The sequence below is a fragment of the Amblyomma mixtum genome, chromosome 6 (genome assembly GCF_055824585.1).
Source record: "Amblyomma mixtum isolate Tamu chromosome 6, ASM5582458v1, whole genome shotgun sequence".
NCBI classification, from domain to species: domain Eukaryota; kingdom Metazoa; phylum Arthropoda; class Arachnida; order Ixodida; family Ixodidae; genus Amblyomma; species Amblyomma mixtum.
Genome location: NC_143017.1, coordinates 122752413 through 123039287, shown reverse-complemented (window position 1 = coordinate 123039287; position 286875 = coordinate 122752413). Strand labels below are relative to the sequence as shown.

The 286875-nt window shown below is 48.0% G+C and overlaps 9 protein-coding genes and 1 non-coding gene across 11 annotated transcripts; 6 read left to right on the top strand and 4 right to left on the bottom strand.

The window, feature by feature from the left end:
- Window positions 1-10321: 10321 nt before the first annotated feature.
- Window positions 10322-10424, top strand: LOC149340262 (U6 spliceosomal RNA). The gene has a single exon (XR_016283889.1). It is a non-coding gene; the product is annotated as a U6 spliceosomal RNA (small nuclear RNA).
- Window positions 10425-19082: 8658 nt separating this feature from the next.
- Window positions 19083-35368, top strand: LOC149340261 (dehydrodolichyl diphosphate synthase complex subunit DHDDS-like). The gene is made up of 7 exons (XM_089551087.1): window positions 19083-19158; window positions 22293-22477; window positions 27871-28013; window positions 28143-28259; window positions 29859-29963; window positions 31279-31498; window positions 35300-35368. The coding sequence occupies exons 1-7, from the start codon at window positions 19083-19085 to the stop codon at window positions 35366-35368; spliced, it is 915 nt and encodes a 304-aa protein (XP_089407213.1).
- A 2777-nt stretch (window positions 35369-38145) lies between these two features.
- Window positions 38146-60645, top strand: LOC149340260 (disintegrin and metalloproteinase domain-containing protein 10 homolog). Its single transcript, XM_089551086.1, has 11 exons — window positions 38146-38344; window positions 40329-40579; window positions 41068-41295; window positions 41421-41607; window positions 51186-51379; window positions 51800-51980; window positions 52989-53151; window positions 54792-54890; window positions 55855-56045; window positions 58690-58895; window positions 60387-60645. The coding sequence occupies exons 1-11, from the start codon at window positions 38146-38148 to the stop codon at window positions 60561-60563; spliced, it is 2076 nt and encodes a 691-aa protein (XP_089407212.1). The 3' UTR covers window positions 60564-60645.
- Window positions 60646-63585: 2940 nt separating this feature from the next.
- Window positions 63586-71456, bottom strand: LOC149340259 (uncharacterized). The gene is made up of 3 exons (XM_089550702.1): window positions 70701-71456; window positions 66005-66249; window positions 63586-63943 (listed from the first exon to the last, which is right to left on the bottom strand). The coding sequence occupies exons 1-3, from the start codon at window positions 71454-71456 to the stop codon at window positions 63586-63588; spliced, it is 1359 nt and encodes a 452-aa protein (XP_089406828.1).
- A 4533-nt stretch (window positions 71457-75989) lies between these two features.
- LOC149340258 (disintegrin and metalloproteinase domain-containing protein 10-like) lies at window positions 75990-80547 on the top strand. The gene is made up of 4 exons (XM_089551085.1): window positions 75990-76011; window positions 77077-77218; window positions 78960-79078; window positions 80276-80547. The coding sequence occupies exons 1-4, from the start codon at window positions 75990-75992 to the stop codon at window positions 80545-80547; spliced, it is 555 nt and encodes a 184-aa protein (XP_089407211.1).
- Window positions 80548-80780: 233 nt separating this feature from the next.
- LOC149340257 (disintegrin and metalloproteinase domain-containing protein 10-like) lies at window positions 80781-106538 on the top strand. Its single transcript, XM_089551084.1, has 9 exons — window positions 80781-80966; window positions 82080-82272; window positions 82920-83113; window positions 92623-92803; window positions 94706-94868; window positions 96454-96552; window positions 97974-98164; window positions 103428-103633; window positions 106111-106538. The coding sequence occupies exons 1-9, from the start codon at window positions 80781-80783 to the stop codon at window positions 106285-106287; spliced, it is 1590 nt and encodes a 529-aa protein (XP_089407210.1). The 3' UTR covers window positions 106288-106538.
- Window positions 106539-109812: 3274 nt separating this feature from the next.
- LOC149340256 (neprilysin-1-like) lies at window positions 109813-117169 on the bottom strand. The gene is made up of 4 exons (XM_089551083.1): window positions 117146-117169; window positions 116743-116919; window positions 114077-114507; window positions 109813-112311 (listed from the first exon to the last, which is right to left on the bottom strand). The coding sequence occupies exons 1-4, from the start codon at window positions 117167-117169 to the stop codon at window positions 110607-110609; spliced, it is 2337 nt and encodes a 778-aa protein (XP_089407209.1). The 3' UTR covers window positions 109813-110606.
- Window positions 117170-124421: 7252 nt separating this feature from the next.
- twr (signal peptidase complex catalytic subunit SEC11 homolog C twr) lies at window positions 124422-141413 on the bottom strand. Its single transcript, XM_089549011.1, has 6 exons — window positions 141220-141413; window positions 140425-140534; window positions 138853-139002; window positions 133793-133912; window positions 130611-130668; window positions 124422-124830 (listed from the first exon to the last, which is right to left on the bottom strand). The coding sequence occupies exons 1-6, from the start codon at window positions 141262-141264 to the stop codon at window positions 124780-124782; spliced, it is 534 nt and encodes a 177-aa protein (XP_089405137.1). The 5' UTR covers window positions 141265-141413; the 3' UTR covers window positions 124422-124779.
- A 17821-nt stretch (window positions 141414-159234) lies between these two features.
- LOC149340254 (aminopeptidase N-like) lies at window positions 159235-246490 on the bottom strand. 2 transcript variants are annotated; one of them, XM_089549010.1, is made up of 21 exons: window positions 246354-246490; window positions 245123-246268; window positions 186947-187102; window positions 186068-186170; window positions 185498-185618; window positions 184642-184796; window positions 183415-183528; window positions 176277-176411; window positions 175239-175304; window positions 175039-175104; window positions 173886-174043; window positions 172943-173034; window positions 171284-171417; window positions 170960-171015; window positions 170277-170424; window positions 169866-169945; window positions 169152-169265; window positions 168059-168226; window positions 165064-165207; window positions 164000-164081; window positions 159235-161219 (listed from the first exon to the last, which is right to left on the bottom strand). In XM_089549010.1, the coding sequence occupies exons 2-21, from the start codon at window positions 246256-246258 to the stop codon at window positions 161070-161072; spliced, it is 3378 nt and encodes a 1125-aa protein (XP_089405136.1). In that variant the 5' UTR covers window positions 246259-246268; window positions 246354-246490; the 3' UTR covers window positions 159235-161069. The 2 variants fall into 2 exon arrangements, with proteins under 2 accessions (XP_089405136.1, XP_089405135.1); XM_089549009.1 differs by having other exon boundaries at window positions 245123-246474.
- Window positions 246491-254722: 8232 nt separating this feature from the next.
- LOC149340253 (uncharacterized) lies at window positions 254723-265405 on the top strand. The gene is made up of 5 exons (XM_089550701.1): window positions 254723-254838; window positions 258288-258405; window positions 262034-262201; window positions 262696-262797; window positions 265256-265405. The coding sequence occupies exons 1-5, from the start codon at window positions 254825-254827 to the stop codon at window positions 265328-265330; spliced, it is 477 nt and encodes a 158-aa protein (XP_089406827.1). The 5' UTR covers window positions 254723-254824; the 3' UTR covers window positions 265331-265405.
- Window positions 265406-286875: the final 21470 nt, after the last annotated feature.

Sequence of the window (286875 nt, the reverse complement as noted above, 5' to 3'; positions counted from 1 at the left end):
AAGGGAGTGCGACTGTTACACGAATAAATTCTGGAATTTTTTTTCTCAGTTATCTATTCCAAGAGAGGGTGCCGCGGTCCATAAGACGGCGAGGCCCCTACACGAGAATATGATGGTTGTGTTCTTTTACATCCACATAATATTGGGTAAGCATTTCTCTACCTGTTATGACGCGCTTTTCATTGCCTTTCAAATTACATGTGCACAAGGGTACCAAGATAGCTTCTAATACACGTTGTTAAAGGCACTGTTTTTTCTCGCCTCGAAAAGATAAATTGTCAGTAGTCAACGTGGCAACCCTTGTTATATTTCAACCACTTGAGGCCGTTACGCTGTACTAACCAAAAGACCTCGAGCTGCGCCTTAAGAAATAAAGTTACAACCGGATATATAAGGGAAAGCAGAGCGGTTATCGAAGTATTTAACCCTAATCACAACGCTACGTGTCGTTGAGTGCAATAGGGACTCTGTAGGGCAGTATTAAACAACCCACCGATTGTCAACCAACCCACACATTGTCATATTTTCACGTAGCGCAGGCACGAAGCTAAGAAAATGTTAGGTTTCTGAACTAGTCTTAACGCTCGAAAGGGGCGAAGCTGACTGTGGACAGAGCGGAGAAAGGAGCAATCGTTGCATGTAACGCCGTGTTTTTTAACTCTTCCTATCGCTGGAATATCTGTTATTTTATTATTTACCTAATTATTAAAGATATCGGCTACTGGTACAATGAATACATTTCTTATCAGGTAAGTCTTCTAGTAAGCATTTTGTAAACATTCTTCTATAAACAAAATTAGCGTCTTGATTTTTGGCGAGGCTTCAGGTTCGAAGCCAATCCGTTAGGCATGAGCTCAAAACCAATGAAAACACTCCAGTCTTATCTGCTTAAAGACACTGTCCACGCTTTCTCTCACAGTCAACTTCTTGTGCGAAAGCAGGCACCCGGTCCTATTCAAAACGTATTTACTTCTGCGGCGTTTCACTACCGCCCAAATAACTTTTCCTCGGAGCTTCGGCTGCCCTTCCTCAGAAATTTTTACCCTCAGCATTGCGTGTAAGCAAATTCATCGCCGCTAAAACGCGCGCCACCCACCGTGCACCACGAAAACGCCTGAAGTGCATGTTACTGAAAAGCAGAAATACAGGAAGCGCGTCCGTAGTAAGCGAAATTCAGTGCACTTTGCTACACATGCATTTGTGCGTGCACCACGCTGCTGTGCTTCTGGTTGCGCTTGAGGGTGCAACATGACAGATTATTTCATTATGCGGAGTAAAAAAGCCCTTGACGTCTGCTGTTCATGCCACTGTCCATTAGGAAACAATATGCTTCAGTGTTGGGGGAGTTTCAATTGAACGCTGATATCCCGTAGATTTACGATATTTACAGTGTGGCGCCTCTGAGAATTCATAACTTTACGATGTTGCCCACACGGAACAAGCCTCAGACGACTCGAATATTGCATGTACATGCATGAAGGCAATTATGGAGACCATTATTGTTTTCATCATATTTTAACGCAGAACCTTAATATATTTTTTTTTCCTTTAATGCAGTGACGCACTTATACATGCACAATTAGCGCCCTCAACACTTCGACCAGAGGCTGCAGCTTACAGCGTCAGCCTGATTTATTTGGGGATCTTCTGTTTATTCATTTTGTAGCCCATAATGTTCTTTCTTTCCCAGTTAATATCTCTCTCGTTTGAATGCAATACGAAAATAAACTGGACATTGACATTACACATCGCTCATTGTATGGGAAAATATATTTTATCTCTGAAGCAACCGTTGTTTGGGCCATAAATATGCACCATTGGCATCCGACCCCTAACATCCCCTCGTAGAATAATGATGCCTCGCAAAAGAACCCCCATTGTTCACATTCATAGATCACTCGTATCTGCGGGAAGAGCTCTTCGTATTGATTATAATCCGGGGAAAAATACCACAAGGTGCGAAATGCCAATAAATATAAGCGTGTTCCATTGCCGTTGTAAGCACCGTCTGGCGACAAATATTTACCCCCTAAGGATCCTCTACAACCGATCGAGTCCTCTCTGCTTATAATAAAGACATTTAAAGCCCCCAGGGTACTTATTATTCTTTTTTTTAATACAGACTAGATAAAAGTGTGACTCCAGTCTGGTAGGTTAAGAGAGGGGAGAGTCAGGAAGATTGGTGCACTGAATGGCGACGGGACAAAGAAAAAGCCAGTGCTCCAAGTTAAAGGGACAGTGAGGAGAGCTCTATTAATATTTTTTTTAAAGCAAAATCCGATAGTTCGGCATTTCATGGCTTTGTTGCCACTTGGCCGGCCGCGAAAGATGCATTTATTTCTAAGAATTTTGGATTCGAAGTTGAAAAAGTTTTTCCCGCCGCTCTGATTCAAACTTGGGATTCTCTTATGACGACACAGGACTAAGTGACGTGAAACATGACGTGCACATGACGTAACGCAGACTCCGTGATTTCTGACGGCCAGCAGAGCAGCCTAGCAGCAGCCGAAAAGAAATCTACCGCCGGCCGCACGTTGAAGGCCCCTATCGGCTATTGCGGCCGTCGCTACCGTCGCTTCCTTTACGTTTGCGCCGGCGTTTTGCCACCGTTACGATGAATCCCGCCCTTGAAGTCGTCAACGAAGTTCTAGCAAATAGACACCTTTATCATACCGTGTACCTTATTACCGTTAGCGGAATACCGGGAGCCGGCCTATCGCCGGTTAGCAGGCGCTGATTGGTCCCGATGCTGCAGGCGCACGTGTAGCTGCGGGTGCGTGGCGCCATCTGGCGACGTCAAGGAGATTTGCGCATGCATTGGCTGCGCCTCAGGGATTCGTGGCTCTCGTGTTCTAGTCATGTTCTAGCAACACTGTTTTGTCCTATGACGTCATCACGCTTGTAATTGCGAGTTTGGCGTGGGGCGGCGATACCTGTATTTTGGTTCTTGCTCTTTTCTACGTTTCAAGAGCTTTGTCGTCAGTATGAGTGGCGTTTATGTAATCAGGAGCTCATGTTCTGTCGATACAAGCCAACTTCAATTTCTCCTCAGTGTCCCTTTAACCTAAATGGAGGGACAGTTTTTACACGTCGGATCTAGACGGACGTGGTAAAAGTAAAAACCTTCCTGAGTGTTGAGGACATCTGTTCGCACATCAATTCCGATGGACGTTTGATCAATGGCAGAGAGAGTCGGATGCGGCGCCGGAAGACACTGAGATCACCCCGAGGTTGCAGCACTGAAGAAATTTGCCGGCAATCTTCAAGGCCATTTCTTAGTACCTTGAAGGTTTACAAAGCGCTTTTAGCAAAAAAAAACTAAACAATAAATGCGGTTTCAAAGGTTGCGGAAGTTTTTTTATTTAGCATGCGTCTATATGACCACTAAAAATCAACATGTGCCGGAGCGTTTATCTCCTGCCCATGCAGATGCACGTTCTATTTTTGCCCAAGTAACCGCGGACGCTAATGCATATCTTCCTGTAACAAGTCAGCAGCACGTCACAATGAATCGGGACTTTCATTGCCTCTGGAAGATCTGGTGCCCTGATCTACACACATTCAACTGTTTATCATTTCTCTAGAGCATAATAACTCTAGGGCACCAGTTCAGCGCATTAACGAAACTTCCTCCTGTAAACACCGCGAGCACATAAAAAAGGCACAAATACATCAATAGAGAACCTGAGAAATTGAAGCAACTGTAGCATGAAATATTTCTTTTAGCATAACAGATGCTCGTAGATACCGACAGAAAGCCGATTAAAGATTTGATGTGAAATGTGGGCTCTCTTTATGGCAATGGCCGTAAACCCGTCCATAATTACTCTAGCGTATTTATGGAAGAAAACGATGGCCAATAAATCTACAGGACTTATAACCACTTAAAAACGACGCAAATAGAAAAATGAATGTGTAGTACACTTGAGAATCAAAATGTAAAAAAAAAGTGGCCGCCGCGGTGGCTCAGTGGCTATGGTGCTCGGCTGCTGACCCAAAAGACGCGGGTTCGATCCCGGCCGCGGCGGCTGGAATTTCTTTGGAGGAGAAATTCTAGAGGCCCGTGTACTGTGCGATGTCAGTGCACGTTAAAGAACCCCAGGGGGTCGAAATTTCCGGAGCCCTCCACTACGGCGTCTCTCATAGCCTCAGTCGCTTTGGGACGTTAAACCCCATAAACCAAACCAAACCAAAAAAAAAGTGGCTGTGAAACGAAAGAAAGGGGCCTTGTAAAATGCAAACGTGCAGTAATATACCAAAGAACGCAAGAGAACCTCCTACGTAAGTCTTCTATGTTGTATGTATTTGTGCCTGAGTAAAAGAAAACCAAAGCACCAAAAAGATACATGCTTCCAAGACCATTTGGCAAGCAACAGCTGGATAAGAAAGCCAGCAAAGACATTAAGGAATGTCATGGTGCTCTCCATACAGTTTAGGGAAATGAGCGTGGTAAAGTGCCCTTCAGAAAAATCAGTGACTTCGCAGATCACACGGGCTTGAAGGATAAATCATCATTATGCACCCAAGCGCACCCACTACTGCAAAGTGACCTCCTGGCGGGGCTAAATGGGTAATCGTTAGCGAACAGTCAATCTGTTTGCCATTTAATTTGTTTAATTTGCCAAAAATTCGTTCTCGTTTCGGTCAGTGCTCTCTAATTCGAGCCGAATGATCGCTCCTTTCTTGGAGCAGCCAGTGAAAAATAATATTCCTTTCCTTTACATTTCTCAAAGGCCAACGAACGGAATCCATGTCAGGGATCATAAGCTTGAAATTATATTTTTGAATGCACTGGAATTCGGTAGAATCCTCAGCAGACTTCCTCAAGGCGGCGCAAAACAGTTCAATTATAATACCTGGCTGTGTGTGTTTTTCATTCTTTCGGCTTATAGCAGCATCGTTTCTCGGTCTTGCGGAAGGTCATGCAACCATTTGCAGTTTCCAGTAATTCAGCGAATAAAGCCCATCTCCGAAAATCGGCGTTGCAAACACATGAGACTGACTCATCTTTTTCCTTTTCTTTTCTTCTCCATCACTCAAGAAGTGCTAGGAAATAGGCTGACATTCCATACGGTTCTGTGCACACATTAACGAGTACTCTCTGACACACCTAATAACACCTCACGTGATAGAAGCACGCTTCTCTGAAAGGAACATTGTGGTAAAAATTTTGCCTCATGAGAACCATTGCCACAGATGCTGCCTTGATAAACGTTTCGCGGTCTTTAATATTTTCTAGTGAGTATTCAAAACAAATGACAGTGACCGTACATTGACAAACATAGCTGTGACAGAAACTTTTCGCTCAAAGCAGAAAGTAGTTTTGTCCAGTTAGACTTCAACGACAGCTGTTATGTTTATGCAGATTTATCGCGCTCAAAAATGGGCGAGCTCCGGTCACGTGGTTTAAGTGAAACTTGAAGTGCCAACAACTACATGGTCCGTTAGAGAGAGAGAGAGAAAAGGACGGAAAGGCAGGAAGGTTAACCAGGCGATGCCCAGTTGGCTACCCTACACTTGGGGAGGGGAACAAAGGGGAAAAAAGGAAAAAGAGCGGCAAAGAAATGAGTTGCTATAAAACTGCCACTGCCCCTTCTGCGATGTTGAAGTTAAGGACTGCTTCTCATTTTTTTTCTTCCGGCGCTACTGGCTGATTTCTTGGAACTGCAGCAAGATTATCCGAGCCCTTGAGTAACGCAGAAATTTGGGCAAGTTGGTACGTATTCATTTTTGAAACAGCGCAACAAAGACTGGACGTGGAAACTGAGGGGTAAAGACAAACAGGCGCTGACTAACAACTGGGTTTATTGAAAAAAACACACAAATATATAGACAGAGTTAGGAAAGATTAATCGCCACCATAGTCAACTCATGCCACATGTGAAGCCAGATACCCAATCTCCCCTTCGGAAAGGGCGACCGATGGGCAACTAATGCAAGTTGCGCCTTTCTCACGTATAAGAAAAGCTTCAATCACTTCTCGCGTCATCTTATCACAATGGCGGAACACGATATTGGTGTTCTTATAGTCAGGGGTACATTTGCATTTCTTGCAACGGAATACACCTTTAGCGAGAGGGTCTCCTTCAGATTTTCTTTTTTCGTAATCTTTTTCGTGTTGACATTTACACTTTCTGCAGTGGACCGCCACGTGTGACAGGGGGTCTTTTTAATAATAAATAAAAGGCCGGCAGTGGTTCCATATGCGCACAGCTTGTCCCATGGGCTCAAAAAAGTGGCAGGCAGATATGGCGTTGACGTTGTGTTTTCTTCCCCGAAGAAATTAGGCAGGATGTGCAAACAGGTAAGGCAGAGGCAGGAGGGAAACAAAAGGGCTTGTCAGGTGCGCCATGTTTCCCCTTATGTACCTTGCGAGGTAGGGGTAGTATACAAAATTCCCTTCTCGTGTGGCGCCACATATATTGGCCAAACAGGAAGATGCATCAACAAGCGACTCATGGAACATGAGAACACCAGAAAAAAAGACCCCCTGTCACACGTGGCGGTCCACTGCAGAAAGTGTAAATGTCAACACGAAAAAGATTACGAAAAAAGAAAATCTGAAGGAGACCCTCTCGCTAAAGGTGTATTCCGTTGCAAGAAATGCAAATGTACCCCTGACTATAAGAACACCAATATCGTGTTCCGCCATTGTGATAAGATGACGCGAGAAGTGATTGAAGCTTTTCTTATACGTGAGAAAGGCGCAACTTGCATTAGTTGCCCATCGGTCGCCCTTTCCGAAGGGGAGATTGGGTATCTGGCTTCACATGTGGCATGAGTTGACTATGGTGGCGATTAATCTTTCCTAACTCTGTCTATATATTTGTGTGTTTTTTTCAATAAACCCAGTTGTTAGTCAGCGCCTGTTTGTCTTTACCCCTCAGTTTCCACGTCCCGTCTTTGTTGCGCTGTTTCAAAAATGAAAAATGTATCCGAGCCCTGTTCCGAAGATTTCCTTTCACAGTTCTTTCTTGCCCCGTTCTGCTTTCTCCACTAATCCTGTCTGATTGTTGTCAAACTGTCTCGAAAGCTTGTGATTTTGGCCTGCTTTCGTTGAGTTCTCACGAAGGAAAAAATCTCCATTGCTATAATAAATACCTCTGAAAGACAAAAACAGTCACGAGTGAAGCTAGGCTGAGTAAATTTTGGCCCCGAATCTGCGCCTTTATACTTTTTTTTTTAATTCTGTTTTATTTTTGCTAACGTCCATGTTTTTCATAACGAGTATAAGCCTCTAAGGTAACGTACAGGTAGCAGTGAAACCTCCTCCATTAAGAAAAAAAATAAAACTTCATGTTGAGTAAATGCCTCAGCAGATTTACAGAGATCAGAGAGCTTAACGCAATCTGAGGACACCTCTTCAAAGCATTTTTTTTTTCGCCTATATGTCTCCTTGCTTCATAATCTTCGCCTGGATTATGTTGTCCTTCTGCGCTTGAAGCTAGGTGAATGATCTCGATCCGCTGCTGCGAATCTGACCCGTTTTATTTTGTCGTTCAGTTGAGCTGTTCTTTGATTGCCTAATATGACGTTGCGACAGTGCCAGAAGAAAAAAGGCTTCTCAGTTCGCAATGAGGGTTTCATATGTGTCGGAGCAGAGCGACCGCTCGTTAGTGTGACATGAACATGGCCGATGGCGCAATCCTTCGGGATTATCACGGACACATTTCGTTAACCTGACGGAATAGACGGTGTTGCAGACTGGCTCCCACCTGCGGCGGTCTAGATCATCTAGAGGAATATTGAATGTTCGTCGCAGCTGGAACTTGTACGATATGTCTGCTTCCTTTTGCTCGCGATGTTTTCTAAGGTTTTGCATGCATTTTCGCTGGTGAAAGCTGAGTGCTATCTGCATTGCCTCCGCATCAATCCACTTGATCACCTCTAAATTGTTTCTACAGAGGGTTTCATTTTATGCAGTGCTAGTGAAGTCAATAAAATTGAAAGAAAGGATTGTTGAGCAGATGCCTACTACGAATACTTAGTATAAACAAAGATCATTTAAAAAATAATTTCCTTGGCAAGGTAGCCTAACTATGAAAGTGGTGTTTTGTAGATGAACTGCCACTTAGCTGGATAGCTCTAAACACGCCACCTATGTGCTGATCTCCCGCCTATTTAGTTTAAGGAAGATCCCGAACATACTTTGCCAACATATTTTGTGTGGAATGCTCACGGAGAATGAACACGTAATATATATGGAAGGAGGTATTGAAGAAACTGCAGGCCCAGCTAAAGAATGCACAGGCCGCGAGGTATGGAAACTTGTTAGCCTATATTAGATATGACGCGCTCAGCACAGGCAGGAAAGACACTGCCACCTCACTCTTTCATTTCGTGCATATTTAAGGTGAAAATAAGCCACGTGCATTGTTATGTGTGGCTATTGATCGTTTTATCGGCCAGAAGCAATTGCCTAAAGCCTATCTCCACGTGGCCCTCTCTATGCTCATACAGCAGTCAGAAACGTGTTTCGAAACCGCCAAATCGCACTCAGCAGAGTGGTGTGTTCGCGGCGCCGCAGGGGTGTGAACATACAGAGCTCAGCAGAGTGGGTACATGCATGATAAAAACTGATAGGGCCTCTGGCCAAGTAACGAAGCAGAAATCAATAAAGCAGAAATAAATGCCTTGTGTAGAAGCAATGAGAAGGTTTTCGGGTGAGCCTGGGCTACATCCTGTGCACATAATTTAGCGGCAGGTATTCCATATAACTACTACGTACTACTTACCAAATATATAGAAAGTCATGCGGGTGAACGAGATTGGACTCGCGGGCTTTGGGCCCGCGAGCTTCCGTCAGGCGGGTTTCCAAATGCAGGTTTCCAAATAGTGGGTTTCCAGCTGGCGGGTTTTCAACTGGCGGGTTTCCAACCGGTGGGTTTTAACTGGTGAGTTTTAGCTGGTGCGTCTTTATCTAGCGGGCTGTAACTGGTGGGGTATGTAATACCCCCTAACTGCGGGCCCTTAAGGTAATAAAGTGAAGTGAAGTGAGGCTGTAACTGGCGGTAACTGGCCTCAAAAACCATTTTGAGCAGAACGAAGGTGGTCGTTTTGCTCCTCTTCGGAGTCGACATCTCAAGGTACCGGCAGTAACTTATCAGGGAGTTCGCGGAGCAGACAGGTCGTAATTGGAACCCAGCCAGGATCAGCACAGCGGCCGCCGTGTGACGGTACGCCGCGCTGCGTTATGGTCAGTTTGCGCGGTCACGAAGTCAGGGTTTGAACCATAAAAGAGGCCACAGCTCGGCAGCAAGTTCATAACCACACTGATAGACAAGCATGCTTTTGTTCTTTATGCGTCTTCGCTTTTGAGCAGCAAAAGCAGCGAAACTGAGCAGCAAAATCAGACTTCCCAGCTTTCGTACTTTCTTCGTAGTGGCCGAAGCCATAGCTATCACTTTTGCTGCATGTTACCATCCGCTTTTCAGGCTTTTTCATTCCTTCAACCTTTGTTTCATTTCGGCCTTGTTTTTATTGTTTTGTTTGTTTACTTTCGGGCGGCAAGATTTTCTTTTTAGAGGCAATGGACAAGCTTGCAAAGCACCATTTTCTGTGCCAGTCTCCGAAGTGAATAAGCGACAGCAGAAGCAGTTTAAGCAGGCGTGACAGCCAAAATAACGAACCGTGACACCAAACAAAAAGAAATGAGCTTTCCATGCTTTTACGAGCCTGTATTCAATGATCTGGCTGTTTGGGCCCCGATAAGAAATAAATTGATCGCGTCCCTATTTCAGGATTACTTTGGTCGAAACTACTATGGCAGCCCTGTTTACGAGCCATTTCTGCCCTCGGGGCTTGCGTTGAGCAAGGCTGCTTGATTCGAGCAGGCGTCACGAGGCACCGCTTCGAGCCAATTGGCATCCATGAGTGACAAAGGACAGGCGGCTGGTCTGGTTTCTCTCCGTGGTCCGTGACTCAGGTAAAAAAAAAAACGCAAACGTTGCACGCTCTTGACGCAGAGAAGAGAGCGCCTTGCGAAACTAAGACCGCTGCGTTTTTCAAGCGGGAAACATGTTACTTCTGACTGCCTAATGTTTTACGTAGGATATTCAGATTTTCTACGAAGCAAAAATTCAGGGGGGGGGCACTCTGTTGACCTAAAGTGCGGTGAGGCGAAAGCCTTTAGCGCGGTATTGCTGCTTGTGTCACCAATGTGTGGTTAAGATGTTAATTAAGTACACAACTGTTTGAGAATCTTAAATGCTGGAGACACTGAAGGGCGTTTGGGAGGCATCCGTCTGATTCTGCGCGTTTCTGCAAACACTCTCGAGTGTCCTAGACAAAGAGAACTACATAGGCGTTGGCAGGAAGTAGCATACTTCCAAAGTACATATACTAAAATTGGAACGATACAGAGAAGATTAGCATGGCCCCTGCGCAAGGATGACACGCAAAATCGTGAAGCGTTCCACATTTTTTTCGTGCCTAGATGCATGTGTGTGCCTCCCTGAATTTTCATGTTTTGATGGGGATGCAGTGTTGAGTTAGGGCTATGGCGGGCTCGTATTAAGCAGCCCGGTAACTTGAGACGCGAACCATTTTGATTGAAGTTTTCCCCCTTTTTACGGAAGTTCTTCCATGCAATAAAGAAAAAAAAGCAGGAAGTAGCGTAGCCATTAGCACGCTCGGCTACGGATCTCTAGGAAGGTGGTTCGAATCCCATCGTACACAGGATTTTTTTTTCTGGTCTGACTAGAAAAGCGTGACACCTTTGCTGACAACCTTCTGTCCACAATGATTAGGCATTAAAGGCTTTCACCTTAATAAACCAAGCATTAAATGCGCTAACCGGCAGTGTCGGACTCTTTCTGCATGCCGTCTTTATCATTAATTTTTGTTTTACTTTCTCTTGATTTTGTGCGCCTGCGTTCCAACCCGTTCGAACTGAAAGAGAGGTGGAGATTAAGGTGGACTTACCGAAAGGTCGCGGACACTTCCTGATTGCCGGCTGCAAATCCTGATTTCCGGCTGCCAATCCTGATTGTCGGCTGCCAATTCTGATTGTCGGCTGCCAATCCTGATTGTCGGCTGAAAATCCTGATTGTCGGCTGCAAATCCTAATTTGTTGCTAACACTTAGTACAGTGTTCAAATATTTCGACACTCATGCTTGGACTTCCGCTCAATTATTACAACTGCAAAAAAAAATAATAATTGTGTGCGAATAACTGTTTCCTTCTTCAACTACACTAATTGCACTACCTGAAAGCGAGATGAAATATCTGAACAAAACGCGACGAGTCACCATTGCCAGTTTTTTCGTCCTGCCTGCATCAGGACTTCATCGCAATCGCAGGGCCTCTGTCAGGCGACAATCGCATTCTCTTTATTATTTTTACTCTGCAGGCAAATGCTCTGATATTTTGTTTTCTTGTCTTCGCATGAACTTGTTGGTCACTAATAGTGATGGAACGTGGTTACAGCACCTCACATCTTTACGAACTCGTTGGTCACTAATAGTCATCGTACGTGGCTACAGCATCTCACTTCTTCCTTTTTCCGGTTCTACAGGGCAACGAGCACGTCGCTAAAACCTTAACATGATTATTCTCGTTTTCTCCTATTACAGCAATGCTAGAAAGATTCCATGAGTTTCGAGTGCTATCAATTGACACAGACAAAAAAATTGTTCGCTACTCTTTCCTCGTTTCCCACACGTCCTATCGTCCCGAGTACGCACGTAAAGCGATCTGGGCGCCTTGAGGACCGGAGCAAAACAGACAAAGGACCAACGAAATAGAAGACGGCACGGGCGCTGACCAACAATTGAAGGTTTAATGTAAAACCTCAAGAAATATAAAGTGAAAACGCCCGAAACTTAAAACAAAATAAACACAAAAAAACATCGAGGATTACACTGCAACGGAAAGTCACTTATCGAGGAACCTATCGCGTTTCACTGTAAAGAAACGGACGGTTTGCCATGCACGTGTCCGAGTTGTTAGCAATCGGCGTGTTATGCAAGACCGGCAGGCAAGGGTGATCTTCGTGTTCTTTGCATTCGCGGACGTGCAGCACTAGATTAGATGAAGGAGATTTTTTTCATGTCAAGGGAATATTTGTACTCTTGACACCTATTCCCAGGGACAACAGGAAAAAACACTAGCTATCCGCACAAGTACCATGCTTTTCAAGGATCACCTCATCTTACTACCGTACATTAGAGCATGTAAGCCGGATTTTCACCTAACCTAGCGCGGTCATGACCTACCGGTTAATAACAGAGCTATCGTTTTCGGTGGTCGCCAACGTGTCCCGTGGACTTGTCCGCGATAGTACAATGCAGGCCGCAATATTTAACTCGCCTTTCTTTCCTCATAGTATTTCTGAGAAATATTTGCTATTACATGTTCTTGCACATTTCTACGATAACATACTATAGTGTCGATTGAAAGTATGAAACACACGCTCACCTTCAGTCCCGACCACAGAGCAGTGGTGAGAACGGAATCTATAAAAACGTGCTCACAAATGAACCAAACCTTCACCTGAGGCTGCAGACTGCGCACACTGAACACGGACTACATTGTAAACGGCTACTGCGCTACGTTATTCCGCGCTAAGCAGCTCTGACAAAGTACCGAGCGTCACGGACCATTGCACAGCTCAATGGTCCGCGTCACCCGAAATCTGACCGGCTGTTTCCGAGTTGAGTACGATCGCAGGCAACTGACCCGAGTCGGAGCAACACGGTTCGCCACATTGTGTGCCGAGACACGATAAGAATTTCACATGACGTGCGCCGTTACAAAGGCACAGCAGCGGAACGGAAGCTGCGAAGAAAGTTTCGGGGCGCAATGGTCTCTTGGTTATAGCAAGAGGCAATGAATCTCGGGTATAGGTTAAAAAATATTGGCGAAAAATTCCGCGCAAAAAAAGACATTACCACTATAGAACAGATGGCTTCATTTTATACAACCCCATCGGGATAGAATATATTGCATCCTCCGCAGAAAATAAGCACCTACCTCGAGACAATTCTAACAACAAAAATGTATGACTCTGGCAGTTATTGTTGAGGTAAAAATTAGGCACGAACGTGCGTGCCCCATGTAATCAAAACAGCGAGGACGGCAGCTAGTTGGAATCGAATCTTTTTTAGCTGCGTAGTAGCATTTAGTGTGTGCATGTGTGTGTGTGTATATATATATATATATATATATATATATATATATATATGGGTTGCGAGAGCATTAAGTACTTGACTGCTTACAGGAGTTGTTCCCCGGCGTAGTCTTTTCTTGTCCCCATTTGCAAGCTAGCGTTTTGTAACTTTGGCCAATGGGGATAGCTTTGCAATTAAGAAGAGAATCCTTTCTCATAAACATCCAATTGTGACAGTCCACAATGCATGCAGTTATATCCATGAAATAATTATAGGTATATTTAGGCTACCTTGAACGGAAAGTAACAGAGAGATGTATGTATTCAAGAAAAAAAAAACAGGAATAAATACGCGATAGAAACAGATCCTGTAAACTAGAGTGATTGCTTTGAGCAAGAAAGAAAGAAAGAAGGAAAGAAAGAAGGAAGGAGAGGAAGAAAAAAAGAGAGAAATAAAGAAAGAAGGAAAGAAAGAAGGAAGGAGAGGAAGAAAAAAGAGAGAAATAAAGAAAGAAGTAAAGAAAGAAAAAAAAGAAAGAAAGAAAGAAACAGAAAGAAAGAAAGGAAGAAACAGAGAAAGAAAGAAAGAAAGAGAGAAAGAAAGAAAGAAAGAAAGAAAGAAAGAAAGAAAGAAAGAAAGAAAGAAAGAAAGAAAGAAAGAAAGAAAGAAAGAAAGGAAAATGAAGGAAGGAAGGAAGGAAGGAAGGAAGGAAGGAAGGAAGGAAGGAAGGAAGGAAGGAAGGAAGGAAGGAAACAAATAAAAATAGAGGGTAGGTGTACGTGGAAGAGTGAGTGAATTACGCAAGAGATATCAGGAGTCACAGTCTAGCCGAGAAAGGCATAAGCGCCGCAAAGGAGTAAAATTGCCGAAGAAAAGACAGGTTCTGATATATTTGCTCTTCGCCACATACCTCAACAGTTTAAACACCGGCGGCAAAACATGGCATCACCCGGATGGCTCGCTCATGCGATCTGGCGATGCACGAATTCTAAAACATGCGCGTTGCGAAAGACTGCGGGCTTCCTGTTACAATGAAAAAACAGCCGTGACTTACGACGAAGCAAGAACACACTTCTAGAAGCAATTTCTAAGGAGCGCAACACACAGTTGCAGATGCCAAGCGCTTACTTTCCTGAAAAAAATATTGTAATAAAAAATAAGAAAAAGAGGTCACTGGTGTAAAATCCCATTGCCGAGGCTAGTAAAACAGCCGATCGCCATTCCTTGCAGAGAACAACCTGTTTCAATTAGGTATTGTAGCTCTAAACCACTTCTTTGGGGAAACAGGGAGGCGCTAATTGTACCGCATAATTGTGCGCAAGGACATTTTATAAATTTTACAAGAATTTTTCTGTCCCTTATTCTTTTCCTTATGCAGAACAAACCACTAGAATTGGCTTGAAGATTTAACTGATAAAATTCTGATGCAATTCTCGAGTAGAATGACGCTTGTGTGCAACCTTTAAAAAGTAACTAGCAACTTAAATTATATCTGTTGTCTTAACTGACGCCATTACTTCTGGAGCTTTTCTTCGGAACGACTATGTACAACGTTCGATCTCCCGAAACGCAGTGGGAGAGCAGGCGTTAAAACTGTGAAAGAAAAAAAACTTAATTCTTTATCTTTCTTTTACGCAGCCATTTCAGAAACCACGTTCTTTCTCTCCGCGAGTCGTCAGCCATTTACTATGAAAGCTGTGGCCGCGGGCAGTTTAAATGTAAATGAGGCATACGCTCTTCACAACGTCTTTCTTCACACTCGCCCGCCTGTCTTAGCTTTTCGGTTCGACAGGGAGCAAGGTAATCTTAATTGCAGTTCTAGCGCAGAATGACTTCATTAGGACGCCGGCTGTTCTGCCGCGAGCGATGTATGATTCAAGCACCAAAAAAAATAAAACAGAAAATGCCGTGAGCAGCACGGCGCTGTTGGCAAATTAACTTGGTCGATAGATAATGAGGCACTCCGCTTAGAAAAACTCACAGCGCATAGCGCTTAACCTCTGCAATAAAGAGCTATATCCGCATACCAGCGAGTTGAAAGAAATAAACACATTCTTTCACCATTTTCATCAGCTTGTTATGTATTTGTGCTGCCATTTTATCAATCCTTTGCAAATGGCCTGTTACCGTTGCCAATCGATTCTTTGAAGCCCATTCACATAACTTAATTTTTTAAGGCGAGCACTCTCAACACACTCCTTAAACAGTGCACCTCTTTATTCACTTTTTTTATTTATTACCTCTTTCCATTTCAAGCACAAAACACCCAAGAAATGCCTGAACCATAAATTCGTAAGACATCTTCTCTTTGCATCCAACGCAAGACATAAGACGTTTCTTCTCTTCAGCATAAAAGCCCCACTATTGGCCGCGTCCTAATTTCGCACCTGCCTTTCAGGCAAGTATGCCGGAATGCACTTAAAGTAATTGCCTCGCGTTCGTGCCTGAGCATGATCTTCACAAAAGCTGAAGACAGGGTAAAAATAAAAGATATGCAAATTGTAGTTATTTCATTCAAGAAGGCCTCTGCTTACGTGCCTGTTACAATGTCAAACTAACCCGCAAGTTATTTCACTCTAATATTGGTATCTTGGTCTTTGGTGCCCCATAAAAGTTTTTTCCTCATGCGGCAATCAATATGAAAAACCAGTGCTGGAATCAAAGGTGCTAAATAATTACAGATGATGAGTAAAACACAGCCGTGAATACTGAACACCTAGAAACAAATTTTATAACATATTTCGTGTAATTAAACCTAACTTTCCAGACGCAGAGAGTTTTTTGAGGGGACAGACATAATTTACAAGCCTTTTAAGCCTAACTGCAATGAACCCGATCAGATTCCACGCCCTCAGATTCTTCAAGATGCCCCAAAAGCTTAGTGGATAGGCGTATTGAAGCCAGGAGCACTCGTCACACAGATTGCTCAGAATGGATCGACGTCACGCATTACGTAATGACAACGTGCCTCGCTGATAGGTCAGAACTCAGTAAAGTCACGTATGCAGTCGTGGAAACATACCAAGCTGATTGGCTAGAATGCCAACTGCTATTTTTTTTTTTTTACAGAATGTCGTGACTCATTACGTCACGAGGTATTTACTAGCGCCATGTCAGTAACTAGAGTGTAGCAACATAAGCGTAACGAACATGCTGCACCCCCTCCTGGAGTACCAGACATACTGACTGGCAACGGTATTCTGCATCCAATCTACCGCTGCTGAAAATTACATTACGACAGTAATAACCACTCGAAGATTTTTTTTTTTTCATTCATCTCCACCCGTATGTGGCCGGCGTGGCTAGAAATGGACTCGTAAGCCTGTGTTCATCAGTCTAAAGGCGTGGCGGCTAAGCCAGAGAAAGAACATGAATCCAGAGCAGCGCAGCTAATTTTAAGAACACTTTCTGAGAATTGAGCTATTAAAGATGTTGGCAGTATTGCGTACGATATGCTCAAATATTGAAAGCCCAAAAAGAGAGCGCAAATCTCAACCGCAAATTGCTCGATAAGTAAACCTAACAAACGGCTCAGTACAACCAGCTCAGCTTGTGAATGTGCGTGTGGCGGGAGGGGTTTTATGCTTTCCTTCTTTTTTTTCGTGCCATATATTACAGCACTTACGATTCTATTTTGTGCTATGTTCCTCGTGGCCATCATAGGAAATGAAACGAGTTCCTGGTCAGTGAAAACGACGAGACGAATAGCCTTGGGAAGGGCACTTTAAACACTGAGGCTAACCAACACTGGAGGTAAAGCAGCGTTCGCTCGTTATCGAACCCAGTAGAAGGGTTTAACGTCGAACGTAATCGTATGCAGTTGGCTTCAGCCTTCCCTTAGCGGAACCGAAGCGTCTCTTTGTTCAAATGAGGGCTCAGCGTTTGACTCATTTCCTACCGATTTCAAAAAGCTCAATGATCAATTTAAATTTCGATTCAACCCTACCCTGCCATCCGCAAGTCGTCGTGGTTAGCTTAGGGAGAGCGGTGCCTCGTTCTTTCAACACCTTAGAACCAAAAGTTAAAGCGACTTTCAGCAAGAGATATTAATTGTCGCTGCAGTCCCACAGCTAAACTTAGTTTTGACTTTCTCTAGCCCTAATGAAAGTAGTCACGTTTTGATACGACGATTGCTCACACTAGTGGCAGTCTCTCATCGTAGCAATAGCAAGAAATTGAGTCAAAAGATTCTCAAAAATACGCATTCGCACCGCTGCTTATGCTTCTGTGGATAGAACATTACAACGCGGCATGCAGGCCACACACACGATCTTCGGGGCATAAACGCGCACGGGCTAGAACAAAAAACTGATGTCAGAATGACATGGTTAAGTATCCTTACTTGCCCCTCGTCATCAGAGAATGGAATCGCCTACAGTCTTCAATCATTTCCGCAGACTCACTTTTTGAGTTATTTCACTGATAGAATTCATATCAATAACTTAATAGCGCAGCTTAGTTTATATATTCAAACGCCTCTTAACACCTCAGCGGATATCTCATTCGTTGTACAAGATGTTTGTTTTTGTGTTTTCTCGCTCTCTTTCGCTGTTATTTTGTAGACGTTTTCATTTTGATGCCACACCTGAGTCTTTCCTTTTCACGCTCTAAAGCGAGCCCAGCTTTAAAATTTTCAGAATCGATAAAGGGGTTAGATATACCGCACATCCAAAATTCAGATTTCAAACCTTGTTAAGTTGTCTTTTCGGCGTTGCGAATATATAAAATGACGCCGCTGCGCATAGTATCGTCGTCAAAATCACCTCATAGCATCTACGCCAAAACATACACACACGGCGTCTGCACCTAATGCATCGTATATAAGAGCGGCGCCATTTTGACCGGTGTGGAACGTGGAAAAGCCAGCTTAACGAGCTTTCAAACGTGTATTTTCCCCATTCTGTATTTCAAACCGCATTGCGATTCAGGAAATTAAACATAAGGCTCACTTTGTATGTTGACCGCCTCTAATTTTGTAATATAACCTTGCCTCCTGAAGTAAAAAATTGAATCTTGATTAGGTAACCGTAGTTCATTAAGAGTCTAATTATAGAGCTCTATCACGAATGTAATGTCCGCCTTGATGTAAAGTCCGCTTTCACAGACCTCACCGACGCATCTCTCACAGTTCCAAAAATAAACATCAGTAACCGTTGAAAAAAAAAACGGTATATGGGAGATTTTTTATTGCTGTTTTCATTACTTCTGACATACATTAATCTTTTGTTTTCATTTTGTTCGGCTTTTAAAAAAAACGCGCGATCCGTGTGTTCACTGTTTAAAACTTTTTTTCTTCGTATACCTCCTATGAAATAAATAATAAAAGCGTGATGGAGGAACAGCAATAAAGAGTGCAATGACATTTTCTTCCTAAACGCGGAATTCAGCAGAGGCATGCACATTAATCATGCGGACTGTCGGTGTTCAAAATAAATAAAAAAAATTAATTTATAACAGCGGAACTATAACCATATTTCACAGCTATAGGCCGGTAAGTTGACACGCTGGATACAGAACACAAATGTTCGTGCACGTGTTTTTTACCTCGCATCAATATGTATAAAAAAGGGGAACAGAACATTTCCGTACTTATAGTTGTGTGCACTGCAGTAAAAGGCAACTTGTGGGTCAACTTGCTTTAGAACATTACATGGTGTTCCGTTAAAAGGTGTAAAAATTATTTCAGATAAGAGCGACAGTTACAGCTTTAAATTTCTTGGTGTTTCCTTGGAGCCGCTCTTTCGGGGATCTTTGGTTGTGAAGCAGCTTTAAAGGCGTAGAAATCGAGTTAGCTTTGCAAGCTGCAAGAAAGCAAGGTGCTGCTTATAACTAGCGCAATTCAAAACTGTCGAACAAAAGCTGTTACCTACATGCCGTCAAAAGCGGCGGTCGGCGAGCAAAAGAGTTTAACGAGATCCAAATGCGGCAGTCAACAAAACTCGGTTACCTCTGCACACGACTGCCGACCAGGGATGGGCGCATTAGGCAGCACTTCTAGGCAAGACCAGCCGGGCGGACAGTATGATTGGATTTCTTACAAGGACAAAGGTAACATGCACGCAATGGAAATATTTTGTTGCCACGTGAGCATTCCCAGGATACGTTGGCATTTTGGTACACAAACCGACCTGGAAATGGGGCATCAACAAATTTACCGCCGTTTTCCAGGCCGGTTTATGCACTAAGAGACCGGATTAAAACAAGAGTATAGCAAATAGTTATTTTTTTTTTTTAGTGTTTAGCGCCCGATCAGGACGTAGCTTGTTGCTGAACACAGACTTCGCAGGATTTTGTACGCAGAGACGAATCACACCAACTGCTCGCTGCAGACGCGCGCGAAAATGCGAACGGTTATGATTTATTCACAGGTTCTGTTAGCGTTTAGTCCCTGTTTCAGAGTAATAGGCAAGTCTGCCTTAGCAGCACCTTCCCTTAAGTACAAATTTACGCTAGTAATTCGCAAATTAAAGTGTCTCCATCTGTAAATTTCATTTACTGGCGACTATTCTTCCGTGACTTCACTCTATATGCTTCTGAAACTTGACGCCGCAAGTGAGGTCACCCTCACTCCTGACATTTAACGTTCTATACAAGCGAGTCACATATTCCAGAGAAGTTGCATTATGGCCCCATAAGCAATCATTGACACCGCCAATTGCCAATTTTTTGTTGTTTTTTTACTTGCTTATAATTGAAAGCTCGACTGCTAAGAAGACATCATTCCCAGATCTATTCTTTAGCACTTTCAACGTTCGCAGCAAAGAGTCCCCCTCCCCCTTTTTTTTTCAAGCGCTTTGAACATTGGTAAAGCTCAATTTTGAAACTTTTCCGAAAAGGTAAAATACACGTGCTAATATCTGAGGACAATTCAGCCAATATGAACCACAACTATATGCACAAATAATGGGCTGCCGTATATGATGCCCTTGATGCAATGTTCTACAAAGAAGTCCTTGCGAGAAGCGGTGTACCCCTACGTTTCACCCCCTCACATACTATGCCATTGTTTTGGTACTTGGGGTAAGAATAATATAACGATTTTCTTCCAATTTATTGGCTTAGCTAAAGTGACGCCTCCGCAGTCATTGAAATTGGGCACACGCAGACACGCATAAAAAAAAAGTATAATAGGGGGGGATTTTCGCTACACCTCTCAAGCAGAGCGCAACCATTGCATTTTGAAATTTTTCTTTCTCTCTCTTTGTCTCTTCAGTGTGCGCTCTGAAAGCTGGATTCTGAGCACTTAAGCATGGATCTAATTATATTACACTAGCCTTTCGCTACCTGCTTTTAGTTTCTGCTCCTTAAGATTAGAAGAAAGCCAATGCATTAAGCAACGCTGTTATTCTGCCAACGTAAAAATGAGAACTTATATGTGGACCAATTTATAGAGGTTGGCATATTCTATGGCCTCAAGCATCTTTTGTTTTCAGAGATTGTATTATTGCTTCATCCACCAAGTTCATATACGTATTGACCAGCATAGATGTTCTAGCTAACACTGCTAGAACTCTTTAACACTTAAAGCATTGTAAAACACAATCTGGCCTCCTTTCCTTCCAAAGTGACTCTTTGTTGTTCGGTTGTTGCGCAACAGTGCTTTAAACTGGAGAGAGCTTCGTTGAAAAACGACCAGGGGGCGCAAGTTCCGCCTCAAATGCTGTCCACGTGTTTCTGGCAAAAACATGGTCACCGGGTGGCTTTCAAACCATTTTTGTTTTATTGGTGCCGCTTTCCCGCTTGCTCTGTGGCTCCTTTTTAATAGCGTTTTACTTCAGCGGAGCATGTGCGAGAAATTGCGGGCGTTGAACGCTTTCTCCACAGGCCACGTCCACCAAATTACGGCACGACCCCGTAAGCGACAAAAGCTGGCGTTTGTAGAGCTTTTTGTGTAAGCTGTCGTAGCATATTCCCTGGAACTGCCTCTCTCCGTTACAACCGGTAGTTTTATTTTATACACAAACTAACGCTATTTTAAAGCAACAAAGGCGAAACTGGTCTACTATCGACTCGCAGTTCTTTCCCTACGTATGATTACACAGCACTACCGCAAAGACTCTCATGATGGAATGGAACAAAGAAACTAGTGGTCGCTTGCGATAAGCCCATTTGAACATTATCAATATTTAATAAAGAATTCTGACCATTTCTAGCTCACCAAGCAGGTACGCAGGAAGAGTCGAACAGCAGGTTTTTTTCTGACGTATAGTAAACACATTTCCCGCAATGTTTACCCTGAGGTCACGGAAGTGTCAGCTATAAAAATTTTTTACGCAGAAACAAACTTTGCAATAAATAAAAGACAGAGAGAAAGCATAGTTAAATATAGAATACGGGAAGTTCAATGAACACACGAACAGTAAACTACAGCTTACATGGGCCACCAGCGAATTAAAAAAAAAACGGTGAAATCCGCTTACCGGCACCGTGCGACATGCAATCAGCACTAGCTGGCTCGCTAAATGATTAACTCTGGATGACGCCGCCCCTGCACGCCACAGACCACCACACAAATACAAATAGCCGTAGTAGCCTCAAGGATGATTGGGCGAATTCATGGCTAGAGGGAAGTGTGCTCGTCGTAATAATCTGTTGTAGAGGCTCAACATCACGGTTTAGTAAACCTTGAGGTGGAGACTGCTTACCTTTTGCTTCAGCTATCTCAAAATTTCATAGTTCACGCAAGAGAATATGGAGGGCATTACAGATTACCTATTTCAGTGTCTGCATAGATCTCTCGTGTGCCTAATTCATGGTGATGCTTTCCGGGATATTTCTGAAGAGCCGCCAACTAGCCCACAACTTGTGTTTCGATGGAAAGAACGTTAAGCTGAGATTAGCACTGCGTGTGCTCGTTGTAGTCGGTGATCATACTTTAATGATACGCCTTTTATTTGTACCGTTTCCCTCAGAACTAGAGGAGTGCCGCATGTAAAGTCTTTGCCAAACGTAACCAGGCTGCATGGTTTGCTTTTCATTTGTATAATAGAGCCATCACGGCTTCCCTTATGATCAAGAAGTTCTTTGAAGTTGAGGACAGGCGTTGTCCTTACAATACAGAGATTTAGAGCTTGGGAGCATGGCATAATAGCTTCAATATAAGACTGAGAAGCAAACCGTGTAGCCAGGTTACTTTTGGCAAAGACTGTACGTTTCCTTCCCTTTCAACACTTTCATTGCAGCCTCTGACTGGCAGCTCTGGGACGGCGAGCTGTCGTGGTACCAAGTGGCTGTGCTCTGGCTGCTACGACTCGGCGCCAATCCCAGACACGTGGCCGTTATGCCAGACGGCAGCCGACGCTTCGCCGAGCGCACTGGCATCGACCTTAGGCAAACGTACTCTGCTGGAACGCAGCGTGTCAGTTGGGTGAGCGGGGCCATCCCTGCCAGCATTGAGCTCTGCTGAAATATCCTTCACTTCGTTTTGCAGAGGCGCACTTGACATGTATGTCCGACCCAACCTCCCTTTTCTGGAAATGGTTAGCTTCAGAAGCAGCATTTGTAAACACTCACTAACGCCTAACCTAACACCGCCGGCTAATGGACTACTCTACACTATAATTACACGGCTCTGTTGTTCTCAAAAGCTAATTATTTGCGAGCAAAGGTACCCTTTACCCCCCCCCCCCCCCGCCCCCCTCCGGAAAAAAACAACTCTGCCATTGGAATCCCCACCAAGATGATATGAAAAGATAAGGTGCATTCTCTAAGGTCCCAATCCCCAGCACAAGTGCACTTCTGGTTCAGGTCCGCAAAGAGGCGTACTGCTTGGCCAGGGGGCAAAGGTGCAAATCTCCGGTTACAACACAACACGCCCACCTCGACGGAGTCGGCGCAGTCGCTGCCACTTGAGCAGACTCCTAACACGTCAGTGGTCATAAAAATACCATCCGGTATACTGCAAGTAAGAGCAGGTGTTACGGAAGAAGGACTTTGTTAACGAAAACCTTCCCAGTCAGCCCACGCACTCGTTCTTGCCGATCATGATAACCGAATACATTGTGGCAATAGGGGCCACATTTGTTAATGCGATAGCATTATATGGCTCATGAGGCGGAAAATCTGGCGTTGGTTTTGTCCACGTCAGACGGTCCGAATACCCATTTGACCACATCAGTAAAGAAAGAAAAACTAAGTTTCGTCCGAAGAAGGTTTCGAACCCCGACCGGCGCGAACAGATGAGCTTCGCTGCCCACATCATTAGAGCACTGCTCCATAACGGATACATTTTCTTTATTGCCGCACTGTGCCATCACCGCAGCACAACAACCCAAGCGCTAAACCGTAGATGATGATGATGATGATGATGCTGTCCTCAGGTTTAATTGCGCATACCCACGGGGGGGGATTGGCCAGGGTGCATAGCGGATACAAACGCTACACTGCCAGTCTCTTGCGCTGGGTTTGGGTACCGCCGTCTTCATCAACTTCCATTCGGGCGGCACGAACAGGTCAGCTTTGCTGGCCACTGGCTTAGAGTAGTAAGCCATCGCGGCAGCCGAACCTCCAGCGTGCATGCTTTCACATTCGCAGCCCGTAAGTAGCCTTACGTGCCCTCAGTAATTTTGGACGTTGCGAGGCATGCGTCTGAAGCCACATACGCTGACCCCAGTGCTCGCCACCGCCTTTTCGTCGTCTCCGCGAGCCTAAGCGGTGACGCCGCAATATGGTCGCCAATGAGCCGGCGATTCCCGAACCGTTCTCACGTGACTGCTTCGGGAAATATGACCTTTGCCTGTAGAGTAATGCCTCTACCATCGAAAACGCTTCTCAATCCTTGTGAGGCAAAGTACACGACGCATGTTTCTCAGTGAGGACTATGAGACTTTTTTCGCCAGTCCTTTGTTTGCTGCATCTGTCTAACAGTGTCTAAGACTAAATTAATTGAAGCTATGGTTTCCCCAAGTAGTAATGTATGGCTGGGAGAGTTAGACCACAAAGAAGGTCGAATGAAGAATTGATACTTTTAAACCATGGTGCTGTAGAAAACTCTTCAGAGTTGCTTGGACTGCAAGAAGGTCAAATTATATAGTGCTCGTGGTGATCAACCCCGTCTGCTCATTGAAAGGCCTTGTCCTGAAGTCAAAGCTCAATTACTTTGGCCCCCTAATGCGAAGAGAGGAGTGGCTGGTAAAGATCCTGATGCTGGGTAAGATTGAGGGCACAAGGAGAAAGGGGAAGCACAAGATGCGATGGTTAGATGACATCATCGATGCAATGAATATGAAATTGTGTGAACTCCGGGAGACAATAGAGGACCGGAAGGCCTGGAGTGCTGTGGTACATAGGGTCACGAAGAGTCGAACGCGGCTTAACGACTGAACACGCGCACAAACCTGTAAAATTTCCAGCTCTATAAAACAGCGAGAGCACTGACCGACCAGTCAGTACATCTGGCTTATAGCTAAGCGAGTCGACTAAATCAGTGCCCGCGCTCTAACTCCATGAGGAAGGGAAGTGTCAGACGCCAAATAGCCCTCGTTGCTGTCACGCTGTGCTGTCGAACGAAATAAATTATTCGGGCCAGCAATTCGTGGAAGTGGGCAGAGGAGATAAAGCTGTCGTTCTGATGCGCCGCGCATGCGCCGCTCGCCCTGTGCAGAAAACTGCCCATGCGCTGCTTCTGTAACGAATAAGCGCACACAGAGTTCGCTTAGCGGGGCGCTAAGGCTTGGCTACGACTAGCGAAAACCACTTCTTTACACACTTCGTTGTCACGTGCATAGCCTGGCTTTCCGATTCTTCAATCCAAGCTGCGTAGCCCGACGCTCCGATGTGTTAAAACCTTGGACTTGCCACTCTCCTCAGTGATGCGTTGGAGGCTACTGTGTGTGCGAGCTCGCCAGGTCGCATAATTCTTTTTTTTCCTTCCAGTGGTCTACCTTAGATCGGAATCTCCTTAACACTTTAACCACCGTATGTCCGAAATCTGTAACAAAATCGCAAAATGTTTATATAGTCATACTTTTCTCAATGCAATTCTTATCCCGAAAATCTAATACGACATTGGTGTTCTGGTCATAATTCACATAAAAAATTTAAAATAAAATGATGCTCTTGCGAGCACCTTTCCCTGAGCGCACGCCTTAGTACTGGGTTACAAAGTATTGATATGAGCTGTATTTATTTGATCCAGTACGCTGTGACACTGCAAAGACGTTGCTTCGTCTGAACACAAACAAGGTTTAAAGATTAGTAGTTAACATGCACTACCCAGGGAGTCACCATCGTCGTCGTCACCATCGCTCCCGTCGTCATCTTACGCCGTCCCCAGCTCGCAAACGAAGTCAGAGTAACTGTCGAAAAGTAATTCTAGATCGTCAGCAACGTTGTGCTCAAAACTGCTCTAAAAAGCACCGTTTTTCCCAGGACATCGCAACCACCGGCACTTTTCATGTGTGACGTCATTATGCAATGATTGTTGTCAGGCCTAACACACGCCCTGAAGAGCGTTTTTTTTTTTTTTTTTTGGATAAGCACTGACCCTAGCTGTGAAAACTGTAAACAATGCAATTGCCGGCCGTGACTCGTCTTTGGCGGTGGGAGCAGCACAACATCGGGCCGGACGAGTGTCACTCGTCATTGGCTATATTGGTGCACATTGCCATGACGAGCTAATACAGCTCGGGGTTGGCGGTTAAAGGGTTAGCTTGCGATAAGGACAAACATTAGCGAGCACATTAACAGTTCGGATCGGCTACTTATTTGACACCACGCTGTAAATGTCACTGGATATCAGCAGTGTTAGCCAAGTACGTACTAACGGCGTGAAATGAAAGGCGAATATCGGAGCGCGTGGCCAAGGGTCCATTTTACATCGTCTGCCAGTCGCAATAAGGGATAGGTGCGTTCATCTGGTTTGCGATAGTTTTGCTTGCGTTTTCTTTGAAGTTCGTATTCTGGCTTTGCCAGTGGAGCGCCACGTGCATACTTTCCATCGATCGCAACTTGCGCAGCGCGGTGTCATTGGCGGCAGTGGCTGTGAACCGCGTGCATGAAGCGAGCACTCTTAGCTCCTTGACCTGCAGCGCTTTAACTGTTTTCATCCTCGGCGTGTTATCAGCGTCTGGTTGCACTGTTGATAAAGAAAGGTCCACTAGTTGCGCGAAATCAGCAAAGAACACAGGGTTCTTCCCGAGTCGCAATACGCACTATGATGGCCACTGCAAAGCATAAGTTGCTTTGGGACGTTAAACCCCAGTAAACCAGTAAACCAAAGCATTAAATCAATCCTACCTCGAATAAGGCAAGATCGACAAGCACATATCACAGGAAAGGCACACCTGGTGTTGTCGGCTCACCAATTTCGCTGGCGCTGGTTCTAATCAGTCGAAAACGTTGACATCGTTCGAGAACATTACGTAGCGCCAGTTCTCCGTAGTCCAGGATTCATGATCTTGTGCGGACACAGTCCTTTCTTTTCTATTTGCTTCTAAGACCACTGGCTTCTGCGACTTTACTCGGCTTCACAGAACAGCCTCGTATAGACTATGTCTAATAGTTGACTTGTTGGCATACAATTGAAAAGTGTCTTTTACCTCACAGGCCGTAATGCTGGGCGTGTCTGCTGCAGCGGTCGCAATAAGTGGGTTTTGATCCTTGCTTGTAACCCGCTCTCTATGACCACGAAGAATTCTTCAAGCCGTCCAACACCACAGAATGCCTCGAAAATTCTGGTAATTGTAGACACTAGACGACCTACTTCCTTTGCAATGACGCGTTGCCGCACACTATGACGGTAAAAAGAAATGATTCGCGCTCTCTTTTAGGGCCGTACGCTCACGTGTGAATGTTCGATTCCAGAATATTTAAGCTTTTTTGGTGGTGATAAAATTGTGCTCACTTCCAGAAACAAGTGATTCACGAACCGTTCCGTTGGACACCGACTGCAACCCTACCTGTCTTTTTATTGTTCGCATCGCAACCAGATGCTGATAACACAACGATAATGGACGCAGATTCAAAGCGCCGCAGGCCAAGGAGCTAAGAGCACTTCACTCACGCGGTCCACAGCCAGTGCCGCTAGCGATACCGATCTGAGCAAGTTGAAATCGGTGGAGAGTTTAAATGTGGCGCTACATTCGAAAAGCGAGAAAATGAACGTCAGAGAAACGGAATGGTGTGAGTAAACTATCTCGAATGTCACACTTTCATCTTTGAATTCGAATGTCATTATTATTATCTCTGCTGCCTAACTCGTTACATGCAAATAAGCTGAACCTAAATGTCACTGAAACCTCACATATTTTATTTTGGCCTAGTACGAACCTTTACAAGTTGATATGACACGGTTTTCTTTTTCTTTTCCGGACAAAATGCGCTAGCACACGATAACGAATCATTTATTGAAGGGATGGTTCCAAGGTGACATCCATGGAACACGCAAATGAACCAATTAGCAAGTTATCTTACCCAGCGCGGTAGCTGAGTGGTTAGCGTACTCGGCTTCTGAGCCGGAGGTCCCGGTGTTTCCGGTACCCATGACCGTGCTGAAAGAAAGCTACTAGTGTTTGCTATGTCCATCGAATGTTGTGTCAAGTAAGCTGCTCTGTCAGCCTTTTTAAACCTGGATCTTTGGTTTCGGCTTGTGCAAAACAATATTTAAAATAAAAGAGAAAGCAAATCGCTAACAATTTATATTACCGCGAAGGCAGAACTCTCATTGCGTCAATACGAACGCCCACTTTCGGGCCTTTAGCCCCTCCTCGTGTGAGTCTCAACAGCTCTAATAAAATGCAAAACTGCTGCTCGCCTGTGCAGGTATGTAGGTGGTGCCTTCAAGCCGGCGTCGACAACGTAACGGTGTTCGTGTTCGCACCACGTCACTTATACCGTAACGCTTTTGAGAAGGCCGCCATGTTCTTCCAGACCATCGGCATATGGTTGAACAGCCTGCAAAGACTGTGAGTCCCTTCACCAGATGTCACTGTGAACACCAAGGCAAAATATTCAGCATGCGTCTCCAAATTAGAAAACGAAACAAAGCACCCAATCGCTTTATTTGGAAAGAAATCACACTTTTGAAATCGCAGGTCGAGAGTCGCGCGCCTCGGACTGCGACTGAGTTACGTGGGCCAGGTGGATCTCCTTCCCAGCGAACTTCGAACCAAGCTGGCCGAATTGGAAGCTGCCACATCGGATGGTGCGAGGCAAGCACCTCTCTTCACTCCTGCTGGATATATTGCATCCCCCTGATATTTGCAATAGATGCTGTTTTTCAAGAAAAAAAAATTAGGGCAAATATTTTTCAATGCAGCGAAACCCTAAGAGGACACAAAGATCTGGTGGCCTATTCCTTTATACGGTCGCCTAATGTTTTGCTGTTTTGCTTTATTTTATACAGTGGAACACTGGTAAGAAAGTTTTTCATGTTTAGTGGTCATAGTCGGGATAGGAATGAACACCGTATTCAAAGGACCACGTGAACAGCCCTGCTGACTGTCGCTAATAGCAAAAATAGTTTAAAAGAATTCTTTGCAAATAATAGTGTAATCTGAGAGACTTGGCTCATTTTCGAAAAATCAACCTTATGTGATAAAGGCCACGCCCTTTGTCAAGAGTAAAGAGTCCAAAGAGGCTTCTTTCTGGGTCATACACATGCTATTGTGCTAGTTGACCTTGTGATGATGATGATGATGATGACGATGATGATGATTTTTAATGAAGCAGCGCAAAAGGAAAACGGACACGTAGAAGAAGGGCGACATGGACTGAAGCGCTGATAGAGTTTCTACGCTTCCGTCCACGTCGTCCTTCTTCTACTCGTCCTTTGTCCTTTTGCGCTGCTTCATTAAAGATCAATATCTGGGCCATGCTACGCACCTCGCTGTGCATTGGCGGTGTTCAAAATCGCTAAGACCTGGGCAGAACTTTCACCCTTGCCTATCTCCGTTACATGGCTTAGACGCAAATGCATTTGGCTCTAGAACTTTTGAGAATGAGAATGGCGTTACAGTGCGCAGTTTCTAGCTTTCTAGTTACTGTCTACCTACGAAATCAGCCAAAATTGTTAGCGGGAGCCTTCACTATTCGCCACAAAAGCAAAATAAAAAACGATAATAAAGCTGCAAGAAAGAACCAGTGGTTTGAAGGGGTGCAGACCCAAAATTTCGAACGTAAACAAAGGATATGATTTCTTTCATGGGCGTCAGTAGACGCCTTCTAACAAATTTCAGTCGCAGGTGTTGAGTAAAACTTAATTTAATACGATTTTGAATGTTGTCCAAGGAGGCGCCCAGAATTTCCACCCTCATTGAGTGACGTCGAGGTGCACTTGCCTAAATTACTGTGACGCTACAGAACCCAGTGGTGTTATTTGGAAAATTCAGCGTAACAAAGGGACCAGTGCAAAAGAAGAAGGCACAGACGAGCGCTAAATTTTCAAAATCATTTCTTATTGCACTGGTGTTTTAAGCTAATTTATTTTTATGACTGCTAGGCCCGTACGCCTCATTAAAGGCAAAAAAAAAAGTGCACCCAAAAATCTTGTCTTTACCCCTTTATTAGCACGATCTTAATACACATCGACAGCAAACAATGCTTAAAAAAGTCGCAACAAAACGTAGGAATGAAAGTCGGCGAATGTTTCACTCAAGTTGGTAAGCAAAGTCTACTTAAAGAAATTGTTCGCATCGATAAGCAAAACTTGGCCCTCATCTGGTTTGAATGCAAATACAACGTAAAGATTGCAAAATGTATTGTTCATTTGTTTGCTGCTTGTATTACAACAATGGATGTTAACTCCTCAGGAAGAAAACCTGTCTGGCGTGCACTGGGTATAGCAGCAACCACCAGATGGTGCGGGCTGCTCTCACTATGGCTAAAGCAGTGAAAGCCGGAATTATTCGTAGCAAGTAAGTGCATCATGTTGATGAACCTGGTTAAATGGCCACTGAGTTAGATCGCATAGGCACGACCCACAGAAGAGAAGAAAGATGCAACGTTCAGTGGGAACTGTGTAATGCTCAAAGTTCTCCGAATGAAGTTGCGAAAACAGTTTATATGTTGTTTTGTGGACATCTAGTGTAAAAAGTACGTCATTCGGTGTACTCTTGGCGCAAAAAGATTCTCGTGTCTGTAAACGAGACAATTAGTAACATAAAGCACTGCAGTCATTGCCCAATAAAGCGCCCTGCAACAACGTTTGGAGCAATGGAGCAAATTTCGCAGTGGTTGAACGCAACGGTTGTGGTGGTATTAGCCGTACTTCAGCTGATAAGAACTTATGTACATGACAGCGTCGGTGAATGCGAACGTAAAAGAAATACGAAAAAGATATGCGTCGCATACCTTCAGTGAACTGGTTCAGCCTGTGCACTCCTTCCGACCGTGTGCGAGAGGCCGCCCATTCCTCTTCTTTTTCATCACCTCAACAGAAAAACGACAAATAACACCGTCACGTCCGGTTTTCAGCGTCGTCGCACATCGATGTTATTGTTTTAACGTGTTCATAATGTTTTCCAATGAGGTTTAAGGTGCACTGATTACAGAACCATTGAGCAGCACAACATACGTTTCCAGTGTTGTTACTTTCCCCTTCAAACGCTTTAATTTTCAGCTGTAACATCTTGTCTGTCACTGACGCCCTTCAACTCGTTCAATATTTTCACGTGAACCCGCCTCAGTTCTCTGCCCCCCGTCGAGAACCAAAGTTAGCGGGTCACCACCCTACCTAGTTTCAGGCCATAGGTTCATTTCTACTTCCCCCAGAGTAGAAGCACGAAGTGAACAAAAGCAGAGCACGCAATACGCAAGCGGGACGTCAGATAGCAGTGACTTTCTCACTGTTTCACGCCACTCAGCTGGGCACGACACCACGATCAAAGAACAGTCATTACTCTTGATACAAGGAGCATCGTTGGTGTAACTGACCGGCAACAGTAGGCAACAGTAGATGTTTGATAGTCTGAGGGGCAAGAAGCCACCACAGTCGACGACGCCAGAAACCGCCATGGTCTTCGAGGTATCAATCCTGAGAATAGGCTAGGCTGGTGAGTTAACTGTACAACTCTTGTTTACCACAGCTTTGGCGAGTAAGTTTGCATAAAAATGAGAAGTTTATGTCAATACGGTCTAAAAGGTCCTCCGACATGGAAAGGCTTATTTAGAACCAAATCACACACTATCGACTACACACGTTCTCTGCTGACAGTCTTTGTATTCGCGCAGCGATATAACAGCCGAGTTGCTGGACGCCTACGTCGCTGACACCGAGTGCCCCGACGTGGACATGCTGATGCTCTGTGCGGGCATGCGGCTGAAGGATTTCATGGTGATGCAGAGTGGTTACGCCTATCTGAACATCAATGAAAAGATGTGGATAGAGGTGGGCTTCTGGGACTGGGTCTTGGCGTTTCTCAAGTACCAGCTTCACTTGCCTGCCATCTATGTAAGTATTACAGAATGCTGTTTTCGACAGATCATAGATTGTCGGCCGTTTATACCATAAATCAGTGTTTTGGTCTGGGCTAGTTGGTTCATTGCTAGCGGACACACAACAGAAGCGCCCCTGCTGTGTTGTGTGTTCTCGTTAGTGTCTTTTTTTCCTTCGTACTGAGTTAATCTGCTCAATCAAATCAATTAACCAAAGCTCTGTTTACAGAAGTCATATCTGGTGTGTTGTAGACAGCATTACTGGATTTGCATTTTATGCCGAAAAGCTGTTTTAGAGAGCCCACCCGCGATGGCCTTGAAAGTTGAGTCCCGTCAGAGGCACAGCTGGCCCTAGCTGGCCCTGCCCTTCCGCGCGTACTGCGGACAGAACAGACGAGTGTAAACGAGAGGGGACGGCCTCCTCACTGGCCGACAAAGCTTTTCGTCATAAATTAGCAGCAGTAGTGGCATCGGCGAGGCCGGCGTGTCATCCTGACTGCGTTTCAGAGGTACCCTCCACCGTCGACCCGCAGGAGGCTCGCAAGTTTGCGCGTTTTCCTTTCGGGCCATTCTCCCTTCCCGCCCTGCCCAGCCCCATGGGAAGGGCAGATTTAGGAGGAAAAGGAAGCTTTGGTAACCAGCAAAAAAAAAAAAAACGCTCGTTGCTATGAAGCTGCTACTGGCTCATTTGCGGTCGCCCCGCCGATGCCGCTGCTGTTCAAAGAGGGGGTTCCAAGGGCTTGCTGCTCAGGGGGACGTGGGGTGAGGCACTAAAGCGGCTCACTGCGCCAAGTGCGCCTGTTCCCTTGGGCGCTAAAATGGCGTGGCTATCGCGTCATCGCTATGTTCTGGCGACAGCGCTGAAATGTTGCAGTCATTTTCCATAGGTGTAGTAAAGGCTTTTGATCGTCGAGTAAATTTCACGCAATGAATTTATTAATGGTCACTATTGTTCGTCACTCCTGTCCGAATTCCTTCCGTGCGAAGAAGGCAGCGGACCCTGGCCGGCTGCTGGCAACCGTGGCCGTTATGCCACCTTCGACTCATCTCCTCTACAGGCCTGATCGGATCACTCAACGTTATCCCAGCTGCTGGGATAACGTTGGCTGCTGGCCGTTAACGATAGGATACCGTGCCCTCAGAGTCGAACAGCCGCAGGAGTGCCTCCACGGGGGCAGCTTTTCGCTGAAATTGTTGATGTGAAGGACAAGTTTTGCGATAATTTTTTTTTGCGAGTGGCACGTCTATTTCGATTGCACTGCCTCCGCAAGTTAGTGCATAAGTTCAGAGCCCGCCAAAGTATCTTGTATGGAGGCCAACTGCTCCAGATCTTTCATTTAAGCTGTCTTCAGTCAATCGTGCACTTTATTAGCTGCTACGTGATAATAGAGTATCACTATTAATAGAGTGTACTGCTTCTCTTCCTTCTGACCATAAACAGGCGGTCAAGAAGAAGCATGCTTTTCTGATGGCTTCCCAAGGCGGCAGGACAGATACCGGACGAGCGCTCCGTCAGCTAACCTTCATCAGGAGCACCCAGGTTGCGAGAAAAGCTGACAGTGAGGACCTCGCGCATCAGGCCTACGGTGTGATTGGGGGGCACTGATTCATGGCGCAATAAAATAGTACGTCAGGTCATATTATATGGTGTAATACGACGGGATATGATTCTCTAGAGAGATGTGACAAGACAGTGCGTGGCCCAACCAAGTACAGATGCACCCACCACAAGCGCAACTGAGTCTGGAGCCAGGTTTACTAAAGCTGGTACAATCATTGTTGTGACCGCTCCAAGCTGACGAAGTGGAATGTCAAAGCTGCTTTTTCAAGTTTTTTTTTTTTTTTGCCTTCTGAATGGATGAAACGCGCATTACAAGCTCTATGTTAAAAAGAAAAAGAATGTCCATCATACGGCTAACAACAGGTTCCTTTGTGTGCACGCGGTCACTAATTTCACTTTCGAATACGAACTGCAATGTATCTCTGCAACGTTGCTTTTTGCAGAATATTAAGCCAACAAACCTTGACTCGTAGTCAAAGGAAGAGCTGTGTCGTACAACATGGTATGGAAAGCGTTCAGTATTTCTTCCAGTGGACTGCCAATGTCTGGACGCTTTACAATCGAAAGATGTCAAAATTTCAAAAAACCGTATTGCCGAGTTTGCTACTAACCCATGCTAATTTATCTTCATTGCGGGACCAGTGTGTTAGCAAGCCACCCGTATTGTTACCGAGAAAAAGAACCTGTTAAACGTTGTTTGACTTACAGAATTTTATACAACTTCGCCTGTCACGTCGCATAACTTTTGCTGTGCCGCGCTTATGTCACGTATTTTGCCTTGGTGAAGAAGTTATAAAAAGGTGGTGAATCATTAAAATAAAGTTTGTTGACAGCAAGCACACATTGTGTCTCCTTCTTGTGTCCCCATCTGCTTTCTGCGCTGTAAGCTTCACAATTGTCTCCGGGAAATAGATTTTCAATCACTTTATTTATGAAATTACTATTTGTCTTTTGTCAGCAAGAAAAGCATTGTTTTCGAAAGTTTAGTATATTACGTGTGGACACTATTCCTAGATTTACTTTTCTACTGACCGCGCGCACACATGGTCAAATTGCACCACTGCTTCCAATTACTGCATGAGTTCCCAGGACGCCACGGAAAAGTATTTCATATGGATGCGAACTGCGCCCGATCGACCTTTCAGTTAGTATGTCACTATTTAACCCTGCGCCTGATTAGCCGCACCTGACAGCACAAGCGTAATGCCATTCTAAATGAAAAGCGGGAAACAGAACCACAGCAAACCAAGCAAAGCTATACGCTGCTTTGTATTAGCTTTTCTTTTTCTTTCCGAAGGGCCAGCTCTCCATCGATGACAATACCTCTATGGATGAGAACGGTGCACCACCAGCATCGCACGCTGCATAGCAAAAAATTTTAGATCCCTTAGCCACTGTTAGAGCAAGGACGGCACTTTTATCAAGCGCATCAATTTTTGCGTTAAGCCTCAGGACAGATCTCCATGCGCGCAATGAGGAAGCGCATTGTTTTGCGCGTCCCGCTGAAGGGACTGTTCCTCGCAAGCCGCATTCAAGGCTGTACGGTCTAGGCTGCCATCGCGTTGTATTTTGAAGTGTCTACAACCCAGTAGTAAAAGTGCAGCAGTGCACACTGTCTTTCGATTTGTTTTGTTTTGTTTTTGGCTCTTGAATTGCAGTAGCATTGCTCGGGTCGCTCAGCCAAGCCTCCAGGTCAAAAGCGCTGCCCAAAAGACGTTTTCAAAGGGGGGTGAAGTGGCACTAGACTTCCGAGGCGCCGGTCGCCGAAAAGCAGCCGCGACCAGTACGACCCCGAGGATGCCGAGAGAACGGTGGCGATGGAAACCGTTCAAGTTGCGAGAATCGCCAACACTGACGTCCTCACTCATAAGGCTCATAATGTCCTTCGAAGCTAACATGTTTGATACGATAAGAAAGTGCATCACATCATATATTATGACGTGGTATGGTGCGCTTTGACAGCCCAGAAAAATACAAGACGCCAGCGTTCAGTCCAGCTGATGACAGACGCTTACTACTACCAGCGCCACTGTATTCAACGAAAAGGTTTAGAGCGGCTGGCAACAACCATAGTGATCGACACCCTCATGTTGTGGTGCGGATCGTGACCACAGCATCGAGAGGATTGAGCGGACATATTCAAGTCTGGAGCCAGCAAACAGGTAGGGTTCTTCAGCCCTTTTCAACTTCTTCTTCTTCTTGTTAACCTCTTTTCAACTTGGTTTTTGCTCATCTTCTTTTTTGTCTTTGGCCAAGCCACTTCAAGAGGCATCGTCACCATCACCATCATCACCATCTGAAGATGCCATAGACGCAATGGAATGATAAAACTGCTGAGCAAAATAAACTGGACCCCCCATTCACACATAATACGGCAATGTAGTATACTATCACAGGCGAATAATTTTCACTTACACGCCACACAGCAACATGTTTAGTCTTTCCGCTTTTCACTGCGTCCTCAGTAATAACCGAAGTGCCTCTAACTGCGCGAGTCAGCGCCGCAAGGATCAAAGAAGTAGAAGAAGAACCGAGACTCGCGTAAGGTCTGCTATTTTCGGTGCGCTGTTCATGGTCAGCCTTGGAACCTTTTGCTTTGCAGTTGCGACGTTCTCCTGGATGGCCTCCATTGTTTATTCAGGTAATATTGAACGCGCGTTCCAATTCTACCGCTTTCAGCCCTAAATTACGGTCTTCGGCGGGTGGGAGCATAGGGCTGCTTTGCAAGAGCCTTACGCAATCTGTTTTCGTCACATGCTTTTATTTCCCTGCATAGGTAATCTAACAGCTCATGTGGAGTTTACTGAAGAACATGAATGCGGGTTTGGCTATAAATGCAGTTCGTCCTCCCTACTCGGTCTCCAGCCGCCACGGGGTAGAACATTCGGCAACTGGAGTTAAGTGCGGATAACACACATTATCGGCAGTTATCGACATCTTGGGTTAGCACTTGTCTTCTTCAGTACTACTGTTGGCCTCCTACAGCATGTGTGCCGTTGCACTGGAGTATGACCGAATAGTTCAGGTCGTTAGAGAATACGATATCAAGCGATTCTCATTCTTTTCATTTCTACATGCACCGTTCTAAGCAACTGGTCGATTAAGTGACTCCTTTCGCCATGGAAGACGGAGAGGGGTGAAATGAGGGACGTGGGCGGGAGCATAACATGAACGGCGCTTTTTGAGCTGTTTTTCTGCTTCTATCGCAGGTTTCGTCAAGGACTTCTATGTTGCCGTCTTCGCTCTCTCATTTGCTTTCTTTATATTTCCAGGCGGGGACTTGCTGATTTACTTACTCCTCTTGAATAGTTTTTTTATTGGCTATTTTTCTCGAAAAGTTAGCGCCATAGTTTTGAGTCACGCAAGAGAAGCTCTCATTAAAACAACACGAGTGATAATTACAACACATAAAAGCACGAGGCCAAGAAATACTAAGAGTGTGTAAGGTATACCTCTACCCTATAAAATTGCGTGGAAAAAAGGAATGCCAAACAGAATACTTAAAGAGTGTAAGTACTCGTTTATTCCAACAGCACGTGTTCTCAATGACTTCGTGCTTCACTACGAGCCGCTCTCGTACGAACCTGTGCGGACGGCCAGCGGACGATCGAAGCGCTCTACTGCGCAACACCAATCCATGCGCCGCGTCCAGCTGGCATTCAGAGCCTACAGCAGGTGAGTATTAACAAAGCTTCTCCACTGCTTCCAGTATAGTTAGTTTGTGAGATATCGGGTTGGCAAAAATTACGAGGAACTTTAGCGGCTAAAGTGGTGAAAGGCGAAAGCCTTAGTGCTGCATTCTGCTACGCGATTGTTCACTTCACATTATGTTGGTGCATTAATTAACAGCCAATTAATGACACTTAATCTTTGCTTTTTGGAGTGGAACGCTACAGCGTGTTGTAGCGCTGCCAGGGAATCCACGGAACGCCACCACCCGTTCGGCGCGATGCGTTGCCCTTTGAACGCAACTCTTTTTGAGGAAAGGAAATGGCGCTGTAATTCTCTGTCATTTCGGTGGACACCTGAACCGCACCGTACAGGAAGGGAGGAAGCGGAGTGAAAGAAGAAAGAGAAAGAGTGGCCGTAATGAAGAAAATGAAAATTGTATTTAGGGAAAGGAAATTACGCAGTAACTGTTTCACATATCTCGGTGGAAACCAGTCGAAAATTGTATTTGAGGAAAGAAAATTGCGCAGTAACTGTCTCACATATTTCTGTGGACACCCGTCAAATTTCGCGCGCAGTGACGTCACGACCATTTCGACCAATCTGAAACGCGGACAAATTTGCTAACGTCTTGGTCACGACAGTATGAGCCATTAAAGGCTTTCGCGTTAAAACAGCGGAGAGACAGGGCGTATAAGAACATTTCAATGTAAAGAAATCACCCCTGCTTTGCTGTTCTCTGTGCTTCATTTCCAAGCTGTTTCTTCAATAGGAACTTCTCCAGTAGGTATAAAGAATTCCACAGTAAACTCCAATTCGTCTTTCATCTCGCCGTCTACCTGCGGAGGCAGTGGTTCCGATCAGTAGGAGAATTCAATTGCGAAAGTTTTAAAAATGGCGTACATGTTTGAACTGCATGAGTCACGCCGTTTAGCGCGAACGTCGATGAGAAAATGACTAATAATTTTTACCTGTTCATCTCATAAACTGGCTTGCTCTTACTACCAGAGCTTACTACTATCGCTCACCACATTGACTTTACTCGCCGCCCCAATTATCCCTCGTCAGAAATTAATGTTTTGTCAACGTATCTTAATGGGGATCGGTAATAGCTTAATCGCCTCGGAAACACTAACTACAATGTGACGCCGTGCAGCCTCCTTGATTTTAGTTGTCGGTTGAGTCCTTGCTTAAGCTAAGGTTAGGCTGCTACTTGTCTTTTCATAGAAAGGGACAAATTAGTGTTAATTGTGCGCAGGCCCTCTAACACAACCCCCGTGGCGTTTTACCATTGGACGTTTACCAGGTCGGTGCAATTTCAAGGTGCTATTTCCAAACACGTGTTATCACAGCTGTGATTGATGAACACCGGTCTGCATCAGTCCTGTCAGCCATATCCATGTTGTGAAGTGCTCCTAACCTTTCACCTAGATATGTCGCTGCCAGCTGCGATCCTGATCAAATGCAGGCAGAAGCACAAGTATGATGCGATGCATTTCGTGGTATTTTCCAGAGAGTTCAAGCTCCGCCTCTGGCAGGACCGGTCCGCTTTCTCCGAGGACTTTACACTTGAGGTGCAAACAAATTCAGTGCCTCCCAGCCTCGACCATCTCTATTCAGGCTACGTCACGGGTAAGTTTTGTTACTACCACGTGACATATGTTAGAATGGGCAAGAAAAACAAAGAATAAAAGTTACCAGCCCGCGCCGCCGGTTGGCACAACGGGCTACTACCCAACGACACTGGCTTGATTTGGCGAGATAAAAAGAAAAGAAATGAAAGCAGCAGTGCCCTGCCTGCATTGTTCTCATGAACTCAACAAGCTAGAAAGAAGATATCTTTGTCTTCCTTCAGACATGGCAGTTGCATGGCACACACCAGTGTGTGTGTGTTTCGCGCAACTGCCATGTCTGAAGTATTGAACCAACTAACCCGACAACACGTTCTACTTTCTCTTCCTTCTTTGAGCTCTTCGTTATAGTTCAGAAGCATAAAGAATGACAAGAAAGACAGACACTTCGCCGGCGCTAACCTGAAAATCAGCACGGTCAGGAAGGCCACGGCGCATTTTTCAAGAACTTGGGATCATGTTGTCTTGCATGAAAATAGGACTTCAACGCCTTCCGAGGTGCACTGGGCAGACTCCTCCTCAGTCACACCGTGGCGAGCAGTTCTTTTGGCGTCTTCTCCGTTTCCCTGTTGAACTTGGGGCCGAGGGCCAAAACCCATTGTTCGCCGGTCAGTGCCACATCCTCGGGAGTATATGTATACCTTGTTGTCAGGCTACCAGCGCCTCATGGGAGCGAGAGACCGAAGTTCCTTGAGTTGAACTGGCCAAAGGACTTGAGAGCTTCGGTCAGTCAGAAGAGGGTGGGATACTGAGAAGGTTGTCTCTCGGCGGCACTGGGGCTCAATGCGTTCTGGAATCGGGCGGCTAGGTCATTTCACTAGGGCCCTAAGCCTCATGTTTAGCATGGAAAGGAAGATGACGCGGCAGGAATTGCTGCCTATGATGCAACGTATGTCCCGCCACACCGCTTAGAAGGACTTCCCCAGTGCAAGTCAGAAGGCGCTGACCTACACCCTTCTACGAAATTAGATCATTTAAGTTTCCTGTAAATCCTCTTATTTCTTCCTAGACGAGCAATTTCTGCGACCTACCTGCTGACAAAAACGGAGCTAAGGTTTCCTTCCCAGTCCAGTATTTACCTTTAACGGGAACAAAAGATAGCACTGCCGTTTCTGAGGATACCCTAGTGTAGTGCTGGATGTATTCTTTGTTTCTCCAGTAGGTTTCGATCTACATGTAATAACCAAGAAATAAGCACATGTACGAACAACTAACCTGGCCTTTTTTTTTTGTTGCCGTCTTTTCTGCCTTACATAACTACGACCATGAGCGTGCCACGCCGACTAGCTCAAAGTTAATTGTTTTCACCTGGTACGCGATGACTACTGAGAATATATTCAGCAGTACATTACGTCAGTCTTGATAATCTTTTTGTAATAACGCCAGTATTTTACCCCTTTTGCGTGCAGGTTAATTTACGCTTTCGGAACCGTTCACGGAGTGCGCCACGTTCATATAAAATCCACTTTATACATATAAGGAGCATAGTTGTACAATGCAGGTGATTCGACGCAGAGGGTTCCAGTACACCGTACATTATTGTGCTACAGTCGCAAGGAAGTCTCACTGCTTCTTTGTATGAGGCAAAAACTCGGGAGATGTCTTCTAACTCCTGTGTGCATAATATCAAATTAATCAGTTTTCTGATCCATGAATACGCAATAAAAATTTAATTCGCCAACACAGTTTTTCCGCCCTTAATAAATAATTTCTATCGCGTACATAAAGAGTTCCAGAGACAATTGAGTGCAGAGTGTGCCAAAGGCTTTCACAAATAGCCAGCGGCTTTCAAGTTGGCATCATCCCATTCAGCTTCACCAGCATTTTGCCAGTTTGAAGTGGTAACAATGACAGGTGGAGTGACACAGGATGCGCAGCGCCTGACATCAGTTCGCAGGTGTATAGTGGCTCCGTTCATACGTTTAGCTCTTGCAAGACCACCTCAGCTGACGAGTTTCAAGAGCTGGTTCCCCGCCTTTCCCCAGGGGAGCCGGAAAGTCGCGTCGTTGGGTCCATCATAGGCGGCGTTTTTAGCGGAAGCATCTCGCTGCCCCGCGAGGGAGAAGAATTCTACGTGGAGCACGCGGGCCGATTCTTCCCACATTCGGTGCCCTTCCACTCGCTCATCTACTCGGCACGCGACGTCAGCTTCGCCGGTGGACGCTGCGGGCTTTACGGGGCCACCAAGGATGCCCTGGACCGGATACGGCACCGCTACAGGTCGCATCAATTCCAGGTATGGCGAACTGCCACAGCTGACGTAATAACTCAGATATTCGGTAGATAACGATGTCGACAAGTGGACAATGTTAATGTTGGCCGCACGGATTGCTTAACCATTATGACAATTAACATAAGCGGATAATGTACCACATAAGTTGTCGCTGTAAAATACTGCTATAAGGAAAGTACAAACCTTTAAAAAAATGACTCCTTCTGTGTCGCCATATTGCTCACTATAGCTCTTCACCATTCCTCATCCGCGTCAACCAATATTCACTTTCAAAGGTAGACATTTCTAATAGGCTTAACTATCTCCTTTAACTCACACAGCCTCACAAGCAACTGCGGCGGAAGCGGTCTGCGCTGAATGTCCACCTGGAGACTACGTCAACTACCGGGAGCATCGAAAGAAACGCCGTGGCGCATGATTCCAACATACAGGGCAGAAACGGGACCCTCCCAGCGCCGCGCCAACGGCATGTCTTCACTGCACCCCCGCAGCCGCAGAAGACGCTGGTTCAGCGTGTGTGCAACTTGGAGATCACCATCGACCACACGCTGTTCGAGGCCGTGGCTTCGTGGCAGGCAGGTGACCACGACAAGATGCTGAGAACCCGCCAGGATCTGATCAGCATGGTGTCGAAGCACGTGAACGCCGTCTCAGACATCTTCGGCAGCACAAACTTCAACGGCATCACTGACATCAGATTCGAGGTGCAGCGACTCGTGGTGAGAGCTGCTGCGGATCGCTAGAAAAGGAATACCAATTGAAATTACAGTTTTCTGGGAGGCTTTAGGGTATGTTTCAGGTTTAAATGCACCTGGTTTATGTCCCTTGGATGACTCCGTTGCAGATCAACAGCTCCAGCGCCTGCGAAGGAGCGTCGGCGCTGGCAAACCCCTTCTGTGAGGACAACCTGGACGCTCCGCACGCGCTGTTCGAGCTGTCCAAGATAAACCATGACGGATTCTGCGCTTCGTATCTGTGGACCCACCGGGAGTTTCCCGGAGGAACGCTGGGCCTCGCCTACCTGGCTGACGGTGAGTAATTGGCCCGCTGCTGTACTTAGCAAGTATGCTGATGTGATCTTTAATGTACTGGTGATCAACATAAACCTTCTATCAAGTTCTTGTTACCGTATTAAGGCGGAAGCCTTTAATGTCTCATCGTTGTAAGCAGCAGTTGTCGACAGAAAATGTCACGCTTTTAAATTGGTGGAAACGGTCATGACGTCACAGTGCGCGAATTTCAAACGGGGCCAATTGCACTTTGGCTAGTAACCATACAACCAATTGAAGGGATCGTATAGTGATGCTCCAAGTAAGTGGGACTGAGGTTAGTTAATTGCTTAATTACCCAATTAGCCTAATTAACTTCTCTAGTCAGGTCATATAAATAAATAAAACCTAGTAAGAAATCGGTCGAGCTCGGGAATCGAACCCCGGTCTTCGAAGTGCGAGACGACCATGCTATCCACTCCGCCATGCCAGCTCGATGGTTTGGAATGAACAAAGGCGCGTCTAGTGAATACGGTGTCTTCGCTCACTCTCATCCTCCTCCTTTCCCTTCCGGCGATGTTTAGGTGTCCACCGAAATATGAGAGCAAGATACATTTCCTTTCCTCAAAAACCAATTTACCGACGAGCGAGGCGTAGAACCGAATGGGCGATGGCGTTCTATGGACTCCTTGGCAGCGTTGCAAGACGCTGTCGCGTTCCACACTTAGGGGCGAAGCTTAACATCTTAACCACACATCAGTGACCACACTTTAGGTCAAAAAAGTGCCCCCCTGAATTTGGACGGGTGTCCACCGAGATGTGTGAGACAGTTACTGCGTAATTTCCTTTCCTCAAATACAATTTTCACTTTCTTCATTACGGCTCCTCTTTATCTATCTTCTTTCACTCCCACCTCCCTTCCTCTACGGTGTGGTTCAGGTGTCCACCGAGATGACAGAGAATTACTGCGCTATTTCCTTTCCTCAAAAAGCGTTGCGTTCAAAGGGCAAGGCATCGCGCCGAACGGGTGGTGGCGTTCCGTGGACTCCCTGGCAGCGCTACAACGCGCTGTCGCGTTCCACTCCTAAAGGGGAAGGTTAAGCGTCATTAATTAGCAGTTAATTAGCATTCAGGCATTAATCAGTAATTAACAATTAATTAGTGATTTGCCATCACTTAGTAATTAGTACTCAAATATATGTGACGTCACCAGTGCCACAGAAACAGCGAAGGTGGTGCGGAAAACGCTTCCGCCTCTACCCACTTTAGACAGTCAAAGTGCCCCCTGAATTTATTTACTCGCATATAGGTCGTCTTTTTTTTCAGAAATGTTGCCCATAATTAGTTATCGACCTATATTCGTGACCAAAGAACCTCGACCTATATTAGTGACCAAAGAGAGAAAAGGTAGCGAGCTAATGGAGTTCTGTTGTCACGCCCGCCGTTTCAAGCAGCGCCGGCTACACTGGTACTATACTTTGTATAGTCGCAGTAAATACACATAAATATTGTCACGACCAGAGGAGCCGTGAAGGTAGACGTCGGGAAGAACCCAAGACCGGGAGCCTTCTTTTAATTATGGAGCCAGCTTCCACACACAGACAGAACAGCGCGCCACGAGAGCCCACCGCCGCTTCGTCGTCGTCTTCGACTCAGCGCGGAGGCCGCGCGGCGCGTTGAGCGCGTGGTACGAAACAGCGTGAACACAGCGCTCAGTCACGCGAAAAATACGGCTTTAAGCGCACTACATGCACGATTTCAGGCCGTTGACGCTGAGGGCCGGTGACCACAGTTCCATGGGGGACAACTTCGTAGTTGACGCTGTTCAGGCGGCGCAGGACTCTGTACGGGCCAAAATACCTATTTAAAAGCTTTTCGCACAATCCCTTGCGGCGCACTGGTGTCCACACCCACACGTGGTCGCCCGGCTCGTAGTGCACGTCCCTGTGCCGAAGGTTATAGTGTCGGGCATTGGCGGATTGCTGGTCCTCTATGTGCAAGCGGGCCAGCTGACGGGCCTGCTCTGCTTGCTCCACGAAGTGGCCAGCTTCAGGGGGAAGCTCTGCGTCGCCGTACGGCAGCATGGCGTCTAGCATCATGCGGACCTCTCTGCCATACACGAGACGGAACGGGGTGAACTGGGTGGTTTCCTGCGTCGCGGTATTATATGCGAAGGTGACGTACGGCAAGACCTCATCCCAGGTTTTGTGTTCAACGTCGACGTACATCGAGATCATGTCCGCCAATGTTTTGTTGAGCCGTTCCGTTAGACCATTGGTTTGGGGATGATACGCTGTTGTTAGTCGATGAGCAGTATGGCTAAGCTCTAAGATGTCACGTAGGAGTCGGGCTGTAAACGCCTTGCCTCGGTCAGTAATGATGGCCGATGGGGCGGCGATGGGGCGCCGTGTCTAAGCACGATGTCTTGCATAAAGAAGTGGGCAACTTCGGCGGCAGTACCTCGCGCAAGGGCCTTCGTTTCGGCGTAGCGGGTCAAGTAGTCTGTGGCGACTACGATCCACTTGTGGCCGGAAGACGAGAGAGGAAATGGCCCCAGAAGGTCCATGCCGACTTTGTCGAATGGTATTTGTGGCGGCTCGATGCACTGAAGCAGTCCAGGAGGCTTGAGCGCGGGTTTTTTTCGCCGCTGGCATTGCCGGCATGTCCGGACATAATGCTTGACACGTTAGGTTGGGCCAGTAATAGTTCTGCCGGATTCGGGATAAGGTGCGGGTAACTCCAAGGTGGCCGGAAGTCGGTTCTTCATGGCAGGCAAGGAGGACTTCATCCCGCAGATCAGACGGTATGACGAGCAGGTAAGTTGTCGGACTTGAAGTAGAGTTCTTTTTATAAAGCACCCCTCTCCGCAGGCAGAACGACGATAGTCCACGAGCTAGGTATCGTGGTATTTCAGGGCACCCACCTTCGAGATGTTCGATGAGCAGAGAGAGAGAGAGAGAAACAACTTTATTGCCATAGATTGGCGGGATTTAGGGCAGGTGGGCTTGGTGTGGCCCCCAGGTGGCGGCGACTTCCTGGGCCCACGAAATGAGTGCCAGTTGGATGCTCTTGTCTGGCCTTCTGAGGAGTTGGTTCCATCCGTCTTCGGAGGGAGCTGGCAGTAAGGTTCGAGGGGGCGGATTTCCCGCGCAACCCCAGAGGATGTGAGCCTGGGTGGCGATTTCTCCCTGGTAACAATTTTGGCAGACGGGGTCGTATTCCCCGTCTGTGATGAGTGAAAGTCTAGAATGGCTAAGGATGGAGTGTGTCTGCAACCTGCGGAGCAAGGTGGCTTGCGCTCGATTCAAGTCGGGGTGTGGAGGCGGGAACTGGCGTCTCATCTCTCTGAAGAGGTTGGTAATTTCGGCAAAGGTCTGGGGAGCCTCGGCAAGAGCGTCTGGGTCCGTGGGGCCGGCTGCCCGGTTGGTTAGTCCTCGGGCTAGTCGGTCGACCCCTTCGTTTCCAGAGTTTCCCGCGTGGGCGGGTACCCAGACCAGATTGATCTTATGGTCGGGAGTGCAGCCGCGAAGGATGCGTGCAGCGGGGTGGCAGATAAAACCTGCCGAGTAATTTTGTATCGCTCTTTTGGAGTCGCTGAGGACTGTGCGCGTACGTGGGTCAGCGATGGCCAGCGCGATGGCGGTTTCTTCTGCCGCTGTCGGAGAGTGAGCTACTACTGTGGCGGCGGTGACGATAGTAGATTGTGGCGTGGTTGCACAAGCCACGTATGTGTTTGCACTTTGCCGTGCAGCATCTACGTATATTGCGTGTTCGTCGGCAAGGTATGTGGCATCTAGTGCTTGGGCTTTCAGCTGACGGCGCGTATCATGGCGGCCAGGTAGCATGTTTTTGGGGATTGGTTTTATAACTAGACGGCTATAGACCCCTATCGGAATGGGCGTCGTGGGGTGGACGTCGCCTATGGGGTTGATGTTGAGACGGTCAAGTATGAGCCGCCCGTGTTTAGTGCGTGAGAGGCGGTGGATTCGGGCGGTCTTGTGTGCCTCTATGAGTTCTGTGAGCGTGTTGTAGATGCCGAGTTGGAGGAGGTGCTGTGTGCTGGCGTACTGAGGTAGCCCCAGTGCCGCTTTGTACGCTGAACGTATAATGCTGTTCACAGCTTCCTCGTCCTTCCGGCGGAGGTGATAGTAGGGGTAAGAGTAGACTATCCTGCTAATGAGGAAAGCTTTCGTGAGCCGACAGAGGTCATCCTCCTTCATACCTCTCCGGCGGGTGCTGATGCGGCGGATAAGGCCGTTGATCTGATTGGCTGTGGTGCGGAGGCGCTGAATGGCCTCCGAGTTTTGCGTGTTGTTCTGTATTAACATACCCAGAACGCGGATGGTGCGGACCGGAGGTATGGGATGGGTGTCGACTTGAAGCACAATAGATTCTTGCGGGTCGGGTACGGGCAGGCGAGCTCGTCTGTCCCTGTGTTCGATGAGCAGACGGAGCTCGGCGTCGGCACGCTGTCTGGAAACGAGCTCAGATGTGCTGACCGCTCCAAGGAAGCTATCATCGTCGGTGGTGTATTGCGGAGGAGGTTTGACGGGAGCGCGTGACAAGGTATCAGCGTCGGTGTGTTTCCGGCCTGACTTGTAGGTGACGGTGAAATCGAATTCCTGCAGGCGTAATGCCCAACGTGCTAGGCGGCCGCAAGGGTCCTTAAATTTTTCAGCCAGCACAGCGAGTGGTGGTCGGTGACGATACGAAATGGTCTGCCATAGAGGTATGGGCGGAACTTGGCGGCGGCCCAGACTACCGCTAAACATTCTTTTTCCGTGGTAGAGTAGTTCAACTCAGCACGCGACAGTGCGCGGCTGGCGTAGGCAATTACTTTGTCGACACCGTTTTGCCGCTGAACTAGAACGGCGCCAAGACCGACGTTGCTCGCATCCGTGTGCACCTCCGTATCGGCATCTTCGTCGAAATGTGCCAGGATGGGCGGTGATTGGAGTAGGCGTCGTAACTCGTCGAAGGCAGTCTGTTGTTCGTTGCCCCAGGAAAATGGCGTGTCATCACGGGTTAGGAGCGTCAGAGGGCTGGCGAGCTGGGCGAAGTTTCTAATGAAGCGGCGATAATAGAAGCACAGGCCCATAAAACGTCGGACTGCTTTTTTGTGGGAGGGGACCGGAAAGGCAGCAACGGCAGCAAGCTTCTCTGGGTCAGCGCGGATTCCGTCAGCACTAATGACGTGCCCGAGGAACTTCAATTCGGTGAACCCAAAGTGGCATTTTTCTGGTTTGAGGGAGAGGTTGGCGGATCGAATGGCTTTGAGGACAGTCCTGAGGCGGTGCAGATGTTCCGTGAACGTGGCGGGAAAAATGATGACATCGTCAAGATAAACAAGACAGGTCTGCCACTTCAAACCGGTGAGAACGGTGTCCATCATTCTTTGGAACGTGGCAGGAGCACAGCAGAGCCCGAATGGGAGGACGCGAAATTCATACAGCCCGTCCGGTGTAATGAAGGCGGTTTTCTCACGGTCCCTCTCATCAACTTCTATCTGCCAATAACCACTTCTGAGGTCGACCGAAGAGAAGTACTTGGCTTGACGAAGTCGGTCGAGGGAGTCGTCGATACGCGGGAGCGGGTACACGTCTTTCTTGGTCACACTGTTCAGCTTCCTGTAGTCGACGCAGAACCGTAGTGTCCCGTCTTTCTTTTTCACGAGGACGACAGGAGACGACCACGGACTGCTTGACGGTTGGATGACGCCGTCTGTGAGCATCTCTTCGACCTGTGTTTGAATAACATCTCGCTCACGAGGGGACACACGATAGGGCTGCTGATGGATGGGTCGGGCTCCTTCATGCGTGATAATGCGGTGTTTAACTATCGATGTTTGGCGCACTTTGGACGACGACGTGAAACACGCACCAAACTCCCGCAAGAGGTCCTGGAGTTGCCTCTTTTCAGTGGGTGGAAGGCCAGGATTTATGTCTACGCTGGTGACCGCTTCGGCGTCAGCTCCAGGTGTGTCCTCCGCACAAGCAAAGCATTCGGCCACTTCCTGAGCATGGTCGACGTAAGCGATGGCTGTGCCACGGAACAGATGTCGATGTTCATTGCAGAAGTTGGTGACACGACCTCTGTACAACCGTCATGAAAGGATCCAAGGCCCCGTGCCACCGAAACCCCCTTAGTCAGTACGAGGGAGACATTAGGCTCGACAACCCGGAGTCCCCTATGTGGCTCGTCGCAGGTAACTCTCGTGAGAATGCTGGCACGTGGTGGCACCGTAACGTTATCGTCGGCGACTCGCAGGGCGGACCGAGAACCCTGGTGCGCAGGTTCTTCTGTGGCCATTGCGGTAGAAAACGTCACCAAGCGGTTCGGAAGGTCTATGATCGCACCGTGCTCGCGAAGAAAGTCGATGCCAAGGATGACATCGCGAGCACATTCGCGGAGAACGAGAAAAGTGGCAACGAATGTGCAGCCTCGAACCGTAACCCGGGCCGCACACATGCCGAGTGGTGCGACAAGATGTCCGCCTGCCGTGCGTATGTCGGGACCGTCCCAGGGTGTCGTCACTTTTTTCAGGGCCGTCGCAAGCCGTCCGCTAAGGATAGAGTAATCTGCGCCCGTATCAACCAACGCGCTGACCTCCTTTGTGTCGACGAGAACAGGGATATCCAAGGAGACCCTGCCTTCAGCACGGCCCGTCGATGGCTGTTGCGGCGGAACCTGGTCGGTGACTGGGGTTGCGCTGTCGGAGCGATTCAAGCGGCGCGTTGGGGGAAACTCTTCGGCGATGCGGCGTTCGGCGTCGGGGCGATTGGGTCGGTGCGGCGGCGGAAGCGGGTCGGCGATTGGGGTTGCGGCATCGCGGCGATACGAAAGGCGCGTCGGGGAAAACTGTGCAGCGATGCGGCGTGCGCCGTCGGGGCGATTCAGTTGCTGCGGCGGTGGAAGCTTTGCGTCGGAACGGCGTTCGGCGGCCTCGCCTCCAAAGGCCGCCGGAGCTAGTTTTCCCGACGAGGGCTGGAGGAACCACGTTGTCTTGAGGCGAAACGGGACCCAGAGGGCGAAGACCGGCGTGGAGAGGGCGATCGCGACTCGCGGCGCGGAGGAGATGAACTACGCTGGCGGGTGACACACTCGGCGATGTCTTGAGGGCGCTCTCCAGGGCGTGGACGGGGGCTGTCGACAGAAAAACCGCGTAGTCCCATTTCGCGATAGGGGCACCGCCGGTAGAGATGGCCGGCCTCACCACAGTGGTAGCAGAGCGGGCGTTGATCCGGAGTGCGCCAGAGGTCAGTCTTCCGCGGTGCCTGGCGCCGATCCGCCCAGTAAGGAGTCGGCTGGGCAGAGTGCACCGCGACCAATGGTGCGGTGTAAGGCGAAGGCCCAGAAGATGGGGCCGCGCGGCGCACGACGTCCGCGTACGTGACTGGCTGGACAGGAGTCGGATACGGCGCGGGATCGTATGGGGTCGGTTGCGGCGCCGGCACAGCTGCAGCGTCTTGTGCCCTGAGTGCCTGTCGGACTTCCTCGCGGATGACGCTGGTGACGGAATCGACGCGAGGGGCAAAGGTGGCTTGAAGGTGCTGCAGCTCCTCGCGGACCACGGAACGGATGAGCTCGCGAAGGGAGTCCGGATTCGTCCTGGGATCATGGTCGAACCGGTCCAACGTTGATAGAGTCGACGTTTGGCGCAGTTGCCGGTCGTACTGACGGGATCTTTGCTGCAGCAATTTCTCCATGTGCACGGCCTCGGCCAGGAACTCCGCGACGGTGTTGGGCGGGTTCCGCACGAGGCCGGAAAAGAGCTGTTCTTTTACGCCGCGCATCAGGTGCCGCAGCTTTTTTTCTTCAGGCATGGCTGGATCGGCGCGATGGCAAAGACGCTTCACATCCTCGACGTACATGGCAACACCCTCATTGGGAAGCTGAATTCGAGAGTACAGTGCTCGCTCTGCGCTCTCCCGGCGGTCGCTGTTGGCGTACGTACTCAGGAGCTGACGTCGAAAGTCCGGCCACGTAGAGAAAGTAGTCTCATGGTTTTCGAGCCACGTTCGTGCAGAGTCTTCAATGCTGAAGTAAACGTTACGCAGCTTTGTAGCGTCGTCCCAGCAGTTAAAGGTCGCGACCCGTTCGTAGTGAGCCAACCAGTCTTCGGCATCCTCAAACAGGTCGCCGTGAAAGGGCTTAGGCGTGCGTGGAGTCTGAAGGGTGAGATAGGTGGGGCTGGCTGCAGGGACAGTCGTAGGCAGGGCGGGCAGTGGCGTCGCCATGAGTGGAGTGGTAGTTGAAGGCGCGCTGACAATAGGAAGGGCCTCGGGGGACAGGCCGCGGATCCTCCGGCTGGCACGATGGACAGGGGTGGTCACAAGAGGCGGACGCGTCGAGTCGTCCTCAGGAGTAGGGAGCATCGGCTGCACCTCCACCAGTGTCACGACCAGAGGAGCCGTGAAGGTAGACGTCGGGAAGAACCCAAGACCGGGAGCCTTCTTTTAATTATGGAGCCAGCTTCCACACACAGACAGAACAGCGCGCCACGAGAGCCCACCGCCGCTTCGTCGTCGTCTTCGACTCAGCGCGGAGGCCGCCCGGCGCGTTGGGCGCGTGGCAATATAAAGGAAAAATTAGTGTTCGCAAGTCTAATAAAAATGTTAGGAACTACCGTATAAACGCCTGTAAGGGCCCGCGCCCGTGTAAGGTCTGCTTCCCGTTTTCCCGAAGGAAATGTTTAAAAAAAATAAATCCTTGTAAGCGCCGCGCCTGAACATTCCATGACTCAGGCGAGAATACCCTTCTAAATGCACGCGCCGTGTCCTCCGCGATCAGCTCCGGCTGCGAGCAACGGTACGCTTGATCGCGGAGCGCTTGGTCGCGGAGGCCACGTGGGCGCGCAGGAGCTTTCAAGTGCCGTCCATGGATGGCGCCCGAAGTCGCAGTCTTCATCATCATCATTCGGGTGCACACAGCAATACGCTGTGTGCACCCGCATTGCTCTTTCGCTCACTTTTGTGGTCTTATCGTGGTAGACAGCTTAGAAAGCAGTATATTTTGGCGTTTAAATAGCTATCAAAGCCAGTGTATTATAGTTTATAGAGAGGTCGTGATCAAAACTAAAACTCTGGCATGCATGCCGAAGCTGTAGTCGCTCATAACACATATAATAAAAATGAAAAATTTGCGTGCGTCAAAATCTAGCAAAAGTGCTAGTTCAATGGGTCGACTTATATGGGTCGACTATTATTCCAATAATTTTTTTAGGGGTCGGCCTATTATCATGATCGACCAATATGCGAGTAAATACGGTATAAGTAACTTATTTTGGGGGCAAAAAGGCAGGCAGATATTTCATCCCTACACGCTGCTCTATTGCAATCTTTAGTGAAACCGTTCCACCTTATTTGTGAGTCGTTCAGAAACAACTGGATGCCTAGAATTGTTTTGCTATTCCTTAGCTTAAACACTGCCTCAGGAAAGAGATCTTACTGTAGATGCCTTAAAGTCTGTCTTCTTTTACCAGTCTTCATATACGTATCCGGTGCATTCGCTTCTCCTAAGAAACGTTTAGGGTGCACATACTAGAACATTCTTGTCGCACTGACTCTCGATGCGGCAATGTTGTCGCCCGAACAATCAGTCGGACCATTCTTTTGGGGCAGAATTTGCGGGCGGCATCTGCGAGCGGTTCCAGCCCAGTACGGCCGTCCTCGTGGACAGCTTTACCAGCGGCTACTTCGGGAGGCTCAGCTTTAACACTGGCGTGGTCACGTTCCTGCGCAAGAACATGCGCGTGCCGCAGCGGGTCTCCGAGATCACTTTCGCCCACGAGCTCGGACACAACTTCGGCGCGATGGTAGGTCCCAGCACCTGTGCTGATCATGGTATTACTGTTAATAGAGTAATCCAATACTCCTCTTGTTTATAGAAACCCACATTAACCACCTGTCCAATGAGGCTTCGGGCGGACGGGCAGTCTTTTCCGACATGAGAGACCTAACGCGGACGCATTAATAACGATTATCAGCTTTATCCTGCCATCATCGTATTAGTTCCAAATCTCGATCGCTTCCAAATCACATATACATCGGTGGATTCAGCCAAAGAGAATCCTGGCGTTTGTTCTTCATGACGTAACGCTTGGCTCAACAACACTGCGTGTGTTCTTTGCATCGTTGCCATAAAGACGAAAAGAAGGATCACGATGTTCACATTACAAAAGTGCGAACATAGTGCTATTCAAAATGAAGGCTATTAGCGCATCTCTTCGGTGCAGCACGACGACCTTCCGGAGTGCGTTCCCGAAGGAACCGGCGGCAACTACATCATGTTCGCCAGTGCCACACGCGGAACCAAGCCGAACAACCGGCGCTTCTCCGTGTGCAGTGTGCGCAGCATCTCGGCTGTCTTGATGCAGATGTTCTCCAACAAAGGCTCCCGACCGAACTGCCTCCAGGGTGAGGTTCGAAGTCATAAAAATGACGATCCTGGCGTTCTTTTGCGTGATGCAAGTTGTTTAAGCACAGGAAAGGCACAAGTAGCTGCCGCATTGTTCCTGATCACCCGAACACCACCACAAGGGAAAGGAAGAGCGAAAACCTGAAACAAGGCAGACAGACAGGATTGTAGGGTCCCGGAGGCGTTTAACCTGCACTCCCATCGCACAGCTGGTCGGGCGTTTTTGCATTTCACTTAAATCAAAATACATCCAAGGCTATCACGTACTCTGCAGCCGAATGCCAGGAACAAAGTGCTTTGTGGCAGTGGGATGCACCGACAAGTAGATCGAACCATCCAGTAGGTCAACAAATGACGTGGATAGGACACCAAGCACTCTTTCTTCTCTCTCCGGAAGACTGAATGATTCCTTTGTCACCACTACTACCCCGGATTTTCTACTTTGGCTTAAAAAAATTTGCTATCACTTTATCCTCGTGCTCGCAAGCGAAATCGAGCGTGCATAATTATTAATATCATTACCCGTACGTTTGTTCACAGCGCCATATCCACATAAGCAACTATTCCGTTCCTTAGTCCTCCTTACCCCTTCATGTGATGCAGTGACAGAACAAACGTCCTGCCTCCTCAGCCATAAAATAACTGTTAACTTTTTGTCCTTAAACGTTAAAACTGCGGAGTAGCCTACAGAAGATCGCTGCGTCACTGTAATTCCCGCATACTTAATAACGAAACGAATTCGGCCACCAGATAAATTCATTTAGGAGCTCTTTACCATGTCATTAACGAAACCTGCAAATACTTCCTGTTGAAGACATCAGTGTTGGCTTTCTGTGCTAATAGTAAGTAATGTGGAATTGCCACGCGGGTGCTTTACATGAATCAAACTAAGGAATTTTTTTCTCGGCACAGCCCACGGGACATGATCATGGAGATTATAATAAGATGAGTTGAGGTGGAGTGACGAGGACACGAAAACTATCTCAACCAATGGCTTCTGTCCGCAGAACCCCGGGGCCCGTTCTGCGGCAATTCCATTCGCGAGGAGAACGAGGAGTGCGACTGCGGCTGGGAGCCTCAGGACTGCGGCGTCGACACGTGCTGCTACGCGCGTCACCACGGCGAGGTCGACCGCAAACCGTGCACGCTGAAGCCGGGCGCTGTTTGCAGGTGTGCATGCACTTGTTCCTCCTTGAAACTCAGATTCTTTAGACTTCAAATCACAATAAAGATGCGCCCAACACTGTCTGCACCCGTAGCCATAGGCTAGTCATGGGTACTAAAAATTTAAATATATTCACACAGACACTCTATCAAATACGCAATTCGAGCCTGGGACAGCGAGTAGAGAGATTTGTGCATGTATATAAATGTTAAAATGAAAAATATCCCAAGGAACAATTCCATAATATTAGGAAACATCGTAAATCGGATGCACATATTCGGTTGAGGAAGCTTAACTAACAATATGCAAGTGCCGAAGGAATGCCATTGGTCTAGGAACATTTTGAGCATAATTTACTTCGTGTGGAAGAGTGTTTGTTTCATAGTTAGCACCCAAAAGCAAGCTGTCGAAGGCTAAGCCTGAAATCACTTCCTTTAACATGTTCATACTGAACAAGCATAGGTTAAAACACAAAGAATTATTTGATTGGCCGCAACGTTCGACACGTTGCATCTATTTTTACTTGTTGCTCGGCTCCACGGGCGCTGTGATGCCTAATCAGTATTGTGGTCGTGCTTTCGTGTTCCTGAAAATTTGTTACGATGAAAATAAAGGCGCAACAACTGAGTCACTCCCGGCGAACATTCCAAGCACGACATGGGTGAAAGGCTGAAGAAGTGAGAACGAGGCTCCACGCTGAAGGGCTCCGATTTTATTTCCACCACTTCGGATCTCTCAACGTTTGCTCAACCTTACCTGTTCCAGATCCTGTGTTCACTAACCTGCTCCAGAACCAGTTCCCGACAGAAGGGCACAATTTGCACACTTTCTCACTTCAGCAAAGAAGAGCTTAGAAGAAATCTGGGTTGTCATTTCGGGAGGCTATCCGTACTCTCACCGTTCAAACCGCACAATCCGCAGCGCTTTGCCTGTGACGAAATAAAGAACTCGGATCAAGACTAGGATCCTTATTATTGCTTTATTACAGCGAAGCTGCAGTTAATGACTTCTGCAAATTAATGAAGATGTTTTATTGTTACTTATTAGCCTTGCTCAAACTGAAGTACTAAAGCTCTTTTCACAGTGGGATTTTGACGTCGGCTAACTGCATCTGCTTCGGCAGACTTCCGGACCGTGGCGGCGCCGCTGGTGCCCTTGTGCGCAAGTGGCGCCCGTGTACGTAGCAACGCCATACACACTAAAAAGTGTAGGTGGCGCTGGCTCGAGCCCCACCCCAAGAAGACGAATTTAGCACGAGGATCGTGCAGGGGCTTGTCACGTGATGGGCTGCGGCTAGACACATGTTCAGCCTTCAAACGAGTCATTAAACGCTGCATCGTAAAAGAAAAGCGAAATACCTTGAAATTACACACAGATTCAACGAACGACTTCAGCCGCCGCAGTAGCTCAGTGGTAATGCTGCTCGGCTGCTGACTCGAAAGACGCGGCTTAGATCCCGGCCTCGGTGGTCACATTTCGATGGAGCCGAAATATTGCGCGATGTTGGTGAGTGTTAAATAATCACAGGTGGTCGAAATTAACCGGAGCCCTCCACTGCTGCGTTCCTCACAGCCTGAGTTTCTTCGGGAAGCTAAACCCCATAAAACCAAATCCAACTCAGTCAACGACTTCCTCTGATTCGCAGTCCTAGCAATGGCGCCTGCTGCAGCTCACAGTGCCGATTTCACAACACGACGATGGTCTGCAGACAAGAAGACGACTGCATCCACGAAGCTTTCTGCGAGTATCCTTCGAAGCCTTGCACTCACTAGCTCTTAGCAAGACCCACTCGATCGACTATCCAGGAAAATTCCAGGCAGCCAACCGTATGCCCTTTTATTACGTCAGTGGTAGCCCCCCCCCCCCCCCCTCCCACACACACACCGCCCCCTTTGTGTAACACTCCGAGTGGGCATCGGGGTTAAGGAACTTTTTCGACAACCCTACTACCACGGAGTGCGCCGGGTTCCAACCCTTGATACAATGGGCGCAAGGTTTTTCCGTCTTTCGGGATAAATGCCTCAAAAATGGGCGTTTGACCACCCCCCCCCCTTCCCCCCACTCCCCCTCCTTTTTTCGTATAGACGAAAAAAAGAGCTAAATGGGCTTTAACCGCAAAAGACGGGTTTCTGTCCCTCAAAGGTCGATTATTCGTCAAGGGAGAGAGGTGTTTAAAAACCGTGGCGATGGCCCATCGGCTTGAGCACCCACCTCGAACGCAGAAGGGGCTGGGTTCGATTCCAGTGGCCACGGAGTACTTACCGCGTACCAACGAAAGTTTTCGTTGTGTGGATGACCTGGAGAAAATTTATTTGCACGCAGACAAGCAAGCCAATCACCTCACATATCTGCGCGTGTGTGGGTACAGCATATATCTGCTGGTAACATTACAGGGCGGCTGTATTGCAAGGCAGCAGAAATTTTTTTTTTCTGCCAGCATTGTGCATCCCCTTAACTTTTCTAGCCAAAAGTACATATTTCTGCGCCTGTCGCATCGCATGCTCACTACTCAATGATTATTGAAATTTTTCTTAGGTAGCATTGTGCATCCCCTTAACTTTTCTAGCCAAAAGTACATATTTCTGCGCCTGTCGCATCGCATGCTCACTACTCAATGATTATTGAAATTTTTCTTAGGTAGCTCTTAGTAGGTAGTAGGTAACTCTTTCTACAGCGCTGTCACCGACCAGCCTTGACCTCTGGTCTAGCGGCAACAGCGGCGAATGCCCCTCGTCGGACTGGAAGCCGGACGGAACGTTGTGCAATAGCGCCACCCAGCTGTGCGAGAGCGGCGAGTGCAGTCAGTCGGTGTGCCGCCTGTACAACCTCCAGGAGTGCTACCTCACCGCAGCGCACCTGAGCATGGAGGACATGTGCCTCATCGCCTGCAGGGAAGACGGTGGGTGCACGCTGGCGCCGCCACTGTTTCACTCACGCCATGCGCTACAAAAGCTCCCATGCAAATCCTGAGCTTTGCGTAGTGAAAACATAGCCTTCGAGGGATATCTGGAAATCATGCTTGCACGTTAACAACCGCGAACTTCTGCTTAGAAATATTTTTTTTGAATAAAAGAAGAGTATTTTTTACACTTAGTAGTGTGCATATTGGGCAACCGAGATTCGAATTCACTACTTTGCCTAGCAGTGGCCCACCCAAGAAGGTAAGGACCACAACATGCGACCCATTCGGCCGACTAGGGCTCCTCCTGTATGGACAGTTATGAGGAGCAGACAGCATGCAACCCATTCACGGTACCAGCTTCCGAAGTAAAACTCGCAGGGCTGTTAACACTTGTCGAGCCAATTTCGGTGATAACTTTGGTGGCATGAAGTGCTGTATCTTCTCGATCAAGATGGCTTGCCTCAATGTCGACGCAGGTATATTTTGTTCTTGGTATTTGCGGAATTTCCTCTTGCTGCTCGTTTGGGGCCAGCGCTGTGAGCGCGTTTATCGTCTATTCCACAAGCCGTTCTTTGTTCTGACCTCCCGCCACCGCGAAGCGTGTCCAGGACGACGCTTTCTCTCGGCCGCATTCATTGCGGCCTGATGTTGGCACTGGCTTTTTTTTTGTGTGTGTCGGCATCGGCTCCACGACGAGCTAAATCTCTGCAGACTCTGGGGCGCTTCCGCTCGAAGTCTCGTCCTCGCCGCAAAATTTGTGCGCCCACATAGGCGGGTACGTGTGTGACGTCCGAAGCAATTAAGGGTTCCCTGCCGTGGCAAACCCCAAGGAAAACCTCGTGCTCAAAAACACTCTACCATTTCCAAAGCACACCCAAGAGCGCCTCCTCTCCATGCAATAGACTACACAGATTCGCAACCTCGCGCGCAGGTTCGGAATACATAGGTTTGAATCCGGCCGCGGCGGCCACGTTTCGATCGAGGTGAAACGAGAAAGGCGTCCGTGGGCTGTGCAATATCGGTGTACGTTAAAGATCACCAAGTGGTCGAAATTTTTCGGCGGCCCTCCAATGTGGCGCCTCTTTCTTCTTTCAATACCTCCTCCACCCCTTCCCTCACGGCGCAGTTGAGGTGTCCACCGAGAAGTCAGACAGTTGCTGTACTACTTCCTTCCCTCGAAAACCAACCAAAGAACCGACCAACCGGAAACCGTAGGTACAGCTGTCGTTATAAAAAAAAAATATGGGCCTAGAGTTTCGTAGTGAACCACGTGGCAAGACAGAAAGAGACACCACGACTGCGCTCAAACCGCCTTCCTTTCCTTCCGCACGTATATTACACGCGCCCATAATCGCCTAGGGACAGGTCAGGTCATATAATAATAAAAAAATTCAGAGGGTGGCTACCACCGTGTAATGCGAGATTCAGCGACAGCTGTTGAAGTATTTATATTTTTCGATATGTTGATGTAGAAAGCTTGAGATCAACTTCATATCTTTATTGTTCTAGAGCGCTCTTTTTAGTTTTGCACGCGCACTCTCTTTTACACTAGCTCTCAACTTCTAGTCCAGGGCTCTAGGCTCGCAGCGCCGGCTCTGACCCTATCCTCGGGTGGCCCATTTCGCAGCACCTAGTGCAGATGAACCTTGCTACACTCCTCCGTTCTCGTAATACTCTCTCTTCTCCTTCCAGGGTAGCTACCCGCTGTGTAACTCCCGTGGTAACCCCCTCCAGTTAGCCATTCCTATGCTCTCGGCATACCGTGCTCGTTCCAAGGTAGCCCTTCCCTCCTCTTTCCAGAAAAACTAACCTCCGGGTGCGTCCCGTCACAACAACTCACCGGCTGCGCCTTCTTACGCTCTCACCATATCATCCTCCCACGGTAACCTTCCTCTGGTTGAGGATTCGTCCCCTCTCGCGATGCCCTCGTCCTGTAACAGCAACCATTCCGGTGGTAAGCATCCACCGGTTAAGGATGCCTCCATTCACATCGTACCCTCCTCCATCCATGGTAACCACCCTCCGAGAGGTTCCCAAGGCAACGCAGCTACCGAGTGCGCCGACGACTACTAGACCGTACTAATATTACGACGACGCGAAACCCAGGAACGGACTCTTAATAGCTGTCTCTGTAAAAAGAGAAAATAATAAAGGAGAAACTTTGACTAAATGTTTTGATGGTTACGTTAAGTCGCGCGAATGTTCACAGTGCGAATTTAGGGTTTTATTCAAAGTTTTCGGTATGCAGAAAGGAAACAGCCCCAAGGTCTCTCCACTCCACGAATTTTTGTGTAACAGAAAACCCATCGCCGTGCAGTACGTTTTGTAGCTGTTAAGCACCCAGCGCACTTGGGCGAGCCAGGCTTATCATAGACCGACTCTCTTTTTTTTCTGGCACCGGCTGAGTCAAGCTGGTCGTGTGTTTTCTGTGTCTGGTTTAAGGCGAGTAGGACTCGTCTAAAGTGTTTTTGATGTTTTTCGACACAATGCTGCACGGGTACGAAATGACCATTTTGGTACTATTTTCGCGAAAAAAAAAATGTCCGTTAGGGTATTAAGAAGATTAGCTTAATTCCGTAGCTTATTCCACATTATTTAGCCGCATACTAAGGAAACACCTCTCCTTTTACGCACGCTGCAGAGCCCGGAAGCGAGTGCAAGGAAGCCTGCGCGTTCGACCATATGAAGGACTTCTGTGGCCGACGCATGCAGCCCGGTGCCCCATGCTACAACCTGCTGGGCTACTGCGATGTCTTCCAGAGGTGCCGTCTCACTGACGCCGAGGGCATCCTCTTCAGGCTGCAGCGGCTGGTGTTCGGCGGAAAGGGGGCCACCAGTGCCATCGTGGTGAGGATCGTTTCGCCCTACAGCAGGCATTGAAGTTACGAACTACTTAAAGCGAAAAACCATGCACGGTTCCAACTTTGTCCCACTAGGAGGCTGCTCGGGAATTTCAGGTGCCTACTCCTGATGAACATTGCGAGTGCGTACTTCTGTCCTGTTGGTTGTCATCAGTGACCAATGGCAGCGTTTCGTTGATCCTCCTTAGCCACATACGTGGCGGAAATTTAGTGAGTCTCCCCAAAATTTTTTCAAACTTAGCCCACAGTGACTTACACTATAGGTGATGAAAACTGCAGCGTGAAAGCTGCAAAGTATACACCAGAGTATACAAACGCGGTGTCGCAAATGTTTCCAAGTGGAACAAAAAGTTAACGCAAGATAGCAGTCAGTTGAAATATTAACGGCACGAAAGAAAATTATCGAGGGATACGCAGCGACTTCACAATCAGCGAATATTTTTGACACAAGCACTATTCTCCGTGAGTAGCATGGTTTCTAAAGATGACTGACATATTTCCGTCGTCAAATCTATAAAACTGTTTGACATCTGATAAGTTACCGCTTACAGACCGCAATAGCAAGGCCCTTATATAGAAAGTATATATTGGTGAGCATACAGGTTTTGTTTTCGCTTCGTCACGACGCTTTCGAATCACACTACGTCATTCGTTTTGCAAACTACGTACTCTCCGTCCACCCAAGTTCCCAATTATTTAACGGCTTCAGCATCTTAATAACTGCGCCAGGCTTCGGTGCCCATATGAAATCAGGATTTATGAACATCACTATTTTCTTCATAACAACTACAAATTATGAGGCATAACTATCTCCACAATTTAAATACTTTTCGAGACACTGCTGACTATAATAGCAATGAGCTATGGAACTACACTGCAAAAATGTCAAAGTTTTTGTGCGATTTGTTTACCTATGCGTTATAATGTATTTTCCTTATGCTTGTACAAATGGTGGTTGTATTTTTAATTTTATTTTATTTGAAATATTGAAGCTTTGCTACTTCAGTGCATACTCGTTACCTCTTTGTTTTAGTCTTCTTTAATGTATTTTATACAAGGCTTATGTGCTGGAACATTCATGTTTGTACTTATGACTTGTCACGCATACTGTACCGCATACGCACCGTGCCTTGTAGTAGTTTCCTGGACACAGTCGAGCTGACCCAGCAGCTTTTATCCAGTGAAGCCGCGGAAATATCCATGTAAATAAATCGGAATTGCTTTGAATGATGATTTGATTATCGTTAACGCGTTTACTATTCTTTGCCGTCTAACTTTTTATTAGTACAATATTGTTACCTTCGTACATCTTGTTCTTGCGCTGTGCATAAGAAATTTGTCTTAATATGCATAGCCTTTTTTCTACGAGAGCCTAAAGGAACACTGCATGTTTCCGTGGAAAATAAAATAATGTGATTTTATTTGAATTGAGAGCTGAAAAGAGTATCACAAAACTATACCGCGCGCTTCCTTGCAGCGGTACTGGTACGTGACGCTGGCGGCGGTCGTCTTCGGCGGTGCTGCGACGCTGATGTTCGTACGCGCCTGCGCTGTGTACACGCCGAGCACCAACCCGCACATGCGGCCGGAAATGAGCTTGGGGGAGAGTGCGCGTCACCCCATGTCCTTCATCAAGGAGATGACGTCCCTGTGATTGAATGCGCTGGCTTCGGAGAGCCTGCCCTTTGTCACCTCCCACATCCTGGGCGTGGCACTGAAAAACTTTGTAGTGTGCCCGACGCCACTGACAAGTTATATCAAGAATCAAAAGCATTTGCACAGGAATGTGAAATAAGTGGCCAGCACGGAAACAAGGTCCAGAGATGAAATCGTGTTAATGTTTATATTGCCAATTTCGTAATCGATCTCGAAGTATAGGCTACAAGATGTCTGTGTTAGGTTTTGTCGGCGCAGAAAAGTCAAAGGATTGACAAGATGTTATAATAGCGCGGTAGGACCGCAACCAAACTGAACTACAGAATGAATGTACTGATAGGTTTCGTAACTAACAAATTTCTTAACATCTGAACGAGGCACAAGTTTTCGTCTTCATTTTAATGCTCCTCCACAGGACTCACGTACCTGCGTGGCATAAGGAGGTTAATATATCGAGGTTATTTTTTTTTCTTTTCTGGCGATTCACTGGCATGTCTATCATAAACTCTTTCTTCAGCCAAAAGAAACTCTCTTGTACGCCAATAACAAGGTTTCTAATAAAAATCATTGTTCTTCATCCTGTGATGCCACATGTGTCGTATCCTTGCGTGTAAGTCTGCATGCGTTAATTTTGTCCTCAATTCTCGCTTCCAAATACGAACTGCCGCGCCTCAATCAAGTGTTGTTCATTTAAAACAAACAGGACTGAATTGACCTAAACAAATAAGGAAAGCACAAAAACGCAATGCGGTACGCAAAATGCAATGCCGGGTATTTTTTTCCGAAAGAAGGCACATAGTGTGACTCTTCAGAAGTAAAAGAAAGGAAGTGCGGCTGTTCACAAACACGAAATCGTATCGTCGAGCTTGTTCCTTGTCGAGACTATTTGTTTTCCACGTTGCTTGTATTACAGGCGTTATATAGTTGACGGAACACAATTACCGTGTGCAAGTGCAATAGTTTCCCACGCTGCATGGCTATAAATCCTAATACTGAACCGAAAAAAAAAAATCACCCTCCCGATATTAAACTCACCAGAGAAGCCACATTCTGGAGGCGAATACGGACAACTTCCGTAACCTCTACTTGTACACTCATCCACCCTTTCAGATACCACCGCCTGTCTCTGGAGCAACGGTAAGCCCATGCTATTCCACATTTCGTGTTGTTGCGTAAGAAACCGATTCCACCTAATAACATCCCAGACATCCTACGAGCAGTGGGAGCCAACCCTGACAAGCAAAGGTAGCTCAACTTCATACATGACGGGTCCTGGCATCAGGTCCTGGATTCCGCCCACCTGACTCGTGTAACATTTAAAAACTGAATGAAGTAGAGGTTACGGAAGTTGTCTGTATTCGCCTCCACAATGTGGCTTCTTCTCTGGTGAGTTTAATATGGGGAGGGGGATTTTTTTTTTTCGGTTCAAAACAGGCCCGTGTACTGTGCGATGTCAATGCACGTTAAAGAACCCCAGGTGGTCGAAATTTCCGGAGCCCTTCACTACGGCGTCTCTCATAGCCTTAGTCGCTTTGGGACGTTAAACCCCATAAACCAAACCAAACCAAACCAAAAACTGAAGGGGACACTTAAGCTCCGTCTTAAGGGCATGACGCAATAGAGCTAATGAGTCAATGCCCACATATGCAGAATTGGTAATAATTTACATTCACAGATCGCTGGGAGTCCTCACACCACTCCTGGCACAGTTGTGCAGCGGTTAAACGATGCGCTATTGCCCCGGCAGGTGGCTGTTTCAAACACAGTCACCAGTTGGGCTTGCGAGGTCTAAGTTTCTCTTCCTGAGCAACTTCTCGCGCCCAATCATTAACTGCCACCTGCCGAGGTGGGCAGTTTGTACAAAATCTGATGGGCAGGTTCTGAAAACGTCACAGGGCAACGTGTCCTAGGTGGCAGGTGAGCCGCCTACTTTTTTGCTCACAGCGCAGACCACACCGACGATGACGACGCCGAAGATGCCGGATTTTCTGCGGAACGGGATCCTTAACTCTATCCAGTCATAACCGCCATAACTGAGTTTGTCTGTAAACAATTATTTGCTCTCACACCACAGTGAACACTCAAACATTAGCGTTACACATGTTGCTGAACTTTACAAATCACATGCGGGACGAACTGCAATCCGGGCCCCTAGCCCCGCAGCGTCTTAGCACCTACGGCCGACTGTCATGTGACCGTCATCTGGCGGCTGTCTGACGCTAAGCCTCCCAAACATCACGGCATCCACGTCAAAGAATGCACGGAGCGTACTGTTCCGGCCTTCCGGCGTTGAGTTTCGACCTCTTCGCAGCGCCTATCTGAGAAAACGTACGCAAGGATAGACAATGGCTTCGCCACCGCTCTACCGTCGCCGCTTGCACTCGGCCCAGCGTCCCTCCTCAGCATCGATGCCGCGTCGATTAATCAAAACGCACACGAACAGCGACACGTTGTGTTCCCGGGTAGCTACTTTCCCCGCTCTGGAAAACATTTCCTGAACCTATCGCGGATTGTTTCTCATTTTGCATTCAGGCGGGCTAATTACTTGCAGCGGGGAGGGCTATATGCGCTTTAAGAGTTCCGCTGAGCGCAAACACGGACGGAGGCGGCCGAACAAAACGACCATTAGCCCCGAGTTCCAGCTGAACAGTTTCAGAAAGCTCATGAGATCATGAGGGTCATTCCTATACCTTTGTGGTCGGCAGCCTAGCAAGCCGCAGCTCGATGGTAGGAATCGTGATTACGCGGAGGTTCGTTCGACGTTTTCAGTTTCAGTAACGCGGTATCTTACAGAAATAGACAATGAAAAGCTTGCGCAGACCACATGGGTGCAGTGATGCTAACAGCTAAGAATCTGACTTTCATTTCTTTATATGCAACGCCCAGCAGGCTTGGATGAGTACACAGTGAGGACTCCTGTCTGATCCGCGCATCCAATAGGTGTGATTTCGTGAAGTTTATTCCAGGGTGCCACAGAGTCCACGTCGTGGAAGCACCGCATCGTCGCATCCCAAGCAGTGTCACTGGCCCCGGCAGGCCCGCTGACAGCTGGCTTCGGTGTCGAATTTGTTCGATCCGACGAGGCAGCGCCGCTTACTGAGCGTGAGACTCGTGGCCCTGACGCAACGGGCGCTGCCATGAACCCGCATGTCGGCGAAGTACGGGTGCCTGATCTGTCCCGGGGTGCAGGGCGCTGCGGCTGGAGCATCGCAACGGCCGCCGTCGTTCTCGCCTGCCTCCCGGTGCAGGCACACTCCTTCGCACTCTCGCCGCGAATGGAACACTCGGCTACTTTCGGAAGGGCAGCTGCCCTGCGGGAACTCCCATTGGATGCACTCGGACCCGTCGAAGAACCACCACGTCTCGGCCGTGTCTAGCCTGCACATGCCAGTCGTGTCCAGCGTAGAAAATGCGCTTCGTCACCAGCTTTTCAACTTTCATATTGTTTTTACAGAGGAGAGAAAAAAAGAAGCCAAGCGCGGGCCTTCCGGAAAAGAAAAAAGGAAATATGGCAGACAGTATGATGCCTCTTAATATCGATCACGCGCCTTTGTCTCTTCTGAATTACGAGGCAGCGAATAAACGCCGAAAGTTGCACTTCCTGAGCTTAGGTAAATAACACTTTAGAATAACGTGCGCGCCACAAGCGGTCCGACCATTTTAGATACGGCTTGAATTTGAACCTTGATTAAAGTTTTAAGCTTTGTTTTAGTAGTCGCTGTTCTTCGCGAGCGCATTTAAGATACTGGTACATAGGAAAAAAGGAAGCAGTCACTGAACTCTGTTATAAAGGCTGTTGGCTTTTTTCGTATTATACCCTAACGAGCCCATCATCGTCTTATTCTTACTATGCCGGTGTATGTCGGACATAGGAAACAAATGTGTTGTTCACGTGCAAGTTGTCGTAATGGCATTATTGGGTAGACACCTAAGACCAAGTTCATGTGTGTTCATTGTTCGGCGATGTACATGGTGGTCCTCAACAAACAGTATTACCGAAAGTCTGTGTCTGTGCTTTCTTACCGCCAGTGCTAACAACCCTAGGGATTTTTTCCTAGATCTATGGAATTCGGACGTCGTTTAAGGGAAAGGGGATTTTTTTGTATAATCTAGGGAAATTTCATTTCCTCGCAGAATTATTTTTTTCTCCCTCATATTGTGAAAACAGTGCAAGCTTTCCGTTATTTTTTCTCTACAACTGACGGAGGCCCACAAAACACCGCCGCGCGCTCGAGTAAAGCCTGTTTCACATGCAAGTGGAAACATTTTATTGCTGCGGCGGAAAAGCTTTTTAGAGCCATCGCGGTGGCTCCAGCAGTCAGAGCGGCGATGTTCCAACAAGATAAAAAATTTTCACCGCGCACTGCTGCTCAATTTTCAGTCGCTTGCATGCATGTGAACCAGCCTTTACACGGACGTAGTCGGACTTGTATGGTCCCTGACGTGGCCAGTGGTAACCGCTGCTGTGATCTGGCATGCGACCACCTTCCCTCAACACGCACGCCCCTTCCTCGCGCTGTATTTGGAGCTCACTGCACGACGTGAAATTCCTATTCAGTAAGCATATCTGTATGTTTATTTTGATAATTAGGAAAGAACAAGGGTGCCGATTCTTTGATAAAAGAGCGCCGGGTCGGCAATCTTAGCTAGTCTAACTAGGGGAACAATTCCCAGTTCACCCGCCGCGGTGGTTCGGTGGTTATGGCGCTCGGCTGCTGACCCGAAAGACGAGGCTTCGATTCCGTCCTCGGCGGTCAAATATTGATGAAGGAGAAATTCTAGAGGCCCGTGCACTGTGCGATATGAGTGCACGTCAAAGAACCCTAGGTGGTCGAAATTTCTGGATCCCTTCACTACGGCGTCCCTCACAGCTTGAGTCGCTTTGGGACGTTAAACCCCAATCGAACTATTACGTCAGCCACCCTCTAGAGAAATCGCAGCAAATGAACAAGCATCTTTTATGTCGTAGTTTCTGTACACTCCTCAAGCGACCTCCAGGCATTTTGTACGTGGTATCCTTCGGCTGAAGTCTAAACCGACACAACATGAGGGGAAAAAAAATTCAATTAATTCGACATGCTGATGCATGTTTACTAATATCTTGCGTACAGTGAAAAAAAACATACACGATATAGAGCGTTTAATTTGCAATTTCCAAAGAGCGCTACGGTTTATCTTCTAGCTTCATTTAGAAGTTCATTTCAGATCCTTCATTTCAAATTTACAGCTAATTTGCTTACCACGTCTGGTAATAGGGTAGCTGCATGATAAAAATTGCTACTGAACTACGTATACATATACATTTTTTCACAATTGAACACTATTTCTTGTATCTAGGAAAATCTAGGGATTTTTTGTTTGCAAATTTGGGGAGAAGTGGCTCTGGACGTTGGCAGCAATGCTTACCGCGTGAGCCATATTCGCTGTACCGGTGCTCACCTGGTACACGTGCTGAAAAGGGTGCTCTCGTAGCATTGGTCTATCGGTCTGCCACTGACCGCGTGCACGCAACTGGACATGCAGCTGCTAAGACTCGTGAACCGATTGGCACCGCGGTTGCACACGTGCACGTTGTCTGCCGCCGCCTTCACGCAGGATTGGGACGAGGAGCTGTAGAAGACCTCGCTTCCCCTGCCGACGGCGCAGTACGTGTAGAAGTGGCTGCTGCAGTCGTGCGACCGGCGCTGAAAGAGAACGGCGATGCAGCAGTGATAGTCGAAATTGCTGGAGTTGCCATTAGAGGTTCTATGAAACTGAGGTGAAATGTTCTCAAAAACTGAACCTTCGAAACTTTAGAGAATTCGGGGACACTACATTCTGCGTCAGCGACAAAAGAGTACCACAGGGATATATTCTGCCACCGCCTCTCTCCAATCTCGTGATGAGGGGCGGCATCGCAATTAAGCTACATAAAGAAATTGGGCACAGGAATACGATATACGAGATGATAACATGTCATGGATAGAAAAATGGGATTACGTGAACTCTGAAGAAGCCGCGACGTATATGCAAGCAGCCTTGCTCACACTAGAGCCGGCACTTTCGGACACTCGCATGGACGTATACCCGCAAAATATTCAAGTGTGGCTGACAGGTTGAAGCCAGCAAGCGAAAGGGAAGGTGCAACTCTCCATTGCAGACCGCGACTTACAAGAACCCACTGCAGGCAATCTGCGCATCGTCGCTGCGCACTTAATGCAAGAAGGTACATAGACGCCTTGTTAAGAGCAGTCAAAAGGCAGTGGGACCCACAGCTCAAACTCAAAGAATTTTGAACAGAAGAGGCGCCTCTACAAACACCGTGAAGACACTGGGCCGAGCGCTTCTCATAACCCGTGGCGTTTACCAACGCTAATCTCAATTGGATAAACGCACAGGCTACAAGTCATGTACAACTAGCTTTATGAGCTATCAGAAGTCTACCGGGGCACAAGAATGTCGCCACTCTTGTAGCCTTAAGCCAGATGGAAGAATCCAGAATCGTTAAAGAAAACCGCCGCAGTCCGACCGACCAGGGAAGGAGATTGCAAACAAAGACTCTCTCAGAAAAGTAGAACAAGAAGCAATGCCCATGAACGATTAACTCCAATAATCTTTGGGACACCCGATAACTGCGTCGACCACGCCACTACCGAAATGAGCAGCTAAAAGGAAAGCATGCAGTGGACACGATAGCACACGGAATCACTGATGTCCAAGACAAGGGATGTCAATTGTTCAAAGACTTCTCTACTGCAGAGAAGAAAGGCTCAGGGAGCGTGTACATTCGGAAGCAAAAGTCTCCAGGACACGCGAAAAGGGATTTTGTAGCCGCCTGATTCGCCACACATTAAAGCTCGCGAGTCCAACTTTCATCCCTGAAAGTGTCACCTTCGGTCATTATAATCTTTGGTTGAAGCTCATGCGTCCCGGGGACTTCTGTCCCAGATAGTACATCAGGGAAATTAGATCCTACACAGCTGATTACGAAGGAAAGGCAGAACACACCACTGTGGCGTTTCATGCCATAGCATGGGCCAGTGATATAAGCCGGATTCTAGCCAGAACACAGATAAAAAAGCGAATTTCGGTTTACACAGATTCACTCGAGGCGCTCAAGAAACTCAGCAACCCGCAAAACGACAAACTTTGCGGCAGAAACGGCCCTGAAGCTCCTTCGGGAATTTCGCAAGGCACGGAAGCCAGATACCAACATTGAATGATGTCCTGGACGCCACGGGTTGAAAGGTAATGAGCGTGCACATAGTCTAGCTGTCGAAGCCTTGTCTCTCTATCCGACCAAGAGTTGTACTAGCATCCCGCCTTAGCTCGGGGCCGTTTTGAATGATGTTAAATCGGACGTAAAGCAGCCAAGTGAAAGCGATTATCGAAGATCCGTGCCGCGATCCCGCCCAAGCTCAGAAGAGTTGCGGGGGTGTTTTAAACAAGTCTCGGGCCAGAACACCTGCCACCGAAGATGCACTACTTATCATGGGAAGAATACTACAAAGTCCGCAAAAAGACTTCCGAAGATCAACTCCCACTGTATCCGCCAATTATCCAGTGCTCGCACAACAAACAGCTCCCAGCACCGTGTATATCATGTGGCGTCGTCCGAAATCACAAGTACACGTACGGGGACTGGGCGTTTCAAAACAAGTACGCCGCCGAAAAAAACCCGCGCTTAAGGAGACTCGCCTTACGGTGCAAAATCTACTAAGCAACGTGAGGGAATCAGTGCACTGATCTCAAATGACGCTCAAGAACGAGATCTCACCGAATTCCAGTTCCTTCCTCCTTTCACGATACAGTTGCCATGGGCCTACTTTTTTTCAATAAACTTGTTTATTCATTCATATTTGAAGAGACCAAGCATCATTTTTTCCACATCGTTTAGGTACATAGTGTCCACGATGGTCCTGAAGTAGAGCTAAGGATCTACTGCGCACTGTGTGGATGCCCTCACCCATTAGTAATAGTCGCACAACAGAAGAAAGACAACAGTCATGAAAATAATGGTCTATAGCTTTCTCTTCGTCCTGGCTGTCAAGTACCCACTGAAAACCACCTATATTTTATAAATTCTGCTTCAAGCTTAGTGCTGTATCGAGTTTCGTTTTCATTTTTCTGTTTTCGTCCAAGTCTTGCTTCCATGCGTATGAGGTCTCACTTTCTATTTATACTCGCGCCTCGTTATACAAACTTTCTGTTCCCTCTCGTGAAAGCTTGTTACGGCTATGCCTTCTCTTCGCCCTTCGGCCGCCACACACACCAGGGCACACGTCACACCTTAGGCGCAGGTATTTTCTTTCCATTTCTCGGCCTACCAATTGATAGAGTAGAGACGTGGCAGTGTAACTCAACTGCAGTGGCTCCCTGCTTAACTTCGCGGGTTCTATTCCTGGTGGCAACCACCTCACTTTTCCGGTGTCGACACGCAAACCGCGTGTCAAACGACATCAGTGTATTTTGTCTTTACTCAAGGCAAGTATTAATGTAAGACGCGTCGGTATTCCACAGATCGCATTAAGGGTGTTAGCCCTGAACGTACGCCTCCGCTAACCTCCACAGCAATCCCCGCTACTTGTGTTCATTGTTGCTTACATACACTACGCCCGCATTAGATGGTATAGTCCTTCAAATACTCTGTCCTTCGTCGCTGTCGCGGAGGTCCTGACAGCGGCTGTGGAACAAAGCTAGGCACTTCGGTTGACTCAGTGTATTGAGGATCTCCGAGAGTGGATATGCTGCCGGCAGGTCATGCTCGGTAGCACTGTCCTGTTGAGTTGCTGGTGGTGGCCCACGTTCTTCTTCGGGTCCCTCCTTCTGTGTTGACAGCAGGCATTCTTGAAATGGAGTTTATGCAAGTCGCTCGCCACTTGATTCATCCCGGTATGCACACCACTCGAGACGGCGAATTTGGCCCGTATGGCTTTTTCATAGGTGACCATCTATCGGTCGGACCTTATAAAACACAAGACTAGTAACGAACGTCGCATATAGCATCTGATAGTTTTGTAGCCCAGTTGGACAGTTTCTTTGAAAAACGGGTTCTTTCTTCTTAAGAACAATATGTTCATAATACCTTGATTCTCCCGCTTTACACGCTTTTCTTGTTTTAACTCTTTCAGACTACAAGTGTGGGTGAAGTCTGTCAAGCGCAGTACGGAGTCTACAGCCCCATAACAATTTTGGCGGGCTCTTTCTCGTTATCGAAATTGGAAGAATATGTTGACCGAGGAGGAACTGGCAAAGGTTATTGGGTGCGTTCACTCCCCAAGCGTCTGAATATTCGTTTTGTTTCTAGTACTATCCTCGAAACCTGGCAATTGGAAGATGGGCGGCAATGTATCACCTTCACGTGTAGAATTTGGCTCTTCTGCATGAAGTCCTAATCTTCCTGTGAGATAAATGCTGTTCCATGGTGCCTGGTGTGCAATATTTTGAAAACGGAGCACGCAGTTTCTAAAGAAAAATGTTGCTGAAGTCATTGATGCAAGCATGACAAATTCCAACCGGTAGGAGTAGGAATCCACAACGATAAGAAAAATGTTTCTTTGCAAGAGTCCTGCAAAATATATGTTAATACTAGACCAAGTGTTCTTTGTGAACTGCCATGGATGAAATCTCGCAGTGTTCGGCTGGCCTTGGCCTCCTGGTTGGGTACGTGGTTGCCTACATAGTGCGTCAAGTTGAAACGACTCATGATGCGACTGTATCTGCAGCCCTCTGCAAAGGAGTGCTCCGCGGCGAAGGTGTAGCTGTGCCGCACAGAAACTACGTGCAGCTGTGCCAGCTTGTAACTGTACCAAGCAGCACAACGAGAGATGAGATTTACCCGAATCAGCTTAATCAAGATCTGGCTATAGCATGTGAAACACGGTCTTTTCCTTAACCACTAGTCCCGCGCTGCTGCGCGTGTGCAGTGAACGCAGTTATATGCAGTGCGCCGCTGTAGGTTGCCATGCTAGTACCCCCAATAAGTGTACCCCAATAAACACCCAAAGTACACTCTAGGAGTTTGAATGAATAGGGTTCTTTTGCTTTTCGTCATTGCAGCGTAAGACTTATCCCTGCCTCTCTGCCAGTACGAGATGCCAAATGGCACATGGCCTTACAGCAAATTGATGGTACTTGGGCAAAACCAACCACTTACCGTTCGGTTTTCAATGGGATGGCGGGGGCGGACTTCCGGTTTGCTCATTCGCCTAGGATGCATCGTTCTCGATACATGTCGTGGGATATTGGTCGCACTGCGGGAGGCACCACGGCGCCCCACGGTCTCGGTCCGTTCCTCCCTCGCTGGTACCTGCAGTGGCCGCAGCGGAATAGCTATCTTGTTCTCACGTGCGCCAATCTGCATCACGCGCGGCATAGCCGTGCTTTCCGGCTCGAATCCGGGAGGCGGAAGGTCCACAGTCAGCGCCAGGGCGAACGCGACGGTCAGAAGCACCGCTGCCAGCAGTCCGACTCCGATGGTGCGGAGCCAGGGCAGTGCCGACGTGCCACGGTCCTCTTCTGGAACCTCCGGGAAGGACTCCGCTTCAGAGGAATGGCCGAAGACTTCCGGCCAGCTTCCGAACGAAGGCAACGGCCAGCATGGAGTGGGAGGGAACGCGGGTTCCTCTACGAACTGGCTCTGTGGTGATGGCAGCGGCCGCCCGAACAAGGCGGCCGTGGACGATACCGTGGGCGCGATGTGAGCTCCGTAGGGCGGGCTGCTGAAGCCCCAGATGCCTCCCGTGCTCGAGCCATAGAGTGCAGGCCCGGACTGAGCAAACCTTTCCGAAGAGCTGAGGGTAGTTTTTCCCGTGCTCTCCTCGACACTTGGTTCGGCGAAGCAGACCCGTCGCTCTCTAGGTGGTGGCGAACGGGCCGCCGGTTGAAAGCTTCGGCTCGATTTTGCCATCATGGCGACCGCCCTTCTTCTGGTCTCGAGAAAGCAGACTTCAGAATGGGTCGCGCGGTAACGTGCTCGCAGATGTACTTCTTCGTTTACCATCTCTGAATCGCACTCGGCAGCGAAAAGCAGGTCGTCGCCTGCTATATCTTTGTAAGCGGAAACTATGTACACATTAAGTAATAAAGTATATGTAGAGTAGTAAATAACAAGATGCAGTTTTCAATAAGCGCTAGGCTCTGCAGTGCTTTCAGGGTTTCTTCTGACTTTCGTTTTCTGCAAATGACGAAAAGGACTATAAAGAACATAGTGCGAATAAATTATTCTGCCTACCAATACTGTTGCCGCGCTTTCTGTTTGCTTTGTATGGAGTTGTCTTAAGTAAAACTTTTCCTTTAATCGTCGCTGTGGGAAGTTTTACTCTTCCAGCGAATTTCTTATTTTCTTCAGCTTTGTTAAAACGAGGTGCCGAAGGTTTGGATGCAAAGAAGGAAAGTAAGTGACATTACTTTAACTGTCTTACTGCTATCATTTAAACTTCCAGTGGACAATAGCATCCACAACCGTTCTGACAGCGTAATGGATTAGTATATATAATTGTTTATTGAAGCTCCTAATTGATGCTATGTACTCGAGGATATAAAATGAGCTAATATTTGTTGTTATGCAATACATCCCACCGCTACAATACAGAAGTATGAAGTGGGGAATAAAAACTCCATATTTTCAAAAAGCGAATGTATAACAGCAGAACTTTAATAAATACTTTCAAAGCACAACATGTCATTACGAACGCTGGCACTACCGCTGAAGTATTCTATGGCAGGACTGAACAGCGCACAAAGGACGAGGACACAGAGAAGAAGCGACAAGACACGAGCGCTGCCCGTGTATTCTAAGTAGTATTCTATGTCACTATTCTCTGCTCGGAATCATTTACGAACAGAGAAAAGTGACGCAGAATACTTCAACGGTAGTGTCATTGCTTTATTACCACCGGTAGCGTCGTACTTTAAGTGCATGCAGTTAGAGTAAGGGCAGCGTAGCAACAAGAATAAAAGTTTCAATTTCTTAGCAACGCTTTTAAAGAAAGACTAAGCATGACGGTGGGCGCCTTTACAAATCATATCATGTACAGCGCTCAACAGCGCCACTTTAGAAGTTTTGTCCTTCTTTAACTTTAATTTCCGGAGCCCTCCACTACGGCGTCTCTCATAGCCTTAGTCGCTTTGGGACGTTAAACCCCATAAACCAACCAACCAACCAACTTTAATACTGCTAGAGGTGACTTAAGCAATACTTCACACTCGGAAAAGTGTGTTAGTAGGTATCAAAATGCAAAACGTTTGGAGTAACCCAATAAAAAAAAAGGCACGCGTCGTGTCGGTAAAAAAATACAAAAATGAGAAACAGTTTGCAAATCGAATCAAAGAAAGACTTGAGTTGAGGTTGTTGTAAGCTACTGGTTGGATTAGCGACGTGATTGTTCTGCCGGCAATTTCTCCGCTGCAGCGGCACTTAGATTTTATCTAATTAAGATGGAGAATATGAGGCACGTACCTGTGACCTCGCAGATCTGCGTCGCCATACACTCAATCCCCCATAATAGTCGCGAACTACTGCTGTTGGAGTGCAAATTAGATACTCGAAGGAGTTTTAGAAAAAGGCGGGAAGCCTTCCTATATGACTGGTTTCAGCGCAGGAAAACAATGTCTTGAAGCTAACCGCATGGCCCTTACACCGTTTCGAGGGAAACGAATAGGATATACCTCTTCGCACTGTAATCTGGGCAGCATACAAGATGATGTTCCCCATCAGCGCGATCAACACATGAAAGACACAGCGGAGACGATGCCAGGCCCGCCTTACGCATCTACGTCGATGTACAAACAGAGTCTGCGTAAGTGCAGTGTAGTAAAGCGGCTTCAGGTTTATCAGTGCCACATGGCTGGTTTGGTGACCGGGGATTGAAATCAGTGAACATCTTTTTCTTGAAAAATTGATTCGCAGACAGTGCTTCATGGGTGAGGCTGCCCACCACGGCACTTATGTTCGAACATACCCACACAAAACCAAGGTTGTCACGTGCTTAGGGCACCGACACCGAATTTCCTTTTGAGAAAGAGCAGCTGATGGCACGCTTGCGCAGTCACTGCTCATCATATTTATCTCCAACGCGTTCAGTATCTATGGTGTGCTCTACGTAGGGCAGCTGTCAACCGCTACAAATCTCTCCAAGTGAGGAGCACAATGGCTACCGCTTTCGAAGTCACAGTCGCGGCAATGAGTCGCAAAAGTTTCAAACATTTGACATACCTGGTTGGCATGTTTTGATTCTTCGACTTAAGGCTTATGTGTAGCATTTTCAAGTGTGCTGGGTGTACGAGCCACGAGGCAGAAAGCGCTGCTAACGTTTGCTTTGGCGCACGGGTCGCTCGTAAAAAGGGGTATCCTGTATTGGAATGCCGTAAGAAAGTCATCCGCACTTGATCGAACACAGTTTATTGGGGCAGACTGTTCGGCAAAAATCGAGCGACTATCCCATCCGTTTTGTGCTCTTGCAGAGGACATCCTCTAAAAACTAAAGGTTAGCAGTGACAAGGCCGGTGAAGAAATATTCGGAAAGAAAAAGGTAGTATCTCCCCCGTACATCCAAGCATTGTCCCACTATCTCGAAAAGATTTCCCGGAGGGTGAACGTTAACGACGCTCTTTCGGCACTACATAAACTAGGAGGCTTTGTAGGCTGATGAACTAATCATAAAATCGTAATGTAGCTTGTCAGACACGACATAACAGGTATAGTCTTGGTCAAAAGGCTTAAGGCCAAAGGCATTTCGTTTCAGCCGCATAACAGAAATATTACGACACTATTAAAGGCCGAATTGCCTTGAAATCCAAGAAGAAGGTTTCATCCTGCGGTAGAGAAGCTTCCTGCTTGACTTGTGTTTTGAATAATCCGCTACATGGATCATTCTAGGAACATTCATTTCGCTGCAGCTGAACGCTGTGGCCAAGACTATACGTGAATCGTTCAGAAGGCATTGTTTATGAAAAAACTGGAAGGGACACTTAAGCTCCGCCTTGAGGGTATGAAGAGATAGCGTAATGGCTTAATGCGAGTAATCGGTCATTCTCTGCTTTACAATCGTAGATCCTTGGGAGTCCTCATACCGCTCCTGTCGCAGTGGTGTAGCGGATATGCGATGCGCCACTGCCCTGCGATGGCAGGCGCTGCCGCCGTTAGGGCTTGCAAGCCCCAGGTTACTCTTACCGAGCTATCTCATGTGCCCAATTATTAATTTAACTGCCACCTTCCACGGTGTGTAGTTTGCTCTCGAACCGGTGGGCAGGTTATGATGACATAACAAAATCACAGGTGACCTAGGTGGCCCACCTGCACCCTAGGTTGCTTCTTTGGGGAATTTTTCTTTCAGTTTTCGTTCGCTGCCAACTGTGATGACGACGACGCCGGCTTTTCCGCGACATGGAGCCCTTCACCCTCTAACTTTATTAACTTCGTGATGCGGTCACTTCCACATTGGCCAGGGTGGTTGAAGTGAACGTCTGCCAGAGAATGCGAATGCTAACAATGTGCTACAGTCGTGGGCAAAAGTAAGAACCCCCCCCCCCCCCCCCCTCATGTTCAAAACCTTGCCACTCTGCATGGGAACGTCACCTGACGAAGCCTTGCTGCTATCGAGACGGGCACACTGAACCGGTCTCGAGAGCAGGAGGGCTACGTCAGGTGGCGCCCCCATGGAGAGCGGCAAGCTTCGGAAGCTTTGGCCACTACTTTACGTCAAATGCATTAAAGACTCTTGCGATTCATGGTAGCGACTGTCACTTTGAGAGCGGCGACCAATGTGCTCCTGATTTCAAAAAATCTGCGGTTATTGGCAGCCACCCTATGAGATCACACGGTAGACACTGGAGTCGTTGAAGATAGATAGGATAGACAGTGGCTGCGTGAGTGCGCCATCAGTTCCTCTTCCGCAAAAAGAAATTCGGCATCTGGGTCCTAACTGCCTGACAACATGGATTTGGTTTTGTGAATCTATCTTATACGCTTTTGTTGGTTTGCTTTCCTCTTGCGTGCTCTTATACATTTCGACCGATCTTTCAAACTTAAAGTGTTATTTTCTCCAGTTTGCACGGCCTTGTTTTCGCGCTTACTTTTTTTTTTTCGTTCCGCCACACCAAGAGGTAATGATGACCACTCACATCATCAATTGAAGAATAGTCTAGTGCTAAAATCTCTGAAAGAAATCAATGTTTCAGGTATTTCTGCAAATTACGACGATCTAATAAATTCCCAAGCGTACGCACCTAATTTTTACTTTTATGCGGCGTCTTCAAAGCCACATTTAGGCCCTTTGTTGACTTAGGTTGAAAAAGACACATTCTCTTCCGCGCGAGCCAGCTTCGCAAGGAGCAAGGAAGAAGCAGAAGAAGAACTGAGACTCGCGTAAGGGCTGCTGCTTCCCCTGCGCTGTTCATGGTTGGCCTGGAAACCTTTTGCTTTGCTGTCGCAACGTTCCCCTGGATGGCCTCCCTTGCTTACTCAGGTAAGTTTCTATCCCCGTCGTGATTTGTACCTCGTTTAGTCTTAAATCATGCTTTTCCGGGACCTTGGGCGCAGCCGTGCTTTGTAACAGCTTTACGCTATCATTCTTCGTTTAATGCTTTTATTTACCTACAGCGATAGCCTAAGAACTGGTATAAGGTTTACTGTAGAACATGAATGCCAGATTCAATTTAAATTCGACTCTGTCCTGCCCACATCATGCCCGAGTGGTTTTAAGCTAGCACGAGATGAAACACTCAAAGTATGCTGAACTGGGCAAATTGGAGAGGACGCATGTTTGCAAAAAACCAGCGCGAAAGAAGAACGGGATGGAAGCAAGGAAACGCAGACAAGCGATTGTCCTTGTTCCCTTGCTTCCGTCCTATTCTTTTTCGCGCCGGTTTTTTGCAAACATGGAACAGTCGGTAGCTAGAAGCAACAAAGCGCACTTATGGCATATTACCGGCAGTTATCTGAGTCTTATTTGACCTGGTCATTGCTACTCTTAGCCTCCTATATTATGCGTGAGTTACGCAGGAGAATGGTGGGTTGCTCCAGGCCATGGAAAATGTCAACATCAACTGTCCTCTGTGCTTCCACTTTAACGATAACAGGCAGTTAACCAATCGCTTTTTATTCGTCCATGTATTTGTGTATGGTGAAGGAAGGGGAGGGGGGATTACGCGCTGAATAAGGCTGTTCAAGCTACTTTCTTGCCCTTAACATTCGTCCTGCCCAGCCACTTGTTCATTCTCTTTTCCCTCTTTTATTCGCCTGCTTTAAATTCACCGCCACCGACTTCTGCTACCTTTATTTACTTAACATAATTTTTTTGTTGGCTTTCAAATATTATGGGCCATACATTTGCCCATGTAAAAGAGGCTCCTGGATAAAATAATACGACTGATCAAAGCAATTTATGAAAATACACTTCAGAGGAACAGAAAACATTAAAACATTAAACATATAAGCAGCTATTTTGCTGATTTATAGGAATTTAAAAAATCGAATAAATTTTTTATAAAATCTGAAAAAGTTTACCCCCCGTCCACATTCATCCATGCAGCACGTGTACTCAACGACTTTGTTCAGCACTACGAGCCACTCTCGTACGAGCCCGTCCGCGAGACAGGAAGACGCTGGAAGCGCTCGGCTGCGCAACACCAGTCTACGCGCAGCGTGCAGCTGGCATTCAGGGCCCACAACAGGTGAGCGTAGGACTAGTTCGGAGTAAAGCTGGTCACTGCTAGGTGATGGTAAGAGGACAACGGATAGCAAGACGTACAATAATAACCATCCTGTGTTTGACTCATTAGTTACGAATAATTGCCCAATTGAAGAAAAGCTTTCGAAATTCCAAATGCTTTTAAGGAGCGTACGTAGACTGCAGACTAAAAAATTCTATCCACTCGTTATTTATTACGTAATGTCTACCCGGTACAAGTATCTCCAAACCGTGGCTCTATATTGCCTTCAAGATGTCAATCATATTGTTACGGCAGTGCGCTGGACGACGACGACGCTGACAGTGTGGAGCTGGGCCCTTGGAGTCTGAGCTGAGTGCTGGCCATCTCAGCGCAGTCGTTAATAAAGACTTCCCGTAACCGTAATACCGTAGCATCCCCGTAACAATATTTTGTTTGACTCAGTTGTGTAAGAAGCAGTCATATAAATAATTCCGCTTAGTGTAGCCTTTTATAAAGCAGTTGCGTCCGGAATAAGTGAACAAATGCACATATGTCCCGGAGCTTGACTGGGCTACGTTACAAGGAAAGGCGTCTATCTTTAAAGCGGCTTTTTGCGCTGGTTTCGCATGCCTTGCTTAAAATGGCTCTACGCAGATCCTCACCAAACGAGTTCCGTACATATATGTGTACGCCAGGACCGAAAAGGTTCCACCCATGTACTAGCATACTACTAGAACAACGTAAGGAAAGCGCGCATGCAGTGTCATTCTCCTTCTACGTCCAGTTTCTGTGTTATTTCCTCGACAGGAGCTTCGTATTTCATGCCGCCACCGGCTTATGGAAACAGTTGTTCTGATCCTGGAGGCAACAGCATAGCGAATACTTGAGGACAGGTTAATATGTATTAAATTTAGAGTTACAACACTGAGGCAAGAATAATAACATCAATCTGGTTTGGTTTGGTTCACGGGGTTTAACGTCCCAAAGCGACTAAGGCTATGAGAGACGCCGTAGTGGAGGGCTCCGGAAATTTCGACCACCTGGGGTTCTTTAACGTGCACTGACATCGCACAGTACACGGGCCTCGAATTTCTCCTCCAAAGAAATTCAACCGCCGCGGCCGGGATCGAACCCGCGTCTTTCGGGTCAGCAGCCGAGCACCATAACCACTGAGCCATCGCGGCGGCGCAATAACTTCAATCTAATAATGCCTAATAATTGTACCAGCTTATCTCCTAACGCGGAATGTTCGTGCCACCAAAGCCTGGAGACTTAGGCGTCGCCTTGGTATTATCCTCCGCCCCAGCTGTCCTCCGTCGGTACCTGCTGTTTGGGAAGGTTGCCATTAAGAGCTTGCGATTCCTGTGGAGTAGCTTTGCTACCGTGTGAAAGCTGGTTACCACGTATCCGTATCTTACGCTCTTGATATTCGTGGTTAGTTCATCAAGAGCATCGATAGAGAACTTAGTTAATAGCTGTGGTTTTGGTCTAGCGGAATAGAGTTGTAATTAGGTGTAGGCTTTCCAGCATAACCTGCATTGATTTTCAACATTGAACGTCGATCAGCTCGGCCTGACTTGAAAGTTTCGCCAACCGTGTTGCCAGAATGTATGGCGACCGACACTGTCTGTCAGATCCTGTGTCTATGATGAACTCGGAGCCTTTCGTATCGATAGGTTGATGTCTTCCCCTTTGTTGCGAACCCGAAAGACTGCAAGCAGAAGCTGATAGACGTCGCCATCTGTTTCGTTTTATATCCCAGAGCGTTCAGGCTGCACCTTCAGCAAGACCGGTCCGCTTTCTCCGACGACTTCACCGTACAGATGCAAAGTAGTTCTGTTCCGCCCAGCCTCGACCATCTCTACTCGGGTCACGTCATCGGTAAGTTCTCTTATCGCCAGGCAGATGAGTCATCGCTGTCTCTGAGTTACAACTGCAATCATAAGTGTAATACACACACTAGAGCAAGAGGTAATTCTTTTCGTATGGTACCAGAGTCGCAGTCAGAACTGTCCCTACTCACTCTATCAGCAGACCTTCAACATGATGCAATACTTACGTCAACATTGCTCTTACAGTGCTCCGAATCTATTGTAAGCCAGCTTCAAAAACCTAGCGATAACATTTGCAGTCTAATTCAAGGAGTACGATGTATAATAGTCCAGTGCATACCAAACATTATCCAACGAACAAGCGGCATTCACGACGCGAAAATTTATGGTGCAGACGGGCACATGGTTATTTGATTTGTGCACACTCTTTTGTAAATTACAAAATTTCCTTATTTAGTAACTTCAATCCGCAACTAATACTACAAATTGCCTCAACCCCGAACTGAGGTGGCGCTGGTAAGAGCGGCAAGTGTCCGGTGAGAGGTGATGGGGTCTTATGACGGAGATGAATTTTTAAATTTTAACAGTGGGTGCCCGAAGGTACCGTTTTACTCGTAGGTGCAACGCCGGGCTATGATATTTCAGCGACAATTACCGACAATCATTTCATAATCGCCTTCAATCGTCAGAGATCGTCTTCTTCGTATTCCACCGAGTGATTGCGAAGAAATGAATATATATTAGAACTCACATATTGTCGTGAATTCTCTAACAACTCGACCGCCGTAATGGAGGCCTCGGAAATCCGCGTCACATTTTAGAAGTGCATGGCAGGTGAGGGAGGCGCTGGATGCCCGGCGAAGGGCTGCCGGATGCCGCCGACCCAAATTTTTTAGCGATTAAGTAATAACAGCCCACGGCATAAAAACTCAACTCCCGAATTGCTCTCTTCACACGCATAAGTTAATGATCCCACGTGCATAACAGCATCAAACATTGTTTAGTGCCCGGACTGCGGGTAAGGGCTTTCAGAAATAAGCAATGATCTTCAGACTGTACACTTCCAATTCATCTTCCTCAGTATACTGTCAATTTCAGTTGGTAGCAAGAATAACCGACGTGACACAGGATGCGCTGCAACTGTTACGAATTCGAAGGTGCACAGCGCCTCGACTCAGACGTGTAGAGCAAGTATATGTCACTTCTGTAGGCGATCTTAAGAAGTGGGTTCTACACCTTTTCTCAGGGGCGCCTGGAAGTCGCGTCGTCGGGTCCATCATAGGCGGCGTTTTCAGCGGAAGCATCGCGCTGCCCCGAGAGGGCGAGGAGTTCTACGTGGAGCGTGCCGGCCGGTTCTTCCCGGACACGGTGCCGTTCCACTCGCTCATCTACTCGGCACGCGATGTCAGTTTCGCCGGTGGACGCTGCGGGCTTTATGGGGCCACCAAGGACGCCCTAGACCGAATAAGGCACCGCTACCGGCGACATCGTTTACAGGTAGCTAACTACCACTGCTAACGTAACGCAACAAATACTAAGGTGTAAATGGTGTGGACGAGTCGTGCGTGTTGGTGACAAAGATTCTTCATATTTTATGGCCGTCCTCTACAGTATAGCGTCATTGTTCTTGATGTTAGGTTCTTGACGGCCAGTATTCACTTTGCAGAGTAGGTGTAAACTATTTCTATTCATTCGAACAGTCTCACAAGGAGCACCGGCGAAAGCGGTCTGCGCGAGACGTCGAACTGCAGATGACTTCAACGGCTGGCAGGATTGACAAAACCGCCACGACGCACAGATCCAACATACAGGGCGGAAATGTCTCCGGCTCAGCACGGCGCCAACGCCGTGTCTTGGCTGCGCCTCAGCAGCCACTGAAGACGTACGTGCAGCGAGTGTGCAACTTGGAGATCACCATCGACCACACGCTGTTCGAGGCCGTGGCATCGTGGCAGGGAGGTGACCACGAAAGGATGCTCAGGACCAGGCAGGAACTGACCAGCATGGTGTCGAAACACGTCAACGCTGTCTCAGACATCTTCGGAAGCACAAACTTCAACGGCATTACCGACGTCACATTCGTGGTGCAGCGGCTTGTGGTGAGAACTATCACGGGTCGCGCCGAAACTTGAAGCGAATTTATTAGATACGATCTGTTTTGTTTTTTTTTCTAGAATAGCAAATTCAGCGCTGCTTATCTCAGACGAGCACACAGACCGACATGACAGGACGGTTGCTGATTCCAACTAAGCGACTCCATAAGTAAAGCACGCGACTCCGCATATGCTGTACTATTCTAGAAGCAATCCACCACCAACTAGACCCGCAGCTTGTTTTGTTAAACGATGTATTTGTTTCCGATCTTTTTCTCTTCCTCATCAAGCAGACAACGACTTCTATGTTCGTGAACTGAAGACACTGCGCCGAAATAATACTGCTTATATTTTGAGCAGTTGACACAGCGTTCATTTTCTCAAGGTTGCTGGAAGAAGGCGCTCGCTTTAATGGGACTCTACAGATGGTCTAAACTATATGAAAAATTTGTTCTTAGCAGAAATCAATTCTATTCTTTCTGCCTATACTGGCATTTGTTTGGCTGTAGAATGTTTATTTTTACTCTTAATGCATTAATAAATTAAACAATTTTTAACGCCACTCGACTCAAACTCGCGCCTTCAAGACCTAGAAGGCGTCGATAGTCACGATTTGGAAGTTAAATGCGAATTAGCCTGGTCTTATCGGAGCGAAAAATTTACACTGTCTTGACGTCATCAAAATTTTAGCGCGAAATCGGTGATTCTCAGAGATGTTTACTGTTAATTTTTTGGCCGTTTGTAGCTCATAAAAGCTCAGTTTGCAATGAAAGTAAGCGTTTTGTCAGTATGACACGCTAATGTACTGATAGAGGTCAACTTCTATTTCTCCTCAGTGTACAGTTAACGAAAAACCTCACTACCGATGAAGCAGTTGATATTGCAGTTTTCTCGAACGTTTCTATTGTATGTTCATTTTCGAGACACCTGATTCAGTCACTCGGGACGCCGTTCCAGATCAATGACTCCAGCGCCTGTGAAGAAACATCAGCGCCGACAAACCCTTTCTGCCGGGACAACCTTGACGCTCCGCACTTGCTGTACGAGCTGTCCAAGCAGAACCACGACGGCTTCTGCGCCTCGTACCTGTGGGCTCATCGAGACTTACCCGGTGGGACGCTGGGCCTCGCTTACATGGCCGAACCCGACGGTCAGTAACACTAGCCACTGCTATACGGCGGGTGCCTTGAACCTGTGGATTCATGCGGACTTTCATGTTCTCATCACAAAACCATTTATAAGTTCTCATTAGAAACTAATATTTGATTTAAACGTCTAGTCTCGAAACAAGAAGAGAGATTCCATTTCATTTCATTTATTGCTACCCTCAGGGTGGGAACATTACAAAGGGGAGTGGGTTAAAGGAACAATATCTATAAACACAGCAAATCACAATACAAGTAACAAATATCGTTAATGTATGGAATATAAGTGTAATAGTGTTAGGTGTGCGGGCATACAACAATATGAATGATTACAAACTAAAAGACAAGATTAATGCCTTTATGGGTGAAGTGCAATTTTCTCTGGCCTTTATTGGTTGACGAGCTACCGTTTTATATTATTCTTGAGTCGTTTACAAAGGACGCTCGAAAATCTTCAGTCGTTTCCTGAGCCCTAAACTTAGGTGCTGCCTCTGGAAAGACAGTCAAAACTGAAAGCTTTGCGGTCTTCACTTGTTCAGAGGAGTATGGTCACGCATCTTGTGCATTATTCGAGTTTGCTTCCGCCCAAGCTGAGTGTGAGCGTAGCCCCGTTATTAAACGAAAGAGTGAGTTTACTACTTTTTTCGGGCAGGATTCTCGGGCGGCATCTGCGAGCCGTTCGAGGCCAGCCCTGGCTTCGCGGCGAACAGCGCCACCAGCGGTTACGTTGGGAAGCTCAGCCTTAACACTGGCATCGTCACCTTCCTCAACAAGAACATGCGCGTTGCGCTGCGCATCTCCGAGATCACTTTTGCGCACGAGCTCGGACACAACTTCGGCGCGCCGGTACGTCCAAACTCACGTGGTGGTTACGCTATTGGCAGTGGTTGAGTGATCCAATATACTGTTCATGTTCGCGGAAAGTCGGCCCGCCGACTTTGTCTCTATGTGCTGAGCCGTAGAACGGACAGGTGATAAAACGGTGCCGAAGTGGTTCATGTCAAAGCGGCAAGGAGAATCACTAATACTAACAGTGAACGTGTTTCTAATAAACCTTCGTTTCTGCTTTAAAAGTATGGTGTGCTTTTGTGCATCAGTGAATCAGATATCGTTGTGCCGCTGTTTGCAGCTAACTGTTTGCAGAACAGCGTAAATTCATGCGATGACCAATAAAGTAGCAAGGTTTTGTACGTATGAGTTTGTGATCATCGTCCACAGACGTCCCTAGCTCAGTTGTGGTGCCTAGCTACCACACGACTAATTTCGACCACTTATGCAGATGCTCCAGGCTCTTTTAATGTTGCTACCCTCGAATGTGGTCGTTAGGAGCTATATATGAGCACAGAATGTTCACGCACACCGCGCAATAATGAGCGTTTGCATATAACCTTGAAACCGTTATCACCAATCTGCCTCACGCGTCCGGCCATAGCTCCAGATATCAGTTTGTCACCCAGACTTCGCGCACTTTTAAGTGGGAAGCTCCCAGACACCCTTAGAGCGTGTGGGGGTAGCGGTCTCGGACTCGAAGGAGATGCCCTCGACTCAGCGTGGCAATCTCAGCGGAGACCAGCTACCAAGTGACAAGAGGTTTTTGGGCGTTCGGTGCCCAGCTTTCGCTGGTCGCAAGCCAGAGAATGGGTCGGAGCCAAAGGTTCACAAAACAAAACAAGGTTTATATAGCAAAGAGACGATACAGAGGATTTCACAATCACTAGTACAAACAAATACAAAGTGATTAACAGCGCAATGCAACTCGTGCAAAATTAAACTCGAGAGAGAATACAATATATATGCAATATTGCACCTAAAGTGCACTAACACAAGAGAGAGAGGTAAACAAACAAAACACAATTTGTTCACCGGGCACTGCGGCAGTCCGACGACCAGAGTTCCATGACGATGCCGTCCCGCAGACTGGCCACCGTTGCCTCGTTGGTCCGATGCTGGCCGAGTGGTGTTTTCCCGGGAGTCGAACGGGCGCGCTTCGATGAAGCTTAAACGGCGGTCCGGACTGACTGATAGCGGTCAATGCCTTCTTTTATAGGCTCGCTTCCACGTCTGTTTGTTCAATGCGCCAGAGTAGGCGCGCACATACACGCAGCGTTTGCAGTACTGTCTCCCTTCCCTCTTCTCACCGGCCGCGCGTCCCCATTGGTCAGAGGTCGGGGGTCGCATCTCGAAGTTTCGAGCGTGTTCTTGAGTGGCGCCGTCGCCGACGGGCGAGGGGGACGTGTCTTAGTGCACGCAAGGCTACGCCCTTTTCCTCCGGTCAGCAGAAGAACCGACTCGCATGTTCGAGAATCTTCGGCGTGGATGACTCATCCCCTCGGCACACGCCGTGGCGGTGGAGAGAGAGGCACGCGCTCGGCGGGGCTTTCCCTCTCTCCCGTTGGGATCGCGCCGGCGAGACGCCGTGCGCGCGGCGGTTTTTCTTTCTTTGTTTCTAAAATGCGCCGAATTTTGTGACACTGCCCCTTCCTTTAAGAATATTGTGTAACAATATTCACAAAACACAAAATTCGCGCGCACATGCATGCGCTCACAAAGTCAGTGGCGAATGCCAAAATACATACATCAATACCTTGATGCTTTCACATACATAACACAGTGCAATAGACAGAGTGCACTCCAAACTTCACAACACTTCAAAGCACGCCGCGTTTCGGCGGTACAATTCGCGCGCACATGCATGCGCTCACAAACTCAATGGCGAAGGCCAAAATACACACATCAATACAATGATGCTTCCACATACGAAACAAAATGCAGTGTTCACAATGCGCTCCAAAACTTCACAATCACCCTCACTTCACAATCACCTTCACAAGCACGCAAATACAAGGCACACTTTCGCCTATACTTCCAAGTTCGGCCTACAAAGTTGGTTCGGAATAGGAATGTTTCGCTCAAGCTTTCGGCCGCACTCGTGGTTCTCTTACGCACGCGACTCTGACTTTTCTTCCTGTCGTGCGTTCGTCTTCTTCCGCCTCATGCTGAGGCTTCTCTTGCGAACGCTGTTGTAGCCCAGCTTCCTATTCGTACTGCTCTTTGTGCATCGGTTCATGCTTCGAGCTCTTCCTCTTTTCCTGTGGCTAGCGCGTCTGTTGCGAACAAATTTTACGCCAGTTCGCTCATGACGGCTCCACTTCCCGTGCTTTCCTTCTTGGCATGCGCCCGTTTCTTTGCGCTTTCGCCTCCAGACGGTGTCGTTGCTGAACGCTGGGCTTGCTCGTCTCAGCTTCTTTTTCACTTTGCTGCGATGCTCGTGCAGCTCGCTTGCATTCGGCTCGGCTGTCTTCAGCTTGGTTCTGTCTCTGTTCTTTTTCTTCCTGAATTTTCTCCAGGGCTTCTGCTTTTCGGTTTCACCTCCTTCGGTGGTGTCCTACTCATTTCTCTTTCTTTTTTCTTTCTTCCAAATTCTTCTTCGGGTCAAGGCCGGTTCACTGCCAGTTGCGTCATCCGAGCTGTTCTCTCGTGATGAAGCCACTCGTTCAGCTTTCTCTTGTTCTTCGAGCACTGAGCTTTCTTCTTCCAAGTCCTTTTTCCTTTCCTTCTTTCTGCCTACTCTTCGAGCGCAATGCTCAGAGCTCGGCTCAGGAGTCATTGGAGAATTATTCTCCTCACTGCTCAGTTCTCCTTCCTTAATTCTTTCCGTCAGTTGGTCACTTAGTGTGCAGCCGTAAAAAGGCTTTCCTTCTGCTGCACCCACTCCTTCCTCATAGGCGAAAATTTCCTCGCCATCGTTATAGGCATCAATTTCCTCGCCCTTATCATCGGGAAAGCCCTCCTCGCTGCTCGAGGGTTCACTCGGAACGGCTTCCGGGTCTTCACTGAGTGCGCTTTCCTCAGGTATTTCTACGTCTGAGCTTTCACACTCAGTGCCATTTAACCACTCTTTCTCGTGGTCTTCACTGCCGGACTCAGAGGTGTTGCACTCGGACTCCTCCATAGAGACCCGAACTGCTTCATCGTCCTCAGGCGGCTGCCCTAGGATTCCCTCTGACTGAAGCGTCAGGTTGGCCTTTACTTCAGTGCCTACTACCTCAGCAGTAGCTACACAATCAGTTTCCTGAGGAAGGGACACTCTGGTCTGTTCTTCACTCTCTGTGGTTTTAGTTGCAGGAACAGGCTGTTCCACAACCTCACTCTCACTAGTGGAGCTAGTTACAAACTCTTCCGTGGTTGCCAACAAATTAGACTCGTTAGTCTTCCACCCGGCCTCTCCGGGGTTAAGCTCCACTGGATCTCTGACGTTCCTCGAACGCCGCATTTCAGCAATCTTCCTCTGAAGGATTGCCATCTCTCTTTCAAAAGCCCTTTCGGCTTCTTCACATTTCCTTTGCCTCTCTTTCTCTCTCTCTGCTCGAGCCCTCTCTCTTTCCTGGTCCACCCATTCTCGCAGTTCGGCTCCGGTCATCCCCATCTGGAGACCGGCCTCTACTAGCTCCTTTAGCTCCTTAAAGCTCATATTTGGAGACCGAACTCTACATTCAAGGCAATGAATACCTCTCCACGATGAACCTCACTAACCGCTTCAGCGCGGCACCTCACGATATCGCTCTGCTGATAACACTCGTTTATGACATCTTCGTAAAATCCTTCAGACTCTTTCTCCGTTCTCTGTGCTTACAAACACCAAACGTCCTGTCGCGGACGCCAGAATATATTGTCACCCAGACTTCGCGCACTTTTAAGTGGGAAGCTCCCAGACACCCTTAGAGCGTGTGGGGGTAGCGGTCTCGGACTCGAAGGAGATGCCCTCGACTCAGCGTGGCAATCTCAGCGGAGACCAGCTACCAAGTGACAAGAGGTTTTTGGGCGTTCGGTGCCCAGCTTTCGCTGGTCGCAAGCCAGAGAATGGGTCGGAGCCAAAGGTTCACAAAACAAAACAAGGTTTATATAGCAAAGAGACGATACAGAGGATTTCACAATCACTAGTACAAACAAATACAAAGTGATTAACAGCGCAATGCAACTCGTGCAAAATTAAACTCGAGAGAGAATACAATATACATGCAATATTGCACCTAAAGTGCACTAACACAAGAGAGAGAGGTAAACAAACAAAACACAATTTGTTCACCGGGCACTGCGGCAGTCCGACGACCAGAGTTCCATGACGATGCCGTCCCGCAGACTGGCCACCGTTGCCTCGTTGGTCCGATGCTGGCCGAGTGGTGTTTTCCCGGGAGTCGAACGGGCGCGCTTCGATGAAGCTTAAACGGCGGTCCGGACTGACTGATAGCGTTGTTGTTGTTGTGACTGAGAGAAGGATGAAGAGAAAGTTGCACGGGCCTGCTACTGGCTCTAGCCAAGCCACCACCGCTGCCACGTGCAGATAGAGGAGAGTTAAAAGATCAGAGGAAAGAAAAAAAGGAAAGAAAAGACGCGCGTCGCAGCAACAACTGCGTCCGCCGGAGCGGACGCTGCTCAAAAAGAAGCGGCCGAAGCCGCGCTCGCCGAAGCGAGAACAGATACTCCTCGTGGCCGAAGCCGCCTCTCCACCTGACTGATAGCGGTCAATGCCTTCTTTTATAGGCTCGCTTCCACGTCTGTTTGTTCAATGCGCCAGAGTAGGCGCGCACATACACGCAGCGTTTGTAGTGCTGTCTCCCTTCCCTCTTCTCACAGCGGTCAATGCCTTCTTTTATAGGTTCGCTTCCACGTCTGTTTGTTCAATGCGCCAGAGTAGGCGCGCACATACACGCAGCGTTTGCAGTGCTGTCTCCCTTCCCTCTTCTCACAGCGGTCAATGCCTTCTTTTATAGGCTCGCTTCCACGTCTGTTTGTTCAATGCGCCAGAGTAGGCGCGCACATACACGCAGCGTTTGCAGTGCTGTCTCCCTTCCCTCTTCTCACCGGCCGCGCGTCCCCATTGGTCAGAGGTCGGGGGTCGCATCTCGAAGTTTCGAGCGTGTTCTTGAGTGGCGCCGTCGCCGACGGGCGAGGGGGACGTGTCTTAGTGCACGCAAGGCTACGCCCTTTTCCTCCGGTCAGCAGAAGAACCGACTCGCATGTTCGAGAATCTTCGGCGTGGATGACTCATCCCCTCGGCACACGCCGTGGCGGTGGAGAGAGAGGCACGCGCTCGGCGGGGCTTTCCCTCTCTCCCGTTGGGATCGCGCCGGCGAGACGCCGTGCGCGCGGCGGTTTTTCTTTCTTTGTTTCTAAAATGCGCCGAATTTTGTGACACTGCCCCTTCCTTTAAGAATATTGTGTAACAATATTCACAAAACACAAAATTCGCGCGCACATGCATGCGCTCACAAAGTCAGTGGCGAATGCCAAAATACATACATCAATACCTTGATGCTTTCACATACATAACACAGTGCAATAGACAGAGTGCACTCCAAACTTCACAACACTTCAAAGCACGCCGCGTTTCGGCGGTACAATTCGCGCGCACATGCATGCGCTCACAAACTCAATGGCGAAGGCCAAAATACACACATCAATACAATGATGCTTCCACATACGAAACAAAATGCAGTGTTCACAATGCGCTCCAAAACTTCACAATCACCCTCACTTCACAATCACCTTCACAAGCACGCAAATACAAGGCACACTTTCGCCTATACTTCCAAGTTCGGCCTACAAAGTTGGTTCGGAATAGGAATGTTTCGCTCAAGCTTTCGGCCGCACTCGTGGTTCTCTTACGCACGCGACTCTGACTTTTCTTCCTGTCGTGCGTTCGTCTTCTTCCGCCTCATGCTGAGGCTTCTCTTGCGAACGCTGTTGTAGCCCAGCTTCCTATTCGTACTGCTCTTTGTGCATCGGTTCATGCTTCGAGCTCTTCCTCTTTTCCTGTGGCTAGCGCGTCTGTTGCGAACAAATTTTACGCCAGTTCGCTCATGACGGCTCCACTTCCCGTGCTTTCCTTCTTGGCATGCGCCCGTTTCTTTGCGCTTTCGCCTCCAGACGGTGTCGTTGCTGAACGCTGGGCTTGCTCGTCTCAGCTTCTTTTTCACTTTGCTGCGATGCTCGTGCAGCTCGCTTGCATTCGGCTCGGCTGTCTTCAGCTTGGTTCTGTCTCTGTTCTTTTTCTTCCTGAATTTTCTCCAGGGCTTCTGCTTTTCGGTTTCACCTCCTTCGGTGGTGTCCTACTCATTTCTCTTTCTTTTTTCTTTCTTCCAAATTCTTCTTCGGGTCAAGGCCGGTTCACTGCCAGTTGCGTCATCCGAGCTGTTCTCTCGTGATGAAGCCACTCGTTCAGCTTTCTCTTGTTCTTCGAGCACTGAGCTTTCTTCTTCCAAGTCCTTTTTCCTTTCCTTCTTTCTGCCTACTCTTCGAGCGCAATGCTCAGAGCTCGGCTCAGGAGTCATTGGAGAATTATTCTCCTCACTGCTCAGTTCTCCTTCCTTAATTCTTTCCGTCAGTTGGTCACTTAGTGTGCAGCCGTAAAAAGGCTTTCCTTCTGCTGCACCCACTCCTTCCTCATAGGCGAAAATTTCCTCGCCATCGTTATAGGCATCAATTTCCTCGCCCTTATCATCGGGAAAGCCCTCCTCGCTGTTCGAGGGTTCACTCGGAACGGCTTCCGGGTCTTCACTGAGTGCGCTTTCCTCAGGTATTTCTACGTCTGAGCTTTCACACTCAGTGCCATTTAACCACTCTTTCTCGTGGTCTTCACTGCCGGACTCAGAGATGTTGCACTCGGACTCCTCCATAGAGACCCGAACTGCTTCATCGTCCTCAGGCGGCTGCCCTAGGATTCCCTCTGACTGAAGCGTCAGGTTGGCCTTTACTTCAGTGCCTACTACCTCAGCAGTAGCTACACAATCAGTTTCCTGAGGAAGGGACACTCTGGTCTGTTCTTCACTCTCTGTGGTTTTAGTTGCAGGAACAGGCTGTTCCACAACCTCACTCTCACTAGTGGAGCTAGTTACAAACTCTTCCGTGGTTGCCAACAAATTAGACTCGTTAGTCTTCCACCCGGCCTCTCCGGGGTTAAGCTCCACTGGATCTCTGACGTTCCTCGAACGCCGCATTTCAGCAATCTTCCTCTGAAGGATTGCCATCTCTCTTTCAAAAGCCCTTTCGGCTTCTTCACATTTCCTTTGCCTCTCTTTCTCTCTCTCTGCTCGAGCCCTCTCTCTTTCCTGGTCCACCCATTCTCGCAGTTCGGCTCCGGTCATCCCCATCTGGAGACCGGCCTCTACTAGCTCCTTTAGCTCCTTAAAGCTCATATTTGGAGACCGAACTCTACATTCAAGGCAATGAATACCTCTCCACGATGAACCTCACTAACCGCTTCAGCGCGGCACCTCACGATATCGCTCTGCTGATAACACTCGTTTATGACATCTTCGTAAAATCCTTCAGACTCTTTCTCCGTTCTCTGTGCTTACAAACACCAAACGTCCTGTCGCGGACGCCAGAATATATTGTCACCCAGACTTCGCGCACTTTTAAGTGGGAAGCTCCCAGACACCCTTAGAGCGTGTGGGGGTAGCGGTCTCGGACTCGAAGGAGATGCCCTCGACTCAGCGTGGCAATCTCAGCGGAGACCAGCTACCAAGTGACAAGAGGTTTTTGGGCGTTCGGTGCCCAGCTTTCGCTGGTCGCAAGCCAGAGAATGGGTCGGAGCCAAAGGTTCACAAAACAAAACAAGGTTTATATAGCAAAGAGACGATACAGAGGATTTCACAATCACTAGTACAAACAAATACAAAGTGATTAACAGCGCAATGCAACTCGTGCAAAATTAAACTCGAGAGAGAATACAATATACATGCAATATTGCACCTAAAGTGCACTAACACAAGAGAGAGAGGTAAACAAACAAAACACAATTTGTTCACCGGGCACTGCGGCAGTCCGACGACCAGAGTTCCATGACGATGCCGTCCCGCAGACTGGCCACCGTTGCCTCGTTGGTCCGATGCTGGCCGAGTGGTGTTTTCCCGGGAGTCGAACGGGCGCGCTTCGATGAAGCTTAAACGGCGGTCCGGACTGACTGATAGCGTTGTTGTTGTTGTGACTGAGAGAAGGATGAAGAGAAAGTTGCACGGGCCTGCTACTGGCTCTAGCCAAGCCACCACCGCTGCCACGTGCAGATAGAGGAGAGTTAAAAGATCAGAGGAAAGAAAAAAAGGAAAGAAAAGACGCGCGTCGCAGCAACAACTGCGTCCGCCGGAGCGGACGCTGCTCAAAAAGAAGCGGCCGAAGCCGCGCTCGCCGAAGCGAGAACAGATACTCCTCGTGGCCGAAGCCGCCTCTCCACCTGACTGATAGCGGTCAATGCCTTCTTTTATAGGCTCGCTTCCACGTCTGTTTGTTCAATGCGCCAGAGTAGGCGCGCACATACACGCAGCGTTTGTAGTGCTGTCTCCCTTCCCTCTTCTCACAGCGGTCAATGCCTTCTTTTATAGGCTCGCTTCCACGTCTGTTTGTTCAATGCGCCAGAGTAGGCGCGCACATACACGCAGCGTTTGCAGTGCTGTCTCCCTTCCCTCTTCTCACAGCGGTCAATGCCTTCTTTTATAGGCTCGCTTCCACGTCTGTTTGTTCAATGCGCCAGAGTAGGCGCGCACATACACGCAGCGTTTGCAGTGCTGTCTCCCTTCCCTCTTCTCACCGGCCGCGCGTCCCCATTGGTCAGAGGTCGGGGGTCGCATCTCGAAGTTTCGAGCGTGTTCTTGAGTGGCGCCGTCGCCGACGGGCGAGGGGGACGTGTCTTAGTGCACGCAAGGCTACGCCCTTTTCCTCCGGTCAGCAGAAGAACCGACTCGCATGTTCGAGAATCTTCGGCGTGGATGACTCATCCCCTCGGCACACGCCGTGGCGGTGGAGAGAGAGGCACGCTTTGGCGGGGCTTTCCCTCTCTCCCGTTGGGATCGCGCCGGCGAGACGCCGTGCGCGCGGCGGTTTTTCTTTCTTTGTTTCTAAAATGCGCCGAATTTTGTGACACAGTTCAAAGTGAGGTTCTTAATGCAGACACTCTTTTTTGGCCTGAATTTCGCAATTATCTTGTACAGGAAAAAAAAATCTCCAGATTTTAGCAACAGTGATTCTTGTGGGTCACAAAATTGGCGCTTTGTTTCTTACATAGTTTCTCAACTACCAAGTGTTGTGACAGGTGCTAAGCATGCTTTAAATGAGGATATTAATTAAATCCATCCATCCTTGTTGTTCCGGTGGTCCCAAAAGGGCCCTTGCTCACATTCACTACTATCAGCAGCGGACTGCAAGCGAAAATAATGGGGTGCGTTCATTACGGGAGGGAAAAAAAAGTTGCACTTTTTGAAAGCCAAAGTTAGTGAGGCCTTAATTTTTCGAGTGAGTGCAGGACGCGAGTAAATATGGTAGTACCAAGTGCGTGCGCTTAGTGCCTTTCTGTGATGCAGCACGACGAACTTCCTGAGTGCCTGCCCGACGGCATCAGCGGCAACTACATTATGTTCGCCAGCGCCACGCATGGCGACAGGCGGAACAACCGGCGCTTCTCCGTGTGCAGCGTGCGCAGCATCTCGGCCGTCCTTATGCAGATGCTCTCCAACAAAGGGCCCCGACCGAACTGCCTCCAGGGTGAGTTTCAACATCAGGGAAATAGCGGTGTCGGCGTTGTTCTACCCTTTATTTGATTGTGAAGTAAATACGTCGACAGGAGCAACGTTAACAGACAGCGAGCAGAGTGAGCAGGGAACAAGCGCAGGTCACTCATGTCCTAGCTGAAACGAATAATAAGAAATTTGAAACGGCAGGGCTTGTAATGCGAATAGAAGAGAACAGTTAGAGTAACAAAGTAGGTTCTCAGGAAAGGCAAACGTCGCAGGAGGAGGGAGATCGAGAGTCCGGTTGGCGGATAAAGTGATAAATTTTGCGGGGAACCGGTGTTTTCAGCTTGAGTAGGCCAGGTTTAATTCGATTTCAATGGAACAGGGCACTCTCCTTCAGTCTGCGCTGTAAAGATGATGATGATGCCAGTACAGTGGAGCCTATGGTTGTAGGTGGCTTTGTGCTCTCCTTGAACGCAAGGGGCATTGAAGATTGAAGATGATGGAGGCGAGAAGCGCTGTGCGGACAAAGGCTTTATGCGAACTATCTACACGGCGTATTTACGTGAAAATCTACACATGAAACCATCTGCGGCAGGCCTAGCCGGCCGTTCAGCGTTGAAGCAAGGGATACCACGTCTCAGCTCTCAATAAAAAAGATACTCCCTGCGCTGAGCATGGTCTAGCGCGTGACCATCCGATATAGTACAGCAAGATAAATACGGCTCGGAAGGTGCGCGATACAATGCTTATACAGCCTCGGCAAATTTTCTAGAAAGAAAAATAACGAATGGCAAACTCAGCCATGACTTCAGTTTCCTCTAATATTATTAGTCAGAAGTGACATCACGACTGCGTCAGATTTCCAGTCGCACAAGGGAGTATCGCCTTCTCTGTTCCTCACTTTTGACTTGAAAAGCGAGAATAAGAAGGTTTCTCGAAACAAGCGCCTAGCTGGCGTAGGAAAGCGATTATGGAGATCCAAGCAAATATACCACTGTGGAAAATTGACTCACGAGTATAGTGATTCAAAAGTAGTCACTCACCGCTCGCGCATGCGAGCGCGCATACGACGCACATAAACCAGAACAGCTACACGCTGAAACATGACCAACGCTGTTGCCCACACACAAGTGATCCTTAATCGCTCTTCCTAAGATTCGCTTATATGTCCAGGGGTCACCTATGCGAATAAACTTCGAAATGAAAGGATGGCGCGCAAGAAAGCAACAAACTGGACATGAAAGGTAAACTTCTAAGGCTCTTAATTTGGGCTAGATGGTTGCCGTAATCACACATGTTAGCTAGCGCATGTACACATACACGAACGGAGACACGGCTAGCGTGCGTCCTGTTCTCTCTATATATCTGTCCGTGTCTGTGTATATGCGCTAGTTAAGATGAGTGAAAGGTGAACGCCAGAGCAAGCGCCCCAACAAAATCAATGTCGCCTACACAACTAAACCTACTCTCACTCACGCAGTGTTTTACTGCATTAGACAGATATGTTTACTTTATGTAGTAATAGTAAACAAGATTGAGTCAGTACATGAGTGCGTTAGGTGTAAAAAATTGACGAGTGTTATTAGTACATAACCCGCACGACATGATGATGATGATTTGTAGTTGTGTTTATCCAAGACGCTAAAACAGAACTAACGTCTCGGGCGATGTGGCCAAAGGCAGGAAACTGCCTGACTAGATCATGCCCCCTGGGTCATATAACGGTTGACACTCAAGCACAAGCCAAAAGAGCATATATTTTTACAAGGATCACCGAGGTCGTAAAACAAAATTATGTATACGAATGGTACTCGTAGCGCATGGTTACGAAAGAAATTGTCTATGCTAATAGTGATAATACAGGGTGAAATATAGTGGTGTGGACAAGGAAACCATCTGCGCCACTGGCTTCTGTGGCGCGTGTGCGCAGAACCCCGCGGCCCGTTCTGCGGCAACTCCATCCGGGAGGAGAACGAGGAGTGCGACTGCGGCTTAGTGCCACAGGACTGCGGCGTCGACACGTGCTGCTACGCGCGCGAGCACGGCGAAATCAACCGCAAGGCGTGCACTCTCAAACCGGGAGCTGTGTGCAGGTATGGTCGCACTTTCTCATTCGGCTAATCTCGCTATTCTATCGAGGTTAGGGGTTGCCAATCTCTGCTCCCCACTCCCTCCTGTCCTGTGCTGTGCTGTCTACAAAGGCAACTTCTCATCGAATGACCAAACCAAAGAAGGCTTGACTTCTGTCGCTCCACTCCTATATATGTTTACGACGCTAACTGTACTTCCGATATGGTCATTCCATACTCCGTCCTTCCTGATAACTTCACAAATTCATCTAAGCATTCTCAATTCGATCGCTTCAATTCTCTTCACATTCTTAAGCTCGCGCTCTGTCCCTCAATGTGTTCGCGCTGGCGTAGAAGCAACAAAACACATTCAGATGTTTCTGTCCGTGTTCGAAACAAAAAATGAATAGTTCTGATTTTGAACTCTCCCGTTCTTCGTGCTTTTCACTTTGTAATACAAGCGCAATAGCCTTATCTCGTATTAATCCAGTTGATCGTTGTTGTTTTTTTTTCTTGCAAAAAGCACCTGAACCGTAAATAGTTCTGGCGACAGAGCGCAACATTCGTTTCCCCAATAGCAGCTGTCTATCCCTTAAACTTGGGAATTTTCTCTTTTATTTTATTCAAACTCCGTGATCAAGAATCGAGCTCTTGCTTCGGGAATATCAGGGATCTAACCACTACTTTGTAAGAACAAAGAAGGAATATCGAGAAATATGTCTTTTGTTTTGAAGCTCCGTTTAAGCGCTTAGCCTGAAAAGCTTTTACTTCAGATCTGCATACAGAACGAATAGAGATCTGTATGCAAACAACTTTATTGTTGTGCCCCGCCATTCAACACGGTACCACTATTTTACGTGTTACGCTGCCTAATGAATGCTGCGTAGGCAACGAAGTATTCTTTTCATGGCCTATATATCCTATTCTAGAAGATTAGCTTTAAGGAAATTGCAAGCGTAATTGCTGTCTTACTGTCGCTGCACACCTGAACTCCGCCATGGGGAAAGGAACGAAAAAGGATCGAAAGAAGGAACAAAGAACGAGCCACATGGTGAGCTCCAGATTAATCCACTTGCTGTTTTTTAACCAGCACCGGCATGTTCCAGAAGGAGTGTTTGTCTGCAAACCTTGGCACTGTGTGCAAACCTCGCTGACTTCAGCAGAGAACTTCTTGAAGGTAAATGGAGTTCAGGTGCAGGGAGTACACGGTACGCTCACCGCAACTCCTGTGCATTTTTCACAAAACAAAGAGCTCTGGCTAAGAGTAAAAAAAAAATGAGATAACAACGGCGACCCGCACTGGAGCACTGCGAAAGCGAGACGTCCATATGCTATATCGACATCCGTGGCTGTTTTGACGTCCATGTATTCTATCGACGTCCATGGCTATTTTGACGTCCAAGTGTATTTTTCGCGTTTACTCACGTTAATTAACTAATTACACCTCGTCAACCAAATATTTCCCATGGCAACATTTTGCGACACAATATCTCTCACAATCACACTTTCACACATTTATCTTCAGAGAACGACGCAATCGTGCGGACATAATTGCGGACACTTTTTGCTGATGCGACAGAACCATATAATGCTCTCGCATTATTTGCAGCCCAAGCAATGACGCCTGCTGCAGCGCACAGTGCCACTTTCACAACACGTCGATAGTCTGCAGACCTGAGGACGACTGCGTCTTCGAGACTTTCTGCGAGTATCCTTTGTGGGCGTGCCCTCGCTGACTCTCAGCGAGGCCCACTCGATGGTCTACAGACGTTACTTCTGTGAAAAGAAAAAAAATCGTGCGCCCTTTTATTCCGCCATAGTATGGCCAATCGCTCTCCTTGCGAGAGAGAAGTTTCACTTCGAGAAAAATTATGACAAAAATGGCAACAATCGCTCTTCCACGTCATGCCCCTATCCATACACAACATATTCTCCAGAGCGCCCACTCCCTCAAACCCACAAGGATAACATTTTTTTACAGGCCAGTGCAGCTGCATGAGTTTTCCGCCACCTAACTACCACGGAAGTCCGCAGCATAGATACGTATTTTTCGCAAGGCGGCAGAAAACTGTGCGTTCAGTTCATAAGGTAACGCCAAGCGCAGTTTATGATGCGACTGGAAGTAATATTCCTGGAACATCTTGTTCCCGCTCCATTCTCAGAAGTCCACTGCAACGCCCCTGCCACACTCTGATATTACCGCCCTACTACTACTATGCTCTTCTTTTGCAGCGTTACATAAACAGACTGCGTTTGCTTAGCCTTCTCATAATATTAGTACGCCAGGTTCCGCAACATATTTCACCAGATTCAATTATTCTGAGCTATAGTCGGATGCACTCAAGAAAAAAGCGGCTAACGTCCCTCAAAGGACAGCATCCAGCCAATGGCATCAAGAGAGCATCATGACGTCGCGATAAATCCAGTTAATCCGTAGTCAATAGCATTGTATCCGCAGTTAACTAGTAGGAATAAAGGGACCGTGACGCCATGGCAATCGGTCGACGCCATTGGCTGCAGGCCTCCTTTAAGGAACATCTGCCACTTCTTAAGTTGCATCTGATTATACAAAAGCTAACACAGAGGAAATCCTCTTCCACGAACGCCTGCAAAAGATAGCGAGAGACAAAAGCCGAAATAGAAAACGGCATTATTTCTATTCTTAACATTAGCCGGAAACCGAATGAATATGTTTATTTCTGAGCAAATCTCGAGTTTAAACTGGCTGGCTAGTGCGGTGCTCACTACAGATTATCCCCGTCGCTCATCGCCGCAGGGAGAATGGGACGGGAGTTTACTTTTTCGCTAAGTTTAAGCTGTCTACCTATTTTTTAATCCCTTGAGAACATCTGACAAATTTGTTCCGAACCCTTAGCCTATATGTTATTTTCCTCCGTATTACACATCTTTTACCCTGCTGCGCTGAAAATTCACATGCCCGAAGCTCAAGGTCAATTAGTTCAATTAGTTAGGCTGGTAGGCTTTACAGTGCCTATTAATTGCCTGATATATTTCCCTTCACAAGTGTGTTTCCCACTGCAGTTCGCTTTATCAGCACAGCGAAACCCGTCGCGGTGGGAATTTCCTTTCTGTAGCGCTTTTAGCAAGTAACCTTGACTGCGAGTCCAGCGGCATCAGTGGCGCGTGCCCTCCGTCGGACTGGAAGCCGGACGGCACGTTGTGCAACAGCGCCACCCAGCTGTGCGAGAGCGGCGAGTGCAGTAAGCCCGTGTGCCGCCTGTACAACCTCCAGGAGTGCTACCTGACTGCTGCACACCTGAGCATGGAGGACATGTGCCTCATCGCCTGCAAAGAGCACAGTGGGTACACCCTGCCTTCACAGCTGCCAGACAGGCGTGTGTACTACACGAGCGCCAGCATAAGCTGCGAGCTTCACGCAGTAACAGCTTAGCCAATCAGCTGAACTTCTGAAAGAGAACTATTGCTTTACCTGTCCTAAACTTTCGGCCTGCAGACAAAGCCTAGTAGTAGACAATCTATGAGAAAGTCAGCTGCGGCGTTACCTGAATTCTTTTATGATGAGAGCTTTTCCAAATGATGCCTTGCTTTTGTTTTTCGCTGGCCATCTGGTGCTGAAGCCTTTCTGTTTCCAGTGGGAAACGGTAGGCTAATGCATCTCCTTCTCGTTGGCGCTGGTGACGAACACGCTGTTGTTCCACTAGCCAAGCTCGCTTCGTTGCATCATCTGTTGCTGGATCCTTCGATCTGCCTAGCCTCTCTGCCGTTTCCTGTGTTGCCTTTGCTACTCGGCGTAGCGAGCACGCTAAACCACCTTGTAAGGGTTCGGTAGCGTTCGCGGGGGTCATCGGAACGCGGCTGGGGGTGCTCACAGCGAAGCGTCTCCTTTCTTGGAACGCGGCCGCTCGCGAACGCGCCGGCAGGTATACGGGTGTTCCCCCACCCGCGGTACTGATTCGCACACGTGCTGGCACGGATGTATATTTGTGTTTTTGTTTTATTTTGTGGTGGAGAGAGCGCTCTACCTTACGGAAGCTGGAGGGCTGGCCATGCCCTGGATGAACCAACCATGTTAAGAGCGCCACATGATTGGAAGTTACCGAATGTGGGCCGGGCCTTTAGGGCTTTAAAACTGGGCCCCGGAGCCGTAAGCGGGGTTCTGCGCTAAGGTGAGATGCAACGCATCTTCGGCCACGCCGAGTAGGGGCCTCCCCTAGTATTAGCCAGTTCCGCCCTTTTTGTTGTTTGTCTTGTGCCGTTAATTTGTCTCAAGTGTCTTAACTTGTATCTATTGTACATATTTGTATATAAATCTCCAGTCATTGCCTTTTTCATCCCTGCGGCTCTATTCATCGAGAGACCGTCTCTGACGGGGCACCGCTGGTGCGAAGAGCTTCAGTCTTCGAGTTGAAACCAACCCGTCTCTGGCGGGGCACCGCTGGTGCAATAAGGAAGACGGAAGAACCTGTGGATCTTTACTGGCGCAGTCGACAGGATCCTGCGGCCATCGGAAGACGGCGCAGGAAGAAGACAAGGCAGGGAGAAAGGTGACAAGGCGACAGGTCAGCGTTCGTGAACGGACCTGCTGAGACACGGCGGCAAGGACGCAAGGACCACGGCAGGTGTCCAGCGACGCGGGACTGCGTCCGGTCAAGGAGGCAGCGCGTCGAGAACTCGACAGTCACCGGCGGGTCGCAGCAAGGCGACAGCAGCGGGCACAGGACCAGCGGCGTCCGACAGCTCATCGCAGCGTGCGGTGAAAGTGGAGGTGGACTCCGACGCCAAGGAGCTGGCAATGCGGATCGACGCATCGAAACCGTGAGTTTCCTTGGTCGCATTGTTCACGTCCCTGTGTTCGAGCCGGCAGGACAGTTGAGGGATACAGACGGCGGGATGGAGAGTTATCCATGCCGGCCCTCACTTGATGTGAAGTACAGAGTTGAATTAGCGAAGGCGCGTTTAGCTTATTATCAGGCTGAGCTTGCAAAAGTGAATGGAGGAAAGGCGCCGCTATGCGAGGAAAAACCTCCGGATTTGCAGGCGTTAGAAGCAAGGCGCCAGCAGCTAGAGCTCGAGCTGGCTAAGCTCAAGGAGTCAAGGAGAGCTAATCAACTAGGCAGGGAGACCTGCTCAGAGTCCCGAGCGGAGAGGTCGCCAGTGCTGGAAGGCAAAGGCATATGCCTGTCAAGCACAGGTGAGGAAAACAACCAGGCAGAAGTAAAAAGTGAGCCTGATTTCTGCGAAGTTGGAGTCGCAGTTCAAGAAAGCAGCGTGACGGAACGCAGCGTGACGGAACGCAGCGTCGCGGTAGTCGAGGCGGTGAACGCGCACTCCGACGATCCAGCTGCACAAGTTAGCTCAACCCCTAATGAGATCAGGGACGCGGACGCGAGTTCGGGATTGTTGGAAGTCACTCTGACAATTCCGAAAACGCAGTCCCAAGCAAGCTGTGAAAAAGAGCATTTCGTGCAGCAGGAAACGGTCGGCGAGGACAGACGTCAGATCGGCGAGCGAGTGAAAGGAGGAAGTCTGGCGTCGCCGCAACCGCACACTGTGTCGGGCATAGGGTATGAAGTGCCCCATAGCGTTGATAGTGGCAGGAGCGTTCCATCCGAGGCAAAGAACGAAGGTTGGCCTGATGGGCCGACGGGACCGAGCGCCACGCATTTGTTGAACGCACTCGACGTGTGTCCCACCAGGTCCTTGGAGGACAAGGAGATGCATGGCGAGTTGCCACAAAACAAATTCGGATCAAGCGACTGCGAGAGAGCTCATGCAGCCTCAGACTATGCCACGAAGCCGGCAAGCGCCGATCAGGCACGAAGCAGCGGTTTCAAAGTTTGCTCGTGCAGTAAAGGTGCAGATGGCCCCGGGCGAGGTGGAGTGGCAGGAGGCAGGTGCGTGGCTTTCACTTTGAAAGTCGGCGCGTGGAACAGTTCGTTCCGTACTGCAGTACGCCAGATCAAGTGTAGTAAAACCGGCCTCACTGGTACGGTTAGATTGAGGAGAGGATATGCCCCTTGCGCAGGGCGCGGCCCGTGCTGGCGCGCCGGAGAGAGCGTGGCCTTAGGTGCGTTGTGTGGTCAGGGGTTTAGACCCATCGAGAACCGGGACGTTTTCGATCCTGGAGGGCACCATCTTTTCAGTTCGCGCCCCGTTGTGGCGCCAGCCTAATGAGTGAGTTACCGTTTAGGCGTTAATTGTGTTACTGACAACACGTGGTGGCTCGAATGTACACAGGGACGCTCGGTGCGACTAAGGAGGCTCACGTGGGCATTGTGCGAGTGCTGTGAACGCTCCAGTCGCGAGTGTCTGTGTCTGTGTGCTCATTCGCGAGCAGGACGACGGCGTGCATGCAGGCGAACTGGGTGCAACGCACCAACTTGGACGCTGTGTTACGGCGCACGGCAGGCATGCCACTGTGTGTATTTAAGTGTGCATTTTGCGTGATGTTGTGTTGGTGCCCGTGTGCATTTTGTTGTTTTTGGTTTTGTTCGTGCCAGTGTTTGTGTAGCTGCGGTATGTCACCCACAGGGTGGTTTTGTGACCCGTACCGATCCCTTTGTTAGAATTCTAAAAGTGGCATTTGAGCCCTTTGTAGAATCTTGGGAAGGGCGTGTAAGGGTTCGGTAGCGTTCGCGGGGGTCATCGGAACGCGGCTGGGGGTGCTCACAGCGAAGCGTCTCCTTTCTTGGAACGCGGCCGCTCGCGAACGCGCCGGCAGGTATACGGGTGTTCCCCCACCCGCGGTACTGATTCGCACACGTGCTGGCACGGATGTATATTTGTGTTTTTGTTTTATTTTGTGGTGGAGAGAGCGCTCTACCTTACGGAAGCTGGAGGGCTGGCCATGCCCTGGATGAACCAACCATGTTAAGAGCGCCACATGATTGGAAGTTACCGAATGTGGGCCGGGCCTTTAGGGCTTTAAAACTGGGCCCCGGAGCCGTAAGCGGGGTTCTGCGCTAAGGTCAGATGCTACGCATCTTCGGCAACGCCGAGTTAGGGGCCTCCCCTAGTATTAGCCAGATCCGCCTTTTTGTTGTTTGGTTTGTCCGTTTTGCTGTTTAATGTCTCTTGTGCCTGAACTTGTATCTATTGTAAATACTGTACATAAAATTTGAAGTGTTCGCCTTACCCCTGCGTCTCAACTGAACACGAGACCGTCTCTGACGGGCACCCCGGGTGCGAAGAGCTTCAGTCTTCCAGTTGGAACAAACCGTCTCTGGCGGGGCACCGCTGGTGCAATAAGGAAGACGAAAGAACCTGTGGATCTTTACTCACCTCTTGCTCCTCGCTGCCGTCTGAAATCCTTCATCGCTGGAATCCTGTAGCTACGTGGGAGCTAAGAGCCGAGAGCGCACTAAACAGGGACTAGCAAAGCGCTCGTGCGCGCAGTTCTCGGGAGCGAAGACACACGTTTCCGCAAAAAAGCATGGTCCTTACAGCGCGAACGGCAAAGAAGCCTCGACGCGGCCACGCCTCTCGATTGACGTTATCGCTGACACAGCATCACCAGACGTGAATTGCTCACGGGCACAGTGCTTTTCCCATTATCGCCCTCGCTATCGGCGCTGCTTCGGGCTCTCGAGTGATGTTATCGCTGACACGAGTGCTGTCAGGCTTTTCTTGTCCTAGCCGCTAGCTATCTCGCTCCTAGATTTCTTATTTAATTTTTTCATCGCCTATGGTGCACGTGTGAAGCGATGCATGAAGCTTCACTTCACCGTGACGCCAGATTCCCAGATTGGGGGCGGGGTATTGTATCAGTGCTGTCACACTAAAGCTGAGCGAAAAAAAAACAACAGACCGAAGGCAAGGGAACGAATACCACACCAGCGTTCGTTTTGTGTACTGTGTCCGTTGTTCATTGCTTCGTATTTTTTCGCGCCGTTTCTCCATCGCAATCACTGCTTGAACTTTGACAGCCGGAAGCTTCTTCCAAAGGAGCACAAGCGGGTAAAAGGAATGAAGCAAAACGTTTTACAGATAGTAGCTTAAATTTGGTTAGACTCGAAGAGCTTCACGACCGCTCTGAGCTTACTCCAGGTAATTTGGTGGAGAAAGTACAACTCCGCGTGTGCGCTGTTGGCCCACAGGGGCGCCAGTTGTGCGTAGAGATGTGTATCTCCACAGATTACGTGATATATGGCGCTTACAAGTTCCGAAGAAAAGAACAGCATCTTCATTCCCGGAGTATATCACATGAGTTAGACAAAGGCATCTCTCCTGCCATCCTGCAACACCAGCCTCCCTATTCACTAGCTCTGCGGCAGTGTGAAGTACGGTTGTCCGAATATTGAAGGTGTAAATTCTACGGGTTACGCTCAGACTTGACACACTAGAGGATATCTAGATGTCTCGCAGTTCTTCATCTTCACGAATTTCTAGCTCAATAGGTTTTGTACGTAGTGGTCTTTATAGCAATTCCCTGTTCAGAGAGCTTCGCTGTTGTTGCTGTCGGGAGTACTAAATGTGTTTTCGTTGCTTTTGCACCAGGCAAGCGTAGTGGACCTTAAGATATTACCCTGCTTAGCTAACTCCAAGATATGCTTAGCTAACGCACGTGTCCAGGAAACAACTCGCGCTTTCTGCGCGCTGCAGAGCCGGGAAGCGAGTGCAAGGAGGCCTGCGCCTTCGAGAGCATGAAGGACTTCTGCGGCCGGCGCATGCAGCCCGGCGCTCCCTGCTACGACCTGCAGGGCTACTGCGACGTCTTCCAGAGATGCCGCCTCATCGACAACGAAGGCATCCTCTTCAGGCTGCAGCGGCTGGTGTTCGGAGGCAAGGGCACCGCCAGTGCCCTCGTGGTGAGGTTTGGAATGGTTTCGCAATTGCTGGCTTCGAAACGTGGGGAAACCTTGCAGCTGTAAACCAGGCCAGGATCACCAAACTTGTCTTATCAGGACGCAGTCCGTGATTTTTTGATGCTCGTTCAACATCCTGATAACGTTTTGGTCATGTTATCCGTCAACACTAACAAGCGGCCGTTCATAAGCGAATCTAGTTACGCTCAGAGATGAGGGAAGTTTATGAATCTGCCCGAAAATTTTTCTGTCCAGAAGCTCTCGCGGTAGTATAGGCAATAAAGGCCGCTGGTAGAAATGCTGCAAAAAAAATAGACATCCCAATATAAAAATGCACTTTCAAAAACCTTTCGTGACGAAGAAAAAGAGAACTGAAGAGGGGCATTACAAATTGAAGGGGACACTTCAGCTTCGTCTAAGGGTAAAACGCGATCGCTTTAATGGGTTAATGCTCATATGTTCGGAACTGGTAGTACTCTTCTTTACATTCATAGATCCCTGGGAGTCCTCAAACCACTACTGGCGCAGTGGTGCAGTGGTTAAGCGGTGCGCCACTGCCTGAGATTGCAGGTACTGCCACCGGTGGGGCTTGTGAGACCAAGGTTAGCGAACAACGTATCGCGACCAGTCTTTAACTGCCACCTGCCACGATGGGCAGTTTGCTTACAATCTGGTGAACAGGTTCTGATTATCCCTTAAAATCACGTGGCCTAGGTGGCGCACATTCCAACAAGGTGGGCCACCTAGGTGGCCCACTTAGTTTTTATCTTTGGGTATTTTTTCGTGGATTTTTCGGTCATGGCCAATAACGCCGACGCCTGCTTTTTTGTGACACAGGCTCCTTATAGCGCTGATATTAGCGGTGCGAGAGAAATAGAGTAATGCGAATGACTACTGTTGATTATTTTATAGACGGCAGCAGAATCCTCCATCATACGCATCCCGATTGGGCTTCTGTTTTGCGGGCTACCATAACGTACCAACAGTCATGCATCGGTGAATCATGTTAAGGTCACAAATAAGAGAAACGTTCTTATTGGCCCTGGGATATTTGTTCTTAGTAGCTCAAAATAAAACATTAGCGCGGGAAACTGGAACGAACATTCCGCAGAACGAGACTCTTGAGAAATGGTGCACATTATTGAAAAATCTTCGTGCCTAACTAAGAGTGAATTTAAGAAGGAACTCTGTTAAGTATTCACGACGTGAGAAATAATCAAATAGAAACGCATGAGTTTTGCAACCATAAGTAAACTTTTTGGAGAGCCTACGTTTTAAAGGCTATGACTAACCGATTCAAGTGTGCTACTGTTCACCGGTGCACAGCTTAGGAAGGGACTTTATGCGAATCATGTGTTAACTAACCATCAGCTTTTGTAGCGTCACTTTCTTGGTGGTAAATTTAGCTACTCTTTTTTTTCTACTTCAAGACGTGGTCTATTTCCTAAGTAATTTTTAAGGAGCGGCTTCATTAATGGCGTGGCAATAAACCAAACTATGCGTGTCTGCATTGACTAGCCTTTTAAACAAAGTCTCATTAGTTCGTTGTATAGAGAATTAAAGATAGAATATGGTGACTCAAAGACCCGAATAGAAGAACGATCCTTCTAATCAAGTAGTATTTAACTATACACAGTCCAGTATATCTCATTAAGAACGCGAACGTTTCCCGCCGCCACACGTACATCATCCGTAGGTGTGCCGACGACACGCTGGCGCTACAACGTAGCCCCCTCGTGAGCGACCTCGTTTCGTGAAATTGTTTGCCTTCATGGTGTTGTGTACCTGCATCAAACTGCCCTATATGTCGCTTCGTTCAGAAGTAAGTTACATGCCATAAAAAGTCCAAAAATAATAAGTTTGAAGCGAAGAAAAGGGAATACGGAGTAGTTGGGAGTACTTCTTCCCGTGGCACGTCCATATAGTATGCCTTTGAGCAACGCCAGTAGGCATCTCTTCCGAAATTACTCCGTTGGAAGCCTTCGGCTATTGCTTTGTGTAGTGCCTTAAATTGCTTCACCTTGGTGCTTTCTTAGTTATGTGCGTTAAGGTGTCCTAGCCCACGGTTACAGGAAAAGAGAACGATATGCCCGGAATACACCTGGGACATGCGAAGTGTAATCTCCTACTGTAGTCTGAATAGTATTTCTAGTGTTATTGCATACCACACTATTTCCATCGTGCACCTTTTTCATGGCATGAGATTTTTGCTTTCCGTATACCTTTATTGTGCTCTAGAGGCAGCGTTTCTTTCAGCAAATATTCACGTTTCTTCCTAAGTACCATTTCTCGCTTTCCTTTTTGAACCTTGCAAATCTGGTTCGACCACCATCCTGTGTTAAGGCTACTGGACGTTTTTTAAGCTTCTCCTAAGCCAATAGAGCATCCAGTGTACCCGTTTTCGACTTGCGAAATAAGTATTTCATTTTAATTTGAAAACAGAAAGGATCACAAAAAGCGTACCACACTGTTTCTTCCAGAGTTACTGGTACCTGACGCTGGCGGCAATCATCGTGGCCGGAGCGGCAACGCTGGTGTTCGTCCGTGCCTGCGCTGTGTACACACCGAGCAGCAACCCGCACATGCGGCGCGAAATGAACCTGGGGCACAGCGCGCGCCACCCCATGTCCTTCGTCAAGGAGATGACGCGCTTGTGATTAGCTGCTCGGAGACTCCGCCGCCTTTCTCACCAACCATATTCAGAGCGTGGCACTGAAAAACTGCGCAATGTGTTCGACTCAGTGGACACGTTGAATTGGGAATCTACCTTGGGACAACACACAATGAGTACAAAGCAGAGAAAGGCAGTTCAAGCTTGAAACTGTGTTACCTTATACTATAAAATTAGCCATTCATCATGAATGTAAGCTGCAAGGAAACGGTGTGAGCGTTTGCCACCACTACAAAAAGTTAAAATAATTGACCACGGCATGTATTAAAGGCTCGAAAGCGACTTAACTAAACGATACCATGAAGGCACGAAAATGTTTTTCGTAACCTGCAAGTTTTTCAACCGCTCAGCACCGCTCCGCCTTGTCTTTAAAGCTCTTCCACACAACGCACGTTTTTTTGATAACATCACTATTATTTTCTTCTCTAGGGCATAGTCATTATCATAAACTATACTTGAGCCAAAACTACTCTCTCTCGTACATCAAACACCAGGCTCACTATGCGTGTAGCTGACTAGACTGGTTCGTGTGTCCTCTGCAACCACTACCACGCGCAAATACGAACTCCTGTGTCTCCTCGAAGTGTTATTTGCTCCGCACTAATGGACATAGTTTGACTCGTATGGAGGGGTAGCATTCTGCCACTAAACTGCAGTGCAAAACTTTTAGTATCGTTTCTCGCAGTAAACAGGCACAAATTTAGACGCTTCGTAAGTAAATAAAACAGTGTGGCCGTCCAGAAACATGCAGAATCGCATTGTGTTTGTAGCCTGTCAACAGTAATTTGATTGTGTTCGAAGCTTATATTGTGCGTGGAGAGTTCTGCACCACTTTCAGCGTGGGCTTTATGTGTGGTTCTCAAGGTATAATCGTTTTCAACAGCCTAGGAAAAGCAAATATACTAGGCAAATAGAATTGCTCTGTACACGCTGATCATTTCTAATATCGTTCTCTGTTTGCGCTAAGCTCAGCATCAATGCTCTAACGTATGGCGCATAGCTTGCGTTTTACTGATTACCGAACCATGACTACGTGTTATAAATTACAGGCATCTTGGGGAAAAAATGTCTGTTATTATTACGCTCCTGAAAAAGAAAGTGTAGCTTAGAAATGCTCGAAAACCACTACGGAGTGGGTACAGGCATTCTCATGCCCTGGTCGTCTCCCTCTGTAGGGTGAACTTCTTTGGGAAAATGCGTCTTTAGCCGCATTGCGCGCAGACCAAGCACGTTTGCCAAGGTGCTTCTTGGCCTTGAAAATATGAGGACGCTCAAGTCACCTTCAGAGTGGAAAGCAATAGCATTAAAAAGAATACGACAACATTAAGCAGTCATCGGCGAATAAACCAATGTTAACATTTTCATCAGTGGAACAAACTGTCATCAGAGTCGAATCAGTGGAACAGTCTGACTCAGTGGATCGGTGGAACAAACCAAAAACATCAGTGGACACAGAAACTTCCTTGGCCAACGCCAGACGTGACGGAAAGTGGTGAGGAAAAGTCTGTTTGCATCGCTGCTTATTGATTTCTATTCTTGAGGTACAAAGCCAGTTTACCAGGGTTTAAGGATACACGTACGTTTTCAATAATCTGGGAAAAGCAAATAGAATTCTTCTGTACACACTGAGAATTTCTAATTTCTTTCTCTGCTTCCTCAATAAACTCGGCCTCAGTGCTCGAACTTTTCAACTACGCACAAAGTTTATTATGTAGAACCTTGTCGAATTCTTTGCTAAAATCTTTAAAAAAGTTATATTAAATTGCCCCGATTTTTCTGACACTGCGCTAGGGTTATGGATGGGTATAATGAACTGTGGGACAGAAGCAAATCCTTTCTTAAAGCAATGTTGGAATGGAGGCAAACATGCGCTAGTATTTAATATTTCAATCACGTTGTTGGTGATGATGTGTTCAATTAGCTTATAACAAGAACTGATCGGGGAGATCGGATGGTAGTTTCCCGAACACTTGCGGCCTCCTTTCTTTTGTTAAGTCGCAGCTCAGGATGTTAACCAATCGGGAGGCAAAGAACACAATGGCCAACATCAACGGAAAATTTCTCTTAAAAAGAAGAGGAAAATTCAGCATAACTGCACAGAAAGGCATTTGGATGTTATCTGAACCATGTGAAATTTTTGCATTGCATCTAATGGAAGTAGCAACTCAAATAGCAATAAAGGAAAAAAAAATTATAGCAACTCAACTGCACGGCTGGAGGTTCAGATGAAGATCGCAAACATTCTCGGTGGCGCATTCTTCGGAAAACCCATAATGAAAGTAGGTATTTAAATGCATTACAATTGATTTAAAATGCTTTACCACATAGCATTCAGAGTATCTGATTTATTAGATTGTTCGAAACTCGAAGGTAATCGAAATATTTATGCGGGTCATTTTGTATAAATTCTGGAAGGATTTACTAATGAAATGTTGTTTTGCTGAGTTAATGTTTGAAAAAAGCTCTGCTGCTAAGTGGTAAATGGCTAGAAATAATTATTTACACATACTGTCAATCAGATATTCTTAGTTCTTTTCGGCCATTCAGTCCTTCGTTCCATGACAAAAAAGTAGTCCGCTGCTTAAACGTTTCTTGTTAGGTACCTAAATAACAAACTTATCACATGAAAAAAAATTATGAGCTCTAGAATTTTGATACACGGATTGTTTGATATAGTCAAGCATTAAAAAGCTTATTTCGTTTACTGTTGCGACTGTCCAGCGAAGTAATACAAGACGCCGCGGACAGTCGCCCAGTGTTAGCAACTGCTGTTTTTTTTAAGTTGTATCCTACTATAGATTAATAATGTGCCGGTTTATCCAAGGATTTGTCTTATTCAAGCGCTTTCTGTGAGCAGGATGGCAGTAGTGATACAATATTCGTGCTCCACAGTTCTGTGACGCTGCTTCCCTCAACATATCATCAGCTGATTCCACGTAATCAAGGAAGGATTCATCCCTTGGTCTAGCATGTCCACCTGTTATATTTTCTTAAGCCTTTGTAAGGGTACAAAATCTTCCATCTTTTTCCTTTGCGCAGATGATCCAGCTGTTTCATTTAATTTGTGCTGGCAATTGAGCCACAGAAGACAGAGTCCTTCTTCTGACAACTAAGATTCAAAGAGGCCAGAAAGATTAAAACAAAGGAGGCTATAGCACAAAGCGAGAAAAGCGAAAGCAGCACATTTTTGCACAGAGGTAAAAAAATCGCGCAGAATCAAACAAAAGACTAAAAAAAGTGCCTTTCGGAGCATTACTGTCACAGTGAAATGGCACGCTACAAAAAAAAAAGCAAGAACTTATGCTAGAGTTTCCTAAGCAGTTCTCAAGACGTTGAAAAAAGGGGATTTCTTTTTACCTTATGTAAAAACATTGAGCGAAACAGCTGCGTCAGAGAAGCCACACACCCTTTACACTTCGTGGTGCGATACAATGTAGTGTTTCTACCTTATGAAGAGCGCTGTGCAAGCCAGTATAAGCACACTTAAGGCACCAGCTATGGTTAGGTTTTGTGTCCGCTGGCAAAACTTTCAGCACGCATTCATTAACGAAACCAATGAACAAACTGCGTGCATTTCATGACGTGGGAACTCGTTAGTCAAAATAAATCTGATTCAAATGACACATCACGCGGGGGCTCCCACCACATAAACTTGCCGCGTAAAAGGACAACATGATGCAACACTTGCAGGTGCGTACAAATACTTGGCACGTAAAATAGGATTCATTTTCATTTCTCGGCGACTCAACAAAGGTTTGGTGCAGGCTTGCAAAGATATAGCATCGATCTAAAACATCTGATAGTGCAATCTGAGTAAAACCAACCACCAATAAACGCAGTCACATTCAAGGCACAGAATGTTATACTCAGCGAAAATGCAGTGCAAATCTATTAGACTAAGAGCTGACCCCTTGGTCGATTTCATATTACGTAAGTATTTGATCCAGGAGTGGTGAAAAAAATAACAGGTAAATGCTTAAAGGAACCTGCGCTTTCATCGTAATTAATGAGGGTTTATACTTCTCTTCTCATGGGAATGCGCTTGACCACCAATCTGGCAAGCGCAGCAGCACTCATGGTGCCACTTCGTACCAAGGAAATTGCAAACAGCGCTTAAGAACAAAAGAAACACAACAATAGAATAAACCAGTCACTCAACAAATGTCAATACCGAGCTGCTGGCTCTGAGCGCTACTGAAAAGTGTCTTGACTATGCATTAAATGGCCGAAATGAAGCATCTAACTATAAAGTTATCTAAAGTCAAGTCATCGTCGTGGTCCCTATTTCCTTGCCTGCGTTCAGCTCTATATGCTGCAGTCGCGTCCAGTGTACATGGAGTCACCCTTCTTGCAGCCAAAGACCCGTGAGAACTGATCCACCATGGTGAGCGGGCCGTTACACCTGCGGCGACCGTTCACACTGCCGCACTGCACAAAGCACCAGAAGAACAAAAGCAGCTCGAAGTCTGTCCAAGACTCGTAACCGGCTAGCAGTGCGGACTGCAAGCGTCCATGGTTCGACACCATCAGGGCGGCCAACAGCACGCGAAGCGAGGTCACCCTTCGCACAAGCTCGATGTCTTCAAGTGCCAGGTGGCGCATAAGCACCTGGGTGCCGAAAAAACAGGTCGACTTGAGCGTGAAGGCCAACTGAAGCTTCCGGTCGAACGCCTCCGAACTGCCTGCGAACGCGGCCGACGAGAAGACGTCAGCTACTTCGCCGCCAATTGTCGCGTACTTGACGACCAGCAGGGCTCCCGGCTCGTAGAAGGGTTTCTCAAGGGCGATAGGTAAGAGCGTGAAGTCGCCGTGGTGGGGGGAGAAAGAGAGGCGCACGCTACCGTTGCTCACGAAGTCCGCCATGCTCGTGTCGGCTTCGGCCAGCTGGCGACCCTCGACGGCTCGCCGCACGTTGTCTAACACGTTGTCACCCATGTCGGAAAAGTCCTTGTACATAATGTTCAACTTGTCGGCTTTAAGAGACTTCACTAGCCTCAGAGATTGCACCAGCGCCTCCTTGCCGACCATCGACGAGGGAACTGCGCCGTAAAACGGCGACCCCTTCAGGCTACTGCGAAACGCCGTCTGAATATGGGTCTCAACCACAAAGACGTCTTGCAGAACGCTGGCAGTCACCTCTTTCGCTTGGTGAACCGCGTAGAAAGCCACGCCCATGTAGACGTGTGCGAGGTTTGCGCAGAAGAGCGCGTGCTCACTAGTCGCTATCACGCCGTCACCCGCAAAGTATTTTGTGACCATTTCCGAGCTGGCCAGTAATGATAGGGCCTGCACGACTACCCAGCCAACGTAGTAAGCCATCAGGCTCTCGCCTTCGCTGGCTACCAGCGAGAAGAACCGCACGAAGAACATCGTGTGCTCGACGCTGATACTCAAAACGGAGCCATCTGAGAAGTTGAATTTCGATCGCAGGTTGCTTTCCCACTCGGTGGCCGAGAAAGGGTTCCGGGTCTTATCCACCATCGCATCTAAGCTGCTGTTCTCCAGGGCGCTCCATTCCGGGCTCATCAGCGCAGCCGTCAGGCCGGGCACCACGGTGTCTTCCAGTGCAATGAGCTCTTCGTAGGTGTACGCATGCTCTTCCTCTGCTCGGCCGAAGGCAGCCACCACGCTGTCGAAGTACTGCTGGTAGAAGTTCTGGTTGGTGGTGTTCTCAAGCATGCGCTGCCTTCCTGAGAGCACGGACCAGAAGTAGGACGAGGGTCGCACCGTGACGTGCCCGTTCCGCTGCACGACGAACTGCAGGACGCTCGCCCAGTTCCACGCGGCGGCCATGGACAGGAAGGTGTGCAGGACGCTCGAAGCGTTGGTTACCTCGGGCCAGTAAATGCCGAAGTCCACCAACATTGAGCGCACCTCGTTCACATGGCTCTGGTTCTCCGTGTGGACGAGTGTGCAGGAGCGATACAACGTGGCAGCTTTTTGCACTGCAGTCTGGCCCTTTTCCGACGCTTTTGCGTCGGTCGCCATCGTCGCCACTTTGGTCATGAATCTGAAGAAGAACACGTATGTTAAATGGTTGGGCGCAAGGCGGAGTTCATAAAATTAGTGTCTTATTCCGTGTCTATCCCGCGTGTTTCTAGGCTCATGATCTCAAAATACACAGACTGAGTCAGCCTCGCAGAGAATTTGAAATGGTCAGCATCGCAATAACAAGAACAAGGACTTCGCTGCACCCGGAAAGGTAGGTAACAGAGGATAAGGAGGAAGATTAGTCTGGTTTACGACAAAACTTGTGATGAGTAATTTTTGTACGGGATATCGCAAGAAAATGCAGCGCATTTCAACCCCAGGTTATCGTGAAATGTTTTGGAGGCATTAAAGTCACACTATGGACCTGGGAACAGAAAGAGAAACAATATCTATTTAGAACCATCGCTCAAATATGCTCAGTGAATTTTAAGTCCTTGTGTAAAATAAAATTAATATATAGTCCGATATCTTCAATGTGACTAGAAATCACACAATGAACACATAAGCGCAAGCACTGCCGTTAACGCACTGCCGTGAAGGTTTCAGTGTACAAGACATGGGAGGCTAGCTGCTCAGTTCTATAAGGGTCGACAAGCCTCCATGGTGACTCAATGGTTATGGTGCTCGGCTGCTGACCCGAAAGACAGGGGTTCGATCCCGGCCGCGGCGGCTGAATTTCGATGGAGGCGAAATACTAGAGGTTCATGTGCTGTGCTATGTCAGTGCCCGTTAAAAAACCTCAGGTAGTCCAAATTATCCGGAGCCCTCCACTACAACATGCCTTATAGCCTCAGTTGCTTAGGGACGTTAAACCTCATAAGCCATATGGGGCGACTACGAAAAATATATTCCACTGGTAAAACACTTGTGCAGCAAAATAAATTGACAAAGACCTGACCAGTGCCGAAACTAATGAAATGATACAGAAAAGGAGCAACTGCGGTGTTTATAATATGCGCCTCTTTTTCGTGTTTATTATAACCCCTCTGTCGCGCCCATAGAGCAGTTGTACGATTAATTTTCACAATAATAGTATATACGCCGGAGGAAGCAGCAATGTCGAGATGCCTGTACAGCAAGCGGTAACCTTTTTCTGAGTATTACCGAAGTTTCGGTGCTAAGAGTGACTGCAAAATATATGTTCTCTTTCGACGCTGAGATTATAGCGGAGACCAACGCTCCCGCTCGAAGGCTGTCCTCGTGAGATAGCGCATGAACCGGAGGCGAGCGTCGCTCGCACTTTGCTTGACAACGGACCAGGTATAAAAGCTGCCGTTGGGTAAACTGCACATTTGGCTCAGTATGCCACACGTGTAATTTTGGTTCCTGTCGACAGCCACCAAGGCACGGGCACTTTGGCTACGACTCTGTATGCCAGGATAGAGTAGGCATCGGCTCTGGCATACGTATTTCTCTGATCGAATCTCTTCCCTACTCACACGATTTAAATCCCTAAATTCGTCTAAAGCACTTCATGCTGGAGGCGAACTAAACCTAAGAATGGTGTTGAACTGACCTAGTTTCAGAGGCCTATTGTGTAAAAAAAGCAGATCGTTTTCGTTCTAGGTAACAATACAGACCGAACATTGTTTCTTCGTTTCTTTTTGGGAGATGGGCAGAACACTTAATGTATCTGTTGTTTGTTATGAACCAGTTCTGACCCACTGAGTACACTTTTTTAACCGGCACAACTATTCATTGTCTTCTATAATGTCTACAACAATTCATTATAGACATTAGGAAAACCCTTCCTCGTACAGCCCGCCATACCGACGCTCACTCACTCTCGGTAGATGACGTCCATGACAGATTCGCCGCCATGCGCGGCTTCCCACCGGCCACATACACGGCCGTAGAAGTCCTGGCACGGCGGAACCGTCATGTTAAGGTTGGCGTCGATCACCGCGCGGTGGAGCTGGCAGGCTGGCGACGAGCACGGTCCCTCGGACACGACCCGGTTGAGGAAGGCGAACCCAATCAGGATCAACATGAGCGCCGCGACGGACGACAGCACAGCCAGCCGGACATGGTCGTCGGTGGAGTGCCCTTTGCCCAAGGGACTCCAGAACGGCCTCGAAGATAACGTGTCCCCGTGCACGGGCGTCGGATTCCAGGACAGCTGGTCGCGGAGCGGTGGCGGTTGCCGCAGATCAGGCTGCAGGGGCCGGTCCGACCCGCGAGCTGCTTCTCCGGCCTGAGGGGCCTCATGCGATGCCTGAAGATAACCATAGCTATAGTTTGAAACGGGCGCATCATCGCTGGCGTGTTGCCATCGTATTTGGATGTGGCCGCAACGCTAGGGGTGTCCTGAGGAAGTATGCACTAGAGGACAGCTTCCTCCCTCTTTACTCCTTTATGTTTAGAGTGCAGTGCCATATCAGCCAAGACAGCTGCAGCCCGTGACATCATGGTTGCCAGCCATCAGGTAATACCGTTCGCTAGCTGGGGTGTCAAAGGCGGAAATTACCAATTTAAATCATTCTTTAAAAATTCTGACAAAGTTAACTACGCTCGAAAATCTTATCTTCCTCCTCCCCCATGGTTTCAACTCGCGCCATTTTCGCCACGTAAGAAAACTGGTATTCGACTAATGGCTACTGTACTTCCAAAAGAGGGGGGTAGGATATCCAGAGAAGCAAACAAACACAGCGCGTGTCCTATGATTCGACACACGATCTGCAGCATTGCATATATGCTTCGTCTCAGTGTATATCTCACCCAACAGCATATCCGAGAAAAGAAGGGACAAAGAGAGATAGAATTCTAGATGAAACCTGGATGAAACCTGGATGAAGGCGTGCTCGTTCGTATCAATTGGTCAAGGATGCTGAAAAGTTCAGCACTACCGTTAACACCACAGGCGGCGAATCGTTCTCCGAGGTTTGGAAAACTGGTGGCAAAAAAAAAGCTCTGACCATTAAACATTGTTTTCAAACTGGCATGGCCAAACAGCTTTGCTAGCATCATGTGGCGCTGTGTTTTACCAAAAAAGTTGGAACAGCGAATACGCGACATGCGATTGCATGCACCACACGTCTATGAAAATCACTGCATTAAGATTCCGCGGAAGGTGAACACTTTGCACCAAGTATAGATAAGCAGCATAGATCAGCCGCACATGTATTAACAATTCGCGACTGTTTTGTTAGATGTCTCAAAGGATGACGCAACTAGCGCTGCGGCCGGTCCTATGTCTCGGCATGAGGCCATATCCGCGAATACCTGTCTTCAACTCTCTACTAAAAGAAGGCAACGTGTGCTTACATGGCAACGCATCGAGCGATCGCAGTCACTTCCATTTGGCCTGACCCTTTCAAGGAGTGACTTTTCTTACGTGCGCTATGCCCGCTGCAACGCTGCAAACGCTGGAAGGCATGCTTTCTCTCTTCCCTGTGCGCTTTATAGGGCCAATAAAACAGAATGAATAGCTTCGGCAAAACATAAGACTCTCAGCGACGTAGCGAACAAACACGTTTCTTCCACCCGCTGAAGTAACGGTACACGACATAGCAGCTGCCGCCAGTTCCCTACTCCCTCTCTCTATGCGTGTGAGAGAGAGCAAGCTGTAAAGGCGGGGAGCAGGGCTTGCCGGCATGTTATAAAAGTGTACAGCAGGGGTCAAAAGGCTGTGAACCACATGTTCCTCAAACGAAGTCAATAGTTCCGCTATTAGCCGGTGGCTGGAGACCACACTTATGGAGACGAAAGTCAAAATTTTGTTCTTTCATCTCCACAAGCGTGGTCGCCAGCCGCCGGTTAACAATAGAGTTATCGGCTTCGTTTGAGGAACACGTGGTCCGCAGAATTTTGTCCTCGACTGTACTATGATTCGGGAGCATAAAGTTCCTGGGAGATTTGCCACGCCAGACGTGACATCCCACAGTGCTTTCGCGCCTTGCCTGTCGCTGGTGAAGGTGTGGACGCTGCAGTTTATGCTTGTAGCTGGTTGTTACACACAAGCAGTACAAGCCAGTGACTTGTTTACTAAACAATTGCATTGCCAATGTTTTGCTCTCGTCCGCATTGCTTCTTAGTCATTCGGCCAACTTCCCAGACAGCCAAACGTCATCCTGAGCAAGTAAATGGGGTGCCCACATCATGACTTCCAGATATAGCAAGGATGTCCTAAATTCTTCAAAAAAAAACCATCAATATGGTTGGATATTCCTGGTCAAGGTAGATACTGTGAATTTTAAGAGAAAAAAGTTTCTGGTCGCTTCCAGGATCTCATCAAGACATACCTGAAAATGTTTTCTGGACGAACTATAAAAGTATGGTATTTTGTTTATCCTTTACCTTAGCTGAATTCGAAATTATTTTACAACGGCTTCGGATTTTATAACTTTTCTTCGACCATTGTGTACCATTTCACTTCGGAGAAGCGCTGAGAAAGTTAAGGAAGAATTGTTTTCACCTTCTGATGAGAACACTGCGAAGACGTGCGTCTCACCGCTAATGCTGTCTTCGATTTCGCTTTCTTCGATGTCTTTGGTCCCGACTCTGTGCTCTTCAGTGCTTTCGTGTCCGGTACCGTGGTCTTTCCTGCCTTCGGCTCTGCTGCCGTCTCCTTCTCTGCCTTTGGCTTTGGTGCATCGGATGGTGATTGTGGAGAGCCCGCGGCCGCATACTAGAAAAAAATCACCGCAGCAAACTTCAGCTTGTGGGCAGAAAAATATTGAAAGCAAGGGAGTCATTATTGATTAGCATACACACAAACACAACCCTATGGCTGCAAAGGAAACCTATGCAGCTTTTACAGACCCTTCGTAGTTGAAAAAAAACTCGACCTTGTCCGGGGTTCGAACCCGGGATCACCGCCTGTCCGAGGCAGTCGCTCTACTATTAAAGCTAACCATGATGACTAGCAGATGGTACATCATAATCATCATCAGCCTGACTACTCCCACTGCAGGGCAAAGGCCTCTCCCACGTCTCTCCAATTAACCCTGTACTTTGCCAGCTGCGGCCACCGTACCCCCGCAAACTTCTTAATCTCATCCGCCCACCTAACTTTCTGCCACCCCCTGCTACGTTTGCCTTCTCTTGGAATCCACTCCGTTACCCTTAGGTACCACCGGTTATCTTGCCTTCGCAGATGGTACAGCGACAGCGAATTCATCAATGACGATTGGACTGGACAGGTGGTGGTCCTGGGTTCGATCAGCAGACCAGGATAAATTTTTCTTCACATACAAGCTTGTCACAGTTGCATAGCTTTCCCTTGAGGTCGTACTTTGGCTTGGGCGGATGTAATGAGTAATTATTCCCTCATTGTATATGAAAAATGGCCAAAAAAGTATGACGCAACCTGGTACCCAATGTCCTGCTTAAAAACAAATCAGTAATATGTGACGCGTCTCTTTCAACGTCAACGTGGACTTGCCAGCGGCGTCAGCGGAGCATGGTCAGGGGCAGGCGAGAGCGCGAGGCCCCCCGCCGAAATGTTGTGCCCTGGGTCGGATCCTGTCTCCACCTGTGCAAACAAAAGCAAAAGGCGTAAAACTAGGCCCTCGATTCTTGAAAGGTAATGCACTAGGCGATAGCGATGGCAGCGATGACAGCGGCTGCAGGCTTGTTTCACAGAACTCATTGTTGCAACATAATACCGAGTGACGCCCTTACTGCATTGCAAAACGTAGTATTTTTCTCTTGGTTTCCATATTGTGCTCCGTAGAGCCACTGGCCACAATACTGCCTTGTAGTTCTTTTTGCTCTTTGTTTTGTACATGCTAGCTCCCAGCAGCAATGTTTCATGTAACAAGCATCAAATGTGCTCATCGAATCGGGTTCAGTTTTAAAGGGACACTGAGGAGAGCTCTATTAATATTTTTTTTTATAGCAAAATCCGATAGTTCGGCATTTCATGGCTTTGTTGCCACTTGGCCGGCAGCGAAAGATGCCTTTATTTCTAAGAAATTTGGATTCGAAGTTGAAAAAGTTTTTCCCGCCGCTCTAATTCAAACTTCGGATTCTCCTATGACGACAAGCGACTAAGTGATGTGAAACATGACGTGCACATGACGTAACGCAGACTCCGTGATTTCTGGCGGCCAGCAGTGCGGCCCAGCTGTGCGGCCCAGCAGCAGCCGAAAAGAAAGCTACCGCCGGCTAAACCGCCGGCCGCACGTTGAAGGCACCTATCGGCTATTGCGGCCGTCGCTTCGTTTACGTTTGCACCGGCGTTTTGCCAGCGTTACAATGGATCCCGTTCTCGAAGTCGTCAACGAAGTTCTCGCAAATAGACACCTTTAGCATACCGTGTACCTTGTTACCGTTAGCGGAATACCGGGAGCCCGCATACCGGTGTGAGCAGGCGCTGATTGGTCCCAGCGCAGCAGGAGCGCGCGTAGCTGTCGAGTACGTGGCGCCATCTGGCGACGTCAAGAATATTTGCGCATGCATTTGCTGCGCCTGAGTGATTCGTGGCTTCTCGTGTCCTAGTGTTGCTAGAACTATTGGTTCTAGCAACACTGTTTTGTCCTATGACGTCATAAAGCTTGTACTTGCGAGTTTGGCCTGTGGCGGCGATACCTGTATTTTGGTTCTTGCTCTTTTCTACGTTATAAGAGCTTTGTTGTCAGTATAAATGGCATTTTTGTAATCAGGAGCTGGTATTCTGTCGATGCAAGTCAACTTCAATTTCTCCTCAGTGTCCCTTTAACTAGCGCAGAAGAATCAACAACAGGGCTCGTTCTTCGGAATGGGTAGTTCTTAGTGCCAATGTGTACACCATGTAGGGCTCTTCATTTTAGCATTTTAGCTTTTCGGAATTAGGAGGCGGGGGGGGGGGGGGATGCAGAATTCAGGCGCTATTTTCAGAGTTCGAAATCGAGTAGAAGTCTGGTTTTTCAACAAAGGATTTCACAATTCGCGTTTCTTCGTGTTATTTCTGCAGTTAAACTAAGTTACTATTAGTACAAGTTGTTGTTCAGGACATTACATTGTCTGCTTGCTCCCGTTAGTTTCATAAACAGTCAAGAAGTGGCGTCTTGCACCAAGAAAGTGCGCTCCACGTCGGGTGATTATATCTTTTTCGTGACGTATATTACTATCATCGTACGCTGTGTAAGAAGACCATGCCTAAGAAGACCCCTACCATGCCTCACTTAGGTATGACTGCCTTTGAACATTCCGAAAACATTTAACATAACAGCTGCCATTTTAAATGCACTATAAAAGCCTTCTAACACGACGTCGTTAGTGAAGGTAGCGCCTGATGCAATTATGCCAACAAAGCGTTCCGTCAGTGCCTGAGTCCTGTCTTTTCGCTTCTAAGACTTACATTTCTAAGGTATCCACAGATTGAACTGCGCCGTGGATGACAAGCATTGAAACAGGCTTAAAATCTTCAGTTCACTGAAAAAAAAAAAGCTTTAGAAAACTTAGAGGACATCCGCTAGTTTCCGTGTGGTGCGTTGAGCTTTGTATGCCGATAAACTAAGCTTTAAGGTGTACTTCAAGCTAGAAAGACAGTTTAACCCGATTTTGAAGTACTCGGCTCGGGGAGAAAGAGTCAGTTCAAATTGGGATTTACCGCGGATGTAGCCGAACAAAAGAATCGCGTTCCGGGATCCAACAGGTAGAAAACTGGCCGCGAAGCAACTAACCGTTACAATAATCGATGCCCATGAGCATCTAGTAACAAGCGCACATGCAGACCCCTCCTCGTCGGATTGTGATGCTTTCGTATCCCACAATCTGTAGGATCCTTTCTCCGTTGAACAAATGGGGTTGTACCGAGGAGTTACCGAGATATCACATCGCTCAAAGACATATTTTCTTTGAGCCACGTGAAGAACACAGACAAAGCAATGGTTTCTCGTGTAGGCTCATAGTATGTGAAAAAGCTGCGCCCGGTATCCCGAAATAGCGAAGCGGGAGAAGCTTTCACAATCGTCGAAGCTTTCGCAAGACAGGCAGGACAAAGCTGTTTTATGGAGAAGTCCCTATGACACAGTCATCGGAGATTTTGTTTTGTTTTCTTTTTTGTTTTTCAAACAGATTTTCAAGAAAAGTTTTCAAAATAGAGTTAAAGAGAAAGTTTTCAAGAATTTTGCTTTTAAAAGCGTTGCGCCTCGTGCGAGAACCACGAAACTCCTTTCATGTAAGCGCTCCTTTTCTATCGGCTGCAATGAATATCATCTCCTTGCAATCGTGATTTGACAGTACACGCGTGAAGGCAATGTACACTTTTCTGGAGACAGATATGTTTCGTTAATGCGGACCCTGTTCCATTGTCCGGCACATTACGCAATCTGATGACATACGTCACCGGCTGCTGCGTGTAGGGGCTACATATGAAGCCCACGCGCATGCGTCCCTACCGGCTCATTTGGCTGGTTCGTTTGTTTTTTTTTGCTAGATTACGTTATTGCAGTCGGCACCGAGTGCGCTGTTTTCGACAGAACTGCTTCTCTAAAAGCTCACAATGTTTTATAAATAGACCCGCACCTCACGTGTTCTTCACAATCTTAAGCATATGCTGGCATGATCTCAAATCCTATACCTCACCCGTCAGAGTCAGTTCCAGTGTTACTTTTACAAAATATACGCTAACCTAATAAAGTTCTAGTAAACGAGGACGTTGAGCAACATCGTAGATCTCACCGGTAGCCTTTTCTCTTTCGCGGAGCTCCTTCGCCTTCCGTGAGATTTACTTCTGCGGCGAGACCGTGCACCCTTGCTGGCGCCTTCTTCCATGGTCGCTTCTTCTTCTAGTTTATACCCTTCTTTTCTCTTTCTTTTGTTCACTTCTCAAGGCGCAGCACCCCGAGCGGAGAGTTTATTCAACGATAGAAACAACGAGCAAATTCAATTGCAAAATTATTTTGCACTAAATTGAATAGAAAAATGACAAAACCAAAAGAAGAAAATTAATGGCGATTAAACTCATGGTAACCTATGAAACAGAAAACGACTTACAAATATCTTGAAACAGCTCGAAATGGTTACACGCCTTACGCTAGGTCGAAACTTCTCTAGACGTCGGCAGCAGGAAGTTTTTCAGAAACTTCTCAGACGTCTGCAGTAAGGCGTTTCTTCAGAAATGTTTTTAATGCTCCTGACTCAAGACCCGAAGAAGACGCACCTATATGTTCAGGCAATTCCCTGAAAGCTGCCACCGTGGATTACAGATGATGTAGGTCACAGCAAGCGTTTCCACCCTTCACATGTTTTATTCAAGCCATTTAATGAAACATGCAAATGCGGAAGATTAACTATTGGATGACTCCACATTACTCCGATGTTTGCTTCGAATAACAGGCACACATGTGCAAATACCGCGCTTTTCACTCGAACTGCTCAAGCTCAAGTTGATGGTAGTTACGCGAGTAAAGAACTTTGTTTTGCGTTGCGAATTCCTTTCCATACCGGCTCGTATGGCCGGCGGAAGCGCCCGGCCTCGTTCTCCTAGTAAAAAAATGGTAAATTGGTAAATTGGTTTTTGAGGAAAGGAAATGGCGCAGTATCTGTCTCACATATCTCGGCGGACACCTGAACCGCGCCATAAGGGAAGGGAATAAGGTGGGAGTGAAAGATGGAAGAGAGAAAGAGGTGCCGTAGTGGAGGTCTCCGGAAATAATTTCGACCGCCTGGGGATCTTTAACGTGCACTGACATCGCACAGCACACGGGCGCCTCTTGCGTTTCGCCTCTCGCATGTGTTCCTGCACGCCGCAGCTTGGTGCTTGGTGTCGCCTCGTTCGGCAGCGATGCAACTCCCTGTACGTCAACATGGTTTTAACCGTTTCAAGCAAAAATAAATCTTTCTCTGTGCTGTAAGTGCTTAGTTTTGTATAAAAGTATGAAATGCTGTTTGTTTTTATGGTGTTGCTTTATTTTTAATTTTAAAAACGTAGTACCTCATTTGGCCACTAGGCGTTTCAGTCGCTAGCGGTTGTTAGTGTTCCTGTATATGCTCCCGCAGGGACTGCGGGAGCATATACAGGAACACTAGCGGTTGTTTGCTGCGCGCGCAGAAGATGCTGAACCGGAGAACGCTTAGCAGCGCGGAACACGGGGTGCAGTAGAAATACAGCCCCCTAGTTAGAAGCTGCAGGAAGCACGGTGGAATCCCACCCCAGGTCCCGCCTTGGCGTCGTGCCAGTTTGAAAAGCATTTGTAGTGTTAAGCAACTGCTGTGCTACACACATACAAGTCTGCCATTTTCACAAGAAAAGTATGGTTGGTATAGTCGGGTTTAAGTCTGCAGTGAAGCTCCGCCCACGTTCAGCCTCCGCGCATAGAATTCCTCCATGACAAAAAAGTAGTCCACTGCTAAAACGTTTTTTGTTACCTAAACAAGGAGCTTATCACAAGAAAAAAATTATCAGCTCTAGAATTTTGGTACATGGTTTGTTTGGTATAGTCAGACATTAACGAGTTAGTTTAGTTTAGTTAAGATGATTTCGTTTTCTGTTGCGATTGGCCAGCGGAGTAATACAGGACGCCGCGGACCGCGGCCCAGTGTTAGCAACTGCTGTTTTCTTAAGTTGTAACCTACTATAGAGCGACTACCCTGGACTGACGATGATCTCGTGTTGAAACCTCGGACCAGAATGAATTTTTCTGCAACTATGAAGTTACTGTGAAAGCAGTAAAGCTTTTCTTTGTAGCAGTATGACTGCACTTGGGTGGACAGTAATAAATAATTACGTACATCATGGAATATAACATCTCTCGATTCTTTCACACCAAGGGTTTGTGTAATGTCAAGTGCAATGCCCTTGGCCATATTGTTAGTATACAAATTATGAACAAAAGCAGTGGCCCCACTCCTGTGCACACCCTGTTCACATTCTAACAATGAAGTCCCTTGTAGTAGTAGCAGGCCAGATAACAGATGTTTCTAGCAGATAGCACATTTTTCTAGTCGACCTCTTTGCCTTCGTTTCATTAAATCTATCTTGTCATAGTGGCAGCCATAATGGCAGTGCTTCTTAGCCCTTCAAGGCGCGTCTACACAGTACTGTCGCTACAATCAGAATGTGTGCTGCACCTAACAGAGATTTCCTTGTTTCGGGTAAATTTAGCATCTTTCACGTAGTGAATGGAATCGCTTTTATCACATTTAGTGAATCCAGAAAAAAATGCCATAAAACAGTGAGCTTGGTTCCACGTCATTTGCTATTTTTTGGCACAGAATTTGCCAGCAGCAATTTTTTTTTTCTGAACTTTAAGCATAATGTGCATTTTCAAAACAAGTAATTCTACATAACCTACGCTGTTTTACAAATGCTAGCATTCAGGTGGCTCAGTTTTTAACCTTGATGGCACTTAACATGAAATCTTGCATATAAAAAATTACCTGTAGGCATTTTGCATTTCAAAACTAATAAATTGGCTTTCTTCAGGCCTCGATACCTAATATAAGTGAAAAAAATGTTTTGAATTCAAATACGAGTTAACAGCCAACCATCGCTACGCGGACTACATATGGACATACAAATGTAGCAACAATCCTTTAAAACCATGATTTTAACCAGCATCATGATAGCCACTATTATCACAAAACTCAGAAGTTACAGGCAGCATTCCTGCAATGTTTTTAAAATTATAGACCTTAGAACTACAAGGAACTATTTGCATAAGCACTTAAGGCAGTATCATGCAGGCGCTGCAGTATGTGGGCACCTGAGGCCTACCCCAGTTCTTCAAAAACCAATGCCACCCCTTTTAGAATTTGCGGAAAAGTACCATGCTCCTCTTTGTATTACACATGCCTGAACTGCATAGATAACTGCCAATGAAGCAGTGAATGCTTATAACATGCAAAGCTTCTTCCTGTGTGCAAAAACTATCAGTTGAGCATGGTCCTGGATGCACTGGTGACTTTGACGAGTGAAATATATACCCCCTTCCCATGACACAAAGCTTGCAAAAGGCTCTGTACAAGGCCTAGTAAATTACCGTGGAACATACAATAATATGTTTAATATTCACTAAATGCAAGTTACAAAAATATAATCAGCAGGGTGCGTACACCAATTTAAAGTTTTTATCCTTTTGGTGAAACGTGGTGGAGTGAACGTGCGTATCTTCGCAGCTACTGCTGTACACATACATGTGTTCTGTCTATAGATAAAAGGCAGCAAAAAAACTTGTTAAACAACAGGGGCTGACACAAGAAGAAGAAAACGGAATTGTTTTTTAATTCACTTTCACGTGCTCCAGCCACCTGTACAAAAATGTGATGTGATGACATATATATAATATAAGTATGGCGTCTTTTCTCCTTTTGTTCCAAAAAATCAACCGGTAAATATTTGGGTAAGATGGCGCACAAACGCTCTTCTTCAAAGCACCCCCAAAGAAACACTTTCTCTTTACCCCATTGTGGACAAAAAACGAAACAAAATGTCTGGTGTGATGGCCGCTGCAGCAGGGCAAGGGGAAGGAATGTCCCTGGCCGTAGATGTGCGCAGACCCACGACAGCGCACAGTCGATGTTGGGCGATGCGGTGGGCTTCACTGCAGCGACCAGTCTTCTATTCTCGATGAACCAACACAAATAAACCAAGACACCCAAGCACAAGGAACTGCAAAGAGAAAAGAAAGATGCAGCCATGGTAAGCACAAGCCACAACAGGTAACGCTTTTACAACCAGAATGACAAGGAAGAGACCCACGAGTGAGGTTATTGTCGCAACGACTGTTGAAATAAGTGGTTATTTCCACGATAATTCCATTCTCTCAAAAATGCAGAACACGCCAATGGATAGAAGGACAAGCGAGTCTCCTTTGCAAGGGGGTGGGTGCTGCCGGGCTTGGCAGTTTTCTACTTTCTGAACCCATTTTTTTTTTTTGCGACCTTAACTAGTACTCTCTTGGAAACATCCATCTTTTGGAAAATTCTAACATCTCAGGCTGCACCAAATATCGCTCCTTTAACCGTACTGCTGGTTTTCAGCCACTAATTTCAGGGAAGCAGTGCCACCCATAGCAAAAGGAGGAATTTCTTAACAGATAACACTGCCAGACTTAGATAACTGCATCAGTTATGCGCACTATGTTTTTGGATGCGCAAGATAGCAGTTCAATTCTACTAGCTACACTTCACTTATTATTGCATTAGCAGTATCGTCCACTTATGACAAAAAAGCAGAGGGGTGTGTGTGTGTGTGTGTGTGTGTGTGTGCACGCGTGCGTGCGTGTGCGTGCGTGTGACGCCTCCACACCACGACGTCCCTAAAAGATCCGGCACGTTCGGGTCCGGGAGGGGCCTCCTTCAAAACACTCACCAGTAAAAATGCATTCCCCATCTACAATCCTGCACCAGTGTTGCCATTGAAGAGTTCAGAAAAGTAGCCAAAACAGAGGTCAGAACTAGCGAAAAGTAGCCAGTCCTTTTATTTCAGCACCAAATTTGTTGCCATCATTCAAAAAATAGCAAGCCCCGTAACTGCAACTCGCGCCAGTCTGCAATCATCTGAAATGCCTGGGGCCACTGAGCAAATAACTTATGTTCATTATTTTTCAGAAGACCACTGGGAACCCCAAACAATGAGAAAGCTTTGCCTTGCTACCAAAGCCCAAGCTTCAGTCCCAGTAATGCCACAAGCAATACTGTATTCCCAGAGCTTCATCTTGTTGCTACGTTCAGTTTTAGTCAAGGAAGCTGCAAGAAAACATAGTTCAAATTCACATTTGAAATTGGGAGTGACTAAGACAGGGTGCCTTCCGAGAAGAGAGGAAAAGGGCGCATAAATTAAGCTAGATAGCACTATGTTGTCAGCCATTTGCAACTGCCGGGCTTTGGACTTCAGCATGGCCGAGGAACACCCAAGAAAAATGACGCAGGATTCCTAGTATTTCTGCCTGGCTTTTACAGCATCATACTGTTTTTGAATTTAGATGGTTCAACTGGCAAAGTGCCAATAAAGCATTAGGAAGGTGCAGCTGCAGTTTAATTGGTGTATACATCAGGAGCAGAAAAAAAAGGGTGGTAAATGCAGCCTTCGTCTTCAGGCTGAATGCTGGTCAGGCTCTCGCTGAATGTGTCTTCGAAATCTGCTGCCTGGGTATCCCATGAAAATAAACAATCTGGACAGTTCTATTGACAGAAAGCAGTTTTGCTACGCTGCAGAAGTGAAGGCATCAGATTTGTGCTCATCGTTACAATTTCTCTAGTTCTAGAAAAAGCACCAAGGAATCGGTCATGTGGCTCTAGGATCATGGAATAAAGTTTGCAATATCAACAACTTTTGAAATGCTGCACCGGCTTCTGTCGGAGGCAGGTGTTAAGTAGCTCTCCCGGGGTTTACAACTGTCAAGATGGTTGCATTTTGTCATCTTATGTTGATTAATAAGGTCAACTTTGCACATTTTTTCAATTTGCAAAAAAAAAAAAAAAGCTTTGCTCAAAACTGAGCCAGACAATGGTCAAAATGACGCCAAAAAATCACCAATGCACCAGCACATATTTCTAGTCTCCTTAGCAGCTTGGGAGGTAGCCAATTTGGTGCAAAACTGCCACCAGCAGCAACACTGGCTTCTGCCCCCCAGAAGCTCCTTTTCTTTTTAAACCATATCGCTTGTTTTCAGCCACTAATTTCAGGGAAGCAATGTCACCCATAGCAATAGGAGGAATTTAACAGATAACACTGCCAGACCTAGTAAACTGCATCAGTTATGCACACTGTGTTTTTGGATGAGCAAGACAGCAGTTCAATTCTACTAGCTCCACTTCACTTTTCATTGTATTGGCAGTATGCTCCACTTTTGACGATAACGCATAGGCAAGGGTGTGCGTGTATGCTTTAAAAGATCGGACACCTCCAGATCCGGGAGGAGCCTCTTTCAAAACACCCATCAGAAAAATGCATCCCCCATCTACAATCCTACACCAGTGTTGCCATTGAGGAGTTCAGAAAAGTAGCCAAAACAGAGGTCACAACTAGCCAAAAGTAGCCAGCCCTTTTATTTGCGTGGACTTCTCTTGAAGCCCACGCAGCTGCCTAGGGGACCAAAGGTTATCTTCTTTTGCATAACATGCACAACACAAGTCCATTTTTTCTTCTTAACTTCAGCTAGGATACTGCTGACTTCTAAGTGTACACATTAGTAAAGGTGGAATGGACACCCAATACTGGTTTGGTTTGGTTTCGTTCATTGGGGTTTAACGTCCCAAAGCGACTCAGGCTATGAGAGACGCCGTAGTGGAGGGCTCCGGAAATTTCGACCACCTGTGGTTCTTTAAAGTGCACTGACATCGCACAGTACACGGGCCTCTAGAATTTCGCCTCCAAAGAAATTAAATCGCCGCCACCGGGATCGAACCCGCGTCTTTCGGGTGAGCAGCCGAGCACCATAACCACTGAGCCACCGCGGCGGCAGGACACCCAATACTGCTCATGCAGATTCGTCCCATTATACCATATGATTACCTGTGCATTTTTCATGTGCAGGTCACACACTATGATGCTTTTGAGCCAAAATTAGTGTTTATAAAGCTGTGAATCTAGTTGTGAAGCACAATTAAGTGCTGTGGTGCTAGGCCTTTGACCAAAAGGAACCACGCATAGTCTTCCATCCTATGCTGACAGAGGGGAAATGTCTGCTGTCTTCATAAAAATTGTTTTCCTTGTTAAAGAAAAACACGGAAAAAGGAAAAAAAAAGATATGCAGATTCATCCACAATATGTCCCGTTCCCTTTACTCCAGGATAACAAAGAGTACCTACATTGTGCATTTTCATTTTCATTGCTTTTGCACGAAACATATAAAGCACTGCAAAGCTGCCTAATAGAATTACTAGTCAAAAATGACCATTTGAAGTTTGCATTTGTTTACTATCATTTGGTGACACACCTCAATACTTGCAGCATTATACCTATGTGTTCAAAACACATGTCTAAACCAAATGCAGCTACACAGCAGTTTAAATCCAATACAACCACAGCACGGCTAACCACAAATGAGAACTATCATAGGGGGCAAATGCATGGCAGTAGGTGTTCTGACAAAGTGCACTTAAGGCTGCTTTGGTTTGGTTTGGTTTATTGGGGTTTAACGTCCCAAAGCAACTCAGGCTATGAGAGACGCCGTAGTGGAGGGCTCCGGAAATTTCGACCACCTGGGGTTCTTTAACGTGCACTGAAATCGCACAGCACACGGGCCTCTAGAATTTCGCCTTCAAGAAATTCAGCTGCTGCGGCCGGGACTGAACCCACGTCTTTCGGGTCAGCAGCCGAGCGCCGTAACCACTGAGCCACTGCGGCGGTTAAGGCTGCTTTATGTGACCTTGTACTTCAGAATGTACAGGTGAGCAGAAAGCAATGGGAAAATTCAAAGCTGCTTTCAGCAGCAGTGCTAATGCGGCCTGTAGAAACAAAGGGACCTTGGCACGCAGTGTCATCAAAGACGTATACGGTCCAAAAGAGCATGCGCCAAAGCAATCCTGCAATCTAATACAAATTTTAAGTTTATCTGAGTAAAATCCAACACAATAAATGGAATACCTTCCTCACAACAGTCATTTCGGTTTGCAAACGCTTGCCTGCACAGAGCTGGAAATCTGTGACACAGGCTCCCAAGTGTAGCCCTTCAAGGTGCAAACTGAATGTAGCAGGCTCAGTCATTACTGTCCACCTATGTCAGAGCAGCAAGTTAAGCCTGGCAAGCCAAAAAAAAATATTTACAACTTTGGTGTTATCTAGCCGCCTGATGTTATCCGGTGTTATCTAGCCACTGCTGATTGCGGGCCCAACACAGGGGGCTAAGAAAACTAGGGCACAGGGCCCAATCAAAAGGCTTCTTGCCATGGTTCAAGCATTAGGCATAGTTAAACACAGCCACAACAAGCTATCATTCCATTCTGCTGCCTGTGTGTCACTGTCATCAGCCTGACATGGCCTTTCCAACTGACTTCCACTAAACCCTGTCCTGTGCCAGCTGAGGCCATGTTTTCCTAGCAAACTTCCTAACCTCATCCGCCCCTGCTACAACTGCCTTCTCTTGAAACGCACGCAGTTACCTAGGGGACTATTGGTTATCTTCTTTTGCATAACATGCACTGCCTAAGCGCATTTTTCTCTTCTTAACTTCAGCCAGGATACTGCTGACTTCTGTCTATGTATACACATTTGTACAAACTGCCTATGCAGAAAACACTCCGCAAGAGATATTGCAACCAGGCACTGCACTTGATGGCATGTTTACAAAATGATCCAATCTGTTGGAACTTCTGTGCAAATTTTTGCTGATGGTAATGCAAAATTAAAAAAACTCTGCTTTTCTCTCTGCTGCAACAGTGAGAACAAAAAGGGGATTGGATAACTACTCTATGCATTAAAGCCAGATCAGTTAGCCGTACACAGCTTGATACTCGAACACAAAATGATGCACACTCCATGCAGACAACGAAACTAGCCCCAGTGGCTCAATGGCTATTGTGTTTGGCTGCTTAGCAGGAAGCAGCAGGATTGAATCCTGGTAACGGTGGTTGCATTTCGATGGAGGCAGAAACACAAAAAGGCCAGTTTGCTGCGTGGTGTCCATGAGCGTCGGGGAACATATGGTGGTCTAAATTAATCCGGAGTCATCCGCTAGATGGCCCCATCTTTCCTCCTGTCAACCTTTCCTTCAGCCCTTCATAACACAGTTTAGATGTTCACAATGAGTGAAACAGACAAATTTTACTGGAAAAGCATGAAGTTTTGTGCATTACGATGTACTCCACTGGAAGATGACGAATGACCCCATGATGTAATTATGAGAGAAGCCAACAGCCACAGAAACCAAGGGGCACAGGGGATTTTTAATTTATTTATTTATTTTGTGGTGTTGATCAATTTATAATATTACTGAAATATGTTATCGCTTAAAGCTAATTGATTAGAAAAGCAGAAGAAAAAACAACCACATGCCGCCAATGGGATCCGAACCCACGACCTCCGAATTACGCGTCCGGTGCTCTACCACGGACGTAGCACGTCCTGAGTGAACACTCCCAAGGTTAGGTTATTTGTAAACATAAATACCCCCGAAAGCAGAAGGTTTGACAGCCGTAGCCGTAGCTCAGAGGTGGAGCACCGGACGCGTAATTCGGAGGTCGTGGGTTCGGATCCCACCGGCGGCATGTGGTTGTTTTTTCTTCTGCTTTTCTAATCAATTAGCTTTAAGCGATAACATATTCAGTAATATTATAAATTGATCAACACCGCAAAATAAATAAATAAATTAAAAATCCCCTGTGCCCCTTGGTTTCTGTGGCTGTTGGCTTCTCTCATATTTATAACGAGCCCCTCATTCCACTTTCCTTGTCCCCATGATGTAATGTTGGTTAAGCAATAAAGGATGCAAAGGAGCAGTTACTCACCTTAAACTTTGGATAGTCGTTCATTAATATTGTTACAATACCAACGTATGGGACAAACCTGAAATGGAAAAGACAGAAACAGTGAGGTATGGAAATGAGGAAAGCATGAAGCTGACCCTCTCAATGCAAGAGGGACAAATTCTTATTTCCTTTTCTGGTACTAAGTGCACGGGGCAGTTAACAAATGATGAATGAAAGTGGTACAGTATAATACGGTTTGCATGCTGCAAGCAAGAGCCGAAATTGCGGGCTGCTTCCTTTTTGTTTGTTAAATTTGGGCTACGTTTTATTTTGACAGCGGGCAGTATTAATGTAAAAGATTGTTTAAGAAAAGCCATAGATGAGGGCAAGTGTGAGCTTGAAGTGTCTGCAGTTGTTAGCCAAACACCCCCTCATACTACGTGAAGACAGCAATAAAGGAGCACTAAGTCCAGATTATCACAACCAGCATATGATGTTATATGTTGTTTCCTCACACCATACTATTTTTCACATTAAGAAAATACCACCTGATAGTATCTAACACTTTGTGTTTCTCACTTTTAAAGATGGCCACGAATACCAATTTGGACCCAAAGATCAAGACCAATGATTCCTTTTGATTTCAAAGAATACCTCTTAAAAAAGCTCAAAAGAATGTTCTTAACGAAAGTGTGTCCTTAAATGAACGTATTCACGGCAACAGCAAAAGAATGGGAGACCAGGAGCATTCAAAAAGTACGCATAGTCTCTCCGAAGCAACTTAGCTTTGATACTCCAGACGGTATGCATGCAATAAAGCATTGATGGAAGCGCAAAAAATAGTTATTGCCAGTCATTTTTCCAGTCCGTTTTGTTTCTGGACTGTCGATCACGCCTCATGGATTTCACATACTCAGCTGCTTTAGGATTGACCACTTCACTTTTCTAGCCTTTCTCTCTCTCCGGTGCGATACTAGCAGCTCCAAAATGCTGCACATGAGTGGCCTACTGGTAGGAAAGCCGCAGGTGCTATGAATTCATAGAATCAGACAGCCCTACTTTGAAGACTAGTAGTACTTTGGGCAATCATGTAATAAAAAAATAAATGTGACACTGTTACACAGCAACATTCTGGGCACTGGTTTTAGTTTTCGGTGGACAACAAAAGTAGATGTAAAGTATGTCCAGTAGGCAAGGGCAGTCAAGCTGAAGCTTCAAAAAGCAAGAGCATAGTGAATCACTAAAGGCAGAATTATACTCAGCAAGTACAGTCCCACACGTACAGGCAAGCCCACTTACAGCTGTACACTGATATGTATTCGTAGTAAGATGACTAGACATAATAGGTCAGACTTTTTTGTAAGGAGGAATTTCATGGCGTGCCATGGGGGATGTTAAAAGCAAGTAGCTGCTAGCTGCAACCCCCTAACCTTCCAACAAACAGAATCGACAAAAATAAGCACACCTAACATTTAATCTGGCTTGGAAGAAATCAGTGATCGAAACAAGTGGTGCAGGCGATAACTGGTGCGACTAATTTATTTATCTATGCATATTGCAACCTCAGCAAGGCTATTGCAGGAGTGGGGGTAAAATACAAAAAACAGCAATACAGAGAACAATACAAAAAAAGTTAAAAAAAATCAATTAAAAAAATCAATCACACAACATTAGGAACAGGCTTGTAAGAATTCTTCTGCCTGCTAAGGAATTCCAAACTTCAATAGTATGTGGGAAAAAGCTGTGCTTAAAGAGGATAGCGCGGGCGTAAAAGGGCGAAATGTTTAGGACATGGTGGCTCCTTGTAGACGATTTTGAAAATGTCAGTGAAGAAAAGCACAGTGAATTGCCTAAAGTGTACATCAATTTGAGGCATTCAAGGCAACAACGTGCGGCAAGAGTAGTGAGGCCCAGTTGGGGAAGAAAAGCAGATGGAGAAAAATCCATGTAAAATCTCCTTCAAAGCAAAGCACAAGGCCTTCTTTTGCACAGATTCTAGTTGCACAGTACACAGATGAATGCACTTCAGTGTACAATGAGATAAGTTTGCTTCCCAAGCATTGATCTGTTCACGTGAGATATGATCTCCTCATTTATGGCCACCATGAAAAAAATGTTGCGGTCCAGTGTTTGGTGGGAGAACTGAATGCATTGCTTCTGCTTTCACTTCTGCTCTACCTGAGACTCAAGTGTCATAGCCCTAATGTACATTTCAACCATGACGTCATCTTCGTCCATACTAAGCAAACGTTGTTTTAGACCAACATTGTGTTTAGAAACATAGAGGGGCACACACGGATGTCGTAGGTTATCATCTATGCTGTCTAGCTTGAACAACTCTACTTGCGAGCAACAGTAGTGCACAGGGCAGCATGTTGGGCAACACAAGAAGCTTTAGCGATTCAGGAGGGAATACCCAGCTGATCGAGTGCCTAGACACTGTGGGAGATATGTTTGGCATCACAACACATTTATCGTGACACTTTAAAAAGATATCAGCTTTGAAATGACGTTGCACACTTTTTCCAGTTCTTCTTCACCACCTTCTGTGTTGTCCGAAAATGGTACCAAGATGGTCATTTACTATTCCAGCTGACATCTATTGGCAAACCAAATGAAGCTTCAGACAAGCCCAGTGCCCCTTAAGTGGGGCAAAGAGTGCCATAAAACACATGACAAGCCAGAGTCGCAATGAGCCAGAAATGACAGCCAGCTTATGACGAGCTTCGCCCGTTCAAGTCCTAACAAGGGGGCTAAAAGCATTTTCCAGCCTTTAACGAACAGCAAACTTTATAAGTGCACTGTGAAATGAAAAACAATTTTAGAAAGTTATGTGCACGTCTTTTTTTCTTTGGGCCACATTCCCGTCCAGTACCCCATAACAGGGTAACTCTGGCATGCACGTATTGTTGAGCTTTAATACTACATCGGCTAATACTACATGAAACGGCATTCGATCCTTGCATATTCTGTTCTGGGCTGCATTCGGCTTTTGTTAACAAAGGGACGACCTAATCAAAGCCCTGCAAAATCACAAATCTACTCTGAAAATATTTGTTTCTCTGCCATTCCTACAGGCCGTACCACCAGCTGTTGCCCCCAGCTGGCCACTACAGCATCATCGCATCCTGCTTACCTCACAGATCAGTGTTGGTGCGTAAGTGGGGCCGTTATAAGTGGGCTCAACTGCAAGACTCTTTCACTGCATGAAGGATACTCACCCTCTCGCCCGCCCGACAATGTCCTTCTTGTCGAGCCACATCTGGCCAGGAGCATAGAGGCCTCGGTCATCCACCGAGTTATTGTCCCCCTTGGTGAGAATCTTCACCGACCCATCAGACCTGCAAGGAAAAAAGGAAAAAGTAATTACTAACGTTCTCATGGCATTATGAGACATACAGTGGCCTTTTTGCTCTAGTATTGGTAATGGTTTGGTTTGGTTTGGTTTATGGGGTTTAACGTCCCAAAGCGATTAAGGCTATGAGAGGCACCGTAGTGGAGGGCTCCAGAGATTTCGACCACCTGGGGTTCTTTAACGTGCACTGACATCGCACAGTACACGGGCCTCTAGAATTTCTCCTCCAAAGAAATTCAACCGCCGCGGCCAGGATCAAACCCACGTCTTTCAGGTCAGCAGCCGAGCGCCATAACCACTGAGCCACCGCGGCGGCAGTATTGGTAATGGTTAAGGCCCCTAGTTTTCCACGGTACCAGACAGTGCAACGCGGCAGCAGGTCTGCCGCAGATGAATGCGCATGACGCATGCGACAATGCTCGCGAAGACCGAGCACCTCCCATCCCCCCTCCCCTTCTTCCCGCATCTGCTGCCCCACCCTACCCTGCGGGTGGCGTCGTCTAAGCCACGGCGGACGCTGCAGCTGTCCTGTTTTCAACACGATCACGTTCCCTTAGTTGGCCACCCCAACGATAATGGAGAGTGTGCCATTATCTCAAATGGCAATGATGAAGTAAAATTAGTCAAGCCTATCCAAGCCAGGCCGTCTCATTGGCTCAGTTTAAATCCAAGATGGCGCCCTTCACGGCAGCGGAATACCGGTTAGTTGTGTCAGCGATGCTTTCTCGCGTCTATATTAGGCCTCAAAAACTAACTTTCAGTTGAAAAACAACCGCAACGGCATTGTTGGCGTGTATTTCAGCCCCAAAAAATCTAACTTTTGCACTCCACAGAGTCCGAAATATCGGACATGAAACATCTAACTTTTGCACTCCACAGAGTCCGAAATATCGGACATGAAACTGTACAGGTTCATGTGAGGTGCGTAACTGTTCCTCAGCGAAGACTGAAATATCATGCAAGTCTGAATTATTGGAGTCCGAAAAATCGGCTGGGTGGGTTCGATGTATCAAGGCTGTACTGTACTGTACTATATACACCAAAGTTCCTGCAGCTATGCTTCTCTGTAGCTCAGCCATCAAGCCTACCACTTTAGCAAGAATACTCCGGACATCTTTGTGTATGACTTCAACAGCCCCTGGGATAACATATTTTGGGTTTCACATCAACGAAATGATTTGTTTGATTCACTTTTCAAAGCATTTAAGGCACTATTTGTAAACATCCCATACTGAAACCAGCAACACTAGCAAGAAAGCCAGCTGGCTTTTAGAAATTCTTTCATTGCACTCGAAAACAACACTGTCTCGCCACGAGTGTTGCACAATGGTTTTAGAACCAGCCTGCATAGAACACACGGCCTCACTTTCGTGGCAGATTCTGACCTCGGTCTTTGATGTTGACCAAGCAGCAGTAGCTACTAAGAAAGAGTTATGCAAGCAGCAGCTAACAAGTATGCCCCACAATTGGAACTGGCAATTACACAGCTGTTACCAAAAGTGACTGGCCCCTCTTCTCATTTTGCAACCAATTATCTTTAGCAATGACAAAGCTGTCAGTTGTTATTGCTGCTTACTATGTTAGTAGCTAATTAAAGTTCTAATAAATCAAAAAGTTTACCGAGTCAGACATTCAATGAAGTTTAAGGGGGGACACTGGTCTTGAAACAAAAATTTTTATTTCTGAAGTCACAGTTACGAAATCTTCAGGGAATATGTATTTTTGTGTGCCGATTCTAAATATGTCATTTAATTTCATGTAAAACAATTCCTTGAGCACTTATGCACTTTTTATGCTAGTATTTTGCGGAGAGTTTTGGAGAAAATTTGCTGCGGGAAACTGGCTGAAATGCATGCCATTGGCTTTTCTTGACACCAAGGAATACAATAAGGGTGAAATTGTCTTCCTGCCTATCATAAAACTTAAGTTATAGAGTTTTGAAGTTGTCGCTTCAGAAATGAGGAGGAAAGTGTGTATTCCTGTTTCAGAAGTTGCAGCTTCAGTACCCTATTACTCAAGTTCTATGAGAGCCAGGATGATAATTTTCCCCTTATTGTATTCCTTGGTGTCAAGAGAACCCATTGGCATACATTTCAGCAAGTTTCCTGCAGCAAATTTTCTTCAAAACTCTCCGCAAAATACTTGCATAAAAAGTGCATAAGTGCTCAAGGAATTGTTTTACATGAAATTAAATGACATACCTAGATTCAGCGCACAAAAATACATGTGCCCTGAAAATTTCATAACTATGACTAAATTAATAAAATTTTCTTTTCAAGACCAGTTTCCCCCCTTAAAGGGACACTGAGGAGAAATTGAAGTTGGCTTGTATCGACAGAATACCAGCTCCTGATTACAAAAACGCCACTCATACTGACAACAAAGCTCTTGTAACGTAGAAAAGAGCAAGAACCAAAATACAGGTATCGCCGCCACAGGCCAAACTCGCAAGTACAAGCGTCATGACGTCATATAACAAAAAAGTGTTGCTAGAACCAATGGTTCTAGCAACGCTAGGACACGAGAAGCACAAATCACTGAGGCGCAGCCAATGCATGCGCAAATCTCCTTGACGTCGCCAGATGGCGCCACGTGCCGGGCAGCTACGCGCTCGCCTGAAGCATCGGAACCAATCAGCGCCTGCTCGCCGGCGTTAGGCGGGCTCCCGGTATTCCGTTAGCGGTATCAAGGTACACGGTATGCTAAAGGTGTCTATTTGCGAGAACTTCGTTGACGACTTCGAGATCCATCGTAACGCTCGCAAAACGCCGGTGCAAACGTAAGCGAAGCGACTGTAGCGACGGCCGCAATAGCCGATAGATGCCTTCAACGTGCGGCCGGCGGTAGCTTTCTTTTCGGCTGCTGCTAGGCCGCACTGCTGGCAGCCAGAAATCACGGAGTCTGCGTCACGTCATGTGCACGTCATGTTTAACGTCACTTAGTCCTCTGTCGTCATAGCCGAATCCCAAGTTTGAATCACAGCGGCGGGAAAAACCTTTTCAACTTCGAATCCAAATTTCTTAGAAATAAATGCATTTTTCGCTGCCGGCCAAGTGGCAACAAAGGCATGACATGCCGAACTATCGGATTTTGCTATAAAAAATATATTAATAGTGCTCTCCTCAGTGTCCCTTTAAAGTCGGAGGACAGAGTTATCAAAAGCAGAGAAAGAAACATGAAGTTGAGATGCGGATGATGCAAGCATTGAAGGCCATCCTTTCCACCCATAGCAGCAAGCTGCAGGGGTATTTTAAGAGCACCTGAGCTGAGCAATGAAAGAAATACAGTAGACTCCCTTCAAGACGAACTCCAAGGGACCATGAAGACTGTTCATCTTATCAGAAGTTCATCTAATTAGGAGTGCTTCTTAAAATGATCTTCGAGCATGCAGTGTGTGTCCAAATACTTCGTATATGTGAACAAAGCCATGAAATAGTCTTTTAGGAAAAAAATAATTGCAACATAAGCATTTATTGCACTACTAGTGCAGTGCATCAGGCACTGTTGAGTGTTGCCCAGTCTGTTATTTTTTTTTGTGTCTGTCGAGAAAATCGTCTGCTTGCTACAAGCATAGGCATATCACTTAACCTTCCAAGGTATCCTTCAGTGCCCTCACAGGGGAGGAGCAGCGACAGTTCTGCTTTCACAGAATCGCCCTTTCAACGGAGACGTGGTTAGCTCTCTGTGCCTCCCCGCGTCGCATGGATCGTCGGCGGTGCAAAAAAGCTTTCAATTTTTTAGCTTTTTTTTCTTTCCTTCCGCTGAAATACTGCTCGAATGGTCGAGTAAAGCTGCATGGCTTGGGCACGGCTGGTCGTGAAAGTTCATCTTAACCAATTAGCACGTGTTCAGTGTACATCTTAAGCAGATTTTTTTTGCATTGACTCTATGGGAAACCAAACAAATGACCACCACTGTTCATCTTAACCAAGGGTTCATCTTAAGCGAGTTCGTCTTAACGGGAGTCTACTGTATTTGAACTGACAATAATTCTCAGACAGTAAAGAATCCCAAAGCTTGCTGACTGATTACTGTAAAGGGCAAAGAAAAACTAGCCAGCATAATTATAAGGTGATCAAATCATTAAGACAAAATTATGAAGTTTATTCATGTGAAGTGCCTATGCAGGCAACCAGGGTCATGGCCACAGAAGAAGAGAGATTCCTGTTGTACAGCAAGCCTGATAATGACCCCAGCCCAAAGCATGGTGGGGACCTATGTCAGCACCCCTCCACACACCTGTGAGAGCAGCCTCCCTTTGTAAGAACAGCCCTCAGTTGGTAGCTTTCAGCTGCTTTAAGAGCGTCCTGCTGCCCCCAAATCTGATAGTGAACAGGGCCATAGGATACTTACAGTGCTTCAGCAAAGTGAATGGCTCGGTGACCCATAGCTGAGCAGCACTGTGTTGTGTTTCTTGTTGCTATGTTATGTTTCTTGCCCTTTGTCCTCGTTCCTTTCGCACTGTTCGATTATGGGTAGCTGCAGTACAACCCTTGTCAAGAAAGTGTTCCTCCTATGCTATCCCTCACCACCTGCATTACTGTGCATGTCTAGAATGGCGTGCTCCAATGAGTGTACAAAGCAGTTGCCATGTCAGTCCACCCACAGCCCACTTGTGGGCAGAGATGTTCACTTAGAGATTTTTTTCCTCAAGATATAGAAAGCTTCTGGTAACTGCCACCCTTCAGTATGCACTTAAAATGTTATACTTGTTGGTAACCGACAACTACCCCGGGTAAAGACCTTAGGCAACTCAGAAGGAAGCCAGAGTCAAAGATTTCCCTTCAGTTTCAACACAACGACACTTTACCTCATGTTACTGTGTTATTACTTGTAAACGGTTAAAAGAAAAGGCCATGGTGTTCAAACAAGTACGACAAAAACCTGAAAAAGAAATGCAGGTCAACCTCAAGGCCCCACACTCACTTTTCGTGCAACTTGAGCACCCTGTGAACAATGGGAATGTCCCGTCCTTCAACCTTGAAGACCACGATGTCGCCAACGCGGATCGGGTCCTCCTTGTAGTTGGTGAGGAAGAGCAGGTCTCCGCGGTGGAACGCTGGCTCCATGGAACCACTTAAAACAAGGAGAGACACGACACGCCATTAGCAAAATTACCTGCCACGCAGCCCATATGAGCATCATTTTGCATCAGCACAAAGTGAGCTCAGTTCTGAAGTTTTTCCTGTGTTGGCCATCAGCAAGAACACCACAACGAAACCAAGAACAAGAAACCTACACAATAGTTATCGCTACATGAATAACTAACCTGCAGTGAAATAAAATTTGAGAAGCAATTCTTGGTAGAATGCACACAGCTGTGCAAATTCTGTGCAGTCTTTCCTTTGAAAGCGTGGAGGCAACTTCCCATTCAGCTGAAGTTGCTGCAAGAACCTAAGTATCACTGCCTCAGTAGTAAAAAAACTTCCAAGCATAAGGAGAAGTCTAACTCCTAGAACTGCGCAGAGGTAGCAGCACTGCTTTGTCTGCACACTGTGTGGCCTGGTTACAGCTTACTTAGGTGGAAAGTGTCTTCAAAGCTTTTGACACACGCTATGAATGCCTTGGAAGATGTTGAACAATGCATCACGCAATGAAACCCCAGGTTTTATGTTACAAGGTCCAAGCTCTACCAAGAATTAACTGGAGCAGAAATTCTGCTTTTTGGCATGCAGCACTGCTCCCAGAATTAAGGCTGTGATTTCGGCAAGTTGGTCAGCGGGTCAGCACTTGTACTTCATGTTTTCTGTTTCGTGCTGTGTTGTTATGCCGTCTTAAGCTATGCTGTCACACATTCTTCAAATAACCCTTGCCAGTCACACGCTGCCAATGCCAACTGGCTGCAAAGACTAGAATCCACTCACATCCACACGGCACACACAATGCTCAGCACTGTGCCAGTACCAGCGTACCAGGGTCAGCAATGCAAAAGTGCCAGGCCCCTAAAGCCAACTGACCTTGGGAAATGTGTGGAAACATGAGAACACTAAACTGCCGTAACAAGCTGGACTTGTTTGTTCATATTCTTTTATTCACAGTCTTCTCTCTCTCTGTCGTCCCATCGCCCTGCAAAAGACTGAAGTTTCTTCCCGTACTTCACAAACACCGACCCAGAAACAAATAAACATCAAGGCTTCACAATATTAGCAAACAACGACAAGTAAAATACGTACAATATTACTGTGACGAAGAATTTCTCTGCCATATGCGCTGACTGATGTGAAGGTATTTTCAGCAAAGCTGATGGCCAGAAAAATGTTGCGCACTGCTTTCATGCCTGTTCTCCATGTCTTCCAGTTACCCAGCAAAATCTGGTTTCACAGTCGAAAAAATATAAGCTCAAAAGGACACGACATGAATGATTTCTGCCTGGAACAGGTAGCCTATTTGAAGCTCAAAACACACTGACTTAGCTCTCCTGGTCAATTCTAGTAGTGACGAAGTACTGAAGGAAGCAACCAGTAGTAAACTCTGCGTGGTCATTATTGCAGCATTTACCTGAGAACGACGACAATGGGGCTGCCGCTGCCGGTGACGACCATCAGCCCTTTCCATATCATCAGCGCCGACGACACGATCATACCAAAGTTTAGAACTTGGTATAAAAGCTGCAGAACGGTGGCAAAGGTGAAGCGACAAAGCAGTTAGACCAATGAGTACTGGCACGTGGACTGATATAACTGGCACAACGCAACCGAAAGCACAAGTCCGAAGGAAAGTTAAAGCACAGACATTCGTGCAGCAGTCGGGAAAATGACCAAAACAATTATGACGATGCGAAAGGAAACTGCGGCGAAAAAAAAAAGACACGGAGAAATGCTCACGTGCTCTAATCACAAATGTGAACTGCGGTTTAGTTAATGTCCGAGAAGCAGCCTGCAGGTAGTTGGGTGAGGTCGTGTGTGCAGAAATTGTAATGATTAAATTATACACACCTCAGCTATAAGAAACTGTAATAAGGCAATATTTAGATGATGGCACAACGTCAGGAAATTTTTATGAGTACGGCCGATGGCCTTTGCAATAATTAAAAGCATTCCGTGCGACGAACATCTGGCACGGCCGGCTTCTCCGGCCAGGAAACGTCGCCTCAAGTAGGATTCAAAGCGGCCTTTCAAGCCAGACAGAGGAAGATCTGGGCTCATAGCTCTCATTAACTCACAGAAAATGGGGTAGTAGTACAGTATGATCAGGTGTAAACAATCTGCATTGGTGCTGATCTTGGAAATCGCAAACGCGGTATGCACACATATCGCCAGCATGGGATGAAGCGTACGCTGTACGCTAGCTTACCTGCCGCTTATTCATGCGTTTGAGATCATCTAGCATTCCGAGCATGTTTGTCTAATAGACTTGGGGGTCCTTCAGACCCGAAAAAGCAGCGAAAACTTTGTAGATGCGCTTCCAGCCCAAGCCGTACTCCAGAGCGTCACCGCCGCCACATACACCTAACCGGTACACGTCAGTTGAAAGGGGGACCGGCGATTACAAAACCAAAAAAACAACAAACTCTCCTGTCGCTAGCGCCATCTTTCAAAGTTTCAGAAAACTATATTGTGGGTTGCCAGACTGCAAAATTGTTCTGTGCCACCTTCAGAACACTTGCAGTCTGAGTCTCTCCTGGATCAAAATAATAAGCGTAGAAAAAAATGTAGACACAAGTTACAGTACTTTTTACATAAGATCAATTTGCAAAAGCGCTTGCGTACTAGGAAGTGAAACGGGCACTTACTTCGGCACCTAGGCGGTGACGCAGCGGTCGCTTCACTGTGGTCTCCATTACAGTGTACTAGAATACTTTGGGTAGTGGAAAGAGCGGCGGTCAGCGCGTGAGGCACTTCATGTTATCTCTACTAGGTGGCGCTAGCGGCGCCTAACCGAGCACCATCCAGAGACCGACAGCAGCCAGGCAGCAGCAAGAACGGAAGTTTTCTTTTATAATTGCCGCATGTATGCGTAGTACTCCCGATGCAAATGTTATTTGCTTATGAGCGAATTAATCGAAGTAATATGACTTCAGCAAGGCCATGTTTTCGTCAGATTATATCAGATGAGCAGACAGCGCAAGGCGCGAAATACGTGAAGCTTCGCGTTTAGTTCAGTAACCAGTCAGATTTTGCTCTGAACGGTGACATCTGCGTCATTTTACTGGCGAGTTAGTACGAGCAGCTCCTGCGAGAGGCAAACCGCACGCTCTGGGCACTTCGCACTCCAGTTCCCTTATCACAGTCGCTCGCCTCTGCGACACTAGCAGACAGCATCGCCAGTAGTGCAGTGAAAACATCAGAATTGCTCCAAATTTCACTGCAGCTATTATATGTTACTGATCTAAGGTCAATGCCAGGTGTTCTGCGTGTTTTTCGCTTTACAGTATCCGGTCCCTGGGGTCGCCGACCTCTGCTCTGTTGTGATTTTGTCTTATTCTTCAAACACGCAGGACGAAGCTATAATTTTATATAGTAGTGAAGAAGATAGTCAGAACTGAAGAAAGAACTTCAACAAAACTTGGGTAGGGCCTAGTTGGTACATGATGTTGTGAAGGTAAAGGATGCGCAATCAAAGGACGAACCACGAAGAAAGACACAGGGACACACACAAGAAGAAAGAACACCAAACGTTTATTTCAAACCATTGGTTCAAGACAAGTGCAATATGATCACAATATAATTTGTTGAAAGCTGCTGATTAAAAGTACTTTCATTGCAACCTATCTTATCTCGGCAACGAAATCTAGCAGCTTACCTTTGTGAGTAACAGTCCCTGTGCAGGACTTGCTGAACACACTATCCTGTACGAGGAGCACAGAAGCCTTCAGCCGGTCTGTAAGGTGTTCAGCGTAGTCGCTGGTGTACTGTTGTCGGTCCATCGCTCCTTTGCAAACAATGGCAATGGCTGTTTGGTGAAGAAGTTCTCGAGCTTCTACCATGGATTTGATCTCAACTTCTTTCGCTTCTTTGTCATGAAAATAAGGGCGAGCGAAGACCCGTTTCCTGTCGTCTGCAGTAAACACCAGCAGCTTCTCGTGCGCGACAAGAAATGGATCTCTGGTCACGGTAGTTGTAGCGCACACAACTCCATCAAAATCGGGCACATTAAGTCTTGTCCATGTGCTCGGAAGACTGAGTTTCTCAGCGATTTTCTGCAATGAAGCAGGCTCACTAGGCTCGTTCAAATTCGGGCTCACGCTCTCCTCTTGCACATTTGTGTCTTGTTGACAGGAATCGTGAAAGTCACGCCGCGACAAGCGCACTTTCTTGGCCGATGCCACAGCACAGGCAGCTGGACGCTTTCTCTCTCGTCGTTTTTGTTGAACTTGCTTGGAAAGGTAGGCCGGCAAGTCAGGCAGCAAGGTTGGGACCGCATCAGCGGTCAGCGCAGGTTTGCCACGAGGGATCCTCACCTCTTTACCGTCGATTTTGTGCACATAATGCCGCACGATGAACGGCTCTTCGAAATGCCTTTCGCACACCGCCGACGTTTCCGAGAGTGGCTTGTCGCTGCGGTGCAAATTCCTCTCCCACTGCTTTCGTTGGGCTTCGTCTTTTGGGGCTTTAAACAACGACAACGTCCGTCCGTTCAACACACGAAATCCAGGGTACCCGGTCTTACAGCCTGGCGCGTAGCAATGCGTGTCCGCTCTTTTGGTTTTCTTTTCCATGACTGCATGCGAACCACTGTTTGAGCGCACGACGCAATGCAAGAGACTATAAGATGTCAGAAACGCTGTAAAGAAAGCAGGAACAGCGCACGTGCACAACCTGACAGCAATCAACACGCGCTCCTGCGGCGCCGATCTCCTCGGTTTCTAGACGCCAGCGCCACGCGCGGCGGTTAACAGAAATGGCAACAGCTCTCTCGCAGGCCGCGCCGCGCGCTCTTTCCACTACCCAAAGGCTTTCTAGTACACTGTAGTCTCCATGGAGCATAGAGTTTCTTACTATTACCTAGAGGGAAAGCTGGCAAGCCGTCTATGGGAGTTTGCATGGAGACCCCACGTGACCACCTCAGCCACCATGGGCGCTCAAAGCATCATGGGGCGGTGAGCTACTTGTTGCGGAACTGTAACTTTTGGCCAAAAAATAATAAAAAAATAAAGCTGTTTGATAGCTACAAACGTCCTAACATTCAATATCTTGTCTAATGATTGCAACAAACGAGCAGAAAAGCATTTAAGTGCAAAGTTTGCCTAAAATAAGACATGACTAGCTTTCCTATTGGCCAAGTGATGAACACTAAAAAAACTAATATTTCGTAATTAACAGGCGCACTTTTAAAATTAAATATGTTTTAAAAAAAAATGTTGTTGTTTAGATACTTTAAGAGGTTTTTTAATGGCATTTCGGAAGAGTAAAACCTTTTATTGGCGTCGTGTGTCGTCGCGTCTTCACTACTATGGATTTTGCACACTGCGTTCGCGCGAAAGTCGTCTGCGCACACACGAACTACGTTTTCGGAATGAAACGCCTTAGTACTGCCACTCTGTGTTCCCGAAAAACTACGACTGTGCCGCAACAAGTAGCTCACCGCCCCATGATGCTTTGAGCGTCCATGTTGGCTGAAGTGCAGCGCCGCCAGCTTTCCCTCTAGGTAGTAGTAAGAAACTCTATGCCATGGAGGAAGGAAAATTCCTCCATGGTGGTACAGTGAACTAGAATATTGGGTAGTGTGCTCACTCCGCGCCGGCTCAACGGGGGAGCGGTGGCCCAGCGAATGTCGACAGGTTTCTGTTTCGCGGCGCCGACACGAGGTGGCGCCACAGTAGATTTCACGGTAGGATTTGCCGCCGCTGTCAGTGCGCCGTGTGTATTTGTGGGCGCGTTGATGTTCTGTTGTGCGGATTTGCGCTGGTTTGAGCGCTTCTCGTGGGGTCATTTCACGTTTTTGTTCACGTATGGTGTCAGTGCTTGTTCAAGCTTGCCCAGATAGCGGCCTTCAAATGCAGTGTGAAGGCCCTCCAGATTCAAACTTGGGTGCCTGCGCATGACCACGATGAACACGTAGCTAGAAGTGGCTGTAGACTTGTTTTCTACGTAACAGGGTATGTTCCACGGAAGTGTACATTGAAGACAAGTTGCCAGATGTGCATTACCTCGCTCACAATGCAGTCTCCCGATGAAAACTATTTCCTTGCGGGGATGACAAAATACCGCGACCGCGGAGGACTGCTGTACCCATCGGCGCAGCTTTATGGATTTCAGCTGAAGCTTGAAAACCTCTTCACAGAAAAGCTCACAGAACCAACTTCTTTCTGCAGTCTGCTTCTAACCACTTTCAACACATCAAGAATGCTTTCGGAATGTAATTCATTGCAGCGCAGAAAAACGCGAACTGGCGAAGCACCTTAAACTGTGCCGTTGCTAACGCTGCTCTGAAGTGCCAGAATAAGATGGAGGAGAAAAAGGCGAAGTGTTTTGGTTTACGGGGTTTTTGACGTCCCAGAGCGACTCAGGCTATGAGGGACGCTGTAGTAAAGGGCTCCGGAAATTTACACCACCTGGGTACAGGTCACTGTAACCTGGGGCTCTTTAACGTGCACCGACATCGCACGGTACACGGGCCTCTAGAATTTCGCCTTCATCGAAATTCAGCCGCCGCAGCCGGGATCGAACCCGCGTCTTTCGGGTCAGCAGCCGAGCGCCACTGAGCCACCGTTGTCAAAGGCGAAATGAGCGAGCATAAATGCACGCAGTTATGACAAATCTGCCTCATTCTTTTTTTTTTTTCAAATATCAGTGGATGCTGCATGGCTGTCCAAACAAATGTGAAGTCACTGTTACTGTTGTGTCTAAATGGTTTCGGTGCGCGCGCCTCGTGTTCAGCGCAAAACGCCAATTGTAAATAATGTATATGCCCTCCCCCCCCCCCCCCCCCCCCCCCTCCTTGTACTTTGTCTCACTTACGTCTCCGTTCTACCTATCGTCACCCTGCCCCTCAGTTTTCTGTCTGCTGCACAGGCTCCTTGCGAATAGAAATAATTGTCTCAGCGGTTACGGCGCTCGGCTGCTGACCCGAAAGACGCGGGTTCGATCCCGGCCGCGGCGGCTGAATTTCTTGAAGGCGAAATTCTAGAGGCCCGTGTGCTGTGCGATGTCAGTGCACGTTAAAGAACCCCAGGTGGTCGAAATTTCCGGAGCCCTTCACTACGGCATCTCTCATAGCCTCAGTTGCTTTGGGACGTTAAACACCAATAAACCAAACCAGAAATAATTGTTGCCGCCGACACTCTCTCCATTCCGCGTTTGTCCTTGGCATGAATCAAATTGCTCTACACCACATGCGACTACTATTGACTTAGAAAAAGCTGTATGACCCCTCGGTATGCAGTGCATTATAACTACACGGAAACATTGCAGGCACGAGTGACAATACGTGATCATACCTGCGTGCCAAACGTATACTGAAAAAAATTTCTCATGCAACCCCTCATGCTAAGTCCCTTGTGGATCTTTGAGCAATAAATAAGCATGTGCACATGCCAGAAATTATGTTCCATTCAAGATCTGCCTAGCCATTTCAATGACACCCATGCGAATGTTGCGATAATAATTCAATTTGTAGGCGCGGCTACCACGGCTACTGCGACGCCGGCCGAATGCGCCACGCGTTTTCACCCGTGAAGACGCGTGCAGCGCCACCACGCGCCACTGCGCCCTGTCGACACCGGCGGGGTCACCCCGAGCGGGCCTGTGAGCACACTACCCAATATTCTAGGTCACTGTAATGGTGGTCTCGTTCGCGTCGACTGCTACTCTCTGCTTGATGAGTGTCAGCAGATGGCGGCTCGCATGCGCGCAAGAACAAGACGGTTTATGGTTTGGTTATAGTTTGGTTAATTGGGGTTTAATGTCCCGAAGCAACTCAGGCTATGAAGGACGCCGTAGTGAAGGGCTGCGGAAATTTCAACCACCTGGGGTTCTTTAACGTGCACTGACATCGCACAGCACACGGGCCTCTAGAATTACGCCTTCATCGAAATTCAGCCGCCGCGGCCGGGATCGAACCCGCGTCTTTCGGGTCAGCAGCTGAGCGCCGTAACCACTGAACCACCGCGGCGGGGTACAAGACGATTTAGTAGCATTGATAACCACAATACGGGCATGTTAAAGACGAGTTGGCAAACGGCTGCTGACATGCGCATCAGATAAGCATTGAAGAAAATAGACTGCTTTCAAACGCTATCGCTTTACCTAAACAAGCTGTTGCAGTTGTCATTTCCATATTATCTCTATCTTGAAATGTTAAAGAGGCGCGATGGCTATACTGAACCGAGGGAAGCATTGGCAGCAGAATAAATATATATATATATATCACGAGAGAAGTGGGTCTTCATTTCTAAAAAATCTATTCCTAAGTTTCAGTTACAGAAAATCGTTTTACGGCGAACTGGTCAATATTATCCAGCTCCAAATGTTTCGTTTCGCTTAGCTTAGTTTCGCTTATTGGGGTTTATTGTCCCAAAGCGACTCAGGCCATGAGGGACGCCGTAGTGCAGGGCTCCGGAAATTTCGACCACCTGGGGTTCTTTAACATGCAGTGACACCGCGCAGTGCACGGGCCTAGAATTTCGCCTCCTTCGAAATTCGACTGCGCCGCTGCTGGGAGGTTCCAAATGTTTGAGAATACACATCTGTGAACCATTCTGACTCATATAACGTATTCCGGTAGGGTTTTGTTCTGTATAGTTTTTATTGCCACCTTGGTTATATCCAAGTCACGCACGAGCAAGATCATGGGCGAAGGAAGTGCAAAATAGGAAGAAGCCTGTGCATCCCCGCTCTGGAGGAGCTGGACAGGAGGTGACACGAGGGAGGATGCGGAGGTGTGCGAGTTCTGCGGGCATACCGCTACACTCGAACACATACTATGGAGATGCCCCAGTGCCCCAGGATATGGCAGAATCAATAATGCAGAGGAATGGGAGACCATACTCAGAAGTGCCGACCTTAACATATAACGATACGCTACCCGCCTGGCAGCAGAAGCTGCGCGACTATACCGTTGCTAGTCTTCCAGCTGCGACGCTGCCCCTCCCCGGACGCCTGCGTGCGGACCCGGAGGGGCACGGGTCTTCTTCTGGCGGAAATAAAGTTTCTTCACTCACTCACTCACTGTGCGAAAGCTAGCGCCTTAGTGTCCGAAGGTCTCTTTTTATCCTTTTTGTGAGAAGCCTTTCCCTTGAGCCCTTTTATTATCAGGATCTTAACAATCGTGATTTTCTTTCTTGCAAGACGGGCATACCAAACATTTCCTGAGATTCAAGACGGCCTTTGAGTGTGAAGCACTGCAAAAAAACTCATGACTTCCTAGCTGGGAATGGCGCGCTCCATCATGGAAGCTTGAAAGCTCCTTGTTCGGGCTTCTTCAACCGTAGCTGCGTGAATGCGGAGAAAGTGTGCTTCTTTAGCAGCTTAGGAGCCGGTTTGGGCTGTTTCTAAGCACCAGATTTCGTATTTAACACTCCCTGCAGTGTCACGCTATCAGGGTCATGAGAATCGGCCGACGCCATTGGCTGGAAGGGGGTCCTTTGACGGGGAAAAGCCGCTTCGTTCTTGAGTTGTATGCGACTATATACAGTATTAAAATATTCGCGATGCCCGCTTTTACATACAGCATCAAAAGGACACAGAACATACGAGGAGGTTTTTTTTTTTTTTTTTCGAAATGAGCTAAATCCACCTCAACAGGAACTGAGGAAAACGCCTGAGTTCCTCATCCGTATAAATTGCGGGGCTATCCAAACCGTTATATGATACGCATTACATTTATACGTTAAAGGAACTGCGCACTATCACGTAGTGAAAAATCGTGCAAATACAATGCAAACTTTGGATTTGGCTCTTTTCGATGTAAAAGCCTAGAGCTGACCCAGTTTGATTCGGAAAAATTTATTTCTTCAGTATTAATTCAAGCTCTGTATGAAAGTAATGCTTAAAAATGTATATGCTGTGATCTGAACGGAAAACCAACTAGAACATTTACCGTAGGCAATCAATGGCCCTGCGGGGCCACCAACACAAGCAAGTAAATACGAATAGCAGTCTTCTCTCGCAAGCGCTGCCGTAACACTCTTTTTTTTTTCTGTGTTCCCACTTCGGCAGCGGAAAATAAAGTAGCTAGAATGCATAGGATCTGGAATTTATTCTACATCACTGTAGCATCCTCAATTCACGATTGGTAACGAAATGTTAGAACGCAGACGGGCACAAACGACCGGGCAACTGCAGGTCCTGTCGTGTCCAGTCTGCGTCTGTCGTTTCGCCAGTAAAAAAATGAATTTAGAAAGCAAATACCAACTAGCCCAGCTAAACACTGTTAAGTTCAATGTAGCGGAGGCCCTTCCCAACGATGGAGCTGATGATCCCTTCGTATCCTGGGTTCAGATCTTTCGCTATTTTTTCATATCGAACGCAGTCGATCATAAAGTAGCGCTGGAGAAGAATAAATAAAGCCACGCTTGAAGCTGCTTAAGCCATGAGGTTTAAGTTGGTAAAGGAGGCTCTCACGGGTAGATTTGGCTCATTTTGAGCAAAGCAGCAATATCTGCCACATTAGAGAGTTTTAGTATTGCGGGCTTTGCGTAATTGCGTGCATAGCGGAATAGCGGGTCCAGAGTGCGCATGCGCAGAACGCTAACGGGGAAATAGCGTTAGCGTACGCCATAGAGTTTCTTACTATTACCTAGAGGGAAAGCTGGCAAGCCGTCTATGGGAGTTTGCATGGAGACCCCACGTGACCACCTCAGCCACCATGGGCGCTCAAAGCATCATGGGGCGGTGAGCTACTTGTTGCGGAACTGTAACTTTTGGCCAAAAATTAATAAAAAAATAAAGCTGTTTGATAGCTACAAACGTCCTAACATTCAATATCTTGTCTAATGATTGCAACAAACGAGCAGAAAAGCATTTAAGTGCAAAGTTTGCCTAAAATAAGACATGACTAGCTTTCCTATTGGCCAAGTGATGAACACTAAAAAAACTAATATTTCGTAATTAACAGGCGCACTTTTAAAGATTAATATGTTTTAAAAAAAATGTTGTTGTTTAGATACTTTAAGAGGTTTTTTAATGGCATTTCGGAAGAGTAAAACCTTTTATTGGCGTCGTGTGTCGTCGCGTCTTCACTACTATGGCTTTTGCACACTGCGTTCGCGCGAAAGTCGTCTGCGCACACACGAACTACGTTTTCGGAATGAAACGCCTTAGTACTGCCACTCTGTGTTCCCGAAAAACTACGACTGTGCCGCAACAAGTAGCTCACCGCCCCATGATGCTTTGAGCGTCCATGTTGGCTGAAGTGCAGCGCCGCCAGCTTTCCCTCTAGGTAGTAGTAAGAAACTCTATGGCGTACGCACGCAATTTTCAGAATTTAGCGTTGCGGCTTTTGCGCCCTTAGCGTGGAAACATGGCGGCGTCCTTTCAAGCGACAGCCGCCCGCTTCAGCCGATTCAGCAGCTCTTGCGATTCCGGTCGGCATGTTTACCGGCAACTACTGGCGTTTTTGCTTTTCGCTATGACTTACCTTGCTTCGACGATAAAGTTTAAGCTGCAATTCAGCCCAGTTTTTGAGATACGCTCTCGATTCTGGAGCGCGCAAGCCTAATGGAGCCTCCAGCTGCACTGCTACCGTCTGCAACGGCCCGAAACGCAGTAGACACCTAGCAAAAACGTATGGAACGAGACAAAAATAGAGTTGGAGGTTTTTCGCGGTGTTTTATGGACTTAAATTATGTAAAGAGAGTTTATATTAAATTTACAAAAGTTTTTTGAACATTATACGTCATGTGATGGCAAATATTCTTGCTCCAACGGCTTGTAGTTAACATTGCCTTTACTAGATGGCGCCACTATTTTACGTTTTTATTTCATTTTATTTCAATTTCGGGGTCATTTTGCCGACGAAAATGAACGCTTCACTAATAATTCGTATAAAAACTTGGAAATATTATACTTTGGCAAGTTAGCGGCAGTGTCGACCATTTTAGAAGGGCCGTTCGCATCCATGTCAAGCAGATGGCGTTTAACGTTTTCAAAACGCTATACTAAAACTGTCTTTGGGGATACGTTGCTTGCGGAACGCTAACGTAATTTCCCTTAGGTCCGCTATCACGCTAACGCTATACTAAAACTCTCTATTGTTTATTTGAAATCCGATTTGTGAGCAGGTTTTCTAGGCGTCATGGGGTCCCTGCCGTTATTCTTCCAAAGGAAAGGTATACTGATGCACTTGTCATTGCGTCTTAATTTGACTTAGTTTCCGTTGCTGGAAAGAATTGAAAAAAAAAAATCATTTTGAGGAAAGGAAATGGCTCAGTAACTGCCTCCCTACTTGGTGAACACCTCTACCACGCCGCCAGGGAAGAGAGGACGGTGGGCGTGAAAGAAAAAAAAACAGAGAAAGAGGTGTCGCTGTGGAGGTCTCCGAAATAATTTCGACCACCTGGGGATCTTTAACGTGCACGGACGACGACGCCACGAATTTTTTTTTTTTTTGGTTTTAAAATCCGTTAGCTCGGCATTTCGTGGCTTTGTTGGCGGTGGTCCGGCAGCAAAAGGTGCATTTATTGTTAAGAAATTTTGATTCGAACTTGAAAATCTTTTTCCCGCTGTTCCGATTCAAACTCGGGACTCTCTGATGACGAAATAGGAGAAAAGTGACGTAAAGTGTCGGAAAATGGGACTTTGTGACTGCTGGTTGCGAGCGCTGCGCTGCGCTGCCGCCTACCGGCAACCGAAATGAAAACTATACTGCCGACCGTACGTTGAAGGCTTGTCTATCAGCCGTCGTCGCTTCGTTTACGTTTGCACTAACGTTACGATGGATCCCGTACCCGACTCCGACAACGAGGTTCTCGCAAAGAACTGCGGCCTGCACTTCATAAAGCACTTCAGCGACCTCAACCCCCCCAAGTCCAGCTTTCATGGACAAAGATTTTTCATATTGGAATATTTCTGGAAATATTGAAGGTTATGGTCCATTTTTCTTATATGCAGCGAAATCTTTGAATGGATAAAGTTCTTTATTGTTTTCGATAGGTTATTAAATTGTCAGGATGGGTGAACCTCCCAGTCCGACAGTCCATTGGCCTTCAGCACATCTTCAGCCCTGTTCACCAGTCGTCGCTGGTCCTTCGCTCGGGTGGATGCCAATGAGTAATTACTCCCTTAATACTTTAAAATAATCTGGCAACTGTGGTACACCCAGCGCGTCGTCTGCTCTTTTGGTCCGTCGCGTCCGCTTGACGTCTTGGGATCGCAGGCCAGTTTTAGTGGCGTATGAACACGTGATGCGCGGGCCGCAGGCGAACGGACCGTCGTGTGAATCGGCCTTAAGCAGAATGGCCTCCCATTGCTCTCTAGAATGGTTTGGGATGGGATCTACCTGAGGTGTGACCTGGCATTCCCATATCATGTGATTTATATCTGCCACTTGGTCGCAATCTTTATTTTAAAGTGTTTCCAATTCGATCATTCGGCAGGGAAAACTCGGAGTTGGACAAGCCTTTCCAGCTTCACGATCTGCGGGCGGGTCTGGCCAAAATGAAGAGGGGCACCACGCCGGGCCGGGACAAGGTCACCGTCAAACTTTTGGCGAACCTTCCTGAATCAGCGTACCAGTGCCTTCTAGAATACATCAATGCGATCTGGACGGGGGAAACTCCGCTCCCCATTGACTGGAAGACGGCTCTTGTCACCTTCATCCCGAAGGCCGGCAAACCGATCGACACGGACAACCTCCGCCCCATCTCTCTCACCTCGTGTGTGGGAAAATTGATGGAGACGATGGTGCGGGATCGGCTGTCCGAGTACCTCGAACAACACAACACCTTCGCAGACACCATGTTCGGATTTCGCCCACATAGATCCGCACAGGATGTCCTGCTCCAACTCGACCGCGAAATCTTGAACCCCATTACACACCCCCACAACGATAAAATTGTCCTTGCGCTCGACCTGAAAGGAGCGTTCGATAACGTAACTCACGAGGTCATACTCACACATTTGAGTCAAACTCACTGCGGCACCAATACCTTCAATTACGTTAAACAATTTCTCACGGACAGACTGTCCTACATCAGAATACAGGACGAAGAGCACGGACCTTTCTTGCTCGGAACGAGGGGGACTCCACAAGGCGCGGTGCTGTCCCCTCTGCTATTCAACATTGCCATGATGCGCCTACCCGCCCTGCTTGGTGCGGTCGAAGGGGTCCAGCACGCGCTATACGCCGACGACATCACCATCTGGGCTACGCAAGGACGCCTGGGGGATATGGAGACTAGCCTGCAAACGGCCGCCAGCATAGTGGATCGCTATGCTCGAGACTGTGGTCTGCAATGCTCCCCGCAGAAATCGGAATTCGTGCATTTACGTCCCTCGCGCACATGCTCGACCCAAATCAATCTCTCGTTGCAAAGCGGTCCCATTCGCGAATCCAAGGAAATCAGAGTCCTTGGACTCTTCATACACAACCAGCGACGCTGCGACACAACACTCGCCAAGCTCCGGCAGGTGGGGGACCAGGTGGGCCGCGTGGTCCGCCGGGTTTCCAACAAGCGCGGTGGGTTACGATGCAAAGACGCCTTGCGGCTGGCGAACGCATTCGTGACCAGTCGAATCTTGCATTCGACTCCCTACCTCCACCTGCGGAAACAGGAGGAGGATTCCCTCGAGGTCATCCTCCGCAAAATCATGAAACGAGCGCTGGACCTCCCAGTTTCTACCTCTACCAGCCGCCTTATGGCACTGGGGATGGTGAACACTTTTAGGGAGCTTCGGGAGGCCCACCTCAACAACCAATACACTCGTCTCACAAAGACAGGGTCGGGTCGCCGCCTTTTAGCCCGACTACACATCCAGCACACTCAATTCACAGAGGAGAGATGCCGCCTTCCCGTACACTGGAGACGCGCCCTCCACGTGCGGCCTCTCCCCACCAATATGTCCAAAGAGGATCATAATGGCAGGCGCCTGGCGCGGGCGGAAGCCTTGGACCGCCATTTTCGGAGCAAACCAGGAGTCTTCTACGTGGACGCGTCCGGCCCGGACTCTAGGGGATGGTACACGGCCGCGGTCGTCCACGAGGGTAAAACAGTAGACGCCCTTACTTTCAAGGCCCAGTCAGCAATTCACGCAGAAGAGGTTGCCATCGCTTTGGCAGCCTCTGACACCTCCTCCAAATACATAATCACCGACTCACGAGGGGCTTGTCGAAACGTCACGCAAGGGTGGGTTACTCCCCTAGCTTATCGTATTTACCAAAATTGTAGCCGAGACTCGGATCCCGCGCACCGATCTATCGTTTGGGCTCCAGGTCACCAAGGCGTCCACGGAAATGAGGCAGCCGACGCCGCCGCCCGCGCGCTCTCTCTCCGGGCATTTCCCACGGGACCCGACGCCGACCAGGACTTCCATTTCAATCCGATTTACACTTTTAAGGAAATATGCGATTATTACAAATCCACGCACCAAACTCTTCCCACCCCATGCAAAGGGCTGGGGAAGGACAACGAGCGGGTACTCCTGCGCCTGCTCACCAACACGATGTTGTGCCCGGCAATTCTAAAGCATTTCGATCCTAAATTCGACGGGCGGTGCTCACACTGTGGGGAGGTGTCTGACACCTACCACATGGTGTGGGCCTGCCAGCAGAACCCATCCCTACCCCCTATCCCGAACCCCACCCGAGAGGACTGGGAGGCGACCCTGTCCGGTTGCTGCACCCTCGAGGCCCAAAGGGCCTTAACGCAGCGCGCCCGGGCTGCGGCAAACGCCAATGGTGTGCCTGACTAGGCATCCCACCTAGTGGTTGTAAGGGCGTGACCCTTCAGGTCACGACCCCCAACACCTCTCTCTATGATTAATAAATGTTTTCACCACCCACCCTCTAGAATGGTTTGGGATGGGATCTACCTGAGGTGTGACCTGGCATTCCCATATCATGTGATTTATATCTGCCACTTGGTCGCAATCTTTATTTTAAAGTGTTTCCAACGATCATAACCAGCAGTTAAGACAGTCATAAAGAACCAGTGGGGAGCGCTTTTCACAATAGCAAATCCGCCAACAGAAACGATATACAAGACTGCCGTTTGGTGATCTGCGGATATATTGATTGTTATAGTGAAATCTTAAGTTATCTGAAAAAATTGCGTTCATAAACGGTTTCCTGTTGAAAAAGCTTTTGTCTAGAATATCTGGGTATGACAGCGTGCGATGCTTTTGAGGGCTCGGCGGCGGGTCTGACAAGAAAATCCGAGCGCTGAGGAGTCGGCAGCGTCGCTGTCACCGCCGAGCCACCGTCACGACTGATGTGTAGAAACGCGTAAATGCGAGCATATTTAAATTCTGGTTTGGTTTGGTTTATGGGGTTTAACGTCCCAAAGCGACTCAGGCTATGAGAGACGCCGTAGTGAAGGGCTCCGGAAATTTCGACCACCTGGGGTTCTTTAACGTGCACTGAAATCGCACAGTACACGGGCCTCTAGAATTTCTCCTCCAAAGAAATTCTAGCTGCCGCGGCCGGGATCGAACCCGCGTCTTTCGGGCCAGCAGCCGAGGACCATAACTACTCAGCCACCGCAGCGGCCATCTTTAAATTCTTTAATAATAGTACTCGTAGGGCTGGTTATGCAGCCTCGAGTCCTGTAATTTGACGAAGCGAACACGTCGAGCGGTGCGTTAGCTAACGTGGAGGCGCGTAGAACATTACTTATCCACAGCTATCTTTTTTGCCTTGTCGCAGGTGTGTGTCATTGCACGAACTTCGTCTGAGGAGCACTTAGAGAGGCACTTGGCGGTTCTCTACTGCTCCGCCCTTGTAAATCGAGGCGCGTAACGAAAGCATGCGGGCACTTAGAGCGCAGCACTTGCCATTCGGACTGCACACGTTGTTGATACGCTCGCTAATAGCCGCCAAGCTATGCTTCGAACGGTAGCAAAAACAGTTACCCTTCATCATGAAGGAAAGAAAAGATTACCACTTCCTTCCTCGTCCCCATGGTCAAGGCGTACGTAATGCATTGCCGGAATGGAAAAAGGGAAAGGCAAGACCGATGCCTAGAAAGGCAACCGGCAAAACTCCCGCTTTTGACGTCGTCCTACATCTTCCATGGCCTGGATCCCTTTATTGACGGTAGATGGCGGTACCGCCCCTTGTTTAATCTACTCGGAACTTTCCGCTCCTCGCCGTTGCAGCCTGTGTGACCAATGTGACCAGTATATCATCGTAGTCATCGTGCCGTTAAAGACTGGCTCGCAGACAACTGTTGAGGCAAATTCCAGCGGTGACATTCAAAACGGAGTGTCAGAAAAAGTAAACAAACGTTGAATTACATTTTTACCGCTACAGAGGACCTGCGCTGCCCAAGTGGCACTGCAGTTATTCCACTAGGCGACTAAAATCTGCTGCCGTCAGTCGCTTGGGCCGCTACAAACGCGAGAGCACATTCTGAACGATTAGAAGCCCGCGTTTGGTTGATAGCACTATTTGCCTCGCTTCTGTAGACATAACCCAGATGCTCCTGTCAATAAGCTCAGGAAGGTAGCGTGGAATAGCACTACGAGTAAACTGCTTGCTCCTCTCGCTATGGTTTGTTGCAGTGGCTAGAACTCTAGCCACTGTAGCTGTGTGCTACGGCGCTGCAATCGACACGGCAAACTTCAGCGCAGGTTCCCTATGTCGGAGCACTAGATGTCAGTAGCAACCTTTCCACGACACTCAGGAAAACCGGTTTTCTGGGCTGTGGGGAGTACGGGGGAGCTAAATAGTCACCTCAATCCTCAACTTTCCTGTACTACGAGCACAGTCCAGTGCCCAATATGCCGGCGCCCGGGGACATATATGTTTGTTAAAAGGGCCTCCCTGTCACACCAGCCTTTTTGTTACTGATATCACGGCATCCTTAATTTCGGAAGTGGGGTGTATTTTTTTTTTCTGTGTTGGCTTGCGAACGCAGTAAGTAATACAGGGGGATCTCAACAGCTTTGTAAAACATAAAGTTAATGGTCGCATAGATATATGCTGCCTTCATAGAATGTGGGTTGGGATTTCAATAACGTTTGTTGCTGGGCTAGTTGAGCATGCATATTACACTTAGAAATAAGGCACTACAAAGCACACGAGACGAGACGTAGAGGACTACGATGGAGCCTGTGTCGTCGTCCTGTCTCGTGTCGTGCTTTTAGCCTTATTTCATGAAATGGATTAGGATTGGTCGACACAAGATAACAAGACAGCAGTCACGTGTGTGGGGTCACCCAGTTCGTTGAGTGATTTTTCTTTATTCAGACATTACCCTCCAGCGCGCGAAGGTGTTATAGAAGGAGTGTTACCCAATGGGCACTGGAGCTCTCTTGGACATCCCATGGACGTCCTAAACATCCACACGACGTCCAAAGGAGTTTCAGTGCCTACTGGGTTAGAGTATGGAAAAAATACATCTTCATACACACAGCACACTTTTGTTTCATTTAACCGGTTCCACTCTGCAATCGATTTAACAAAGAAGGAATGTTGATAGCCTGGATACATAGTGTATCTCTCTGCGATAAATGCATTTGTTAATACTGGTTTTATTGTGGTAAATTGTATAGAACAGTTTAAGCCTTAATTTGCATTGGCGGGAGGCAAGTAGTTCCCAGTTTAGTTGGCCTTCCATGGCGCTTACGCTGTCCTTCCATCTGCATCGACCAAAGACGAATCTGGCTGCACGGTTTTGATTTTTGTCCATTTGCTCAACAAGTGTCCTGTTCGAAGGATCCCAAACCACACAGTCATATATCCAAAATAGGTCTAACGCAGGTCAGATAGGCAGTACTTCGTACACTGATATGCGAACGTCTCAAATTCCTTTGGGTAATATTCAGTGTTCTACCAGCTCTACTCACCAAGTCGTGAATATGTGCATTCCATGAAGAATCAGATGACAGCGTTACGCCTAAACACTTATATGCAGCTTCTTTACGTATTATATCGTTAACCATATCTGTTTGTAAATAAATATAATGGTTAGTGAAAATTTTTCGACACACAAGTCTTCAGCAAACATACCGCAAAGAGGATGCAATGCCTTCAGAGGTATCCTTTACATATACCAAGAACAAGAGTAGTCCTAAAACCTAGCCTTGCGGAACACCTAATGTAACATTTACGTACCCTGAGCTTTTACCATTTAATACAACACACTACAGCCGCTGAAACAAGTAGTTTTCTATCCATTTTAGTACAGAACAGTGAATGTGTAGTATTTGAAGTTTGTTAAACAGGAGTGATTGACACTATCAAAAGCTTGCTGAAAAAAAAAACAATTTACCCCCTTTCATCAGCACCTGATGTTAAGTAATGATTATCAAATTCGATCCGCTGGATGGTGCAAGACAGCCCCTCGTGGAACCCACGCTGTCTTCTGATTAAATATATTTATTCTCAGATATGTGCCTGACAGCGAGGCTAACCAGGGCGGTTGAGTATGTCCTAGTTGCAGAGAACACAAGGTAGAGGATTTTTTGCTCGTCTTGGGCAAGTACATACATTACATTCGCGGCGAGTGAGGTGTGCGGTATGTGGGGTAAGGCGCATGCAGTGTATAGGCCACACATCCTTGAGGTCATAACCTTCAGGCTAAGGAAGAGTTGTGCTGCGAGCGAAGGCATGAGCTTATTCGTTTCTATTTTTAGAGCGCAGCTCTTAGGCGCCCGTTTCTGCGTTTCGCGGCGTCGCCATTGTCCGTTGCAACCAGGACAGGGTAAAAGCGCAACCTCCTACCCTCCTTAGCAAGAAACAACAAAAATTGGCAGAGGCTCAGCTTCGTTAAGCCCGGAAATTGCGAAAGCAACTTCATCCGTTTCTTCAGCCCGCATCCGCCGTGTTTACCGCCGCTCTGCGCCGACGGTTGGTTGGTTGCGACTGAGAGAAGGATGAAAAGGAAAGTGCACGGGCCTGCCTACTGGCTCCAGCCGAGCCACCACCGCTGCCACGTGCAGATAGAAGAGAGTTGAAAGATATGAGGAAAGATAAACACCACTCATTAAACTTGGCCCTGCACTTGTAGATGCACCCGCATCAAGCGATGTTGACCGGCGTGCTCGCCAGGCTGCTGCATACGTACGTTGTTTAGCTAGCCGTTCTTCCCGTTCTTCGTCTGTTTCTTCGGCGCGGTGCCGTCGCTTGGCCGCAGCATATCGTTCCAGCCTCGCCTTGTACACATCATCCGACATAGCGCACTGAGAGGAGCGCAGCATTTGCCATTCGCCGAGTGAAATACGCGCCCAATCCGAGCCGGCATTTGGGCTCAGGAAACTGGGCTGGTGGTCGTACCTGGAAGTCCTTTATTTACAGTAAGTTTACAGGACATCAACTGTCGTGGAATGAAGCAGATTAAAAATATCTGCCCATGAGGAATATAGTTCTTCGTGTTGTCTCTCGTTACAGTACTTGTGAAGCCAAGAAATCACAAAAGAACTGCAGGAAGCTCACAAAAATGGTCCCCTCACAACTCTTAGTGACAACACTTAAACGCACCTGACACGCATTTGTGTCGACAGTTAGTGAAGTTCATAATGGCCCGTAATGCGCAAAAGCGCTGAGACAATCAGCCAGACCAATTTCTCGCTGCGAACGCGCCTCGTTCATGGATTAACTGTAGCGGTCATCACACTACAAAACATCAAAGACCAGGCGCTTGGGCGTTGTTGGTAAGAGTTGTGAGGTCTGTATGTTCAGAGACCAAGAAATGACGACGGTGCACATTTAAAATGATGATTCTTGCGGTGAAAAGTGCACATAATCGAGAAAGAAAAATACTTCAAGATCTGAGAAATTATACATATTCAAAACTACAAAGATATGGGCCATAGTGCGCGTGCCAAATAGTAATAGTCTAAAGGGTAAAAACACTCGTAGCTACTAAACTAACTAAAGAATCATCGCGCGTAAACTTAGAAACAAGCGCACAGAGTACTACCAGTGCTTTGCGATGAAGACGGATAACATTGGTGAAATGCGCGAACCTGGTGAGCAAGGCGCGAAAGACCTGCTCATTCTATATTACAGAAATCTGTACAAGGTCTTCAGAATAAAATGCAAGGCATATTGATATGACGCAACGGGAAACATCCCAATTAAAAAAAAAGAATCAATGGGCCACGGCTTGCACTGCAGCTGTCATACACGCGCAAATAAAAAATATGCTTTTATTCTAAAACTATCTTGCGTGATCTCCGTGCATTGGCAAACAAGATGTACCAGCGATTCCACCAGCAGGAAATTAAGACATGTTTATAGAGCAAGCAGGCTCGAAAAACTGAAAGTGTCCGTTTAAAAGTTAGTCATAAACGGGGCCTCCCGCAATATGTCTTCGCGAAAAAAGTACACTGCTAAAAAAGCCTCTGGCCTGCTATTGCCGCAAACATTTTTCCGTGGCAAATTATAGTACGCTGAAGCCAACTCGTGGAGGCTGAAAGCACTAAAGTCCCACATTCAAGGCCTTAGAGATAGAGTGCGCAGTAAATGACTGTCATACGCTTTAGCCATCATTGATAAAGCAGGTGCTAATAAAAGGCAAGATGCTGGCTTTGGTAGTATGCGTTTTGACAAACCAGCAAACCAGGTATCACCTAACAAATATAGGAGTTTTTTTTTAAGTAAAAGAAGCCGACCGCTCCTAAAGATATCGCGCACTCAAGAGCGCATAAAACCAAAGTGGGCTGAAATGTTTGAAAGCCTCTGCTATTCATCGGCATCCCAGACATATCTTCCTGTGGACATGCAACGTGCTGAGCTTCGATAAGCCTTGACAATGTGTTGCTCCCCGCACTTTCGTGCAAACACCAAGATAACCCAACAGAGCATGCAGCAACACGTATAGTACACTCGACTCTACCTGTTTCGTTTCTTCCAGGTAGAATCACGCTTAAAATTAGAGTCGAACATTAAAAGTAGAATTTTCGTGCTTAAATTCACTCAAGGAGGCAGACCTAAAATCTGAGGATATGTCTCTTTAACAAAAACTGACCTTCATCCACTTGCAAAGCATCAGCGCAGAGATTAGGACTAAGGGGCACATTAACAGAAGACAGGAGCGTGGACTCGTCTGCTTTTTTTTGCAATTTGGTAACCTAGGGTGCCTAAGCGCGCAGGCCGGGCGGCTACTTTATTTTCTCGTTGATCCAATCCCGTATCCGCGCGTAGTACTTCTCCTTCCAGCGGATGTTGGACTCGGCCTTCTCCACGGTCTGCTTGTAGGTGCGCCCCACCGCCGACACGCTGTCCTTGTGCTTCTCGTAGAACGCGGCCAGCTGCAGAGACACGGGTAGAGGAAGAGAATGTACTGGGTGAGTACGACGCGTATAGAGCTATGGACCATAACTATGCGTCGTGCGGTAACACAGCGAAGTGGAGAGATGGGATAACGGTGTAATGAACTGAGGTATCGGTACAGAGGGGGCATACATCGCAAGAACCACCATCATCATCACCATCGTCATCACCACAATCAACCAAGTTACTGCAGGACTATGGAAACCATTGAGAAGGAAAGAAAGATAGAAGCGGCCATGAAGAAAGCACTTTAGAGGCCGCGCAAAAAGAGCATGGCGCCCTATTTTCCGGAAAGTGAATTATCCTGATCCTTTCGCGTGTTTTTCACCTGTCTCCGAACACCGTCGATGGATGCCCGTTTCCTAGAGGCGGAGCACGGAACTGCCGCCGAAAGATGCTGCATCACCTCACTTGCCATAAAGCGCCTCTAAACATTCTCTCAGCGCGTACACGCCGTTGTTATGGTGCCTGGAGGAATGGCCTTCAGAACCACGCGACTTGTGCCGTACTTCTCACAAGGCGCGGTACTGGTGAGGCCTCTCATATGAACTGCTAAGATGCGGTTTCTAGTTCAGGATCAAGTTCAGGAGACCGAGTTGCGTTTGAAAACGTCGACTTGTTATCTAAAAACTTCGCCGGTAAACGAGATCCTTGGCCAGTGCTCCGGGATACTGTGCCTTTTCGAGACAATGACCTGTATTTGATGCTGCCGGAAAAAGCAGGCTTCACACTTCTCCCCAGCAACATGTACAAGACGAAGGCTATTAAAGCTAAACTTCCAGCCTCGAATCGGTCAAGGTCAAGTCCCGGGCGGCTGCCCAACTGAAGGAGTTACGACTGAACATCGTGACGCGTGAAGTGTGGGACTGCAAAGCCAACGCCTTGCGCATGCCCTTTTCTGCGAAAATACACAAGGAACTGTGCCCATTCCGAGGCAAAGTTACAGAATGGGGAAGCTGGTAAGTGTTAGTCTGCAGGTACCTACAGCGTGAGCAAAAAAGAAAATAATGCAATGTTTTTCTTCCTGTCCTTTAATAGCATTTTTTTGGGGAGGGAGTTGGGGGGGGGGGGGGGGGGCGTGAAGTTTCACAATGTATTGCCAACTGGCCGAACGTTCTACGTTACTCAACTCTGGTACATTCTCCTTGCTCCATGTGCAGGACTAAGGCTTCTACCAACGACCTGCAGTTAAACCTTGTCTTGTATCAGTCATGGGAACGCAAAGCATATTTCTTGAGTCCGCCACTCGATCTGACACGTTCTCTCGTTACCCGTTGCGTTTTTCTTTGACATCTATTCTAAAATTGCACCACTTACTACTACTGCGAATTACACGCCCTGCTCATGTCCAGCAGCTACACAATACTTATCTACTTGACCAACAACTACATGAAAAAGTGAGAACCTAGACACCATGTAATCCAATGCAACGTTACAACGAATACGCTTTTTGTCTCGGTACAATATGGGCATCACTAAATCAATGCGACCTGGCTTCAAGATTTCTGTGCGGATGCTCGACAGAAGGCTTGTTTTAAAAAAAAAATAACGAAGAAACAACGGCCGGTCTCTCGCCCAGACTCCTACTTTTTTCTTGCAACCCACTGTTTCCGCTGCGTGCAAAATGCACAGTACTGCCCACAGTTGAACATGTAGTAAAATAAATCTAGTTGTTGGTTAAGTGAGAAATTTATAAGGGCTGTTTCTACAAGAGAATCGTTACGAACTCTCATTAAGGCAGCTGGGATCGCAGACAGAACACAAACTCAAGAAATGAAGCCACAATGCGCGTACGTCTCGGCCCTGTCCACGCCGTTAAAGTTTGCGAATGCACTCACAGCGGTTTTAGTATATCGGCTGTTACTGGGATCGCGTTGTGTACACCGGGCAAGACGTGGGTTAAACGTAACAAGTGCTAGTTACAAAAAAAAATGGCTGAGGCTTAGCTTAGGTTAAGCCTAGTCAGATGCGAAGCATATTGTCGCCGAGTTGCATATCGAGCACGCCGCTTGGCTAGACGTTCTTCACGCTCTTCATCAGTCTCTGTAGCACGCCGCAACTTTTGCTTCTCATTCCAACGAGCAGCCCTGTCTCCAGGAGGCATCTCTATCCCGTGTACGCCTAGCAGAGGCAGGCGCACCCCCTTGTATACCGCCGCTCCAGCATCACGTGTTCACTACAGCGCACCTAGCGGCAGAAGCAGGAAACACATTGGTCGCGACGCCTCGCGCGACGGCGCGAGCTGGGCCCCCGTTTCTCATCTGCTGTGACGTCACGCACCACGTGGTCATCCTTGGTCACGACGCCTCGCGCGACGGCGCGAGTTGGGCCCACGTTTTTCATCTGCTGTGACGTCACGCATCACGTGGTATGACACGGAGGTCACGAAAGGTCAATGGTAACGACACCGCCGCGCTCGAGGAGCTGGGTTGGGCTATTTTAGTATGCTTCGCATAAAAAGATGCGATAGACAATGCTTCGTATTTTGGAGAGCCGCGTATTGTCATAGCTATCACGATAACTTGCAACTCGTATTTCTCCCAGTATTATGGCAGAACACGGCGAAGCAAAAATATTAGACCTACAACTCTCTTAACGATAAACATCACCACAAAGACAGACAAGACCGCTAAACAGAATGAGGTGAGCTTGTAAACAAAACGTGTTCCGAACTTCGAGACGTCTATGCCAGATGCACAGACGCGCGAAGTAACCTATGTCAGGGGCTCCGGTTCAAAAAGAGCAAGCAACCACTCACCATCTCCAGCTGGAAGCGGGAATGAATCGAGCCACTGGCTGAACTGAAGATCCGGGGAAGTGAGAACGCGCCAGATGAATAGCTGCATAGAAGATTAAAGAGAAGACGGTTGGTTGGTTTATGGGGACTAGCATCCCAAAGCGACTAAGGCTATGAGAAACGCCGCAGTGAAGGGCTCCGGAAATTCCGACCACCTGGGGTTCTTTAACGTGCACTGACATCGCACAGTACACGGGCCTCTAGAATTTCGCCTCCAAAGAAATTCAACCGCCGCAGCCGGGATCGAACCCGGGTCTTTCGGGTCAGCAGCCGAGCACCATAACCACTGAGCCACCGCGGCGGCATAAAAGAGAAGACGCTGACTGCACTGCATCCATTTGCGGCAAGGTTAACACTAGAACGGCGCTCACTGAAGAGAACGTTTAGGACACTTGGCGATCTGTTCGTTTTCACGCTGTAAGAGACAAACCTGCAGAAACTGGATCGTTATGCGGGATATTGCATATTTTAGCAGCAGTAAGAGAGAATTAAAAACGCCTCTCAATTTGTCCATGCATGACAAAGGAAAACCTGCCTATGAATATAGTTCGCACCAATCAGGATGTTTCTTTGTTTCTGAACGCAACTAAAACGCTTTAAAGAGTGTTTATGCGGGACCTTAAGGAAAACAAAAAAAAAATGTAATGGCAAAAAGTTAGAGTAAATAATAAAAAATTTACGAAAACTGTTTTGTACAGCATTGCTGAAAGTTCATAGGTCATAAGGTTTGTTACTGAGATATGCAGTGAGACATTACGGCTGCCTAAAAACTTCAAAGCTTCGAAGGGGTGACGAACCGTTCACCTTTGCTCTTAGATACTTGGAGCCTGACGGTTACATCAAGTGCCCCACTAAGTGATTGAACAGAAGATGGCGTGGTCCGCGGACTTTCGAACTAGACTGCACTTGAAAGTAGCGAGCAGCAGTGCTTATTTATCAGGTAGTCATCCCCATGATGGACGCACAGCCGTTTTCTCTCAACCGGGGAGGATTCCTCGGAAAGCATTGCGCCGAATGTTACGTACGTCTTGTAGATGGTTTCCCAGTTCTCCAGGAGGAAGTTGAAGAGGAGGCTCCGGCCGAAGACAGTAGAAGCGACTGCGCCGATGACCGCCGCGCCGTCCTGCCGGCGAACGCCGGAGTCGGGCGTGATTGACTTCATCAGGAAACTGCGAGGTTAAAAGCGCCACAGCGCTTCAGTGTCACTGCTGTCGATTGGCGCGTAGCACTGGCCTTCTAAGAGGCCAGCTAATCGTACGCTGAGACTGTTGGCATTTCAACGGAAAGGCACTAAGCAGGTTGGATGATTTAGGGCATATGTATACGTACGTACATACTGAATCAAAGGAAGCATGCCCACAGCCAAAAGGCAGCAGACAACATCGCATCGGTCACACGCGTTTCAGTGTATGGCGGACGTACAGAGGGCAAAACGCATGTCTAGAACACGCTCTGAGCGTGTTTCGGGCGTAACACGCGATAACTAGCGATGAGATTTGGTTAAAAATGGTGTGGATGTGAACATGGGCTGTTAAACTCATAGAATTTCATCTTCATTTTTTGCCTTCTTGGTTGCAGCGGCTTTGGGAGCTCCGGAACGCAGAGTTTGTTTGTTCTATGCATGTGTTTTGCCCTCTGTACTTGAATCGTCTCTTATTCCCCACATTATATTTTTATTAGTGCGGCTAAACATTTACAGGGTGAAAGGGTCTCTTTCCACCACAGGGCCACTTTCACCTGCCCAGAAATTTTTCTAGAAAATGTTACAAATCGACTCTTAAGCTTAATATTTAACGTGCGGTTCCTTAACTCTCGGGTACCTACCGCTCACGCATTACCTCCTTGCGTGATCTTTAAGCAAACAATGCTCGTTAAAAAGCAGACATACCCGAACCGGATAAACACACAAGTAATAAAATGGACACACTCGTATGCTGTGGCCGCTTCTTTACCTTATGTGCCCACTTTGTTAGCGCTATTCTGTTTAAACTCGTCGAATAATTTTGCTACACAAGAGGCAGATTTGACTTTCGCCCGTTACGCACTAGTAAGCCGCAGTGATCCTTAATCTTCAGCAGTAAGGGAAACATGCAGACCCATGGTTTTAAATTAACGCGAAAAGGGTTAAAGCTCTTGGCGCAGCGCTAATCGTAATGAAGATAAAAAAAATACGGTGTCGCATTTAACAGGTTCCGGACAAATCTTTCGGCCGGCATTCGTTAAGAGCGCTTTGTTCGGGCGAGAAACTAAAGTTCTTCGTTTTACATTCTAACCTCGTCAGTCTGATTGCGCGCGTTTTAATTTCGGGCAAAGTGCGCGACTTTGTACGCAATAAACGTTCGCTCCCAAACGGTCGATTCCAACTGTGCGCTATTTCCTTCAGGTAAACGAAGTCGGGAGCAAACAGCCCCATCTCTACCCTCGGGTGTTTCCCTTCTGGGATTCAACCGCACTGTTTCTAGGTTGCCCGGGGAAACGGTGATGGTGGCGGAAGGAAGGTGGGGGGGGGGAGAAAGGGGGGAGGGGACGGGCGAGGGAGGAAGGTTCCCGCATCAACGATGCCTGCAGCACCATTTTCACTTCTGCTTTCACCTTGAGGAAGAGGCAGTAGGTGTGCACGACGGTGACTTCAAAGGAACGCATTAAGTTACCTCACGGGGGGGGGGTTCAAGGTTTCCAGCAGGGGCCGCAGGTCCCTCTCCATTAGCTGCTGCTATTTATGCCGCGATCCTCTGTGGGGCTATTTTGAACTGCGATGTTATCGAAACGCAAAATGAGCGGAGTTTCACGAAGCGGGACTAGCGAGAACCGGCCGATTGCTCGGTTCCGCTCAGTCGGCAGGGCAATAGAGCCGAATCTAAAAACGAGAAAGAAAGTTGAAAATATCTGTTTCACTGCGATCTACTTTGGTTCGCGTTAGGAAGTTTTCTTGTAATGCTAAAAAAAAAAAAAGTTCGTATGGGCAGAAAAAGTGAAGATGAAGTCAGCAGTCCGTGTATTGGGTCTTTGTGCCGTGTGTGTTTTGTCCCTCAGTACGAGTTTCCCCAATCGCATGAGTTCATGCCGAGCGCATACTCATTGCGTAAGCTCTACGCAGGAAGGCCTTATCGGTTCTGTATTTGCATGTAAACGAAAAGGGAGGCCATGATATCTTGGCTACGCTTATCTTAGCCGCAGTAGAGTTAGAGAGAAAGTGGTTCTCCTTCGTTGTGCGACTTGTGCACGCGCACCATGCGTAAACTCTGCTTTACCTGACGAATGCGTTCGCGAACTCGCTCATGTCGCGAATGCAACTCTAACCTCGCCGTTCGTGCTAAGAACCTCACCAGAATATTAAAGAAAAACTAAACATTTCCTTTAAATATTTTGTTTGGGTAAATTCTTCCGTCAGATAACGGGGGTGATAGCCAAAAGCTGGGTACCGTGTTGCACAAGACCTCCTCGGGACGGCGTACTCGCCAAGCAAGGAACACGAAAGCAGAACGAAGTAACTTAACACCAGGACTTTTTTACATTGCTGTCACGTAGACGCGCACGCGGAACTGGAGGGGATATATCTGCGCCAGGAGTGGTTGATAAGAAATTTTGACAATTAAGAGGGCAGCATTACGTAGCAAAGACACTGGGGCGATCTGCTCTAACGCATTGCCTGTTTTGACCACGCCTGTTCGTAACTATTTCTGTTACCGCGTCAGTTCCTGTACTGGTAGCAGGGCACTGACACAGGGTCTGCTTGCATCTACAGGTTCAGATTTTTCTGTCACAGCGGCGCGAAACTGACCGCAGGCATGCCGCTGCAGCACTCAATAACAGAGACACCTTTGCCTTTGATTGCGCCTGCATGGAATGTTTAACGTCTTTGTATAGAGCTGCTTTTCTGAAGGCAAAATACTCGTCGCGCTGTTTCAGATCTCAGTTCTATTGGACAGGTGATGTTCAGCGTCCAAGCTGCACCTGCGGTACTCAGCGTCGGGGTGGAGGCGATGACGCATAACCTGTCGAAAAGACTAGAGCACGAACCTGTTGAGGACCCATGGTTCCCTGGAACAGGCCAAGCTTTGCAGGCGCCTCACTTTCTCCGAGGCCACGGTGGTCTTGTTGTACATGTCCCACATGAACTCCCAGTCGTCGTAGTTGCCGTGCGCGATGGCCGTGCAGTACACGAACGAACGGAAGTTGGGCTTGATGCTGCGATAAAGTGTCAACGCGAGCAACTCTACAAACCAAACTTCGTAACCGGCAGGTCGGAGGGTGTAGCAGATAACTTATATACCGCACATGCACAAGTATAATAGAAATTCCAGTCTGTAAACCAGGCGTGCTAATTCCGTGCGAACGGAGAAGTATACTTGATGAGGGGGCGGATGGAAGTCACAGCAATAGCTCTACTGCACCCGCTAAAATATCAACCGTTTCCAGCACCGAAATAGGATACATGACCAGGGCAGGAACATAATCGAGAGGCCTATTTTTTGTGCCACGCGGCACGCGTGACGAAGGTTAATTTGGACAATGTGACCACAGGTAGTATACATTATCGGCAGCGTCTACATTCTTCTCATGACAAAATACCACCTGATATCATTCTTGTTGGCGAGCAGGTGACCTTACTGATGCGAAAAATTGCCAGCTCCGAGAAGACACTATAACAAGCGGCGGCGCAGTACAACGAAAACTGCACGAGCTGTGCACATGGTACATGTACCATGTAACTTCTGCACATGGTCACTTGTTCCCAACCCGCCCCGGACGCGGCACTTCTGTAAAAGTCTTTTGCGTTATGATAACTTCAATTACTTCCAGCACGTTTCTGAAGAGAGACATCTGTTTCTGCACCTGTGTACTGCCCGCCTCGAACAGAGCGTATGCACGACGGACAGCGTGCCCCGATCAATATTTCACGTCCTCAACTTAAATCTCTTCCACTTTGTTGGACAAAAAAATGACAAAAGTGAGTTGCGCTGGCGTGCAGCCTGACGGTTTATTGTGCTTTTAGCAACGGAAACTATACACCACAAATCCCTTAAGTACAGGCGTTCTGATACTTCTGAAAGCTGTTCTCGCGGGAAAAAAGTGAACTCAAAAGCTTGACGCAAGAAAGGGGGCAACTTACGGACTTTTCTCTGTTTTGCTATTCTTCCAGGCGCGGAAATAGTTGAGCGCCTCGGTGACGCAGTTCTCGTAGCCCAGCGTGCAGGCAGTGGCGTACATGTCAGTGCGGAGGAACCTGGGGCGACAGCGACGTGTTGTAAACATTACTGATCTCATCGATGATTAACTGTAGTTATTCACAAAATGTCATTGAAGCCGAAGGAGTGTCAAAACTGCGGCGAAACTTGATTGTTCGAACTAGAAAACGAAGGCACACTTAAATTAACGAGTTACCAGTGCTATGAGCCTGTCCTCCATACAACGTGGATTTGTGCAGCTACGCGTGTGTAACAATAGGAAAGGCATGACAAGCTCCCAGAACAGGAGCGTGTGGTGCTGTGGTCCAGCGCTTTCGATTGCTTTGCTTATAGAAAGCCTTTATTGTCCTGTCTCTGCTATTGTGTTTGATAAGCTGTGTAACTGCCACATCTACAGTAGTAATTGTGTGTTCCCGCCCCACAAAACATTGTGTGAAAACGGTATAAAACTGCACTGAAACCCCCATCTCTTCACTTGCCAGTACTACATTACTTGGTTGGTTTAGGTTTTGGTTTATGGGGTTTAACGTCCCAAAGCGACTGAGGCTATGAGAGACGCCGTAGTGAAGGGCTCAAGCACATTCCTTTCAACAGAGAGGATGAAAATTTGCGATCAGTGCTAAGAAATATCAACTTACGTAGTCAAAATGGATTCCCCTTCTTCTTCATGCCAAGTCAGGCGGTCATAGTTTGGCTTCACAAGGCTGAGCAGATATTTCTGCCAAAAGAAGAATAAAAGGTTATGCCCTGTCAAGCTGCAGTTAACTCTTTCGCATAAGCCCGGTGTAAGCCTGGTCGTTCACTTGTGATAAATTGGTGAATTTTACGCATATTCACAAGCCCAAAATTAAGCTACAGAGCAAGCGCAACTTGAGTGACAGGGGAAACCATACAGAGCCGTAATACAATGGCTTCTCTTCGATTAACTGCCCGCGTGTTTATGATGGGGTATTCTACTGGTACTGAAAACTACCGCCCGGTGTGACGAAAACACGAGTCAACGCAGTTATTTTTGGGAACCTGGGTGCCAAATAAGTGGCGTGACTGACCTTCCACTTTCCATACACCTCGGTGGTCTCCAGCATGCGGCTGATGAAGCCAAGGTTTGACGCTGTGGGGTTCCATGCGATGTACGATTCCTCCTTGGACAGGTACTGCGTTGCGTCCAGCGCCAGCCCGTAATCCACGACACCGGCCCTGCGGAAGGACGCGACAGTTCATAGCGACAGGAGAGGAGAGGTGCCGGTAGTTACGGCATGCCAGAATTACGGCATGCAGAAGGTTCGGCAGTTTTCTGGCATGTGAGAATTCCAACATGCAAGCCATTGCAGGAACGTCTGCTCATTAGCGTGTAAGCATCCAAAGCAAATGACAGGCGCATCCACAAGGGCCGTATTTTATAGTGTCGGAACAGGCAGTGTTAACAGTGATCCGCATTTTATTTTAGGTTTTCTCAAGTTCCCTGCAAGGTTTGGTGCTGTCTTGGATAACGTTCCATCGACAACTATTGAGGCGACGTCGGAACACCCAAGCATATTTTTCTAGGATGAAAAAAAAAACAGTATTCTTATTAAATACAGAAAAATTGGTTACAAGGTGGTTGCAAGATTCCTGGACTATATGGCACCTACTAGTAACTTTCAGTTAAAGTGTTATTATCCCGATCGAGTTTACGACTATGAAATGCGACCGGTGGGCAATGACAATGCATAACAAACAGGGACTAACAAACCTGGCCAGATCCAGTACATCGTCAAGAAGCTGGGCTCTGTTGATGACATGAATGTCCTGGAATGAAAGGAGATAACATTGTCTGCATGTTCTAGCACTAAATAATGGAGCATCACATCGTGTTCACGCCAGTTTTTGTAAGGCGTCGACAAGGTGCAACAAATGTTTGAGGTTGATCGAAATATGTAGACATTTTTAATGGTGGATAGAAATCAGAGAACGTAACGATTAATAGCCAGGAAAAAATAAAATTAAGGGAGGGGCGGAGAGATCAGCAGTTTCAAGGCTCAGGTCAACGGCAACGCGTTGAAATGAATTTACCTACCGTGTGCTTGGTCATAAGTTGATCAGTGAGCAGCTTCCAATTTTGCTCATCATAATTGACCTTGTAAAAGCCAACCTGCTGAACGTTCGCGATGAACCACTGGGATTTTGATGTCGGGAGTTCGGTAATAGTGCCTGCAGATCGAAGAAGACGGCTCAAGTTGTAAATGCCGAGCACAGGTAAAAATTGTAAGTGCCACAAAACACAGCTCAATGTAGTTCTATCATGTTTGAGGTTCAGTAGGTGCGTAAGACAAGGCTGTTACTTGGAGCGCCCTCTTAGCAGCCGAGATGCCTGCCAGACAGTACCGGCAACTTCGGTCCATTGTTGAGCACTGAGCTGACGCCGGGCCCGAGTTACAATTTTTAAATCACAGTTATTGTTTGTTTGTTGTTTGTTTATTGGGGTTTAACGTCCCAAAGCGACTGAGGCTATGAGAGACGCCGTAGTGAAGGGCTCCGGAAATTTCGACCACCTGGGGTTCTTTAACGTGCACTGACATCGTACAGCACACGGGCCTCTAGAATTTCGCCTTCAAGAAATTCAGCCGCCGCGGCCGGGATCGAACCCGCGTCTTTCGGGTCAGCAGCCGAGCGCCGTAACCACTACCTACTAACCTACGAGTAACTGTCCAAATCTTCATTTCGCGGGTCTCACTTGCCGTAGTGCTTCGTCTATATTTGCTAAAGGAAAGTGTGCTTATGCTCTCGAAAACGTTTTCGTAGCGAAAGTAACATTAGGCTAGTCAGCAGCGCATTTCGGGCGATCGTCGCAGGCCAGTACTGCGCATGCGCCGCAACCATGGCAACCATGGCAACCGGCTGTTAGGCAACTATGGCAACCATAGAAACCGGTTGCCATGACTGCTAGGCGCCGAGCATGACATGCGCGGCGCCTAACGTACTATCGGCCGTAAAAGTAAATGGACCTAAATCACTGCATCGGCAGCGTCTTTGACCGCGTTGCTTAAAATCCAGCAGTGGTAGAGGCAGGGGATAGGCAGTAATATCTAACATGAGGGCAATATAAAAGGTCAACCGAAAGCAAAATTGCGACTCGTTTTTTCACACTGCTGCGGTTTGACGGACTGCGGCTGTCTGATTGGTCTGCCACAGCCCGATGTGCTCAATTAATAGGCGATGCGCGCTCCCCTTCGTCAAGACCGTTAACAGCAGAGCAGCTGAACGCAATACTAGATATTTATCTAGCGCGAAAAGCCCCACACGAGAGCGAGGGCGAAGCTTGTCGTCACTCGGGGCATCCTGGCTGCAAGCGAGCGGCGCGAGATAACAGCGCAGCGGTGCGGCCCCGCAGCCCCGCAGCGGTGGTCCATTTACTTTTCCGGCCGATAGTACCTTTCGCTATGTATATCCTGGCTTAACTGAGCTAAGCCACAGCAAATTTTTGATCAAGCTTAATGCGCTATTATGTACCCTCTGCCGCTTCGGTGCTCAACGGTGCGCTATTGGAAATCGTTGGAAGGCCTAAGAGCCGACAGAAGACTGAGTTCTTTGGGTATAAGTACATATGACGGCTGCTCGGCCTGAAACACGACGCTAGTAAAAAAGCGCGTCGTGTTTTCATGTCTGTTGACACTGGTTGTATTCTTGCACACCTTAAGTTTACAACTTTTGTATGTGAAAGCCTATAGATACTCACCGGATTTTTCTGAAAACCACATTTTGGGATCGGTGGCGTTCCAGTTTGGATCCCTGGCGTCCGTGTAGGTGAGCGGAACTTTCCAAAGTGTCCTGGAAGCAGCCAGAAAGCCAGTGCTGATCACGCTCTGTTTAAGCCGAACATTCCAGTCGTGTGGGGACCTATGCTTCACATCCGGCGGCGTTTGGAGTGCGGAAAAAAAGTTTTTTTCAGCGTTACCTTAACTTATTCATAATGTTCTTTAAACGATAGAAATGGAAAAAGGTAAGTGGCCCAACAATAGCATTTTTAAACACGACCACAGAATAACACGAACTCCCGGTAAAACAGCACAATCCCTCCGCACTCATTGAAATCTGCCTTATGTTCTTTAGAAACCATGGACAAGTATTTAAAAGCCTGAGAAAACCAAGGAAGTGAAAAAGCTAAGCCGAGGAAGGAAAATAAAGCACATCAACTACGCGCTCTGTCTGTATTGTTTACCACCATCTATAATAGAGTCACAAGCTCAAGCAACTTCAAAAACTGATAAAACTATGGCTCTTGCGCCCGCCTACATCAACAAAGCAAATAAAGCGCTGAAAGAGGTTATGAAAAACTAATTATCTTTAAGGCTATTTCTTGGCCATGTTTCCCTTCTCCCTTTGGGCTTTAAAGCTCGTTGCACTACAGCTGTGCCACAAGTGTAGTTTCCAAAACTGGGCCGACTTTGCGATTTTTTAAATTTTTTTCGACGATGCCTTCACCACTGCGTTCTCGTATCAATCATCATGAGGTTGTGATGCAAGGCAAAACACGCGGATGTTTGTTAGCTTTAAAAGAAACACACGTGTGAGGCTAGGACCCCTTAAATGCCAGCGGACGCAAAGCAATGCAGATTAGTGAAATAAAGAGCGTGCGGTAGGAGAAAGTGGCAGGCTGAATTCAACGCCTTCTGGCTCACTGGTTGTCCTCGCTGCCATCGAGCAAGAAGCGCTGCTGGCTGATCTTCGCCGTGCCGGCCTCGTACGACCGGTTGACAGTGATGAGCGGGTAGCCCGTCTGGAGCGTCCACGAGTCCATCACAGCCTTGACGTCCACGCGGTTCTTTTCGTCTTGTGCCTGCGTCCAATGAGGCCATTTTTTCAGGTACCGTTACATTGGCTATAACGCTCAGCTGTGAGATACCTGTGTGGTGATGGAGCAGGTCAAATAGACTGGGTAACCTTACCATCTTTTGAACCTTAGCGTCTTTGGACAACCTAAACACCTTTGATGGAAAGGGCTTAGGCACGTAGCTCATCCTGCGAGTGCTACTATCTCTTAGTTTATTTTACGTCTCGAGAAGCTTTGTGGAAGCGTGCGCCCAGGAACTGCTCGCAATCGAGAAGGCAGCTAAGTGGTCTTCGCAAAGTTATTCACACGAGAGAAGCCATTCACTCCTTGCAAAGACGAGCTTCAGGTCGGAGGGGCTCTTTGCCCATTACATAAATGGTAAGTTTCTGTGGCAAATGGAATCAAATCCAATATCTGCCACAGAGGGCAAAGCTGCTCTCCCACAGAACACTGCGCACATTTTCTTTCTGAATGTAAATGCGACAGGCAATGCACAGGCCGCTGCGTTTAGTCGATAATCTGGTCGCTGTGTAATGATTCAGCATGCTGCGCTAATGTGTACAAAAAATTTTGTTTCCAAGATCAGTTGCCTGCAAATGGCCATCACCACAAGCGGCTATCGTCTCAAAGCGACTCGATCTATGAGGGACGCTGTAGTGGAGGGCTCCGGATAACTTCGTCTACTTAAGTTTTTTTAACGTGCGCTGACAACGCACAGTACACGGGCCTCTAGCTTCTCCTCCATCGGAATGCGACCGAGTACTATAAGTACTGAGCCACCGCGGCTACCAATAGCGCAAAAAAGTGGACCGCCAGCTGCCAAGCAAGAAATTCGCGTCGTAAGCGGCGAAAATATTCGATCTGCTGCATTAAACTGGGGCGTGTTTTGCCTCTGATGCCAAGATATTGCGACTGGCATTCTAAAACGCGCCCTGTGCGATAAAACGCCATTTTCGCTCCCTCTTCCATGTGCGTCTTCTTTTTTCAAAGGTCAAACTCACCATTGTCAGTTCCTTCCACAGGTCGTCTTGACGAGCGTTGGTGAAAGACCGCTTCTTCAGGTACGTCTGCAAAAAAAGAAAAAAAATCGTAAGGTTGATCAAAGATCTCTTGCATCTCGTATATCTGCATTTGAAACAAGCACGAGCATTATTTATTTTTGCGCTGAACTTTGCAAGATGCGAACTTCAGACAGTCTTACCGAGACACCTTTCCTGAAGACTGGTTCCGTCAGGAAGAAGTTCATCATACGAATTATGGATGCGCCCTGAAAGAAAAAGAGACAAAAATTTGTTATGATTTAGCATGTTTCTTGATTTGAAATTAAGAAAGCAGTGTCATTAAAGTCAACCGCTTTTGGCCACCTTGCTGTCCCCCATGCTCTTTTCACGCGGCGCGCGAAGAAAGGGTTTCATGAGAGTGAAATTTGCAGTGAAATTTCATGAAACAATACGAAATAATTACTACAGTCATTACCTTTATTAAATTCCGTTTACTGCCGACCTTACATCGGTTTATCAATGCACCCTTGCTATGGCTGCGGATAATCGGAACACAGAAAGCAGCATTGAGCTTCATAGCACTGAGAATACGCAGCCGAATGATTGGCAGATACACTTTTCATAGCTTATTTGCTAATGCAGTTAAGTTTAGTCACCTTAGTTTCTTAGAAACGAGAACGGCGTCTCAAGTTGACTAGACCAAATGTTATTTTCCAATGAACACTCCCCTCAACTGTCCCGCTATTGCGGCACTACACTCTAACTCCTCCCGCCCTTGTCTCAGAAATTAATTATGGATCTTAAGCCTCCTCGTCCAGTTCGAGGCTACCCGATATTAGTGGGTATTTGGGGAAAGCGCGAGGTATATGTCGACAGTGGTATATGGCTTCGATATTGCTACGACAAGTAATTTCCAAAGTGGTGCTATGCTGCTATAGACGTTTTGGCTCCGACCAAATATTAGCCATTGAGGTCAGATATTAACCACGTGATTTGAGATTCTGGGTGATACCTGCACCAGCAGCCAGCAGCTGCTGCTGCAGTAAAGGAACTTTAATTAATACTGTTGTAAAATGTCAGTGAGAATGATACTGTGCGACAGTTTAACTGAACAGCAAAGCTGGGCCATAACACTTTCATCAAGGGTGTGTATTGTGCAGAAAAAAAAAAGGTAATCGGAGACATGAACATCTCGTGTGCAAAAACAAGGTGCGCGTGCATAGTTTCTTCAGGTTTACCTTTCCGTAAGAAATTTTGTCGAAGTTTTCAATAATTTCGTCAGGGTTGTAGACTGGAACCGACACCGGATGTGACGACTTGAGGCCATCGAGCTCCATGACCGGCTGGAGTTCGTCGCCAATGAACTGTTGAGCCTGTTGAAGTGCAAAAAAAAACGCTCTTGGAACAAGGGCATTAAAAAAACGCACGAGCGCTTATGATTAAAAATATCTGTCGTTCGACTCGGGCTTCCTCTATCTATTCCGATTCTCCTATCCTTCTGGGCAAGCGCCAAGGGATAAGCCGTGAAAGCAGTGTGCAATTATATTCACGATTATATAATTTCATCTGGTAGATTCCTCTGCTACAATGTGAATTCACTACTTTTCCTTTTCCGTATTTTTTGTTTTGTACAAATTCTAGCTCTGCGTCCCAAAACTATCAAAATACTCCATTTCTTGTACATGAGTGCGTTTGTATCCGCTATGCACCCTGGCCAATCCCCCGCCGTGAGGACATCCTCATCATCACCATCATCTGGTCATAACTGCAACTCGGTGCCGAACATCTGCATATTGCCGCCAGGTGTCCCCGAGCGGCGCCGAAAGGACGAAGAAGTGAGGAACTCGCGTGCTCTCGGAGCTGGGACTCTGCTTCTCTGTTGGCGGCTTGCGCCTAGCCTGTGTGATTAAGGACCCATCCGTGACATTTCTGGTGGAGTGCGCTGGGTACATCGCCCTGGAATATGTCGCACACCCCTCCTAACACCGAGGACCCCAGACCTCTCCCTATCGACACGCCAGTGCATCGGGTCAGTCGCGGCAATCTAGGACTGCCCCCTGAGCATAGGCTGTTGGAGACTACCTCGCCACCTGGCCGGCTGCCTCCTGAGCTCAGGCCATTTGACACTACCTCGGCGCCTGCCCCTCAACCAGTCATGCAAGGCGCCGCGTACTACACCCTCCAAAACCCACGGCTACCAAAATCCTTTCACGGGACTCAGCTGGAGGACGTGGAAGATTGGCTCCTCCAGTTTGAACGGGTCGCCGCATTCAACCAGTGGGATGACGCCGCCAAACTGAGGAACGTTTTCTTCAGCTTGGAGGACGGTGCTCGGACGTGGTACGAAAACCGTGAGGACGCTCTTTTGTCATGGCATGAGTTCCGACGTCAATTGCTCGCCACGTATGTCAGCGCTGATCGTCGGGAGCGAGCTGAACGCGCCCTACAGTCCCGCATGCAGATGCCCAATGAAACGGTTACCATGTACGTCGAAGACATGACGCGTCTCTTCCGGCGGGCTGACCCAGCCATGTCGGAAGCCAAAAAGCTGCGCCACCTAATGCGTGGTGTGAAAGAACAGCTTTTCGCCGGCCTCGTGCGCAGCCCCCCAAGCACTGTTGCCGAGTTTCTAGCAGAGGCTGTCACGATGGAGCAGGTTCTCCGGCAGCGTTCCACCGCGTACGACCGGCCAGTCCTTGCTGCTTCTATCACGGAGCCTCTCCCGGCGTTCAACACCAATACCGACTTCCTCCGTGACATGATCCGCACTGTCGTCCGTGAGGAGCTGCAGAAGATCTGTGGTACGTCGCAGACCACGGCCAGCTCCTTTATGGGCGTTATCCGCGACGAGGTGCAGCAGGCTGTCAGGCCACAGTTACTACGCGGCGAACCACAGCCAGTACAGCCAGATTACTACCGCCCGACGTACGCTGAAGCTCTGCGACGCCCTGCCCCGACTCCAGCGGCATTTACACAGCCTATCCAGACGGACTACTGCCGCCCGACGTATGCTGACGCTTTACGACGCCCTCCCCCAAATGCAACGGCGTTTGTTCAAGCCCATCACGACGTCCCGCTACCCTCCGTGCAGCCAGTGCAGCACATCCCGAGTGACCGACGATCCCTGCGCAGAGCGGACGTCTGGCGTGGCCCAGACCGACGACGTTTGTGTTTCCATTGTGGGGAGCCCGGTCACCTGTTCCGGCGGTGCCCATATCGTGAACTTGGCCTGCAGGGTTTTTCCCCCGATGCGCCAAGACCCCGATTTGGTCAACGGCCCCCTGCGATTGAAGAGTACGTAACGCAGCAACCACTGTGGTCCACGGCGCGCCGTCAGTCCCGATCGCCGTCCCCTCGCCGGTCATCATTTTCACCGAATCCGCAGAACTTTTCGCGAGCGGCAGCGGACCGCTCGCCCAGTCCTCGCCGGGAAAACTGAAGACAGCGACCTCCGGGGGCGTGGTCGCTGGATATCGATGCTGTAAGGACCCCCTGACGACGCCGACATTCGATGATAGAGCTTTGTCGACGTCGACGACAGCCGGTGATCTAAAGGAGCGATTCTCACTCGACATACCCGTGCTTCTCGACGGTCACAGCATTAGCGCGTTGGTGGACACAGGCGCAGAGTTTTCAATTATTAGTGGCAAATTGGCAGCGCTTCTGAAGAAAGTCACGACTCCCTGCTCTGGCATGCAGATCCGGACGGCGGGGGGCCATATCATTACTCCGCTTGGACAGTGCACGGCTAGGGTCCAGATCATCGATTCGACGTTCGTAGTGAGCTGCCTGGTGCTCCGCGACTGTTCTCGTGACCTGATTTTGGGCGTAGATTTTCTCCGTGAGAATGGTGCCGTTATCGACCTGCGGAACAGAACCGTTACGTTTTCTAGAGCGAAAGCCGACAACACCTCCGATGTTCGTCAACGCAGCTCCGCCCTTCGTATTTCCACTGAGAGTGTTTTGATCCCGCCGCGCGCCAGTGTTTTTGCAAGAGTTGAATGCGATGATAGGCTACGTGATGGACCTGCAGTCGCCGAGGGCAACCTTTCCTTGCTACTGACACACGGCATTTGCTCGGCCCGAAGCCTTGTCCACCTCCATAACGGTCGGTCGGAGCTCCTGATTACTAATTTTACCAACGAACCTCGTCGCCTTTTCCGAGCTACTGCCATAGCGTGGGCCGACCAATTGGCAGATGTTACTGAGTGTTTTGCGTCCGAGGGCATGGTACAACCGGAGACGTCCCTGGATCGCATCGATATTAGCTCCGGGCTATCAGCCACTCAACAGCGCGACCTACGCGCCCTACTGCTCCAATACCAAACCTGCTTCGCATCCTCCTCGAAAGTGCGGCAAACGGCGGTCACAAAGCATCGAATCATCACTTCCGATGATGCTCGCCCCATACGACAGCAGCCGTACCGCATTTCCCCGAAGGAACGCGACGCCATCCAAACGCAGGTGAAGGAGATGCTTACAGACGGCATAATTCAGCCTTCTAAGAGCCCGTGGTCGTCGCCTGTTGTTCTGGTAAAGAAGAAGGATGGGACTTTGCGCTTTTGCGTCGATTACCGTAAGCTGAACGCCATAACGAAAAAGGACGTCTACCCGCTGCCTCGCATCGACGACTCACTCGACAGACTTCGCCGCGCCAAGTATTTTTCATCGATCGACCTAAAGAGTGGATATTGGCAGATTGAGGTTGATGAACGTGACCGCGAAAAAACTGCCTTCATCACACCCGACGGCCTATATGAATTTAAGGTGTTGCCCTTCGGCCTTTGTTCAGCGCCTGCGACGTTTCAGCGCATGATGGACACTGTCCTGGCTGGCCTCAAATGGCAAACCTGTTTAGTTTATCTAGATGACGTGGTGGTGTTTTCAGAAACCTTCGACCAACACCTTGAACGACTGCGGACCGTGCTGGATGCCCTGCGGTTGGCCGACTTGACACTTAAACCCGAGAAGTGCCACTTTGGCTACAAAGAGCTCAAGTTTCTTGGCCATGTTGTGAGCGCCGACGGTGTAAAACCCGACCCCGAGAAAACTGCCGCCGTAGCCGAGTTTCCCCGTCCTACTACAAAGAAAGCGCTCAAGCGCTTCTTGGGTTTGTGCGCCTACTACCGCCGTTTTATCGCAGACTTCTCCAACATCGCTGAACCCTTGACCCGCTTAACGCGTGAAGATACACCGTTCGTCTGGACTGCCGCGCAAGAGGCTGCTTTCACAGAGCTGCGACAACGGCTGCACACTACCCCTGTGCTTGCTCACTTTGATGAGGAGGCTGCTACCGAGATACACACCGACGCTAGCAATATTGGGCTTGGTGCCGTCCTCGTTCAGCATCAAGAAGGCGTGGAACGTGTGATCGCGTATGCAAGTCGCACACTCTCGCGCACCGAAATCAACTATTCCACCTCAGAAAAGGAGTGCCTCGCCGTCATCTGGGCCACGATGAAATTTCGGCCCTATATCTACGGTCGCCCTTTCAAAGTCGTCACAGACCACCATTCCTTGTGCTGGCTGACCAATCTCCGGGACCCATCAGGCCGCCTGGCACGCTGGAGCCTTCGCCTTCAGGAATTTGATTATACAATTGTCTATAAGTCCGGACGTAAACACGAAGATGCCGACACGCTCTCGCGCGCACCCGTTGAGCAAGCTGATGACAGCGCAGAGGACGACCATCGTTTCCTAGGTGTGGTCAGCAGTTCGGACTTGGTGGCAAGGCAGCGTGCTGACGCTGGCCTGCGGTCTGTCATGGATCACCTAGAGGGCCATGCTTCCAACGTACCTCGACCCTTTTCCCGCCACCTGTCCTCTTTTTGTATTCGCAATGGCGTACTCTACAAGAAAAACTCACGTAACGGTGACCGGACCTACCTCCTAGTCGTACCATCAGACCTCCGCGACGACATCCTTTCAGCGTGTCATGATGAGCCCACATCTGGCCATTTGGGATTTGCACGCACGCTCGCCCGAGTGCGTCAGGCCTATTATTGGCCTAAACTTGCAGCGACCATTCATCGCTACGTCAGAGGTTGCCGTGAGTGCCAGCGTCGTAAGTCGCCACCGCTAAAGCCTGCAGGTTTGCTCCATCCAATTGAACCACCTCGCACACCTTTTGACCAAGTCGGCATTGATCTTCTGGGCCCATTTCCTGTATCAGCATCTGGCAATAAGTGGATTATAGTTGCGACTGATTATTTGACGCGCTATGCGGAAACCAAGGGGGTGCCGAGCAGTACATCCTCGGAAATCGCGCATTTCTTCATACACCACATCGTTTTACGACACGGCGCCCCGTCTTCCGTAATCACCGACGGAGGCACTGCGTTTACTGCGCAGCTCTTGCACGAGGTGTTCCAGCTGAGTCACACGACCCACCGCAAGACTACTGCATACCACCCGCAGTCAAACGGGCTCACGGAGCGCCTCAACAAAACCTTAGCGGACATGCTCGCCATGTACGTCGATGTACATCACAAGACCTGGGACGAGATCCTCCCATACGTGACGTTTGCCTATAACACGGCGCTTCAGGAAACGACTCGCTTTACGCCGTTTCGCCTCGTCTACGGGCGTGACGTACAGACAATGCTCGACGCCATGCTTCCGTGCGCCCCTGACGACCAGGAGCTCACGTCGGACGCCGAGGAGTTTACCCGGCACGCAGAGGAAGCCCGGCAACTGGCCCGTATACACATCCGACGGCAGCAGGCCACGGATGCAAAACGCTACAACCAACGACATCGACACGTAGAGTACCACCCCGACGACAAAGTGTGGGTATGGACCCCAGTACGTCGCCCAGGTCTGTCGGAGAAGCTCCTGAGCCGCTACTTTGGACCGTACACAGTGTTGCGCCGTATCACGGATGTGACGTATGAAGTCCTCCCCGATGGCACTCTACCGAGTTCGCGCCGTCGACCTCAGCCTGAGGTCGTGCACGTACTGCGCATGAAGCCTTACTGTACACAGTAAGGGACGTAGCCTCTTCCGCGTGTTCTTTTTATTAGTGCCTGCAGCCGTTGAGCGGCATGTGACCGTTTGTTCACTTGCTTACTTCCTCCCGTTCACTCAATGTGCGCCCACGTTTTTGCTTTCTTTTTTGGGGAGGGGGAATAATGCCGCCAGGTGTCCCCGAGCGGCGCCGAAAGGACGAAGAAGTGAGGAACTCGCGTGCTCTCGGAGCTGGGACTCTGCTTCTCTGTTGGCGGCTTGCGCCTAGCCTGTGTGATTAAGGACCCATCCGTGACAATATCATCGTATCTGCAATGGCAAATTTCCGACTCACTTGCGTCGTTTAGCTCCGACGCAAATGCTTCGCAGTTAAAATGTTCCTTGTACAGCAGTCTCACGATGATGATCTTAGCCCAACCCCACCACTATTGTTTTCCAGTTTCTGACACGAACGATTGTGACTGCATGGGATTGGCCACCAAACGCATCCACCGTCAATAAGACGAAATAAAAGCTGAAGCAGTCGTGCCTTGTTTCCGAACATCGGCCTTGTGTTGTTTCTATACAGTACATGGGGTGAAACACTAAACTGATCGAAACAAACATCCCTTTATAATACGTTTCTTAACGTCGCACACACTGTTCGGTACTGTGCAGGACCCGCATTGGAGAAAAGCATCTTAAGACAAGCGAAGACAAATCATGTCTTTGAGCCAACGTTGACTAGAAGACAGTAGTCATAGAACAAACTTACATCGACGAAGAAACTCCCGACGAAAGCAGGGAAGTCCGCAGCTTAACTTAATTATGTTCACTCCTTGAAAGTTATTCAATGTGGTTTGTGTCCCAAAGCGACCCAGGCTATGAGGGACACCCTAGTGCAGGACTCCGGATAATTTGACCAGCTATGCTATATTATTTGCTCGATAATTTAGACTTGGCAAAGTTGCACGAAAAGCACGCACAGAAGACAGCAGACAGGATGAGTCTCGAATCCTGTCTTGCGTGAGTGCTTTTCGCGCAGCATTACTGTGTCCGAAGAACTACACTAACGATCACGACATGTTCTACTCGTGTATATGTTGGTAGATAATTCGTGCACTCTCCGCCGGCAACCTCTTTTCCCGAGAAGGCATCATATGCACAAAACGCTTAAAAATTAAATTGTTCACTTGACCCACGTAGCCAAAGCACGACAGTGCAAACTCAGTGCAAACTCAGGTGTGCACGTGTCTTCGTCAGTGATCAGAAAGGTGCCCACCCGCCATACACGCCATCACATCGGCGCAGTTCTCGCACAGTCCGCGGGACGCGGTCCGTCGTTCCGGGTTCAGCGTAAATAATAGCAGCAAAATGCAAAGATTTTCCACTGAAACGCAAAGCCCCGCATGCAGCGGGCAAGTGGCTCACCATCTCCCAGTCCTTGTGCACGAAGTCGACGCCCAGATACTCAACGTATGTGGCGAAGCCTTCATTGAGCCACAGGTCGTCCCACCACTCCATAGTGACCAGGTTGCCGAACCACTGCAAAGCAACGGGTTTGACAGTTGAAACTGGGCTTCAGTTTACCGCAGCGCACGAAAAACGACACGCCTCTGTCCGTTTCTGATGCGTTGTGAAGAATTAAGTAATACAATCTAACTCACTAAAACGTAGCCTGCATAAGGATCATTAAGAAAAATGTTTAAGAGAGCGCCGCAACATTTAGTGAGGAATTCATAAGATGCTCTGAAGGGCATTTTATATATGGAAGGCATGCAGGGAGAGCATGATCACGTGTCATTTGGCAGCAAAATAGGGCTGATCAGATCATCAGAAAATTCGATAGCTGTTGTAGTACCAACAGGAAGCAGGTTGTTCTTGGTGCAGTAAACGCGTTCCACTACTCCCTTTGATATAAGGAAGGGGAGTGAACAGGAAAGAAATGGAGCTTAGTTCCTAAGCAGACTTCGTGACTTCTAGCTAAGAGACAAGAAAAATTGCGTCCTGAAGGCGTTCCAGGCAAGGAGTAACGTATCTATACAGTTCACGGTGCATATTAAAAAAAAATATTCACGACTTTTTTGTCCTCCCGTTACTGAAGAAATGCGATTACTGCAAAGAATTTTAATATGAATAAATTTTAAATTCTGTTTAACGACCACAAGGTAAAATGTGGTACTTTACACAAACTACACCAAGAAAAAAGAGCAAGTCTCAATTAAAACACCGGACACCAGAATGTCGTCACTAAACCGAGGCTTCGTCTACTTTCAGCGGTTCACTGTTCAGAAATTCTGCCTTGTTTATGTGGCACGTTGCCAAGCAAAGAATGTAACAGATATGATAAGCACATGCTTCGGGGCACAGGCCTCTTGGATTACCACCGTGCGTACAAGTAACTGCGAGCACTCCTCATGTTCTATACAAGAGACAGGTTCTTAGTACAAAAACCGGTGGAGTACAAAAAAAAAAACGGTTCTGGCTTCAGTTCTACGTAGGACGGTACAAATGAAATTAGGAGCAGCCACCTGAATTACTGCGTACTGGTCGAAACACTTCAGGCATAAGGTAAGTATTGCATATAGCTAACATTCTGTGGTAGGTACAGGGCAGGAATACGGTTGATAGGCACTACCTAATCGAGAAAGCACATACCTGATGCGCCAGCTCATGCGAGACGACGACGGCGACACGCTGCTTGTTGCCGGCCGACGAGTCGTCCTGGTTGAAGAGCAGCGCCGTTTCTCGGAACGTGACCAGTCCCCAATTCTCCATGGCACCAGCGTTGAAGTCGGGCAGAGCGACCATGTCTGCAGGCACCAGGCCAATCAATGAACACATGACTCTATATATCCTCAGTCCGTTCAGTCTCGCACACGCAATAATTGTGGAATCATCAGCTGCATAAAACATCTCCTAAGGCGTTGGAAGGTATATCACGATGACTGGCGCCTTCGATAACCACGAATTTGTTAATAATACCACTTGTAGACATGGCCGTGAATATGCCTCGCTATGTTGGCCGTCAGGGAAAACTAGATCCACTAAAGCAGCTGATTGTCGAACATTCGAAGTTAATTAAGAAGCGATAAATAGTCGAAGACAGTGACGAGTATTGCTATCAATCTTGCCGCTGTCTTGTAAGCTACATGTCTATTTACGCACAGCTAAAATACCTGACAATCACTTAGCGCTTTGGCGTCCTCGCGAGTATTAAATTCAGTGCTACGTACTCTGGCGTAGCATTCAGTGAAGCGAAGTTCTGAAAAGATTTCGCCACATTTCCATTTTTTTAATGCGTCGTCTACTGCTCTTAAACCAGATTACATTTTCCGCAGTACCGCTGAGCAACAGCGCGGATATGTGTTCACAGGCAGATTGGAACCTTGTTGCGTTACGTTGAGTTTCGAAAACCAGTAACAGGCGCGTCGAGACAAAGAAAATGAGCAGAGTAGCGTGAAGAAATTCTGCTAATTTCTGCTAATGGCTTGTGCGACATCTTAAAGCTCACCAGTCTTTGGGAGTGGATACTTTTCCGAGAAGTACTGCTCGTAGAACTCCAAGATTTTGGGACCGATTGACAACGAATAGTCCACAGCTGAAATGGCGTTTGGTCGGGCCCATACCCTGAACTGGAAACAAGAAATGCAGAAGAATGAGGTGAAACGTGTGAAAGTAATAAAAAAAAAAAACGCTGCTGCTGAAAGACTGCTTTTGGTACAATTTTTTCGGCATCTATCTTTTTTCTTTCTGTACGGCCAAGAATGAGGTGCGGCACAAGCGGTGCACTAAAAAGCCGCGGAGAGTTCACTACTAACCAGGTTCAGACCTGGTGAATCACGTGCGGTCTTTAGAGTGGTCTTAAGTCGATTCGAGAAGGAAATTACTTCGCTCAATCGAGAATTTCGCTACATTGGGAGACGTTTAAAGGAGTACCATATAGTGTCCTAATTTTTTCTGGGAATCAAGATTTGTTTTTGAAGAATTAAAAATCTGTAGAATCGGTTTTTTTAGTATCGGGCTGCAAAAGGAAATGCGCGCTACGCACGCCGTGCGCACGCGCGTGTGACTAATGGCTCACCTTGTTGTCACCCCGCGATTCGAAGTCGCTTACGACGAAGGCCAGCAGGTAAGTGGACATCCGAACAGTGGTTTGGAAGGTGTCCGCTTTCAGTCCATCGGGCCTGGGAGCACAAGGCAGTCACGTGCGATTACTGCGGCGTAACTTGGTGACGTCATCGACAGAGCTGAGGGAGCAAACGTTGAGCACAGTAGCCAACAGATACGTTTTTCTCGGTGCCTGTGCGTGTTTCAAACACGGCAGATGAAATGCGGCATGCTCGCGCCATAGACAAGGCTGCGCCACTGAGTTCGAGGCTTCATGCTAGGCTCTGAACCAATTATTATCATTTTACTCCATGATGTTCTGGCTTTCGATATATACTAATTGAGCATTGCACAAGACACACAGAAAGCCGGATAGAAACGCAGCATCGTTATGCTGTTTTCGACATTGAACCATCCAGTGGAAACGGAAGTACTCTTAAGGTGACTACTACAGAACTGTCACAAAGAAATAAGGCCCAGTTCTAAGGTGGCCTACAGTGTATTAAAATCCAGTTGCATACAAGATGTGCCCAGATGCGGTGCTCAAACAGTCACATGCACGCAGAGTACGCTTGCTCAATTTTTAATGTCATACACATGTTCCTTTTGATTCTCAAAACTCCGCTTCATTTATCTTTCCCTCTACTTTCATGCTGCAACGAGCGACATAGTTTTGAAGATAACTCGACGGAAGAAAGTCGTCATCACACCGAGATGGTAAGCATGCACGAAAACTGGAAGGCCCCCGACATTCCCTTCACGGAGGTTGAAATCGGTACCTCGTGGCATCATGCACCAAAAAGGGCCAGTGAAAATGAGAGGTAAACCTGCGGGAAGGAGACCAGATTCTGACCTGTCGGAGGTGTTGCTCACGGGCATGTTGGAGAGCGCCGTCATGCTTGCCGGCCGCACCATGGTGACAGTGAAGGTGGCCTTCATGTCCGGCTCATCGAAGCAGGGGAACGCCCGGCGAGCGTCCGTCGCCTGGAACTGCGTCGCCGCAAGCCACCTGCGCCGAACATAGAGGAATATTATGTTTTCAACTCTGGTTTTCCTTATGAATCGTCAGCATCAGCGCTCTGTGCCATAAAAGTTGTTGCTGAGGTACAAACTAGCAACAAACATTACTCATTTTAAGCACTTCAAACATTACTTGACTGTCGTACTTTTTCGATACATTACAGCATCCACTCTGTCGCGCCATGGTACTCGATCCACGGCTGACGCATGATTTCACTTCATTTGCGATTATTCTGAGAGTAATGCTTTCGTTTCGTTTCGTTTCGTTTCGTTGGGGTTTAACGTCCCAAAGCAACTCAGGCTATGAGGGACGCCGTAGTGAAGGGCTCCGAAAATTTCGACCATCTGGGGTTCTTTAACGTGCACTGACATCGCACAGCACACGGGCCTCTAGAATTTCGCCGCCATCGAAATTCAGCCGCCGCGGCCGGGATCGAACCCGCATCTTTCGGGTCAGCAGCCGAGCGCCGTAACCACTGAGCCACCGAGGCGGGGCTGAGAGTAATGCTACCGCTAGGAAAGGTGACGAGCTCGAGGCCGCGCGGTCGGCAACCACAACACAAGTGTACGGTGCAAGTTCAAAAAACAAGGAAAAAAAGAAATTCGGGATTTTGAACAACTATTAAATGACGCGAACTAGAAATTCAGCCTCAGACCTTCCCTTTCTTGAACGACTGCAGTCAGTTTCGAGCAAACTTCGCATTCATAGAGGTGGCATGTCGATGTCGGAGGAACTCCACATCTTTTCTCCCATATAGTAGCCCAGACAGTTGAGAAAGACGCCGACGGAAATCGGACTGCGGGGTCTGACAAACTGTAGCCTCGCGACGCTGGCGGCCCGCCCCGCCCAACACATGGTATTCGAACGATCGAGCTAATACATACACGTTTAAGGACAAGTGTCCGTGCAAAGTTACCACACTACTGCTACGCATTCGAAATCTGTCAGTCTTTCGTCACTCACAAGATAATCAATGGTATACTTTTTGTGCGAAACGTATATACTTTAAAAGGAATAATCGTGAAAGCTTGCCCACATATCTCCTGCCGCCGCAGCTCAGCATAGAGCAACAGAGTCCTTAATTTCCACGTGTCAATAGATGTGAAATTGAAGAGCTTAGTTGCGTACCAACAAATTTTGACAAATTTATACCATACATTAGCTGCATCAATCCAAAATAAAGGTGCAAAATGTGTGGTGGTGAGCTTTGCCTATTGCTAGATTATTCAGCTTTGAAGCGCCCGGTTCGCAACAAAAACCGTGCACGACTAAAACAGACATCAACATGGACAGTGACGATGAGATACCTAGGCTCTCTGTCTAATGGCGCAGTCCAGTCGGAGATCCGGAACAAGTTATCTTGCTCCATGAAACCGAAGTACATCCTTCAATGAGCGACTCGGATTCAGTTCCTGAGTTCTGATTGGACAGCGAGGGTGAACGGTCCCTAGACTACCTAGACATATTGCGCCTTCGCGGATTCAGAGAACTTTTCCTGATCGCCGGTTGAAATACGCCGTACATCCAAGAGAAAATAATTTGCAGCAATGAGCGGACAGTACAACGCGTTTCGTGAATGGCTTTGTCGTCTCGGTTGGCCGCTGTTCCCGATGAAGCAACCGCGCCAGCCGACGACCCATTCGCGCGGCGCTTCTCTCCCCCATGGACGGCGAAACTGCTGAGTAAACAACGCTCAGAATTGGCCGATCTCTCCGCGCCTGGGTCGGCATCCGGCCGTCAGACGCGTGGCAGAAAAGAGGTCCGGCGCACAATGGCTGACCTGCACCGTGCGACCCAGGCTTCACAGATTTGCATTGCACCAGTCCCTAGTGCTCGTTCTGGCACCCCAACGAGTAGCTCTCGACTGAATAAAGTTTAAATTAAATTATCGGAAACTTAGGAACAAATCAATATGCTTGTTCCATTGTGTAAGTTTTGATTGTTTGCTTCCTTTGACAACAGTAAAAAAAATATCCTTTACCACTCTATTGCTGCAGCGGGTCTGTTTACTGTTAATGTACATGCACCCAAGGATTCTTTGTAAACAATAACGATTTCAACGTAAGTGCATGAACTTGATCAAATTGCCGTTTAGGGCGCATATTCAGTGTCACGCATTAACGGCTGCGTTCGTAAGCAGGAGCCTTGAAGCCCATATGCCCGCAATCAGGCATTCGGCTTGCTACCTAAGAGCTCAGCCTGAACGCTGCCTCCGGAACAACCATTTCGTGGCCTGAAGACCACCACTTTTCTAATTTAGTGGCCGGGCTTGCAGCGGGGAACTTATCTAGCCAAGCCTCAAGACAACTTACCGCCATAGAAAAGTGAACGGCGGGGTATAACCGGCGATATAGTATTGACGCGGTCTTAATTTCATTTTTACAAAAAGAACACGAGACCGCCTTCGTTTCACCAGTGAGCGCCATGTCTATAACAGTGCCAAGCTAAACTGACACACTTAGAGCCTTCTAACGCGTTTTTGTCTCAAGCACGAAGTGTTTATCAGGTGCGCCAAGGCCAAGTCCTCGCTAAGTGTCACAGGCTATCGTCGAACCTCGCTAGAACATGGACAGTGAGCGGGCGTGACCCAATAAAGCAGAGGATCGCGCGCTGTGCCATAGTCGAGCTGGGTGGAAATTTAACCTTCAACTTCTCAGGTCCAAACCCGATGGCCATGAGGCCATCTGTGCAAGTACGCGCTCGGAGGCGTCGCTACTGGCGGAGCGCGCCGCGTATCTCGAACGGAGCGCTTAAGACTTTGAACTGTGGAAAATGCCGATGATAGCAGCGAGCGCGGTAATACGGATACCTGTGTAATGCTTATCTTTACTGACAGCTGCAGTCGCAGTAGAGCATACTCGAAGAACAGAGCCAAAGCCAACTGTGTTCACGCCGCCCCGCGTAATAGCAACGGCTGAGTAAAGATAGGGGAGCGTCGCAGTTGTTTACAACTTTGCGGAAAGAAAAAAAAAAAGTCAGTGGAATGTACGCGTCGGTGCTTTCTGCTATGCGCGTGCTGGCATGAAGGATTCACAAGGCGCGACCACCTCACCTCGCTCGGGTCAACATAAAGCCTCATGGAGGAGCGCGCGATAAAGAGTGTGGGCCACGTTTGCTCATTCAACAAGCATTTGGATGCGGGAGGGCCTGTCACGACGCGTTGTTGTCGTCATCAGCAGCGATGGGAAGCAAACGGGTGTGGTCGCCGTTTGTGGTGCCAACCGCGCCCGCGATGCCACTGGCTGTTGTCTTATTCAAGTGATCGCGCGAGCGCCACAGGCGAATTCATGAGCGTGCGCTATACGCGATAAGAGCGCCTACTACAAGGCGAGGTCAGCGCGAGTGTTGACTGAAAATTTTATTGCTGTCATTTGATACTGAATGGCGTACTGTTTGCTCTGCGATAGAGTAAGTATGCCAGCTCTCTGTCTTCAGAGCGAAAGCACTATTGACCTCACAACATGGAAAATGCCGGTGTGTGGTGAAGCCTCTGAAGTTAGTCACGTGATGTGGGATGTTGGCGAGAAATAAACGAGACTTTGAATGAGGGTGACCTTGGCCAACCTGGAGAAATAAAACACTTAGGCGATTGGGTTTCGAACCCACGGCGGCGCGAACAAATGAGCTTCGCTGGCCACTGCACGACAGCACTGTGCTATCACCGCAGCAGATAAAGCCTTGTGTTAAACAACCTCCTGTTGAAGATATATAGCTTCTGGAATTGAGCATCACTGTCGCGAGTACGTGAAGTTCATACCTTCGCATTATTGTACAGCACTGCCCCACACGAAGCGAATCGAGACAAGAGATATGTTATAAGGAGATTACTTTTCGCTGCTTTCGTGCTGCAATTTATTTTAGAGATAGCAACGTAAGGCAGCGCCCTACAATTATAAATGGCGATCAAGTAGATTGTTCTCGGCAACAAGCTTGGTCCTCAAAATGCTGTCAAAAGCTTCTGTTCTTTTTTCAATGTGATAAAATCTGACATTTTTGACAAATTTGACAATACATTTTTTTTAATGAATGCGTGCCTAAATGCTGAAGATCGACAGAACACGGAGATATAAACTGAAACAGATGCCCAAAATTAAGTCTGGTTAATCTAGAAAAGAAAAGAAAAGAAATATCAGGAATAATAAGAAACAGGTTGTGCTAAGTAAGCAAACCATGCAAAAAAAAAAGTTGCTGTGATCTTTGACGAAAGGATGCAGCGAAGTGAGGTATTAGTGATTTCAAGAACATCTGACTTACATCGTAATAAGGAAAGAAAAAAAAGCATGGTCTAGTACTAATCAAAATGCTGTACGTAAAGTTCAAACGCCAAACATACACACTCCTCTTAAAGGAGCTAAACAGTGAAACAATTTGGATAAATTTCGAGTGCACTGATGTCCTCTAGCGCATACTAAAACCTCAGTACGCATGAGCTTTGCATTTCGCCTTCACAAAAGCGGCAGCACTAACCGGTAATCGAACCTGCGACCTAGTGGTAACGTCAGCGTGATTCAATGCGGTACAGCCACGAGCGAAGTGCTAGATCACTATGTTCTGGCCGAGTCTGAGTAACCCATACCAGGCTGACCAGTGAGCGGAAATTTCGGCGAAGTGATATCATCGTAGACAAGCCCGAGTAACTAACAACATGACACACAAGATCACACTGAGAGTTATGAGACCTTATGACGTGCGTGTGCGTGCGTGTGCGTGCGTGTGCGTGCGTGTGTGCGTGTTTGTGTGTGTGTGTGCTGTGCGTGTGCGCGTGTTATGTATGTGCATTGTGTATGAGTATGTATGTGCGTGTCGCCATGTGTGCTAGCACATATAATTCTCATCTGGCCTAACTACACAAATAAACGGTCCCACATGCGCATTCTGTTAATGTATGTAAACTGTTCATTTCTTCAAACGAACGTTTTTACGAATGTTTTTTTACTTGGCCGGGTGTCTAGTGAGGAGTACACTAATTATACATTCTAATACGTCCTGTCAGTTGTCGCACTGGTCAGTGGTTATGGTGCTCGGCTGCTGATCCGAAAGACGCGGGTTCGATTCCGACTGCGGCAGTCGCATTTCGATGGAGGCGAAATTCAAGAGTCCCGTGTACTGCGGGACGTCAGTGCTCGTTAAAGAACCCGAGGTGGTCGAAATTTACGGAGCCCTTCACTTCGGCGTCCCTCATAGCCTGAGTCAATTTGGGACGTTAAACACCATAAACCAATTATTACGCCCTGTGGTTGTCGTGGGGGACCTCTAAATAGCTCTTTTTTCGGTCTCATGCGAAATATTTAGGCTATGGCGTATACCTTAACCATTTTCATCATTTTCCTTCACAGCGCCTCGAATCCTGCCTGAGCCAACCGTGCCTGTTCTTGTCGCTATATCAGAAGCAAGAAGTTGTGATTCACCGCGTACGGGCAAAACTTCAAGAGAGGCGACCTAACACGACTCAGCGACTCTGGTTTTAGCAAGCTGAGAATATGACAAGTGAAATAGCAGCAAGTTTTTTTTTGTGCTTATTTTTTATTCAGCGTGTCAGAAATAACAAGCCAACTGAGGCGTAGAAACTTTACTGAAGCATTTTCTGGGAATTATAACGCGAGCTTTAGGGACGAAGATTGCCTTTTGGGGGTCGTCAAAATCTCGCTAGCATTTCGTTCGTTTTGACATTCTTCGCTCGTGAGAGCAAGAGCCGTTTGTTAAGGCGTCGTATTTGAAAGCTGAGTGCCTGTTATTTCGTGCTGCTAGCGTTCGTGCTGTCTCCTAGCGCCCCGCTGTCGTCCAAAGCCGCTTGACATTTATTTTAGCAAGCTATCCTCCTCGGTAGCTTTCTGGCTATACTGCATGTGCTGCTTTATCGAATAGACGTGTTTGCACCCGGCCATGTCACCATGCGTTTCTGTCCATGATCAAATGATGGTGGCGATTTGGCTATGAAATTCGGCGTTATTAAAAAAAAAAAACTAAGACCAAAAAACTAACGGGTAGTACGGGCGTGACGCTACTTTTCCGCGCCATTACACCTTGGGTTGGTTCCGTGACTTGTTCCAAGCAGCACAGACAATGGGCCCAATATTGGGAACGTACTGGCAGAGGCCGGCCTTACGAAGGACCACAGTGAAACCATCCATTTGCAATATTGCACAGATCTGTGCTGCTTGTGAAGCTTTTCCCGTGGCGTGGCCATACGGATCTTCTCGAAAGCCCGCAAAGTCCAGGATAACACACAGATTTTATTGCTATTCTATTGACTTCTTTTTTTCTCCTTTGTGATTGCCTCAAGCGACGCTCGCTTCCGCTATATCACCACGATCTGGTAGTCGACGCAGAAGACGATATGTGAGGCACTGAACAGAAGACAGACAATCGTTATATTACACCGGCCTAGATATCTGTCCCCTGCACAGTCCGCCTCTGGTGGCTTCCAGAGAATAGCGGGACTCTGATCATCTCCGCTTGCTTCCGTTCTGGATCATATCTTCTCGGGTGCGTTCCGACTGTCCGTGGAATTCCTTCGCCTCCCGTTGCTCCTTTGTTAGCCAACGCTGGAATGTCGAACGATCCTGAGCAGCTGAGCCTTTTTGCCTCACGGAAGGCACACTCGCACTACTGAACGGAATTTTGATTATTACAACGAATGGTACTTCACAGACCGGGCTATCAATAGGGAAAACATTACAGGCGTTCTCACATGTAGTTCATTGAGAGTGGACCGCCTTTACCGCCCGATGTATGACTGTTACAGGATAAAATGTTAGTCTCAGAAATGTAGCCAGGATGATGGGTGAGAGTATGCAAAGGGCTTCGAACACACTTCCCAGATCTCTCTCGTTCTGATAGAAAACTCACTTCCAAGGTCAACTTTATTGAAAACCATAGCGCATAGGAACAGCGTCAAGTAGACAGGACAGAAAAAAAGAACACACATCAAGCGATGGTCCTCTGAGGGGGTGTTCTTTTTTGCTCTAATTATTTCGCGCTGTTCACATATACATTTTGTAAAGTCACCAACTCGCCCAATTTGATATCCTCAGCTTCATTTAAGTTTTATTTGCACTTCCAATTCCTGACAGTGAAGCGCAAAACAAACCTCGCGTAAAAACAGTCCAAGCAGTGCTCTCTTCGAGAAGCTCTGACAGAAGCCCAGTCGATGCTCGTCTGGAACACAACGCAACGTACTGTACGTACAGTGAAATACTGTTGGTGAACTTATCATTTCATACGTCAGCGATAGTCAAGCAGGCGCAAGAACTAATACCCTAGTATATTCACGACTTATACAGTGAAGAAGCGACAAGAATTGATGTCCCTCTCTCACACGTCGACTGGCAGCGCCTACCGCCATGATGACGTCACCAACAATGACGCATTCGTCATAGAACGCTCACTCCTGGGCCCAGAGCCCAGGCCACACTCTAAGCCAGATGGCACGAAATAATTTGAAGGGACACTTAAGTTCCTCCTTAAGGATATGACACGATAGTGTTAATGGGTTCCTGGCCTGGGGTCCTCTTTGCGTATCACTTCCCAGACACGGACATGTTCTTTCTTTAGCCATCACGTAACAACTAACCAACCCTAAAGAGCACAAGTCGGCAGCATTAGAGATTCCTTTCGTGCAAGCACTCCTTCTCTGTCCCCTGCGTTCTTCCCACATGCCCAGACATGCGGAATTGGTCATTCTCTACTTTACGTTCATAGATGACTGGGAGTCCTCATACCATTCCTGGCGCAGTGGCGCAGCGGTTCAGCGATGCACCACTGCACCGGCAAGTGGCTGTTCCAAACACAGCCACCGGTGTGCTTGCACGTGAGACTCAAGTTGGTCGTCCCGACCAACCTCTCGCGATCGAGCATTAACTGCCACCTGCCAGGGTGGGCAGTTCACTCACAGCCATGGCGGGTAGGTCGTGCTGACACCACAAGGCCACGTGACCTAGGTGGCAAGCAGGCCACCCGATCGCCGCTGTCGCCGGGGCTGCCGCTGAACGGAACCCTTCCGCCATCGCGTTAAAAATACTACAGACATCAGACCTACAGCAGCCTCACAGAGCCCTGCATCAGACACTAAAAGAGCAACCATTACAACCTCAGAGGCTAACTGCAGTGGGACATCAGCAACAGTCAGCCTCACCTCAGAGTAGCGATCGGTCGGGAAGAGTACGTGATGCAGCTAGTCACATTTACCCCCTTTTCGGCTAATGGCGCAGCAAGGTAGCTTTACGAATGGCCAGGAGATCAATGCACGTTTCTAGCTACTGCATACACGACGGAGAAGGTTACATCCCCCTCTCCCAAGAATGTGCCCCATACAGCTACTCCTGTAAAAATGACATGCTTGACCGCGGCAGTTTACCTGCACTTGCGACGCCAGCACAACTTGGCGCAAACCAACCCGTGCGCACTGCACACCAATTTCACAGCCGGGCGAGCGACGCCACACACTTGGGAGCAAAGCTCCGGGGAATTTCGAGGCCGCGGGGGAAGGGATGCCGAAGCTTTAATGCCGCAAGGAGGTGTTTGACTTTGAAAAGTGCAGGAGGGGAAGAAGCGGCCACGCGGGTGCCCGCATCCTGCGCTGTTAAAATTAGCACTCATTGATTGGGCCGGAAAGCCATCTCCTCCGCCATCAAGGCATCACGCGCCCCCCTCTGGGCACCGTCGCTTTTATACACGGGGAGGAAAGCGCCCGGAGCACAGGTATAAAAAGAAGAGTGGTTATATAGGCTGTGGGACTCGTGGCACGTGCAGGCTTATTTCGTGGACGGCGAGGCAATGCGCAATAATTCTATTCCACTTGCCCTTAAAAAAAAACAAAAAAAATTCAGTTGGGCGCTTGCTCAAGCGAACGACTCCGTGGGTTGTTCTGGATCAGGCGGTAGAATTTTTGTCTTCTAAGAAACGCAGGCAATATCTAAAATTTGAGATAATACTCCACTGGTTTCAGAGAGTTTAATAAAATTTGATGCAATTTTATTTTTCGGTCTAATGCAAAAGTGAAATCCTTTGTTTTCACGACAACCAACAAAAAATTACAGTCGGCGTGCAATCAGTTTTCTTTATTGTTTTGAATTTATGTTACTGTTTGACCAGTTCTTCAAGATGACATGCACACCATGCAAGATATTTCTGACGGGCCAACGTTGTGGAAGATGGAAGAACCTAACCTTGATGAGGAACATTTTAATCTTTTAATCTAACGCGGATTCACACATTGAACTGGACTCCTCGTTTTAAAGTCGATGAACTTCTGTGTCGAAACAGCGTATTTAGTGCTGGTATTCGCATTCGGGGTGCTAAATTGGTCTGTTCACTTCGGAGCGCGACTATTCCATTCGCACTCCTTGCAAACCTTGCATTCCGTTATTTTTTATACTGTTGGTTTTTACCACACCAGACCTTCTAGTATTTTTTTCCCCAATAGTTTATAACCAGTACTTCCTTGCGTTTCACATAATTTTCATAGTGCGTGACGAATGAAAGTTATTGCGGAACTGCTCGAATACTCTGGAGTTGGAAAAACCCCGTAATCCTGATTGCTGCACCGCACGAACTGTTTGGTCACGATCTCCTCGATCGTTCCCGCTAGTACAGCGCTCTTGCTGGCGGTGCTGTTGAGAGTGCCCCTGTGTGGGACACAGATGAAGAAACATACGCTTCCGTTCCAACTACCTGCGCATGTTCAGCGGGCTGGGCAAGTAAAACGCGTGGAAACGAAGCGAAGACACGCTGCGAAAAAAAATGCATCTCTCTGGGAGAGGGGAGGGCGTTCGGATAAATGAGCATACGAACAGAAGAAGGCCTCCGCCTGAAGCGAGGAAAACACCGTAAATCTTCATGAATCCGAGTCCGACTTGATTTCCCTCCCTTCCTCGTCTAGCTTTGTGTGTTTACATCAGAGTCGCTCGGTCTGTGAGGTTCTTTCTGCACAGGGTGCTTCGAGTCTAATGAAACACGCCTGGACGCAATTCGTTACGGCGAACTTCCTCTCTCCCAGTGGGAAGACACGATTCCCTATAGAAGGTCGTATTCGGCCGAACAAAGCGGGCTTTTCGCCGTGTCTCCGAGGAGCTGGCGATACGCCGAGGATGAAGCTGGGAGGGGGCGGCAATTAGTTTGAATTATTCGCCGCTGCCCGTGCAGGTTCGAGGGAAGATACTCTGTCGCGCAGGTGAGACCGTGTTCCGCCGAGTGTGCTTCTCTGCATAAGAGCTTGGTAATGAGGGCGGCTGTGCAAATTGTTTCTGCCCTCAAATGGCGACGTCATCCATATTAATGAACTCCGCAGTGAATATCGCGCTTCGCAAGCAAGCTGTGCTAGTGTAAAAAAACAAGAAGACTTTCCTTACGTAAGCGCTTCGTAAGCGACCCCATATATATTGCTTTCACATCGTATTTTTGTTTTAGCAGCGAAGTCGTGAGCTCAAGCGGTGGAGTGCGTCTGCATTCGCTTGTGATTTTTTTTCCAGAGACGATAGCCAACACTCAAATAGTCGCTTTGCGCATTCAGGAGAGACGAGCTAAAGAATGTGAGCTAAATTAATACGCCTCCTTGTTGCGTGACAGGTCTATTTTGTAACTTATCGATTGTCGAATGATTTTTTTCGCAAGCGAGCCCCCGTTGACACTATGGACAGTGGAAATGAGGGGTGATGCATTTGAAGGCGCAGTACCCCCTGAAGAAATTCCTGGACCTGCTCTGCGCTAAAACCTGTATAATTTAACAATTCCTTTCATTCAATTAAATATCATTTTTATCATTTGCCACGCAGAACGCAGCGCCACTGTGAAGCTTTACCGAATGACAACGAGCGAAACTGAAATTCAGGTATTCTATCTGTAGTTAGAGTTTTCTCATGCTTACAAGTTCAAATGAAAATAGCCGCATTAAAGTGCGCAGCTTTCCAGGAGTGCATGCTAAGAGAGCAAAAGGCGTGCTCTGTGAGATGCAGTTCTCCAGGGACTAACCAGCTTCCGTTCGAGCACCATTAGGCAAGAAGGCACTACCACCTACAGTGAACAATGTACGGCATTTACCTCAACAACGACAACCGATGTGAACTTCAATGGCCATAAACGATGGAGCTTCAATTAAAAATACTCGGTTGTAATGTCCAAAGAGGAAGCGTTTATGTTGTGTATGGATGAGGTTTGCTTGGCACTGAGCCATTTACAAAGCAGCCTGCATTTCACGCTGCCTTGTAGAACCAGCTATGAGTATTATACGCTACAGGCAAGCCAAAGTAAGCGGACACGCATTGAGTCAAGGAAAATCACAAGACACTGATACGTCCAGAGCTCCACAGAAATAAAAAAAAAACGGAATTGAAGGGCGCGATAACGCTACTTGCATATGAAGCCGTTTGACGTCGTACTTGGGGATGCCCAAGACTGTGCTAAAACTATGAGAAGACTTCTCCAAGGCGCGGTTGCCAGGGGGTCCTTTACAGAAAACTTGACCGCTTCGTTTGCGTCACATCTGGTACTAGAGACTGGGCGCGCCAAGATAACTGCGCTCTGTTCTGCCATTACGTTTTTTTTTGTGTGTACTTGAAGTGCCGAAGTGCAACTGGGAATTGCCGTGCATTTCGTGCAAGCACAAAGGAGACAAAAGGAGTTAAGATACTTGAAGCAACGTCAGCAGAGAGACATAGCAGCTAAAAGCATTCGGGCTCGCTCAGATTTACCTTTGAAAGCATACAATGTCACTGCTGGTTATAGGACGTGGTATAAAGCTTCTGCTGGTGATGGGAGCGGATCGAAGGTGGGTGGGTGAATGAGGAACGCATTTGGGGCAATTATCAGGGACCGCTGATACGCACAAGCAGTACGACCATGCTCACCCTAGTGCATAGTGAAGTTATGCTGAAACCTGATTGCACCAGCCTTGTTCTGAGGCCCGAGCACCACTTTTTGCTTGTGTCCGGATGCCCAAAGTATGTAGCCTTTGTAACCATCGCCGAGGAGATAGAGGTTGTAGTTGAGGCTTGTACGAGGGCACTTACTACAAGCCTGGAGCTCCAAGTTCGTGCGGGGTGCAAAGAACTCCCGTCTTCGGAGATTGTGTACACGTGTTCAAGGGTGTCGTAAGCATCCGACTGTACTCTACAACGAAACCCGAGCAGCCTTGGATCCTTTCAGAAAGACCGCGAGTTGCGGTAGTCCCATTTAAACGAAAGGTGTATCCCCCTCACGCACTGTTTGCGTGCGACAAGCCTGGGGCGTACACAGTGGAACAATCCCAGCACCGCCACAGAGAGAGACAGAGAGCTCCCTGTACTCCCCGGGAGACTTCCGGGTGCTAGCGGGCAGAGCCCAACCGTGTTTTCTTTGCTTGTTCCCGAGAGGTGTTCGTGATCCTTGCATTTGCCGACCCTCCTCTCTCTGATCCCAACTAACGCCAGCGCCGCCCAAACGGGTCCGGTGGGTTTCAAGAGCTCCTCTTCGAGCAAGTTTGTTTATTCCACTACGCCGGTGAGGCAGACACAGTGCGAAGCGCACACGCAGTGCCCTGCCCTCGACGAGGATTGGGCTGCCGCCACGCTGTCTACGCAATTATAGCCTGGCCCGAGAGGCACAACCTGGTCTCGCACGGACGAAGCACGAGCCGAGGCGGCGGAGTACGTGATTGTATGCAAATGAGCGCGCGATCACAGCCGCGCACCGCGGAAACAGTTTCTGCACCGACCAAGTGGTGGTCGAAACGCGGCGGGCGTGACGACGGCGTTCTGTTTCTCGCCGACAACAAAACGAAATGGGAACACAGAGACCGCATACGCTCAGCAGCGTGATGTTCTTTCGCATTCCCGCAACCATTGCCCCTTGATATTCGCTGTGCGGTCCCCCGTTGCGCTGCGTATATCAGGAAAAGAGAGACAGTCCCTGGCTGATCGTGGCCGCACAGTGCGTTGATGACCCGCTGTACTGGTTTGGCCGCGGACGCGGCTGAAAGGAAAACAGCGCTACATGGGCGAACTGCCAAACGATAGCCGAAAGAGAAGCCGCCGAACGCTGCCCCGTTTGATGGAACCGCGAGTAGATGGCGCGTGAAACAGACATCCAAAACTTCCCACCACTACAGCTGCATAGAAACGCGTGTGCTGTTGACATTTGTTGTTCTGACTTCAGGGTTCTTTGTCAGGGAGGAAGGTGCACAGAACCGCGGGAAAGCCTAGCACGATAAGCATCAAAACGACGCTGGGCGTCAAAAGCCTAGAGCTTCCACGGCTATTGCAGTTCAGGCTTGGGATAACGGTGCCCATATCATTTTCGCTTGACCAAATAATAACTGGTGTCAGCCGAGTCCTCTGTATTTGCGAGGTTGTGTTTTTTTTTTTTACTAGGGCTTTGTTTTGTCTCCAGTTAAGATAAAAAACGGGAAGGCCGGCAAGACATTACGTTTGGGTATGTTTGGAGTATGGCACGCCATTGAGTGGATCTTCTCAGTGGCCACATGAGACACGGTGGAGTTTCCGGTTACGACGTACTACGGCTGCAGAGAGGACGTCGTTTATCTGAAAGTAGGTATTGCAGTCACCTAAAGGTGGCACTGACGGCACAGTGGCTGCCACGTCGGAGGGCCAGATGTGATACGACGGAAATCTGCGTGCCTGTCTAACCTGCTTGTCGCCAAGTTCATCATGGAAATAATAGTGGCAACTATGCTTGGTCCTCTATAATGGCTAAGGCTACATCACGTGGAAGCAAAGGAACGGAGGCTCCTTTTGAACTTGCAAGGAAATGTGTTATGACCCATAGCTACGCCATGTGCAGTTTGGTAATATTCGCTCGATTCATTTCGAGCGAAGGTACTTCACACCCTCTCCCCCCCCCCGCAAAAAATAAAATAAAAATAAAGACTGCATACTTCATACAGAAGAGCAGCTCATACGCTTATTTTCTTCCAGGAGATGAAGGCTATTGTTACGGACTACTCTCCTTTCAATAACGTCAGCAATAGAATAGGTTTTATGCTTTTTTAAGTTAATGGCGGTCTCGAAAAACAACGAAAGTAGCGCGTCAGCGCCGTTACTCGTGTATGAAGAATTCGTTATCAGCAGAAAGTGTTCACTGGTGACGTCGCGGCTTTCCTTATAGCAAATAGGCCTGTCAGATCTCGGGTGCACTTCTCTGCGTTGAGCTTTTGCATTAGCGCTTTCATTAGTGCGCGGGATGGTTTGAACTGTTTCCCACGCAGGCTGCACCTGTTCCATCTCTATTAAAAGGCATGAATATTATTGACTGAAGCGACTGATTTAGTCTATTCCGCGCGTAGTGCAATAAAAATCAATAACAGCGCTGAAGGCAGACTGTAGGAGGCTTAAAGGGGCCCTGAAAGACCTTCTGAGGAGAGTGCATGAACTCGCTGAATCACTACATTGTTTTGCATTAACACCTGATCCAAACAATACACTTCTACACGCAGCAGAGAACCACAATCGCGCGCTCAAGTTGAGCCCTTTCCGGCGACTTTTTCATGCGCTCTCCTCCGTTTCCCGCTCCTGCGTATATAGATTAAGAAATAGCCATTGGCTATATTTTTTCTGACGTCACGCAGTCAGCCGCGTCGCCCCGGCGTGTCAAGAAGCTTCCCCCCCGCTTCGGTAGCCGGCGGTGGAGCCGAGTGGGTGAGGAGGAGGAGCGCCTGCTTTTTCAGCGTGCAGGTAGTGACGACAGAAAAGGGAAAGGCTCAAAAAAGCCGAAATTAAGAATTTAACTACAGCTTCTAGCAAACGCATTCGAAAATTCGTGAAGCGGCGTCTTTTAACAAACCACGGAGAGCCCCCTTCAGAGCCATTCAATCAAGATCAAAGCAAAGTGAAGCTTCAAGCTTCTTGAAGCTTGCCGCTACCGGTTAAATCCGCATCGATATAAAATACAGCCTAGAATTTAGCGCTCACAGTATACGGTGCAGAACAGAGCACGAAGATAACCTTATGCGCTTTATCGGTGTAGCGATTGTCACGCGTCCTGTCTTACACCCTGGTAGAACACTGGCAAAAGCAGAAGACGTACGGATTCAGCGCAAGATTTGCTATGTCCCATCCACGGTGCACTAAGCAAAACTAAGCTCTGCTGTTTCCTGAAGAAAACACAATCCATGATAGATTAGATCAATTTGACGGCCGTTTGAAGTTGGTCTATAGCTCGTAGAGACTCGCAAAAATATTAGAGATCACAGCGATGACTCTGGACACGCGAGAAGGTACATTCCCCATTCGTTATGTTACTACGCTCATCCAAAGCAACATAAGTCAACCCGTAGCTTTCCGGAAGAATTTGGCTATAATTCCATTCGCGATATGCGCTCAAGGACGTTACCTTCCTTGCGCAGGTGTTATGCGATTGTGATGGCTTGGCGCAGTTGATAAGAGAACAAACCTGACATTTCCGAACACGTTTCGGCTGTATTTAGCAAAGGAAGGAGCCCTTCACTAACGCATTTGCGCACCAAGGGCACGTGCTATGTAGAATTCTGCATGTCCTTCAGTGCATTAAAAGCTTAAGAGCCTTTTTTTTTTTGTTGCAAACGTGTCAATGAAGAGCCGAAATGATAATTGCTGGCACGCTTACACCCGGCGATGATTACCCGTTGCCGCCGACACCTGCACTTATGTCATGCAGCAGCTCCTTTCAAGGTGAGCGTCGTCAACTCGGCTAGATTTCTTTCCTCTGTCCTCCGGACTCGGCGCCATAGGATAATGCATTCAGCTGACCGACGCACAGTCATGTGATATATCTCTTTGCTTTTAGTAGCCATGTCGCCAAGACTTACCTGGCTTCAATGTTTTCACACGGGGATCAAATGATCTTCGTTACCAGGAGCAGTAACAGAATTTCGGTATCGATGTTTCATGTGGCGGTGACGACTTTACAGTACAAGGAAGTTTAAATAACTGTTCAAACATAATACCTGTGTCTGTCGACGGCAGGAAATGCCGATGATCTCTCGGAATATTTAAAGACAGTATTCGGACAAAGATCCAACCTTCACCGTTGACAGTTCGCGGTCCAAAGACACGTGAAAGGTAGTATACACAAACATAAAATAAAGGCGACAGTGCTAGTTTAACAGATGAGCCAATGAATTGGAAAGCCGCCGCGGAAACAAGAGGGCAGCTCCGTAACAATTTGGGGCAGGGCGGGGCTGTAAACGGTTTCGAAACGTACTACGGCACTCCTTCATAGTAAGAGCCAATCCTCCAAAGAGAGTGAGCGGCAACCAGTGTTCAAATCAGATCTCCTGCCGAGGTAAACTTGATGACTACAATTCTGTGAAATGGGTAATAACTGCGCCCCTTCGATCACAGCTTTCCGGAAGAGAAATATACACCTTGAAGGACGGAGCGACCATATTCACGCGTCAGAGCATCTCTTCCTTCTCTGGGCATGCAGCTCAAGACAGTCATCTCCAAAATGGAATGTTTCTCACGTGTGACGGCAACCAACTCAATGTAGTGGTTAGCACCGCCAAGGCTAGTAAGGAAAAAACAGAAGGATGTCTGGAAGGAACTCGCTGCTCGTCTACGCGAAACACGTTTGGAGTTGCTCGAGACGATTTCTCTACCACACGACGTGTTGCGACTGTCTATCACACACGTGTCGCTCTGACGTGGTCGTCGTCGGCGGTGAGAGCATAAACGTCGTCACCCTCGCTCACCACAGGCGCGCAAATGGAGACTGAAGTTCGCTCGCGTTCTGGTACAAGAAATGGCCAAGAGAAATAAACGGAAGGTCTTCAGAGAAACACGATGGCGCGGAAACGTGACGCCAGTGAACCAGCACAGCGGTTAGCGGCTTCTAGTAAGCTAACTAAAAGAATCGACTGAGCATGAATTCTATAAGCACTTCTCAAAAAATAAATTACTGATCAATGCAGATGACACATAAGCACTTACCGGCCATTCGTAATGCGCATGAATTATTGTACCGTACAACTAGTTTCCACGAACGAGTTCACTTTTACAACGATTGATATATAGGGGCCTTTTCCGCAAACGCCCTCGACGTCGCAGTCTAAAACAAGTGGATCCACCTACTGGCGAATCAGCGAGTCAGTCATGCGGGCCTTGAACGAACGGGACGGTCTCAAGGCGGTGGAGGCGATACATCTACTGCTTTACTGCATCTCTGCCCCTGAATAGGGGTACATACACGTCTAGAAGTTGTATTTCACAGCAAGAAGCTCTTCAAGGGACCTAATCCGGGATAACCGTCAGAGAAGAGGAGGAAAAGAAAGAGGAAAAAAAATATAAAGGTGAGAAGCCACTCGAATCTACTATCAGCCCAACAATAAGCAAAAGCAGATAGCAAGCTTAGACTCCTACGGCAGCTTCTCGATGAATTAACTGCATCAAGTCATAGCTTCAGCGCGCACATTTCTATCTTCCTTGGAAATGTTGTTGGGTATGCTGCAGGGAAAATGGAGGTGGGGGGGTGGGGGAGAGTTGCACCTTATTGCACCTCGGTGTTCATCCCTTACTGATTCGAGCTTGTTTGAGCTCACTGCTGTGAGTGCTGCGGTTGCGCTTCAAAACGCGCTTGCTGAATTGCCAAAAACTGCTCGCAGAAGCAATGGGCACGGGGTTCCAGCATTATGTTTTACAGTGTTATGGTAAGTTATATCCACGTTTTGTTCGCCATTTCCAGGGCTAGACAGTTTAGGGTTTCTTCGGCCAAACAGCTAACACGATGCTCCATCTGTAATTTGATAGCCGCGTTACATTTTGCTGTTGTGTAATAGTAATGAAAGTCTTCGCCACTGTTTCCTACAGACGTATCAGCTTAGCAGTAACATTCTTCAGCTCGTAGCGATTCGTTTTCGCAAAAACAATGTATTCTCCAAAGAAATAAAAGGTATGATAAGCAAGTTAATTACTTTATGAGTGCCTTATCTTTATGCGCTGACCGCCCATGCACAGCTTTGTAGTGATATTTGTGTTGGCAGTGAGGGGGAGAGCTTTGGTTTTTGTCCATGGCAACAAATTCTACTTTTAACGATGAATTTTCCATCGTGAGTCACCGCGCGACCAGGTTCCACTGTTACCTTTGTGCGTTGGCCGCAATCCGTGACCATTTATTATCACGAGAATCGCATTTGCGGCTCGCTCTCAAATGTGTATATGAAGTCACGAAGTCTCAGCGAATTTCTGTGAATCATCAGTTCCACGAAAAAGACAATGCTGCCTTGGAAGGTCCCGGCCGGACTAAGGCCTATTGTTCAGTTATGATATAGCATACATGGCGTTAGTCGAACAACTCTCTTTGTCATCGTAGTTGTGTGCTATACTGACGCCACGAGGCGTCACCATGCTACTCCTAACGACCAGTGCGTATTGGTTTTCAGAGCTCTTACAAATCCGCAGAGGTCTCGAAGGGGCCGGTAAGGAAGAGCCGGACGTCTCTCTCAACATGAGAACGAAAAATATTAAACGCAGAAAAATGAGCACCAAGAAACGCCTCCTTCCCTTGCGTGTTATTGGCGACACTCACTTTCTACAAGAAGTCGAGTTTTAGTACGTGATCCGACATTTCGATGCGAGGAATAATTCAACGTATTCACCAGACACTAGTCGTGCTGTCCGCGTGCTAGAGTTTCAAATTCAACCGTACCAGCATAAGTTCATTAGTCATGAGCATAAGTTGACTTGATTACTTGATTAAGTGCAGGCCTCGAGTCTGGTCGTCACAATAAACTATGAACCTTTAGCTTCGCTTGTAGCATGTTTCAATGTAACGAGACCTGCTGGTACGTAATAATTAAGTAACTATGCCGCATACCACTAGCTCAGGGAACATCGATCATCAGAAACGCGCGCACGCGCGCACGCGCACGCACGCGCACGCACGCGCACGCACGCGCACACGCGCACGCACGCGCACGCACGCGCGCACACGCGCACACGCGCACACGCGCACACGCGCGCGCACACACATGCACACACGCGCACGCGCACACACACACACACACACACACACACACACACACACACACACACACACACACACACACACACACACACACACACACACACACACACACACACACACACTCTTTCTCTCTCCGCGCAAGCACTGATGTGCACCCTAGAAGGTGTCAATGGAACACTGCTTTATGGCACATGGTTACTGAACACATGCACAACGCAGAATATCCATTCAATACTTAGGTGGTTTAGCCCGATAGAGTGAACTGGAACGGCCTAAACTTTGGTGCATGCTTTGAGCGCGAAAGAAACGGTCGCGTTCGACAATCCGAATTCCCGGTAAAGAGGAAAGTCCAGTTCCTACGTCTTGCCTCTGGGGCAGCTGGAACGTCTCTTCATCACCTTTCGTTTGGTCGATGCCATTTACTTTCGTCAGAGACGGCATAGATAGCGTGATACCCTAACAACTGCGTCGCGATATCACGCCTTCTGCCGTACCAATATAGCACCCCTGCCACCAGAATTTGGTTTATGGTCTATGGGGGTTTAACGTCCCAAAGAGGCTCAGGCTGTAAGAGACTCCGTAGTGAAGGGCTACAGAAATTTGGACCACATGGGGTTCTTTAACATGCACTGATATCGCACAGTACACGGGCCTCTAGAATTTCGTCTCCATCGAAATTCGACCGCCGTGGCAGGGATCTAACCCGGGCCTTTCGGGTCAGCAGCAGAGCACCATAACCACTGAGCCACCGCGGCAGCTGCCGCCAAAATTTGCAACTTATACTCCGATGACCAGCACCACAGTACATTTGTCAGTGTGCTGCCGTTAATATTCGAGTTCCGCTTGTGCCCGCGCTTCGACAGAAGCCAAGAAAACACATAAAAGTTTTAGTAACATCTCTTCTTCTCATTGCATTCTACCAAAAGCTGACTGCCTTTACATGCCCGCCATTATACTGCTCATTTGGTCACTCTGCAGCATGGCGCTCGGGACTAAAACCAAGATGAGTCGAGACCTAGCGCCCACCCACATGTGGTGCTGCAAATACTTTCTGCCGATGTATTTATATTTTATGCTGTTTTTCGGGCATGCAATACATATTATTTGCGTAGCAAGTGATAGCATGAAATCTTGCGTAGAAATTTTCACATGAACCATGACGAAAGAAAAGGATGAAGTTAGCCTTCGTAACTAAAAACAAACTAAAGTCGTCGTTCGTAAAATGCACTGTTTTCACTCAAACCGCAACGATGGGGACAGAAAAGGTGGAGGGATCGGCAGGCGTTTCGCGGGTGATACAATCGAAGCTATTCCGCAAGACAGACGTGCGGCTGTCTGGAAAAGCATCGCGTGCGGTGCGTGACCGACAGACGGGTTCAGGGCTATGGTATTCGACGAAGGCCGTGAATGCAGTCCTTGAACACAAGAGTTCGCGTGTAAACGACAGGGCGAGCTCGTATCCTGCTACACTGCACACGGCTTGGTCATGTCTACTTTGCGAGACGTTATAAGCGACTGGCTCTCTTTATTGGCTCCTAGAACACGTTCCAGTGCAGCGCAGGTTTCTTCCAGCACTTTTAAATTGCCCTTGATTAATTTTCTTTATGCTGTTAAAGCTAATTTATATCCGTAGTAGATCTGACCAAGGCCATCATTCCATGCAAGTACGGAATTATCCGCCAAGCTAGCAATTGTAAAGGTATTCCCAGTGATGGGTAAAGGTGCGATAATATACTGCGAGACTTATGTAGAGAGTAACTGCATAAGAGCAATGATTTTTCTGGTGACGTCAGCGAGCGAAAACAAGAACCACAATAGCGTGACTTCCGTACTGTTGTCATGCCTGCTATCAGTACCATCCACTGAGTGACGTCACTGGGGCGCAGGAATCCCGGCTTCCGGCGTCTGATTCGCGCGACCCCAGACCAAACACGAAGCAGCGCCCGTCCCCTTTCTTTCTGGAAGAGCAACAAGCCTGCCGGTCGGTCGAAGGCGAGACGCGCTTGCGCGGGGCAAAACCAGTTTGGAGAAAACAAGGAAAGAGTTATCTGAGCTTTCTCCTGACGGTCAGCGAGTTCCACAATGTGCTGACATCGCCGGCAATCGAACGCCGCCGAACTCGGTTTCTTTGCGAGCACGCGTGGCTGGTCGTCACTGCTAGTACACGTGGAGCCCAGAGGCTTGGAAACAGGGAAGAAACGGAGGCGCGGCGGGCGAGAGCACAAGAGTGTGAGGCCAGCGCGCCTTGTACCAGTGTTGCAGCAGGCGCGCTTCTTTTGTGTTCGTTGCGTTCATTAAACGTACTGCGGCTACTTTGTGAGCACTGTTCTTTCGCATGGTATGTTCCAGCCAAAATGAGCAACACCGTCACAGTAATGCCTCCTGACTACAACCGTAAATTGGGGCGTTCCGTTGGTACAGTTATTCAGTTGCAAGATCACTTGCAACTAGGCAGACCTGAACTAGCTGCACATTCATGTCAATACTTGACGAAGGGGACAAATTGAGACTACACATGCAATTTTCACAATGTGCAAGTTAAATTATTGAGCTCGCCGTTGCAGAAGTAGCCTTCATAAATTGATTGTTCGAAAAATCAGGAACCTTATCATTAAGTAATGTTAGCTCACTGTAGTGTTGTTCGGCCTATTGATCGAGGCGTTTGTTGGTTAGACAAGTGAAAAATCAATAAATCAGTCGCTTCATCTATCCTATTCTTAGCTGAACGTTTGGTTTTTATTGCGCGTAACATTAAAAGGCGATTGATTGATTCTGAAGGACCACCTATGGCAAGAGAAATCGATCCATAATGTTCGTTTTGCAAGACCACTACTGCAGTGTCATAAGCAAAACACCTAACGGGCCAATACGCTTCATCACTTGGTGAGAACTTGTGATATCTAAAAAAAATGCACCAACTTTACCTGTCACCTGGCCTCACCACGCAAAATGCATGAATAAGATTCGCATTCGATGGACTGGCATTGCAGAGCGCTTCACCACCAAAAAACGCCTGGCCTGTTAATGCCTCGTATGATAAATCAGGCAGTCTAGCTGGCAGCCATGAACGTGTAGAGTGAGTTGTCAACTTGAGAGCGAACGGCTTCTAGTCAATGTATTTTTGCGTGCTTAATCTTGTGAGCAATGAGGGAAAATGTAGTGCAGTGCTCTAGATTAAATTCCCACGCTCTCTTTTACGGCCGCTGAAATCTCCGTACACAACAGTTTTATTGCGAAAGCAATACTACGCTAGGTTTTGAGCCTTCAGCGTGGTCCCGGCGGTAGTCACGTTTGACCTTTAGACGGCCTCCAGTTTGATGACGCGTGGAGGCGCTCGCGTCTGTGACGTCATACCGAGGTTAAATCTGAGCTACCAAGTCGGTTCGTCGGCGCAGTCCCAGCGGTAGCCACGGAGCGCCGCAGGTCCCAGGCAGTGAGAAGAGGGGACTGCGTTCATTTCGAGGAAAGGAAAGGCGTCTTACCAACTCTGTGGTTTAGTGGACACCTCAATAACACTTTAAGCTAATTCCGGCGTTAATTGATGCGTTCTGACATAGACAGCGTTGTAGACTGCGTTGATTTGGAGGAAAGGAAAGGCGCCTTACCAACTCTCTGGTTTAGTGGACACCTCAATAGCACTCAGCAGCACTCAAGCTTTCGCCTTTCACTACTTTAGTTGCTAAAGTTGCTCGTAATTTGCTTTCGCAACCTTCCGAACTAACCAAGCTAAGCCTCTGTCAATTTTTTTCCGTTTAGCTTCAACCAAAATGCAGTTGCTGCAGCCGGCACCAACTTTGCAGCCGCTGGGCCATGGCCCGCAGCCAGTCCAAGGGGGGACGCTGAGGGCGCGCGAAGGGAGAAGACGGGCGCACATCGGCTCCTATTCTGATCGCTCCTTATTGCGGTCTGTCAACTCGGACCCCACGAATCTTGGCACCATCGTCTCCGCGAAGATCAGCGGCACAAGTGGGCCCCACTTCCATCAAGGTGGGCCCATTTTTGACGAAATTCTGAGATTTTGAAGCTTTCGCCCACCGCCGCGGCGCTAAGCCTAACGGCGGCGGGGCGTTCGCCGGCGTTCGCCAGCCCCGGCTGGGGATTCCCCGGCGATGGCGGCTCCAAATACGGTTACCGGCTATGATCCGCTGTCCATGCAAGTCGTACGCATGGAAACCGTTCAACCCGAGGACCTTCCAACATCGGAAGATGACTATTTGGCAGATATGGTCAAAATCTGGAGACGCCGGCAGAAGACGAACGCTCCCAAGCCAACTGGAGCCGCCGCCCAGCACCAGGCGGCAGTTCGGTCCCCGCACGCTTCGCAAGGAAGTGTCGGTGGCGCGGCCTTGAAGGGTGCAACTTGCAAACCCCAGTGGCGGCCGCAGCAGACGCCGCGCATTGGACGCGACGACCTCATCGTGGTGCTCAAGCCACGCGAGACGCTGGATCTGAAGGCCACCTTCGCTCCAGGTGAAGCCGGAGTTGCCGTGCGCAACATCATACGGGACTGTGGAGAGGTGCAACTCTCTGTATGGCCCGTGTGGGACCAAAATGTGCTGGTGTGTGGCGTGAACTCTGTGCCAGCCGCTGAGAAGCTCCTCGGCGATGTCACGCTGACGGTCGGCGACCGCCAGCTTCTGTTTCGCGGGCACGCCAAGGCTTCTGGCGAGGTCTGCAAGGGAGTGATCAACGTTCACCCCGGCGAAACGTCGGCCTCCCTCAAGCAGAAGCTGGAGTGGAGACACGGAGAAATACTTTCTGTGCGCAAGCTGGGCGGCACCGCCATCGCAGTGGTCACCTTTCAAGGGAAGAAGGTACCCCGCCAAATCTTCTGCAGCGACCAGGGCATTCCTGTGAGACTGTACAAGAAGACAATCCCCGCCTGTCATCGATGCGGCACGGTGGGGCACCGGGCTGACATCTGCCCGCGGCCGCAGTCGGGACGCTGCGGCCTCTGCGGCTCTCAGGTGGCCACCACACCCGAGGGCATACCACAACATGAGTGCACCCCCCGATGTCTGCTGTGCGCGGGTGCCCACTTCACCGGTGCTGCCGGCTGCGTCGGCAAGTACCGGAAACCGATCAAGCCGGGACCATCACGGAGTCAAAGCAAGCGGAAGTCGGCTCAGAAGCAAGCTCCGCCCACCAATGCCAAGGACAGCAAGTCCACTTCTGCGCCGGGCAAGTCCGGTCATGTCAAGACGGCTGTGAAGTCCGGGACCCAGGCGAGGTCGCCGAACTTCAGCGCTGGGGATTTCCCGCCTCTAGCGACCGCCCAAAACAAGGTGAGCGATTGGGCTAGGGCTGCCTCCGGGCCTCTTTCTCCCTCCCTCTCCCCTACGGAAGCCGCCCTACAGAGGCAAAATGTTGAACTTAGGCGCCAAACAGAATTCCTAGTGCGGAAAATTCAGGAGCTGGAGGCTAAGTTAGAGGGACGTAAAGAACCTCAAGCTGGTCCTTCCGAGCCTATAGAACTAGCCGAGCCGGAGGACCGAGATGAGAATGCCTCGGTCGTATCTGGGCTGACAAGCGTGTCGCAGCAGTCGGCCAGCACAGTGGTTGGTAGGCTGCCAATGGTGGAGAGCCGCCTGTACAACCTGGAGAGCGAAATTGATGCTCTGCCAGGTAAAATCATGGAAGCGGTCCGGGGCTCCATTCAGCAACTTTTTCAGGCCGAATTGGCAAAAATCATGCCTGCTATAGTGGCACAGGTTACTGAGACAGCTCTCTCTGTCGTTCAGGACCAAATTGAAGCTCAACTCAGTCAAAGCCGCTCCCGCTCGCGGTCTCCGCGACCAGACCTCCGCAGGCGGAAGGTGGTCCTTCGCCAGGCCACAGGCTCACTAGAAAACATTCCGGCCGCTCTCTCTCCGGACGTGCTGGTGCCTCTGCCTGAGGCCCCATCACCTTCGGGGGTGGGACCTGGCCCCCAAAATTAAATAATCACGTTCACGATGGCTAGCCGACCCCAGCGGAAAGCCAACAACAATTCGGAGCAATTCGAGATCATACAGTGGAACTGCAGGGGTCTACGGAGCTGGAAAAAACGGTCACACCTCCAGCTCTACCTGCAGTCTCTCGGTACCGCACCGGCGCTCCTAGCTCTTCAGGAACCCGGCGCAGATGCTAAATTCACAGGGTATAGCTCGTTTCAAGGCGGTCCTACAACGTGCATCCTGGTGAACAAAGCGTACACCGCAGTCCCAGTAGACCTCGAACTGGAGACTGAACAGGAATACAGTATGGTCAAGGTCCTGCCGCTCAAGCGCCGCGACCCATCAATACATGTCCTTAACATTTACTGCCCCCCGCATAAGCCGCGCGTGACCTTCAACGAAATCTTCTACCGCGCGCTCAAATCGGCTGACAAGGAACCTCTAGTGATCGTTGGGGACTTCAATGCTCCAAGCCTACATTGGGGCTACCACTTTGAGAAGGCCAGAGGACGCAAGCTGGCGGAGCTCATCTCCACACTTCGTCTTACACTCCTCACGGATCCGTGTTGTCCCACACGTGTGGGCAACTCGGTTACGCGAGACACATGCCCTGACCTGACTCTCGTTACGAACACCAGAGACGCTACCTGGGAGAACCTGGGAGAGACTCTTGGTAGCGATCACTGCCTTCTCCGGGTCACTCTTCTGGCGAAGGCGGCTCGCAAAAAGTGGGGCCACACTAAATTGACCGATTGGCATAAGTTTCGAACACAAGAGATACCTCCCGTGCTCTTATCCGGCGGATATGCGGAGTGGGCAAAGCAATTAGACACAATACAAAGACAACACGTCACGACACTTCAGACCACTGAAGAGATCCCTGCAGTGGACAATCACCTCCTGCACTTGTGGGAGGCTCGCCGGAGTCTTACCAAACGGTGGAAGAAGCAAAAGCTGAATCGCAAACTTAAAGCTCGCATTGTCGACCTCACGGAGCAGGCTGCGGCGAATGCTGCCCAGCTCACCGATTCAAACTGGATAGAGAAGTGTAATTCGGCAGCGCGTCAGATGAGCTCGAGAGGAACATGGCGCTTCTTTCGCAGTCTCATCGACCCCACTCAAACGAGAGGGGAGACGCAAAGACAGCTCCGGCGGGCTTTGCACGGGTACCAAGGTACGACGGCTCAACTCGCGGACACCCTGTGCGACAGATATCTCTGCCGCATAGAGGACCCAGTTGGGCCCGAGTACGAGTACGCGGGAAAGCCGAATCCCGACATTGATGCCCCTTTTGAGTTACACGACCTTAAGGCGGCTTTAGCTAAAATGCGGCGAGGTACGGCTCCGGGTCGGGATCGCATAACAGTCAATCTGTTGGCCAACCTCCCAGATTCGGCCTACCTCCACCTGCTAGGGTACATTAACCAGATTTGGGACGGGCGTCCACTCCCTCCCGAATGGAAGACCTCCTTGGTCACTTTCATCCCTAAGCCAGGCAAGCCAGTGAATACCGACAACCTGAGGCCCATCACACTAACCTCTTGTGTGGGCAAGCTTATGGAGACGATGGTTAGGGATCGCCTCTCTCCACACATAGAGACCAAGGGCCTCTTTGCAGACACTATGTTCGGGTTCCGACCGCATATGTCTGCGCAGGACGTCCTCCTTCAGTTACACCGCTACATAATACGACCCACTGCCATGCGCCACAACGACAAGGCCATCCTTGCCCTTGATCTTAAGGGGGCCTTTGACAACGTTCGTCATAGCAGCATCTTGGCTAACTTGAGTACCACTGATTGTGGGCGCAAGGCATTCACATATGTAAGAGACTTTCTTTCCAAGCGTCAGGCCTTCCTCAAGATTGAGGATGACGAATACGGACCATACACGATGGGTACACGGGGTACACCCCAAGGGGCGGTCTTGTCGCCACTTCTTTTCAACATTGCCATGATGCAGCTTCCCCACCAATTGGCCCGGGTGGAAGGCATTCATCACGCACTATACGCGGACGACATAACAATTTGGACTACCGAAGGGAGCCTTGGAGAAATGGAGGACCGCCTTCAGCGGGCCGCCACCATAACCGATAGCTACGCTATCGGCTGTGGTCTCCAATGTGCTCCCGCAAAATCGGAACTTCTGCACATCAGATCCGATCCTAAGGACAACACGAGTTTGCAAATCTCTCTGACGGGAGGCCCCATCAAAGAGGTCGGGGAGCTCCGCATACTAGGTCTGTTCATCCATAACAGGCTCAGCCCGGAATCCACTATTGCCAAACTCAAGCGCGTAGGCGAACAGGTCGGACGCATGATCCATCGCGTTTCTAACAAGCGCGGCGGGTTGCGAGGCAGGGACGCGCTTCGGCTCGCCCATGCCTTCGTGACCAGCAGGATCCTCTACTCCGCTCCCTACCTTCGCACTACGAAACAACAAGAAATAAGAATCGACACCATCGTTAGAAAGGCTACAAAGCGAGCACTGGGCCTCCCAGTGGCCACCTCTAATGCTAAGTTGTCGGCGTTGGGGGTGCTCAACTCCTACCAGGAGTTACGAGAGGCCCACCTCGTGAACCAATATACGCGACTCTCGCAGACGGCATCCGGGCGCCGCCTGCTAGACCGCTTGCGCATCCAACACGAGTGCACTCCAGAGGAGACGTGTCGGATTCCGGAGCTATGGCGTCACAAGCTCTGGGTCCCTCCACTCCCGCGCAACATGGACACACATACACACGAAGGCAGACGAGAGGCGCGCGCTCGGGCCCTCGAACACCAACACGGATCCAAACAGGGTGTATACTACGTTGACGTGGCAGGGCCGTCGCCCACTGGATTCTACACGGCCGCAGTAGTTCACCAGGATCAATGCGTTAACGGGCTCTCCTTTCGAGCTCGAAATTCAGCACAGGCTGAGGAAGTAGCCATTGCGCTTGCCGCCTCGGACTTGAATTCGAAGGTAATCGTGTCAGATTCGCGTCGAGCCTGTCAACACTACCTGGCTGGCGAGATTTCACCTTTAGCCTGGAGTATATTAAAGCGCGCAGTGAGGGAATCGGACCCTTCGCCCAAACGCATAGTTTGGACTCCAGGCCATCAGGGCGTTAGAGGTAATGAGGCTGCGGACGCGGCTGCCCGAGCGCTTACCTACCGGGCACCTCACCCAGGCTCTTCCGGCTCGGAGATTGTGCAACCGCTTCTGCGGTTCAGAGAAATTCTGGACGACTATTGCGAACGCCATCGTCTTTTCCCGGTCCCTGCTAAGGGCCTGAGTAAAGCTGATGAGCGAACTCTGAGGCGCTTGCAGACCAACACTCTGTTGTGTCCTGCAATAGTGAAACATTTCGACCCCAAAATTGATGGGCGCTGCCCTCACTGTGGGGAAGTTTCCGATACCTTCCACATGGTTTGGGCCTGTCAAAAGAATCCTTCCCTTCCCCCCAATCCTTCCCCTTCCCGAGAGGCATGGGAGGCAGCCCTGCTCAACTGCTCGGGGCTGGAGTCTCAAAGGGCTCTAGTCCAACGGGCGCGAGTAGCGGCCTCGTCCAGCGGGGTCCCGGACTAAGGACTCCACCTATGTAAAGGGCCATTTTTGGCCTGCAAACTCTCCTGTTGTTTATTAAAAAGTTTTCACCACCACCACCACCAGCCAGTCCAACGAACTTGTGGCTGGAGCGAAAGCACAGGCCTTTCTCGACAAAACCGCGCCTCTTTATTATGGAAGCGATCAAGTAGCAGCGCTCAGTATATCTTTGTACGGTCTCATCCTCACCCCTGTCATTCTAGTCACTGCAAAAACCCCAGACTCTGAGTCAGTAACAGATAGTACATTATGAGATTCTTAGTTGGCGGTAGCAAGACTGCAGAAAAAAGTCCGTACGCATAGTTTAGGTCAGAATCACCTATTTTCACACTTATCCGAAGAGAGGAAACCTATACCACTGCGACCTCTTGAACGCAGGAGAAAATGTCAGGTCCTTCCTATTGTTCGGCCGCTTGTCACAGGAACGTTATAGAAGGAACAGTAAGGAACAGCAGAAGAGAAGAAGAACAAGGATGAGCAGGTGTGCTATGGCGGCTTTTCCGGGCAGTCGTCCGCATTATGCTTGGAAACAATACTACACAAAAATCAAAGCATGAATTTTTCTTATCTTGTCGTCAAGGGAATTGCCCAGTGCGGAGAAAGGCTGCGCGGCAAGTGTACTTGAACATCGGTTCAGCATTAGCGACTTGTCTTGAAGCGAGCATACACCGTTGCGCTATGTTTAGCAAATAAAACAGGAACCTATGTCAAACCCTTCTGTTCCAGGCCTGCCTGCATACGCTTTGTGTCCCGTACTAAACTGGCACTCTTATGCATGACAAGTACAGCCCTGAAGCTTTTGAGAAGCTTATCTTTCAGAATATTGGAAATTGGGCGAGTTGGTATGACATTAGTTCAGAATTACAGTGTAATCAAAGATAAACAAATGTCATGGATTCTGCTATAATTTTGAGATCCTTCACAGTGTTTCAAACGCCAGGAAGCAGAGCGAGTACAGCGCGGAACTGGACAGAAAGGCGTGAGAGCCACTAGTAAATTCGGGTTACATGTACGCCAGAGTAATTATAAGTGAATGTCTCACCAAGAATGCATTTAGTAGATAAGAATCCGAATGTTTACAGGTTTTTATCTAGAGCCTGCAAGTTCCACATATGCGGACGACGCGACCAATATTTTCTTGCATTTCGTCTTCATCTAAATGATTGTTCTGACGATTACATCAGACTGAACTTAACGGCTGACGGATTGAGGTTGAACGTCAAGCTCTGCAGTTTAACGTTCAGTCATACCTGACAAGCTTCACGGCTCTCGCGTTTTCGAAGCCACAGCAGAGAAAGCTGAGACCATATGGCGTTCGGCACAGCACGGAAAGCAAAGAAACCAAGCGAGAAAAACTTTTTTTTTTTTTAAGCTTTTCTAGCGATCGCGCATCGTTTTCGCCGCTGAAGGCCGTCTGGGCACGCGATTCCAGCAGGATTAATGGGAAAACTCCGAGTGGTTTTCTGAATACGTGCCTTTTCTCCTTTGCGGAGGGTTTTTCACGGGAATGAGTCGCAGAATCATCAGGACGATATGTATCGTGTAGAGAGCCTAAACCAGGATGCAAATTTTATAAACAGCTTTTCGAATATGCATGTCGAATAATTTAGGAAAAAACTTTGAAAGTTAGAAAAGTGTAAGATACTTTTACGGAAATATTGAAGGTTCATTCTTCTGGTATGTAGTGAACTATTTCTTTTAAAGTATTTCCATCGATCGCAGCGAAAACAAAAACAATTCAAAGCCAATGGGGAACGCTTTTGACATTAGCAAAAACATTAAAAGGAAAAAAAATTCAAGACTGCCGCCGGGTGAACTTCGGATATATTGATTGCTACAGTGAAATCCAACATTCTATGAAAAAAAAAATGCGTTCATAAAAGGTTTCCCGCTCAAAAATACAATTGTTGGGTATGTACAGCCTTTGCCAAAAGTAACCGGGCTGTATGGTTTGTTTGACTCGTATAGCAGAGCTCTTACGGCTTCCCTAAAGATCAAAAAGTTTTAAAATGTGAGGAAAACGGTTCTCCGTACGTTATAGAGATTTAGAGCATGAGGGGTGGCGTAATTGCTCTGCTATACTAGTCAGTAGGAAACCATGCAGCCTGGTTACATTTAGCAAAAACGGTACATGTACTTCAGAACAAGCTTCAGGCTGGCGTGCAAGCACTTTGTTATATTAACGCGGGTTAAAAGTCCTACTACTTTGTGGCTACAACGCAAGGTATGCACTACTGGGGTCATCGCCTACTTTTGCACGCGACTATAAACACTTGTCATTGGACGGCTAAGTCCTCATTACCGCCACGTCGATATGGGTGCTGTGAGTCCAAGTGGGCAGCCTTGGCTATGCAGGGCGGGGGTTCGGACTGCGCAGGAAAAGGCCGCTACCATGTTGTATCTGTACCGCCGCCTTATACAGAAAGCTAGGTGCGCATACTCTAATATGACCTGAGCATTAGCCCGTTACCCAGCTTCGAACTCTTTACCAAGCCCAGTCGCCTTATCCTGTGGGGACCATCTGAAATCAGTGAATCGGGCCATGAAATCAGACCATGTGAGTTATCACCGGCCTACCTCGCTTGACACCGCTTCCCACGCTATAAGCGGCAGAGCAGCGGAACACTATTGATGAGCTCTTGGAGTAGCGCCGTAGTGCGCTACACCTGAAGCGTCAAAGTACACTGCAGCAGCTGCAGTAGCGTATTCTTTCACCCGGAATATTCGCTCCTCTCTGCATCGTTCTCGGATCCTCCTGCTCGGCAGCGACCCCAGATACTGACAACTGACCTTTCAGTCGCCCGCGTCATGCCCACCGTTATGTCAGAAGCAGCTCTTCCCGGCTGACTCGGTTAGAATGCTCCAAGCTTAAGTCGACGCCAACACGAAAGGTCACTTTCTGCGCACTAGTCTTCTTAGTCCAGCTCTCCCCGACGTGCACCAGGCATGCTAACACCTCACACAGCCGCCTCTTTACTATGCTAGCAGAGCTCGTAGCCACCCGAGACGGTTTATCCACCTTCTTCCCTCGCTCGCCACGGAGGCAACGCCCCGGCTTATCACGTACAGAGTCCACACAAGGAGTTCGAGCACTATGCAGAGTGGCCAGTTCCACGACCGCTCGATCCCCTGCCATTTCCCTAGACATCATTGGTGATGTGAGCAATGTGAGCCGCACAGTGAATCATTTTCGCGCCCTATCAACGGTGTGAGGGCTCGACGCATAACGCCCAACCACTCTGAAGCACTGGATGTGACACACCCGCTACCTATGTTGAAGATTTCCGCACGAGACGTAGCCTTGCTAGAAAAAAAAATTTCTCCGGCGTTCCACGAGTGCGTTAATTCCACGGCATGCATCTAAGCTCCCCGGCAGTCAAACTCTCCGTAGGTAGGCAGCGCTGCGGAGAATTTGAACGCTGCGCTGACTCCTGCGGTCAGGGCGTCCTGGTCATCCAGATCGCAGACCCCTCCCCTGACCCTCCCCTGACTTCTGCCCTCGCCCGCCACGGAAGCAACGCTAGACCACTATTTTGGAACTTGCCATGGACTTCGGGCAGTGCGCGATCGATATCTACGCAGCCAGGGCTGCCTTCCACGCCACCAACCAGAAAAGCATGTGGATATTTGGACCTTAAAGTTTTCAAAGCACAAAATGACCGCCGTAAAATCTGTACAGTCTTTGCCAAAAGTAACCGAGCAGAGGCGCTGCGGTCCATGGCGCAGTCCTTGCCAGAAAATTTATTAGGTTCTTAAAATTTTTGGTTCCAGCCAAATGCGCGGTAGAGCTTATATTAACGCACTGAAGACGCAGTGTGATCAGCAAAAAAATTTGTATGCGATGTGAATTACGAAAATCCGTGCGCTTCAAGAACCCCTTGAATAACGGTTCAACGAAACACATACACGGTGGCCGACAGCTCCTTCAGGCGTGAGAAACAGAGCCACGCGCCACAGCCAGCAAAACGCGGCAAGCGCGAGGAGCGCAAGATTCGCAACTTTCCGCTTCGACAGTCAGCCACCGCTGAGTCCCATGGACGCGCACTCGACGCCAACAGCGCTGGTTCGAACCTTGTCAGCGGAGGAGAGTTATAGTGGCCTTGCCGGCTGGCTCGACACAGCTGCAGCGCTGACAGAACAGTCCGAAAACAGAACACTCCGGCAGCAGCAGCCGTAAATCGTCACTTAACCCTCCACAGCTTTACAAAGTGTCAAAGTGTTCACTGGAGCGGGCAGCCCGGCTTTCAACAGTTTCTATTTCCGCTAGAGCAGGAGTTTACACTGTTGCCCACGCGACGTCTAAGAGGTGCTTGCTTCACAATCAATGTTAAAAAATAACGCGTTGGTGTATAGCAACGTGTTACTATGCTCATTCTTCAATGGCAACTGGAAATGTCTTGCTCGAGTACACAAACCATAAATAGCTATGCGGAGGCTGTTGAGTCCTCAACTGTCAGAAGCTTGCGAAGTAAGGAGAAGACGGCTTACGTCGCTTTCGACTCTGCAACTATACGATTAACCGTGTGATTAACCGTGCCGTGTTTTTTTTTTTTTGTTTTCCAAAAGGAAAGCTAAGCTTTCCTTTTAAGCTAAGTTTGAAGCAGACAGGAAGGGCTCATAGGAACGCAGCACAACGATGAAACTAAAACAGGGCTCCAATAGCATCTGTAAATCTATGCAGCTGCTGTTTTCAACACGTGCAGGGGGCGTTTCATGTACTGCCACGCATCAAGCGGAAAGAGCATCTAAATCCGTTTTCCCCCATCTGCTCATAGTAAATGGATGGGAGCCAAGCATACAGCAACAACTCTGATCTGAAGCATCCAGCAAGGTGACGAACCCGCGTGACCGTAATACAGGCTGACTCTTCCTAGGGGAGCCCGTTTTTCCAAATGCATTCATTTTAGCCACCGGATTCAGCCCAACTAGCACCAGAAAAAGGGCATTTGACGAATGTAGATTCGTCCGATGTTCACAATGCTACATAAGCAGCCTACACATCTAGGCTGTTGTACAATGGAATAGCGCCTTGTCGTGGTATCAAGTGTTTCTGATATTGGAAATTAGTACATTATTTTTTTTAATTTTATACAGTCCGCATTGCCTCCCCAAGCAATACGTAGCAACGTCCGACACTGTGATCCACCGCCCTTGATTGAACTAGATGCCGTTTTTAAGATGCCCTGACGATTCTGGTGCGTCAGAAACAAGATATCTAAAGGGGACAGCAATACGCGAAGCCGATCAGTGGCAAAAGGGTTCTCAAATGTATCCTTACATTGCCGCACATGCCCGCAAGCGTAGTTTCGTTCAATGCCGCCTCTGCCTACCGAGCTGGAAGAAATGCCGTGGGAAGGACTGCATGGCGTAGCACACATTTTGGACAAGAGGTTCTAGCCGAGGAAGTAGGCGGAAATTTCAGCGAAAGCTGAGTTGCAGGAAGTGAGGTGGCAGAACAGCTAACCGCATCTAGTCAAACAGGACAGCGCGGTCAAAGAGACAGAATTACGAGGTGGTGCCGGCTGGACGCTGAGTAACCACGGCTTGTTGGCACCGACTTGTTAGGGCTCCCCGAAAGCAGTGAGAGTCTCAGTGGTGGCATGAGTCAGGCACCACTTTACCTCAGGGATGCGATCGGCGTCTATGAGCCCCGAGGAAGAAGAGAACAGTAGAAGCAGCCTAATATGAGAAACAAAAAAAAAACTGACAATTGAACAGACGCATTCTGTTTTCGCGCCGTCACATAACGAAGGGCCGACATCAACAACACGCGGAACGACATCATCGTGAAGGCGGTATTAGCCGCATCAGCAGCGCGTAGAGAATTTAAGACCCATATAAGACAGGCGCGGGCACACGTCAAAAACAGGCGCGCTTGAGGAAGGGGAATAAGAAAAAAGAGAGGGGGGGAGGGAAAACGACACGCGCGCGAAGTACAAGCGCGCCGAAAAAACACGCCCGTGAAAGGAAGCCCCCTGATATGAAAGCTGGCAGAGTGAGGGAGCGGGAGACCGACGAGTCGCATCGCTCGCGCACGCGCGCCTACACATGGCTGCGTTACGTCACGCGTGAATTGAAGCAGGCGTCCGTCCGTCGCGCTCTGTCGTCGCTCAAAGAGTGCGACGCCTTTGTGAAAGGGAGAAGTGCGGGGTGCGCGACGCCCGATCCGGAGCCTATTTCGGTGCACCGCGCTTGCGCGTGCACCGTGGATGAAACGAAGGAAAACACGCTTTTATGACGCTTGCCGTGCGAAGCACACACCCCCTGATGAGCCACTGCTTTGTGCTGACAGAGCTGCTGACAGAGTCGAGTGAGGGTTGCGCCGACGGACGATTCATTTGGAAGGTACAATTCTAAAATATTCAACTGTGACGACCAGACACCAGTAGCGGCAGCTCCGCATTCGGCCCTTCCACCGTAGCGCCTTCGGCGCATTCTAATGTGGAATAAACGTGGTTTCAATCAATCAATCCGCATTCGGTTTTCTAGAACCAGAGCAAGCATCGTCGAAGTTTTACTTTCAATTTCAAAACCCGCATGTTTCTCTACTTGCCAAGGTAAGTGTAATCTAGGTATGCAGGTAAGTGGCACTGTCGCGAATCCGCCTTGTGTGATGGGCGTAGTCAGTGCGGGCCTGGAGTGGGCGTCGCGAATTGTGGGAGAGGCAGTTAACACATTCGCATCTGGGCCCAAGAAACAACTGACAAGTCCGGAAGATGTTCAGCCACTGTGCTTCTTTGGCGCTTCTGGGGACTGACAGGGAAAGACACTACCGCCGATGTTTGCAGGATGCACGGGCACTAACAGGCCTCATTTTACAAGGGCGTAAGTTTGCCCAAGCAGTTATTACTTCCAGGTAACCAACAAATAGCGAAGTTGTGCGTCACGGTTCTTGCCCGCAAAATCCGTAGGTGGCATCTTCAAACTTCGCACGCCTGCTGGGTCATTCAGGTCTTCAACCAGCAGTAGCCGCACCTTTTGATGGGATCGCGGCCCATGTTTCGCTTAACTTACACAGCTAAAAGGAGGGTTGAATTGTTTCCCTTAACCGTGTCCCGTCACTCTAAAGTACGATGCTCAGTAACGTTTATAACATGTCCACAGTGCGGGGGCTTGCGTCGGTTGGACAATCATTTCCGTCCCAGGCCATGCGTATGATATTGACATCAACCTTTGGATATCTCCTGTGTCACCCTAGCTTCCACCTTCGGCCTCTACATCTGAAGCTCTGTTACCGTCCTTGTGCTGAGATTTGGGTGAGGGCTCCTGAAGCTTGTTTCCACTAAGTCTTGCCTCCTTGCGCCCAGTGCTGTTTTATCACGAGAAAGCCCATTCACCTTGACTTCCTCTTCCGAACGTCCTCCACTGGCACTCCTGAAAATGCAATGCGACAGCTAGCGGATATTCCTGCGAGCGCTGCACGGGACGTACCATAGTATATCTTCATCCCCAAGTGCTTTCGAGGAAGAGACAAGGCTAACTGACGAGTTTCATTAAGAGGAACAAACGCTTGACGAGTTTAAGAGAAACTGGCTCAACGCGCTTCCTCTAGCTCACAAGCACATCGGCACGAAAGCGGTATATTTTGTCAAGAGCTAATTTTTGTATGCAGGGGGATTGCGCCGAAGCTGACATGAAAAGTATGACAGAACACAGGCCGTAAAAGCTGGAAGCCCCTGTAATTGTTTCCGATAGGTCAAGATGACGCTCCCTGCCGCTCCGACATCGGACAGTTCACTTTACGCTGCACCCAACTGCGACCGCGTACAAGCAAAAGAAGGCGGTTATGAAGGGAGGAAAGACGCGCTGAGTGAGCGGAAGGCCTAGCAGCGAACCCGATGGTTCTGCAGCGCGCGATGAGTCGACGACAGCGCCTTCGAGAGGGAACCGGAACCCTCCCTTCCCGTCCCCGAGTCGACGACACCCGAGAGGCTCTCCGTGGGAGGAGCGCCGGGTCGTGGCAAAGGCTCACGCGGGGTCGGGAGCGTAACAAGGGCCCGCTTCTGTGGCCCCTCATCGAGTGACGCCGCTGAGGATGACAGAACACCAACGGCATAGAGAGCGAGCCCGCTTTCGGGCTGCGAATGCTCAGCAATGACTGCTCGCAGAAACCGTCGCTGCAGCAGCCAACAGCTCAGGCTGCGTTGCGAGTGGAGTAACTTACAGTAAAGCACGACTACTGCTGGCGTTCAGACTGCAAGAACAGAATGCGTGTTAAGAATGCTAAATGTTAATCGTACAGCAAGCACTAAAATCCTGTTAGACAGAAGAAAACGCAGCCTGTATGTAGACCGACCACGATGACCTCTTCGATTTTGACGTTTTACAAGAAGCCCGCTCAACTGACTGTCATTACAAACAGAACATTATTTGCATTTAGGCATCGCCATCAGCCTAACTACGCCCACTGAAGGCAAAGGCCTCTCCCATATCTCTCCAATTAACCCTTTCCGGTGCCAGCTGCGGCCACCCCATCCCCGCAAACTTCTAAATTTCATCCGCCCAACTAACTTCCTGCTACGCTTTCCTTCTCTTAAAACCCAATCCGTTACCCTTAACGACCATCGGTTACCTTGCCTTCGCATTACATGCCCTTCCCAAGCCCATTTCTTCCTCTTGATTTCGACTGGGGTGTTATTAACCCGCGTTTGTTCCCTGATGCACTCCGCCCTCTTCCGGTCTCTTAACGTTACGCCTATCATTTTCGTTTCCATAGCTCGAAAAGTTGTCCTTAACTTAACCTGAACCATTTTTGTTGGCTCCACCTTTGTGCCCCATAGCTGAGTACCGGTAAGATACAGCTGTTGCATACTTTTCGCTTGAGGGATATTGGTAAACTGCCATTCATGACCTGAGATAATGTAGTACCACAAGCGCGCCACCTCATTCTTGGTCTTCTAGTTATTTTGCTCTCGTGATTTAACAATATGTTGTATTTACGCATATGTTTGTGCATTTATTGCTTGTATTTCAATCATACGAAGTGTTGCGGCGAAGCTGCGACTGCTGGAGGCTTTTGCCTTTCCCTTCACAATGGTTGCCTCCACACGGTGTCTTTGAAATCAATTTCACCGCCACTTTTTCCTTCTGCTTCTGGAGGATGGAGATGAGCGGAAAGTGGAGGTTGGTGTGTAGGCGGGCGGTGGGCTCTTCTATCGGATTTCTCGTAGGTGGGGGCTTCTGAACGGTGGACGTGGGTAGAGGCCTTCTGGAAGGTAGAGGTGCGTGTGTGGGTGACAGGCTCCTCCGGTGAGCCAAGAGTGGTGCTTTTGGAGGAAGCAGCCTGCACTCCGTTGCTCTCACACGCCAACGCCGGATTTTGTGAAGTGGGACAGCTGCCGCAGTAAATGAAAACTCAAGAGGTTAGAGGAAAGGCGAAGCAAGTGCCTCACCAGCTCCGACTCCTTGAACATTCTGCTCAAGGGTACGTAGCAGCATTGCAGACTACAACTAAAAGGAGCTGCTCTGTGTTAGATATGAATCATATAGTTCGCCCGGAACCATGTAACGTTGCCATTGGAAGTGACACAAACTGTAAACAAGTCAGCGGGAATTTCGTTGCAAAATGCAGTGAGAACTTTGGAAGAAGTGTGAGAAGAGTACTTTGGGGCAAGCCATCAATTTCTTCCCGCAATGTACAACTCGTAACCAGCGATGGCACGTGTGTTTAGAGAGAAGGGCATCAACAGAGAGTCGATGGCCGAAGCCGCCGCCGAGAGTCAAGACCTTTCGGCTGTCGTCTAGGCGGGTAGCCCTCTGGCTACCCTCTTTCTGTTGGACATTAAAAGTTTTCCTATCCTATCCTATCCTATCCTATCCTATCCTATCCTATCCTATCCTATCCTATCCTATCCTATCCTATCCTATCCTATCCTATCCTATCCTATCCTATCCTATCCTATCCTATCGATGAATGAAAGAATGGGTGGTGCCTTAAAAGGCGGAGGCCTCCTTTACTACTGGGTACCATTCCCTTCGATTTCTTTCTGGGGAACTTATAAACACACTGAACTTTACAGCTGCAAATCTCGTCGGAGAGAATTTTCATTAGTTGCTAATTTGCTTCTATCCTCTGTAAATCACGCGGCAAATGTTCGGACAGTTCTTTTTCTTGACGCCGACGCCTGCTGTTTGAGTAAAAAGAGTTGGTCTAACGTAGCCTTTCTTGTGGACCGATATTGCAGCAGCCTTTAGCATCGATGCGGAACAACGGTGTGCAAACGGGACTTCCGGTTGTCATTTGGGATCTCTATATCCGGTTGGCTAGCAATGTCTGACACTCCACTACCGCGCTGGGTATCTCTTTTCGTGCACCGGCACGGGAAGTGCACACGAACTCAATTTTATTTCTGGTAGAACGAAATGGACAAGTTTGCGCAGCGATTGTTTCCAATGACTCAGAACGACATGGCAGACAGTGTGTTGCCTGTACCGTATTCCACGCTGCAGACAGCTCCGAAAAAAGTGTAAAAACAAACTGAGCATTCTACACTATTGCAGAATTTACAAGACAAAATACTGAATTTTAGCTAATTGTAACCGAAGTACTTCACACATCACAGAAGGTACCACCGTTACCAATGCACTTCATGCAACTTCAACTGAAGGGAAGGCTGCCCTGCCTAAGTCTACCGTCTATAACGTCCACTGCAGACAAAGCGTAAAGTACGCAGTAAGATTTACCATCCGCACTTGTCGCCTGTTCGGGTTCTCCCCAAGGCCCGCACACCTATTAGAGTGATTACTTCGCGGCAACAACTTCCGGTTTTGAACAGCAGTTCAACAAGGACGACGTTGTGTACATGACATACTGTTCTGTATTCTGAAATGCGAGTGCTCGGGCCCGTTAGAGCTAAGCGCCCATTCAGTAAATAGCAGACACTTCTGCTTCGGCCTAAACGCCCCTGCCCCTCTTCCAGGTATATCGCATAACGCGTTCCCTATATAGGGCGCAATGGTAGCACTCATTGCACAGGAGGTGGAAGTTGAGTAGAATAAAACTCAATAATTATTCCATAGAATGACGAGTTTTTGTTGAAGACGTACGCTGCAAGCGCCCATTCCACCAAAGAAAATCCCTTCTACTGACAGCGGTGTCCTGGTTCCAGTCAACCATGGCGTGGAGTCCATACGCACCGCCGACCCGACCCAATGCATTTACAGCACCTTTGCAGGGTGCGCCGGGCTGAGTCAGCACATAGGCTCGCAGGCGAGTTTACTCAGCCCGGCCTGCTGGCGTTTGCACGAGCCAGACAAACGGATTTCAGCCAGATGAGCTGACTCGACCCACTTTTTATCAGCTTCTCGAAACGCCCTAACTTTAGAGGTTTGCGTCGAAAGCAGCAGCACGAGGGAAAGCTAGAGGGGTGGAGGGTTGTAGGAATGGAATCACGAAGGCCTGTGCGTGTTTCGTGTTCTTTCGCGACCTCTGCAGACAAAGCGCGGGCTGCGGACCGCTGCCTCAGCTGCCGTACGACAAAGAGTCTTGTAAAGTGCATCCTTGGCAAATCTAAATGCGCGGTGGTAGCTCTGGTGGTAATGGTGGTAGTGATAGTAAGGTGTGCACCCTATGTCAGAAGTTAAGAACACAAGAATAAGCTGGGTACTGTGGGGCATAGTAGTCCTAATTTTCAGAGAGGTGGGAACAAGAGTTCTCACCTCAAAAACATTTGGAACGCTGGCGATGCGTAACTAGTGGCACAGCGTGGCCTGGGCTCTTTACTCTTTACAGTGGGTATACGTATGCAAACAGAAGCAAACGGAGCACGCTATGACCTAACGCTATCGTTACCTAGTTAATGTTTGGAGACATGCTATGCGCAGGTTGGCAGTGATAAATGGAACTGTTCCTCGAGGATACACAATATTCCTAGGTGTCTACTGCGACAGGCGTGAATACGCTTGAAACAGAACAGCGCGCATAGCTTACTTACGTCAGCGAATGTACGCAAAATGAACCTAACAATAATAATTACGTCGGAAATTCCTGCCCCGTGCATCGCAGTAAACGAGAAATTTTATATCGTGCCACTGGCCCAGAAAATCAGTGTCCTAGCCTTCACAACCAGGGAACGCAACCTGGGTGCCTATGTTGAAATGCGCATATCGAACCACCCCAGGCAGTGCAGCAATGCTTGACGGTCGCGAGAGAAACATCGAATACATTAGCCAGAAATGCTGCCCATATTCCACGACGTCTCAATTCGTGTCGATCAATACCCATATAGCTGTTTAGACCAGCCGTCTCGGTTTCGCTGTAATGCGAGCGGCGCCCATATATGCAAATGATGATTTGGTTTATGGGGTTTAACGTCCCAAAGCGACTGAGGCTATGAGAGACGCCGTAGTGAAGGGCTCCGGAAATTTCGACCACCTGGGGTTCTTTAACGTGCACTGACATCGCACAGTACACGGGCCTCTAGAATTTCTCCTCCAAAGAAATTCCAGCCGCCGCGGCCGGGATCGAACCCGCGTCTTTCGGGTCAGCAGCCGAGCACCATAACCGCTGAGCCACCGCGGCGGCATATATGCAAATGATGCACGCTTTCCAATGGCTTCCCTCTGCTAGCGTAGTGTACTTGTATATGTCGTACACAATGCGCTGGGGTGGTGCCAGCGGGCGCCATTAGCTTGAGGGAGTCACTTTAAGTACATCTTGCCGTCCTGCTTCATTGACGTTGTAAAAAGGTCGTCAGCGGTGACACGCCGCGGTGGCTCAGTGGCTATCGCGTTCGGTCACTGATCCGAATAGCATAAAATACACTGCAATAGAATAGAATAGGGGGACACTGCCGATTAGGGAGTTAGGGGAATAGCGGGACGCCACTGCGCATGCGCAGAACAACAACGTCACCAGGTTCGTTGTCCCGCGCATGCGCAGAACAACAACGTTCCCAGGTTTGTTGTCCTGCGAATGCGCATTGTCGTTCTGATGTTACCCCTAATCGACATCATCTTCCTATTCTAAAGCTCCCTAACGTTGTGAGATATCGAATTCCGGTCACATCGTCAGCATTTCGGCGGAGGCGAAATGCAAAAACACCCGTGTTCTATGCGATATCAGTGCACGTTAAAGAACATCATGCGGTCGAAATTAACCCGGAACCCGTCACTACGGCGTCCCTCTATTGAGTCATGTGCAGAATCAGGACGTTAAACCCAACACACCACACTATACTGTGAGCGGAGAAAAGGGCAACCCAGCACGGGTATGTACCCGCAGGAAATCAACACCAAGCATAAGACCTCTCCAGCATATAGGTTTGGTTTGGTTTATGGGGTTTAACGTCCCAAAGCGACTAAGGCTATGAGAGACGCCGTAGTGGAGGGCTCCGGAAATTTCGACCACCTGGGGTTCTTTAACGTGCACTGACATCGCACAGTACACGGGCCTCTAGAATTTCTCCTCCAAAGAAATTCCAGCCGCCGCGGCCGGGATCGAACCCGCGTCTTTTTGGGTCAGCAGCCGAGCACCATAGCCACTCAGCCACCGCGGCGGCCTCTCCAGCATATAGGAGTAGTGCGTAATATAGGTGATTCAGCGGAGGCAGAGGCCATCGGAATAGCAGACTGTTGACCAAGTTGGTGCATATTGTCGCCCTTTCAATCGAGACAGGCCATCACGCGCCAATCACAAGGTCGTGATGTTATATTGGTTCTGGTTAATAAGAGATGAAGTGCAGCTTACACGAGAGGCGCAAGAACGAAAGCATTGGAAGAGAGGTATAGCGTGCAGAGAGTGCCAAGGAGCTCCGGCGGGAATAGCAATTTGCATGCCAGGGCAAATGTTGCGGTCAGATATTTCCTCACTTTTCTGCTCATTCCTGGCGTTCTTGCGTTTTCAATTGGCACGTAAAGAGCCGGGCACGCCTGGTTTCAAACAGAGATAAACTATAAAGCCCGACGTTCGCTTACATAAGCTGGTTGCACGCAATCCTTACGGTTAACATCGTGCGTAGATATTCCGCGCACGGATTGGCGCACGCTTTGATATATGCTACAGGGCTCTACAGCCAATGCTGCCTGCCCGTAAAATGTCTGCACGTATCCGGGTCTGCGTCGTACAAACCAACAAGTGTGCCAACATTGAATGCATTTGCAAGAACTAGTTCTCGATTGCCGTGCGCTTTGCGCGGTAGTGTGTAAATTGAGGAATGCACAGAGAAGAACCCAGTGCAACGTGCTGATTTCGGTAACAATAGATTCCAGCTTTACTGTTCTCAATTATAATTAGTCACATTATACGCCCTGAGAAAGAACTGTCAAAGGCCTAATGCAGTGAACGACTCGCGCTAAGAACAGAATAAACAGAAGGAGAACGATTTTTTTTAGTGTAGAGAGCCAGTATTGAACTGAAGAAGCAAGGGGAGCATGTAAGTCGCGCATAAAGTAGGGACAAATCCCCCGTGCGAAGCTTGACAGAGTTTACAAGTAGTGCTTTGAACAGTGAAACGCTCCCTATATACCACAACTACGAAGGTTCAAGGTCTAACTTGTCGCACCACACTTAGAATTGTCTTCGCATACAGAGGTCAGCGTTGTTCGGAGCAAGCACCGCATTTAAACCTGCTCTGTAAACTTGTCCGCTCAGTTTCGGCCTCATAAAGATAAGAATATATGTCGCTCACGAGCTTACGCCACGGAAACATGCTGGGTCCGCGCAGTCGCGCCAGTTCCGTTCAAGAGTGCGAACAGAAGCAGGTCGATACGAAGGAACCTATTTCCGTTACGCGCTAGCGAACGTGTTTCCCTGCTCACGCCAGAGCAAGTGCCCCCCCCCCCTTTGGTTCTCAAAAGTTAATGAAGTACTCCCCCCACTTTTCGTGACATTCTCGTATCCAAGCCACGGCTGGAATGCGTCACCTTAACGGAGGTGGTTAAAGCTGTAAAAAGCCCTGGCTTACAGATAGGCTTATTGTTATGACGTTGATGATACGTGCGGTTATGGGACAAAACAATGCAGTAAAAATGGTTCGCCTTCATAAAAGAGCTGCAACACCACAACAGAAATTTGTTGACATTGTCACTGTGCAACAGCTAAATGCTTTCTGCACTGGGAGCGCGAGCTAGCCGCTTTATCTTCTATACGGCTGATGCGAGTGGGGTTGTCGTCAGGAGCCGAGAACGCGCTATTGGGCGGCGTTGTACGAATTTGTAAGGATAGCATCCGTGCTGCTACTCCCAAATCTGCGCAGGTCTGGATTGCCGAGAAATGGCGGTGAAAGCTCACTGACCCATTCATTCACACTATAATTAATCCACGTGCCTAACCAGCTGTAGACTATAAGTAAACAAACTAGGACATTACAACGCTTGCCTACAGATACGAGGTTCGAGATTTCGAGTGTTGCCAAGAAATGGTGGTGGAGGCTCACTGACCCGTTCCTTTACACTAGAATTCATTCGTGCGCCTAACCGGCTATTCTACTACCTGTTATGAGTTCATTAATCCAGCCAATAAATAAAGAGTATACAGATGATATTCGAGATTTCGAGTGTTTCTGAAAGCAGCTCGCCTGCCCTTCTATGTGCAGTGACAGCGAGGAAGCAATTCCGAAGCGAGTAAGCGACGGGAAGGCATTGCTTCCCTGTTCTGCGATAACGGTAGGGACCAGGTGCGCTGACGAGGACTGGAGTGGATCGATAAGGGGCAGCCATTAGCATATTATGAATCGTACAAGTCGGACCAGTCCTTCCCGACTACCCGCATGCGAACGGTATGCGCGAAGCTCCTTCGTCTTGAAATAAGAATGCCGCGCGGTCCTCCTCAGGGGCGCCTCGGGTCTGAACAAGATTCCGTATGTGAAACGAATACGATTAGAGCCCGCCGCGAGTGCCGGCTTCCAGACTCGGCCCGTTACGGTCGGACCAGACCGCATGAAGCGGTATGGCAGCGCGCGTACAAAACTGCGCTGCGGTCTTGTTGTGGGCGCAAGCAGCGATAAGAGCAGACGCCGTGAGCTGTTTCGTATATCTTGCCGTGACGCTAAACGAACGTGGCCGCTTGGCCAGGCTGCGTACCGAGTGAGGAATTTCAATCTCCGGGCAGCAGCGCACTTGAATGTGGTTCAAATGCACCACGGGCACAGCCCAAGGCCGCTACGTTTTTCGACAGCCATGCAGCGCCTATGTAGACCCTACCGCCATTCCCAAGAATTGAGGTTGCATCGGGTTTTTCGCTTGGCTATGAGCAGAGGCATAGCGGCACTCCTGAAATTTCAAAGCAGCGAAGCGGGAGTGAGGAAGCTTCCCCAAACCTTCAAGGTATGTGGTGCGCTGGAAACATTTTACGAGCACCAATGCAAGGGCCATGAGCATACAGTGCGGCTTAGAGACTTGAGGGAAAAAGAAAAACAGTACACGCCATGGAACCACGGGCAGCGTTAGGACCTAGATCACTGCAGTAGCGTTTTCATGCGTAGGTAAATTTCAGCCACCTCATACGCACACATTGTTTACGTTTTGGCGGTAGGCTCAAAGCCACTGGCACCAAACTAGGTTATGCTCACAGCTATATCGAACATTTTATGTATTTCGATGACGGGAAGCCCACTTGCCATCGCTCCCGTGATTCGGATGTATTTTTTTTTTTATGATCAGGAGCTTAAGCATAAAATAAGCCGACAGCTGTATCGTTTATTTGTAAACGTAAAGTTTACAAGATATCTGAGGAAATCCGTGCTCTTGTCCAGCAAAACGAAGGATTATAAGACGAGTGGTGTTATTTTTATTCACTTTACGGACCTGCATTAGCTTTACAGCCCAACTCGCGATCGCGCTTCACACAAAGTAAAAATGGCTTGCGTCACTGAATAGCAAGTACTGTGCCGCCCCTTACACACAAAAAGCAAAAGATACGCAGTCCCTGCAATATGAAATAGCGTGTTTTGAAACGCATCTCCACTGTAAACAATTAAGAAATGAACAGATAGATATAAAAGTACAATAATTATTTGCAGCTATAGATAGAGCAATAAGCACGCAGAAAAGGCTGTTGTGTTTTTTTCGAACAGAAGCAACATGAACAAAACATAAAAAGGACGCACGCACAGGCAATGCTACTGCGCTCTAGTACTCAGTATGCACAGCAAACTAACCAGCCATTACATATTAAGAAACTAAGGTTATATTAACATTTCCAAGCAGCCCTGCAGCAGTGTAGCGCTAAAGGCGACGCTGGCAGTTGCATCTGGCGATAAATGAGACGAATATAGCAATGCAGCATAAAATATTGAGGCTATATATCACGGTGCCGGAGTCTCGCCTTCTTCGGCACATTCAGATGAATGCAGTTATCACCCCGTCCCGCCTCTTCCTCTATCGCTATCGATCGGATCCTTCCTGTCCCAACTGCCCCTGTGTCTATGCGGACCTGGCCCATTGCCTCTTCTATTGCCCGGCTGCTCAGCAGTCGGGTTCCTTCCCCCCACCCTCTCTATCCATCACCACCTGGCTCGACTGGCTTGGCGCTGAAGGGGAAGAAGAACAGCGGCTTCTGGTCGCCCAGGCGGTCGAAATGCTCGGCCTGTAAATTATGGTCGATTAAAAGTCTTTTACTACTACTATATAGACACCCACGTAAAAGCCACCCAATTGCTCATTATTTGATTATTGCGTGGGAACTTCGAAAGGCGCATACAACACGTTGTACGTGTCTCTATGGCTGCGCGACATGGACCCCGTGTGGTCAAACAATCAAGGTGCGCTGTGGCTCACGTGGACCTCGGAATGGGTGATCGCTATCATTCCTGGACCCGGAGATAAGGAGAAATATTTAGGAGTTTCAGCATCCTCCATTTTTCTTTTTCTTTATTTTTTTAGGGGGGGGGGGGGTCTATGAAAAGCGCTCACACAGAGTTACGAGTTAACAGCATGACAAACGCACAAACGAACTTCGAGTAAGCAGCATAAAATGCTGGCTAAAGCCGCGGTTCATTTCCGGGCAACGCGCTGTTGAAAAGACTAGCTCTAGAAGCTAAAGCTATGTAGGGTAAGACGCAAATGCTGCTGGCATGGATCTGTGCGGCGTTCGCCGAAGTGCCGCTTTTTCTGGACTTGTCTGCACAAAAAGATACCGCGCTGCAAAAGTCACGAGTCTAACGCCGCGAAGCACAGCTGACGGCGGCAATGAAGACGTGCGTGTTGCGTCCCGCTCGTCAGTCATCGATCACGCAGCAGACGTGGGCGGCAGAGCGAAGGCAGCGCGACCTTCAGTTTTCCCCCTCGTCCGAGACGCATGCCTCGCGCTCGGCGCCACGGGGGAGCCGACCTAGCGGAAAGACGAACGCCCTTCAACAGGTGCTTGAACGGAGAAAGGGCGGCTACGTACGCAACCACGGATTGAGCAGCCGTGCATACGAACTTTAATAACAAACATCTTTCATCAATCTTCAGCCTCCTCTCTTCGATGTTCACTTTGCTCCGAAGCTCCAGGACAGGCTGTTGCGAGTCTGCTGCTTAAACGCGAATCGATACTGCCCCCGTTACGACGTCGAAATCAGGGCACACCTGCCTACTGCTTGCTTACCTGCCTGTAATGCACTTGCTACGACATACGTAACGGAGGAAAAGAAACGAGAAGTTTACTGAGATGCTTCTAATATTCCGCCTAGAAAAGAAGGTGTGTGTTTGTGATGGTGACTCCCGTTAATTTTTTACCTCAACAGATTCAGATTCTTGGACAAGTCTTAATATATGCGTTGAATACGTGTCGCCCTGCGTCCTCGGTAGTGTCAGTGGTCGGAATAAGGAGTTTAACTTGCAAGCCTTTGTTCCTCTTTCACAGTGACATTTGCTAACTCCGCTACTGAGTCGTATAGCGCGCTGCGGTTTGCGGGAGACGACCGACTGAGCATTTACCAAGTACCGAAAAACGCGCGGTTCAACGCCCTCCTAAGCGACACATAGGCTATGAGGCATGCCATAGTGGACGGCTCCGGATTAATGTGGACCTTTTAGCATGCGCTGAGATTGCACAGTACACGGGCCTCGAATTTCGCGCGGCCATCGCGGCCGGGATTGAACCCGAGTCGTCCGGCTCAGGAGCCGAGTGCTCTAGCCACAGAGCAAGTGCGGCGGGGTTACTAAGGAACCAAGAGGAGTACCTGGGTTCGGAAGGCAAAGTTACGCATTAGGCGTTAATTCTTAAGCGAGAACGTTAGTTCCCAAGCGGAGGTCGATAGTGACCGACGTTTCTGCAACAGAGCAAAGCGTTAAACCTAAACTTGCACGCTTACGCGTATGTACAGTCTTTTCCAAAAGTAACCCGGCAACTATGGTTTGTTTCTAAGCGTCGTAGCGAAGCACCTATGGCAGCCCTTAATCTCCGAATCTGTGCAAAATAAGGTTTGGTTTGGTTTGGTTTGGTTTATGGGGTTTAACGTCCCAAAGCGACTAAGGCTGAGACGCCGTAGTGGAGGGCTCCGGAAATTTCGACCACCTGGGGTTCTTTAACGTGCACTGACATCGCACAGTACACGGGCCTCTAGAATTTCTCCTCCAAAGAAATTCTAGCCGCCGCGGCCGGGATCGAACCCGCGTCTTTTGAGTCAGCAGCCGAGCACAATAACCGCTGAGCCACCGCGGCGGCTGTGCAAAATAAGGTGAACCTTTGTCCTGCACGTTCTGACACTTTTCGGTCTTTAGCGGTGCCGTAAAGGCTCCATTATACGGTTGAGAAGCAAAAACCTGTTGCTCGGTTACTTTTGGCAAACGGGGTACATAGAACTCAAGGTAGGAGATTTTTTTTTTAAGAGAAGCCCGCTTGTCCTGTATATCGAGCAAAAACAATGTTCTTGCGTGCCGTTGTACTTTTCCCTGGACAGTTCCCTGGTCTGTTCAGCCGTGCAGCCCCCTACGTTCGGAGTACGTATACGGTAGGAGGTACCGTTTCGGCTCCAAAGCTATAGGAGTAAAGCTGCGCCGTTAATCACCTAGGGAACGAAGCGCTCGCTCTCTCCAGCAGTGTGTGTCTGGCGTTTACCGTATGCCTTACCAGGAATCGTGCTCTAACGCCGAAAGGCTTCGATCAGCGCAAACCAAACTCAATGCCAACTTACGACCAAGTAATGCAGACGCGGAACCGATCCTAAGCGCAGAGAAGCGCATGCGGCCGTTCTGCTGCGTTGATCCGTGTAATTTGTTTGCGTTTACCACGATGAAGTCATAGCTGTGACGGCGCTGGATCTTCCAGAGAATGAAGATAATAGTTATCTGTTCGAGAGTCGACATCGCATGACAAGCTCGAATATTCGCAGGTAAAGAAAGTGCGGAATAGCGGTAGGCAAGGAAGCAAAGAAAGGATAGGCGAAGAAGCCCCACCGTGCATTTGGTGCCGGAAGCTGTGGACCTTATCACAGGCGGCACTTTCAGCGCTTGGCGAGTGCACTAAAATGCCGCGATGACGACGAGTCGGCAGATGTACGCAAAAATTGCGCAACAGGTATAGTGTTTAGCATTTTGCCTAATCAGCAAAGCATCGGCTTACACACGATCGGTCTTGTAATGCACACACTGGGAGAGTTTTGAAGGCTATCACCCTGTGATTCCCTACCCGGGCATTTCAAAACACCAAATAGAGACGGGGAAGAGGGGGGGGGGGGGGGGGGGGGCATGGGGCGGATCGGTTTATCTGCAGCTGCTGCTGTTTCTATCCACCAGCATAAAGATAAAGTAGTGTGGGCAGATGAGAAAGAAATAAAAACAATGCAAGGAGCGCACCCCATCCACCAACAGGAGGTATATTCTAAAACGATTTAGCATTGACGCCCCCCGTCTTCGTTTAGAGCTAATATTACTCCCAAAACAAGAAGGCAGCAACGCTCCTGCGTTAGCACGCGGTCTTTAAATGTTGTAAGCGATTTACCTTGTTAGTTTGCATTGCAGTAACTCGCTCTTTTTGGCCATCGTTATTTTCATTAGTGGCGCATATAAGGAAATGCACGGAATGCTCAGAATGCATAACATATGCATATATGTTATACGCGCCTATTTGTTATATATATGTTATGTTATACGCGTATATATGTGACATGAATATATGACATACGATTGCATATCTTTTCATATTCAAAGTCACGTACCGGCGGCTTTCATCATAAACAAACATCACAAAGCTTCACGCCAACATGCATATCCTATTTTAAATGTCCTGCACGCAACTGCCGCCTCTCCTCTTTTTGCTCGGGACATAAATGCGCCACGAGCCGGTCATTCAGCGAAGAGAGAGAATAAACGCCCTCAGCGGGTTTAGAGGACACCTCTGGGCGGTAATTTACGCGGGACTCCGTTAAGCCTCACAGAGCTACATTCCGTCGCACAAAAACAGGCCACGTGTAGCTAAAAGGCGCGTCGGTGATCCGCGGAAAAAATTTGCTGAAGTCTGTCGCGCAGTTTTTACAGCGGTTCGTCGCTTGACGTTAGAGTCAGATAGCTGACATTTAAGCCCCAAGGACTGAAAACATCGAGGCTCCGAGAGATGCAGCCTGGTTAACTGTTACTCTTTAGAAGGACGTGATTATGCACGCGGTTTAGAGACAATAGCAAGGATGGATGAGAGAGGTCGTACACAAGGACAGGGATACGAAAGGGAAGCAGCTCAAACACTTGGATAACGTGGCTTAGGATGCTGCAATTACCTGCGCTGTGCAAAAGCACAGGTACCTGACTGAAGTCTCAATTTTGGTAGGAGGCGTCTTTGCAGATTGCTACCCTTTGACAACTGAAACGGCGACGCTTTTTTTTTTTCGGGGTTCTCTAGTGAGCTCTGGAAATATATCACTCACTTGCACATGCTTTACGTGATAATTTCAACTTAAAGCTCCGTAAGCAGTCGATATTGCAGACAAATTTAGACACTGTCTTGGAGTGGCTTTAGCTGAGCAAGGACAAGCGGATGAGAATTCAGGTCAAAAGATTCAATTAAAAAGTTGAATTTGGTCTAGCAGTGGCACGGAACTTGACCTGTACCGGCAATAGTTTTTACAACTGTGTACATATGTTCTGAACAGAAATATTTCGAAAGTGGACTGATGAAATGTCTAGCTGCAATGATTGCACAATCTGAGACTTAATGCTGTAAATCTCGCCTATGTCGGACAGCCATAAGAATATGAATTGTGTGCACAGATAATTGATTGTTTGGTTTGGTTTGGGTTATTGCGGTTTAACGTCCCAAAGCGACTCGGGCTATGAGGGACGCCGTAGTGAAGGGCTCCGGAAATTTCGACCACCTGGGGTTCTTTAACGTGCCCTGACATCGCACAGTACACGAGCCTCTAGAATTTCGCCTCCATCGAAATTCAGCCGCCGCGGCCGGGATCGAACCCGCATCTTTCGAGTCAGCAGCCGAGCGCCGTAACTACTGAGCCACCGCGGCGAAACGATGATGGTCTTTCCAATTGAAATCAACCATAACTTCATTTGGCTGAATTTGTTGCAGTGGCCGCCAGGCTAACATGGCGTTAAAGTGGGACTCCTTATGCGTTGCCGCTACGACTAATCTCTATTTTGGTTCGCCCACACAATTCAGTGCACAAAGCCACGCCTTCGATACAGTCTATGCGTAGCATCCACGCACTTGGCCTATCGTAACTATGAGGACGGCGTCTGCTATAGGTTTTAAAGATTTCGTATAAACTGTTCAGCTCAACAAGGAAAAAACATATTCGAAAGCTGTGATCCCCCTAAGTGAAGTTGCTATAAAAAGCTAAATGGGCAATTAAAAACAGGATTCCCGACACGAAGTGGTATTTCACAATACGTGCCTTACTGCGAGACAATTACATCCAGGAAAAAAAAAATATTTTTCTGAGTTCCTTTGAAACACATTCACGTCAAAATCGAGCCATTAAATTATAAACTTTCTCGGGATCTAACTTCAGCAGATAAGCCAAATTATCCTCTTTTTCCAGCCCACTTGGCCTGCAACAGTAGGCATTTATGGAGAATGTGTTCAGCAGCCCGATTTCCGCATTTTTGTTTTTATAGCCGTGTAAGTCATATCTTCTGTGTTATCCTCCTTTCTGTTCTTGGAACTCCTCAACTGAAGTTATTCTGTAGTTTGTGCATTACTACGTAAATGACTAAACAGTGCTCATCAAGTCACTTTGCAGCACTCAATAGTCAAAGCAAGCGAGGATTCCCATTATCATATACTGGAAAGAAAAGACAGCCTAATAACGTCATACGCGTCCCACGGTTCCAAGGAAATCTTTATTGTTAATACTGGGAAAAACATTTTCTCACCACTACGCGTAACAATGTTTCACGAGCTAAACATGAAAAACAAGAAAGCGTCAGCTGAAGTTTGCGCACACGTCACGGATAGAAGCCAACGATGCGTGACAACTTTTGCTTCCCATAACAAAGACTAAGAGGCACAGGACCTGACGACACGAGGCTGCACTCGCCAGAAACCGCTAAGGGGTTAAATGACGTGTTGACACCGGCGGCGGCAAATTGGTCACGCGACAAGCCGCGTTGCCAAAGCGGCCCGGAACTCCCACGCGAACTCCCGCAACGGTCCTCACGCGACGAAGTGCACGACTCGCGTGTCGACCTGGCTCTGCGGCCCGTGTACAAAGCGTGCACAGCGTACACGGCAGTAGCGAATAGGCGCGCGATTATAAAGAGGAAGGACGGGTCAGAAGGTAACCCCACGCACTGCCTTCGAGCAGGCGCCGAGGTCCCGTTCGTCCTGCTAATGCCGTCGGCGGCTGCGGAAAAACAGAAGCGCTCGTCGAGGTAGGCCGTGGAGAAGATCTGGGTCACGCCCACGCAAAGGGCTGGAAGCAGTACGAATTCAGTGCAGGGACAAAACATTATGCGCAGTAAATGCAAGGACGAATGCCAGTTGGCTACGAAAAACGAGCATGCGGCTGTTAAGAGACTTTCCGGTGTTAGTGGAGTCTAATGTATTGAAAGATTCGTAGTGACGTGTAAGTTTCTGAATACCGTGTTTCAAAATTCATAACTTGTTTTTTTCTTCGTCAGCGGCGACGAACACCGGCGCGCGCTGAAAGTCCTCTTCGCCGATTTTGTGGCTTCTGCCACGTTGTTTTATTAAGCAGCGTAATGAAAACAGGGGCTACGTCGTACTTAAATTCTCCTGAAATAAAACCCGCCTTTAAGGTGTACTGGCACTAGATGAGCGAAAACTTTGTTGAGGTCAGACCAAAGAAACTATAAAAAAAAGCGATAGCCCCAGAGAGTCAAAATCAGCGGATAATGTACAGCTCTTTTCGTTTACTTTGAATTCTGGTGCAATATATTTACTGGTAATGCAGTCGCGATGTAGAGGATTTTTATACCTAAAGCCGCAAACTTGCGAAAACTGCCAAGCATAGGTCGAATGTGTAGCCTAGCGGACAGCCCGCAAACGTGAGAGGGGTAATTACGAAACGGCAGTCGGCACGGATATTAATGTTATACTCTCGTCGTGTTTCTCTTGACAAGTAAAACTACCGTGATGACATCTTTTAATTAAATGTTCGCATAAGGAGAGGAGAGATTATTTTTTTCCGATCTTGACCACCAACTCAAACAAAGTGAGGTTACAGGAATAAAGCTCTTCATTGCAGCCTAAATCCAATAGACCGCCTTAAGCTGCGCACCGCGCTACGGGCGTCGCTACCAGAAATGGATTATTCCAATTGGCTTAGCCCAAGCTACACTCAAATTATTGCACAGAACGCAACGCCCTTGTATTACGTTCGGTAATCTATAAGATAAGCCGGAATGACGACATGGTTCAACAAAAAACCTAGTGACTGCTTCATCGAAAATGAGGGCGCAGTTGCGCTATTGACGACAATGGAGCTCCAATATGCTTACGTTCACACACACTGCTCCTTCACAAGCGAAGGAAGGCTGAATGGTCAGTTGTCTTTACAGGAAAGCTTGACAAGTACACGGTGATCAGATTTCATGAGGTTTAACATCCCAAAAAGGCTTGGGCTAGGACGGACGTGGCAGTGCAGAGCCCTAGATAATTTCGGCCACCTGGGGTTTTTTGATGTACACTGACATCGCACAGTACACGGGCCTCTAGCCTACATTGAAAAGTGACCGCCGCGGCCAGGACGGAACCTGCGTCTTTCGGAGAGGAATAGTTTACAATAAATTCTCGTGTGTAGGGCAGCGCTGATATGCACAGTCAAATAACCAATCACCTCTAGATATGCAAGAAGCGCATTTTTTTTATTTACCCGACCGAGAGTTTGTTACAGACGGCATAGACGTATATATGATTTATGATTTATGGATGTTTAACAGGCCAAAGCGACTCAGGCTATGAGGGACGCCGTATTGAAGTGCTCCGAAAATTTCGACCACCTGGGGTTCTTTAACGTGCACTGACATCGCACTGTACACGGGCCTCTAGAATTTCGCCTCCATCGAAATTCGACCACCACGGTCGGGATCGAACCAGCGTCTTTCGGGTCAGCTGCCGAGCGCCATATACCACTGAGCCACCACGGCGGACATAGACGTATATATCTTCTTACTTGTAGATGTCAGTCAGTAAATGTGGCTGCTGTTATCCGTCATCCATTCCACGTGCGACCCCCGATCTTCAATCGTTTCCTTTCCTGGTGCACCAGACAGCTTTTGCTTTTGCTCTTTTTTGCATTAAGAAATCATGCAAAAGTTACGAACACCAGCATACAAAGGTTAGTTTTAACTACCTACGTTCACAAAGCTCCCAAAACTGTCACGGGTTTGTGGTAAGTTGTGCAACTCCCACCTCCAGTATATAACAGCACAGCTTTCCTTTCTCTATACCGCGGGGGATAAAAATCAGTGCGAGCTCTGCTTATTGTTAGCTGCATAAATGATTACAGCGACAGAACTCTGCGCTTTCGCACTACGATGCGAAAATACACAGCATGGCGCTTGACACAGCTGCTGACACCGTGCCGACTATAGCCCACAGTGCTACCCAACCTTACTGCTCAATGTGCACGATCAATCACGCTGACACCGCTCTGGTCAGTCTGACTTCGGTTTAGCTGCACGTATTGTTGCAACACTCTCTCCAGTTGCGGACCCTAACCTGTGCGCATTATTTCGTATTTATGCCGCAGAGAACATCGGCGTACGTTGCTGGCTCATGCTCAGCTATTGTGCAGCCATAATTGATGACATATATGGAGGCATTGGCTAGAAAACCGCGTTCGGAACCGCGCGCATGAAAGGTCTATAGGACATTTCAAACTGTCCCTGCGACTTTGACAACCCCAGATTCTTAATAATTTTTCCTTTTTTTTTCCAAAGCAAGGCAAATTTATTCTTTCTCCACAAAAAAAAAAGAAAACTACAGCGCTGCTCTCGTCTGCGCTCCTTGTCTGGTCGTTACACAATTAAGCATCTTATACCATCTTACCCACAAATTCGCTTTGTTAGCCTGTATTATGAGTGAGTGCATAACTTCTCTTCAATGAAACGGAATCCTGGCATACGGAGTCACGCCTGTCAGGGCTCTCCAAATCTTCGCAACTCTCCCCCCATTCCCACATCCTTCGCGAGGTTCCATTTCATTACTTTAAACAAAACTGTACTGTCCACTGCGCTTAAACAGCAGCCTGTAGAACAGTGCAGCAGTATCTCGCTATTCAGACGGTTGCAGACAAATGATCACTTGTTCATGTAGCCTCGACACTCTTTCCACCTGGAGCTACTGATCTGTGACCGTTGCTTCCTTCGAACACGACGGCGACATTTGACGTCCCGAAGGCGTTGGTGGATCGCACGAAGTCGTGACGTAAAGTCACGACTGTAGGAGATGTGTGCCACGTGTGCCTAGACCATCGGCTCACGTCTTTGTTATTGCGCTGCAACCGATAATTCTCTGGCACAAGGCTATCCGCCTCTGCTTAGTTGGTCGCATTGCTAGGGGTGTAGTGAGCCGCGTGCAGTAGTTGCGCAGACCCAAGAACTAACTTTTAGTGTGAGAGGTCTACATCACAGGGTAAAATCCAACCGAGAATCTTATGGAGTACCTGACCTTGAGGGTGCAGAAATAAAATAAATATTGTCGCGGCCGGGTTTAGATCTCACGGCAGCGCGAATAGTTCAGCTTCACTAGCCACTGTACGACAGCACTAAGCTATCACCGCAGCCGATTACGCCTCGTGTTAAACTGCAACTCACGCTGTGCATTGCACATCGTAGTCTTCGTCAACTTTCATCTGAGGCGCGACCAGATCAGATCAGATTAATCTCGATCAGAGCTTAACCTGAGTCGAATATCGTCGCCAGACGAGCCGACGGCCAAGCAAAGCGAAATTTACCGATAGCCAACCAGGCTAAACGCATGCTGTCGCACGTCTACTCGGCTTACTATTTCTTTATTTCTTTCTAGCGACTATGAGCGACGCTGTAATGGAGGGTTTCATAATAATTTAGACCACCTAAGGTTATTGAAGGTGCGCTGACATCAGACAGCGCTCGGGCGTTTTGTATTTCGCCTCCATCGAAATACGGCCAAGGCGGCTGTGATCGCAACCGCGACATTGGGATCAGCAGCCGTGGGCCAAAGTCACTGAGCTACAGCGGCGGGTGCACACCAAAGAACTGCTGCCTGAGTTTTTGAAGCGGACAGAAACCCATTAGAACGAGCCTTAGCCAGCGTAATCTTCTGCTATGCCATCTCTGTACTTATGGTATTTCTGCTCTGCTAATTCGCAGTATTCAAGCTAAAACAGGCATCAATATTTCGTATACTAGAACGCCTACTTCACTTGTTTACAACTAATGAAGTTTGATTTCATTTGACTTCATGTCCTCTGCGCCTAAAAACAATGAAATGTACCTCCTTGATTAAATATTGGGCAGCCTTATCTCCCACATTTCGACCCACTGCTCGTGACGAAAGCCAGAAACCAACAATGACATAAAAAGCAGAAGCCCCGGACCAGCCACAAGGGAGACGTAACCATTCACTTCATGCTATTTCCGCTCAATCCACTCCCACTTCCGATTCTATCAAGCGGCAGGCAATCTTTTGTGCAGGCTGAGGGCAGGGCTCGCCCTGACACTAGATATTCTGCAATGCTGCCGCGCCTATTACCAGAAGAAATCACTGGGCATTGGGGCAGTCCCCTAAGCATTTGACCAACACTGAGCATTGATGCAACCCCGGGACAGATCTGTTGATGACGGGGATACAACGCCTTCGAGTGCACTGATACAAATGTGTCCTGACTGCCGCCAACACGTTCGGGCAGCAGGAGCTCTCCATAATGCACTCGGAGGTCCAGGCGCCCCATGTGCAATCGTGCTGACACTGATCATACATACCCGTTGCTTCGATTGCCCACACTGAATCTCACAACCACACTATAGGGGCTCTGCGCTTGCTCCGAGCCTGCACAGAACAGACGGGTCCCGGAGCCGGCGTAACCTCTTATTCCCGACGCGACAAGCGCAAAACGACGTCGAACATACACGGCAGCAGAGCATACAGCACGACACGGTACACCCAACTTTTTTTTTTTAAGGTGCAAACCAGCATTCGTACAGCACACGTCAATCTCACGGCCAGTTATGAAGACAGAAAGCATTCCAAACCCACAACTCGGTCAGAACCACAACATCACCACCAAAAGGTGTGTGTACATGCCAGGAAGGCTAATTCTTTACAAGACATCCCGATACCTTCTGATGAATACAAATTTATTCAACCAATTAATGCCACAGCGAGCATAAGAAAACGCGCAGAGTTACGGAAGTTGTTTGCTGCCGCGATAGTAACGCTGCTCTTTTGCTCACAAGAATGCGGCAAAGCGACTGACGCTTCAAGGAAAGTGCGGAAACAGTGTGCGTCGAAGGGCGACGTCGATTCGGTGCTGCTGTTGGCGAAGGCAATCCGGCGCCGGGGCGTCGCGGGCCGTTGCAAATGAAGCCCCCGTACGCGAGCGGAAACCAGTCTCCGGAGACGTGAAATGAGCCTCGGTATCTGGCGCACGCCAGCCACTCTCACTACGCCCATCGACGACGAAGCCGGCAGCGCTTCGAGGTCGAACCCGTTCCACGACAAGGACCGAATGCGGCCGCGCCGGCAGTGCCGAAGGAATTCCGCACGGTTCTGCACTTTCAAACTTCCCGCTCGCGCGGGGCCTGGGGCGCGATGGTTGAACAACACGCGGACACGAAACCTGCGGGCTATCGCGTCGTGCAGGCCCAGCTTTAGGTATCTGCAGGTGAATTAACTCCCGAAGGGCAATGCTGAGAAAGAGCGAAGAAAATCGCGAAAAACACGAATCAACGTGCTCCTCCTGATGAACGAGTTGTACGAGCGAAGAAGCAGATTCTGAACGAATGTGAACGGCACGTGTAGGATATCGCTGTAAGCGAACTACTTTCTTCATCGACATGACACATAATGCTAGCAACTGTTCAATGTAGACTGAAATGTGCGAAGAGGGATGGTTGACAGAGCACGCATTTCAGGAAACAATGGGAACCTTTTGGTGTAGTGAATGACAAGCGCGGGAACGCAATAGTAAATTGCTAAGACAGCAGCACCAGGTGCATAAAAATTTGCAGAGCTTACCTCTTGCGTCCCGAAGCGTCCACGTACGAGCTGCGGTAGAATCCTGCCAGGTCGTCGTTTAAGGAGCCCACGAAGTTCATCCTGACCGTGTAGTTGGAGCCCGCGGCAAGCGGCCGCTTCAGCGAAATGACGAGGAACTGCAGGCTCTTGTCCTCGTTGTACTTTTCGTGTTCCATGCGGGATCCAGCGGCCTCGCTCACCGACACGTCCGACACGTTAAGGTCCTTCACGTGCAGCGTCACGCTCGACGTCGCCGTCGCGCACTTTACGAGGATCGCCACCGATCCGGTGAACGTGAAGTTGCCATCGAGCGTGGGCTTCAACTCGACGTCGTAGTGCACGGGCACCAGGGACCGCGGGAGTCGCAAGTTCTTCGGCGGCGGCTTGGCGGGCGGCTGGTGTTCCGAGGGCGACTCCACCGCTGCCTGGTCAGCCCTCTCGGTGAGCATCTTGGTCGAGATGACGACCACGGCCAGCGCTGCCACGACCAGGACAACGCACACGGCGATGCATCTGTGCGACACGAACAGGCCGCGGTTCTTGTGCGAGACGCCTTCGTTCCGGTCCATGTCCAGGTACTCGGTGCTGGGACTCATGGACAGTGGCGGGCCCCCCGCGCTGCGTTGGCTGCGGCTGGGCTTCGGCTGCTGCTGGCGGCGGTGGCCCCCTCGCGTGCCCTCGACGCCGTTGGTGGTGGCTGCGCCGGTAACGGACCCGTCGCGGCTGGCGGCCGCCGATCGATGGAACTGGCTGCCGTCGGCCGCTGCTTCCCGCGCTCCGTCGTACCCGCCGCCGCGTGCCACGTGCCCCGCGCCAGAAGCCAATCCGCGCCCGACCGGCTCGGGAACGTCACGCGGGAGCCGAAACAGCCGCTGCCAATGCTGCTGCTGCTGCCGCTCGTGGCCCTGCTGCTTCCGCGCTCCTGGCACTCCCGACGCCGAATAGCCGCTCGCGAAAGAGGAGTCGCACTCGTCGCCGTCGCTCTCCTCCCAGCGGGCTTCCTCCTCGGTCAGCTGATCTGTCGGCGAAAGGAGCGGTTCGCCCTCTACCACGGAGGAGTCGACGCCGCAGTCGCGCGAGAGCTGCCATTTTAACGTTCGTTCGCCGCGCCGCCGTCGCCCCAGCAAGCGCGGCATGTGCGACGTGCTGGAAAAAAGATTAATCTTGCGAAGCCGCATTTCGAACAATGGACGGCAAAGTTGGTCACAATAGGCTGCGTCCAAATACTCACGGCCTGCTGCTTTGCGTCGCAGTGAAAGAAGATGACGTGTGCTTAGAAACTGATATCAGCCGAATTTGCCAGCAGCAGTGCGTCGTGGCTAGTCTCCGCGTTCGCCTGACACCTGTGAAAACGAGCTTGCGTCGTGAGGCCTGCGTCTTGGAAGTGATATTTATATTTCTTTTCTCCCGAAGAGACTTGAATGCGGGTCGTGAGCTGCGCAGGGAGTAGCACCTGTCGCGGATGCCTCGTAGGCAGCGAGTGTCACCTCTTGACGGAGCTTGCAGATTCCAGCCTCGCGCGGTTGTTTAAATCAGGAAAACTCGGGCCCCATTAACTGAGATAAATTTGCTCTGCGAGGTTATTTTCAGCAGCTACGATAAGAGTAGTACGTTCGAGTAGTAGTATAGCATATAGTGTCCTCATTTTCCTCATTCTTTACCACGCTGTTGGGAGGCTTGGCTAGGGTCGATCGCCGGAACGACCAGACGCCTCTTGCCCTCCAAAATGTAAATCCTTTTGGCCGTTAATTTGCTGCTTCAACTCCAGTCAAATTTATGTGCTCCCGATTGCAAAAGAAAGCTCGTGCATTTTCAAGCTTCTTCTTCCAGCTAGATTACAAGGTTTAAGCGTTTCGAAAAGTGCGACAATAAACACATATTACGGGCGATACTTAATCGCCTTGTCCGACACGTGCACCTTTTTCTATCTTTCTTTTTTCAGAAACGGTGCGCTTGACTCATCTTCGTGTGTTTATGGGTTACTGGCAGCTGATGGATTCTCTCGTGCCAAAGCAATCCTGTGCGCGCTGAACGTGTTCAGATTCTCAATACACAATCGTTTACATTCCGGTCTGCTCGAAATGCGGCCGCCTTCAGGAGCACGTGCAAGGGCATTCAGATTTTCTTTTTCCGAGATGTTTGCGTGCACGCCCGTCTTCTCTACTAGCTTTAAAAACACGTTCTTGAACCGGACGCGGTGCGGGGCATGCGCTTGCACACTTCCACATGTGGATAATCGTAGAGCCGCATATTCATACTCGGTTTCTACCTTATCCATTACCATTGACCACCGATGAACAATGACGAGCGGCTCGTTCTTGAATTGGAATATGCACTACTAAGAGAATCTAAGGCTGGAAAGCCCATGAAGTGTCTGTTTGCGGGAAATCAAGAAAAAAAAAGCGTTTGTTTGCGGACGACTTGGCTCCTGCTTATTAGCCTCTGAGAGGCGAGAGTAATATTTTTTTGCTGTTTGCCTTGATTTCACACGTGCAGCAACTCGTACCTCATCTCCACGCCCTTTCTGCTTGTTTATTGCCCAGCCGTTATTTTTCATACGCCTCTGGTTGCGGCCCATGCATGGGGTCGAGTTTTAAATAAAGTGCCTGCGGCTCAACTCAGTTAAGCTAGGATATACAGAGCGTAAGTTCTGCTAAGCATTGTTAGTCACGGTATATAGCTTTGGTTTATCTATATTGCTTAAAGACCTCAGAGAGAGCAAGTCACGTGATTCATCACGTGCCACAAGGGCAAGAACGAGCGGCGGTCAGCGCAGCGAAAGCCGTGACTGCCAAGAGCAAGAGCGAATCACGTGACACATCACATGCCACAAATGGCGAGGAGGAGCGGCCGAGCAGCAGCCAGCGCAGCGGCGGACGTGACTGTTGTTGTTGTTGTAGCCTTTGACAGGATGGCATATACCCACACTGGGGGATCGGCCAAGAATCGGGAGGTAAAGGTTGGTATTCACCTGTACATAGTAAAGGCAAAAGAAAAGCAAACGGGAGAGGAACACCGGGGGAGTCTACCACAAGAAGGGCAGGGAGAGGAAAAAATAATAATCATATATATATATATATATATATATATATATATATATATATATATATATATATATATATATATATATATCCCCTTCCCTTGTTTGCTTAATTGCTTAGAGAGGGCCTCGATTCTGGCAGCCTTGACGCCTTAGGAAGCATAAGAGGGTTCTCGCGCAGCTTCCACCCTCTTCGTTCGATGACGTTCTACGTCACACCTGCGGTAACTCAGGACGTTCTACGTCCGCCGCTTATGAACGTGGGTGGCGCTGATGAACACTCTCAAAGTTAGGTTACTTGTAAACATAAATACCCCCGAAAGCAGAAGAATTGACAGCCGTCGCCGTAGCTCAGAGGTAGAGCACCGGACGCGTAATTCGGAGGTCGTGGGTTCGGATCCCACCGGCGGCAGGTGGTTGTTTTTTCTTCTGCTTTTCTAATCAGTTATCTTTAAATGATAACATATTCAGTAATATTCTAAATTGATCAACACCACAAAATAAATAACTTAAAAAAAAATCCCCTGTGCTTCTTGGTTTCTGTGGCTGTTGGCTTCTGTCGTATTTATAACGAGCCCCTCATCCCCTTCCCTTGTTTGCTTAATTGCTTAGAGAGGGCCTCGATTCTGGCAGCCTTGACGCCTTAGGAAGCATAAGAGGGTTCTCGCGCAGCTTCCACCCTCTTTGTTCGATGACGTTCTACGTCACACCTGCGGTAACTCAGGACGTTCTACGTCCGCCGCTTATGAACGTGGGTGGCGCTGATGAACACTCTCAAGGTTAGGTTACTTGTAAACATAAATACCCCCGAAAGCAGAAGAATTGACAGCCGTCGCCGTAGCTCAGAGGTAGAGCACCGGACGCGTAATTCGGAGGTCGTGGGTTCGGATCCCACCGGCGGCAGGTGGTTGTTTTTCTTCTGCTTTTCTAATCAGTTATCTTTAAACGATAACATATTCAGTAATATTCTAAATTGATCAACACCACAAAATAAATAACTTAAAAAAAAATCCCCTGTGCTTCTTGGTTTCTGTGGCTGTTGGCTTCTGTCATATTTATAACGAGCCCCTCATCCCCTTCCCTTGTTTGCTTAATTGCTTAGAGAGGGCCTCGATTCTGGCAGCCTTGACGCCTTAGGAAGCATAAGAGGGTTCTCGCGCAGCTTCCACCCTCTTCGTTCGATGACGTTCTACGTCACACCTGCGGTAACTCAGGACGTTCTACGTCCGCCGCTTATGAACGTGGGTGGCGCTGATGAACACTCTCAAGGTTAGGTTACTTGTAAACATAAATACCCCCGAAAGCAGAAGAATTGACAGCCGTCGCCGTAGCTCAGAGGTAGAGCACCGGACGCGTAATTCGGAGGTCGTGGGTTCGGATCCCACCGGCAGCAGGTGGTTGTTTTTTCTTCTGCTTTTCTAATCAGTTATCTTTAAACGATAACATATTCAGTAATATTCTAAATTGATCAACACCACAAAATAAATAACTTAAAAAAAATCCCCTGTGCTTCTTGGTTTCTGTGGCTGTTGGCTTCTGTCATATATATATATATATATATATATATATATATATATATATATATATATATAGCGAAGTATACTCTTCGTTAAAGGAAACATATTTATTCAACTCGAAGAAGATCGGTCTTCCGATCGAAACGTCGAGTTGAATAAATATGTTTCCTTTAACGAAGCGTATACTTCGCTATATATTCTTATAAGCAGTCTAGTACTTCATGCTTTCGCAACCTATATATATATATATATATATATATATATATATATATATATATATGTAGAAGAAAGGGTCACAACCTTGCAATTATCTTAATTTAATACCGACAGGTTCGGACGGAGGACCGTCCTTCCTCAGGGTATACACAAGAATGAACACAATTTCTCATTTTCTACGCAGCGTGCGCAAAGGGTGAGGTGAAACCACTCTCTCTCCCGTTAGTGGAAAGGGACGCAAAGTCAGTATAAGACGCAAGTGCTCCAGTCCATTTAGGGGGAAGAGGGTGACGGTTGCGAAGGACAGGGAAGGGGAAAAACATATATGCACAAAAATATAAAAATAAAGGAAGCAAAAGTAACATTAAAAAATAAAAATAAATATAGGAAGGCAACGGCGGAGGCTTGGGTAACAAAGCTATAGAAATAGATAGGGAGGGAACTAGTTGCTTCTCAGAAGGAATGTTTCGAGAGAAGCTCCCTTCAGTGTGGGTGGTGAACCCAGCAGAATTAACACAAACAATATTCTAACAAGGAAAGTACAAAGCAAAACCACAAATAAAACAAAAAAAGAAACAAAAAGAAGAAAGAAACAAGCGCACGCATGCATGTGTACAGTGTATAACATCACAGAACGGACCGCTCCCCAGCGGCGCAGGTGTTTTGGACCGTTGTAACGTGAGTTACGAGTCAGCCACAACATTTAGAGCTATTTAAGACAAGCCCGTTATCGCCACGGCGGAAGCGCGGCGCCGCGGTCGAGGGAGGCAGGGCGGCCGGCCAGACGCCGTGCGGGAACCCGATCCCGCAGCCGAGTGCCGCTAGGAGTGCCGATAGGAGTTTGGATTGGAGAGAGAGAGAGAAAAGAGAGAGAATAATTCGAAAAATAATGAAGCATAAAAAAGAAAATACTGAAAGCTTTAGCAAGGCAGTCGATGAGATTCCAGCAAGAAATTTTGAACAGCGTCACAAACAGACCTGTGGCTGAACCCAAGCGTGGTGGCGCCAAATGATAGCCGTGGCGACGAAGATGAAGATCGAGGCACCTGCCACGCGCGATTTTGCACATGCGACGCGCCTCCCGCTAGTTGTCAAATCTAAGAGCCAGATGACCATCAGGAATGAGGGCTCACCCAACCATTCTATGCATTATACGCTTTTCTCTCTCTCTCCAGGCTCGGCATGGAAGAAGCAGAGCTTTTCGCTCTAAAACGGAGCAGCAGTCCAGCTTTTTGAGGAAATAAACGGGGCACCATTTTCTTAAAGGAAATAGTGCGACTACAGTTTATTTATTGCGTTCAGTTCGTCTGGCGCTGATAATGACCGTTGCCTTCACCCACTGAGCCTCCTCCCAAACATTGGTCTGCAAGGTACCGCAATAGAGTTCACCGAAAGACTACACAGCAAAAACAAGAAATAAACAATCGCATGCGAGCATATAAGAAAACTATCTCCTTACGAGCCCCTAGGGTGACTGGAGCAGGGAAGATTTCTAATGAAATCATCATTTGTCGAGCACTAGGGCCAGCGTTTCTCGGGAGACACTTCGTGCGCAACTTAACTGAGCCCCAAGCGTGCCAGAAATGCAGTCACTGCGGAGATGACCCTGGAAATAAATACTGACAGTCAGATTTCACGGTTGTCATACTTACCGCCCAGCACGCGCTGCACAGAGTGCCAGAGGCGCAATCCTGACCGGAAGCTGGAATGACTGAGTCTCTTTTTTTGCAAAGCAATTCACTCATTCCCTAGCATTCTCCTATTCCAACATATCGAGGTCACAGCACCAGGCGCTGAACCTGGTGTCTAATACATGATTTTATCTGTCCCGTGCAGGTTACGTTGTGCAGGTCATGTACACACGGCGATGTGTGCAAGCTGTACAAGCTAGTTCAGCAGATTTACGTAACATTAGTACGAGGTGCAGACATCACAGCCTTCAGAGACAAGATGAAACCATGGATCGTGAAAATACTCCGCGGCAACCCTTTCCTTCTTCCTCCTTCACCGAGAAAGAGCCAGGGGTCACCGGTACAACGACCTCGGCCAAACATATTCCCCATGACGCAAGAAACGTCAGGCTGCTTCGAAGAAGCCGTGGCGGCTGCAGCTGGGCCTGGAGAAATCGAAACGTTGCTCTTGTTGTGTCCTTGAACGCAAACAAGACGTTCCCTGTGTTACGTGAGGGGCAGCTTTTTATCGTCGCTGAGTGCGCTACGTCCACCGCGTCGGTCAAGGGAAAACGTGGCGCGTTTGCTTGAACACATTGCAGCGACCACTGGACACCTTTGCGGACGGAGACAACCGTTCTGATAAATTTGCCTTTAAATGCCTAGCGACACCTATAAAGTTATAAAGTGTAAGGGGTTGACTATAAGGGGTTGACTATAAAGTCAACCCTCAGCGTTTTTCTGATGGATATCCTATTCAACCCAAACAGAGGAGACCTCACCAGACATGGGACATTCCGCTGCTTTCGCTGATTTCTTTATCGTAAATGTTCCGTTCTTTTAGCACAACTCATAGTTAACGCACTTTTTTTTATGCGTGAAGTCGGGGGAGAGAGGAACCAAAGTGACGAGATAGGAAGGGCGAAAGAGAGGGAAGGAATTAAGGCGAGTCGGCGGGAAGCGACGGGTAGCGACCGCGAAACTGATCGGTAAGCAGAGTCGAGGGGTGGAGAGAGTGGCGAGGGGGTGCGGCGTGGAAGCCTGTTTGCTGGATTATATCGCGTAAGTGGAGAGAGGATACGGCGCTCGCACGGTGAATGATAGAGTGGATCCCACCAAGAACACAGCTCCACAACAGGAATCGCATTGATCGTCCGTGTCTTTTTTTATTAGAAACCTTGTCGTATGGCATGTGTAAAGAGACAGGAAGAGAGCAGAATTGATCAGGTATGAAACGTGAGTTAATAATATCCTTCAGATGAGGTCAGGAGGAAGAGATCGGCATGCGCCCAGCATGTAATGCGAAGGGAAGATAACCGATGGTTGCTTAGTGTAATGTAGTGGATCCCAGGGAAAGCACATGTAGCTGGGGACAGCAGAGTCCGGTGGACAGATGTGATTAGGAAGTTTGCGCGGATAGGGGTGCCGCAGCTGGCGCATTGCAGCGTAAAGTGGAGGTCAGTGGGCGAGACCTTTGTCCTGCAGAGCACGTAGTTAGGCTGATAACGATCGTCATCGTACACACTACCTGTGTATCTGCATAAGCAGTCATGGAGGCTGTATTCATTCATGAACCTGAGCAGGCTCCTCTCTTGTTGTCTACCATCTATATGAAGGGGCCTTCCGCTCTAGTGACTTTGATCCCGACGCTCTGAATTTGCTCTTTGCAGTCTTTTAACGTTACTCCGTCATTTTTCTTGTCATGGCTCGCTACGTTGTCCGCAAGTTAATGCCAGGCTTTTTCATCAGCCTCTAAAAGTTTCTGCCCTGCAGCCGAGTATACCGGCAAACCCAAGATGCAACTACCGTGTGCTTTCCCTTACATATATACGTATACTGCTAAGACAGCTAAGTGGGTAATGGAACAAACTAAATTGATAGTGCGACAGAACACTCGCCCTGGGCATGTGCTAGACAGGATGTGCTGCAGAAATACGGCTGGGCGCCGCGCGACAGTAGCCGCACCTTCCGTTCTTTCATGACGTTTTCCTCTTCGCAACGCTAACCACGCCTCAGCAGAGTGGCTGAGTGGGCAGTAGCGCTAGAGGAACCGTAATAGACCGATCTGGTATTATTCACAGCGCATACACATTGTTTGTGCGGCGGCTATGATGCCTGTGTAGTTCTCATCGGCTCACTGCTATGCTTAGGGTGGTGTGTGGTGTGTGCCTTCTTTGTTCTTGTCTTGCATCTGTTTTCGCTGGTTTTCTTTCTATGCAGTATGAACCAACTAGCCCAGCAGTTTGCACTCCTATGCTTAGGTACACGCGTCCACGCTGAATTAAGTGCTCCGTCAAGGCCCACTGCTCCTGGTAACGGAAGGCCACTGAACATATGTTAGGCGCAATGCCAGTCAGCACTGTTCCTTGCGTGTACTGTGTTGCACGTTTTGAAAGTATTGAAGAAGCGTAGCTTGTTGGGCCTGTTGGTGCATGGTGAGTAGCAAACCAGCGGAAAGCACGCTTTCACAAGGAGAAGTACACAGGACAACGCTGTCCTGTATACTTTTCCTCCTTGTGAACGCGTCCTTTCCGCTGTTTTTCTACTTCCGTTTTGAAAGGTTGCTTGCTTTGTGTAATATAGCTGTATTTCACAAAAATTTTACCTCGAAAAAATCACGAACGGCGTCTCAATTGGGGAGAGAGGGAGGGAACGGTGAAGAGAACGGTACATTGTAACTTTTTTTTTTCTTACCGAAAATTTTCTTGTGCAGCGAATATCGGCAACCTTCTATTACTAAACAGCTTCTCCCATTACCAAACAAGGAAGAAATGTGGAGCCACTTTCTTTCGATTTTTGACATATAAGTAAATGCGCTCTGTGGCATTGCGAAACGCTCCTCCTTTCAGCGGCGGATCATTTTGTCGCAAAATAAAGGCGCAGTTGTGTCCTAAGTGCATTGTACCGTTATGTTACGAGAGCACACATTATTGCTTCGGGAGTCCGAAGCGCCCTCCCTGTCATTTGCAGCTGCCTTTTGTGTAACCGGCTTCTTTCGTGAAAGCGCCGGTCATCCTGATCTCTGTTATGACCCTGGTTTTCAGTTCTATGCTTATTTATTTTGCTACCAAGCCGTAGCATAGCTGGAAGAACATATTGCACCTGACTTTCTTGCTTTATCCTCCACTGTCAGCGTCATTAGAAATGAGCTGCGGTGTTTGCTGAAAGAAGAAAGAGGAAGAACGAAGAGGAGGAAGGAAGAGAAAGAAGAAGCAGTGACTGTTCGCCTGGAAAGCGTAGTCGCCGTGAAGCAAGTAAAATGGACGGCCTGAGGTAGGATGCCCATTTGTTTCGTCCCCGGTTTGTTGTCCTCATGGCTGAAGAAGTTGCATTGTCATCAGGGGTCACTGCTTTACGAAAGAGCACCGTGAAATCCCAGCTTTAGCGTTTGCGCACATTGCGTCGCCAGCCGCAGCACTCGCGTGTCTGCTTTATTTTTGTTTGTTTGTGAATAGCGTGTCGAGATTAAAATAGACTTTTGCATTCATTAAGCTTCGGTGCGGTTGCTCGCAGGCTTTGAACTTCGAACAAAAACGCCAGCCTACGATGCGTAACGTCTCCACACCTCAGAATTTTCTGGATTGCGTTGAGGTTCTCATTCTTCTTAACTGCAAAATTCGTATGCTTGCTTCGAAATACCTTGGCCGGTGAAACTGAATAGGTTTGCTTGCATAATCATTAAAAATGATACTTAGGTTGTGCACTAAAAAACATGTCACGCCCTCATGATCAACTCATGCTCATCATAGAGCGGAACAGTGAAGGAACGATGACGTCACGCGGCAGAAATAAAAGGGGCCTAGCAGCATACTTCGAGTCTTAGTCGCGGCAAACTGCGCCGTTTTATTTCTGCACAGATAATATACGATAGAATAGAAGGCGGCGTTGATCAGTCAACTTCTCTTTGCGTCCACTGATGGTACAGATTAGTTTATAACTGGTGAATACCGCGGATCTTCCACTTTCCTCGCGGGTCTCTCCAAGCACCTCGTAAACCGTATGAATTAGGATGAAAAATTATATATAGGGAAGGGCGCTAATGGTTACACAGGGCGTTCCATCCTACACAACGTAGCATAGTTAAAACAGCATCACAAATTCAATTAGGACATGTTTGATACTTAATCAAGTAATATTCACAAAAGTGCTTGAGTGAGGCGCACATCTGAACAGTTAAGCAAACATCAAAAGTGGCGGATTTCAGCAGTTATCGTGTTTTTATGAAAAAAAAAAATAATGCGTTTGGAAAAACACAGACACCATGCACGCATTCATGTGTGTCGTCATATATGAAAAAAAGGTATTACATTAGCCCACTACCAATGCCGAAGTCGAATGACCTTTCTGCTGGATTGTTCCACAAAACATTTCCCTCGTATGCGGCGCTAAAGACAACGCCTCGCATATGCAGACTCCCTTGGCTTGTTGATGCTCCTGATACGTGTGTCCCCCGTTGCGGTCCCACATGGCTGAGCCGCATATTAATAAGCGGCCCTTTTGAGCAAGTCCCTTTGCCGGAAGCTGCCTCTTTGAGGGCATGCCGACCGGCCCAGGACTTGCAATGTACGACACCGGGCGACTAGGTCAGCGACCGCCGCAAGGCAGCCGGCGTACTCCGTCAACGCCTTGCCCCGTGCGGAAAGCGTGTCACACTGCGCCGTCAATTTGTATTTCCGCGTCTGTTCAGTCACTGCGTGAACTACAGCACGGCAGCTCGATGAAAATGACAAATTTTATTTATATTTGTTATATCCCACGTATGATGATGTCCAATGCAAACTATTCAAATGTCAATAGATTTGGTTATTTTTTTGAAGGAATATTGTGTTCTCGCAGTATTTCGAAGATAACACTGGCGTATTCAATGTTATATTTGTGTATTCAATGTTATAGCTTTAAAAGATGCACGCAATGCGCCGCAAATTAGTCGCTGGAAAAGCTAACCGTACCGGGAAAAGAATTTCAGATTCCAACGGAGGTATTGTCACGTCAGCTGGTGATGAGATGGTTTGAAATTAAATTAAACGTTCTAAAATTATCCTAATTTACTAAATTTGTTTACGCAGCTATTAACTTTTCTTCGAATATATTAGATTTTTACACTTCTCATATGTAGGCGCCATCGGCGATATAATGCTCGATATTCGTAACTTTTATTAGGCATTTTTATTGCCTGAGCATGACGGGGTCAATCAAGGATTAAACTAACTTGTGATCCTTGTTTATTGGTTTCATCTTCATTACAAAGCCTAAAACAGCACGAACGAAAGGAAAAGTGCATCTGTGCCTGACACAAGCTGGCGACTGGAGTATTTACTTACTTATTTATTTAGTTATTTCTTTATTGTGATGTGTCCACTACCAGCCATATGCATTTTACATTGTTGCACTCGGAGCAGTAAAAGAGACAAGAACAATTAAAAGAATAAGAAAAGAATAACAAAAACAATTAAAATAATGGAGAGGATGACAGTGACATTCAACAAGTAAACAGTCAAGTAGTGTTAGAGTTGCAATGTGAGCACAGCAGGCTTCGCCTGAAAGAATTAAAATCCAATTGAAATTGTGATTGAATGACTATCTCAAACACATAGCAGAGGAAGACTGAAGGGAGACAGGCCAGCAGTTGTCGGAAGCAGTGCGCGCTCCGACGTTAAAAACTGCTTCTACGAGAGCTTCTTTACAAGCGGCAGGAAAAGTTAACGTGTTAAGAGAAGACTTAAATATTTACTGTAGAAGTGATGCCAGTACGTCGCAACATCCCTTAACGATGAAAGGAGGGATGCCATCGGCTCCACAGGATGTTTCTAATTAAAGCGGTGAAAGGCTCAGAACACAATGTGTTGCCAAAGCGGCATTCATTTATTGCGCGTAAATCATTTTAAACCAATATTTGTCTTTAAAAATTCTGTACTGTTGCCTTTTGAACTGTACCAGAGTTCACTGCAGCTGTAAATCGACAGTTTGCATCTCAGCGCCTGTGATAGCCTTCTCAACAGCGTAGAGGGCGTAAAAAAGCACTCAGTTTTTCTCAGCTAACGAAGCAATGAGAACGTGCACACTGCGCAGTTATACGGCTTGCACAGCCGTTCTCAACAGACACAGCTGGGATGGCAAACCGTTCGCTGTTTTATGCAGGTAAAAAATGCGCTGCCTCTGGCATCACTTCACGTCAAGCAGATTAAAAGAATCGTAATGTTGTGATGGCTGTAACAGTATGTGGCCGGGTTGGCAGCACTTCGATGGAGCCGAAAGGCCTAAGTGAGCGTGAACTGAGGTTTCTGCGCTCTTGAAAGAATGCCCATGTCGTCGAAATGCCTGACATAAAAAAAAAGTGAATTGTTCGCATTTATACGGTGACATATAGTTGCTTATATACGAGGCACGGAGAAGGAAGGCGCAGCGCAGTTTGGAATCTACGTAGCTTCCTCTGTACTTGCGCTTGAGGATAACATTCTCCTTTCCAGCGATCCCGAACATTGAAACCACTTATGTGCGAGAGTTCTGTACCTGGCCTTTTAACCTAACTTGCTTATCAGCGCTTATATCGCCAATAGGTAAACTCGTACTAAATTGCTCAACTCAGATGTTTCGCGTGTTTTACAAGCGGTCACACAAATACCGTCCATTTCGGTCGCTACAGTGCAACATCGCATAAATTGCCAGTGAAGATGACCGCCGCTCTTTTCAAAGACAAGCGCGCACTGGCGTATATGGCACAGCCTGACCGACGAGCTGCTGGTGGGCCGGCAGTCGGCCGTGGACGAGACCTTCAGCCAGCTGCACCTCAACACCCACTACGTGCTCTCGGTCAACGGCTTCCTCAACGCCCTGCAGGTGGTGCGTGAACCTTGGTTTGATCCGCGCCGTTCCGTCCTCGTTCAGGCCTCGGGCACCGGCTTCCGAGCGGCTGGTAATCGCGTACCGCCGACGGCACACTGGAGTGCAAGCGCGGAACACAACGCACGAGCCTTTACCCTGAACTGAGTTCGACTGAACAGTTTTGGCTCAGGGAGAAACTGCGGAAAAGGCGGGATAGTGCGAGACGCAGTGAATGACAGCCTAACTGACGTCCGTTTTGCCCCGTCGCACGGATATCCGCAACCACGTGCCGCTCCAGATAACAATTTGAGGAAGGCAGCAGACGGTTTCTAGGGTAAATACGTGAAGACGGCGGAAACTCTTGCTAGCGCTACAGGACGGGCCGAGGAGTGCGAGGAGAGCGCGCATGCAGACGTGCTTGGCAATCGCGAAAACTGTCGTTGAACTGTGCGAGAAGTGTCAGAAACGGTGTTGCGGCAGTTAGCTTTTAGAGAAAGGCCTTTCGTATACCTAAAGGAGTTGGTTATAAGCCGAGCCTTTTCACAACAACCAGAAGCAATAGGCTGTCATCTTTATTAGCTTAACTAAATGTTACGCAGGGAACAGACCAGATTGGGAAATTGATCGTTTATCGGAGTGAAAGAGCGAAGGATGCACCGAAAAGAGCAAGACAGCAAATGCAGCCTCTCTTCTAACGTTGCTGGGACGCTCCCGTTGCAGATATATGCACGAAAGGAATCCTTGCTTAGTCGGACTTGAACTTGCCACTCGGCTATTATGTGCTTCCCGAAAGAAGAATAGAAGCGCAGCACATCGGAGTCGCACACTGGCGGCGCTCGTAGTCAATTCGCTTGGATGTCCCCGCAGAGGCTCGTTCTATCAGGAATGCCTTGAATGGATGCATATTTGCGGTCCTTGACAGCGAGCGGCATTGCCCTCTGCGTCGCCCTCTGACCATGGCGCTTTCCGTCCATATAAAAGGCCGCTTTGTTGGCATTCTAACAAAAAGAAAAATGACAGGATATATGCATACGCTTACATTTTTCGCAGTGTAACAGTGTACAGAACCACGAAAAAACAACAGCTGTGCGGAAGTCAGAAACACTGAACAGACCATGTTCGTTATGTCCTTCCAAAGGCTCGGAATCAACTCGCGGGGACCCAATCAACCCCAGCAACGTTGAAGCTTTGTTCCAGTGTTTTTCAAGCAGGAGCAACAAGTCAAATATATGCCACAACTCGCGCAATGTTCGCCAATGCCATCTAACGGTGCCTTTCAAAATACCCTACCTTTTTTTTTGCTAGTTGAAGGCTTCCGAGTCGTCGTCAGAAAAAAATAAATGGGGGGTAAAGAGATGAGAAAAAATGGTACTCAAGGACAAGCGAGTAAGAGGAAATGGAAACCTTGTCGTGCCGGTGCGCACCGCTCCGGCAGAGCCGATTCGCGTTGCAATTTGCCCTTGCCTTCCGAACGTGCAAACATTACGTTTCGGCCAGCAAGGCAAACACTCCGACGAGTGCTGAGAAGTGTGGGGAGGCTGCTAAGAAACGACGCTCCGCGTAGTGCTATGCGTCTGCTACCCAGAAGACTCGACCGAAGTGCGCTTTTGCAAACATCCGAACGCTGCGTTGCAAGCAGATAAACGCTGAATTAGCATATCCGTGGTGGGGTACATCGCCGATCGTCGTGAAATTCCGGGGGAAAGTCCCACTGCTTCCTCCGTCCCCCCGATATCTGTGCGCGGTTCGAAATTTCAGGTTAGTGACGAAGATGGAACCTCCAGTTGTGTGCGAGGTTTGAGCTGTGGATTTACCCGAGCACCGTAGTTTTCCCTTATTCAGTGGTAGACGTACATCTCTGGCCATCCTCCGTCGGGTATGGTTTGGGCATAGCAAATAGCCTGGTATGAATCAGAAGGAGAAAGCTCAAAACGGACTGTAAAGCAAATAGTCTCTCTCTCTCTCTCTCTCTTTGGCCAAAACATGCTCGTTCGTGACAAAAATGTCATTAAAGCTATGAACGCAGGAAGCCATTCTGTGGAAAACACGAACTCCGCCCAGGCAGTGAAATAAATTGTGATTTAGTAGCGAAGACCACAACACGGACACGTTAAAGGAAGGGCAACACGAGAGACGCTATCTGTGTTTCTCAAGTTTGTAGTACTGTTTGCGCAGTTAAACTGCAGTCTAAGCAGTCAGCAAGTCCTTCTTTACACGTTAAATGTGAAGGTAAAATTCTAAACGCACCTTAACACATGTGCAAATGCACCTAAACACATGTGCAGTACCTACACCTGCATACCTACGCATGTGAACAAAATGTTCACACGTCTTGGCGACGTGCGCACGAACATTTCTGAGGCGCGGTTGCATTTAAAAGCACTCGCTGTCCTATTTTTTTGTATTACCTTATTAGCGTTGACCAAGAAAAGGACCCAGGAGTCGACAGAGCTGACGCGCCTATGAAAACATGCCAATCACGTGACAGGCCGTCGTGCGGCGTAGTTCAACGTGAGACTAGCCGCGTGCACTCAAATGAGTTGAAACTCGAGCCGTCCTCGTTTATCTCCGCACATGTTTACAGTTCGGGACTGTCGGCAACATACGCGGTACAAGGTATTACCAAGCAATGAAAGAAAAATCGTGCTATAGCTTTTCAGACATGTGTGAACTTTAGTTCTTTCTCAAACAGCATGATCAAAGCAGCGACGAAAAAAAAAATCTTCCGCTCTCTACTTGTGTATCCCGTACAGACTTTATCAGCGTACAGAACCCAAGAAGTTTGCTTCTAAACCGTATAGTAGGACTCTTGTACTATGGGTGGATGTTCTAACTTTCGAAGGGTGAAAGAACGAGATTTTCTTTCTCCTTGAAGAGATTTGGAATGCAGACTCGATGCATAACAAGCCATACAGCATGATCCAGAAACAACCCCCTTCGGGCTCTAAACTTTTGACAAAGGCTGTACAAATCACCGGCGGTTGCAGGCAATAAACATGCCACCGCTAGTCAGAGTCCAGGTCAGAATAGCACACTCTTGGGACTCCGTGTACATCCAGTGCTTTGGCCCTCTCTAGTCGCCCGAGCAATTGTCAGCGGGATCACCATAATCACCATCTTCATCCCAGTTATTTCTACTACGGGACTAATGCACTGAACTAAAATCAATCTTACCCTCCTCCAGCTGCGGTCACCATTTCCCCACACATTTCCTTATCTGATCGGCCCACCTGATTTTCTGCTGCCTCCTGTTACGCTTACTTTCGAAAGAAACTCCCTCCGATAGCCGGAAGGGCCAACGGTTACCTGTCCTCGGCATTAAATGCCCAGCTGATGTCCATTTCCTCTTCTTCAACTCAGATATGATATAATTGCTTCGCTCTTTTTTCCATAACCAATTCTGCTCTGTTCCTGCCCGTTAACACATCGTACCAGCGGGATAACGATACCGATATCCGTACGGTCCTGTGCTGCACAGAATAAGTTCAGTAATTAAGGTCCAGCGCACACATTGGTCGTTGGGCCCGTTCAATGTTTTTGCTTGTGGCTTCTCAATTTCGCGACACTTTCGTGCCTGTTACCGGTGACTTCTGCCGGTAGTCGCATCTTTGCTGCCTCGTTCCTTTTGTTCCCGTCTTGCGTGCAGCTGGCCGGCCTGGGCAACTTCTTCACGTACATGATCTTCGGCGTGGGCTCCAAGTCGCAGCACTTCCTGTACGCCTGCTGCTTCGGCTACTCGCTCAACGGGCTCCACTTCCTGCTCACGGGACTCAGCTCGCAGCATGTCGCCGAAGTGCTGCCCATCACCATCTACGTGAGTAGGGCCACGCCCTTCTTCGAAATTAGTCCCAAGCATTGCATGACGGCCGTCTCTTTTTCCCTCTCCCTTCTTTCTTTCCGTCCTTTATCCCTTTGCCCCGAGGCGCGGTTCAGGCGCCCAACGAAATTGCTGGTTTTTCCTTTAATCACGAAAAATTAGCAGCTCCCTTCTTGCCGTCCCTCTATAGACTGGGAGCATTGATCCGTACGCCCAACTTTTCTCGTCGGTTTCCATCAACCCTCAAATAAGTTTGTGTGTACGGAGAGAGATAGTCAGAAGCAAACCTAACGCCAAAGTACAGGCAATAACGGGTTTATGGACGTCGAGATGGCAAGTGATCTCAGAAGTTGCTTGAGAGAGTGTAGTGAGTTGGAGGTCGCGGCTCCGGTAGGTCGGCTATGCAGCGCTTCTCGCAAGTAGCGAGAACAAGATGTTTTTTTTTTTTTTTGTTTCTCACTCACTCACGAGTGCAACCCTCTCCGTTGCAGTACAAGGTGTTCCAGGCGAGCGCGATGAGCATGTACTTCCTCGGATCGGTGGCCGTGATGACATACGACCTTCCCGGGATGCCCGACGCCTTCTGTGGAATGGTGAGTGCGCGCCGGGGGCGCTGTGTCGCTTCCCCCCCGCGGCTGTTGGCAGCGGGTGTACAGGTTTCATGCACGTGCGCTCGCAAAAACCTCAGGAATGTGTCATTCTTTTCCCCTATTCTTTGTGTTGCGTTATTTCAGGGTGAAATGCCATGCATGTTTTCATGTATTTGAGTGAGTGGCCTGAAAGCGCGCGACCATTTACCAGCTGGTTGCGGCCTCGTTTCGTGTAATTGTTTTTTGTATTTATTCTTATTCGCTCGAAATCGCATGCACCTATGCTACGAGGCCCAGAGATAAAACTTTGTTTTGCAACCTAGGTCCGGGTTGCTGTTTTGAAGTTGATGGGTTGAGGCTGCGGCTTGGCTGGACGTGGTGCTTTCCCAACACGTGTGTGACGTAGGCCACTAGAAGCGGCCAATAGTGTTCGGCGTAGAGCAGCGGGAGGAACTACGTGTACGCTAAGTTACTGTCAACAGGTTGTTGATAGTAGCAGCGTGCATCTCTTTCCAGGGGCTGAATCAATTAGCGCTTGCAACAAAACTTGCAACACGCCTCTCAGTAAATAAGGAGACTACAAGCGATAGTTAAAAAGTTCACTTTTCAATATTAGTTAACCAACCTTCTAGTTAGCACGTCTCAGCAGTATTCTGATGCACTGTACCGCTGACAATGCTATGCCGAAAAAAAGCGCTCTTCTGAGTCAGAAAGCCAATTTTTAAAAATTGCGGAACATCGTAGCTGAGGCACCCAGTATTCGCCGACTAAAGATAGTGTCCGATTGCATGTTCATGGAACACGCTCCTGCACTGCATGAACGAGTATTTCGTTGGCCCTTCTTTCCTGGTGCGATAAAGCTATGGAATCACTTGTCAACTGATGTTGTACATAGTGCTAGTGCGACATAATTTTGGGCAAGTCATGAACAATGTTTTCATCAACGCTAATCTGTTGTTCCTTATGTACAGAGGGCAAAACACATGCCTAGAACAACCAAACTGTGTGTTCCGGAGCTCCCAAAGCCACTGCAACCAAGGAGGCAAAAAATGACGATGAAATTCTATGAGTTTAACTGCGCATGTTTACATCCACACCATTTTTAACCAAATCTTATCGCTAGTAATCGCGTGTTACGTGTGAAACACGCTGAGAGCGTGTTCTAGACATGCGTTTTGCCGACTGTACCATATTCCTATATTTTGTGTGTGTTTTTATTTCTGTGTCATTAGCTGCATCATAACAGCATTTGAACGTTGCCTTCGCATGATTCTAACTCGAATAATTCGTCGCTATAATGTCTCATTTTTGATGTTTTAGTATGCATTAATGTTTGTTCGAACTTTGTACTCCCTAGCTGTCATGACTTTTAAATGAGGGTTATCAGTATGATCAAATCAATAAAAATAATAACTAGTCAAGTTTAGACATGTGTAACGCTACATTAAAGATCGCCGCGGTGGCTCAGTGGTTATGGCGCTCGACTGTTGACCCGAAAGACACGGGTTCGATCCCGGCCGCGGCGCTCGAATTTCGATACAGGCGAAATTCTAGAGGCCCGTGTACTGTGCGATGTCAGTGCACGTTAAACAACCCCAGGTGGTCGAAATGTCCGGAGCCCTTCACTACGGCGTCTCTCATAGCCTGAGTCGCTTTGGGACGTTAAACCTAATGAACCAAACCAAAGATATATAAAATAACATACCTTACACTAGATGAGGCCGCACCTATATAGCGGTAAAGGGGATATTTAAGCACTGAGAAAGCCTGCATTCGATCGCGTGACGAACGTTTTTGTTCACGGCTGCTGATCACCTTCGATGACCAAAGTCAGGACAGCAGGAGACTTAATGCGTAACTGAGCCGCCTGACAACGAAACATGGCGCATGAAACACGGCGCATGAAACACGACAAGATGGGGTAGGGAGAACAGAAAGAATGGACTAACACGAGCGCGGTTTGTCCAGTCTTTTTGGTCTCTCTGTCCCCTCTTGTCGTGGCCCGTGTTATATTACGACCGGCGAACTGGTCCTGCGTTCTACGCTACTGACAGTCTGAGACTCGAGAGAACGAGCCGTGACTCTCTAGTGATAATTGTTCGTTAGAGAAACCAAACATATTTATGCGTAGCTGTAACCACATTTGATTATCAAACTTGTCTGTGATGTTCTCAAATGATGATGTTATCGTTCTTTATATTGTAGATAAAAAAAATTCTGTTTGTAGCAAATAGTGTAAGGCAACCTCACTCAACAACTACTAGCTTCATCTCTACACATTTCTATTTATCTGATTCAATGAGGTCTCAAAGTTGTGCCTGCTTCTGACCATTGGCATCCTGTCATAGCCTAGCTTGAGGTTTAGTAACGGCATCTAACATTCAGCGGCACGGACTTGTAATTTCTCGGGACGTTCATCTAATGAGTCTAACAGCGTCCATGCCCTCAACCTTTTTTTCAGGCCACGGGGATGTTCACCGGCCTGCTTCACCTGGTGCATCTCATTTACGTCCTGATATACGTCCCAACACCGTGATTTCATCGCCGTTACAGCCGCCTACGATCCCTTCCTTGTCGCATGCACCCCCGTAGCGTGTCATTGCTTCATATTCAGTTAATTGCGTACTACCAAAGCCAGGGCACTTATACGGTCCTTTCAAAGCCAAAAGCATAACAATTCATTTCTCCATTTTTCCATATTTTGAGCAGCTAGTAGTTTTGAGCTATAGTAAACTTCGCCGGAACGATGCTGTTGCAAGTATTTGAACGTTATGTCACCACTACGCGCACATATCAGAGTCTTTCCTCTGTATCCCAGGAATAAAGTAACAGGAAGTTAAGAATATGCAAAACCGCTCGCTTAGACGTGTTAATGGTTGGCAGTTTCGTTGGCAATTATTTCGCCACGTTGAAACCTTACTGCCGAGCAAGAAAAAGGTTGCTTAGTATATTGACCAGCCAAGTTGATGCACGATTGATGCATCAATCGTGCATCAATTGATACACGCTAAGATGATGTCGTACCTCGTGTTGTCACATGCCCTCTGGACTCGAATAAATTTCGCCTGCTATCCGATGAACGATGCGTTTCGACGTCTTCGAACTTTAATTCTTCGTTCAAAGGGCGTATTCCACAGACCCCACTGGCCTGAGCCACGAGATTTAACCAAACTTCACCAATGTTACACACAGTGCCAAAACACAACGCCCGAGGCCGGCATAAAGAAGGAATACTTTCATACATAGTGCACTGTGGTTTGCATAGACTATAAGGTTTCTGGAGTTTGTTTCCTCTCTGTTAATTCAGCATATCGTTTTCACAGCACTTGTCCTGGCTGGATTGCTTCTTGTATGTGCTTGTTGTCCGCCATGTTTGTTTATTTATTTAAAGATACTGTAGGCCAGTACAGGCTAACGCAGGAGTGTCATGATAAGAGAAGACGGAGATGCAAGTATATAAAGTGTTTTAAGCTCCTACATGCTTGACTGTTAGACTATGGCCGAGCTGTTCATTCAGCTCTTATCCGGTAACCGTATTTCTTTCGTGTATCTTTCTTTCTGGAATAAAATGAATTAAGCAACCGCGAATCCGGTCGTGCCGCTGATGCACCGTCGGCAGGCGCGACGCGCTTTGTCGCGACGCTCGGATTTTGCAAGGTCGCACGCATCCTTGTCACGCGGTCCACACAAATGGAGCACATCTGCCTTCCGCCGCTTTGTAAACACAAACAGGAGGAAAGGACGCGGCAGCGGGCGCTCCTGCACACCTGCCGCTTGGAAACAGCGAAACGGTTTTATAGCGGACACTTGTCAGCTACTGCGAATACTTTTTGCTGTGGGAAAAACGATGGAAAAAAAAGGCTTTGTATCCTGAATTTTGGTATTGTTCGCTATATCGCTGGTGACGCACTCACAGTAAGCCTAAAATGGTTAAGATGGGACTGACTACACACTTCATTCCGCGCGACGAGCGATTAGTCCGTTGGAAGACTGGATGTGGCTGATGCTTCTTTATAGTTTGTCTCTAAAGGAGTAGGCCCCATGTAATACATTTGGTCTCTACTGAAAGCTTGCGCTGCTGGCGAATGCAAAGCTAAATATGACAAGAATATGTGGCTACCCAGTGATGTTGATGTCTTCATGACTCCTATTTGCGTTATTGTAAGCTAGAACTTGGCACGCTAATTCTGGTAATGAGATTGGGTGTGTCCTCTTGTCAACGCGAAGAAAGTGATCACCGCGGTGCGGCGCTCCACATACCACAGTGCTAAAGTTACTGTATATGCTACCAAAGGTAGCATATGCAGTAACTCTACACAGTGCCTCCGAAAACACCTCTCGCCTGTTGGCTTTGACCCCACGACGATCCCACGCCGACCACTCCCAATTTTAATTTCGAGTGTATAGGGACAAAGCCAGAGTTCTCGGCCCGCCAGCATGAGTGGCGGCAACCATGATTCATCTCTTCTGCGCGCTTTAGTTCTGGGCGGCATGCATGCGTGTTTGAGACGAAGGGAAAGAGGGAGTGAGTGAGTGAGTGAGAGAGTGAGTGAGAGTGAGAGTGAGTGAGAGAGTGAGTGAGAGAGTGAGTGAGTGAGAGAGTGAGAGAGTGAGAGAGTGAGAGTGTGAGTGAGTTAGTGAGTGAGTGAGAGAGTGAGTGAGAGAGTGAGAGTGAGTGAGAGAGTGAGTGAGAGAGTGAGAGAATGAGTGAGTGAGTGAGTGAGTGAGAGAGAGAGTGAGTGAGGGAGTGAGAGAGTGAGTGAGAGAGTGAGTGAGTGAGAGTGAGTGAGTGAGAGAGTGAGTGAGTGAGAGAGTGAGTGAGTGAGTGAGAGAGTGAGTGAGAGAGTGAGTGAGTGAGTGAGTTAGTGAGTGAGTGAGTGAGTGAGTGAGTGAGAGAGTGACAAAGACATACGGATACGGATGTATGCAGTTCGGCGCCTGTCCTGCAAGCGATGATGTGCAGCTAAGCAAAAACCTAGAAGTGATTCTTGGCACAATTTACACTAAAGTGCGCACACATGAAACAGAGATGTAACGTAGCTGTAACTTATATTTGGATAGATTAGGAAGCATCTCAGTCACTATATCCGACAGTTCTTAGGCCCCAGCGCTATAGCAAAACGTTACTTTGATCGGCAGTAGCCGCCACTGCTGGCACGTTCGTGCTAATGCTGTAATGTAAGTAACCAAACCGAGCACTACAGCGACTACCCAGAAGCCTCACTGATTCATACTTTTAGGAGCAGCGACAACGCATCGATCTCTGCGGATGCGTGCGTGGTTTTCAACGCATGCAGCACCTCCTCGCCAGCCGAAGGGTGACGTCAGCGGCTCGACGACCATGTAGCTGAAGTATCGCACAGCGCTGCCTTTATCGTTGAGTGGTTGCAGCGCATGCTGCCGCCACTTGTTTAATACCAGTATTCGTTTTAGAACTGTGAACCACTGGCTATGACTACGTAGGCTCGGGATCATGCGCTATTCTCAGAAGATGCGTGCAAGTATACAGCCCTTCCAAGCCCGTCCTCTTCACTCCCTCTTCTCCTGTTTTTTTACTTCTCCATGATGGCTGCAGTGGTAGAGAGTTGCCGCATAACAGTGTTTTGCAGGAAGCAGTCATGCGCACCGGCCACAGGGCCGCGACTGCAGGCACAGAAAGTGGCGAATTTACGCTCACTTGCGCTTGGAAACGAGGCCAATGACGACGACGGTGCAGTAGTTGCTCACGGCAGTCGCCGATTCCTTCGTGTCTGTACACTACAGTGTGTCCCCATCGTCCTAAACGCTCTTTTGTTTTATCTTTATTTATTTTAACGCTGAATGGAGCACAACGGTCTTCACCATGGCGAGTATGTACTGCCTCGTTACCGCGGTACTATGGTTATGGTTGAATGAAGTAAGGAAAGCAGGTTTACTGGCACTCTTTGTTGCCTTCTCAGTGGTGCTGTATTGGCGGAATGCGGGAACAAGAGGAAAAGTTAAGTAGCGCATATTGCATACATCCATATTGTGAGACTCATTGAGTGCTATAGGGGCTTGCATAATCCAGCGCATGCAGATAAATGAATCCATTTCTTCAAGCGCCAATTCAGTTGCTTACGCGCACTCGTTGTATTTCTCAATTCGCTAGTGCTTCGGACATCACTGACGCAAAGCCATGGGGGCGGTGCGGACACACGAAGCATAGAACAAGAAAACGGCCAGAGAGATGATCGACCACAACACACGCGAATGTCTGATTCCTGCGAAGTCATCATTGCAGTCATCACTGACCCAAAAGTTACAGGCGGAGATACAAAGAAAGATAATTTCTGACGTACTCGCGAGCTTGTATTGCTATGCTAGATAGATTTCCGCATTCTAATCATAGAGAGACCACTCTCACCCCTGTCTTTCTAGGACTTTCAAACTATAGAAAAGACTATAGAACAAAATACACGTGTCGCTACCACCGGCTAATTTCGAAAGTAAACATCGGTGCATCGTCACCAATTTTCGCATGCCGATCTCAGAGGCTAAGCTACGCCATCATTTACTTCAAAACGGCAATCATAGAGTCCTTTTGGGTGTGGACATCGCGATTTTGAATCGAGTTCCGGTAAAATTATTAAATGAAAATTTCTCACCAATAAATTCCCCTTTCTTGTTGCCTCATCAACGTGCCCAAAAGAGTCAAGCAATCCGGAGTTGCCCTCAGTGTAGTAGTAGTGGTGGTGGTTTATTTAAAAATAATGATAACAGGAAGGAAAAGATTTTTGCTAGCCCCAGCATCTGCCATCGCTACAGAAAGCACCTGAGCAGGGGCAGCGGAAATAAGGAGATATCAAGCAGACCGGAGAAGTGAGTGTGTCCCTGACATTGAATCGGATAAGAGCTTTTAGATTTATCGGTGCATAGCAATTTCTCAATGCCCTGTGATCTCTGCTTGCTCACATCTAGACAAGAAATATATTCATTGTTTCATAAAGGTTCAAGAAGTTTTCTCATGAACAGCTTTGCACTGCGATCAACCACACTGAATTCTCTGAGATTTAGCGCCAGTATATTTTTCAGTGTATTGTTCATATTACCAGCTCCGTGCTAAGAAAACCAGTTCCTCTTATATTTCATTTTTTTTTCTGAATCGCTTGCGGAAACTGGAGAGATAAAAATGAAAGAATCCATTGTCCGCTGCACGTGTAGACGCGAAAATATTGCGGCGGTGACGGCCTAGTACGCAAATATGCTGAGAAGTGCGTGAACTGCTGAGTGTTACTTCGTACCGAAGGCGCTGTGTAAAAAAAAAGAAACAGATGCTGCGTCGCGAAACCTGCCGAACGAGCAGGTATGTCCCTGGCGGAAGAAAGTGCTAGACAGACGGAGAGAGAAATCATGCTTGGTTAGTTCCGCAGCGAGGTATTGGCTGACCAGGCGCGGTTTCCACTTCTTTCCTCCCCGTTTAACACTCCCACTCATAGGCAGAACCGCTCTCAGAAGGGCATTTCACCTATCTCGCCAGCGTATGGGTCAAGGATCCGCCGGCCTACACGCTGCGAGTAGGAAGACGTTGAGTAAAAACACTGCAATAGAAATCTGACGAACTAGTGCGTAGAAAAGACACTGGGTGTCATCCCCCGGCAACAAAACTGGTTTAGTGATCTTATAACGTTTACACTTTGTCCTGAGCCACCCATTACAGTTCTCGTGCAAGAACCACACCACATTTCCCCCTGTTACTTCCGGGGCCATAACCAAAGTAACGTTGTTTACGCCGATACAAAACTTAGCACAGCGCGATTTAGCGAATTAGTGACGCTGAGCACGAAGAGGTCATCGCCGCGGGCTAACGTTGTATAAAATATTATCCCGCGAACGGGCAAGTTTTAAGCCGCAAGTGACGCCAGTCATTGCGCATAGAGATGCAAAATTTACGGTTTATGGTTTATGGGGTGTAACGCCCCAAAGTGACTCAGGCTATGAGAGACGCCGTAGTGAAGGTTTCCGGTAATTTCGACCACTTGGGTTTGTTTAATGTGCACTGACATCGCACAGTACACGGGCCTCTAGCATTTCGACTCCATCGAAATGCAACCGCCGCGGCCATCGAACCCGCGTCTTTCGGGTCAGCAGCCGAAATAACCACTGAGCCACCGCGGCGGCTTGCAAAATTTGTCGTAATTTTGAATGTCCTGAAAAAATAAACACTTTCTTTTTAGAGTTCCTTTAAGAAAAATTCGAAATTTTTGAAAAATGAAAACACTACAAAACAATTTTTTTTAAATTGATGATTAGCACAAACATCAGTATTAATTCTCAGTAGTTCAGACGAATATTCAGACATAAATGTCATATTTGTGGAACGAACTTCTATTTTTATTGCATCGAGAACGGCGCTACGCGTTCCCGTAGCCTTCCCGTAAGAAGCCCATAAAGTAGGGCCTTTGTTCGCTAAGAACATAAAGGCTAAGAAGACTTGTATTCGGAGAAAACTGCTCACGTGTGAAGAGACCTTTGTCGTTTTCACCTTGTGCGCGCGTGGCGCGGCAGCGTGCTCAGCTATTTTTTGTTTCTGCAGCCCAGAGTTCGAAATTAAATATTTGTCGTTACGTTCAGCCCGTGGCGCATCCACGTTACGGCACCTTTAATCCGGAACTTCGAAGATACAACGTATGAAAAACTCTGTCTGACACAGGCGATGAGGACTGTTCTCTAATCGTTCATCGATGTACTTTAATTCTCAGTTTTCCATGTGTGCGTCTTTTCGGCTGGTTTAATTTCTAAATGCGATGCGCCGACTAGCACAACAACGTATTTTACTGCGTCGATGTACGTTTTAGTTGCTCTTAAAACAAAAAAAAAAACAAGCAGAACTCTCAGCAAGGACTCTTAAAACTTTGAAATCTCATTCGTAAATTTTCGATGCTTTTTCGTTTTTTTTTTTCACTGCTGAAAAAAAAAGTTTTTTTTTTCCAAGATTTCTGTTTTTTTCCCGGCCTTCCCATCTCTAATTGGGCATGAACATTGTCATGATAGCAATAACTCAAAACTCGTAATGTACCGTGCACGCATGTGTTTTCCGCTCTTGATGAATTTTTTTATCGTGAGGCGTGTTGTCCTGTATATATTCAGCGGTTTGACAGCTATTCAATGAAGTTGATAGCTGGCGGATGGGTGTGTGTGTGTTACTTTCATCTCCACGTCTTTTCCTGCCGCGCCTTTCTAAGCGTAACTGGCAATGTAAACAAATAAGAACAACGCCTTCCCCGTAGTTTTTATATGCTTTCTCATCTGCACTCTCGGGTCCCTGATAATATTCGCATGCTGGCGAAACTTATATCGGATACTTTGCCAAGACACATCAGTGAAAAATATGCATTAATATGCACCAGAGGGTGTTAGCGCTTGAGGTAGCTCTTGAAATATCACAGTATCTGGTTCCTACTTTGCTACAAAAAGTTGTCAGACTGTCGGCGTATCTGTCTTCCAACAAATAATTCAACTTAGTACACAACAACCTTTTTCGACAGTCTTCGAAACCGTAGTTGAACGTTCTCGCTACAACCCTGTCAAATTTGCATGCACCCCGCTACATGGCGCAGCCATCGCGACCCAGATTATCGCCCGCACCCAGGCAGAGATCCACGCCGAACTATGCCGCATCGACAGTGGGTGGAGCGACACGGGTCCCTCGCAGTAGCGCGGCTGAACGTTCTTCGGAGTCGTAGCGCATCTAACGACTGCGTCCAGCGGATGCATCGTGATTACAGCGTGCCATTCCACGGGTCAGCGCGCACAGGAATCCAAGCGACGCGAAAGCGCGCAATTAAGCGAGCAGTAAATCACCGATATGTTAACGCCGAGGACGGAAAAGGCCCGGGACGTCCCGCCTGTGCCCCGCAGTTCGAGTGCTAGATTGTTACGTCGATCCGGCGCTAGTAAAGCGGCGAGCGCATATGAATGAACCGAAAAGCTGCGGCCTCGATACGGCAAGCTCGCACGGCACCGGAAATAGTGCTCGTATATAAATGCGACACTGTCACGTTTAATATTTCCCTGTTGCACATATACCTTGTAAGTAAATGCGCAGTAAACGCTAAAATGGCTTCTAGAGTAATTCAGTAGTTATTTATCAATTTCTGGAATTCTGTGCTCGTAGTAGGACGCGGCGAAGATGTCTAAATTGCTACTTGTCTGTTTGGAGAGTTTTTGTTATGCCCTCGAGTTCATCTTATACAGTGTTCTAGCTCTCCTAACGAACCGCCTTGGTCAATCAAGCAGCGCGGTTTGTTGCTTATCCATGCAGCGGAGCACTAATGGCACCCATTAAGGTCTGAATCTGTGTAACGTAAGAAGAACCCTTGTCCTCCCCTTTCGAGACCTTTTTTGGTTTTTAGGTGCGCCGTATGCAGTGGTCACATTACTCGCATATGGCTGAAAGGTAAACCTCGCTGATGGTTTATTTTTGCAAAGACAGAACAGGCGGTTATTTTCCACTTGTAATTTTCTGTCATATTATTATCTTGAAAATCTTCAGTAGAAGCGGATGCGCGCTAAATGAGCGGGTCGTGTACACTACCAAACCACATCTGTAGTTTGTTGCACGCATGATTTCTTCAGTATAAATTTTATTTATTTATTTTATTTAGTACATACTGTTAGCCTCATGCCGAGGCTGGTGCAGGATTGAGGCATATTATGCAAGGCGAGAAAACAATAGTAGACAAAGCACACTTAACTAATTGTTATACAGTTCTAGTTGGCACAGTGGAACAAAGGAAACAAAACTACAGTCAGTGATCATAAGTTACCAAAAATTTGCAGGAGGGCAAAAGTAACAAATTGAGAACATTCTGCAGCCAGGGTACAGTTGATAGCTGGGAAAAAAAAAACTTTCCAGGGACGGACACTTGACCACGTCATCAGGTAAGGCATTCCATTCACGGACTGCTTGGGAGAAAAATGAATACTTAAAAGTGTTTCTGTGTGCCCGGTATTTGATTAAATGCTTGGAGTGTTGTGTTCTAGTGCTGCGGTAAGCTGAGCGGGAAATGTAACTCTCACTGCTGATTTTAAAGGCTCCAGACAAGAGAAGATAAATATATTTGAGTCGTGTATGCTTGGCGCGACTACTGATAGTGCTGAGACGGTAAGAAGTTCGGATGGTGACTCGTGGCGGCGATACTTGTTATAGAATAAATGCGAAAACTCAGTGAGTCTGCGGATACCTTCGCATGCGGCCCTCGACAGCAGGGCTCACGGGAATGGGCTCTGCAGAAGCACCGAAACACCACTGTGCGAAACGAACTGCCATATCACGGAAAGTCCCTTCTCATTTGGTGCTGCTATAGTCGGATACAACTAAAAAAAACAAAAAAACGTTTTTTTCCCCTTCAAAGAACCCTCTTCCAGCCAATGGCGGCAGCCGATTCTCATTAATCTGTTCGCGTGATAATGCAGGGAGGGTATACTATCCCCTTTCATCTGTCACTCCCTGCATTGTCATGCTAGAAGTTTCATGAGAATCGGCCGACGCTATTGGCTGGAAAGGGGGTCCTTTTGATGAAGAAAAGCCGTTTTTTTTCTCGAGTTGTATTCGACTACAGTTTCCGTTTGAAAGCATCAAACCACACAAGACGATATATCAAAGGCAACTTCTTAATACCTCCTCCTTGTAGGCAACAAACTCAATCTCTAACAGAGCTGCAGCAGCTCGCGGCCCCATAAAACATCGACTACTATCGCCGGCATTGTCTTGCTCAACCGACTGCGCCGCGTATCCGTGACATCTCCTACATATTGGCCTCCATGATCGCGTCATCGGACGGCAGCGCCAAATCCTGCCCGGCTACACAACTCAGTGCCACGTGCACACAAGTCAGGACGAGCAGAGGTTGCTCGTGGACCGGAAAAAGAGTGCTGGCGTCGGGGAGACGAGCGCCGGTGTTTTCTCGGCTCTGATCAAACACCGGCCGGATAACGCCCCGATCCGGCGGCGCACACAAACCTGCCCATGCGGGCACACCTCGTGCCTTCCCTGTCCGCGACGCCGGACTTTCGATTGTCCCAGTCGCCGTTCGCACAACAACGGTCAACATCACTTGGTTCTCATCGTCCCTGCGTTGCCCGTCGTCAACAGTGCCCTCTTCCCCCCATCCTTCCAAATCTTCCCGCACTCCCTACCCGCCTGCCGCTGCAGCCTGTTGATGCCGACTGGCCGGCGACTGCAGCGAGAGCGAGCAAACACAATCACGGGAGAAAGCGTCCCTCGACCGAGCTTTGGCGCCGAACGGCCGCTGCTCGGCTTGCGGGTGCACCGGGATTCGTGATCAACGGAGCGAACACTAAGGGCGACGTCCTAGAGCTTTACAGTCGTCGCCGGATAATGCGAATGGGTCAGTAGGAATAGGCAGCCAACTCCATGCGACCCTCGCGTGTACGAGACGAAAACAGCGCTGAAAACATGTGCTTCTGCCACACCTCGTCAAAATCTATACCATCAGCACGTGGACAATATTTTACTGACAGTGGCGTTAGCCATCAGTGAATTATGGACTAAGGTTTGCGTCGGTCTCACAATGGAGGACGAATACCGTGTACAAGAACTCTTCGCGGAACGTACTGCCGCTAGTCGTTTAGTTTTCATTTATTATGGAAAAGCTTTTCGCAGTGACATTCCACTCGTTGAATTCTCCCTTTTCAAAATTCGGGGAAACGGGATTTTTTTTCGGAGTTTCAGGGCATTCTAGTAGCCAAAATTGTCTCACTTCTTCGCAATTGACGGAGTTTTCAAGCTGCCGCAGGAAAAAAAGAGCCAGAAATGTGGATTTTTGGCCTAATTGAGGAAGTTTTCGGTGAAGGCTTGGAAGATATCTATATTTTGGCCGGCCGACAGTCAACTGACTTCACATAACATCAAGGATTCGTTCGCGAGCTCGTCCGTGATGGGAATTCCGTTTGTCGGCCTGCTATTCTCGCGTAATAGGTTCGCAAGAATGCGTTTCCAGTAAGCAAACGTTCACGCAGGCTTTTGTCGCACGCACTAACCGCTCGCTCCAGCATGCTGAAAAGAGTAAAAAGCAGGAGCAGAAATGGCACCTCTCCGGCACGGACTTCACCATTGTGTCCGCTCACAGGTGCACAGTGTCTTCTCCCTCCCACACAAGCACCGGGGTTCGACTCCCGCAGGGCTGGACACGTTCCGAATGCTTGGCGCACAGCACTCGATACTATCTAATCGATGTCCCATCGATGTGCAGACATATGCTCTTCTTAGTTGATTTCCACAAAGCCCATCTTCTCCCTCGCTCTCTTTCTCTTGCGCTGTCATTGTCCGGCGTATCCATGCGACCGAGAAAAGCCGCTAACCGATGCATGTTGACAGGCCGGAAATTGACCCGGGTCTTGTGACGAGAGATCTTCGCTTTTCTCATTTACTGTCAATTGAGAAAAGAAGTGATCATGAGAAAAATACATGCACGCCACCACTTGAAGAATATAGGAGTGTATATACATATAAAAAGACAAAATCCAAGAACTAAAAAGGTCGTTCAGTGAAATGGTTTCCGATAAGAACTGTTCAAATGCAAAAAAAAAAAAAAGAAAGACAGAAAACCGGAATTACGACAAGGAAATTGAGGAAGTGCAGCTGCCATTACATCCGCTGAACGGCCCCAGAAGGGTTGACAGCGGGCTCGGCTCGAGAGACCGTAACGATGTGGCAGGAGAGGAAATAATCTAGCAAATAAATTTAACAGCTCGGGCGCAGAGATGAGTTCAGGGTAAAGATAGCACGATCACTAACTTAACTACGGCCATTTCTGTTTTGTCTTTGCCGCTCTTAGTTTGAGCGGGAGTTTGCAAATAGATGGATAGGATACTGTTTAATGTATTTTTTCGCATATCAAAGGAACACCGTGGACTATGAGGGACGCTGAGTGCAGGGCTCTCGATTAATTTCGACCATACGGACCTCTTTAAGGTGCATCAAGATCCCAGTGCTACACGGCAGTTGTTTTATAAGGCTTGCATACTATGACCTTCTTGAGTTTTTAGTTTCCATAGTTTCTCTCGATGAGCCGCCGCGGTGGCTCAGTGGTTATGGTGCTCGGCTGCTGACCCGAAAGACGCGGGTTCGATCCCGGCCGCGGCGGCTAGAATTTCTTTGGAGGAGAAATTCTAGAGGCCCGTGTACTGTGCGATGTCAGTGCACGTTAAACAACCCCAGGTGGTCGAAATTTCCGGAGCCCTCCACTACGGCGTCTCTCATAGCCTTAGTCGCTTTGGGACGTTAAACCCCATAAACCATAAACCAAACCAGTTTCTCTCGATGAAGGCACTGCGCATGCAGCCAGCATTGTGCCTGACGCGAATTCGACTCCTCCTCACCAAGAGTGAAAGGCTTAAACCTTGGACGACTCGACTTTGAGGCAGGCTTCGGTCTTTTCGCCGCATACGATCGCGTTGACGCCACCTGCTTGTCAAGAGCCCACTTCGAGAAACTTGCATAAATTTGAGGCCAACGCCGAAACAGGGTCTAAAAAATTCTGCAAAAAATAAACAAGGCGAAAACTCGAGGCTTACTTCACTCTGTGCGAGGCGAATCCCTCATATCCGGTTTCAGTTCGCACAAATTTTGTACGTCGCGAGATCACGGACTCGACCATATGTGGGCTCGGCACACTTGTGCTTATTCTTAATTAGTCTCTTTGGATTCATATTTGCTAGCGCTTAGAGAACACACGGGACAAGAACACAAATACACAGGACAGGCGCTAGTCTTCAACATCCGTTTATTCGAAAAACAATCAATATATGACATCTCAAAATAGCTGAACTCACACATACGCAGTAGCAACGCCACGCCTCAGGAACATCATTTCTTTTTTGACAGATTAACAGACGGGGTGCTGACGCATTTGGAACCTTCACTATAAATGCACACAGCTTCAAAAATTTCACGTTCCGCTTGGGTTTTCATTGTACCTAGAATGATTGTTTCTGGAAAGATTGGTGTGCAAGGTACAGGGTCAGGGTCGCCAGGGTACCGTTCGATAAAACGGCAGTTTTTCGAATAAACGGCAGTTGAAGACTAGCGTCTGTCATGTGTATTTGTGTTCTTGTCCCGTGTGTTCACTAAGCGCTAGCAAATATGAATCCAAACGCTTTCCAACTAGCCCAAGTTTCCGCCTTAATTAATTAGTCTCATTCTATTCTCATTGCCCCCCCCCCCCCCGCCGGCTTCCCTCAACCTCCGCTCCATCCGTTTCTCACCCATTTTATTATGGCATGGCAAAAACTGAAAATTTGTGTACGTGCCCTTTAGTGCATCGGCCATCGACAGTGGGCACGCTTTTTGGGAAGAAGGTGTGGGGAGTAGGGAAGGGGCTTGCTACACTTTAATCCCAACAGAGGGCTGTAAGTCTTGAAGCTCACCCGATTTAGGAAAAAAAATAAATACCTTCCACACGAAGCACAACACCCCTCTCCGAAACTATCACAGGGATGACGTCGCCACAGACAATCATGTGACTTTCGAGAGCGCACCCTACGCTGCCTACATAATAATAATGCTACAATGTCATTATTGCAGAAAATAACAAATCAGCAGGTCTTCAATTACCCAGATCCACGAGGACAACAATCTGTCTGCACTTTTTCGCTACGACGTACTACGCCTAGGGCGACATCGTTTAACCCGCAAAAAGCCTCTCATAGAACAATTGCTGCAATTGCTGCAGTGTATACCGACAAACCGCAAGAAAAAGTATAGCAGCCACTTTCTGCTGAGCTCTCCCGTCTTTCCGAAGGAGAGCTTCTCCAACTTCCACTTTATTGGCCGGGCTCGTTACGGGGCCTCGAAACCGGCAGCGACTCTCCCCAAATGAACGATGCCAACAGGGCGTAATCGGATACGACCGCGGGAAACGCAGCAACCGCCCGCAGCGGAACAACGTGAACAAGAGGAGGAGGAACTGGTACACTCTTGTGTAACCCGCCCGGCCACACGGGAAACGAAATACGGCTGGCAATCAGCGACAGGTACACTTATATACAACCGGCCGGGGCTCACAGGAAAGAAGCTTGATCCAATTACTTGGAGAGGCCCACCCACCCCTTCAACAAAGGGCCAACATCCCGGGATGCGGCAGACTGGAGGACGCTCTGCAACACGAGTAGCTCTCGGAAAAATAACACTGTAAGAATCTCAACGTCCTGCCGCTGGCGTGGATTACGTGGCATCCTCGCCCGCTACGTGGCTCTGTACTCAGAGTTACGCACACGCTGCAGAGGGTTGGGACGCGACTGTTAATGAATTGGGCGCCCTTCACACGCCCCTGTAGGTGTGTCCGCCGCAATCTCGTTCATGCCTTGCTGTGTACTATACCTACAGGGACTCGCCCGACGAGACCCAAAAATAGGCTGCAAAAAATTAGGGCGTCACTTTGACCCTCTGAAGTGCGCGAGGCGAAAGCCTTTTCGCGCCGATGTGACGTGTTGCTGATTACACGCTGTTTGTGAATGAAAGACTACACTTCTGTTGCCAATTCTTCTACTGATGAATTTGGCTGAATAATTCCGCTGATGTATCTTCGCTGAATTCTATCTTGCGTGACTCTAGGTTGTCTTCTGCGAAAATGTCTTCTTGACGCTCGTGCCCGGTGAAACTCCGAAGCATCTCTGGATAGACGTCTAGGATGGCTGCCTTGTGGTCGTTGAAGTGGCATGAGATGTTCTCTAGATCTTTGGTGGTTTGGTATGTCTGGAAGACTTAAAGCTGCCATACTTGGTTGTAGACTTGTCCTTTGGTGACACCAACTGTTGCGCCGAGTCGTACATCCCTTGAATGAATTCGTGCTTGCTTCTTGAGTCTTTCTTCCCCTTGGAATGCCTAATGACTAATCACTAATGAATGACTGATTACTAATTAATGGTTACGATATACTATGCCACGATGAATTTAATGATTTTTGGTTACGGCGTATTACACCACTGATGACGTCATCAGGATGATTGACAACTATAGTGTGACAGTTTTCGCGGACAGACGGACGCACAACGATGAGCCATTAAAGGCTTTAGCCTTAAAAGTGCACTCTCGGCTACGGAGGATGCTGGGTAATTTCAGATATGATCATGCAGTAGGGGGCTAGTCAACATCTTTGATTTGCCTAATCTTTCTAAATGTCAATGCACGATGACTACAAAGAAGGGATCTGCAATTAGGTTTGTCTAGAAAAAATATTTCGAAAGACCGTCCATTTTTCATTGCAAAGATGTGGAGTCCTGCGCTTCCGCGCACAGCTGTTCTTGTTAACTTCGGTTCCAAATAAATACTAATACATTATGAGGAGATGCCTGAAAATGTATGCAGAAAATCTATGACTCATGTAGAGTGTTTGCTCCCATTTTTGTCCACTAATTAAATTTAACATTTTTTTTTAAGTTTCGCCAACTTGACGCACAGAAAGATTTGTGGCTATCGTTTGTGGTCTTTATCTGAAAGAAAAAAGAAGGTGCAACCGCGAGCGTTTAATGCTGCATCCTACACAAACTTGCTTACGAACTAATGTAAAATTAACCTATATATCCTTGGATGCAGTTTGGATGGCAATTTAAAAAATTAACTTGATAAATTCGATATTCTGTCGAGATACTGCACACTATATACATTAATATTCACATGCATTAAAAACATGCTGCATAAAATTGCTAATGCAGCAGATACAGCTCCTCTGACGAGATCTTTTTAATAGATTGCTGTTTTTGCCAAATTTTGTTATGAATAACTTCAATTTATTGATCTATTTAATTCTTTCAAATATATCTCGTTTTTCTGCTTATTTTGGATGTCTTTATCTTGGAAAAGAAACTTATCTGCAACTAACACTTCTTTTACGAATAAGAAAAAATTGGCTTTGGTTCATTGGGTTTTAACGTCCCAAAGCAACTCAGGCTATGAGGGACGCCGTAGTGAAGGGCTCCGAGAATTTCGACCACCTGGGGTTCTTTTCCGTGCACTCAGATCAGCGCCAACTCTGTGTACGGGTTCACTGGAGCCCAAGTGGGCAAACTGACCTGCCTGGCCATCTCCAAGGTGAGGGGGGCCTCCCGGCCTTTGCTTTTACCACGCAGGGCCCCAGTGAGGGCCAGCCCAATTTGGGGGAGAACTAGAAGCAATCTACTCTTCACTATCATCATCATCAGCCTGACTACACCCACTGCAGGGCAAAGGCCTCTCCCACGTCTCTCCAATTAACCCTGTCCTTCGCCAGCTGCGGCCGCCGTAACCCCGCAAACGTCTTAATATCATCCGCCCACGTATACCTTTCTGCCACCCCCGGCTACGCTTGCCTTCTCTTGGAATCCACTCCGTTGCCCTTAAGGACCAATGGTTATCTTGCCTTCGCATTACATGCCCTGCCCAAGCCCACTTCTTCCTCTTGATTTCAACTAGAATATCATTAACGCGCGTTTGTTCTCTGACCCACTCTGCCCGCTTCCGATCTCTTAACGTTACACCTATCATTTTTCTTCCCATAGCTCGCTGCATTGTCCTTACCGTGACTTAAGCTGAACCCTCTTTGTTAGCCTCCCCGTTTCTGCCCCATAGGTGAGTACCGGTAAGATACAGCTGTTGTATACTTTTCTCTTGCAGAATATTGGCAAACTGGCATTCATGACATGAGAGAATCTACCATGTGCGCTCCACCCTTCATATTCTTCTAGTTATTTCCCTCTCATGATCCAGATCAGCTGTCAATACCTGCCCTAAAGAGACATATTTTCACTACTTCTAGCACCTGGCTACGAATCACGAACTGCTGTTCTCTTGCTAGAATGTTGAACATTACTTTGGTTTACTGCATGTTAATTTTTAGCCCCACCGTTCTGCTCTGTCTGTTTAATTCATTGACCATGCTTAATTACTTATTCGGAACCAAAGTTTGCAAAAAGAGCAGTGCGCTTAAGCGCAGGAGTCACCGTCTTCGCGGTCAAGAATTTTTTTGTGCTTTGAATGTGTTTTCACCACAGAAAACAAAAAATAAAAGATGCGGATACCGTCTTTTCAGTCATCAAGCATGCCATATATAGATATTAGGCAGATAGAAGTAGTCCACCAGCCATCTATTATACATGATCTTATGAGCCATGTATAGACCAGATTTTTTTACCCTCGCACGCAGGCTGCGGGCGCGCTCCTACTCTCGACACCAGTCGCCATCTGTCGGCGCGCGCGGCGCGAGGGACTCCGGGTCGCGCCGGCGCCGCGCTTAGAACGCATGTTTACGTGTTCGCTTCGGTCGTTGTTGTGCTCCATCAGCTAACGTATGAGGGTGTGTGCTGTGCGTCACTACTCACATTTTCCCTCTTCCAGACAGTACTGCCGTTATCTTGTGCGCAGTTACTCGTTAACGTGACATTCGAGGGTAGTCGACCAGGTAGTGTACGGACTGGAAACCGGCACTTCTACGCAGATTTCTGCGCTGTCATGTCGTTTGTTGTCGCCTTTTAAGTGCGATATCTTCTATGATACTTTTATGTATCAGATTGTAGATCTATTGATTTGACTCAGTGGAGTAGTAACTGGATAGGCGAGCTGCAGACTGAAGGTTGTCCCGACGGAGCGCGTGTTTTCGATCACCAGTACGTGTTCGGCATCCTTGCGCTGAGCTTGCTCTTGTTCCCATTAAACACATTTCATGCACAGGATTGTAAGCACGACCGCTACCGATTTCAGCTGCTTTTTCCGCACGCATGTCAGAGGGATCTGGGGGGTAAAGGTTTATCTATAGTATCTTTCTGCTGTTGGTATACCTACACTAGTTTGGTTTGGTTTATTAATGTTTTACGTCCCAAAGCGACTCAGGCTATGAGGGACGCCGTAGTGAAGGGCTCCGGAAATTTCGACCACGTGGGGTTCTTTAACGTTCACTGACATCGCACAGTACACGGGCCTCTAGAATTTCGCCTCCATCGAAATTCGGCCGCCGCGGCCGGGATCGAACCCGCGTCTTTTGGGCCAGAGCCGAGAGCCGTAACCACTGAGCCACCGCAGCGGTGCGGTATCTACCTTATTCACAGGAAAATACTATGCGCGATTTCATTACATTTTCCACACTTAGCCAAACGGCTACGCAACGCTCTCACACGCGGCGAGAGCTCCTGAGTAAAATAACGCGACTTCGGACGTCAGAATTAGTGAAAGCTGGATTAGCTGCTCATATCTATTCAAGCTTTGATAAATTAAGCGAAAGTACGTTTTTATGCACCAGGTTGCATAAACCATGACAAAATTTGTTTTCTGTTGGCGCTGCGACTCAAGGCCGGTTCACATGCAAGCGACTGAGCGATTGAGCGGCGCGTCGCAGCGAAAATTTCCAACTTGTTGAAACCTCGCCGCTCGTCGCAGCGACGACTCAAAACAGGTTTTTCCGCCGCGGCGACAAGATTCGCTAGCATTTTCGCTTGCATGTGAAACAGGCTTCAGTTGAGAGCTCACAGCGGTAATTTGTTGATTAACTGGCGCGGCGACAAGAAAGCCCTGTTTGTGGAGGGGGGGGCTTTATGGCCGGCCGGCAGGAAGGAATAAGAATGCATGGGAATTGGAACTGCATGCTAGCCGCACACCTAATGCTTGATATTGAACAAAAAGTTTCTTTGCGGTGGAGCACTATTCGATATAAGCACGAGCGCGTTCTAAGCGCCGGCACAATTAACTTGAATGTCAAACTAAATGTCATTAAAACGCGTCAATGTTATCGCTTTGATAACGTAAATACTTCCTGCAACACAGCCACGCAGCGGAAGTATGCTGGACAATGTTTTTTTAGCGCCCGAAGCGCGGGCGCGGCCGCGGAACTGCCGCAGCCCCGCAGTCCCCAAAGAAACGCCCGCACCGCGGCGCGCCAGTCGGTGCAAAATGGCCGCGCCCAGGAGAGGCTCAAAATTCTGGTCTATACATGAGCCAGAACTGAAGCTAAAAGTAGCCACGCCACCTGACCTTGGCGCCAAATTTGTAGCCAAGTAGAAAAGAACCATTATTATAAGCAACTTTTATTAATGAACAATAAATAATATCATTTTGAATCAACACAAAAACACAGAGTAAATAAAGAGCACGGAATTTTGGGCCTCTTGCTCGGCCTTCAAGTATCAGGTACGTTGCAAATAAATAAAAGTTCAGTCCGCGTAGTTTATCTAGAGTAGATAGTATTCTTGCCGGAGTAATTTCGGCACATTCTATTCAACAACTAAGCAGGAACGTTAAACGATGATGCTGTTTTTTCTTGGAGTCGTAGCCCAAATTTGATTCACAGAATCGCCATAAGCAAGTCCAGATTCATTTTGTTACTGATCTCTGTTTTCGTCAAGCTCACGCAAGAGAACACGCGCTCTGCATAAGCATTAGAAATTGGAAGGGTCAAAATTTTCAGTGCTCCTTGCGCCAGGTGTTAAAAAGGGCATTCGCCGCAAGTGTCCTTGTACGATGGCGCTGCGTGCCAGAAAGTCAAACATGATGCGCGATCAAGTGCACCGCTAATTCTCTGCTGCTGGCGTATTTCTGACTCCAGTTCGTTGGAGGAATATATGCGTCGAGGACAACGTTTATAGATAAAGACAGTTGGAAAACTCTCTCCGGGTATGCGGCCCCTTTCTGTCGCCGATTTCATCTCAAAGAGATGCGAGCGCCATCTCTTGGGTGGTGGGAGTACCGCGTTGTTTTCCATGGCCTCCGTGACCAGCTAAAGCATCGGTACTTTAACACGGCGCTTGATCTCAGAGGCCACGATTTCTCTTCGCCGCGGCGCCCATTTACTGCGCTTGGTCACTGTTTGCTGTGCGAATGAGTAACGTTAGTTCGCGCCTCGCATCGTCTGCGCCGGGGGCGGCTGCTTCTAGCCGCGCTCATCTACGAATTGCGAAGTCCGCGTGCGCTCCACGTCTGGAGTACGTGAGGGCAGGATGCTCGAGGTTGAGCTTTTGGGCGGTAAATATCGGAAAAAACCGGAAGCCCTTCTTTCCGCGGTTTAGAGAAACATGACGTACCGCTTGCCTCTTCGTAGTTTATGTTGATAATATTCCTCGGGCGGGTAATATTCCTTAAATACGTTGTTTTTTTTTAACGGACGCGAGTCATCTCCTTCCGACGCTCCTCAAGCTGGCAGTAGCAGACGACGCACTCATCCTAAAGCGACCGCAGCGCCACCGCCTAGACGGCGATCGCGTGGGGCCGCTCTGCTCTTTGGCTCGCCGGCGAAGTTTCCCAACTGTCTTTATCTAGAAACGTTGGTCGAGGACGCACGCGCGCATCAAGACGACCAGGACAGCAATGAGGACAGCAAAGATTGGAAATAATTGTTCTTTTCTGTTCTTGCTTGCTATTTTATGTGCAATTGAAAAAAAAAATGGCTAGTAAATGCGCCAGAATAGAAGTTCAAAGTAGCCAGAAAGTAGCCAAGGAGCCAGCGTGAAATTTTCATCGCCAGACGGGGTTGAAAAGTAGCCAATTTGGCGCAAAGTAGCCACCAACGGCAACCCTGGAGGTGGCAATGGTTCCAGCAGGGCTGACGTCATAGCGAGGCACGATTCCTAGCGAGATTCTTGCTATTGAACATCACACGGCAAGCGTAGTGAAAAACATACATCCAATCTTCATCTCTTCTTTCTGCTCTGTGGTGCAAAAACAGTGCGGATTCAACACGCGGTTACGCCCGCGAGCGAGACCTTGGTGAATTAGCAGGAATCATTCCAACATATCTATTTCTATTATCGCTTCACGACAGTCCCTCACGCAAGCAGTTAGAGACCGCCCGGAGAAGTTAGTCCGAGTCGATTGATGGTAAAGATATAACCAGATACAATCAAAAAGCAGCAGGAAATGTCCCTCTAATGACAATTGTCAACCAACGGTGTCGGTCTATAGCTACGCCGTCGCAGTCAACTGCCATTCACCAGCTAGCATGCACAGAGTGGCTAGTAAGAACAAGGAACAAAGCGATTGACCGTGACGTTACGTTGATGCCACTGGTTAGAGGCCTCCTGAAAGACGCATTTGCTGCTGGTTTGTTTGTTGTTTTTTTTTCACTTCACTTTTCAGTTTACTCTAGCAACTTCACCAAACCTTTTCCGTCAGTATGACGTGTTACCGGCAGCTACGATAACGAAACCAGAGCGCAGCGGCAGCCCACAGTCCCGCCTGGGCGACCGCGCGAGCAGCAGAGTAGCAGCGTTGGGAGAGACAAAAGAGCCCCGCCCGGTGTAATAAAGACGAGGCCTGGAGATACAATCGAATTGGGGCCGTGAGAAACCCTCCCGGCCGCTGTCCTCAGTGCACGTAATGAGAGGGCGCGGCCCTCTCCCCCAGAGGAAGTCATCTTCGCTGGAGTCGCATCGCCCGTCACGGACGTAGCTCGAAGCATCGGTGGCTCGAAGGACTTGACGAGCTGCACATGTCGACACAGCTATAGGTCTTTAGTTTCTCGTAGCAAAGACGTCGTGCGGTACGCCGATCTCGGCGCTGCACCATGGCGACGTTCAGAGGATACGGCGAGAACAAATATAGCATGTTCCCTAGCGTCAAACATTGGTTAAAATTGACCATAAGAGGGAATCAACATTTTTTTTTTCACATCAACAACCACTGTTTCCTCGTTGCCATACATTTTTACAGCTCTGAAGACCGTATGCACTTCGTGCGTCTGTCGACGCACGTAGAAAGCTTCTCCAGTAGCATTAACGCATGCGAAATTTGTATGTTTTCATTAGGAAAAATTGCGGAAGGTGAGGTAAAAGCTGCATAGAGCACCTTGAAGACCCTAAAACCCAGTATAATGGCAACAGGGTGACAATCAAAGTAAATAAACGAGTCAGCTAATAGACAGTTGTTGTAAATTGTCAAAAGAGTGCACACAAAACGTTTCGATTCCACCTCGACAAGTAGTCCGTAGTTGACACTTTTCTTACCTAAACCACAAGCTAAGCATGAAACGAAATTTTAAGCTGAAGATTTTTAATGCCCTTGCTTTTTTAACACTGTCAAACATTAAAAACCTGATTTCGTTTACTGTTTTGAGAGAACAAGAGATCAGCGTAGTAAGACAG

What these genes read in the sequence shown, in the direction of transcription:
- LOC149340253 (XM_089550701.1), top strand. An exon ending in TGCTGCCCATCACCATCTAC is followed by an intron (nt 262,202 to 262,695) that starts GTGAGTAGGGCC and finishes TCTCCGTTGCAG; the next exon opens with TACAAGGTGTTCCAGGCGAG. An exon ending in CCGACGCCTTCTGTGGAATG is followed by an intron (nt 262,798 to 265,255) that starts GTGAGTGCGCGC and finishes CCTTTTTTTCAG; the next exon opens with GCCACGGGGATGTTCACCGG.
- LOC149340256 (XM_089551083.1), bottom strand. Translation starts at nt 117,169, where the DNA reads ATGTACCATCTGCTAGTCATCATG. An exon ending in ACCATCTGCTAGTCATCATG is followed by an intron (nt 116,920 to 117,145) that starts GTTAGCTTTAAT and finishes ATTTTTTTCTAG; the next exon opens with TATGCGGCCGCGGGCTCTCC. An exon ending in AATCGAAGACAGCATTAGCG is followed by an intron (nt 114,508 to 116,742) that starts GTGAGACGCACG and finishes GGTTATCTTCAG; the next exon opens with GCATCGCATGAGGCCCCTCA.
- LOC149340261 (XM_089551087.1), top strand. Translation starts at nt 19,083, where the DNA reads ATGGGCGCATTAGGCAGCACTTCTAGGCAAGACCAGCCGGGCGGACAG. An exon ending in GAACGCAGCGTGTCAGTTGG is followed by an intron (nt 22,478 to 27,870) that starts GTGAGCGGGGCC and finishes TCGCCTGTGCAG; the next exon opens with GTATGTAGGTGGTGCCTTCA. An exon ending in GCCGGAATTATTCGTAGCAA is followed by an intron (nt 29,964 to 31,278) that starts GTAAGTGCATCA and finishes GTATTCGCGCAG; the next exon opens with CGATATAACAGCCGAGTTGC.
- LOC149340254 (XM_089549009.1), bottom strand. Translation starts at nt 246,300, where the DNA reads ATGCGGCTTCGCAAGATTAATCTTTTTTCCAGCACGTCGCACATGCCG. An exon ending in CGCATGAGCTGGCGCATCAG is followed by an intron (nt 183,529 to 184,641) that starts GTATGTGCTTTC and finishes GTTGCTTTGCAG; the next exon opens with TGGTTCGGCAACCTGGTCAC. An exon ending in TGGGAAACCATCTACAAGAC is followed by an intron (nt 164,082 to 165,063) that starts GTACGTAACATT and finishes TCTTCTATGCAG; the next exon opens with CTATTCATCTGGCGCGTTCT.
- LOC149340257 (XM_089551084.1), top strand. Translation starts at nt 80,781, where the DNA reads ATGACTTCAACGGCTGGCAGGATTGACAAAACCGCCACGACGCACAGA. An exon ending in TTACATGGCCGAACCCGACG is followed by an intron (nt 82,273 to 82,919) that starts GTCAGTAACACT and finishes TTTTTCGGGCAG; the next exon opens with GATTCTCGGGCGGCATCTGC. An exon ending in AAACCGGGAGCTGTGTGCAG is followed by an intron (nt 94,869 to 96,453) that starts GTATGGTCGCAC and finishes CATTATTTGCAG; the next exon opens with CCCAAGCAATGACGCCTGCT.
- LOC149340258 (XM_089551085.1), top strand. Translation starts at nt 75,990, where the DNA reads ATGGCCTCCCTTGCTTACTCAG. An exon ending in GCATTCAGGGCCCACAACAG is followed by an intron (nt 77,219 to 78,959) that starts GTGAGCGTAGGA and finishes TTTATATCCCAG; the next exon opens with AGCGTTCAGGCTGCACCTTC. An exon ending in CTACTCGGGTCACGTCATCG is followed by an intron (nt 79,079 to 80,275) that starts GTAAGTTCTCTT and finishes ACCTTTTCTCAG; the next exon opens with GGGCGCCTGGAAGTCGCGTC.
- LOC149340259 (XM_089550702.1), bottom strand. Translation starts at nt 71,456, where the DNA reads ATGATGGCAAAATCGAGCCGAAGCTTTCAACCGGCGGCCCGTTCGCCA. An exon ending in ATCCCATTGAAAACCGAACG is followed by an intron (nt 66,250 to 70,700) that starts GTAAGTGGTTGG and finishes GTTCTCTTTCAG; the next exon opens with CGCCGGTCGCACGACTGCAG. An exon ending in CTTTTCAGCACGTGTACCAG is followed by an intron (nt 63,944 to 66,004) that starts GTGAGCACCGGT and finishes TGGCATGTGCAG; the next exon opens with GCTAGACACGGCCGAGACGT.
- LOC149340260 (XM_089551086.1), top strand. Translation starts at nt 38,146, where the DNA reads ATGTCGCTGCCAGCTGCGATCCTGATCAAATGCAGGCAGAAGCACAAG. An exon ending in GACACAACTTCGGCGCGATG is followed by an intron (nt 51,380 to 51,799) that starts GTAGGTCCCAGC and finishes TCTTCGGTGCAG; the next exon opens with CACGACGACCTTCCGGAGTG. An exon ending in GGGCCACCAGTGCCATCGTG is followed by an intron (nt 58,896 to 60,386) that starts GTGAGGATCGTT and finishes GCTTCCTTGCAG; the next exon opens with CGGTACTGGTACGTGACGCT.
- twr (XM_089549011.1), bottom strand. Translation starts at nt 141,264, where the DNA reads ATGCTCGGAATGCTAGATGATCTCAAACGCATGAATAAGCGGCAG. An exon ending in CCCATTGTCGTCGTTCTCAG is followed by an intron (nt 139,003 to 140,424) that starts GTAAATGCTGCA and finishes CCTTGTTTTAAG; the next exon opens with TGGTTCCATGGAGCCAGCGT. An exon ending in ACGACTATCCAAAGTTTAAG is followed by an intron (nt 124,831 to 130,610) that starts GTGAGTAACTGC and finishes TTCTCTTTGCAG; the next exon opens with TTCCTTGTGCTTGGGTGTCT.